The following is a 243895-nucleotide window of genomic DNA, read 5'->3' on the forward strand; positions in this document are numbered from 1 at the left end:
GTATGCCACATATATACATATATTTTTTATTTCGTGGCAAATCTTTCAGTTTCTTTCCAGAGCTGAACCCGCTAATCCCAATCTAATGATATTTTTATTACTGTTCATCAGAAAAGCCACATCTCCTTTGTGTCCTGGTGATTAACTCGAGTACTGACAGCCTTTATTTTTAAGTTGCTGGTGCGGCTTTGCCTCCAGCAGTTTCTGTCACTGTACTTGTTCTTTTTAGATTATTACGTAAGTATATATGGTTGCTATACAGTGTGTTTATCATTTAAAAAAACAAACTTCAAATATCTTGCGTCACAATGTGGGAGGGGCCGAGCTAGGGCCCGCCCTTTTCAAAGAGGCTTGGTGCGAGCCGCTCTGCCTGTCACACACAAGTGAGCTGTGAGTCTGCACGAGCTGCTTTATAAAGCGCTAAATTTACCAAACTTTACGTTGTTTCCTGAGCTCTCACAATTGGCCAGGCGCGCTCGGAATAGGGTTATAAGGTTCGGAGGACCTCCTACCACTTTTAAACTTGTTCATGTATTTGATGTGAAACTGTGGAGAAGCGACAGTGAAATAGGCGCACAGACCCCTGCGCGGCTGCCGCTCAACACAGCACGATTTTGACAAGAGAAACTTATATTACTTTACCCAACGATGGCCTTATCCGGAGTGATGCTACCGTCATTTTCGACTTTCTCAAACCAAAGAGAAAAACCCTGGGAAAATGTAAGTTTGAAACAATGTCACGCAATTGTGTGTATGTGTTTTGTGTGTGTTTGTTTTTTTAAATATCCGTGATTTTGATTCTGCTTGTAATAATATAAATATCATGTAAGAATAATTTATTTGCTTCGAAAAAATATATATTTTGGTTCTAAAAAAAACTTTGCAGTCGCTTGTTTCTCATCTGCTTTTTTCTCCTCATTCCTACAGAGATGGAAGGGAGAGATGGACAAACTGGTCTCTTCGAGCTGGTCCATGCTTGAAATGGTACAAAACCTGGACAATCAAAACAAAAAGGAAGACGAGGATCTGAGTAACTATTTGGATCTGGATTTTATTCTCGCCAATACAACTGGCTCAGACAGCGCGATGGACTATCTGGGCACCGCCGACCCCAACATGTACACGACTGGAAACTCTATGCCATCGTTCCCAGCAGACGACCATCGCTCCCCACCGCCCCCGTACGGCGCCAGCCTCATGACAGAACAACTCCGCTCCGAAGGAACAGACAGCTATGGCATTACGCGCAACCCCAGCATTCAGGGAAGATTTTATGCCAGCACGGCGCATTTCCCCCGCCCGGAGAACATCAAAGTAGAGCCACCAATGGACAGTTATGGTCCCGTAATGGGCATGGTGCCCCAGAGCTGCAGCAAAATCAAGCAAGAAGGCAACGTTTCGTGCATGATGTCCTTTGAGCAGCCAAGAGTGGCCATCTCTCCCCGAGCGGCCAGCAACATGACCCCGCCGCTGAGTCCCAATGACCAGGGAGTTTCGGACTGTCAGGGACAGTTATGCCAGCCCATGAACTTTCAGCAGAAATATCACACAACTGTGGCTTTCCAGCACCACCCTCAGGCTCCACAGATGCAGATGGCCTACCACGCTCCACATGCTGGTTTTGGCATGTATGATGAAGCTCTCAGCCTGCAGCCGGGCGCACAGAGGGTGATGCTTACTCCACCCTCATCTCCCCTCGAACTGCTGGAGTCCAAACCCAAAAGAGGCAGGCGCACGTGGCCACGGAAGCGCACAGCCACGCATACCTGCACGTTTGCAGGCTGCGGAAAAACCTACACAAAGAGCTCGCACCTGAAGGCACATCTCCGCACTCACACCGGTAAGTTTGAGCTGAAGTATGCTATGATCTTTTTTAAGTGCGCAGTTACGCACAGAGCAGCGCATTGATTAAAACAAAATGCCGTTTCAGCACAGCCTAATAAACTTCTTTTCAAATTTTGTTCACGCAGGTGAGAAGCCGTACCACTGCAGCTGGGAAGGCTGTGGATGGAAATTCGCCCGCTCCGACGAGCTTACCCGTCATTTCCGCAAACACACCGGACACAGACCCTTCCAGTGCCACCTGTGTGAGCGCGCCTTTTCAAGGTCTGACCACCTGGCCCTTCATATGAAGAGACACATGTGAAGTAACCCACATAAGGACTCGGGGCGATTGGGGGAGGGGTTATTATTATTACGATTTCAACTGTATTTTTTATTTAAAATATTCCTCACATGACCAAAGACGCATATTATGATATTGAATTCAAAAAATGTTTAGTGTTATTGTTTAATAACGTAGCTGGTACTACTTTGGTTGTTTAAGCTTTAGAAAAGCTTTGTTTGCTTTAGAGCAGGCAGACCAAGAAGGGGCTGGCCCTGTATATACTACTCTCCTTTGACAGAACTGGAATGCTGTGTTTGACACAAAAGTGCCTTTCTGTGTTGTGCTACTGTATAAAAAAAAAACTAAAAAAAAAAACCTCTTTGTGAAAGAAGACATGGCCAAAAAAGCAGTACATGTTCTCGCTGATAGGAATGCAATGCACATACAGTTGCCTAATATGTGCAAAGACAAAAGACAATGTTTTATTTAAACTGCCTCAATGTCTGAATGGCCTATACTGTTTTTTGTTTTTTTTAAATGCTTTTTGTCCATCTCAGTGTGAAACTCTTGGTTCCAGCCCCTCTGTACACTATCAGGGCTTGATGTCCTGTGCTTTATTTTTTACTTAAATTTATATAAAAAAAAAAAAAAGTACCTGGATTTTATACTGTAAATCATGTATTTATTGTAAATATTAAAAAAAATGGAACTGAATTGTTTGGCTTGAGAAGTCTTTACTTCGCTTGCGTGCTTACTCATTCCTTACACTTGTTCACACATTTCTTTTTTATTGGATACATCCAGCCACTCAACATAACTCATAACTGCTTGTAAAAAGGTGCAGTAGACCTGCGGACTGTCACATCAGTTCTTCTAAATTGTACATCAAATTTTAAAACACGAGCACTTGATTTCCACTGTGATGTTTTGCAGCTGCAAGACAGAGAAGGGCAGCCGCTTGTGGGCTTAGCCTATAAATACAAACACTCCATTTCCATAATTACAGAGAGAGCCAGGAGCCGTCTGGACAGAGGGGCACAGCAAACCCTCATCAGGGAGCCCTTAGACTCCCTTTCTGATGGGTAGAAATTATAGTAGGACATCAAAGAGCCTTAATACTACAATTACACACAGTCACTCTGCACTACAGTTTCAAAGTATCCAAGTCCGTGCACATTATGGCTGCATAGTGTCAGTGAGCAGTCGTTTTGCCCGCATCAAAGAGTGCATTGAGTGCATATATAAAAGCCAGATGGCATTTTCTAAAAAGCGTAGTCTTTTAAAAAACTTAATAAAACAGTTTTAATTGAATCAGTGTAACTCAGTTACTTTGTATAGTAAATTCACCTGCAGCAATAAAACGCAAATGCAAAGAGAGTTCAAATGCGTTTATCAACACACTGAAATTTATCATATTTTAAAACGAAAAAAGAGGAAGCACACACTGGGCCAAAAATATCTACCCAGTACATGCAAATATGTCGTTCTCATTTCACTTTTTTGTGTTCCAATATCAAACCAGACTTCTAAGACATAAAAACAATCAATGTTCGAGTCACTCTAGTTTTACTTCAAGAACTAGATTTAGAAAGAAGCATCACAAGAACAATTAAACTACCCCCCCTTCATAACAAGATAACAAGTCTATGCAATGCTCAGCACCGGTTTCTCAAGGCCACTTGCTGTATATTCATTCTCTGTTTACCACTGAAACATTAATTTTGCAATTACACCTGACTCACTTCTTTTTATGCTGTTGTGGAAATATTTAAGAAATCAGACCTACCTCTCTCTGTGCTTGGTGTTAAAAATCACTTTTATTCAATTAAAAGTCCTTACAGTTTTGAGCAACTCAAACCTTTACCTCAAAATTATATACATAATGTGCAGCAATAACACATTACAGTGTTAACGTGTTGAAAAATAAGGCGCCGTCACTCTGTGCATGTCCACATAACAGTGCATACATTATGTGCCACATAAACCTGATTAGTGTTTTGTATGATTACAAGGATGCAATAATTCAGGCCATTTGCAGAAAAGTCCTCCCACTAGATTACTAGACAGTGATAACACAAATCCATATGAAAAATAATAAATATCCAAAAGGTCGATTTGGCTGAATAGCAGAAGTAGTAAAAAGGTGTAACAGCACCAGTATAAACAAGAGAGGTTTACACTTCCTCCATTTAATAGAGGCATTAGTTGCAGGGAGCTATTTGGGTGTTACAACAATGCAACCAATGATGATCTATCTGACAAACAAGCTGTTCGCAGAGGAAGAGCGCTCCAAGTGGACAGAGCTGGGTTCACAGGAAAGGAAGACCGTAATGAGTATCATTAGCATCTTTAGGATTTCCAATATATTCCAGTACTCTTTTAATTCATGCACTTTACTTATATAAATATTAGCTATGAAAGCATAAATGCCCAGAAACACCAGTAGCATTTAAAATGAGAATTAAATCATGCTACTGATGATCTCATAACTTGTTTAAGACAGGAATGGAGTTTTTTCCCCCTGTCTTTTATTTGGTTGAGCTCAAAATAAAACCGTATAACTATATACACTAAAAGAAGAGGTTTCCTAAAAAATGAAATAAAACAAAATAAAAACAAAACAAAATAAATTTGAAAAAAGTCAATTGAATGTCAGCAGAGCAAATGTTTCGACTTTCATTGTGATTTTTCTGAGCGATATAAAAACAGTTTTAGGATGTATCTCACTTCATACATGACAAATTAGCTGCATTCGTTTCTAAATAAAACAAAAATATTTTTAAAATGTTATTTTACCTTCAAAAAAGCCCCCACAAATTTGGATAAGGTAAGGCTGATTAGCCATAACCAGATATGGAGTTAGATATAGGTTGTAGTAGTCGAGTACCCTGCCGGTTTGGCTTGCGTTAAATCCATGTTCTTGGAGGATGAAGCAAGGCTTAAATCAAGTGCCTCCATATTGTCCCTGATTATAGTTTCCACATAGTTTGGGAGCAATGAACCTTAACTAGTAGCTAAATGTGGAGTCATTTGAACACAAGTACAGTCATAGCTGCAGAAACACTGGGCTCTTGCACAAGTTGGTAACAGGGGGTGCTAGTCATGTCGGGCCAATGATGGTACTGTTGTCACGAGCCTGTAGATGGCGGGCTGTAAGGAAAAGTGAAGGGGACAGAAAGTTGTGCTGGAGCACGCCTGCTCAGGTGTTCGGCATGGTGGTCTTGCTGAGAGCGATGGCCAGCTCCAGGTCCTTCTGCTCCTGGAGCTGCAGCCTCCTCAACCTCTCCCGTTCCTCATGCTCGCTCTCACGCTTGGCCCACTCCAGCTGCTCGCTCTCACTTCCAAACTGGAGCAGAGACACAAACATTAGATGTGCGCAATAAAAAGCAGGAATGTAGTCGTATAAGACACAACAGACAAAACACAGGAAGAAATATGCAAAAAATTAAAAATAAATAAATAAAAATCAAGCGTTTCTAGTTGGGCTGATTCTCAAAAAAATGCATCATTTAGCTAAATGATCTGATACATAGAAAAATACTGATCAAAAATTGAATGCAAATTAAAGACAATTAGATTTCACTTTTACGTCACACAAGACAGCAAAGAAGGTGCTGCTCCACTACAACAAATCAATGGTCACATTTCCCAAATTCTGTGTTTGGATGCAGGAATGCAGGAAAATAATTATGCTCGAGAATCACTTTACTTAGATTATGCATTGCCGACAGGTTTTTCACATGCAAAGAATCGAAAAGCACACCTTTATACAGTCTTACCTTAACATGTTCAGATCCTGGCAGAAAAACAAAAATTACAACACAGAGCTCGATATAAAAACCACAAATCCCTTTCACAACAGTCATGCTGGCATGAGGGATAAAATAAATACATATCATGTCAAGTGATACAAACCAGACACAAAAAGCTGCCATGCATCACCTCTCCACATGAGAGCACAGTCAGCCGTTAGGCTATACAAGATGGCAAATAAGCGGAAGGTGGGACATAAAGAGGGAGATTTACTCTGTTGTTCTCTGCTTTGAGGCATATCATGCTTTGACAGCGAATAAGCCTTTAGCTTGCACTTCGAGACTTGAAAAATGCTCCTCAAGTGATACCTGACCAGGCAAGTTCATGAACTCGCCAACTATGAGTTTATAAATCCTCGCTTCCTCTCAAAGGAAAAGGCAAAGATGACAGCAAGCATGCAAGCCCCTTTACCAGGTGCACAGAGCCAATCTATAACTCGACAGAGACTAGCAGAGGGACTGTCCAACTCAGTCATGCAATCATTTACTTTCCTTCTAAACCAAGCAGTTGAAAAGCTCTCACATGTTCTGTCAGTTGTTAGTTAACAGCCAGTAAACACAAAAGTTCTTTGAGTGCCTTCTGAACACACTGCTTTTGGGGCGTTAACAGAATGAGGCCCAATGACACAGAGCTGACACCTCTGTGGCTTGAACACAGCAATCTAACGATCGAGATGAGATCAGCAGCTTGTGCAGGCAAATATACTCTACAGCAAGTACACTACACTTACAGATGCAAAATTTGCAAAACCCATAGGATAATCTTTGGATGTTTTACTCGACTGTGTCGTAAAGAAAGAGTCTGCACCGTCTGCTGTGGAGCCAACGCTCTGGAGCAGCTCTGATGGACTCAAACCTATCAGAGAAGGAAGGACATTTAAATAAGATAATATATATAAAAAAAACCCAACATGACAGAAAATGCTGCTGTTAGCATCTTCATTAGAGATATTTCTCACCGATACCCCCCTTGGGAAATTGAACTCACACTTTAAAGGCTAACGCATAATACTTTGCCACTAAATATTCACAGGAAGCCAACAGCTTCATGCAAGCAGAGTAGTTACCCAGGGGAAAGCCACATTGATTCAAAAAATGTGGTTAACACCTTTTTCAGTACAGCTCACTGATGCAGTGAAGCTTAAACATGCACACGGTTGCTTTTTTGGAACTTGCAATTGTAAAAGATGGACACACCCTTGTGTACAGTAAGCACACATTTCTTATAATGATGGTACTATTAATAAGTGAGAATGTTGTTTATCTCACGGACTTTGTGCACCAATGCAGCACAGGCTGCTCCTGCAAATTCAAGGGCTCAATTTTCCGAAAAACTAATTCTTTGATTTGTCAAATTAAAAAGAATTGATTAAGAAAAAACAAAACAAAAAGAAAAACAAGTATTATTAGAGTTGTTTACAAATGCTGCTGCAACACAGCTGCAAAAGAATAAATCCAATCAAATAAAAAAATATATTAAAAGTTCTAACTGTTGAGCAACTGTCCTTGTAATACAGAAAGTCAACAGTGCCCACGGTTTGTGAGAGTGGACTTCTCACTTCCCCATCACCCTTGAAGCACGTCTCTACTCATCTCTACCCTTTTCTGTGCGGTAAAGGGGAACACTAACTTTCCCAGGCTGATGCTTCTGCTACAAGAATAAGTGCAAGGTCACAGCGGAAGGGCATGTACTGGGCATGGCTTCTAGGTAATGTGTGAATTCACATGTGCATAAAAAAAACAACACGAACAAAACCACTAAAAAAAAAAAAAGGATGAGAAAGTTGTTCTCAAGGCTCCTCATCCTGTACACAAGAATATCTTAACACATCACTGCGGCAGAGTCTTAATAACAGCATTATCATTTAAAGGACTCGTATCTCTGCCAGCAGCTTTCCTGTTTACCAAATCAAAAGAAGAAATTATGTTCTCAGCACCCTAGCACCTCAGTAGGGAAGTTGTTTTTTTTCTTTTTTTTTTTCTTTTTTTTTTTCTTTTTCCACCACCATTAAGCATCAAATCCTTATTTCACAGGACGGTTACTCGCCGTGAAAACCCCCAAAAGTTCTTATGCTTTTATTTTGAGTTACATATGAGTAAAGAGAATGTACCATCATCACTGGCATATTAAAAAAAAAAAGTGTGATCTGTTTAGCAGATCTGACCCATTTCTATTTCCTAGTTATGAACACCATGCCTGCACATGCGCAGTCAAGTTCATCAAAAACACGTTTTATGGTATTTTATATAGATATACATATGAATAAACTCTATGCTTACCATAGGGAGGTGCAGGCCTCTTAGGCACACTTTTCTTTGGGATTGGGAGTACAGGATTGTCCGACTTCTTCTCAGACACAAGACAAAAAGAAAAGAAAAACCATTAGCTGTATACAAAACGATGACCCCAACAGAAATGTCAGCTAAGATGTAAAGCCTCTGGACTTATACAAGGTAGACCCTTTTCAGAAATGTGATAAATTGGAAGGAAAAAAAAAAACAAAAAACAAGACCTCAGTCACGATGAAAGTTAAATTAACAGCACGGCTTTCTTCAGCTTTAGTGGAAAACTATGCTTTATGGTGCAACTGATTCATAACTTCAAGTCTCCAGAGCTTACCTTTGACATCTGACTAAAGTCAGCAAATCCACCCCCCTTGCTTCCAAAAGAGTTGCTTCCAAAGGGGTCTGCTTTCCCAAACAAATCTGTGACAAGAGTACATTGAAATGCATTTGGAACATTTGAATACATTTATGGAAAGAGCCAGAAACTATAATGAAGTTCAGCCCCAAACCACACATTCAAAATCCTCTCTGCATCTTGCTTATTCTGAAAGGGCCTGTTTTCTATTTTCAGAAGAGGCAATGTGGCATGACCGTTTAATTTTCCATGACATTTTACAAAAAAACTGTAAAGCAGAGGTTTTGTTTAACCTGACGCATGCATCGGGCGTCATTTGGCGTCCTGTTAACTATAACCATGCCTGGCTTGTTTTGAAGCTCAGCAGTATGCCACTTAATGAAAAAAAAAAAAAAACCTGCATTTTTTCACCGTGAAAAAACAAAACATCGTAAGAGAATATGTTTGTTGTGAGTGTTCGACCACAAAAGGCCCGTTCATGTGCAGGATCGGTGTTTTTCTTTTGCGCACAGTAACTCAGCTCAGGTCTACAGTCGACTCTGTGTTCATCTTAAACACGTGTAGCACGGCAGAGCATCAACCAGCAGCAGCCACCAACTTAAAACAACTTCCGCACCAAAAGAGGCACAGCAGTTCAACAGCAGCAAGTATAAAGACAGGACAGAGGCAGAAGGGAACTGGTTAAAGGAGTGGCAGTGTATTCTAGTAGAGAAGGACCAGCAGTCACAGAGTTTCTGTTATGCTTGGCTCCGGTTAGCCTCCTGTTTTTCCAGGGGGTGGGGGGTATTTTTAGTTGGTCAGTAGTTAAATGTGTAGGTACTCGACTAAAAATAGCCCAAAACCACAGGAAAAATTGAAGCCACAGTGAGTAAAAATTGTTTGCCCCTGGTGCTCCCCCCAAAATAAAATCTAAATCTAACACGTCACCCAGAATGGGCAAAAAGACTCTTTTAAGATGGGTTTCACAACTAAAGAGAGTTCTCATGTTTAGATGTCTGTTTTTAGAGTCATATTTTCAGTAAAAGGCTTGGAAAATATGCTCTTATTAGTACAGGGATGACTATACGTGGAAATCGGCATGGATTCGTGCATGAAAACACGATCATACATCATCGTCTCAATAACAGCAAATGGAGAAGGATGAGTAACATATTTAAATATGACCTGTCCAACTTATGTACGACAAACTAGCTACATGAGGCCTCTTCCTGTTAAAGTTAAAAGATTTTTTTTTTGCCTCTCAAAGTACTTAATTAAAGGGGATCATCAGATTGTTACAGTTCTTGAGATGACTGCTGGTATGAGCTGGTTGCTATTTTAATAAAAGTGAAATTGAAAAAATGTTAAACTGAAGAACTCTGGGGCTATGTGCAAACAAATTATTCTGGGTTTTAATAATTTAAGATTTAAAGTCTCTTTCAGTGTGCTTTGACTTCCCATGTTGCTTCTGTACCTGAGTCCTTTGTTTTTGGGCTGTTTGATCTGAAGGAGTCACTGCTGCCAAAAGGACTTGGCTGACAAATGCAAAAGAAGGGGAAAAAACAAAAACAAACAGAGTGAGATTTAATTCAGTCAAACACATTTAAAATGTACACACTATGACCACGCCACAAATCTCTTTCTGGTTTGCTTTTCCATTTATCTGCAACAAGCACAAAAAAAAAGAAAATCTTCTTGGAACTAATAATCGCACTGCATCTAAAAGAGCCATATTAACACTCCAAAGTAGTATCACTTGGGGAGGGGGAGGGGGGGGGGGGGGGGTCAATACCTTGACTGGAGGTACAGGTTTTCTGCTAAAGGGGTCTCCAGATCCAAACAAGTCTGGCCTGTCAGTTGTCTTAAAAAAGTCTTCAGATGAGGTGCCTTTGAAAGGGTCGCTTTCTTTGAAAGGATCACTTCCAAATGGATCTAGAAAAAGGACACCACCATCATTTACATCCTCTAACAAGAAAAGCTCATTAGAAGGGATACAAACTGAATGCAAGCAGCAGCTGACAGAGCCACAGTCGTTACAGAAAAAGGAGTAAATAAGGAGACTTGAGGAAGTATTCACACCTTTGAAGAGGTCAGATTTGAAGGGATCCTCCATCTTGAAGGGGTCTGCTCGAGTCTCCTTGGCAGCACTGTTGTTGTTGAACATGGCTATCCTTGACTTTAAAGAGCCCTCCTGATTAACCATCCAGAAAATAACAAATCATCAACAATCTTATCAGTAAAGCCCTTTACCAATGTACCCGGAAAATATCCAGAAATTAACTTCCACGTTACAAGTCTGGGTACATTTGCACTTCTCTAGCATCTCCAGAGCAAAACGACAAAGGAAACAAAATCTGAATCCAGATTATTAGAGAACAGAAAAAATGAGTTTCTTGGATTTAGACTAAAATTGTATTGTGAATGAATCATCCTTCATAGGTAGTTGTGGTCTCCTCACCGTACTTCTGAAGCTTCCATCCTCCCTTTCAGCAAAGCCTTCATTTAGGTCCGGCAGGTTGCTCAAGTTTCCTGCGTTGATTTCTTTCAAAGCATTGTTGTACTGCTCAATGGTCTTGGTCAACTCTTTCTGGCTCTCTTGAATCAGTGACAACTTACCACGAGCCTAAAAAGCACAAAGAATGTCAATCTACAGTATACCAACATGCTTCTAAAGAACCACACTGATATCTATCCACTTATGTCCAAAGGTAGGTAGGTTAAATCATTCACTGTCTATGAACCAATAATTTCCACTATGACAATATAAATACTGTGACCTCCTCTGGCCCTGACAAACGTTCCCCGTATCATGACAAAAGAAAAAGCCAAAACTGAAAATGAAACTAAAGAAAATCAAAAGTAAAAGGAAACATTTTTAAATATTAAAAACTAAACTGAAATAAGAAAACGGTTTCCAGACACCAAATGAAATAAACAGACTTCAAAAGAAAAATACAAAAAAATAATACAATAATTCCACAACTTAAAGGGAGCATAACAAATCTGTATCAACTGGGGCTAACAAATTTTTGGGTAGAAATGCTGGCTGTCGTTTTTAGGCAGGATTGTAATCTGGATTTATTTCAGCTAACAGAAACAAACATGGTGCTCAAATCTGATGAATGCACCAGACATTAAAGTCACTAAACTGAACTGCCTGTAAGCAGTTTAGGTGTTTTGTACCTTTAAAGAGAGTAAACGTCTGCTTCAAAATGATTATTTAAAAAAAACAAAAGAAAATAAAAACAAGTTAAATTCAAACTTGAATTTAACTTCACGTACTAGTTGAAACTTCACTAGTAGATAAGCATAAATTAGTATAAGTGTTATTATTAGTACTACTGGATATCTAGACCTTTATCCCACTTTCCAACCTGATCTTTAATCCCAACAATGCTACTATGGAGCTTGGTGGTCTGAAGTGGCACAACATCCTAAAGTAACCTGTTGCCTTTCCCTCTGAACTGACCTGACTGATCTCATCCTGGGTGGTTTTGAGTGACTTAATGATGCTGTCCAGCTGAGTCCGACCGGAGAGCAATCTCTGCTCTAGCTGTGCCTCCTCCTCTTGGACTCTATTCAGGTCCGTTTTGGTGCGACTCAGTTCATCTTCCTGACTGCGGAGGTCAGTCTCCTGTGAGCGGATCTGGCTATGCAGGGATGAAATCTTCCAAACAAAAAGAAAGGAGTTTATATCTGCAGGATCAACATCCTGCTTGCTGTTCATTTAGAAATTGTAGATTTCAATTATAAATTTTTTAAATGCAATTAGTGCTTCACTTCTTACATATTTTTTTTTCCACATCCATCTTGCACCAACAAACTAAAAGCCAAATATGCACAGCTGCCTCTAAAGCAGTTACACTGACTTTCTAAACAAAGACCTTATTGTATATGTGGTGAATGTGTTTAAAAATACTAACTCTCACCACTTTCATGTAAACAAATCTTAACCTCAGATGACCAATGTTTTGACATCTGGCCTGATATCCGAGATCGCACTGACACCAAACCATTATCAGCTTAGACCAAAAAGATTACACTACAGTAAAACCACAAATGCATGTGTACCACTGTCACCAGTAGCCAAACACAAAACCCAATAACATTTCTCAACTGAAATACATGCGCATCACTTCAGTGTGTCACATCTCTAACCTTCTGGGTTTCATCCTGGCACTTCTGCTTGATGTCGTTGAGCATTCCCTCAAGCCTGGAGCGCTGTTGGTCCATTTCCTCCAGGCGTACCTGGGCATCCTGCTTCTGGGACTCCAGGTCTTGCAAGCTGCTGCTCTCCCTTTCCAAATTATTCTGCAAGCCCTGAGGGTCAAGGAAAACCCGCACAGAGGCACATGTGTTTGCAGAAAGTATAGCTATTAGGCATGATCTTTTCTGAGTTATTAAGCCTTCAGTTCCCCTCAAAATTATGCAATTTGTGCTGGATTTGAAGTATTTCTGACAACTTTTTAAATTGTAGAATAAAACGGACTGGAATTTACTCATGAATACCATTAACTAACTTAACTTTAACCAGGCAACCTAAATTATTTTATTTTATTCAGTCTTACCTGCACATCACTGTTTTTTTGTCTGAGGGCCTCCTCCTTTTCTCTGATCTCATGCTCCAGGATGAATTTGTCTCTACAGATGAAAAACACGAGCCAAACAATGGCAGAGAGGTTATAAAATGGACATCACTCACCAACAAACGACAGGCAAATGACAAAAATTATACCCAGTGTTTCATTTTTCTGTCTAGATTTGCAGGCAACATAATGGATAAGAGAAATCAGAATTAAAATATTCAATCAAAATGATCTGCCAACATTGATTTCTTTTTTACAAGGCTATGGAAAAGTCACAGAAATTAACACACCTAGTAACCTTTAATGTTTTAAATGTAAAAAGTTCAACGTTTTAGAGGTCTAATGGGCATCAGCACCGAGCAGTAAAATAAATGTATTAATGTGAACTGATGCACTCTGTGTGCTTGAAATGGAAATCAATTCACAACAATTACTTTCATCTGTTATTTCCAGCTACGGTGTTACTTTTTACTGGTATTTATTTTATTTTATTTATACGGACACTACAGATCTCCAGCGACTCATCAACTGCCCCATTTTACGTGAACGTGCACAGAGCCTGCAGCCAAATATCTGGTTTAACAAAGAATGCTGAAACCGCTAACGTGATGCGATATCTGTTATCTCTGACTGTGGTTTTCTAGTTTTGTCAAGCCACCCTAATGCAACGAGACTAAACAAAAAGAGGCTAAACTCGCTCATAGTCCTTCTGCAGCACATTCATTATGACTATGTCACTGTTGGTGCGTTATCAAGTGCCCTGTTTAAAAAAAAAAAAAAGGTTACTTGAGATGAATTTTTAATACTTTTTATTGGCTTATAAATGTATTTTACAGTATGCACAAATCTATTTTGAATTGTAAATGCTAATGGAACGATTGCACCTTCCATGCGCTGCAGTCTTTATACACTATTCTTTGACACATTCTCTTAGTTGCTTCCTTCTTACACCACAAGTGTTTGGCCATAGGGTGAAAATACTGACTGCAAGAAAAAACTATTTACATCAAATGTTAACTCATGACCATGACTTCCTGGACTGCTGTCAATAGCCAGAAAAGGCCAGCAGCCAGTTAATCAAGTTGCCCAACATGTTGTTTGTGTGGGGTCTTTGTTCGTTTTGTTTTTTTAAATTAAACATACTCTGGGCCATTTGGGGTAATGATTATATTAAACCCTGGTGCCAAATTACATTAGAAAAATGTCTCGTGATAATACAAATATATTTAACAGTCCAAAAACAGACAAAGGTGTAGTCAACTGTAACCATTTACTGCAATTCATTTTCATGTTTGTCAGCAATCCGTATAGAGTTACACAGTGAGAAGTATGTTGACAGCTGTTGAGTACAATGCATCCTGTATACAAACAGTACAATAGTATGAAAAAAACTTTGATCTAGAACATCACCTTACTAAAAGCTTGTCTACTTTTTCCTCACAGGAAGCGAAACAAAACTGTCCCTACTGCTAGTTACGGTTTAGTGGGCTCACCTCTGCAGATGAGATATTTCCTTACTGAGGTCATCCAGCTCTTTGATACCTGTCGGCTCTGTCGACCCTGTGTAGCCGATACCGTCCTGAGGTGAGAGACATTGAGACAGACGAGTTAGACAGGAGAAAAAAGGTAGGAGAGAAGATATGATGAGGGTGACTGGAGGGGAGCACAGAAACAGTTGATTAGGACTGGGAAATGGACAGGCGAACGACGAAGAATCTGTTCTAACAGGCGAAGGAGTACAAGGAGGGAAAAGAGGTCAGGGAAGATGTGAGTGATATGCAGTGGGAAAGAGGTGCTCCCCGCTGTTGTGTCTAAAGAAACAAAAGTCAGAGGAAGGAAATACAAACAGCTCACACAGTTAGCGTAGGAGCAAGCCAGCCAGACGATACATAAATTGCACACAAGGCTATTTAAAAGAATTCAATGCAACAGTAAATTTTGGAAGACTGTTCATTGTTAAACAGACCCATGCCATATCAAGAAGCCTAAACAAAAATATTGGGCAATTCGCAAAATTGCTGAAGCAGACCAAGACAACACATAATCTATTTAAGCTTCGTGTTTCACCTGAAATAGGAGACTATCCATGATATATAACTGATACAGATATATAACTGATAGCTGATGCCAACACCATCAGCTATTGGTTCACTTCCTATTTATAAAGTTGTTATTGGCCCAGAATTTCAGTGCATTTAAATTAAATTGTGTTTCTTAGAATTTACTGTCATGATGACATTAATCTGATAATATTAATAATAAAAGCATGATTGGTCTGAAAAGCTCAACTGGAGTAACTGATTTGTTTTCCTCACCTTGGCAGTCAAGCTTAAACCCACTTAGTTCAGACAGATTAAATTTTACTTTTACACTCATTGAAAAATAAAAAGCTAACTTCTTGGTAATGGTAATTCATGTTTTTTCCCCCCAGATAAATTTAAATAAAAGGTTACATGCTGGTTTACTTGATTGCCCACTTAACAGTGGCCCCATTTCACTACTCATATTAAAAATTATTTGTTCTATTATATCCTCTTTAATATAATAGAATTTGTATTCTCTTATGCTGCGTTTCCTTGAAGATCAAAAAATGTCAAGCCAGTGATGATGACAGCAGGTGGCAGCACTTTAAATGTTCCCATATTATTGTTCACCTTCTCTTTGGAACAGAGAGAGAGAATATAATAGAACAAGAGCGCCACCTTGTGGCAAAGGCCCAACTACTCACAATGTGCACCTTAAAAAAAGAAACCAAGTTCTGGTCTCACAGAAGGCAATTTTTAATAAGCACTTTGTTAAAAAAAAAAGAAAAAGAAAAAAAAAAGAAAGAAATTGTAATAAACTGGCAAACCGACAGATGAAGAAGTGGTTGGAATATGGTATAGGCAGAACTCACAAAGCCCATAGCTGATGATGCAGATCGTTCTGATGGAGGGATCATGTCAGGAGTGAGAGCAGAGGGAGGGTCGATGCCTTTATTGACCTTTTGTTGGATCAAATGCATGGCTAGAGCAAACTGCTCCTCGTTCAGCTTGCCTGTTTGTTTTGTGTCAGCAAGTCCCCTATGGAGGAAGAGGAGACATTTTTCTCACCCTATTACATACTTCTGAGCAATAATATCAGCAATTTTTACAAATATAAATCCCCACTGAGTGGTTACCACGGACAAATGGTCCATTTTATGCTGGTTAAGTGAGCATCCTTTAAATCATTAAAAAAAAAAAAAAACACTTCTGTTCCACTTCTCTAGACCAAATGTAGTCATTTGGTTGAACTCAGATGATTTGAACATTTATATACACACTATAATACAACTTCATACAATATAAACAATTTTAATATTTGCACTGCCTTTTAAAATTGTAACTACACCCTACTCTTGCGTACACAGCATTCAATTTACTTTATTATTTTCTATTCTTAGGTTTATTTTATTTTTTAGTTAGTTGTGTATTTAGATGTGTGAAGGGAACTTGCAAAGTAAGAATTTCATTGCTCATTGTAACCATTTGTGTTTTGCAGTGTATATGACAATAAACTTCTTGAATCTAATTTTAAGTGGCCACAAGATGGTGCTATATAGCTTTATCTGGGAGAATCCTCCTGACTATGTTTGCATTTTTAAAAAAAAGAGGAAAAAAAATCGACTTCCCGTTCAAATCGACTTTAATTTGAATAATCTGGTATTGATTCATTTAAAATTTATTTTTAAATATAAATGTATTTTGCCATAAAAGCCAGAACCTCCGCTAAAAGCTCACAAAAACATTTCAACAATTGCCAAACAGCTAAAACAGCAAATGATTAAAGAGCAGGTAAACGGATTTTGCAAAAAGATGTAAACAAAGCGTCGTTAACCCGACAGCTCGTACATGGACATGTCGGGTGCTGAAAGCCGACATCTGACAGATTCTGAACTGCAGGCTTCGTCACTCTCTGCCCAATATACTTCTATACTTCAAGACCAGTTTCCCATTAAAAAACTATTTTCTGCATTACTCACTTGCCTATTATGCACCAGTCTGTTGTATACATTGTTGTCAGCTTCTGATTTTTTCTCTCCCCAAAATAACCTCCGACAGCGATAAAACCGCTGAAACTTTGCTCTGTTCTGCTTCAGCAGCATCAGTCTTTGTACAGGTAATGTCCACATGTTGATTCGTGGTTTTCTTTAGTTTTTGATCTACTGCAGCATATTTTCAGGGGGGTTATATGCTATAAAAGATCAGGCCTGGAAAATCTCCTTCACATTTTTCTCTGTTTTATCCTCAGTTACTTTGACACAAAGGCATCTGCTGTGATGCTTACACCTCTGATAATGTCTCACACGTGTCAGTTCTGGGGTTTTTTGTTTGTTTGTTTGTTTGTTTTTTTACCTCCTTCGTAATTGCACAGAAATAGTCAAATAATTTGGAATGATGCATTTTTAACTTACAATGTTTAGAGTGTTCATTCAACAGTATACATCCAAGAGGAATTATCAGAATTATAATATTTCTGACCGAGTCAAAACTGAATCGAATCAAAACAGGACGAAGTGTAAAAATGTATGAAAATGTTGACATCTTCACCAATTTAACACAATGGCAACAAAAAGAGTTAAGTCTATAACTTTTTGAACAATGAAACAGTTTTTGTGACACCAACACAGTGGATTTTAAATGTACACGTTAAGATAAAAACCCAGATAAACCTATCAGAGAGATAGCAACAATTTTAGGACTGGTCAAATCCACAAACTTGTTCTCTCCTAATAAGAAGAAATGCTAATGAAAGCTCAGGAACACCCGAAGTTCATGATGACAGAATTATTTCTATGGTTATGAGAAATGACCCATCATTTTTCATATAACCAAATCAAGAACACTCTCCAGGAGGTACACATACAATCAAACACCTTTATGAATGTGTAAGCAACACAGTGCCCAGTGCAAATGGATAATAACGCAACACAAACTGCAAAAGAGCCCGAATAGTTTCTCAAGGGCAAGAAATTGGATATTCTTTGATGGCCACGTGAGTCACCTGATCTCAACCCAACAGAGTATGCTTTTCAGTAACTGAAGACGAAACTTAAGGCATAGAGAGCCACAAACAAGCAGCAACTAAGGGTGGCTGCAGTAAAGGCCTGGCGGAGGTTTTCAATGTAGGAGAGACAGTATATGGCAATGCCCATGTGTTCTAGACTTCAGGCAGTCATTAACTGTAAAGGATTTTTATCCTAATAATGATTAATGTAATACTTTTATTGATTCCCTTATGAATGAAAACTGAAAGTCTGCACTTCAACCATATATGAATTATTGTATTTTAAAAGCCACTGTGAAAGTGTAATGAAGAAAATGTAATTTGCTTGTGTTTTCTTACACTGTAGTGCTTTGGGAACATGTTATTCACAACATACAAAAAAAAAAGAAAAGCCCCAACAAACAAAATCTCTAAATATGTCTGAGCTGTGGTCTTACCATATCTGTGCGAGCATCGTCTGGGAGAGCGTACAATTCATGAAGAGCTCGATGACATCGCCGCCGTTGACGAGGCCGTCATTGTCAGTGTCCGTGTTCTTGAAAATTTCTTTATATTTCTCTCTGTCAGCCACTGGTACAACCCAGTTCACCGCCGGCTAGAGACAACAGAAGACATTGTGTGATATGAAATGATGAACACAGCATTCAGTATACAACAAACACACAGTTCTTCTTCGTTGCAGACAGGTGTACTTCACGCAACAAGAGGAATTTGTGAATCTGCACAATGAAATGGTTAAAACAGATCAGTAAAAACAAAACCCCCCCCAAAAAAAACACAGTCCTCAGCTAGATGGAACTGCATTTGTAGGATGCTTTCTCACTGCCCTATCACAAACATTCACACAACTGTATAACATACACAATACATTAAAACTGTAACTAATCAAGCTAATAAAAAATACAAAAAAATATATGCAAAAAAATGCAAGATGAAATGCATACCTTGCATTTTATTTCTGTCAAAAAAACAAACTATTAAAAAACAAAATATAAAATAAAGCGTTTAAAGAAGCAGAAAGGGCCATGAATTTAAAAAAAAAAAAAAAAGAACAACATAACAACTGATCAAGTGGTCAAGGTACAAAGGTAGTACAAGTATTGCTACTCGTTACTTTCAAGAAAACCTGTTTCTCCAAAACTGAAATCCCTGAAGCTGTATCCTGGTAGAGAGAGGTTGGCCTTTGAACAATGCTCAGAACAATGTGGCAAAACAAGTCTACCCATTTGCAACAAAAGACAGTTAATACATGGCAACCTAGCTTGTTTAAGAGTTAAGAATCTGCCCTTGTGACACGTAGAGAGAACCAAGAAAAAAAAGAAAATAAACAAATGTAGTGATTTTCCCTCATTACATCAAACGAATAGTCATGTGACCATTCGTTTGAAATGCATGGTCATATGTGATATGATCATTTAAAGTGCTTTCCACCAACATCAGCTTCAGAGAGCACTTTATTATGTGCTTCAATTGTATGCACATATCCAATTTAAAATCATCAATTGACACAATATGTTTCTCTTTGGACTGTGGGAGGAAACTGGAGGACTCAAACACTTATGCAGGTAAAGGTACAACATGCAACCTCCGCAAAGACCAACCCTAGGAGGTCCAAACCCAGAAACTTTTTGAAGCAACATCGCTGTGCTGTCCATTACATTGATATTATATATTAGGTTTAATCACATGACTCAACGGCCATAAAGAGGCATTTGCGCATCTTCGACTAATAATACTGTCCACACAAGCAATGTGAGGCAACATACCGGAGAACTGGACTTAAATGACTGTTTTGGAGAAAGGTTGGCAGCACCGGAGCCAAAAAGAGCAGCAGTGCCGAGGGGAGTAGTGTTGACCAGAGGAGAAGTGCTGCGTAAAGTTTCTTTGAGAAGAGCTGGACCAGTTCCAAGGCCAGACAGAGCAGGCAGCACAGGAACAGCACCTGGAAGTCCAACCCCAGTCTTCTTCCTCTTAGAAGGGGGGATAAGGGAAGCGGGTAAACTAGTGGGGAGCGGCTCCTTCTCCATGGTGCGATACACAAGATGCAAAGCCTGTAAAATGGAAAGTATAACCAATTAATACAAATAAAGAAGGGAACCCAGATAATATGTCAGTACAGAATCACAGTTTACCACGGTGAATTCTTCTTTGTCCAAGTGTCCATCTTTGTCCACATCACTTAGGTCCCAAATCTGCACAAACAATGAGTAAGTGCTCAATTTTAACAAACTGTTAAAATTACAAAAAAAAAAAAAAAAGGCTGCATAGTAGTACTTGACATGTAACATCACCTTTCCTAACACATCCAGAGGTAGCTTGGAGTTTATCAAAACTGGCCTGACTTTATCACCAGAGAGGAGGCCATTCACAGGTAACAGACTCTCAAAAATTCCCTCAAACTTTCCCTTTTCATCAGGCTGGGAAATAAAGAAAAAAACAACAACAACAACAACTCAAGTTTAAGTGACAAGCCCATTTTTCTGTGATATCCTCATGACAGTTCTTGAAACCTTATAACATTTTACCTTAATGGCCCACTGTGAATCAGATGCTGTTGTTGAAACAGTTAGTAATGGGCTGCTTGTATCTTTCTATAAGAAAAAAAGAAGAAATAGAGTGAAATGAAATGCATCAACTTATCATTTTCTAAGACACTAAATAATGAAGTTTTCATATGATCCACAGAAATAATTCCCATAACATTATTGATTAATTCAGTTCTTTGGAGTTATTTATAATTATCATTATTAATTGTAATTATAACTTACAAATTTGGGTGCAGCTAAGTTTTGGTTGAGATTGTGAAGACTTATGTCATTTCCACCCTGCGCAGATGCCACCAGCCTCAAAGCTATGAAGAAACCCTAAAAAAAAAAAAAAGAAAAAAAGAAAAAAAAAAGAGGAAGAAAGCAGAACAAATCCTGTTTTTTCTGCATGTATCAGCACGACAATACCATCAAATTTACAAAGAAATTCTGCGTTACCCGCTTGTCCAAATAGCCTTTTCTTTCTGAATCTGCCAAATCCCAAATCTAAAATACGTACATAAATAAATGCAAAGGTACAAGATTTTAGTTAGGTCAAATACATGACTGTGTGTTGTGTGTACATGTAGGTGACACTGTTACCCACCTTTCCCAGTGTGCTGTCTGACAGGCCAGACTTCTTAAGAAACTGAGCTGCATCGCCAGCTGATATTTTGCCTGTGTTTCCTGGGTCGAGCTATAAAGAATCATGAGGAAATTACCAGGAGGATACAGAGGATAGAAGTGTCTTTAAGAATGGGGTTACATAAAAGATCATACAGAGATGAATGCACAGTAAATGATCTGAAGTGAGGTGGGGAGCAACAGCAAACAACGTAGACCTTACCAGTCTGTAGTAGTTTTCATAAACTGGGTTTCCACTTGATAACTAAAGGAAACAAATTACAAATGAATGTGTATTAAGCATCAAATATACTAAATTAAGTTGCTAGAAAACGAATGGCTAATTTCAATGGCAACAAACTTCCAACATAGTTAGTTCATAAAGTAAAGGCCATCTTTTTTTTTTTAGTTGCCACTTAGTCGTGTTTTGTTTTCAACAACACCACACTCTACACTAGCTTCATTACTGTCTTCGCCAGCAGTCGCTTTCCTTATCCTTTAAAGCGTACACTAACTTTGCTATCCTAACCTAGCTAACCCTGTCAACTTAGTTGACAGCGAAAGCTTAATAAAGCGTTCACAGTAGTTTATATTCATCCTATCTTATGAAGACCTAAAGCAGTCAGATCACATAACCGCTGTCGCTGTCAGATGTTAACGCTTTCTAATAAATTTTATTACTTTTCTTGAGCTGTTTGGAGTTGTTACCTGACTCAGAGTCATGAACGCCGCCATATCTCCTGGTGTCTCGGGAGTGCGCACAGAGTCCTTAAAGGGAGCGGGCGCGAGCGCCTGGGGACCGGCGGGGACCGCGGTTCCGGTGGGTGTGGACACCGCGCCCTTGTCAGAGCTGCAGAGCAACTGCGCAAATTTGAATCCTATTAAAATGAAATGAGGTTTTCATGCCTGGGATGGTTTGCATGTGTGGTCAGCAGGTGTCCAACTTTACTTGGGACTGCACGGCATTTTTTAACCCCTAGTGCCGGGGTTTTGTCAGAACACCGGTCCTACAACGTCTTACATTTTCATTGGCTGCAGACAACACGTGGGTCTTACAGGGATGACGTCGCTGCTGCGTCTCTATTAAAACCCCAAATAACTGTTTTACAGAAATTTAAGACATACACGAGTGGATAAAGCCCATAAATCCAAGCTTTAGTGTCCTTTAAGGTCTCTAATGAATTAGAAAAACATTCAGTTTAACGCAGTCACTGGATTGACGCTAAATAGTTTCAATTATGTTTTAATTTTTCAGATGTCCCTTAGTCCCACATTCATTTTTCCGAGATGTGGTACACCAAAAAATCATACAAACAGGCAAATTTTATGAAGACTTATGTTTCTGTTGTTTTTACAAACACATTTTGTTTTCAGTTTTTAAGTTCACACCAGATAATTTCCATGGCTATTTGTGAACTACATTTCAGAACCCACACACACACACACACACACACACATATATATTTTTTTTTTTTCTTAGGTGAAGTGTAATTGTAGTTAACCCAAAGACACATGGATTACAGGCCCCCAAATACTAGCGTTTTCTATACTTGTCCAGAATTTTTTCTGGGGAAGATATAATGAAGCAGGCACTAGATATCATTAACATGTATGGTCTCCTTGACATGAAGTGACTTTCACAGTATGAATATTTTATCTATTGCTCTTGGGTGAAACAATAAGGAAAAAAAAATAGTATGCATTTGACAGTGTTTTTTTAAAATTTCCAGCTTTTTCTGTAAAAAAAAAAAAAGTATATTTATTCATACCAAGCTTGGATATAAACAGAAACTTCTTAATTGATTGAATTGAATCTTTAGGAGAGTTTTATTCACAGATAGAGGAAATGAAACTTCATTTGACATTCCTTTTTGAAACAGTTGGCATGGAGTCCACTAATTTACATCTAAACCACAAGCAGTGCTTCTAAATTGTGAACTCTCACACACAAAATATCAGTGGACAATAAGGTTATAATCTTTTAATAAAAACTTTGGTATCAATAACATTCTGTCCCATAAAAATAAGACACACACAGGGGCTCACCACCGGTTTGTCCAGACTTTCAAAATATGATGCAGGTCCCATCAATTCATTCCTAATCAATTAATTCAATTCAGAGTATGGGGACAAAAGAAAAAGACAGTGCTGCATACATAACCAAAAGAAGTCATCATAGTATTGATTTGTCTCTTCACATATTTTTTTTTTTTTTTATGGTCACAACTTTTGGTTTATGCTTTGTATGTTCTGTTTCAGAGTTAACGTTGAAATCTGAGCAGCTGATGTTCTTAATTTAATATAATTACTACATTTTCAGCTCTTTCAAACACCCTAAAAGAAAAAAAGAGAGAAAAAAAAAGAGGGTATTTGCAAAAAAGTAGACATGCAGACCACAGACTGCATAGATTAATCTTATATACAGTCTGTGGTCTAGTTTAAGAGAATCTTAAAAAAAAAAAAAAAATCTAGCAAACAGCAGGTGACGGTTTATAGTTATTATCTGTTATTACAAAATAAAGAATGTACTTTGAGTGGAAAACCTTAGAATTAATCCAGCAGTTCAGGGTTAAGATCAAAATGAAAGACCCCAAGTATGTTACAAACCATTTGCCCCCCACCCCCTTCCAATCTACTGCAAATCACCCTTTAGCTGGGTTGTGTCCAAATCTCAGGGAAAGGATGCACAGCAGCCACAATACCCCTGGGAAATATAGGACAGTTCCTGAGGGAGCACACCCACCCCCAAAAAAACAAAAAAAAAAAAACAAAAAAAAAAAAACAAAGAAATTCTATGCCAACAACCCTTCAAAGCTCATCTTTAAGCTTTCCTTCTTCTTCATCTGTTTCTGAAAGTGCCTCGTCTGTGTCTTCTTTCGTTTCTTCTTCTTCTTCCTCCTCCTCCTCTTCTTCTTCTTCATCTTCATCATCAGCAGCTTCAGTGTCCTGCTCTTTGTTCTTCTCCTCCTCCTCTTTTCGTTTCAGGTCATCTTGCTCCTGTTTCATTTTTCTCTCTGGCTCCTGTAAGGAATCACAAACAACAACAACAAAAAATCAAGTCTTTTAATCACAGCAGTAGTTCATAGGGGCAGACTTTGTGCTTTGCATGAACAAGTTATGAGTTAAAAAGAATAAGGCCAGACCTTTGTCACACCCCATGTCTCCTTTCCAATCTCTTCTGCCTCTTTCACGTCATCTGTAATCAGGAAGTTGTCAAAGATTGTACCAGATTTCACCTGAGGAGGAAGGGGGAAAAACCAAAACTGTTAGACTGTAGCTCAACTGCCGCTACCACATACCTTAAAGATGAACCGTGTCTCACCTGCCAAAGATCAAGACCCAAAACACCAATGTTGTCAAACTTGTAGATGTTCGAGTCTGGGCTGTATTCAGGATTGTCAATTTCAGGATGCACCCAGGCTCCTTTGTAGTTGGGGTTATCAATCTGCTTGGGCTTCCATTCTCCCTGAAATACAGGAAGTTAAAAAGGGTTATCAGTAATGCAATTTAAAAGCATTTTAAGTATTTTATATATTAATATTAAAGTATTTTGGTGATCAATTTCTAGCCTACTTTGTACTCTGGGTTGGGGATCATGGGTGGCTCCCACTCTCCGTCCATATCCTCATCCCAGTCTTCAGGCTTTTTAGCATCAGGATCTGGAATATTCTCGGGCTTGTCCCAGTCCTAGAGAAAAACACAAAATACTGAGGTTAAAATACACAACTATTTGCACAGAGCAAAGTAAGAGGTGGTAGAATGACTGTACTGAGTTTACTCACCTCAGGCTTTGCGTCACTAGGATCATCAATCTTGGCACGGTCATCCCAATCCTCTGGCTTCTTGGCTTCAGGGTCCTTAATTTTCTTAGGAGGCAGAAAGTCCCAATCATCCTCCAGACTCCCAGATTCCACCTTCTCATTATCGATTTTTACTTCATAGGTTTGATCTGGATTCAGGATTAGTGTGTACAGGTGGGTCAGCTCATCATCCTAGAAAGAAAAAGCAAAACAAAAAAAAGAAGCAGGGTTTAGACTAAAGCCTTTGGTGCAGAAGCAGGTTTCCATTTAAAAATATGGACTTCAAAACACAAGAATTACCTTGCATTTAATCTCTTTCTTAATGAGATTATTCTTGCCTTTGTAATTAAAAATTACATGAACTTTCTTGGTGCTGTAGCCACAAATGTCAGGGCCTAGGGGAAAGGAATAAAATTAATTATTACACGTATCAAATCCAGTGACAGCTGGAAGCACTGTAAATCACACAGGTCATTATTACTTACCAAACATAATGTAGTAAGAGGATTCTCCATGCATTTCAGTCTGCTCCAAGTCCGCAGGAAAGACCTTCACGTAGCCACCACCACAGTCGATTTTCTGCTCATGCTTGACTGTAAACTGGATGACCAAAGGCTTACCCTCATTGCTGAAAGAATCAAAACGGGCAGAGGCCGCATAGAAACGTGCATCCTGGCTTGTCTGCAGACCTGAAAATGAAAGTATCAAACCAAAACTAAATATATTTTGTTCAGCTTTAAACAAACATAAAGTAGGAACCATAATGGAAATCAGACATGAGGGCACTTTGTAGGAGCTATTCGAGACATTACTACTGCTTATTATGATCAAATGACTTATTTTCACTTCTAGAATAGAATTTTTTTTTTTTTTTTTTTTTTTAAAAACAGGAACACATTAAATGTCAAGTGCCTTGCTGCCATTTGGACAACAGTAAACGCTATTTTGATCAAAAGAAAACTTTGTAATGAAGATTTACATTAGAAAGTCCGAACATGTACCTTTGTCTTTCTCTGCATCGCCATAGAAGTCGCCAGCCGTGAGCTTCCACTCTCCGTAGTCTGACTTGTGCTTGGAGTTCACCCAGCGACTTCTCCATTCATCTGTTCAGAAAACAACCAGTAAGTTTGCTGAGGATTAACACTACCGGGCCAATAGAGCATGGTACGTCATGAAAATCGTCTCACAATTTCCCAGTAATTGTAGATGCGACGACAAATTGTCAATGTCGAAATTTAGTTTCACTAACTGCAACTTGGACGACGATTATTAACTGATATCGATATTACGTCTGCTCCCTTCGACCTTAATGAATGTTGCCAATTATCAATGGACTTTTGATTATTTAACGGGGAAAGGTGATATTTTTGAGAGGACTCACAGTCTAGACAACAATTTTTGTGACACAACGATGTCTGAAAGTCAAGCTAACAGGCAGTGAAGTGCTAACCTTGCAAAGTTATAAAAATTCTCTGCACAACTTACCACCATCCAGAAACTCTTCCCGAAAGTAAATCTTCGCATGTACACAGTACACTGCTAATATTACTGCAATTACTCCTAAGACTTGCATTTTCCCCATTTTCAGCTCAACTTTCAGCAGCTCTGCAGGAGCGTCGCCGGGCAGGACAGCAAAAAGACTGTGCAGGAGGAAGAGAGGGGAATATTTTAGAGTTGCTCCAGCGAACAGATGTCTACCCGCTATTGGACAAACAGACGGTGTGGCTGGACCAATCACAGTAGACCACGAAACATATGTCCTGTCCGTAGCCTGGTCCAAGATCAGTTGTTGTTTGAGTTATGTCGGTCGTGTTGGTGCGGGAACCACCCTGTAGAGGGTGGTAATAACAAATAAAGAGTGTAAAGTAATGACTGTCTTGTGAATGTTTATTTATCTGATGTGTTTCAAGAGGACGGTCAGCAATACGACTACAAGAAGTCCCCCCAAACTATGAAAAACGCTTTGAGAATGTGTTTTACGTTTACTGTGAATATTAACATTTATAACGTGTGGTAACGGTTGGGCTCGTGACACCTCGTTTCAACTGTTGCGTTAACAGCAGGTATCAGTAACGGCTCATAACGACTGCAGGACTTGGAAGTGATTTCCACGATTGTAAAACGGGAAACAAAATACTATTTTTTACTTAAAACAAAACTGGCACAAACATGTGCCCAACAGAAAGCTACCATTTCTCGAATGACCACGCTTTGGTAAGGGCAGAATATATATATATATATCAAAGGTTAGAATTATATAAGTAAGATATGACCTCGATAACAAGTCTCCAACTTGTAATAAATAATCCAGTTAGCTCGTTCAGATGGCAGTAAAGCTAAAAGACTAAAGAAAGAAGAACGTTTTATTAATTATATTATCTTCAGTGCCACTTTGATTGAAAAACAGTTCTGTTTTACTGATACAATTTTAATTAATACTTTGCTCAGCCCTAGACCATCACACTACCACCACCAAGTGTGTGTGATTTTCCTTTAATGGTGCTACATTAGTTTTATGTCAGATGTAATGAGACACAAACCTTCAAAAAAATGTACTATGTATTTTACAAGAGTCTTGTGGCTCTTCAGGATGTTTTTTTTTAAATGTTTGTGTCGTTTGTTTGTTTTTTTTGTTTGGTAAATGTGAGACAAGCCTTTGTGTTCTTGTGGTCAGCGGTGGTTTTTTTTCATTGAAACTCTTCCATAGGTGCCATTTTTGTTCAGTCTCTTTGTTATTATTGACCCTGACCCTGCCTGAAGCAAGTGAGGTCTTGAACTAATTTGCTGTGCCCGCCACTCCTTGAAAGGTTCCCCACTGTTCTAAGTTTTCTCCATTTGTGGATAATGAATCTCACTAAAGTTAAGAAGAAGAAAAAACAACCTTAAAAATGGCTTTGTAACCCATTACAGACTGACAGATGTCAGTGATATCTTGCTTTTTTTGATATCTTTTAGCCAAATTCACTTTATTCTATTGTATATAGTACTTTACTGTTGTTGTATAGTATGTTATTCTAGGTTATCTTATCCTATTCTGTTGTGTTTTTCTTAACTTATACTGCTCTTAAACTTAAACGTACTCTCTGTTGTAACCAAAAAGTTTCCCACGTGTGGGACTAAAAATGGTTTATCTTATCTTATCTTATCTTATCTTATCTTATCTCATCTTTGTCAGACAGATTCTTAAATGGAAATGATTCAAATGGTCTGACAGTAAGCAGGCCTGGGAGGAACTAGTGAAATTGATCTAAGCTTTCCACAAAATGAAGTTTGGATAGCTTTTTCTATTAATAAATTATAAAATAATTTAAAAACTGCTTTGTATATTTACACGGGTTATCTTTGTCTAATATTAAAAATCTTTGATGGCCTGAAACATGAAAATGTGACAAATATGCAAAAAAAAAAGAGGAAGAGGCAAATACTTTTTCACTGTGTTCTACTTTGGAGTTAGTTAGTTATTGATTTTCATAACATTTCATTAATTTTTTTTTCTCCAGGCAGAATAAGTTGAAGAGTCACTGAGTTTTTCAAACATCAAGGAGGCGAGTCCTCCTGCCAAACAATACGATGGAAGAAGTTAGCCAAAATACAAACGAGGCTGGATGTCAGGTAAATTGATAATGGGTTTAATGAAACCTTACTGACATCAACCACTTTTGTTGTCAGAGCAGTTACAATTACTACAATTAACATCTATTGTATTTCTCAGGCCAAATATAAGGAGGCAAGAGAAGAGCGAAAAAAGCTCCTCACCCCTGCACACAAGTATATCATTGACATCTTGGCTGAGAGACTGGCCCTATCGCCAACAGATGTAGAGGAGTTTATTTTAGATTCGTCTTCTGTGAGTTTTTCCCATATACTTTGACAAAGTATGTTCAAAATTCTATCCAGATATACTTTTATTGCACTGGCAGTGTATTTAGGATGATTGATATACTGAAAAAAGAAGCCACTGTCAATCACTTTTCTGATGATATTGCATGGCAGCAATCAGAGATTACTTTTCTGTGTTTATAATTCCATCAATTTTGATCCCGACACCACTGACTGTATGCCCAAATAATAGCAAAGCCTGCACCGTGTTTTACAGGTTGTGGACACTCACCGTTGTACCGCTCTCCTGATTGCCGTAGATACTAACAACAGTTTTAATCATTTCATATTTATCATTCATCACTCTGTAAAACCTATTGCCACTGATTTTCAGAGCAGTTTTTGTGTAATTTTGCGTACCTTAGCCTTTTCTTCCCTGTTTCCTTTAATTAAGAATAGCTTCTTGACAGCCATCCTTCTACTGATCCCATTTCTGTTGAGGCTTCAGTGAAAAATAGATAGATTAACTGAAGGACCAAGTTTTCAGTTAATAGTTCACTGAGAATCAAATAGGTGGTGCAAAAAAATATTGTATCCTTGTCAAACCTTGTCCAAAAATTATGTGTTTTTGGACAGGCTGATAATAACAAAACATACAATTTTAAATCGGTTCTTTATGTCGTCTAAGTCGTCTATTATGTATAGACACAGTCCTGGTTCATCCACTGAGTTAAGTCTTTTACCCTTTAGTGATTCATAGGTCAGGGATCAACAAACAAAGAAATCGTTTCTCGGAAAATGGTCTGATGCAAGGACTTGACTAGAGAAGACAGTCAATGTCAACAGAAAAGCTTTGAAAAGACTTTCAGAAAGTCTGGAGAACTATTGCTCAAGGCAACCTTAAAAAAATACATGAGCATTTGGCTCCTTGGAAGCAAAATATCAAAAGCAAAAAATATCATAATCAGAAGTGTATATTTTGGCTGCTGCAAGTACAACTGGAACACGCAAAAGTCAAAACATCTCATTCATTTCACATGTTATATTGTCTATGTTGATATGGCAATTATGGTTTAAACACATCTGATATTATACAGTTACACATTTTTCATTTCACAATTTTTTGTCTTTCTTTTTCCTTCTTTATCATGAATAGCTGGCTGCTTTTGATCAGTTTTTTGCCGAAGGAGGTTGCAAAACCATTTCCTTTGTGTATCAAGAATCTGCAGCGCCAGGACCAGGTTGGAATAAATCTCGACTCCAGTATTTGACTGTCACATGTTATCCTGCTTATTTTTTTTATTTCATACTAAGTAATACTGACCACTAATTTAAAACAAACTAAGATTAGAGTATTTTACTTTTCTGATTTTCAAGGCCAGTCATAATTGGAGTTTTTACCAAGTTCATGTGATCATTAATGATTTTATCCCTGTGCTGGTGAAATATCCTAGTTTTAGCAGAAAAAATTAAGATCTGTTTTATGTGTCATTTTCATTTTTTAATTTTCTTCCAAAATTATTTATATTTTATTGCAGAGTGTGGTCGCTCATATCCTGGTGCTGTAAAAGGAGAAAAAACACTGAGGCTGTTTATGCCCGATTTGTCCCAAATATCCCTGACAGGTATTTGCTGCTACTTTATACGGACAAGAGAGGACATAGCTGTGAATTCTGAAAACGTACATGAGGTAAGAGGGTACTGAATTTGTATGGTGGTTTGTTTCTATAACTATTATATAATTAAAATATCCATATACAGTATCTCACAAAAGTGAGTACACCCCTCACATTTTTGTAAATATTTTATTGTATCTTTTCATGGGACAACATTAAAGATATGACACTTTGATACAATGTAAAGTACTCGGTGTACAGCTTGTATAAGAGTATACATTTGCTGCCACCTCAAAATAACTCAACATACAACCATTAATGTCTAAACCGCTGGCAACTAAAGTGAGTACACCCCTCGGTGAAAATGCCCAAATTGTGCCCAAAGTGTCAATATTTTGTGTGGCCATCCCAACACTGCTTTAACTCTGTTGGGAATGGAGATCACTAGAGCTTCACAGGGTGCCACTGAAATCCTCTTCCACCCCTCCATGATGACATCATGGAGATGGGTGGATGTTATCATGTTAGAATGCTGTCCTGTGGCTCAGTTTCTGAAGGGAGGGGATCATGTTCTGCTTCAGTATGTCGCAGTACATGCTGGCATTCATGGTTCCTTCAATTAGCTGTAGCTCCTCCGTGCAAGCAGCACTCATGCAGCTCCAAACAGTGACATCCCACCACCATGCTTGACTGTAGGCAAGACACACTTGTGTTTGTACTCCTCACCTGGTTGCCGCCACACATCCTTGACACCATGTGAACAAAATAAGTTTGTCTTGGTCTCATCAGATCACAATTAATCCATGTCCTTAGTCTGCTTGTTTTCAGCAAACTGTTTGCGGGCTTTCTTGTTGTAGTACCAGAGTCAGCTTGTAGTCAGTTTTAATCAGTTTTGGGTTGCTTTTAATCTTCTTTACTTTGTTAGTTTTCTTTATTGTCTATTATATTGTCTGTTTTATTCACGTTTCAATATTTACCGATTTATTTGATCTTTTTTTCATTCATTCATTTATTTTACACTTAATTAATTTTCTTTGTCTGTTTAATGTATGGTTTTTAACTTTTATTACTGTTTTTTACTGGGAAGCACTTTAGTCAATCATGTTGTTTTTAAAGTACTTTATCAATAAAGTTGGATTGAACACCAAATTCAACACACCTTCCGATTTGCACCTGAGACACTAGGAAGGGAAAATGGCAAATTGGGCACAATTTGGACATTTTCACTTAGCGGTGTATTCACTTTTGTTGCCAGAGGTTTAGACAATAATGACTGTGTGTTGATTTAAAGGGGACAGGAAATTTACACTGTTGTACAAGTTGTACACTGACTACTTTACGTTGTATCAAAGTGTCATATCTTCAATGCTGTCCCATGAAAAGATATGACAAAATATTTTTTAAAAATGTGAGCGGTGTGCTCACTTTTGTGAGATACTGTCTAATAATATTATGATTTGTGTTTTTATTTACATTTGTCCAAACCATTTTAGAATCGGAATGGTATAAAAAAAACTAATATTTTTTTAATATAAATTTAAACAAAATGTACAATTTTTTCCATATAAATCGTTATAAAATCATATCTAACAACCTAACAACCATATATATAATATAGATATGTGATTTTATAACCATTCCAGTTCTAAAAAGGTTGGGACAGTGTGTAAAATGTAAATTAAACAGAAATCATAATCTCATTAGTTTCATAAGCCCATACTTTATTCACAATAGAACATATAAAACATATCAAATAAAAGTCCCACTTACTTCCAAGCGGATGTCAGAATTTTCTTTATATGCTGAAAGAAAATGGTTTATCTGTGAAAAAAATCCAATTTAAACACACAATAAAGTGTTTTAAATTCACAGGACAGCAATATGGTAGTTTTCATTGGACATACAGACATGATTTAGGATCTGGGTTGGAAATTATTTTTAAAAACCTAAGTGTGCATTTTATATGTCTTTGTGTTCACTGCTCAGAAAAATAAAGGGAACACTTTTACAAAACATTGTAATTCCAAGTCGATCACACTTCTGTGAAATCAAACTGTCCACTTAGGAAGCAACATTTACTGACGATCAATTTCACATGCTGTTGTAGAAATGGAATAGACAACAGGTGGAAATTATAGGCAATTAGCAAGACATCCCCAATAAAGGAGTGGTTCTGCAGGTGATGACCACAGACCCAACAGCAGGACCGCTATCTCCACCTTTGTGCATGGAGGAGCATGAGGAGCACTGCTAGAGCCCTAAAAAATGACCTCCAGCAAGCCACAAATGTGCATGTGTCTGCTCAAACAGTCAGAAACAGACTCCATTGGCAGTGGGCCACTAATGGTGTGGGGTGGCATTTCTTTGGGGGGGCCGTACAGCCCTCCATGCGCTCGCCAGTGGTAGCCTGACTGCCATTAGGTAGCGAGATGAGAACCTCAGACCCCTTGTGAGACCATATGCCGGTTTCTCCTAATGCAAGACAATGCTAGACCTCATGTGGATGTCAGCAGTTCCTGCAAGATGAAGGCACTGATGCTATGGACTGGCCCGCCCGTTCCCCAGACCTGAATCCAATTGAGCACATCTGGGACATCATGTCTCGTTCCATCTACCCCAGAATGTCCAGGAGTTGGCGGGTTCTTTAGTCCAGGTCTAGGAAGAACTTTCTGAGGAGACCATCCGCCACCTCATCAGGAGCATGCGCAGGCGTTGTAAGGAGATCATACACGCACGTGGAGGCCACACACACACTACTGATCCTCATTTTGACTTGTTTTAAGGACAGTACATCAAAGTTGGATCAGCTTGTTGTGTGTTTTTCCACTTTAATGTTGAGCGTGATCTGATTTCCATTGATAATTTTTGTGTGATTTTTGAGCACATTCAACTACTAAAAAACAAAGTATTTAATAAGAATATTTAATTCATTCAGATCTGGGATGTCTTATTCTTGTGTTCCTTTTATTTTTTGAGCAGTTTATGTAAGATAAGATAAGGCTTTATTGATCCCATGGCGGAGAAATTCTTGCATCCACATAATAATTCTTGTGTTCACATAATAATTCTTGTGTTCACATAATAAACATCACATAATAAACTTGTCACTTTTCAGCATTCCCTGTATTAGTTTAGGAAAAAGCTAATATGATCTAACCCTCCTTCCTTAACATATTTTTAAATCTTGAGGTCACATTTGACATCCAACCGTTTCACTAACATTATAAAACAATCTGACGTCCACACCTATTTACAATGTAACTGTACTGTAGAAAATAAATCTGTTTAAAATACTTTGATTTATATCACAGATGTTTTGGCTTTGGTTTTTATGACGTTATGGGTGACTTGTCTCCATACTTTGTAGGAGATCTTTTTTGCAGTAGTTGATGCCAGAGACGGCCTCCTGAAAGGAATAAGGAACACTTACAACTTTCTACTGCCTGCTCTCGATGCACCACAAAACTGGGGCACTATAGAGTCCAGACATGGAGTAAAATGTAAAGAGAACTTAATGTACACAATAAAACGCTGTCTTGACTCCTTAGAAGGTAAAAAAAAATGCTTCTTCAGAACAACATACTGTAGCTAAATGGCTGGTTTTAATAATTTAATAATTTTGTACTTTGTTATGTTTGTCCTGCAGAAATCCATATAAGCAACAAGTACATTGTTCATCTGACTACATTCACACATATTGACTTCTCTAAACTGGCCAGCCTAAATGATATGAAAACTGCAGCTGCCAACTGTGAGATGGTCCATCAACTGGAAAAAAATCTTTTGCAGTGGTGCAAGGAAATTGAGCAGGTTTGTTAAATCATTCAAACGCACAAGTGAAGTGCAGCCTATGAACCCGTGGCTTCAAGGAATACAGTTTACTGGCCAGAGATGATGACTTCATAAATGAATGGTATATATTTTGTTAGTATGAGAGAAAGGAAATGAAAGAAGAGACTGAAAAGGAAAAAAAGGAAAAGAAAAACTTGCTGTAGTGGCTTGCTGTAGAGTACTGACTGAATTAATGTAACCTTTTCGGTGTACATCAGGTCCTCATAGAGAGTGATCAGCTGAGAAAAGGGGCTGATTCAGAAGGGCCACTGAGTGACTTAGAGCACTGGAAAGGAATGTCTATAAGGTTCAACTCTATCATCACTCACATCAAAAGCCAAAAGTGCAAGACAGCGGTGATGGTGCTCCATATTAGCAGATCCAAAACTGTAAAGGTACTCATTCTCAGTGTCAGTCACACTATTATAGTATTTTTTTATGTCCACTGTTTAATGTAAGATAATACTTGGCAGTATAATGTATATACTGGTATACTGTAACAACATTATTTGTTGCACGATATAATTTTTTTAATTACCACACCTCTGATATACCTATTTCTAATCTTGTTCACATGTGTCCAAAAATGCAAAGTCAGTAGGTCACTTCAAACATATGCTCAATGAATAAAACTCTTTCAATAAAAATCTCATGTTCTAAAATCAGCAAAGGGAAACATTTTATTGTAGGTTGGTGTCAGACAGCTCCTCCACACATAACAATGAAACAACAATGAACAATGAAAGTGAGGCAAACACTAATAGGCGTTTTTCCTCACTAAAAAATAATTTGTGCTACACAGTTTTTAGTATTTTAGTATTTAGTTATTATTCTGTTTTTATGATGCCATTAGGCCCACGTATACAATAATAACTTTGGTATAACAATAACAATATCGAAATCTAAAAATGAATACCTTCAGACATATTGCATCTATAACACTGTGTGCATAGATGCAATATGAAAAACTGAATCTATTTGATATATATAATAAAAATTACATGCAAATTATATAATAGTAAGATTATTCCTGAATGATCAGTAATTACTAATTTTCGCTGTTCTATGATGTATCATGGATCCATAAATGTGATTTGTGTATTTTGCATCGTGACCATATAATTCAGGGGATATTGCCTCTATTTTATGTACAAAAAATATGTTAAAAAATTTAACAATAATAATAATTATGATAAAATCAGAAATTTAAATTACTCCTTGAAACATTTAACAATAAACAAACATTTACAATAAACAACATATATTGTTACCTTCATCACTGTCATAAACATGTACCTCTGTAGATGTGGCGGAAGCTGGATACTAGGATAACAAGGTGTGCCAATGAGGCAAAAGACAATGTGAAATTCCTGAGCACACTGGAGAAAGTTCTTCAACCTCTCTACATCAGTGACCCGGTATGTACAGTCAACAATTCCTTTCCATTAAGAACTTGCAATTGTTAGAATTTTTAGTATTAAATAAAGTTTTACCTCTGAGCCAAACAGTGTTTTTGTTGATGAACTGATGTTAAAGCACAAGCCAAGTATGAAAGCACCTATATCGCATACACAGCTATTTAAAGACATGTATATAAATTGTAAAGCATTCAGGCTGTAAACCAACAGTGTTGGGGGGAAAAGTATGGTCTTTTTTACCAAATGAAGGCAATAACAAACAAATGCAAAATTCTGAGTAGCTATTGCTATGCACTGAATACAGGAGGTCTTTGACAGGTTTTAAAATAGTCTTTTATTTGCCCCAGACTACATCACAACAAAATGATCAAAAATTGCCTATTTACTATTCACTTAGAAACAACGCTAGTATTCAATTCATAGTCCATGTACTATACATTAGTGACCATCTTACATACTGTTTTTTTCTTTTAAATAAATATGGATAATAGCCTGTTAATAGTTCAATTTTTGTACAGTAAAGTTGTTCATTACAAACTTAAGAAATACAAATTATATCAGAGCAAACAATATATTATAAATAATGTGACTATACTTGGTGTCATTTCAGGTTGCCATGATGAAAAATGTGCAAAATGTCATCAGTACTATTCACATGATTTTCAGAGTTTCACTGTACTACAACACGAGTGAAACTATATCTTCACTGTTCATCAAAGTAAGTTTACTTTGTTGGGTTTTTTCATTTCATTCAAAGAACAAACATTTAAGATCCAATTCCCTTTGTACAACATGTGATACTGAAAACTCTTCTAGGTCACAAATCAGATGGTTACAATGTGCAGATCATACATTACTGACAATGGCAAACGTCTCATATGGGACCAAGATGCTGATAGCATCATCACAAAAGTGCAGGTGACTGTTACACTGTGATTAGTACACATCAGTGTTATTACAGAGGCATGACTGCAGCAGTACACAGTTTCTGCTGTTGTTAATCTTTTGTCTTTTGCAGCACTGTACCTCCTTGTACCAGGAATATAAGTCTTGTTTCCAGACAACAAAGATGGAAACAATGGCTGCACCTGGAAAGAGGCCTTTTGAGGTTTCAGAGATGGAAATTTTTTTGAAGTTTTCCAACTTCTGCAAGCAGCTTGAAAAGGTACGGTCTATTTTAATTCCTAAAATATGTATGTCAGTCTTGTCATAATGCTTTGCCATATAACAGTAAGCATTATTTTTTTCTAGATCACACAAATAATCACAGTGTTCAAGACATTTGAATCACTTAACAAGTCCAACATTGAGGGCATTGAGAGTCTAGCCAGACTGTTCAACACTATAGCCATGAATCTGAAAAGAAAGCAGTATGATATGTTGGCTCCAAGGAGTGCTGAATTTGAAGCAGATTTTGTCAAGTTTACAGAGCAAATCTGTTACATTGAGGTATGTATAGTTGTGTACTCATTATGCCTAAAACATGTAGCTGCTGTTTTCCTGTGCATTGTTTAAATCAGGAAGCATCATAAGGGTTGATGATGTTTTCTCAGAGACCTGCAAAGAATTTACATATACACAAAACCACTAATCACAGACATCACTCATTAAGACATGGTCACAACTGAAACATGATAAAGTACTAATGAAGGTTACATTTGTTACCTTTTCTACAGAACCAGCTGCAGACTTTTATGAATTCATGCTTCTCACATGTGAAGACATCTGAGCGTGCCATTCACCTGATACAGCGGTAAGTGTCTATATATGATATTTTAAGCAATTTAATATATCACTGGAAATATTATATTAGAAATATAACATTAAATACTGTAATGATTTGTTATTACTTTGTTTTTTTAAATTTGTAGTTTCCAGAGGCTGAACATTCCCTGCATTAACGCACACGTTCCCCATCTTTTGAGTCATATTCTTCAGCGTTATGTCTCAGAAGTAGAGTTTGTGAGAAAGGTACCTATTTTATTGTTATTCGCTAATGCCATTTAAAATAAAATATAAATGCACAGATTTTGTTTTACAAACTTCCTTTGCAGCACTATGGCAACCACAAAGACAACCCTCCACTTGCTAGGGACATGCCTCCTGTGGCTGGACGAATTGGTTGGGCCAGGCACCTCTTCAAAAAAATAGAGGAACCCATGTTACACATAAAAGTAAGGCTAGATTTCTGTCAGCAAACATTTTAAAGCTACTAGCACTGAAAGATTTTAATGTTGCCTCACTCTGTCATCCTAAACAGGAAAACTCGGACATCCTGCTCAGTCCTCAGGGACGAAATGCAGTCAAAATGTACAATCAGACTGCAGCTTCGTTAGTAAAGTTTGAGTGTATTTACCACCAAGCATGGCTCGAGGAAGTATCGCAGATGAATCATGGTTGGCTTAAATTAAATATATTGATAACCTTGATGGCACACCGTATCTGATTCTGTTAGTATGACTTTACTCTCTGTGTTGTTCACAACAGTCTTAAATGTCGCACTGCTGGTTCGTCACCCAAAGACAGAAAAGCTAGTTGTCAACTTTGATCCTAAAGTAACTGAGGTCATACGGGAGGCAAAGTGTTTGGTGAAGATGGGTCTCCTGGTTCCAAAGCAAGCCTTACATCTTCTCAACATCGAAACAAAACTCAGTGCTGATCACCATCGATTACAGGCAAGTAATAACTATTTAAACAACTATATAAATGATTATTTAACTTAATATAAAATAACTTTATATTATAGCACAGTGGCACGGTGGTTAGCACTGTTTCCGCACAGCAAGAAGGTCCTGAGTTCAATTCCACCATAAGGCCGGGGTCTTTCTGTGTGGAGTTTGCATGTTCTTCCCGTGTTTGCGTGGGTTCCCTCTGGGTACTCCGGCTTCCTCCCACCGTCCAAAGACATGCAGTTTGTGGGGATAGGTTAATTGATCAATCCAAATTGCCCGTGGGAGTGAATGTGAGCGCAAATGGTGGTCTGTCTCTGTGTGTTAACCCTGACAGACTGGCAACCTGTCCAGGGTGTACCCAGCCTCTCGTCCTATAGCTGGGATAGGCTCCAGCGCACCCCGCGACCCTGAAAAGGTTAAGCGGAAGCGAGTGGATGGATAAAACAACTTGTTGTCCTTTTTTTATAGACAATTTTGGAAGATTATGAGTCCACTTGTGAGAAAATACCTGAAGACTTTTCCAGCTGGATGGCTTCAAAAATCAAAAATGTAAGTACATTACAGTAGATGGAGCATTTTGTGGAAGAAATGTCTCAGCTGTTAAACATTGTTAGTTAATGGCAGTGTGAATATGTTTTCCACTGTTCAGGGCTCTAGACTAACTGCCACGGTTTCACTGGAGCACCTAACTTTTTTCTTAGGTGCACCCAAATTTTTCAACCGCATTGCTTAACACCGCAGTTTTGCAAGTTCACTTTTTTTTTAATTGCTGTCCATACAGACAATATTGATTTTTGTAAATAATTAGCTAACAAGCTTGTCAACACAAAGTTCTTTATTTGAGCACAGTTCTACAAGAAAGATGAGTTACTTAAAAAGTGCTGGTGCTTAAAGTGCTTCACTGAACTGAAATTTAAACTTAAAACATCTCAAGATATATTAAATAAAAAGAAAATCTAAATTAACATCTGAACAACTTGATATCTTATGGACTATCGCATGGACTATTGCAGTAACAGGCCCTTGAGATGGCCAACTCCTGTAATTTGGCCTTTTTTCCGCCTTTTTTTTTTCAATATGTCTCTGATGACACCCATATACTGGGCGGCATTATTACTGTACGTGGGGTGTTGTGAAGAATTATTTTGGACTTGAACTTTGGAAATGAACGGAACTTCATTTTTGGCAATATTGTAGACAATGTTAAACTTAATCATCATCTCGGCCTCCTCTGACGACCTGTTTGCTGCTGGCAGTGGGGAGAGGGGAGACTTGGGGAATGCATTTATTGCAGCATATAATGTGTTTTCTGGATACACTGTGCTTTTTCAGCATTTCAATTCAAAACGTGTTAGCACCACAAATGCAGTATTGCCAGGGAGCTTCTTTCCGCACTCATGACAGTAAATGCAGTGCATCATGTTGTCAGATTTACTGTATCTTAGCCAGGGAAACTGGTCAAGCCACTCTCTTTGAAATGTATACACTTTCCCCCTTTTACTTTCAGTGGGCTCTGGCTCGGAGTCGATTGTATGTGGCTCATTATCTGATGCCGTCTCATGACCAGTGTTAGACATTACCCATTACCTGAGAGGTTGATGGCTCTATGTCAGAGCACTGGCTATGAATTTCAGACAGATCAGGCCTTAACTTAACGAAAAAGTTGTCAATTGTTCTTTTCATCTTTTCTCATTACCCACAACTCAATCCATTTCTATCAGGCCTAGGCTACTCACCTCTCTCTATCAGCCTGCACTTTCAAATGTACATACACGTAAGCCTACAGGAATATCTGGACCACAGCCAATCAGAGAGGTCCCTCCCTTGACTATCCCCGATTGGTTACGACCATGATATGGGCATGATGTGTGTCTCTTGTTGACCACACGGAGGCTTTCAGAGTTACGAAGATTTTTTTTTTTTTTTACTTGACCGGCTGGTCGTACTGGTGCGACCTAGGCTTTCTTTAGTCGCACCATTGAGAAATTAGGTCTCAACCCTGCTGTTGCCATGCTTTTTAAAAAAAAATTTTTTTATGGCTGTTGCATCATAATAAGCTTTAATGTCTTTGGTAACTCGCAAGGTTGAATCTGCTCTTCAACATGGGGCAGTGCTGATCACCTGGTCATCCTTACTCCTGGACGAGTTCTTCCAAAGAGTTGACACGGCTTTGTATGAGCTCCAGCATCTTGTGAATAAGGTCTGTTTCTGTGTCATTCATTAAAATTTTCCTTATTGTGCATTTATAATAAGCAAGAACCACATTTCCTTCTTTTTCAGGTGCTAAATATTAGCAAGTTACACATTGATGATGTCCTTAAAGACATCTCAGAGACGGTGCTGATTGAGCTCTCAGATGATCCAACTTCAGTTCAGCATCTGATTGACCATAATAAGGTATGGCCACTCGTACCAAATCAAAACACAAATTTTAGATGTTTATCAACCGAAATGAATTTAATTCTGCTAAAGTCTTCTCCTCATTTTTAATTTGCCTTTACAAATAAGTTGTGCCTTATTCACCAAATACATATCTCAACCTCTTTTTAGAATCTTTGTAAAAAGTGGGCGAAAACATTGAATTACAAATGTAGTCATGTCAAAACAGCAATCAAAGAGCTGGACACTGTTTTAAGTGCTGTTTATGAACCAAAAGGCTACAAGACAGAGGAACCTGTGTCAGGTGATGTCAAGGCAGAGTTTTAAGTGTTGCATACAAGTGAACGCAGCAATTAAGTATTTAAATGTATTTTTTGTATTTCACACTTTCAACACTGTAGTCGGGAGGACCATGACCTTCCCTGGAGAGAGACACACGATTGCTCATGAGGATGAGAGAGGGACTGCAGAAAGTTCATTGAAAGACAAAAATACTAAATTTGAAAAGGTATATTTGTCTAACAACTGTAAAACACTTCTGCTATGTGCAGCTGACCCACTGATTTGCATACAAATTTTAATTTCAGGAGTTTAAGAAGCTTTATGAATCCTTCACTGCAAGGGTACTTGATGCAGTTCTCAAAACAACAAAGTCATCTCTGAACACCTTGAAAAAGAGGATTAGTTGTGCTATGTAAGTATATTTGTGTTAGTTGGTATGTGCTCAGTGCAGTATCATAAGTTAAAGAGAAAGAACTCTTTCATATTTTCATCAATATACTACAGAAGTTACAAGAAATCCAAGCCTCAACCTATGATAGTTCCGCTAATAAAATCTGAAGTCCACCTGGATATACCCAACGTGGTGAGTTTCTACTTTTCTTTCAGTACATGTTCAGGGGGCAGTATTTGCATTGTAGGACAGAGAGATCTGGAATTCTTTGCAAGTTTTGTTGAACAGAAAATCTAGTTTTGATATCTGATATTTGTCATTATCAGGTAATGATTCCCACTTTAGATGAAATCCAGCAGGCCATAAATCAACTAACTGACTCTGTGTTGGAAGTTAGCAAGAGCATTGCCTGGCAGTGGGAGTACACTCCTAATGAAAGGAAGAAAGCAGGTAACTCACCATCAGTATACACATACAGGAGCAAACACACTTGATGCACAAGTTCAAAGAATGACAGCTCCTAAATTAAAGACATCCTTTATTATGAATGAAGATTGTAAATATTAAGCTTATTGTGGGGACTGTGTAAGACATGAAGGTAGTACCTTTCAGAGGTGCCTCTAACTTGCATTCTATCTGAAGGCCACTAGATGGTGATAGTTGTGGTTGCAAATGGACTTCTGGTCCAGTAGAAGTCTGTTTCCCTTTATACTTTCCTGCTGAATTTATGGGCTCACTCACCCATAAAATAACATTTACAAAAGTAAATGTTAAACTTTGAATGAAACTGTCAGCTGCTAGCTGTTAGCACAATCGTTGGTTGTACTTTTGACTGTTTATTTGTGTTTCTGCAGAAAGAGATCATTTATTTAACTTTGTTGTGGAACACAAGGACATCAAAAAACTCGTGGGCATTCTGAAAACAGCAATCAACTCTCAGAAGGGACGAGCAGCCAATGTTCTGAAACAGTTCAATACTTTCAGAGCGATCTGGGAAGAGGACAAAAACGCTAAAGTCAAAGTTAGTTGTCTTTGATTTTCTTTCACCATGACATGTTCCTTGTTGCTTTCATATAGTTATATCATTATCATATCCCTTCTCTTAATTTCTACAAAGGAATTCATGGCAAGCAAACCATCCTTGATCCACATTACATCTGAAATCGAACACTATGACTCAGTTGAGCAAGAAATTCAAGCTATCAAGCCTGTTATTGCTTTTGAATCTGTTCATTTAACAACAGGTAATTTTTATTTGTGAGGACCAGGATTGAATTCCATTCTGCTACCACTGGATAATTGGATATTTAGTGTGTTTTATTACACATGTCACATGTAGGTGGTTATTAGTTTGAGAACTGGAGGACTAATGCTAAGTTCCTTTATATACAGGTTCACTGAAAAAGGCCCTAACAGATGAGACAAAAGCCTGGAAGAAACTAATTTGCAAATACCTGAAGGAGAGGTACAAGAAGAAAATGACTGACACACACATACATTTGAACAACTACCTTATACAGCTATCACATCCTGTGGCTAATCTGGAAGATGTACGCTGTACTATGGGGGCCCTGTCTACGCTTCGAGAAGCTGAAATACAGACTGACATGACACTGATTTCCATTGAGGTATCAGTTTCTTAAGTGTATTGTGTAACTGCAGATATTTCAAAGGACTGGCAATAGCACTACACAATAAACAAAGTGATATGAACTGCTGCAGAGTACCAGTAACAACATTAAATAAAGCCCAGAAATTTTTAGTGAAAGACATTTTGAGGATGTAATTTTAATTGTACCTAACTATCTACTGTTACTACTGTTAGTTATAAATGAGAGGCCTGCGTGTTCAGAGTGAGCTAAATGTTGAACATTTAAATATAAGAATGTATTTACAGGAAGCATATGAAATTTTGACAAAATATGAAGCAGAAGAGACCAAAAGAGAAGTAGAAGAAGTGTACAGTCTGAGAGACTCATTCACAATGCTGCAGTCTAAAGCTGTAAGTATTATCATGACATTAATGCCTATTTTGTTTGATGACTTTTTTTTAAATAAATGTGATCTTGTGTGTTGTAAATGTGATAAGCTGTGATCTTGATTTTATTTTTGATATTGACTTGTGCAGAGATCGGTGCAATATGAGCTTGTTCGTATGCAACCCAAGTTCAAACAAGACCTTCTCGTGAGCGTGGCTATCTTCCAAAAAGATGTTGACACTTATATGGAACAGTTTGATTCTGTGAGTAATCTTAAAAACTGTGTGCGGGTGGTTTTCAATAAATCAATGTATTCATATTAACCTATTCTTCATTTTATGTCTTGTTTTTCAGGAAGGCCCTTTGGTTGTAGGATTAGCTCCACAAGAAGCCAGCCGCAGGCTTCAGATCTATCAGGTGACAGTTTCAATTCTTTCAGTGTGTGAAAATCTATAATCATTCACATAAGTTAGAGGTAAATGATTACTAGATAAGAGAGAGCTGATAGGGCAAGAAAACATCAAAATCATATTTAACAAACAGTCTTGCGAGATTTAATTGTATGTTTTGTTTGCAGGCTAGATTTGAAGAGCTTTGGAGAAACTTCACCACATATACTTCTGGACAGCAGCTTCTTGGCTTACCAGTTACAGAATACAACTGTCTACACAAGAAAAAGTACATCAGCAAAAAAATCAAACCTTGTTCTGTGCTAGAATAACTTTTGCATCTCTATTAATACTATGCTAAGTGTTAACATCTATCACATTATAAAATATATTCAAATATTATGCTTCCTAATGCTTCCTTTAGAAAAGAGCTTGATCTGCTTCAAAAACTCTATGGCCTGTATGATGCAGTGATGAACAAGATTAGTGGGTACTATAAGATACTATGGATACAAGTGGATATTGAAAAGATCAATGGCGAACTTCTGGATTTTCAGAACAGGTTGAGTATATCTGTTATTATAACTTACAGACCTAAAAATTTGTTGTGTAGTGAATGTTTTTTTAAGAGTAGTCATTTTAACAAAAGTTTATTATCCAATTTTTATAGGTGTCGGAAGCTACCCAAAGCACTAAAGGACTGGCAAGCCTTTCTTGATCTAAAAAAGACCATTGATGATTTTAATGATTCGTGTCCTCTTCTTGAAATGATGGCAAACAAGTCTATGAAACGGAGACACTGGGACCGTATTGCACAAGTGACTGGACACCATTTTGAGGTGGAGTCCAGTACGTTTACACTTGAGAACATCATGGAGGCGCCTTTGTTGACGTACAAGAACGACATTGAGGTGTGCTGGCAGATTTGACATTTATAATATACTTCGATTTCAAGATTTTTTTTATAGATTTGATTTGCTCATGTGTATGCACCATCCCAAGTTTGGCTTTTTGTATTTGTAGGACATTTGCATATCAGCTGTAAAGGAGAAGGATATTGAGGCCAAATTATCACAAGTAAAAGAGCTGTGGTCTGCTCAGACCCTGAGCTTGATGACATTTAAGAGTAGAGGAGAACTGATGCTGAAAGGAGCAGAAACATCCGAGATTCTCACCAACTTGGAGGACAGTTTGATGGTGCTAGGTTCACTGCTGAGCAACAGGTAGAAAAGAATAAACCCCGGCTTATAATTTTGTAACAGATTTTATAAACTTGATCTCCAAGAAACTTTAATACTTTGGAGTAATAAAAGGGCAAGACTGCAAGACCTACCTAACTGTAACAAATCATTCAGCCCAGAAACATTAGTAGTGACAAAGATTAGTTTGGGTGTAATCATTCAAGATGTGAAATATCCACACATATTCCCATTTCTGCAATGTCTTAAAGAACTTAACAAGCTTTGTCTGCTTTGTACAGGTACAGTACCTTCCACAAAGCAGAGATCCAAGATTGGGTCTTCAAGCTTTCAACATCATCTGAGGTCATTGAACAGTGGGTTATAGTGCAAAACTTGTGGGTCTATTTGGAGGCTGTGTTTGTTGGGGGCGATATTGCCAAAGATCTGCCACAGGTACAGTTCATTAATTCTGCCCTGTGGCCTGAAAATAACAATTTTGAAAGCATCCTTAAGTAAATGCTAACATAAAAATGTTTCCATTTGCAGGAAGCAAATCAATTTCAGAATATTGACAAGTCTTGGACTGAAATCATGCGGCGAGCACAAAAGGTCCCAAATGCTGTGGAGTGCTGTGTAGGTGATCCCTCTCTGCGAGAAAAGCTTCCAGATCTTCAGAAACAACTAGAGCTCTGTCAGAAATCTCTTGCAGGGTAATTTTTTTGGCACCATCCTTGTTTTAGTTTGCGTCTTTCTGTTGGTTGCAACAGTGGAGGGTAAAAAGAAAAGCAGAAAAGTAGTTCAGTCTTTAAAAAAATTTACATGACATTATTTAACTATTTAGTTAATTAGCTTTTTACTCAAGCACTTTTTATGCAGTATAATTACTCCTTTTCTACCCCTTTTTGTCCTTTTGTCACCCACAGATGCTTTGCAACAAAAAGAAAAGCATTGAATAAATGGGCCCCATAATTATAACAATACTTCTGTGTTCAATGTGTACACTGCAGATGATATGATCTTGTTTCACAGGTATCTTGAGAAAAAGAGACTCTTGTTTCCACGGTTCTTCTTTGTGTCTGATCCTGCCCTTTTGGAAATCCTTGGACAAGCCAGTGATTCTCACACAATTCAGGTCAGAACATTCACTGCCACTGTAAGAAACTTAAATTTAAATAAAAAGTATAAAACAATGTAATTATACTGCTACTGCAAAAGGCCTAATTTGTTTGTCTGCGTAGATATGTTAAAAACTCATCTTAGCAAATAAGAAATACAATTTAAATTTGGAGTTTTCATGGGCAAAGAATGAGACGATCAGGATAGAAATATTAAGAAAATGGTTTGTGTATTGAAATCTGATTTCTTGGGTTTTGTTTATTTTTTTCTCTCTCTTTTTTTTCTTTTGGGTTTTTGATTTTGGGTAAAATAGCAAAAATAATTGTAGATGCATTTGTTTTTCAGGCACATCTTCTTGGAGTGTTTGACAACGTAAAAGAAGCTGAGTTTCACACAACAGAATATGACAAGATCATAGCTGTTATTTCACAAGAAGGGGAAAAACTGCCGGTATTTAATGCTATTTGCATTTTCAGTTTAGAGCTATAATACAACTATATGTTGAATTGCATTTGTTACGTTTAGTGCAAATAACTTTTGCAAGCGGTTAACAGAGTCAAATTCAAATTAAAGTTAAATTTATATCAGATTGCTATTTTCTACAGACAAGTGTAGGGTACAATAAATAGATATTCAAAAAGAATAAGGTTCAATTGAGGCTGTCAGCAAATATTTTTCCAATTTTTATCACAGGTGTGGTACAACATAGCAAATGTGTTTCTGTGTTTTCAGCTAGAGAGTCCTGTAATGGCTCAGGGAGAAGTTGAGATCTGGCTTAGGAAGCTTTTGGTGCAACAACAGGCTTCACTGCACTCTGTTATCAGAGCTGCAGATCTAGAGATAGACGATGAGGAGTTTGATCTTCTTGCTTTTCTCAACAGATTTCAAGCACAGGTAGGAAGACTGAATTGTGGCTGTTAGTAAAATCTTTTTCATGAGTTTTTAAAATATTTTGTTCATTTAAGTGTAACAGAGATTTTTTTTTCTTCCATCTGTAATACCAACCGCCATTTAGTAGTGTTTAAAGGGATTCAAGATTTTAAAGATTTGAGACGTTACTCTCTCGTTACTAAGATTAAACTATCCAGCAACATGACTGTTTGTTTTCATGTCACATTTCCTTCTTGCCTTTATCAGTGGCAGAGGCAGCTTAACAGATCTCATGGTTCTTTTTCATTCTTTTTCCAACGTTTGTAAAATAACAAGTATGGATATCTTTGACAGTAGTACCTTTCATGTAGCATCATATTTCTACCACTTTACCTGTATGTACTATACATGACGCATCTTTTCGTGTATTGTTTGATTCGTACTTTTTAGGTGGGCTTGCTGGGAATCCAAATGATTTGGACAAGAGATGCAGAGAAGGCCCTGCACCATACAGAAGATGACAAGCACATCATGTCTCTTACTCAAAAGAAATTACTGAGTCTGCTCACTACACTCATCAAGCAAACAACCTATGACCTCAGCAAATTTGACAGAGTCAAATATGAGACACTTGTCACAATTCATGTGCACCAGACTGATATATTTAATGACCTAGTGAGTTTTTTGTTATTTTTTTATTTTTGGATAAATGCTACTTGTCCATATCTACTATCACAGATAACTTTTTATTATTAAACTGTTATGGTCAACCATTCCTCTTCATGTCCTGCTTTTTCCTCAGGTGAAAAAGCGTATAAAATCTGTAGGCGACTTCGAATGGCTGAAGCAGAGCAGGTTTTACTTCAGGGGCTACCTGGATAAGGTCATTGTGTCTATTACTAATGTTGACTTCATTTATCAGAATGAGTTTCTAGGCTGTACTGATCGTCTGGTCATCACTCCACTGACAGACAGGCAAGTAAATAATGAGATTTTGTTAATTACTTTTTATATAGATTTAAGTACTAAGGTACATTCATTAACCCCTTCTTGTTTACCTAGGTGCTACATCACACTAGCCCAAGCTCTAGGTATGAGTATGGGAGGAGCCCCTGCAGGACCGGCTGGAACTGGGAAAACTGAAACTACCAAAGACATGGGTCGCTGTCTTGGCAAGTATGTTGTAGTGTTCAACTGCTCTGACCAGATGGACTTCAGAGGACTTGGAAGGATTTATAAAGGTATCCTAAGTAATTAATCAAATTATCAGATATCTTAGAAAATGTATTGTGTAGCATTTTCAGTGGGAGAAACATTTCATCTCTCACCCAAGTGACTTCTTCAGTCTTGACATCCAGGTGAGCCGAATCAACTTTCTGGGATTTCCTTACCTGGATTAATGAGCAAAACACTCAGATTTCATTTTATCTTATGCTGCTCATAGAAAGATTTTGGTTCTAGGTTCAAATCTACGAGGGTCTTCAGTTGTGTTTGCATGTTCTGTTACTCAGATTTCCCAGCTGCTTTTCACATTCCAAAAATATGCACATTTGGTAAATTGTTCATTCTTTTTCAGGCCTCGCGCAGTCAGGGTCCTGGGGTTGTTTTGATGAGTTCAACAGAATCGACCTGCCAGTGCTCTCTGTTGCTGCTCAGCAGATCTACATAGTTCTGACGGCACGCAAGAACCAGAAGAGCACATTTATTTTTACTGATGGAGACACTGTGGATCTGAATCCAGAGTTTGGCCTGTTTATCACTATGGTAAGATACAGGATTTATATGTTTACTAGGCAGCAGATGTTTAGTATGAATATAATAAAACATGTTGTCACTCAATACATAGAATCCCGGATATGCCGGTCGTCAGGAACTTCCTGAAAATTTAAAAGTGCAATTCAGGACGGTTTCTATGATGGTGCCAGACAGACAGGTGGGTAAAGATTAGTTTTTCTAGGGAGAAATATTGTCTGTTTTGTTTAAGTTCTAATTCGTTTTCACTATTGCCTTTGACAGATCATCATGAGAGTTAAGCTAGCCAGTTGTGGATTCAATGAAAACATCATCTTAGCCCAGAAGTTTTTTGTTCTTTATAAACTGTGTGAAGAACAACTTACAAAACAGGTAATAATCCTGTGGCCAGTTTAGTTCCTATAATAAGCAATTATTAACCCTCTAAAGCTAAGCTCTTGCTTTGTTAGGTCCACTATGACTTTGGCCTGAGGAACATCCTGTCCGTGTTACGAACACTTGGGGCTGCTAAAAGAGCACGGCCTGATGACACAGAGTCCAGCATTGTCATGAGAGTGCTGCGTGACATGAATCTGTCTAAACTGGTATGACACAAACCTAGTGCTAAAGGACAGCAGTCAAATATTTGACAGTAATGTGTGTGTGTGTATCTCTCTCTCTCTCTCTCTATATATATATATATATATATATGTAATGTGCATGTGTTTCAGGTGGATGAGGATGAGTCACTTTTCCTCAGTCTCATCAATGACCTGTTCCCTGGTATCCAGCTGGATAGTAGCACATATGCTGAACTTCAGGCAGCTGTTGCCCATCAAGTGCAGTCAGCCGGTATAATCAACCATCCTCCCTGGAATCTCAAGCTTGTTCAGGTACCATCTGCATGTTCATCTGCTGTTGTTATTTGGATTTTGTTTGGAAATAACTCTTTCTTACTGATACATCACTATCAGCTTTATGAGACTTCACGAGTGCGCCATGGGCTGATGACTTTAGGACCAAGTGGAGCTGGGAAGACCACAGTCATCAACATTCTCATGCGAGCTATGACTGAATGTGGATACCTGCATAGGGAGATGCGCATGAACCCCAAAGCAATCACTGCTGCGCAGATGTTTGGCCGTCTTGATGCAGCCACCAATGATTGGACAGATGGGATATTTTCCACACTATGGAGGAGGACACTCAAAGCTAAGAAAGGTTTATGATACAATATTTAATGAATATTCGCACACACACACAGATATATATATATATAATTTTTCATTTCTTTAAAATGTGAACACTTCAGGGGAGTTCATATGGATTGTGCTTGATGGTCCTGTCGACGCCATATGGATTGAGAATCTTAATTCTGTGTTGGATGATAACAAAACACTGACCTTGGCTAATGGTGACCGCATCACAATGTCACCATGTTGCAAGTTGGTGTTTGAGGTGCACAACATGGATAATGCCTCCCCTGCTACAGTGTCCCGGGTGGGTATGGTCTTCATGAGCTCATCAGCTCTCAGTTGGAAACCCATACTCAGGGTAGGCTTGTTTTTTGAAATTTTCCATTCAAAAACTGTTTGGAGAAAAGAATCAGTGCTGCTGTTACAATACTGTATTCAGATAGAATGTGGCCTTTATGTTTTAGGGATGGGCTAACAAGCGCAATGCAAAGGAGGCAGAAAGTATTTTAAGTTTATATGACAAGATATTTGAGGATGCTTACTTGTATATGAAGCAGAACCTTAAACCCAAAATGGAGCTTTTGGAGTGTAACTATGTAATGCAGGTATGTATTCTGACAAATGAGAAGAAATTGATGATGCTTCTAAATTAATTAGAAATATTGAATTGTCTCATTATGTTCCACCTTCAGTCTGTGAATCTGCTGGAAGGCCTCCTCCCAACCAAGGAGACAGGAGGCTTTGCTGGTAGCAAACACCTTGAGCGTCTCTTTGCCTTCTGTCTGATGTGGAGCCTTGGAGCCATTTTGGAGTTAGATGATAGAGACAAACTAGAGACTTACATCAGAGGTCATGAAAGCAATATTGATGTTCCTCCAACACGGCCAGGGGAAACTATGTTTGAGTACATGATTGGCACAAATGGTAAAAACATTTTATACAATACATAAACCCCCTATGCTGTCTTTTGCATTTTGAAATGTAATTACTATAAGAGCTTCATCTTTTATTTCAGGTGATTGGTGTCATTGGAACAACCATGTGGGTGATTATATCTATCCAACTGACCATTTGCCTGACTACACTTCTATTCTTGTTCCCAATGTGGATAACACAAGAACTTCTTTCTTGCTGGATACCATTGCTAAACAACACAAGGTCTCCTTTAAAATATGAATATTAAATAAAAGAGCATATGTTTATCCTTGGTATGTACTTCTGTTACAGTTAAATTTTGTGTATAAATAGGCTGTGCTGCTCATTGGAGAACAAGGAACTGCTAAAACTGTGATGATAAAAAGCTACACAAAAAAATATGATCCTGAGACAGACCTATCAAAGACGCTGAACTTCTCATCTGCAACAGAACCCCTAATGTTTCAGGTAAAATGTAACCTATAAAATGTTCTTTATATTTATCTTTATCAAATTCTATATGGCTTTTTGTTAGTAAAAGCTTTTTTATATACATACATATACAGCGAACAGTGGAAAGTTACATTGAGAAAAGAATTGGCAGCACCTATGGACCCCCAGGAGGACGCAGGATGACAGTCTTTATTGATGATATAAACATGCCAGTTGTCAATGAATGGGGAGATCAGGTATTTATATATATATGTATATAATATATTTATTTTACAAAATACACAAAACAGCAAATATACTGTTTACTATTTCATGTTGCTTCCAGTCTTAGTAAAGTTTGATTTAGACTTCTCTGGGAAATCTACATCATAACTTAGGACATAACCAAAAACACGTAAATGCATAAATGCATTTTTAGAAGGTGCATGTCAGGTTATGTGGAAGGTTACGGTGTAGATTTTCCACTGAACAGTAATTCAGGCATAACTCCTTTATATAACTTTCCAAACCAGATCACCAATGAGATAGTTCGACAGATGATGGAAATGAGTGGCATGTACAGTCTGGACAAACCAGGAGACTTCTCCACTATTGAAGATGTGCAGATACTTGCTGCCATGATTCACCCTGGTGGTGGGAGAAATGACATCCCTCAAAGACTCAAGAGGCAGTTTACTGTCTTTAACTGTACTCTGCCATCAAATACTTCAATTGATAAGATCTTTGGTAAGTACCTCAAAATTTGTTTCCCCTCATTACTAGTTGTATCAACAAATAGATTATTTTGATGCAATTTTTTTGCAGGTATAATTAGTGGTGGTTACTTCCATGAATGCAGAAAATTCAAGCAGAGCATTTCAGATATGGTTAAGCATCTTGTATCTGCTGGGAGGATTTTATGGCAGTGGACAAAGGTAACTACTTAAAAGATGATGTGAACAGATTATAAAAGTGGATGTATTAATAAAGACATCTTATTCGATGATTTCACATTGAAGGTAAAAATGCTTCCCACACCATCCAAGTTCCACTACATTTTCAATTTGAGAGATTTGTCTCGGATCTGGCAAGGGATGTTAAACATCAAGGCAGAGGAGTGTCATGATATACCTACCCTCTTGGCTCTTTTCAAGAGTGAATGTGCAAGGGTGATTGCTGACAGGTAAAGTTCTCACATCCATCAAATCACTTTATCAGCAGAACAAAGATGCTAAAATTGAAACATCATTTTGCTGTAGGTTTATTTGCTCAGAGGACAGAGAGTGGTTTGAGAAGGGTGTATCCCGGGTGATCCAAGAGCATGTTGAGCCTAGCCTTGTCCCAAAACTTCATCCTGAGCCATACTTTGTGGACTTTCTCCGCGATGCACCTGAGCCAACTGGAGAAGAAGGGGAGGATGCGTGTTTTGATGCCCCTAAAATTTATGAACTGGTAAAAGATTTGTATTTATAGCCACAGTACAATATTGATACAGTTGAACATTGATATAGAAAGCTGTCATACTAATCAGAAAGAAAACGCTCACTTTTTCAGGTGCCAAATTTCAAATTCTTATCAGAGAAACTAATGATGTATCAGACTCAACACAATGAGATCATAAGAGGCTCGACTCTGGATCTGGTTTTCTTCACAGATGCAATGACTCATCTCGTCAAGGTCAGACTACAAGCCCAACGAATACATTTCCTTTATATCTGGCTACAATTAATGCTGATTTATTGAAGATTTCCAATGCTTTAGATCTCACGAATAATTCGAACTGACCAAGGAAATGCCCTGCTTGTGGGTGTCGGAGGATCAGGTAAACAGAGCCTTACGCGGCTAGCCTCATTCATAGCTGGATACCACGTCTTCCAGATCACATTGACCAGGTAAGAACAGAAAAACTAAAACTTCAGTTCAGCTCAATTTAATATTATCAATATGGTGCCAATTCACAACAGTTACCTCAAGCTGCTTATATTATAAGGTAAGGACCTTATACCAGTGGCTCTTAAACTGGGTCCCCTGGAGCCCCAGGGATCCACAAGCCATAGATTGAGGGTCAAAAGCATGATGAAAACACATGGTTGCACCTGGCATGTTATGGCATGTAAACACATGTGCATCATCTGGGGTTTAGCTAATTAGCAGAATTTATAGTGTTTGTCTTCTTCTTAGAACATACAACATGACCAATTTCCTGGATGACCTGAAAGTGCTGTATAGGACAGCTGGGGCTGAAGGCAAAGGCATCACCTTTATCTTTACTGATAATGATATCAAGAATGAGGCCTTCCTTGAGTACCTCAACAATGTTCTTTCATCTGGAGAGGTGGGGATCTTTAAAAAAATTCAGATATATTTAAATCCACAAAAATCCACTTTGATCCAAGCTGAAAGTCAAAATTTAGACCATGTAATTAAAAACTGCCACGTTTGTGGCCATATTTGGTCCAGATGACTTCATAGTGAATTGACTGTTTGCAGGTTTCCAATCTTTTTGCTAAAGATGAGATCCAAGAGATCACCCAGAAGCTAATACCTGTGATGAAAAAGGAGTTTCCTCGTATTCCACCAACTTTTGACAACCTTTACGAGTATTTTATTTCACGGTCAAGAAAGAATCTCCATGTTGTTCTTTGCTTCTCACCGGTACGTCAAAGATTTGTATGCTTGTTTCACAAAAGCAGTGACTCAGATGTTGGGACTTTGTATTGTTTGTTCACCTGTATTGTTTATAATATTACATTAAAGACACACAAAGACATATTTGTATGAGTCTGTGGTGAAGCACATTTTGTCTCACAACCTTGACAGGTGGGACCGAAGTTTCGCTCCCGGTCTCTGAAGTTTCCAGGGTTGATTTCTGGCTGCACGATGGACTGGTTCACCCCTTGGCCAAATGAGGCTTTGGTGGCTGTATCCAATTATTTCTTGTCTGAGTTTAATATGGTTTGTTCTGCTGAAGTCAAAGCGTCTGTGGTGACGGCTATGGGAACATACCATGACAAAGTATCTGTCACATGTGAAAGCTACTTTGAGAGGTAGAAAACACAGAAGATATTTTTATATACATTTAAATGATTTTATATTCATGTATGTAATTTAAATTTTTCTTTTATTTGTATATAATTTATATTTTACATCAATGCAGCATTGTATCTATTATCTTTTAGATTCCGAAGACGAACTCACGTTACCCCTAAATCCTACCTCTCTTTTGTAAATGGTTACAAAACGTTGTACACTGAAAAGTATAACAGCATCAACATACTATCAGAACGCATGAATGTTGGTAAGAAAGTTCAATAGGAAATCTGTAGATGGCATGTATGGATTACTTTGCAAAGATTATTCAGGTAAAAGGGGTTTTCAAATTGTTATTGTTTTCCAGGGTTGGAGAAACTAAAAGAGGCTAGTGAGTCTGTGGCTCAGCTATCCGAAGAACTGAAAGTAAAGGAAAAAGAGCTTGCTGTAGCATCTCTCAAAGCTGACAAGGTAAATAATACATAGTGGTTCCTGTGACCCCCCCTCCCAAAATGCACAACTTATAGACATAATGTTATGTGTATTATGTATATATTTTACACATTTTATAACTCTTGTTTTACGTTTACATAGGTGTTGGCAGAGGTAACAGTCAGTGCTGAAGCTGCTACAATTGTAAAGAATGAGGTCCAAGTTGTGAAGGATAAAGCCCAGACAATTGTGGAGGGGATTGGAAAGGAGAAGATTGTTGCTGAAGCTAAACTAGAGGCTGCTAAACCAGCTTTAGAAGAGGCTAAAGCCGCACTGAATGTGAGACCTCTGTGATTACTTTTTACATACACAAGTACTTCTCTCATATATACTGTATGTACACAGTACATATATTTTAAATGTTTTACAGACCATAAAGCCAACTGATATTGCCACTGTGAGAAAATTAGCCAAGCCGCCACATCTGATTATGCGGATCATGGACTCCTGCCTTCTCTTGTTTCAAAAGAAGTTAGACTCTGTCTCCATTGATCCTGAACGACAGTGTCTTAAGCCATCGTGGGCAGAAGCACTGAAGGTAACAAAAACGTTTCTTATAAAAACTCACTAAATGGAGTTATTTTCCAGCAAAATATTTAAGGCCTAATATTTAAATATTAGGAGAAACATTTTGCAACCAATTAGCTTAATTAGCTTACTTGGTAACAAATCAATTAGATGATTTGACAGCAGTGTTCCTCAATATAGATAGACTGAATAGCTCATCATCTACAGTACATAATATTATTGCACGATTATGAAGATCTTGAGAAATCTGTGTGCAGAGGGCAAGTCTAAAAATCAATATGATACAGTTTGTTTAAAAACAGGCATGATTATGTCATGGAAAACACCACAAGGGATTAGGTACTGTCAGTTAAAAACAGTTCACCATGCCTGCAAGTCTGCACATGATGCAGTAACATTGCTGTCGTCCCTGGGCTAAATCCTGTTTAAAAGTGGAAAACTATTCTATAATCAGTTGAATTAAAATTTGGAAATCTTTGGAAAACATGGACACTGCATCCTCATCCTCATACCTCTATCACAACAGCATGGCTTTGTGCTGAATCTTTCATTTTTTAAATGGTATGTTTCTCACTTTAAACATCTGATGTTTTCTGTAGTCTCCTGAGAATAAAATATAGGTTTATGAGAGTTGCACATCACTGAATGCTATTTTATTTGATACCTTTGCCATATGTTTGTGTCCTCTTTTAGCTTATGAGCGCTGCTGGTTTCATGACGTCCCTCCAACATTTCCAGAAAGACAAAATTAATGAGGAATCAGTAGAACTGCTACTTCCTTACTTTGATATGGAAGATTACACAATGGAAAATGCAAAGAAGGTGTGTGGTAATGTAGCTGGTCTGCTAGCATGGACCCGGGCTATGTCCACATTCTTTGGGATCAACAAAGAAGTGCTGCCACTTAAGGTGATGTTAATGCTCAATGTGACAGAGAGACATAATTTGTTTACAAAGTAGATCTGACATGGGACTGTTGTACTTGTATTGTTAAGCTTTCTTCTTTCAGCCTCTTTGAGTCTGTAATTTAGAGGTCAATATTTTTTAATCCTAGCTTCTAGCTCATAGCCTTTTTATATTAGTTAGTATGTGTAATGAAACTTCTGTGCCTCATATGTTTTTTGTGAATCTCAGTGTCTTTTATTTTTCTCCAGGCTAACCTGGCTGTTCAAGAAAACCGACTAAGAATTGCAAATAATGAACTAATGAATGCAGAGGCTCAGCTTGCTGAGAAGCAAGCAGAGTTTGACAAAGTCAAGGCCAAATGTGATGCTGCTATGAAAGAAAAACAGGTGCAGTACACCCTGATAAATGTTATTAATATTGCATAAACCTTTATGTAGAATTTGAAATTGTAGATCATTCAAGGTTTTGTCTTTTTTAGGACCTGCTGGATGATGCTGAGAAATGCAAGAATAAAATGCAGGCTGCATCTGCACTTATTGATGGACTTAGTGGAGAGAAAGTTCGCTGGACAGAGCAGAGCAAAGAATTTAAATCACAGATAAACAGGTAGGTTACAAAGAAAATCACATTTTATATTGAAATATTGTATTAGGAAGGGATTGTTTTTCATGTCTGCATGTTTGCTTGCAGTTTTGCAGTGTATTGATTGGGGTAGAATAATAATGAGGCAAGTTGCTTCTGTTCTTCTTGGCAGACTGGTGGGTGACGTGCTGCAGCTCACTGGTTTCTTGTCTTATTGCGGGCCGTTCAACCAGAGTTTCCGTGACATCCTGCTGAAGGACATCTGGGAGGCAGAGCTCAAGAGTAATAAAATCCCTTTTACAGAAAATCTCAACATCATTTCTGCCCTAGTGGACCCTCCCACTGTAAGAACAAAATAAATCTAATTCTGCATATCTACTAGCATCTCAAAGGATATTTGTGACTTATTAAAGACTTTTATCATCCTATTTTTGTTTAAGATAAGTGAGTGGAACCTTCAGGGACTCCCTGGAGATGACCTGTCTGTGCAGAATGGTATCATTGTCTCAAAAGCAACAAGATATCCCCTCCTCATTGATCCTCAGACTCAGGGAAAGGCTTGGATAAAGAAAAAAGAAATGGCCAATTCACTCCAAGTACTTTGTCGATTACAACAAACTTTTAACAAACTTGGTTGTTTTAGTTATGCATCTTATGGAGGCAAGCTGTCTTGTCTTTTCAGGTCACATCACTGAAGCACAAGTTCTTTCGTAATCATTTGGAAGACTCTCTTTCTTTGGGAAATCCACTGCTCATTGAAGATATAGCTGAGGATCTGGATCCTGTGCTGGACAATGTCCTTGAGAAAAACTTCGTCAAATCTGGGACAAGTTTCAAGGTAAACATCAAACCATTAACATTCAACAATCTTTACGTCTACTTCTTTAAACCATGCTGTCTCATAAATCGGATTTGTTTAGGTCAAAGTGGGAGACAAAGAAGTAAATGTAATGGATGGTTTCCAACTCTATATAACCACCAAGCTGCCCAATCCAGCATATTCCCCAGAAGTCAGTGCCAAGACTTCCATCATTGATTTCACTGTTAACATGAAGGGTCTAGAGAACCAGCTGCTTGGCCGTGTTATCCTCAGAGAGAAACAGGTCAGTGGAAAACAGTCTCCCCTCACATTGGTTAGTGGTAGAAAATGTACTAATGCATTGTGAAAATCAGTGCATTTTTTAATGTGTTTGATGAAAAGTTATTTCAGTATCCCGCATGTAATATTGATGGGGCATTTGGTTACACAGAAATTTTACAATTATTTATTTAATAGGAATTAGAAGCCGAAAGACTAAAGCTAATTAAAGATGTGACTGCTAATAAGAGAAAAATGCAAGAGCTGGAAGACAACCTGCTGTACAAACTCAGCAGTACTAAGGGTAACCCTGTTTCTTCTGTATGTTAACATCTAAGACATACTTGTATTTTATTTACTGCTCTATTAAAAAAGCTGTTTCTGTGTGATTAAAGGTTCTTTAGTTGATGACGAGTCCATGATCGGCATTCTGACTACAACTAAGCAAACCGCAGCAGAAGTTAGTGCAAAGCTCAGCGTTGCAGCAGAAGCAGAGGTGAAGATCTATATAGCTCAAGCAGAATATCGTCCTGTTGCCTCTCGAGGCAGCATCCTTTACTTCCTCATCACAGAGATGAGCATGGTTAATGTCATGTACCAGACGTCCCTGAGTCAGTTCCTGAAAATCTTTGACCTGTCACTGGAAAGGTATGTTTTCACCAGTACCAGTTTATATACTGAAAAATGTGTGTCTCTTATGAAGTATGAAGCATAAGGCTTTGATAAAATTCACATTAGAGTAAGTATGGCTTACTCTAACAGTAAGGTAAGAGTAAGCAAGTAAGAGTCTACTTACTCTTACTGTGAATTTGTTTTTGCAGGTCTGAAAAGTCCCCAAAAACTCAGAAGCGAATTGAAAACATCATTGAATATCTGACTTTTGAGGTGTTCAGATACACCGTCAGAGGCTTGTATGAAAACCACAAGTTCATCTTTACCCTTTTGCTGGCCCTCAAGATTGACATACAGAATAACAGAATAGAGCACAACAAATTTCAGGTTCTTATTAAAGGTGAGGTCATCGGCACTTCCAGGAAATGTAATTTTGCACCTTTCTGTTATTGCTATAAAACATGATGAGCTCATTAAATGTCTAAATAGGTGGAGCGGCTCTGGACCTGAAGACCTGCCCCTCAAAACCATTCAGTTGGATCTTGGATATGGTATGGCTAAACTTGGTGGAGCTCAGCAAATTGCCACAATTCACAAACATTGTAAAGCAGGTGAGGCTACTTTCCACAGATCATAAATTTGAGGTTTCTGCTGTTGTGTACTTACAGAGTTAATATTGATATATTTTATAGGTGTCTCAAAGTGGAAAACATTGGAAAGCTTGGGTCAGTCTTGATGCACCAGAAGAAGGTGTCATTCCAGATGGATACAACTCTCTTGATGTTTTCCATAAACTCTTGTTGATAAGGTTGGATTGTCCTGCTGGTCTTTTTATGTGGTTGTGTTTTTAAACACACATACATACACAAGACAATAACCATATAAGTTTGGGTTTTTTTCCCACAGGTCCTGGTGTCCTGACCGTACCTTGTCTCAGGCTGTAAAATATGTGGGAGATTCTTTGGGCATAAGGTTTGCTGAGCCTGTCATCTTGAACCTTCACAGCACATGGGAGGAAAGTGACCCTCGCACCCCTTTAATTTGCTTCCTTTCTATGGGCTCAGATCCCACAGAGCAAATTGAAGCACTAGCTAAGAAACTTCAACTTAGTGAGTTTGACTAAACCATAAAACACTACACTACACTACAACCTTTAATTTGCAGTTTTAACTTAGAAGATGATTTGTCATTGCATTGTTTCATCCTACAGAATGTAGTGCAATTTCCATGGGACAAGGACAAGAGGTGCATGCAAGGAAGCTTGTTAAGACATCAATGATAGAGGTGTGAATACAATTCAATGAAGAGCATGATCCTTTCATTTTAGCACATGAGTTTTTGTTTTCCAGTTGCTAATCATCTCCCTCCCTGCTCATGCACAAATTTGCTGACCTGTTTGTGTCTGCTCTCAGATATACTGCTTGTTGAGTAATGTTCTATCAGATAGAGCATTAAAGAAGAGCTTTACGATATCCAATCACATTGTACTATAACCCTAATAATGGCTGAGTATTTCACCTAATCTGTGGTCTCTGTACCTGGATACGTATAGGGAGGCTGGGTGTTACTGCAAAACTGTCACCTGGGCTTGGAGTTTATGGATGAGCTGCTCGAAACTATCACAGCTGCAGACACCATGCACAATACTTTTAGAGTGTGGATCACCACAGAGCCACACAATCGATTCTCCATCACACTTTTACAGGTGACATTTGACAAAGCTTTTGTATGCTGCAGCACTTCATTTATTACTTCCCATCTTGACCCGATGCTGTGTACAAGCTTAAAGCAAATATTTCTCAACCCTTTACCTCTAGTCCTCCATCAAATTTACTAACGATCCACCCCAGGGAATACGTGCTGGCTTGAAACGAACATTTGCAGGAATTTCACGGGAGCAGTTGGAAGTATGCAACCAGCCCACGTGGAAGCCCTTGTTGTACAGTGTGGCCTTTCTCCACACTGCTGTGCAGGTACTGTCCAGGTTAAGATAATCAGTGTAGCTCCTGACATGATTCAGGCCAGAATAATATACAAATGTAAGGATCACTGACTTCGAGAATTCTTAATTGTGTGTGTTATGATAAGTGAGAATCATCACTCTGAATTCTAAAGGCACACTAGGGGAAAACTGGTTGAAAACCACACCAGAATTATTGAGCCTGTGTGCAGTCAGCTTGGGATCTACAGTCTTACATCAGTTTTTTTAAATTTAATTGGGTGAAGTTGGAAATTTCATGCAATCATGCAAAAAATGCGGTGATATCAGGTTATACAGAAATTCACATGAATTAATTAATTTAATTTGGCATTAATTACCATCTGGAAATCCCCACAAAAGTTAATGTAGTGTCTGCAGCATGACAATTTAACTACAAAATGACCCTCAGTAACCTATTTTGACATAAGAATATAGCTAGATTACACACTGATTGCAACATTTTGGCAATCTATCTGAATTTATTAATTATACTGCAGTTATTTAAAAACCTTCACCAGTCTGTCAAAGTTTAATTGCAGTTACTCTGATCCTGATTGTTTGTTAGTACGGTTTATTTATATAGCGCCTTCCAAGAACAAAATTCTCAAAGTCTTTTACATTTTCAGAAGTTGATATAAACCAAATTAAAAATAAAAACTTTAAAAGATAATGCTAAATAAAAGCAAACGTGCACAGATATCAACAGTGTCCAGAGATCTTAGTTTCAATGAAAGCGAGTTCCAAAGCTCTGCGGCCATAATCACATCACCTTTTGTCTTTAATCTGGACCGAGGCACAGCCAACAAGCATTAATAAGGTGACACCAGAGATCTAGACATGTTTGGTTGAAGTAATTCACCGATATAAGAAGGCATCTGACTGTGAAAGGCTCTGAAAGTGATCGCCGTATTTATAAATTAAACCCTAAACTTCATTGGGGAGCCAGTGTAACCAAGACAAAAATGCTGTCAAGCAGGACCTTTTAGAGGACCTGGTGAGAAGCCATGTAAATTGATTTGGTTTCATATTTTTAAATTTATTTATTTATTTATTTATTCCTCTGTTTTTAAGGAGCGACGCAAGTTCGGACCATTGGGTTGGAACATACCTTATGAGTTCAACTCAGCTGATTTCACAGCAAGTGTTGAATTTGTTGAAAAGCACTTGGATGACTGTCGCTACAAGAAGGTGAGGATTCATCTGGGACAGTGTAAAAAAGAAAAATGAGTTCGCATCGTCTGCCCTCACTTACCAGTGTGTGGTTTGTTCGTTTTTTTCCAGCATGATGTGTCATGGGTAACTGTGCAATACATGCTAGCTGAGGTGCAATATGGAGGAAGAGTCACAGATGACTATGACAAACGCCTGTTGAAGTGTTTCTCTCGTGTAAGAATCCCAGTTTTATGTTTGTTTTTGAGTTACCTTTCACTGATGAATAAAGGTTTATATCCTGGTTACTCTGCATTTTGCATTTCTTTCTGCAGGTGTGGTTCAGTAAAAAGATGTTTGATCCAGCATTTTGCTTTTACACGGGCTATAAGATTCCTGTGTGCGAGACAGTGGAGGAGTACATGGAATATATTCAGAGCTTGCCCACTGTGGATTCACCCCAGGCATTAGGACTGCACTCTAATGCTGATATCACGTAAGGAGAGGATGTGGTCATCACGAAACATTGAATGCTTTGCTTGTAATTGCTGATATAATTGCTAACCACGCATTTCTGCTCTGTAACGAATATTAACCAGGTACCAGACAAACACATCTGCTGAAGTGCTAGACACAATCACAAATATTCAGCCCAAGGAAAGTGGAGGGGGATCAGGAGTGACTCGAGAGTCTGTTGTTTATAACATGGCACAGGACATGTTGGAGAAGCTGCCTCCTAACTATGTACCTCATGAGGTCAGTTTGTCTGTTCAAATGCTTTTTTGTCACGTTTACATGAACTAAAATCTAATGGCTGTCACTTTGATTGGTTAAGGTCAAAGCGAGGCTCTTGAAGATGGGAGCGCTTAACCCAATGAACATCTTCCTACGTCAGGAAGTAGATCGAATGCAAAGGATTATAAGTTTGGTGCGCATAAGTCTGACAGACCTGAAGTTGGCCATCGATGGCACTATAATAATGAGCGAGGTAAATTTACTTCTCTGTTCAAATATTAACATATATAGCAGTTTAATAGTCCCTAAAGCGCTTTACACATCCAGTCATCACTGGTGATGGCAAGCTACATTGTAGCCACAGCCACCCTGGGGCACACTGACAGAGGCGAGGCTGCCGGACACTGGCAACGGGTAAGGTGTCTCGCCCAAGGACACAACGACAGAGACTGTCCAAACTAGGGCTCGAACCGGCAACCTTCCGATTACAAGGCAAACTCCCAACTCTTGAGCCACGATCCCCCGCCCCATATTTGGAATCATTTTAACTGTTAACTTCAGAAATGGTTTATTTCTTTTTTTACACATAGTGATTAAACTATACGATTAATTGCACTCATGAAGTTTTAAAGTCTGTACTTCACTCCTAGAACCTGCGTGATGCCCTCGACAATATTTTTGATGCCCGTGTGCCAAACCTGTGGAGGAAAATCTCCTGGGAGTCTTCCACGCTAGGCTTTTGGTTCACTGAGCTCCTGGAGAGAAACAAACAGTTCCACAGTTGGGTGTTTGAAGGAAGACCAAAAACATTTTGGATGACAGGCTTCTTCAACCCACAGGGTTAGTTGAACCTTTGAGCATTTTACTGGTATCATATACAGCCAATGAGAAAACAAGCAGGACTGCTGATATCGATCCCTAACACTGTACTTTGAAGCTAAATGAAGATAAATAAAACCAGCTGTCAGTTGGTTGAAAACCTAAAAATGTTACCGTCAACTGGGAATAAAATCCTTCACACTGATGCTAATCCTGTCTTTATTTGGATGTTTGCAGGATTTCTGACAGCCATGAGGCAAGAAGTAACCAGAGCGAACAAAGGCTGGGCTCTGGACACGGTCACACTCAACAACAAAGTACTCAAGCACACAAAGGAGGAGATCACAGCCTCACCAACAGTGAGTTAAAATGCAGTATTTTCTGAAAATTGTGAATAACAGGCAATTGACTAACAGATTTTTTTTTTATTAAAGAGAGAATAAAATAATGGACTATCCTGTCATTGACTGCCTTTCTTCAATAGGAGGGAGTTTATGTCTATGGTTTGTACGTTGATGGTGCTGGCTGGGACAGAAAGAACACCCGTCTCATCGAGTCCTCACCCAAAGTGTTGTTTACACCCTTGCCTGTCATTCACATGTTCGCTGTCAACTCCACTGCCCCTCCGCATCCTGAGCTTTATGTGTGCCCCATCTACAAGAAGCCAAAGCGCACAGACCTGAACTACATCACAGCAGTGATGTTGCCTACAGTCCAGTCACCAGACCACTGGATCCTGCGTGGGGTTGCCCTGCTCTGTGACATCAAATAAAAAACAGTTGCTTATCTTTACTAACGTGTAAAAGTGATAAAAACAGAAATAATTACATTTCCTTCAGAAAAGCATACTCTTTTAACATAGATGGAGTCTTGACAGTTCCTCCTAGTGGTGTAAAGTAATTTCATCTTTTTCAATTTTATGTTTGTGTTCTGAGCTGGGTAGTTAGTGTGGGTGACTTAAACTACATGTTTACTTAATAAACTGATCTCTGAAATGAAATAAATAATCAAAACTTTGGTCATGTTTTTGTCTCCTATGCATTTTTTTTTATATATATGATTAGAGAATTAAAATAAGAAAAAAACTAGTGATTACTTTTGACTTTAAAACGTTTATTTCGATAAAGGGTGAAGTGTTATTTCATTTTTCTTTGTCATTATTAAAAATGGTTATTCAGAAGAAAAATATCATTCTGAAAACTGTAAATACAGCCATGCAGGTCTGTGAGACAAAGCAGGGAGCACTGTTTGAGAAACTTATTTTCAAAGTGAAGACAGGAGCAAAGACAAACAACTGGCGCCAGTGTTCAAGCCCCCTCATCCTCTAAGGGATCTGCAGAGGAAAAGGGTGTCCCTTTAAAAAACGTTCTTAATCAAACCCAATTATTTCCGCTCCTTACTCTCATTATTTCCACCGTGGACCACGTCCCGCTAGCCAGCTTGTTAACTAGAGCCTGAGACTCGGAGAAGGTCATGCTTGGCCAAGCAAAATAACACAATAATTTGTGTAATGAATTGCTGTTTCTGAGTGTGTCTTGGACATATTCTGGGATTTGCTGCTTTAAGTCTTTCTGACAAAGGTGTGGTGAGAATTGGTTAAGGCTAAATATAGCATAGACAGTTTTCATCTGAAGTCATTCTACTGCTTTATTGTGCTTAACTACTAAGGCATGTAAATGGTATTCGTTTATTTGCACTCTAACTGCAAACCAAAGCAGAGAGAGAATTTTGACTCCTTATACTGAGCCTGAACACCTCTAATAAGAGGCTTTTCTAAAATCAGACAATCTCTGATGGCAAATATCCTAAAAATAATGGTTGTGGAGTTCATGGTGTCTATCAGACAAGACATATCAGTGTGGAGCAAGTGTAAGTTTGAGCCCATGCAGGGCGCTGCTGTGTGGACTGCATGTTGTTGGTGTGCTTGCGTGAGATTTCTTCAGAAGGCCCAGGACATTCTTGCCAAAGAGGTTCTTAATCTCAAGAGTTTTCATCCAGATTAAATAAAGGTTTAAAAGGCATTGTTGCAGAGTACTTGGATGCATAATAGCCCTTTATACAATCATTGGTCCCAAAATAAACGGGGCAATTAAGCCACCTAGGCTACTGGCCACAAGGGCTCAATACAGCTTGAGCCCTTGTGGCCTTAGCGTCCTGGCAGGCAGGGCCCCTGACACCCCCGGTTGGGCCTGATGGAGTGGAGCTTCATCTGCCTAACAGCCTGGCAAGGTTCCACAGGCCTGCACGAGCACAACAGGCCTCCGTCAGGCCAGCTCTCTCGGTCACATCTTACATGGCCTATTGTACACCAGCACTCATTAACAGTACAAAGTCATGTTGGTGGCTAATGGATGCGTGGAGAGAAAAACAAGGTCCACAATCAACAGTTGTGCTCTGTAACTTTATTCTGGGTCTTGCATTTGGAAAATAAAAGTCACGTGCCTAAAAACATAAAGGGGTTCGAAATATAATTGAAAACAGAAAACAAACATCTTCAAACGTTTGTGAAATCTTCTTTTTCTCTTTGGTTTTATGATCAGGGTGATCACTAAGAGCAGCAAAGCCTGTAAAACTGACTGTTGATGGTGCCGTTTCTCAAGGATGGGATATACAGACAATATTTGTGAATACTTCCCTCATAACCTTACTTATTAGTATTACCCTTATACATGTATTGCTAATACAGTACTTTTGACATATAGAATTAAGCATATTTAGAAGTCCTTGCAAATTCCATAAGAAGCAGAAGGAAAATTGAGAGGGAACATTTTTCCAGTACCCTTCAGCATTGACTTAATGCATACATGTCTCAGTAAAAGATTGTTTATTTGTGGTCCAACAGTTACATTCAACTCTTCTAATTCCAAGAGATAAGAGAGACTTCCACCACCCATTAATCTTTTAATTCCAACTCCACCTGACCTAAGTGAATATTTAGTCAACATTCAAATAATGAGCAGACAAAATGGATCAACATGAAGATGAAATCATGATTAAAAACCCCTGGAGAGTCTTGGGTCGATTTGTGGCTATTTTCAAATTTCGATTACATGCCATTTGCACAGTGTTGAATGGAATATAGCGAAAGTCTGCAAAAAAAAGTTCGGTCACATTTACTGTTAAAATTTCAGTATGACTTCCGGAAATTAGCTTCAGTGGCTAAGCTAGCGATAAACTTACACTATTGGTCCTAGTGGTCGATTTGTGCCCCATTGAAACCCATTATAAACGCTATTTTTCACGGCAAAAAAATTACGGTCAAATCAATCGTGATCGGTTATGTTTCCGCTTCCGCTTGCAGTACTGGCCTTAGAGTTGTAATTTTTTTTATTTGTCCACCGGGTGGCGCCCTTGCTCCACATGTGACGCCTGCTGGAACATACACACCTTCTCCAGCGGCCTGCTCGAGACAGATACCCGGAAAAGGCAGACTAATTTCCCGCGTACAGCAGCAGCTTGGCCCGCTGCTCGTTCCAGACCATTTTATGACCTTAGGATCGTTTGAGGGTGCATTAATTTTTTTTAATCAACAGGAAATGACGTATTTGTTTTCACGTGGTAGCGGAAGTGTGTGCTGCAGACACGGGAACCGAACCATATGCTCCGGCGCTGCGCGAAACACACCCCCGGCAGAGGCACTCCTCCCCGGGGGAGCAGGAGCAGCAGCGCCGCCTGGGGACATTTTCGGCTTTTGCAAAAAAAATTAAAAACGGATCGAAATTAATGTTGGTGCCAATCTTTTGTCCATCTAAAGGCCTAATTATAATAACAATAAAATATTACTTCAAATGTTTTTTTTGGAAAATATTTTATGTTTTATGTTTTTGGGGCAAAAAAAGCAGTGCGCTCATGTGACGAAACCGGGATATAAAGGGTTAAAATCCGCGAAATGTAATTAAAACTTGACATGAATATTTCAAGGAGAAGTAGGTCTAAAAGATTGGCTAATTTAAAGTGGAATAAAATATTAATATATAAATTTTTTATAGCACTTTTTGGGCGTGGTCGATAGTGTGCATTTTATGAAATGCGCTCCTGGAAAAAAAATAAAAGGCGATCGAAATGACTGTTGGTGCCAATCTTTAGTCCATCTAAAGGCCTAATTATAATAACAATTGAATATTACCTCAAATGTTTTTTTTGGAAAATATTCAAGTTTTTTGTTTTTTGGGGCAAAAAAAGCAGTGCGCTCATGTGACGAAACCGGGATATAAAGGGTTAAAATCCGCGAAATGTAATTAAAACTTGACATGAATATTTCAAGGAGAAGTAGGTCTAAAAGATTGGCTAATTTAAAGTGGAAAAAAATATTAATATATAAATTTTTTATAGCACTTTTTTGGGCGTGGTCGATTTGTGGCTCTAAGACCGATAGTGTATGCATTTTTCTAAGACCCTCCATTATTAAAAAAATATATTTTCTGTATCAATTAATTAATATTATAATTGTCACAGTTTTAGAGCAGGGGCCATGTAAACCAGAGCTCGAAAAAGAGTTTTCAGGGCCATTTGAGGGCACTTTGTCTATGGCTGAGAATCCAGGGTTAATCGCTTTAAAAGCAGTAATTAGGTGTTAAGAGGTGTGCATGTCTGTTTAGATTAGCCTCCAAGATAGATTACGCTCCATGACTTACGATAACCTCCCCCCATCAGAACTCGGTGCTCTTCAAAAGCCCATTAACACTCATATTCCCTATAAAGACTAAATAAAATTGATATTAGTGGAAAACTGGCTTTGAATGCACATTTTCACTTTCTTTGCAGCAAATGAAAGAAAAACATCAAACTAATTAAATTTACAATAAAACAGAGGAGCTCTGGGGCCCTTTAACAGGCAACTAATTGGTCATAGTTACTTCATAGGAGCTCTGAAATCTTATATCGAAATAACATATATCATTAATACCTGTACATAATGCATCCATAAACGGTGACAGTGTGTGTGTTGTAAAATATCTTACCACCACAAAACAGTCAGAACACAACTCAATTATAAAATCTCAAGTATGAATTTTTCATCAAGTTGTAGTACAATACAAAAACATTGCTACTTCTGCCAACATGACTCTATGTGTCATCTCTCATCTCAGTTCAATAGAGATTCACTAAAGGTTTACAAAATGAATGATTACAAAAGTTAAACAAGAGTCTGTTCAAGAACCTGGCAGGGATTTAATTGTATTTGTAGGGTTAAAACAAGGGTAAACATTTTAAAGTGATTTTTTTAAATGGTTAGATGTTTGTTAGACATAAAATAGATTTAAAAAAAATTCTTTGGTATCACGTGTCCGCGTCACTGGAACACGAGTCAAACGCTTTAAAGGGAGTTTGTAAACATTAACGGAACATGTGGTTACATTGTAACCTCGGATCTCTGAGTGAGAGACTATATCTCCAGCCTTTAGGCTCGGAGACACATTCCGTTCACATCTCCACAGCTGTTTTATAGTCAAGCTGTGGGGCCTGACTGGGCAAGCCGGAGTGTCTTAAAGAAGTATCCGCACACCCTGACAAAGGGGAATCATTTCCCCTACATATGGAATATGTAACAGAGTGGAGAGATAGTCTTGATGTGATAGAGAACCAGCTAAATCAAATCTGTCTGCTTCACATCACATGTGCTGCCAGGTTTTATCCATTGACTGAATGTGCTCTTTGGCCTTCATCCTGAGTGCTGCAATGCTTGAACTCCTGTCATCCTCCGTTGGGTATTTGTCATTGAAGCTGGGAGGACACTGATAAGGAGGTGGCCCCATATGTGGCTGCATACACTGGACCATCGTTGGCGGGGCGTTAAGGAAGCTTTGACTTGGATAGGTGGGTTGCAGGCTCTGAGGTGAACCCATGAAACCTGGAATGGTATGCATGGGTGTGGCACTGGAAATAGGTGAGGTCAGCCAGGGATCTAGCGGCATTGGATTGGCTACTGGCCCCACGTTTGGAGTCATCGGTGGACGGTTGAAGGATAGCATGGAGGAATCCTGGAGCTTCATGGTTGTGGTGTCCATCTTTTCTTGACGTCTCCACTTTGCCCTTCGATTTTGGAACCACACCTGAACCGAACAAAATGATATGAAATGCATGGACAAGGAAGCCTTGAATTACATTAGCAAGAACTAAAATATTAATAAAATATATCTTGGAGACTATGGAGGCTGCAAATGTACTATTTTCTAGTAATAACACAAGTTGGTGCAATATTTTTTTCTGTGTCTGTGTGCACAGTATTTGACCTAAAAGTGGACAATTGCTTTCTGGGCAATAGTGAACATAAAGGGCATTAACAGTTAAATGCCATATGATTGCATGGTGAAAAAACTAAGTAAATCCTTAAAATTGATTCTGAATGAAATAAAAAATTTTTTTACTACCAATAGCTGCACCTTTTGCAAATGACATCATGCCTTTCACTGAATTTTCCCTTGCAGTAATCCCATAGTAACAGATGCTTCCAGTTAAACCTGTAAGTCTGTGCCTTCTCTAATCTAAACAGAGACTTTAACTGAGTTCTGCACGAGCCAGGTAAACAGTGATTCGACTTTCCAAGAAATGGAGTCAGGTGTACCAAAGCCCATTAATCATGCCAAAGAGTTTCAGGCAATATGGTCATCGGATCATTAGCTTTGAATAATGAATCCTCCAAGAAAAAGCATGTTTGTTAAAAGGTGAACAAATAATCTTCCATATCAACACCATCCCACTCAGGTTCCATATTACTTTTTTGATTTTTTCTAACCCTTCATCAAACACAAACGGTTGGTAAATATTCATTTCTTTCATGGATTTCTGTTGGAAGATTGGTAAACACTATCCATCAGTCCATGTGGTGTTATTTAGGTTGTGAGAATATCTGGATGACATGTGCTTATATCTTCATATACATTGCCTTTACCTGAACTCGAACCTCAGGCAAGTTGACTTTCATTGCCAGCTCTTCACGGCTGTAGACATCTGGATAGTGAGATTTCTCAAAGGCTCGCTCCAGCTCATGAAGCTGATAGGTGGTGAAAGTGGTGCGGTTTCTTCTGTGTTTCTTTTTAGCGTGCTCTTCATCGTTAGTGGTCTCTGGTGATCCCTCAGCATCATCTGCCTCCTTTTGCAAGTTGCTCATCTCTCCCTCACATTTGTCACCAGAGAAAATGTCAGATTCTAAAAAACAACAACAAAAGGACACAACCGAGCAGTGAAACTAAGGTTTTAAAGTGCTTTGATGTTTCGGCTTAAATTGCACACTACTTAAATGTCCAACATTTGTTATATATTTCCACTTTATGGCAAACAATAATAAATGGTCTAATTGCCCTTTGTTATTTCAGTCATCAGAAACCGAGAAAACCTGATATATGTAAGATTTTTCTAATAAGAAGTGAATACTTTGGGGGAAATGTTTTATGCATTATTCTACCACCAACTAAGAAAGTGAAATCTTTTATTAGCTTCCATGTTAAAACAAATCAATGATTGAAAACTCTTTTCAAAGCCCTTTAAAGGCTTATGAACCTTAGGGTGGGTTAGGGCTAGGTCTAAATGACATCATGTCTTTCACTGAATTCCTCCCTGCAGTAATCCCATAGTGACAGATGCTACCAGTTAAACCTGCAAGTCCCTGACAACTGGCTTCTGCACGAGCCAGGTAAACAGTTGTAGTGCCGATTGTGCTTTCTAAGAAATGGATGTAGAGCAAGGGAGTCATGTGAGTGATGTACCAAAGCTCATTAGTCATAGCAAATTGTTCCACGCAATATGGTCATGGATAAAAAGTATCTTTGTTCTAAAAGTGCACGTGAGGAGAAAGTGACTGCTTTTATACAAATCAAAGAACAGTCTTCCAAATCTTTCAATGTAGGTTGTTTTCTTTTTTTATGTTTAATTTAACAAACCAACTTGCTTTTCTTCTTCTTTTGGCTGCTCCCTTTAGGGATCCTCCACCTCCACCTCACCCTGTCCCTAGCATCCTCTGTTGTCACAATTTTCACCTACTCCTTCTCTGCATAAATGAATCTTCTCTGTGGTCGTCCTCTTTTCCTCCTGCCTGGGAGCTTCATTCTCTACAACCTTATATATAGTATATCCACTATCACTCCTCTGCACATGTCCAAACCATCTCAGCCTTGCCTCTCTAAAGTCGCGTCCAGTCAAATCAACCTAAACTGCCGAACTTTAAAACTTATTTAAAGGGACTCGTGTTTAATGCACATTATAGTAAACCCTACATTAAATATTAAAACACAGTTTTGAGGTACAAGTTTCAAAGCTGGTGCAGAACTACTGTTTGGCTTTGGAATTATATTTTTAACTTGCAGGGATAAAGACTCACGATAAAGATATGTAATAAAATAGCAGTTGCACAGAAATGTATATTCGACCATGCTTTATTTCATCCTTCATAAACAGGATTTTTGTGTGTGTCATCTTTTACAGTCCAGAATTCAACCCTTGTCCACAAAATGTGTATGAAATATGTATTGTTGTCCAGCAAACAGTCACACTGAAGCATGGCCACTGTAAATATGGAGGTGTCTATAATCACACACAGTTTTAACTCTTTAAAGTGTGCAAGGCAGAAGAAATTTGTCGTTTTCCCAAAAATTAAAAACATATAGCAGTGTAGCATGACATATCTGTAGCATATAGCATGTAAGCTCATTAAAAGCGCATAGGTTTTTTTAAGCTAATGAGTTGTCATAAAGGAACCCTCAATAAAAGCCAGTGGAACCATACTACATATTAACTGTTTCCTTTGTTGTCATTCAGCTCGCTGCTAATGAAATAAACAGCTCTGTCTCCTGGGAAAGACCAGGGAGACACAAATCCTCTTCAGTCAAGTCACTGTCAGATACAACTAATTAAATCTTTATCTTTGGTCCCGATAAATGACATCAAGCTCTTTTCTGTGCTAAAACCACGATGAACGATGTGCTCTATAACGATAATAATTCTTATTCTTGGAGATCTGAGCCATGTACATCTCAAGTTTTAACCTCTTAAGCCCCAACGCCCCCTGATACGGGGGCAAAAGGCAGGAGATCAGTTAGGCTTGGGGCTTAAGAGGTTAAAACATCCAGTTAAACTTAATTGTTTTTCAATTTTAGAATTGGTTGGTTTGCATCGATGTGTTCTAAAAAGTGTTATACAAGTGAAGAAAATACAATATATTTTGGGGCTTATCCTTTGTTTTATATTAGTCTTTTTGTTTTAGTTGTATTTATTATTTTTCCTGTCTGTGTAAACTGTTTGTTCATACACATAAACTGTGTTTTTAATTGTTTTTCTATCTAGTTGTTCTACAGCGCTTTGTAATTCTGGTTATGATATATGCAGGACAATTAACTTTATTCTTAAATACTTATTACACTCAATTTTAGTTAATTTCAAACTGGTCCCACCTGCCTTGCTTGTATCGACAGGCACTACTTTCATCCTCAGAAGGTAAAGGAAGAAATATGGCAAACTGGATGGTCTGCTTTCCAGTGAGATGTACCAGTTACTTTACAAGTAAAACATAATAATATGTAATCAGTTTTTGTGTTAGTAGCTACACCTGCAGCTAACAAGTATGAAGAGAGTAAGATAGCTTTCTTTCTTGTTTAAGTGCCGAAGTGAAAGTAAAGTAAAATTATGTAAAAGACACTAAATGTATTTCACATCTTCATTTTGTATAAAAGAGCGTTAGTCAAAAGATATAGATAAAATTAAACCACACCATCTATTCATCTATGTATAATTTTTGCTGATGAAACTCAGTAGTGAGCAGTTTAATTTGGGTGCTTGAAGTTATTTAAACACTTGGGCTAACTTTTGAATTTGATGGGCTGTAAAGTTTGGAGTAATGCTTATTTTTTGTCCTTAGCATGTACACAAACTTAAATATTACAGTACAGTAAGTTTGTCAGTTACTTTACCACTTGCCAGAACTAATTGCATCTTATTGTTAAATAGCTTTGCATGAGGTGCAAAACTAGTGTATTTAAACAAGTTGTTTCAGAAAAGCAACTCAATTAACATGATGGCTTAAAGCGCCTGAGCACTGATACAGAAATGTGTGTACTATGTTTAAACTGGATGTACAAGATCTTAACAACCTTAGTACAGGTTTAATTCCACTCTTTAGTCGGTTAACAAGAAAATCCCCTCAATGATTTAAACTGAGAGGAAAAAACTTCCTGGTTTTTATGCCTTTTATTAAAAGACTCACCATGGTAGGAAGAATTTTGGGAGCTGTCTCCGAGGTCTGGTAGGTGAGCGTAGTGGTCCGATGGGACCATCTTTTCAGGATCCTGAGGGTTTGCTTCATTTGCTTTCTGGCTTTCATCACTTTCTGCTGAATGGAGTAAAGGGTCCTGGTCTTTAGTGAATCCCAGTATGACATCGATACTGTGAACCCTGCCTCCGGCACTTGACCCAGCACCTTTTGCCATGTCATAGTTGTCTAGGCAACTATCATCCACTATTCCCAGGGTATCCATTGACAAATGCATTCGAACCTTCGGAGACACTGTCTCTTTTTCCTTGTCAGAGAAAAGCAAAAGGCTACCAAGTGAGACGAGGCAGAGCACCTGTTGTTCTGCTTCACATAGAGCAGCAGAGCAGAATTTTGTGGAGTGTGCAGGCCGTTTCCACAAGAGCAAAGCCAATTCACATATCTGTCTGCAAAAGAAATAAAAGGAAAGAAAAAAAAGACAAAAATGTAAAGTTCTGCACTTGAAGGTAATTTAACGGTTTGTTATTAGTCTTGATGGACTTTACGGGAGCCCCAGTTTGCTCATCGTGATCCTTTAGTTTAAAATGAGAGTAGGAGTCCCTATTGGGAATATTAGCTTCTGGTAAAAGTTGGAAGAATTATGAATTAGTAAAAACTATTTTACATAATTAAACAAGTTGAGTGAGTAAAATTTTCTTCTTTTTTTTTTTTTAAATTGAGCTGATCCTGAGTTTACACTGATTCCCATTTCTATTGTAATGCGATTCAAGTTTGTCAAATAGGAAGGCAATCAGCATGGTTAAGAATTTAGCTGGATACATTTTGTGATTGCCTTCAGGGCACAAAAGAGTGAATTTAACTCATCTCATGCCTAAATATAAATCAGCTTTATAGAAAGTGTTTATCAACATATTTGAGCGAATGCATAGCGAGAAAGTACATAAAGTAATCTTACCTTCCTTCGTTCTCCTTCCACAGGCTAGGCTGCGCACATGACGTCTCTGCAGTCCGTAAGTAGACAACTGACTCTAACAATATCTACCGTAGGCATTTGTTACTCCCTGTTAAGTCCTTGAAATCCCCTGCAAACAACTGAGCAAATGACCTACTGCTGAAGTTCTGTGCAGAAAGAACAAGCAACATGTCTCCCCCAACAAAACTCCTCCTTAACCGCACAAGACACCAAAGCTGGAGGTTGAATGCTAGTAAAATCAAAGAGTTTAAGAGGTTTATTAATTGGAATCCTTCCCCTTTAAGAATGACTGACAGTTGTTTTCTGGTCAAGTAATTGCTCCAAATGTGTCCTGCATTCAGACCACAGAGGGAGGCCATTGCTAATGAAGGCTCAACAAAACTTTCTTTCAAAAAATCTATTGTCTGAAAGATAATGGCTTGTACTGAGAGTTTTCCCCCCTACTAATCCCTTCATTATAGACAATATAAGAGAGGAAAGACACACAGATAGACTTCACTTAAATGGCTGCACACTGTAAACACGTAAAATAATGTTTCATTCAAGCAAGTGAAAGATTTTAATCCTCACACTACTCATTTTACCAGGTTTGATAAATTAAAATGGATTTAATCACATTACATTTTTCAAAGTGGAATACACACTGATATATTGGGTTCAAATATACATGTATACTATAATCATTGCAATAACTTTTCACTGTCTAATGATACTTTTTTTTTTTTTTAAAGCCAAAAAGGCAAAAAATAGTGATCTAAGTAAGGGGTCGCACCCCACTTGACAAATAATTAAGTAATTCATGCTTGAGCAGTCAATTTTTCAACATAATCCATTTCACTCCTTTAACTTTTTTAGCTAAAAGGTTTTCTTCAGTACCATGTTTGCATTTCTCAAATCAACACATAATCGACACATAATCTTGCTGATCTGCTTCTGATAGTACACAGTGGATTTGGATTGGTGGCACTGGGTATTTCATTCTGCAGCCTGCAAGATTCACCCGTGGCAGCTGGCACAGCCAAAGCCGTAGATGCTACAGTAGGTGTTGCAGAGATCAACCCCATCCTTAATTAGCCTAAAGACTTGACTGGAGATTTCCACTGACCTCACCCCACCTACCTTAAGATATATTTAGGCGTTCTTGGCATGCCAAACAAAATCCAGAACTTTTCTTTTAAAAAATACAAATTGCCTTCAAAGAGGTTTACTGAGAGTCTTGCTGTCAATTCTGACGTAAAGTGTTTTTTTTTAGATAGATAGTTTTCGCGAAGTTTTCAATTTTACATGTTTGCATAATTAATAACAGTTAATGTAACTGCATAAGTCCAGCAATCTGCTGGGTAGTAAATGTTGATCCTATTTGGGGGTTTTTTGGTTTTTTTATTATTAGCCCTTTGGCACACAATAAAGGAGCAGCAGGGAATAAACCATCTTCTAGGAGTCAGTGAGAAGGTTAAGAATCCATGGAAACCTAAAGCTAATCTAGCTAGTTTAAAGCCATCTGGCCTCACTTGAGCCACCAAGCTACATTGTCAGTTCGATCTATTAGCTGAATGGCTATAGGTTAAGTGGTTTTGGCTGACCACCTTTTCTGGGTTGTCAAAGTTGTTTTCCAATAAAGGAGAGACTGAAAAGCCTATTACTTTTGCCTGTGAATAAATAAAGAAGTTAAAGATGCCCCCCTGGCAGAGATTTGCTGGTAAGTAGGTAGCCACCATATGTTTACTATGAAGGAAGCCAACCCTGTAAGGTGTTGTGCAGCGTCACCTTTCTCTAACTTTCAATATGTCAGGGGGGGAAAAAACGAATAGCAAGTAAAAACCTGCTAAAGTTATTATTTTTCCTAATTCATTAGAATTAGAATTCACCCCTAAACAATGTTAGCTGTGACTCTGACAGGCATTTATTTTGCAAAATCTCACATATTTGCATGTTGAAAGTAAAACGCCTCCACAAAAACAATAATTGCCATTTAAAGAAATTGGAATGAATTTCTGTTGTATAAAGAAACTTTATTTACTTGGTTCCAAATATAAAAGGTCATCTTCGGAAAAGCTTGCACCATCGCTGCAGTTAATCCCTGTTACAGTAGGTCATCATGTTGACATGTGATATCTGTGAAGGCATATTTGTAGAATTAATTATGGCTCAGTTTTAGTAAACTAAAGCATGTATGTAAAATGTGTGTATGTAAAGTCGGATTTTAGTCCATACTGAATTGTTTCGTTTGATAACTCAGACTCTTATACTGTTTTTGTCATTTTTGGCAGGTATCTACTTATAAATTATAAATCATTTGTAAAGTCCTTTAATGTTTGGACTACTTTAATAACAGATCGTATTTATATGACACCTGCTGGACGCTCCTAATAGTAGCCAGGTCATAAGCAAGGGAAACTGATAATCATTTTATCACATTAATATTAATATATTAAAGCTGTCCCTCTTTGCTTGTTTCCCCATTATCCTAATTGAGTACAAATTGGTTAAGAGGGTGCAGCGCAGCTATCAAGCGCCTTAGTTTTATCAGATGACAGTTTAAGTCCCTGAGATCCCATTAGGAAGAAAGCAGCTAATGTTTAAAGGCGCTGTGTCAGCTTACAGGGGGAAAGGGGGATGGTGAACAGCAGGGGGATGACAGGCATAATGGAAAGGGAGGGTTAAATGCTGGGAGATGTGATCAGCTCATGTTCAAATGTGAAGAAAAGTCTAATCTGTCACATGGTGTTCGGTTGTAAATGTGCACTTTGTGCTTATTATTAAAAGTCTGTACAAAATGTGATCTTTTTACGTCTAAAGACTTGAAACTGAAACCAGTCACTGTCCAAATGAAATGATTTAAAAACAAATTTCAAATATCTCTTAAGGATACCTCCGATGTCTACAGAGGTATTAAAAACTACATTTTAATGTATTCAGCAACAAAAAAACATAATGGGATGATTGTCAATTAATAGAAGAGATAACAAGCTATATGGGTCCTAGATTAATCCTATGGCCCATAATCCTAGATTATACTCTGTGACCTAAAATGTCTTCTGTAGATAAAAGCAAATCCAAATTCCTGTCAAATAAAGTTCCAAATATGCAGTAAATCTCATCCGAGATAAATGTATTTGCGAAAATGATGCAGATAGACGTTAGTTGAACGAAAACAATATTTGGGGCGTTCAGGTACTTTATCTTTTAATCTTTTAGTTTGTCATAATAACCAGAGTTTCTCTCTCGTCCACTCAGCCAGATTAGGAACTTAATGCTTTAACCTTAATGGGAATTTAACCTCTTTAAAGACAGTTTTTGAATGAATATCACAAACATAAGAAATAAGAACCCTTAAATCTTTATTTAATTTTTTACAGAGACAGATGAAGAGATATTTAAATTATTAAATATAATACAAATGACCGTACTGAGTGTCATACTGTGTGTATAAGTAGCAAAAGTGAAGTGAAGATGGCCGGATCATTTCACGAAGCACCTGTATGTAGAGAAGCGCTCCATAAACAAAGCACTTTAACCTGTAGTCTGAGTATGAAGACTGAAAAATAAAAGCAGTTATCTGTGAAATAGACACTTAATTTCAAATATTGCAGTTCAGGTGAAAAGTAATGTGTGAAGGCCTGGGTACAATGCGAGCACTGTATATTTTATACTTTGAGTTTTAGACAAGTAGTTATCACATGAGGGTACATTTCTCCTCTGCATTCTGCTTCATCTCCGACATTGTTGCCTGGGCCTTGGTTTTCAGTGTGTCCATGTCCAGGTTTTGAAGTCTATTGAGGAAAGAGTCATTGGCCTCCTCTTCCTCCTCATCCTCATCCACCATTTTTGCAAGCTCTTCTGGCACATCAATGTCATCCCCAGCCATCTCCACTAATGCCGTGTCTTGAGTGCTCTGTGACAAAAGTCACAAAATTGTAATGCAGTAAGTTCAGAATGATGTTAAAACCCAAAGATTTAATAAGTTACCATGGAAATGCACTTTAGAGCTGTTTAAGAGACTGAATGATTATGGCTGGGCAGAAATGCATCATATTAATGAATCAGGTGTTACTAGTAACATCTACAAAAGTTTATGAGTCTCAGTCAGCTTTGCTAGTAACCCAAAAACAAGTCTTTTTCCTAGTATTAATAGCAAATACATGCAATTAATTGCATGCTTTTTCTAAAATAACTTACTTTACAGTACTTACACAATAAATAAGTAAAATACACATTTTATTTTGAATATAAGTATAATTAACTGTGTTAAAAAGTATCCTTTCCCCAAATCCCTGTTGAAAAAATTGTGTTCACCTTCATGTGGAAACATTATTTACTTAAATCTGATGAAAATATGAAATGTTTCACAATAACTATACAAATGCACTGGTATGGTTCAATAGCAACTGCATTAATGTGTAAAAATAATGGATTTTTACCATTTAAAGAAAGTAATTATGTAAGTAAAGTAATTCTAAAAGGGTTGTGCCAGAAATCATGCAGTACTAGTCATAGAGTAAACTTACCTAAGTTAAAATTAAGTTGATACAACTCGAGTAAACATATTTATATAGAACATTTAAGCACAATAGTACAGACATTAAACTGCTGCACACACATAAAATGCTCGGAGAAGTAATACAAATGATTTAATGAAAATCAGTAACAGTAATACAGTGATGAAAATAATAAATATAATTAATAGATCAATATAGTAAATAATAATAAAAGTAAAATAACATTGGTAAATGAGATACACTTGGAAAAATGGCACAATAAACTGATATATGTAAAGGTTAATGCAACTAAAGATATAGTTTCTTACATCTGGAAGTCGATATTTATCTCTTAAAGCCACTCGGAGATTTGCCCTCTCAGCCTTCTTGGTTGCAAAGTCCTTGTCACGCTGAATCCTGCAAAATGCATGCACTTTATGTAAGCCAGTAAATGGAACAAGTTACAAGGCCAACCCTGCCACATAGTGAGTGTGAGTTAAAGGAAAAAGAAACAGTAAATCAATCACTGGAATGTAATTGTGTTTATTTTTACCATACATTTAATGTATGATCATATGATTTTATTTATTTATTTATCATATTTTCCAAAATGCTCAGAATCCCTAAAATATATCTAATATAAGTAAATATTTCCTTTCATATCATTATGTTATCACACGCATCATACTGTTAGCAGAAGAAGACATGCCAGGACTGCCAGCTGCGTCAATTAGAATGTCGTATGAAACATTATCTTGTTAAGCTGATCAGCAAGTCTCACTGCACAGATCTTGTTTTCCTGCCTTCATCTATTGTGTTTGACCTTGTGTGGATCTGTGAGGATTATGTAGTTGTCTGACTGTCTGTTTGTCCACAAACTCTTCCTATGTGATCAGAAGTTGAGGGACCAGACTTGGGGTAGAGGTACATCTCAGGCCCCCTGAAATCATTTGCCAAGCCACTTATCAACAGGCTAATGGGACCCATTTTTAGCATGCATGGACAAATGATGCAACATATAATTTTCATTTAATGACCGTAAAATCTAATTTATGTACAAAAAACAATATATTTAATATATTATAATGACATATCGTCGCCTGGCAACCACCACTTGTCCAACATTTATGCAGCAGAACAGGACCAGAGAACCGTAATTTGTGCTATTAGCCCACTTCTGTAACTGTAGCTGCAGTAATGCCCTGCTTAATAATAAGATTAGCTACATGGAAAGCTAGCAGTTGGCCCAAATCCGGGGTTACTTGATGTTTTGGCCAGGGCTGCACTCCTTCACCTCATTCACTCCCATTGCTGTGCCATTTATACACAAAGGCGATATTAGCATTTAGCTACTTAAATGCAGTTCATCCTCAAATAGAATCACAGTAACTCAAAAAAGTACATTTTTAGCTTATCCTGAATAGCTTAGTTAGGTTATTTGTTGTTTTTTTGTTTTTACTAATTCTAAAAAAATCAAAGATGCAGACCAATTTTTTAATCACTTCTACTAACATTATTATTCAGTGTTGTCCATCAACTTCCTGTTGATGGACAACACTGAAAGTTACAATACTGAAAGTTACAAAAACAAACAAACTGGTGAACTTCAAAAAATTCATAAACATTTAAATAAAGACAAAAATCTACTTTAAAAAAATCACAATAAAAAAAATACCACAAAATAAATGAAATTAGTATTGGTGAACTTACCCTAATTAAATGAACTACTATTCCTTTTCCCGTTAAACATCATTTGCCACTTAAAAATAATTAAATAAACAAACATTTAAAAATTAACAATAATAAAAAAGAAAATCACAAAAATGTCTTTTTTTTCTTGCTGAACTTACCTTTATTAAATTAACAGTAACCTGTATTTTTGACCACCATACTTGCCTGATTAAGACTAAACTGCCATTTTCCACTTGAATAAGTAAATAATAAATCAAAAATTACTGTAATCTGTTATACAATCTGCCCTAAGACCTTCTTTTTTCACTTAGTTGAAATTAGCTTACATTGTAGCATCCCTTCAGATTTTAAGGTGATTAAATAATTATTGTTTTAAAACGCACTGGCTTAACAGACATGTTTAATGGTGGCTTCCTGAAACCAAACCGTGTTATTACACACAGAGCTTAATCTCCTTCACTGGCTAATTTGAGCCTCAAGGGAATAAACCGTACCTAAAGCTAAACTATAAGCCTGTCTCACATCCGCTGATGTCACATATGTAGTCACACAAGTAAGACTCCAGAGTCCATACACACCCACACACTATAGAAAACAATACAGTTTGAGAATGTTGACTGACAGTATTTTCTCATAATGGCAGAAGCTGACTCCAAAATGAGTCTTAAGATCATGCAGCTAAAGGGCAAAGTAGCCCTAAAGTCTGGCTTATGCCCAGTGCATGTAAAGAGAGCAGGGATTATTACATTTAAGTGGAAGTTAGCTTGTCTAATGCTCTCCCCATAAGGTAGGCATCACCAAAAAGTAACACGTTTTGCAGATTTGGGTGAATATGATGGAAGCTAGTACAAAGAAAATTAAGTGGCCGTTTGTACTTAGAAATACATTGGACTTTACATGCTAAATGCAAATTTGGTAACCTACAGCGATTCTTGTGTTGGTATTTTTTGCATATGAAAACTTCAGACCACCTCCCACCGTTGCTAACCTGTCCCACACTGTCCCACACAAACACAGTGTTTTGCTCCACATTTAGTTTTTTGGGATCTGGTCAGCATACAAATGTCTGAAATGTAGAATACAGCTTGTATTGACAGGGAATGAAAACGAACCTCTTTCTTTCTAAATGTTGCTACTATGGTCCACAATGTAATAGTAATTCATGAGTGGGTTTTGAGATTAAGAGAGGCACTTTTTATCGGTGCTATATGCTTTTATCTGCAGCTCTGGAACAAACATGACGCGATAGCCTGGTATTACTAATCCTGCCGATGAGTAATACAGCCCGCGCTTAACATGAGTTTTATCTTTCCCTTTTTAAAAAAAAAAATTACACACTGTTAAACATTTAAACATTTACATAAATTTTAATCCCAGCTGGCATTAGATGAGCGGTGGGGTATGCTGTGGACAAACGGCCAGTCCAAGCACACAATAACACACAAGTATTCACACTTACATCAAACTTAGATTGTCATTTAAAAATGTTAACCACTAGTTTGTGACCTCAGTGCAAAAAACATATTGCTGAATAGTTGTAAACATGCTATCCAGTTTAGCTGTTGTTAACATTATTTTAAGGCACTGTTTTTCAGTGTTTCATCCAATGCTGCAAAGGTTTACTCACTTTTCTTCCACCATCTGCTTCTGGTACTCCTCAAACTCCTCTCTGGACATGCCTTTGGACTCTGCTGTTTCCTTTCCTTCTGCTCCTGCTTTACCGTTACCTTCACCGCCTCCTCCGGTAAAACTCTTCAACTTGTCACCTAACATTTGATTCATGAGGAATGCCATATTTCAGCTGTAATCTTTCTCAGTCCTACAGGGAAAGCGTAAAGCTAAGGGCCGGTGGAGAGGAGAAGGGTAACGTTAAAATTAAATTTTGTATGTTTAAAACAAGATACTGTTTACAAGAGCTGTATACAAACTTCCCTAGATGTGTGTCAAGATGATTAGACCGTGTCAATAACTTGTAGCTGGAGTAAAACCGATAAAGAGCTTAGCTCATAACTGCCAGCCTGCAGACAATGGAGCGTGTTTATCTTGTCAACAAGATGGAGCAGGATAGACCCTCTGGGTGTAGTTCACTATTATCTACTTGCCAAACCAGCACTAATCACTGCAATGGAACTAGTGTGATCGAATAATAAAAACTAACTGTAGGTAAAACATAAATAACTTCCATCATGCAAACGTACGCACGTACATTTCATATAAACAGTGGTTACCACAGTGGATGTTAAATTCAGCAGTGCTACAGCAGATACAGCTATTTATCATGAATGATACTGAACTTATTTGAGTTTGAGGTTAAAACACTAAAAACTCTTTTGCACAGCTCTTTGTTACTATATTATTATTTATAACTGTTATTTAATTGATATTAGGGTTAGCATGAGTTATACACTTGGAAAATACTATTCTTTTCCTATTGAGCTTCACAGTATTGACTGTTTTTAAAGGTGGACTCTACAGTCACAGAGCTGTCTTGATTTCCTTTAAGTAGAAATAAAAATGGTTCATATTTTAAAGCAAGATTTTCTTGTCACTGACATTTACATAAAAATGGTTTAGCTCACTGGGTTTAACAGGCAACCCATAAGCTACAGGGCTGATGCACAGTCCTGGGTTTGAAGCTTTCCTGAGGCCATTTACTGCGTGTCTTGTCCTGTGCACTGTCCCCAGCTTTCCTGTCTTCCTCTCTTGCCAAATCGTATGATACAAGCAGAGAATGTCTGTATCAGTTTGTGTATCGATCACACATTAAGTGCAGTTTGCATTGGTTAAAAATGATTTTGCAGGTTATCTGCATGTTAAAACAGGAATTAAAGAGGCGAATGATACTTCAAAGGTGTCCTGAAGCGTTCCTGTCTGCCATGACTGCCATATATTGTCCTAGTTAGAGCTAAGGAGTATTTTAGTGATGTTGTGGACGTCACACTTTCATAACATAAACATTCTGTAACACCCAGAACTGAAAAACTGCACAGAAACTTTCTCTTGGATTTACAGACACTGTAAAATATTCAGTTCTCTGTGTAAAAATGCCTTGTTGATGTCAGAGGCCAGAGGAGAATGGGCAGATACTTCAAACTGATACAAAGCACAGCAACTAACTCATTGCAGCCAACGTATTACAACCATGGCAGCAGAGGACAACACCGAGTTCCACTCCTGTTAGCTGGGAACAGGAAACTGAGGCTACAGTATAGACAGACCAAAATTGAAGAAGATTGGAAAAATGACAGTGAAGATGAAAGCATGGATTAATGGAATCATTTCGCCTTCAAGCAGCTATTAAGGCTGTTGGTGGTGGTGTTCTTTTAATGGTGAGGGATACTTTGGATCCCAACTGATTGTTCAAATAAACCAGCCTCTTGAGTATTGTTGCTGACCATGTCCATCCCTTTATGACAACAGCATACCTATCTTCTGATGGCTTCTTTCAGCAGGATAACACACCATGTCTCAAAACTCAAATCATCTCGAAATGGTATACCTAATAAAGTGGTTTGTGAGTGTATCTTAATGAACATACTGAGATGGAAACGTCTAAATAAAATATCCCTTGAGAGATTTTAGAAATTCGTGTGGGATTTTTTCTCTGATGAAGACGTCAGATTTCTTTTAATTTACTGCTTGATGATTGTTATGTCTATTCACAGATTATTATTAGTGTCACAGAAAACTTTTGAGGTCCCATTGAATTATGTAATTTTGTTTTTACTATTTTAGCCTCCTTTGCTTTTGTCTGTCATACTTTCTTAGGTCTTTTGACAAAATTTGAAAACTCCTTTAGGACCATTGTTTTAATCGTCCTTGCTTCATTAATGCACACAACACATCTTTCAGATCTCTTTCTTCACTTGTCCTTGCTGTGAATTCAAACAACAAAAAAGAGATGCTGCCAAGCTATAACAACCTGCCACAGCTTAGCCTGTGAGCCTGTGTCACTACAGCTCACCTGCTTTATACCACAGGTTATTTGCTGCGAGTATACAGACAGAGGAGTGGTCAAGAATTGGCTTACTGTGACCTCTGCCCCGGTAATCCACGTCGTCTTTACCATAGCCTATTGTGACGTATAGGTTCTTTATCCCATCCTTCAGACTCTCACCAAGACTCCTGGACTTTTTCCAGGTAACCTACAGTTTAAATTAGGGCTGAACGATTATGGAAAATAATCTAATTGCAATTTTTTGCCCCAATATTGCGATTGCGATGCGATATGCGATTATTTTTTAAGGTCTTTGTCTTCTGTATTATTAAACAAAGACAAGCAATACATCATATAGTATGGCCAATACTATATTACATTAATTTTAAACTGTTCTTTCCTGGAAGACAGACCTCTGTTATGATGACATGAGGTGATGCATGAATTGATGACTGACATTTTTATTTAACTTCTTCAATCACAACAGTATATTTGAACATACACAATAGTTTATTTTTAGCTTACAAACATCTGAGCATAAAGTGCTGACAAGGAACCCTGGTGTAAACATTAAAATGAAAGTCAGTACAATGTGCAGATTGCAGAAATATACATAAAAAAAAATCAGTGGCTTTACCACACTCAGTTTTTCGACATCTGTGAACTACTAGACAGTCATTCAATTAAAAAATAATATTAAATAAATAAAACTAATAAATAAAAAATACACACATCTTACTGATCTTTGCAGTCAGTCACATTACACATAAAGTGCAAACATAATAGCAATTGTATAAACACACACACAAACACGCCTTTAAAATTTAAAGGCGTGAAATTGGACGGTCTAGCCTTCTGATTAGCGTCACCGCTGTCTCGGTGGAGTTTATTAAACTCGGCTTCTTGCTATCTAAAATATAACCAGACACTGGCGTAAATTCTCGACTGTCTCATACTTCTGTTTAATAAGTTTTCTGTTTGACGTTTAGTCAGCTGTGTGAAAACCAAGGAGGAACCCACCCGGGGGATTAATAAAGTTTTATTTTATCTAATCTAATAACTTTAATCTCAGCCAAACCGATTTACTCACGAACAAACAAAACACTGAAAAAAGCCCAACAATAACATTTTTAGGTTGTCTAAGTGACTTATATATTACGTTTAACCCGAGCAGCGAAACTCCGCGGTGATCTGAAAATGATGTGCCGGGAGTTGTGCCGTTCTCGGCCGCATCAGTAACCCTCGAGCTCCCGGCTAGCTGTCGAGCTGGTGGGTAGCAGACGCCTCTGAAAACGTCGAAGCACTTTTGCAAATATGGGATATCTTGATAAACCGAGCAGATATTTGATGTTTACACAACTACTTTCTCGCCTGAAAATATGTTAAAAGTTTATTTTGTGACCCAGAAAGATTAGTATGAGTAATTTTAAAACTTAGTAGCGGCCGCCATTGCTGGAAACTGGAGTTTGGCTGGGCCGCGCTATGAATTCTGGGATATGGTAGTAATTTGGACAGCCTTCGGCACGTCGCTGTGACGTAATCGGTCTACAAATGCGGCCTCAGGAGGATGCAGCCCATGAATTTGGACATGTCCAGAGTATAATCGCAGCCTTTGCGGTTAGAAAATTGCACTTGATCATGTCGCGATATTATCGCAAATGCGATATATCGTTCAGCCCTAGTTTAAATACTCCTCACTGGTGTCGGAGAGGCGGATGCTGTCCAAGATAAAGACAATGTTGGATAACACCTCCCACCCACTCCATGACATGCTGGTCAGTCACAGGAGCACGTTCAGTGAGAGACTGAGATTACCGAAAAGCACCACTGAACGACACAGGAAATCATTCCTGCCTGTGGCCATCTCCCTGTACAACGCATCCACTTAACACACTGTTTGCTGCTACAACTACACATGTTTCTTTTCCAACTATTTATTTATGAGTGACTTATGTATGTATGTATGTATGTATATATATGTATATATTGTACTATTCTTAGTTAGTGTATTGTCTGTCTTGTCTTAATGTTGGTTTAAAATGGAGCACTGTAACAAAAAATAATTTCCCCCAGGGATCAATAAAGTATTCTGATTCTGATTCTGATTCTGACTGTACGGCCACAGAAACAGCGCGTTTGACCTTACTGCGCCATACCTTAACATGTCAACGAGTTCACAGTCACTAGATGTCAATCCAACAGAGCACCTTTAGGATGTGGTGTAACAGGAGATCTGCATCATCTGCAGCATTTGTGTGATGCTATCATGTGACTTTGGACCAAAACCTGTGATGAATGTTTTCAGCACCTTGTTGAATTAAGGCTGTTCTGAAGACATAAGGGGGTCCAATCTGTTAGTACTAAGGTCCTAGTACAGACCTAGTACAGTCTGTCTGTACTAGGTACCGATTAAAGTGGTCAAGTGTTCTCTCACTTTGACCTCTGACCTGGTAATCCACCATGTCTTTAACAAGTCCATTTGTGACGCATGAGAATCTCTTCTTCATCCCATCCTCCAGGGTCTCACGACGAGTTTTGGACATTTTCCAGGTGATCTACTTTTTATGTAAGACTTACGGTACAGACACCCAGACAGTGTGTTTGACCTACTAAAGCATAAAACTCGCACTTACTTGTGCAGGCTTTATTCTTGTTTGACCATGCTTGATTTCTACCTCAGGGGAAATCTGACCTCTGTGTGAAGTACAATAATGGTTAGAATATTTTTAGGTTTTCGTGGTTCACTACAAATTTAACAGAGCAGAAAGAGCATTATGTAAGACCTGGGCTGAGCAAATATGGAAAAAATCGCCTCCACAAAAATGACTTTTCAAGCTTAAGACTTTGATCATTCATCATTTTGAGTAACTTAAAACCAATATTACACTAGAAGACAAACACTGATTTCCTTTTTAGTCTGACTGCCACAGCTGCAAATTCTGATGCAGCAGGTGTCACACAGATGGGCATGGTATCCATGGAGATTGTGTTGGTGTTAGCCAGACTGCCCACTACAGATATATCACTTTATTTAAACCAGTAAGTAGCAGTACTTCTTTCAGATCTTGATAAAGTTTTTGGAAAATGAAGACATTTCGATTGGAGGATGTTTGTAATGGTTAAAGCTCCAGGCTAAGACATACAGTGCTGCAAAAAGGTATTTGCCCCTTCATGATTTCTTGGTTTTCTGCATATTTGTCAGATTTAAATGTTTCAGGTAATTTAAAATTAAAGTAATTTCAAAATTTAAGAAGGACATCTCAGGTAAATACAAAATTCAGTTTTAAAATGATGATTTAATTTATTAGGAGAAGGGGGCTATCCAACCCCTTATGCAATCAAACTTATCCAACCCTATGTGAAAAAGTAATTAAATGTATTAAGGCTGCCACAAACGATTATTTTGATAGTCGACTAGTCACCGATTATTTTTGCGATTAGTCGACTAATCAGATCATCATCCATTGAACGTAAAAGTACAGCTTATTGCACCAGCAGCATCTGCTCTTATATAACTATCATTAGCTTACAGCTTTAAGTGTTTAAGGTCTGTGCTAACTAAAAATAAAGACAAGATGATAGTTAATTGAATTCTAATTAAATGTGCAGATTGTTTCGGTGGAGTTTAATAAACTCAGCCGATTTACTCAGGAACAAATAAAATACTGAAAAAAGCCAAACAATAACATTTTTAAGTTATCTAAGTGACTTGTATATGTTTAACCTGAGTAGGGCGGTGGGTTTGAAAACGATCTGCCGGGAGTCCGGTGCTCTCATGGCCCCCGGCTAGCTATCGAGCTAGCGGGTAACAGACGCCTCCGAAAACGTCGGAGCGCTTTTGAAAATATGTGGTGTCTTGATAAACTGAGCAGATATTTGAGGTTTACACAGCTACATTCTCGCCTGAAAATATGTTAAACGTTTATTTTGTGACCCACAAAGAATAATAAGAGTAATATTAAAACTAACTAGCTGCCGCCATTGTTGACAACTGCGCTGGGCCACGCTATGAATTCTGGGACACAGTTTCTTCTTCTTCGGGGTTTAACGGCAGCTGGCATCCTTGTACATGCAGTGCTGCCATCTTCTGTTTCAGTCCGTTATTACACTCTTAAATCCTGCTACTTATTCCTGCTTTTGGGATCTTACAAAACTTCAAATGACGCGTCGACTATTAAATCAGTCGTCGACGATTTTGATAGTCGACGTAATCGTGACTAGTCGACTAATCGTGGCAGCCCTAAAATGTATCATGTAAAGCTGAGTTTAATTTTATGAGCCACATCCAGGCCTGATCACTGCCAGATCTGTTAAATCAAGAAATATAACATGTCCAAATATAATATATCCAAATATAACGTGTGTGACAAAGTGAAGCAGGCTTAAAGACCTCAAAAAGCAACATGTTATGTCAGAATCTAAAGAAACTCAAGAAGAGATGAGAAACCAAAAAGGTCACAAAGGCTCATCTCACATTTGCCAAAAACATCTTGATCATCATCCCTAAGATTCTTGGGACAATATTCTGTGGACTTACGAGACAAAAGTTCAAATATTTAGAAGGTTTGTGTCTTACTACATTCCCAGTCAAATATAGTAGTGTGGTATTGTGACGGTCTGGTGTTGCTTTGCTGCTTAATGACTTGCTGTAATTGATGGAACGATGAGTTCTGCTTTCTACCAGAAAATCCTGAAGAAGAATGTCCATGAACATTTTGCAGGGTCCTAGTCATGATCCATACTTAAATCAGACTAAGATGCTTTGTAGTGACCCGGCCGTTCATACCCCAAAATCCTCCAGATCAAACAAACAAACAAAAACAAAGAACAGACGTTAGACTTCAGAGGTGCAAAGCTTCTCTGCTGGATCGGAGAAGAGAAGAGATTGAAATGATAAATTCCTTTAGGTTCCTGAATGTTCTCTGATCTATTCAAGAAAGAATAGATCACAGACTACATCTGCTCAGGAGACTCAGGTGAAGACATCACAGGTCCTTCCTTCCTGCTGCAGTCAGACTTTACAATCAACACTGCTCATTAGATAAAATCACAGCACTGACATGCATGTAACTGTTTTTGTCCAATATTATGTAAAATATAGTGAAACAGTACTTACACAGTGTGTAAGTAACACTAGCCATCGTGATCATCCGTCTACTTCAACATTATATTTTTATTCCATCCATCCATCCATCCATTCACTTCCGCTTATCCTTTTCAGGGGCGCTGGAGCCTATCCAGCTGTCATAGCCTGATCAAACCTTTGGTTTCTTATTCCAGACTGCTAGAATGAAAGTAACAGATGTTTGCTTTCTCCAGGAAGCAGAGCTGCATTTTTGTGGCACATGTCACAGGATTAAATTTCTTATTTCTAAATTAGGGTGCTGAATATACTAGCCTTACAAACTGTAATACAGCTCAGCCCAACTCTTATTTTACACTGATGAGTTTGACTTGTGGAGCACTCTCACGCCATCTGCTGGCAAATGGAAAAAAATGAAAAAATAAAGAAGAAGAGCACGACATAGATTATGTCGTGCTGTTAAAAAAATAAATAAATAAATAACTGAGTTCAAGTAACTAAAAAACTAAACTAAATCGTTACAAAAGCATGCTTTTTGTTGAGGAAAATAATGCAAAATATCAACATGTGATATTTTGTCACCTTATTAACTATTAAAAGGAATTAATAACAACATTAGAAGCCATAAAAAAGCTACAGATGATTTTCTGTGAAATAAAGTAGAAACGAAATAGAATCCTAATTCCAGTAAACATCAACAAAATAAGTGATTTCTTACAGAGATAAAACTGTTGCTTAATGCAAAATTTGCATCTGCTAAGCGCTTATTGTATAAATCAGGCATATTTCAGTGCTGTGCAGTGAAATGTTGTTAATATAAAGTGTAAAAACACCTGAATTTAATTTTTCTGCCTGAGCTGAAGAGCTGGAAGTTGTGCTTGCTCCCTTTGGGTATTGAGGGCAATGCCGGAGGGATGCCACTCCGTGTGCGGTGACACTGCGGAGAGCTGTGTGCAGCTGTGAGGACCGCAGGAGAAGTAGGGAGGAAGGTGAATTAGAGTCAGAGCCAGCAAGCAGGAGAAAAGGAGGGGAATCTGTGTGGAGGAGGGGCTTCATCGAGGGAGAGAGAGGTTATAAGAGATGGTGGGGGAAAAAACGAGAGAGCGAGAAACTGTGCGCGTAATGGGTGAAGATGCTGTTGCCAGGGAACAGCGCTGAAATAGAAACATCCATTTTTTTCCTGCTCTCCGGAGGAAACAAACTCCGTCAGTGATGGAGAATCCAGAATGGACTGAATGTGAGGGAAACAGGTGATCCTGACTCCAAGTGGCCTGACAGAATCAAAGAGAAGGTAGGCAGTTGTTATTACGTAACCATCATAACACTGTTCCCATACGGCTGACATCATCGCAGCAGGATTAAAGCCTGGGGTGGGGGCATTAGAGTTGGTGGAGGGAGGAGGAGGAGAGTGATCATCATGAAACATGCTAAAGGTACACGGTCAGGATTATTGTTATTTAGATCAGAAAGCAGCACAGTGAGGACGCTGGGAAGGTGAGAGCGGGATGTTTCTGCTGCACGGTGACAGACTCTCCTCTCATTCGCCTCTCTACAGGAGGACACAGTTACTGCCTCAGCCTCCATTAACAGCAGGGGTAAACAACAAGAATTATCCAGCAGCCCAGGCCCTCAGCACACACCTGCAGATGTAATCAGCGATGATCCACACTCAGCAGCTTTAAGGAAGGGGGACCATCTGAAAGGGAAGCAGGGACGCAGAAAGCCTTTGTAATTACAGTATGTGAGTATCCTGCTTTTAAACCATGGTTTTCTCCGCTTTCCGCTCTCATAAAGAGCTCTTCTTCTGAACAGATTCTACTGATGGGAGGCCCAGAGGGCAGAACATCAAACGTGACATTCAGTGCTTTGTTTCGTTCTGTGACTGCACGCAATTAATCACTGAGACGGTTTTAGTTTTTCTGCTAATTGAGGACTGGCAGTCGTGACACAATAGCTTCTTTGCACGCATTTAAAGGCCACGCAAACACAAATTTTCTTTGTCAGCTTCTCAATAAGAGTGATACAGTAAGACCCAAGATTATTCTTTTTATTATTAGTTTGTTTATTCTGAAGTGGAGCGGGCTCAAAAAAGGAAAAGGGGAAATGTTTAGATCACAGTGGGATAACAGTCGTGGGAGCCGCTGGTTTTCTGTGAACACAAGCTGATCTGATCAAACTGCAACTACACAGTCAGGATGAAGCAGATTTCAGGTGTCACACTCTTCAAACAGATCATTTTTTTACTTTGTTTTCAGTGTTGTCAGAGATATTAAGAGATGTTGAAAAGATGAGAAGTTTTTAGGCTTTGGACATCATTCTCTTCAGGCTGTACATGACCACCTCTCTGTCGCCTTTCATCTTCAACTGTTCTATTAATGCTTATCTTTGAGTAAATGATTTCATAACAGAGACGAGCGAAAACTACCTCTCCGCTTCACTTGATCCCACCTGTTGTGTATCAAAGACAGAGTACTTGTCAGAAAAAAGTATGTGGTAACATTTATGCAAGTGTTGCGCCTGTTTCAGGTCTCAGGTTTGCCAAGCGCAACAGCATCAATAGTTCACGAGACAGCATTTGGGAAATGAGGACAGGCCTGCCATCTGGACATAAATCCCCACCAAACACGTGCCGCTGCAACATTACTTTGTGTCCATCAATCAGCAGTTCACTGTGCATGCAGCTGAGCCTTTGAAAGAGACATGCGCACCACAATAAACCACATGCAGTCATCGTGTGAGATCAGAGGAAGGCAACTTGAAATGTAATTTAAGCAGAAAGGTCTCAGTTAAAATGGCATTTAAGGATCTGCACCAAACACTGCAACTTTCTTATCAGGCAATGCAGTGCAAATACCTCTTTTCTCCATCATTTAGAATCGATTTACAATACAGCTGTACTGGGAACATGTAGCTGGAGGACCTGCACCTTTTAGCCCACATTTGCTGTTTTTTTATTCCACACATCAGTGCCAACCCAGTGGACAAATGGATCACAGTAAAGTCTGTGTCTGTAGCCTGAGGAACTCTGGCTAGGAGAGTGACATAGGGAGACACAAGACTTACACATGATGTTTACTTTGTGCATGACTAATCCCTAATGGTCAGGCTGCTATAAATAAAACACTGTGAACCTTTACATCAAATACCAAATATAGAGCATGATGTCATGGAGGGAGATATCTGCTTTGATTCTATATAATATGGAAGCTTAGATCATGATCTGCTTTACAGAAGCAGGTGCTTGTTGTGCCCTGAGGATCTGTATTGTATGAGAAACTGTTTATGTCACCCTCCCCCAGGGATCATGGGGAAGGAAACCCACTGGGACTTGGTTATGTCAAACTATCATTTCTGTGATTTAACAACAGAACACATAGGGCTAAATTGTTCTTGGGTTCAGATTTTGTTCTTAAATACAGTCTGCCCGACACAAACAAGACAACGCATCTACTCTGCTTTCCTGATCGTCCAATTCCAGTCTCTAATTCCTCTGAGTCCATTGCTTCACCTGTTTATGATATACTCAACTACTTTAGTGCAACAGCTACATAATGAAGTTCATTTTAATTTAACAGAGAGAAGCTGACAGAATCAGAGGTGGGTGACATATCCAAATTTTTGTGTCACCTCCAAGGGTCAAGCTTCATACATGACACATTTCCCATGATGCAACTAGAGACAATACTGTGCATACTGTGACTTTTAATGCATCTTCTGTCAAGATGATCCCACACCGCTGCAGTGAAGTTGAAGTCTAGGCTCTGGTAGTGCTCCATTGTGTGTTTTGTTCTATCCAAGTGCACTTTGCAGCATTTACAGTGTGTTTGGGATCAGTGTCATGCTGAACAAAATGATATTGTTTCCAATCTGACATTTTTCACATGGTCTTGCATGCTGGATCAAAATCTGATGGTTCTTTTCTGCATATATGTTTCCATCAATTTCGACATAATTCCCAACACCACCGACTGAAATTCAGTCCCAACCATGTTTTACAGACGACTATAAACACTCTTATATTGCTCCCCTGACCTTAGACATGCATCCCTCCATAAGACCTGTTTATGGATGGTTTTCAGTCTAGTTCTTGTGTAATTTGGCACACACCAGCCTTTTGTCCCTGCTTCCCTTTCTTAAGAATAGTTTTGTGCCGCCACCCTTCTACTGAGGTCATTTCTGAGGAGACGTCAGTGAGGAGAAGAGAGATACATCAACTTAGAGGCCAGATGCATCTCTCATATTCTGTGCCACATCTTCTCTGTTTTGTTTTGTTTTGTTTTTCCATTTTATAAGAACATGACTTTCAGATGCTGTTCATCTGCAGTAGATAGATTTTAGGTCTGCTACTATGTAGAATTTTCAGCTAAGAGCTTTGGGGAAACACCTTGTTGCTGCAAAAATGTTATTTTATGTCTGTCACATGGTGTTATCTGTGGTATTTTTCACAGATTCAACCAAAGAAACAGGAACAAATAATGTGTCACAACAGGCTGCTAGTAACAAAGTGCCTAAAGATATAATTTAAAACAGGTTCTTCCCCATATTTTCTGTTAAGTGAAGATACAACACTGGTTCATCCCTTCAGTTAGGTGTCTTTTTTAATGCCCGAATGATTGACAGGTCAGGTTAAGCGTCTAAGCAAACAAAGAGATAAACAAACTCCTTGGTAGTGGCTTAAAACTTTTTTATGTTAAATCCTGATCATAAAGCAGCCACGCTCATCTATCTCCACTTTCAGTTTGTAATAAAGACAAGTATAAGAAGCCAGAAAAAGACATCATTCAGGTTGTGCAATTTGGGTGGAGTGTCTACTTTAATAAGGCTGCAACGACTGAATTAGTTAGTCAGCAGTGTGTTAAACCATTCGGTGAACTTCCTGGTGAACGGCTCAATGAATTCTTTTGTTTGTTTGCCTATTACAGCGAGCTGAAGCCCATCCTCGCTGTCAGAGGATGGGTACAGCGGAAGCCACTTTACGTATGGACAGCATGGAGGTTAAGGACGAGTGGCAGGATGAAGACTTCCCCAGGTACGAGGCAGAGAAACAAACAGTCTGTGTTTGTGCGTGCAGTTTGTCTGATTTGTGCAGAAGCTTTTTCAAAGAGATCAAGCTTCGATGGAAAGTCTGTCACATGTTGTGTGAGTGCGCGGAGGGCCGAAAGGAAGCAGGTGTGTACTTTCCATGATGTAGTCATCAGGTGTTATGTGATGAGGCTGTAGCAAGTCAGCGAACAAAATAGCAACCAGCAGATGGAAAAAGAGGAGCAGTCAAATACCTCGCAGTGTCCAAGCTATGGGAGACTAGCCACTCGCTCTACTGCTGGCCAAAATCTTTCTTTGACAGCAGGGGAAATATGCTTTTAGAAGCTGATCAGAGAAACCTTCATTATCTTCCAAAAACATCCACACATAATACATGCAGCAAAGTCCTGTGACTGTCTGAAAAATGCTTTTGTGTCAGAATCACTAATGCGTGTGTTTAATGCATTTAACAAGGCTAAAAATATCTCAGGATGACTTCACATGAATTATGGTGGTGGAATATTAGGTAAGAGAAGTGGAATATTGTGATTCATCTGGGGGGATTTCAGACCTGGAGGTCTGTGTTAGAAGCAAATTATTTAACACTGAAAATTGTTTTTCTCTTCCCTACTGCTTAATTCGCTCTTGAATACTTGTCGGTGCGGTCTTAACCTTGCTTCTACATAGCTACTGACAATTTAATAACAGCAATTATCCAGCAGCTCCATCAGTCCATACTTGTGGTGTTTCAGGGTGTGTTTGTCTGTGTATGCAAGTCTCTGTTATTGCCTGTCTGCATATGTGTGTGCACTCTAATCTAGCCTGCTCAGTCCCTCACCGAGGTTTCAGCTGTCCTATTATAAAATCAGAGGGGAGTTGGTAATTGCTGGTGTTGCTTTCTCAAACGACAGGGTGAAATACATTTAAATCGGGTTTCGCATCGCAGCCTCTCTAAAAACAAAGGGCAAAGAGCAAAATGCTGGGACTGACTGTTAGTACTTCATGGTTTTTTAGTGGTTTTCATCATTGCAGATTATTTAGTTTAACAGTTGTGCTTATAATATACAATTATATAACAGCCAAAACAATCATTACTTGGCAGCAGGAAGACATTAAGCCAGATATAATTCTTATGTATGTACAATTATTTCCAATTTAACTGTTTATTTATGCTGCGTTCGTTTCCCTGCAGGCCACTGCCAGAGGATGGAGATGCATGTGGCCTCTCTGACAGCAGGACCAGTAAGTGGACTAAATAGACACCATTATATTTTTTATACAGACACACTCATGTTTATACGTATAAGGTGTATCCATACTTTCATAACATTTTGTCTTAGATCCTCCCACCACTCTGAATGTCGGCGAATCCATGACCCAACGTAAGCGTCGCACGCTGGTCGCCCCCGACATGAACCTGTCTCTGGATCAGAGCGAGGGGTCGGTGCTCTCTGATGACTTCCTGGAAACGCCCGACGACCTGGACATCAATGTTGATGACATCGAGACTCCAGATGAGACTGACTCACTGGAGTTCATCAACAACGGCAACGAGCTAGAGTGGGAAGGTACATGCATGTTCAAATTTAGCATCCAAAAACTTCTATGGGGGAAATTATTAGAACACATAATGAGGACAAATCAACAAACTGTACATAATCTTTCTGTAATGATATAGTTTTATATGGTAGTTGTAATAAACCAGAACAAATGTAGAATAGAGGCACATTTATTTCCGCAAGCTAAAAACAACACAATAACTATTAAACACACACAGTATAACAATGAAAACAATGACACACACTCTAAAAAAGAGGGAATGCTGGGTACTGTCACAAAAGACAAAGCATAACAATAAAACATGATATTACATTGTACTGTGTGTTGATTTAAACAAAGGAGAAAAGCCGAAGAGAGTTAAAAATTAGCCTTAACACCAATTTAAGGCTGGTGGCTCTAACATTATCAATCCTAACTCCTGTGTTGCTCTGGAGCTCTAGCAGTTTTACAGTCTAGTGAGGGGTTACATTTGATCCTTCAGGTCCCAGGTATAAGGGAGGCTTTCGTGTCTGTGCAGTACATGAATGTAAGCACAGTCAGTGATCAGCTCAGGTCCAGATGTTACAGCTTTTTCTAAGCAGTAGTAGCTTTTCGTTCCCCTCTGCAGGGGCTTTTGTTAGGAGCCCTTTGGTGTATCCTTTGCTGCTTCTCATTCTTCACATCTCTTTTAGTTTTTTTTCCTCTGGATTTTCTTGTTCTAAATCTGTGCTTCCAGCTTTGATGGATCGTGCTGGTTTAAAACAAATAGCTGCTGGGTCTGTGTATCCTTTTGGGATGAGTTTTTACCCAGCTGAGCAGGTTTTTTTGTTTGTTTATTAAATTTTAGCAACGCAAGAAGGTCACATCCAAGGGGAGCAGATATTTTGCTCTCTGGTAACATATTTTTGATCGTGTGCTTGAGCCATGCAGTGACATCAGCGCTTATTCTATGCTCCATTTAAAGGCGTTGTCTCTGTCAGTCATGTTGAGTAGTTGTATTGTGCATTGTTGTTGGTGTGGCCTCTGAGCTGTCTGAACAAGCCAATACCACATATTTAGTATAAAGGTGAGCTGAAGAGTAAGCCTGCATTGTAAATGAGGTGGAAAAATTCAGAATTTCATGATATTTAATTTTACAAAGAAGGGAAAATTTGAATTGCACCAGGTTATGTGCAGTAACTTCAGCAATATTGTTGTTTACATTGACAAATATGGACCTTTTTTGCCTCTGAGGTGGAGCAGGTCAGCTACTAATTGGAAGGATGGTGGTTTGAGGCAATTCCAGTCAGCCAAAGTATCCTCAGGCAAGATGCTGAACCCCCAAGTTGTTATTTGAATGTTAGATAGAAACATTTAGAAGAAGAAAAAGGTGCTTGTATGAATTAGACATGTTGTAAAAAGAGCTTAGAGTACATTTTACGTTTGTATGCTAAATGTCATCATAAATCGTGATTTATAGCTTTGAAAAGGTTCATTTCCCTTTGCCAGCTCTGCTCATGTTGGCTACATGTGTTGTGAGCAGCTGCTTTCTGGTGTCACCTTGTTTTCAGACGACACACCTGTGGCTACTGCTAAGCGTCTCCCAGGTGAGAGCGAAGAGGAGAGAGACTCGTCAGGTCGTCTGTGGCGAACAGTGATCATTGGCGACCAGGAGCAACGGATCGATATGCAGGTCATCAGGCCGTACCTGAGAGTGGTCACACATGGAGGTTAGTTAGACTGTTTCCCCAAATGGATTCCTTAGGATGGTTATGCTATTATAAATCTTATCAGCCCACTTCCTGGTATTAAATGTAAAACGTAGGTGAAATGTAAAAGAGTACAGACACATTTACATGTCCTACCTGCCACGTGATAATTTGCCACTACGAATGGAGCAACTGCATCTCTCTCTTCTGTCAGGATATTACGGGGAAGGTCTGAATGCCATCATCGTGTTTGCAGCCTGCTACCTTCCTGACAGCAGCTGTGACGACTACACGTACATCATGGAAAATCTCTTCCTGTAAGATCCTTTCTTTGTTATCACATGGCGACAACCTTACTTCCTTCTTTTCTCACTCTACAATCCATTAAACGTTTCCAATGTAAAAAGTCTCCTATCCAATGAGGATGTAAAATAATGAATCAAATAATTCTTAAAATTAGAGTGGACCTGTTATGGGTTTTTTTTTTATGTTATTTAAATCCATACTGTTGTAATGGGAGAGCTTATATTAAAGTTTGAGATAGTGATCCCTGATTTCAGACTGCTCAAAATAGTCAGTTCTAAACGGCTTGTTCTACTCTTGGCGCTGTGTGATGTCAGTAAGAGAGGATATCCTGATATGGTCATCTCAGTCACGCTGCTCTGGCTTTGAGCATGGAAGCCCCGCCCCTTGACCTTAAAGGGAGCTAAAACAGTTTGTTTCTGATGAAGAAAAAAACCAGACGTCATGTTGAGAACTTGAGCCAGTAAAGTGCCTGAAATCTGTGCCATTATTTCTAATAGCCAGCAGGTGGCACTCCTGAGTTCAGATTCTAGAGAAGAATCCTCTGCTCCTATGACCTCAGTAAATCCCTCCAGTACTGTGCATGAGTTTTGAGTCACCCCTTTCTTCTTCTTTTTTTTCCTCCTGTCTTTTTGCAGCAGTGTAGAAGTCAGAATTGTTGTCTGAAGGCCATAAAATGACAAACAGATTTACTTTCACAAGTGGAGCATTACTAGGCATTATTGGCCTGAGATGTTCTAAGAGAGGTAGAGACCTGACCTGACACACAAAGACAAACAGGACAACACAAGCATGCATTCCCACCCTCATGCACAGGTATACAAACACTCACACACACACCCAACATGGAGACACAGAAATGGACGCCGTACACATACTCACACTCCCCATACACTCCCAGGTCCTGGAACCAACAACCCGTAGAAGGGCAATCAGCCCACAGACCCAGGAGATGGTCTCCTTCACTCTGGGATGGAGACAAGTAGACTTCCCTGGCCTCCGCAGCAGCAGAGCAGCCCAACAGCCTCATAACCCTAACCCAGACCCTGACCAGACAGCCAGCTCTTCCAGCCCTGGATGGCGAACAGAGAACGGGAGTGTGTGTGCTTCACTCCGCCCGAACTATACCCACCCCAGCATTCAGGCAACTACCAGACTACATAAGCCAATAAAAACCCAGGTTAAGAGTTAGCTAAAGAGGCTCCTCGTTCCACCAATACACCCAAGCCCCCCAGGTCCAGCCAAAACCCCCACCCAGAGGTACCCCAAGTCCCCAAGCCTGCCCCAGACCCACCCAGGAGTAACTACCAGACCGGTAACATTTGTTTGCCAGCACAGACTACCCAGCAGCGCCACACACAGACACCAGAAAACACCCCCATTAAAAAGGGGTGTTAAAGTATGATATGGATCGGGGAAGACCGTGGGCAACATGTTTGGCTTCAAAACATGAAATGGTGATGCCAAAAATACTCAGCCTAAAGCTTCAAAACAGGGCCTCACTAATCAAAGTGTAACATCCTGCAGGTACAGTTTATGAGATGAACTAGAGCTGGAAGTGAGTTTAATGGATCCCCCTTTAAATGAAAGATCATTTTATCTCCACAAATAAAATATCAGAACTCTTTTTCATCATAAATCAAATGAGGGGATTTTATGTGCTATTTTCATGTACAATTATAGGTTGTTCATGTCTGTTCTCAGGTATGTTGTGAGCAGCCTGGAGCTGCTGGTAGCAGAGGATTACATGATTGTTTACCTGAATGGAGCAACTCCTCGCAGAAAGATGCCTGGCATCAGCTGGCTGAAGAGATGCTACCAGATGATAGACAGAAAGTAAGATGAACAGTGTCAAAATAACTCGGAAAACAATTTGGGAAATTAGAAGATAGTGAAGCTGAAGATGTTCTTGATGCTAGAGATGAAGATAACCAATATACATGGGATTTCATGCAGTTAAAAGTTATAATGGGGATTGTAATAAACTCTGTTTGTTTCCTGTAGACTGAGGAAGAATCTAAAGTGTCTCATCATCGCTCACCCAACATGGTTCATCCGCACTGTCCTGGCCATCTCAAGACCCTTCATTAGGTATATTTATGACACATTTGGCCGTGAAAGCTTGTCTCTTAACAAATCTAAAAACAAAAGAGAGAAAGGGGAAAATAGGTTGGAGCATTTTAAAGTTGTCACATCGCTACACTGAAAACATTAAAAAGAGAAAAGTGTTGCTGTTTCATAATCAGAGTACGTATGTTGTGCTACGTGGCTGAATGCACATATATTTTAGGATTAATTTGTGACAGTAACCCAATGTTGTTTATATTTTTTGAAGTGTGAAGTTCATGGATAAGATCCGTTACGTTCACACCCTGAAGGAACTCGGTCAGATTATCCCCATGGAGCACGTGCAGATTCCTGAATGTGTGCTGCAGTAAGTACTCTCAGCCACCAAGGGTCCCTGTTGAGATGCTTCAAGTGTCTTTCATAGCTTATACTCTGCTTTGCAAGCTTACAGCAATATAGTCAGCTCCATAAGTATTTACTACTGAATGCAAGACTCAACTCCAGGTCTGTTATCTGCTTAATTTGTTATGGAATAAAGAGGGAAGAGGTCACGAAACTGTTGTTAGTCTATTGTTCAGTCACCACTGACTCTCTGACAATTAGGGAATATATAAAAATAGTTTTTATTCCTAATCTATTTTTGCAATACTTTTGTTTAATTCCTTGAATTAAAGTTGAAAGTCTGCACTTTGGTCACATCATTAATGTTTTTTTGTGATATGATGTCCAGAGGCAAAATTACAAAACATGCATCATTGTCCAAATCCTGACATCTTGAAAGAATTCAAACAGTCCAACAGTGTTTATGGATAACTAAGACTGATATACAGTTTTTCACATTTGTTTAAATGTCTGCTTCTCACTGTTTACTTAGATGGACTTGTGCAGACGAAACAGCAGGTGATTAAAATAATATTAATATTTAAAAAACACTTTATATATGTAGCAAAGTTACAACGTGCCTCACGGAAAGAAATTAAAAACATATAAGAAATCCAACATGAGCTTTACAACTCTGAGTAGGCATTCACTTTTTATTTTTTTTGTTTATTATGGCAAACTGTGCAAGAGTGCTCAAAACTGAATTATGGCAGACTGATTTTAAAACAAATTCAAAAGATGATTGAGGCTTTGGAAGAACTGCAGTGCATAGTTAAACAGAAGAAACAGAGCCAACATCAGACAAACTTTTCCACTGTCGTGTGCAAAAGAAAGTCTCTGTGGAATCTGTGGAAAACCAAGTGCACCTTTACTGCTTCCATAGAAATTAATACATGCTGCTAATCAAATGTTAACACAACCCCACAATCTTCCCATGCAATGCTTAGAGAAACTGCAAAAAACCCAAGAGTTACATATCGGACTCTCAAGGCTTTGGTTAGCATGTTAAATTTTACCTTTCATGACAACACAAATAGAAAACGATTAAATAAGTGTTGCTTGTTTGGAAGGATTCCAGGGGAAAGTTTCGGACAGATTAGACCAAATGGCCGTAATACACAGCACCACATTTCAATAAAATCAAACACCACAAATCAACTGTCAAGCATGGTGGTGGAGGTGTGATGATTTGGGTATTTTGCACCTTGTAGCCATTAAGTCAGCTCTGTATACCAAAATATTCTAGAGTCAAATGTGAGGCCATCTGTCTGACTGCGAAAGCTTGGCCGAAACTGTGTCATGCAGGAGGACAGCGATCCCAAGCACAGCAGCAAATCTTCAACACGATGGATGAAAAAGAAAAGGATCGAGTCCAGACCTCAACCTGATGAAATGCTGTGGAAGGACCATAAGAGAGCTGTCCATACACAAATGCCTTTAAACCTCAATGACATGAAGCAACACTATAAAGAAGAGTGAGCTGAAATTCTGCTTCAATTATGTGGGAGAATGATAAAGTCATACAGAAAATGATTCGCTTAAGTTATTGCTCCTAAAAGTGCTTCTACAAGTGACTGAATTTTATCTCAGGACTGCAGATTCCTTCAAAAGCCTTCTCTTTAACATGTCTCTGCATATGAGCTTCATCAACACAGAGCGATGAACTTTTAACTTCAGCACTGGTGAGAAGGATGTTACAGAACTCCTCATCATTCTGCATTTCTATCCCCTTTTCTTAAAGGTATGACGATGAGAAGATCAGAGCACAAAAGGAAAGGTGAGTCACATGTTTTCAAGTGATTTTATATTAAAATTTCTTTGTTTAAACATGCTCATTTAAACATGCATGTTACTACTATGTGCCTCTCCCCCAGACTTGAGCAAGACCAGCAGCAGAGTAATTCAACACTCCCCAAAGAAAGGTGACCCAATTTTGTAGTACATACAGTCCTACAGCGCATGCAGCTACAATATGGAAAAGTACTCATATATTGTTGCACTTAAATCCCGTGGCTGCAAGAAGCCACTGATTTTATATTTAATCTGTTAGAGCAATAAAAATAAAACAACTTCCTCCATTGGCATGAAGAGCATATTATGTAAGAGGTTCACCAGCAAATTGATCAGTGCGTTGCTTCTCTTTAATGTGATTGTGAATGCTTGAACTTCTGCAGACATATAGATTTGATTAAGCAACACAGCCTAACATGGTTTAGACGACCAGGCAACATATTTATATTTGTTTATCGTCAATTTTAATCTGTTATTTCCAGGCCGAAGTCAATGATAGCAGAGGTTGGCCGTGACATCTGACATTAAGGTAAGGGACTCATCCATCTGAGTGCCTCTACATCAACTCTTCAGGTTGGTTTGTAATGTCAGCCCACAGTAATTAATCTTCGACATACATGGAAATGTTCTTTTCTGCACATATCTGCTTACGTGTGCTAAAGAGACACGATACAGTAAATCACATGCTGGACGATGGCCTGTCTTGGGCCCAAAGGATCAGCTTTCTGTTCAGTGGCTGTGGGATCCAAATTTTACTATGACACACTCGAAGATTTCCAATTCCTTGAAACTGTGCAGTCTCTGTGCAGTGCAAAAGACAACAATCATCCGCTTTATGCTGAGTTTGATGAGGTGTTGATCTAAAAATGCAAAAATCGCGCTTCAGTTTCCTTCCAGGTTTCCAATTCTTCTCTGAGAGTGCTGGACGCTGAACAGGAACATGTCATACACTGCTGACTGACTTCTGTCACTCACCCCGTCCAACTCATTTTCATCTTTGCCAAGTCATGTTTAACTTCTTTAAATTCCGACTGTGCATGGATCCAAGAAACGTTACTCAATCCTCAAACATCACCCCATGTTACATAAAGCACAGCTGCTTGTCTCTTCAGGCCTGCCTGCGTGCAACCAATCAATTCTATTTTTATTGGGCAAATTGATCTGCCCCACCGAGCCTGTCATTAACTGGGTGAAATGCCCACCACAGCCAGCCGGGATGGGTTAGGGCGGGTGAAGTGGATTATTTTAGAAACTGTCCCCGGCTGCTGACTGTTCCTATAGGCCCTCATATATCAAACGAGATGCCAGCCAGTGGACTGGCTGACATCTCGGGAATGGACACGGGGACTGTCTCCTAACTAAATGCCAGCACAGGAAGCAGGGGGAAAAAATGAATGGTCAAACCTGATATGTGTCAAGTAGTTTAGATTTACTGCCGCTCACTGACACACTGCCAATTTTAACAACTGCATTACATGAAACTTTGTGACTGACGGGATTAAAGTGAGACTTAAACTTTCTGTATTTGCCTTGCAGAGCTTTAAACTGAAGAGCCCGAGGGGGGGTCGTAAAAACAGAAGCCCACAAGCTTCTCAGCTGGGATTATATCCCCTAAATGGATCTATTAGCCAGAGGACAATCATTCCTCAATATTCCTCTTGTTTCAAGTGACACGCTTGCTTCTAACAACTTAAGGTTCAGTTACACCAAAGCATCGTAGCTTAGTTAAATCAAAAACTGTCCTGCATGTCAAGTTGACCTTTACCTACAGCATGACTTTGCCTATGCGTGAATGAAAAGACTTGCCGGGAGCATTTTGTACATATTTGTAATATATTTTTGAGAAAAAAGTGTTTGCACACAGACGGTGTTGGTATTGTTTGGTTTATTGGCTATTTGCTGAAAAAAGAAGTGCAATGATATCGCTCCTCCTAAATGTTTCTGATGCAAAAAGTGTGTTTTCAAGTTTTCCGGAGTTGAATATGCAGGTGGCATGCTTGTTTATATCCTTCCTGTCTTTGTTACATTTGTTAAGTTTCAAAAAGTAATTTTGCAAGATGGGAAGAAACATTGTTACAAATGAAAAGAATTCTATTTAATAAGAGAGTTAAAATGAATTGCTTAGTGTTATTTATGAAAACGTGCCATTTACTGTTTGTAAAAAAAAAAAAATGTAATAAATGAGTGATCTAAAGTTTTGTCATGATTATTTGTCCCCCGCATTCAGCCTTAAGTCCTAAAACAGAAGAGAACAAAAGCACAGACTTGCTCATGTACGTTGCAGCTGATATTTTCATCCTTTTATTGCAGCTGCGTGTTTTCATCTTCGGTCCAGAATGTTTTTGGCAGTTGAGTTATTAACGGGGATAATCGTCAGTGGATGCTCGGTGGATGTCACCTGACCGTCCTGTGCTGCGTTTTATGGAGGTCTTAATGCCCTTGGAGTAACCCGTTTCTGTTTATGTACACAATACATAACCAATTAGAAACTGAACTTTGCCCTGCATTTTTTATTATATTTTAATCATGTTCTATTGTGTAAATTCAATCATTCAGATGTGAAAGAGAAACAGCTTGAGTTAAATTATGATGTTATATTTAATTATGTACTCTTAATTGTTATTTAGTTTTATAAGAATAATCTTGCCTTTTGAAATATGGATTTCATTCCATGAGATTGGAATAAAGAGACGCCTGACACACAAAGGCATGGAGCCATAACACATTTAGATTTTGTATTAATACTTGAAGCACCAGGAAACAGCCTGCCTCTGTCCAAAGTTCACCACCACCTCTAAAGCTGACTGAATAACACTGCTGTATGCAAACAAATCTATATTTGGAAAGAGTTTTTGACCACTGATTTTGGGATGAAACGATTTTCCAGATCCATGTTGTCCAGAAGGTGTTCTGAAGGCAGGACTGTGATGCAGTTTTCTGCCTCGCCACTAGAGGGCGCGGCCGTTTTGTGAGTAATGTTTGACTGGAATGGAAAATGGTGTTCATGAAGGCAGTGTGAATCACAAGTTATGCTCGGGAGCAGTTTATGTGGGTTCAATGAGAGTGTGCGTCCATAAGACTGGTGAGTTACAGGATATTTCTTGTGTAAGAAGGATAGCCTGTATGTTTTCTTGCTCTGGACGTCCTCTGTTTGTACATTTTCTATAAGCTAAGTTATCGCTAAGCTAAGCGGGCTAAGCTAAGCTAAGTTCGCCTAGGCCAAACTGAGTTCAGTTTGAGTTGGGGATTTGTTATGTGTATTTGCCTTCTTTAGTTGGCATCATAAGTGAGTGGGGCACAAGAGTTAAGTGATGGGAAGATGTTTATTTTCTTTGTTGTCAAATATGGTTCAGACTATAAGTAAAAGCCGCCAGCTTAGTATTAGGGCCTATAAGACAAGTATGTGGCTGTAATATGTTATATGGTGATTATTGTTGTCTATAATTTGATTGTAATTTGTGTTCTATTTTCCATTCTGTTTGTAGAACCACACACACACACATACCCACACCCACGCTAAATCTGCCATTAAAGAGCTGAACGATCATCCCCTGTCCTCGTTAATTTCTGGAGGGTCATAGTGGCACTTGACCTGTGCACACCCTGCGATCACCACCGTAGAACTGAACCTCATATCAGAAATCATCATAACAAAATTGGTCCTTCGAGCCGGATAGGTGATTACAGAGTGAAGATGGATTATGACCCCCAGAGAGCAGGTGCACGTCCACGGAGGGCTGTGCGACCACCAGGATGGATGACTCAGTATGAAGGCTACACACTGCCACCCACTGCTACATTGGAGCAACAGCAGACTAGAGAGGGATACGCCAAGATGACGCCCCTCACCCAGACTCCTGGTTCTATTGGAGCTGCAGGACAGACTCCAGTGTCATCCAGCATCCCTCAGGAGTTCATGAACATTGTGCAGCAACTGCAGGAGGACAACAGGCAACTTCAGATGATGGTAGGAGACATGAGGAGGCAGATGGATCGTAATGTCAGCACGTTGGAATCCACCCGCTTACGTTCTGCCCAGCAACCAGGGGGCTACATTTCAGCTGATAACACTTGGGTCTCCACACCTCTAACTACACAGCCTTTTCCCCTGAGACCAGAGCAGCACAATATATCCTACACACAGGATGCAGCTGAAGAATGGCCAGTACCACCACCTCCAGTTTTTCTCCCGAGAGATCATCCTGATCTACCAGAGGTACAGTCTGTTCCACCTCCACCGCTACCAGCCATTGCACAAGAGCTTAGCCAACGCTTACAAGAGCTACAGTTACAGCAACCCTCAGCCACTGAAGCTCCTGAGTTTCAGCCTCGTGCGCCACAGTCCACCCCCTTATCTCAATCACTAGCTGGACCTAGTTTCGACGCGAACATGCTCCCCCCAGAACAAGTGCTGGCTCCCACTACAGCCATAGGTGTAAAGGAGAAGACCTACAGAGGACCATCGCCCTCCATCCCAGAGTTCACGCAGGGTGATCCCAGGCAGTTTGCTAGATTAAGGCTTGCCCTAGACAATATTCTCCCCTTTGATGCAACGGAGAGGTTCAAATATCAGGTCTTATGTGACCACCTTAAATTTGAGGAAGCTCTTTTAATTGCTGACTCCTACAGTAACTCACCTCACCCCTACTCTGACACGATGGCCTCGCTCATTAAACATGACGGTCAGCCGCACCAGCTGTCACTGCAGAGGATAGCAGAGCTTATGGATGAGCCCAGCATCCGCCCAGGTGACACAACTGGATTCAGAAGGTTTGCACTGAGAGTCCGTGCTCTGGTCGGCATGTTAGAGCAACTTGAGGAAGATGGACACATAGAGCTGCAATGCGGGTCTCATGTTGCTAGACTGACACGAAAGCTACCCCAAGACCTACGTGCTGCTTTCCGCCGCTACCTTTACCCACAGAAAGATGGAATACCATCATTGAGAGACTTTGCAGAGTGGCTGGAGTATGAGCTGGTCATTCAAGAGGGCGGAGATCACACAGAGAAGGTAGAGGAGAGCTCGAGAGACAGGAGCAGCATGAAAAGAGATAAACGAGCCACCAAAAGGACTACCACCGTGCTGCATGGTGCAACACACAACACTGCCCCCCAAAGGTCCTCAGCCACAACCCCTTCCACTTCTGAGGTCCAAGACAAGCACACAGCTTATTGTCCATATTGTAATAACACTCTGCACTTCCTAGATCAATGTGTCAACTTCAAGATGCTGACTAAGGAGCAGAAATCAACTTGGATTAAGTCCAACAATCGCTGCTGGCGTTGTGGGCGGCACCACCAGGCCGCTCAGTGTCGACTTAAAGTGCAGTGTAAGACATGCAGGGGAAAACACCTAGAGGCCCTGCATGAAGTGAATCTCAGACCTGCTGCACCCAATCCACCAATGGAACACGTCGCTGAGCTGGGGAGTAAACCATCTACTGAGGTACTTTATCTAGACCGGCGTGCTGGCTGTAGCCAAGTACTTCTGAAGATAACCAAAGTGCTGCTGCAGAACGGTGAGCACACCCTGGAGACATTCGCCATATTGGATGATGGATCTGAGAGGACGATCCTTCTCCCTGAGGCCACTCAAAGACTGCAGTTACAGGGCACGGCAGAGAGTCTTACTCTACGTACGGTGAGACAAGGATTGAGAACCTTGCATGGCGCATCAGTGACAGTCAAAGTCTCCCCTGCCAGCCAACCATCCAGAACATTCACCATTGAGAGAGCCTTCACAGCAGATGACCTAGGCTTGGCTGAACATTCCTACCCTGTGAAGGCACTTCAACAGAAATATAGACACTTGAGAAGGCTTCCCTTGCAGCCCTTCACAAATGCCCAGCCACTCCTTCTGATCGGCTCTGACTGTCCTCACCTAGTAACGCCCATCAAACCTGTGCGCCTAGGCTTACCTGGAGGACCAGCTGCAGTCAAGACTAGACTTGGTTGGGTACTACAGGGACCAATCCCCTCCCTTAAGCACTCTGCTCAACCACAACAGTGCCTCTTCCTCTCAACTGCCTCTCCTCAATCAGAGCTTCATAGTCAAGTAGAGAGGCTTTGGCAACTTGACACTCTCCCATATCGAAGTGAGAAACTAGTGACACGGTCTCGGAGGGAAGAGCAAGCTATGAGGCTTTTGGAGGCAAAGACGACAAGACTGAATGTCGAGGGAGTAAACAGATGTTCAACTCCCCTTCTGCGTGTCAGTGATATGCCTACACTCCGGGTGCCACCTGAAGCAGTACTCCCCAATCTACGTGGCACGGAGAAGCGCCTCAGTCGAGACCCAGAGAAGGCTAAAGCTTATCAAGCGGAGATGGCAAAGTTGATAGCAGCAGGCTATGTCAGAGAAATCAGTGAGGAGGAAATGAGGGCCTCCACAGAATCATGGTTCATCCCCCACCACATGGTGACACACAACGGAAAGAACCGTGTGGTGTTTAATTGCTCATTCACCTATAGGGATCAGAACCTCAACGAGCTGCTTTTACCAGGCCCGAACCTGGGGGCCTCTCTTCTTGGTGTGCTGCTACGCTTCAGAGAACGCTCCATCGCAGTTAGCAGTGATATCAAGGGGATGTTCCACCAGGTGAGACTACTGCCTGAGGACCGGCCACTACTACGTTTCCTCTGGCGCGATCTGCAAAGAGACGCCCATCCCAAGGTGTATGAATGGCAGGTGCTCCCCTTTGGGACAACATGCTCACCGTGCTGTGCAATTTATGCACTCCAGCGACACGTCCATGACCACAGTGACCAGGGAGATGACGTGCGTGACTCCATTGAGAAGTATTTTTATGTTGACAACTGGTTACAGAGCTTCTCTTCTCCAGATGTGGCCACAGAGGTTGTGGACAAACTACGGTCACTATTATCGGAGGGAGGATTTGAGCTCAGACAGTGGGCCAGCAGCACCCCAGATCTCATCAGCCATCTACCAAAGGAAATAAGATCGGAGAGCAGCGTACAGTGGCTGAATCAAACTGATATGGACCCTCAAGAACCTGCTCTAGGTTTGCGCTGGATGTGCTGCTCTGACACTCTGCACTACAAGTCCATGCAGTTGGAGAGGAATCCTCCTACCATGAGAAACATCTACCGGGTTCTGGCGAGTCAGTATGACCCACTAGGGTTTCTCGTCCCCTTCACAACGAGGGCGAAGGTACTAGTCCGGCAGCTGTGGGACAAAAAGCGTGAGTGGGATGACCCCCTGTTACCAAGTGACCTGCTCTCGGCATGGAACGAATGGGAGGGTGAGCTGCAACATCTGGACGACATTAGTCTACAACGTTGTTATGTAAGCCCAGAGCTGGACAAATCTGACAGTAGGCGTGAGTTGCACATCTTCTGCGATGCATCTCAACAAGCATATGGAAGCGTTGCCTACCTACGGACGGAAGATGCTGCTGGAAAGGTGGAAGTTGCTTTCCTGACTGCCCGCTCTAGGGTGGCCCCTAAACGGCAGATGTCCATGCCACGTCTGGAACTATGTGCAGCCTTGACTGGAGCTCAACTTGCTAGCCTGCTGACGAAAGAGCTCACCCTACCACTATGCAGAGTGGTGTTATGGACAGACTCCACCACTGTCCTAACATGGATCCAGTCAGAGTCCTGTCATTTCAAGGTGTTCGTGGGAACTCGGATAGCTGAAATCCAGGAACTGACAGACAGCCAGTCTTGGCGTTATGTGACAACATATGACAATCCGGCAGATGATCTAACTAGGGGTAAAAGGCTACAAGACCTCACAGTCCAGTCCCGGTGGGCATGTGGGCCCCCGTTTCTGCAGCTACATCGAGACCAGTGGCCAGAGCACCCAGCCACACCATGTACAGACTTTGCTGAGGAGCAGCGTAAACCAATAACTTGCTTAGCTGTGTCTACTGACTCTATCTCCCTGCCTGATGCACAGCAGTTTACCAGTTTTAGCAAGCTTTTGGAAGAAACAGCCAGGTGCCTTCACGGGGCGGCTGGTGACAATCGCACATCAGAGAACTACAAGGAGGCTGAGCTTATTCTGCTGAGAGCTGCTCAGAAAGACAGTTTCCCTGATGAGATCCAGTGCCTGACCACTGGGAAACCAGTTCTCTCATCCAGCCGTCTGTTTTGCCTAGACCCGGAATTTGATAAGTCGCTTCAACTCATAAGAGTAGGTGGTCGTCTCAGACGATGCCATGATTTGGAAGCTGCTGTGATACATCCAGTAGTATTGGACCCTAAACATCCAGTCACCAGACTACTCATCCGACAGGCTGACAGTGATTTGAAACACCCAGGAGCAGAGAGATTGTTTGCAGAGTTGAGAAGGAAATACTGGATTCTTCGCGGCCGTGAAGCCGTAAGAAGCGAACAGCGCTCCTGCCCTGAGTGCCAAAAATGGAGAGCCCAACCTGCCAACCCAAAGATGGCTGACCTTCCCCTTGCACGCCTACGATTACATCAGCCAGCCTTCTTCTCAACAGGCATCGACTGCTTTGGGCCAATGCAGGTGAAAGTTGGTCGGAGAAATGAAAAACGCTGGGGCCTGCTCTTCAAATGCTTGACGACTCGTGCCATTCATATTGAGGTGTTGTCTAGTATCAACACCGACTCATTTCTAATGGCATTAAGAAGATTTGTCTCTCGTCGTGGGAAACCAGCTGAGATACTGTGTGACCAGGGAACAAATTTCCGAGGTGGGGATCGGGAGCTCCAGGAAACTTTCAAAGCCCTGCATCCCTCTTTACAAGGCAAGTTAGCAGAGCAGCAGATCAAGTTTCGATTTAACCCTCCCAGTTCTCCCCACTTTGGAGGATCCTGGGAGCGAGAGATCAGGTCCATAAAGGCAGCTCTGGCCTCCACATTGGGCTCACAGGTTGTAAAAGAGGAAATACTCCAAACAGTGTTGATCGAGATCGAGGGAATACTCAACTCGAAACCTTTGGGGTACGTGTCATCAGACGTGGCTGACCCAGACCCCATTACCCCAAATTTGTTGCTGATGGGGCGGCTAGACCCTTCCCTACCCCAAGTGATATACCACGACTCAGAGCTCATTGGACGACGATCATGGAGGACCTGTCAGGTGTTATCCGATCGCTTCTGGACACAGTTCATACGCCACTACCTGCCTACACTGCAGACACGGTCAAAGTGGCAGAAAGACACTGCTCCGATCCAGCTGGGCACTGTGGTGATGATAGTGGATCCCCATCTTCCCAGAGCATCATGGCCTGTTGGGAAGATCAACAGGGTATTCCCCGGAGCTGATGGTTTGATCCGATCTGCAGAAGTGGACGTAAAGGACCGTACCTACGTACGCCCAGTGAGCCGCCTTATTCGACTACCTGCAGTACCAGAACAAAATGGACAGTAAATGACATTCTGCAAACTTGCGAGGGCAAGTTTGGGGGCGGCTGTTCTGAAGGCAGGACTGTGATGCAGTTTTCTGCCTCGCCACTAGAGGGCGCGGCCGTTTTGTGAGTAATGTTTGACTGGGATGGAAAATGGTGTTCATGAAGGCAGTGTGAATCACAAGTTATGCTCGGGAACAGTTTATGTGGGTTCAATGAGAGTGTGCGTCCATAAGACTGGTGAGTTACAGGATATTTCTTGTGTAAGAAGGATAGCCTGTATGTTTTCTTGCTCTGGACGTCCTCTGTTTGTACATTTTCTATAAGCTAAGTTATCGCTAAGCTAAGCGGGCTAAGCTAAGCTAAGTTCGCCTAGGCCAAACTGAGTTCAGTTTGAGTTGGGGATTTGTTATGTGTATTTGCCTTCTTTAGTTGGCATCATAAGTGAGTGGGGCACAAGAGTTAAGTGATGGGAAGATGTTTATTTTCTTTGTTGTCAAATATGGTTCAGACTATAAGTAAAAGCCGCCAGCTTAGTATTAGGGCCTATAAGACAAGTATGTGGCTGTAATATGTTATATGGTGATTATTGTTGTCTATAATTTGATTGTAATTTGTGTTCTATTTTCCATTCTGTTTGTAGAACCACACACACACACATACCCACACCCACGCTAAATCTGCCATTAAAGAGCTGAACGATCATCCCCTGTCCTCGTTAATTTCTGGAGGGTCATAGTGGCACTTGACCTGTGCACACCCTGCGATCACCACCGTAGAACTGAACCTCATATCAGAAATCATCATAACAGAAGGAGTTATGCAACATCCTCTGAAACCACCAAATAGCATTTTTTATTTTTTTTTTGTACATCTTGAAACTACACAGGCATTGCAGATCTGGTTATTTACTAATGTTGTGCAACCAGACTAGCTGCTTGTCTCTGCTGAGTTAAACTAAAATATTTATTACAGATCTACAGACATGCAGACAAGAATCTGCCTTTTTGTCTTCCGGTGTATAAGCCCTGGTAACGAGCGTATGGACATATATTTAAAAAGCCAAATTTAGACTGAGAGCAAAGGTAAGTCTGTCTTTTGATTCCAGGGTGGAAAACGTATGTGCACCACATGCTTCCCTGTGCTAGACCAGATGGTTTGATCCCCTATATGGAACAGATTTGTACTCTCCAGGTTCTTACGTGTACGTAACATTTTCTGTTTACTAACGCCAAACTACTACACAACATAAGACCTGTCAGTAACTTAGTGTGAGGCATCCCTTTTCCACTGAGACTTTCCTGGCAAAAAGACCACGTGCTCCTGTATCTCCAGGTCAGAGTTCAACTCCTTCCTACACCAACAAAGAAAAGCGCAGTAGTAACATAGATTGCTCAAATACTGTGCAAACAAAATGAACGCGAGTTTATTCCGCACACATCTGGGAATGTGCGGCAATCTGAGTTGATAAGCAGCGGGCGCTTAACTTCAAAGAAATAGCCGTGGTTTATCACACCTGTAGCTCGAGACACTGTGGTCACATGGCTGGCTGCCATTTACTCCCAACTAGTTGCATCAGAAATATTCGTGACGCAGCAGTCAGACACAGCCAGTTAAATATAGTGCTCCTGGTTTTCATTTACCCAGAGCTGTCTATGCATGGAAAATTCCCCCTTAAAATCACAGGTTCCACACTATGCTGTGATGCAGATTGTTTGGAATATATATATATATGTGTGTATATACATATACATATATATATATATATATATATATACATATATGCACACAATATTACATTTTTAATGATTTTTACAGTCTACACCCTTGCTATATAGTTTCTTCCTTTATGAGAAATGTCCTCTGCATGTAAATCACAGTCTACTTTTAAATGGGAAAGCTTTTCAGTTTTTGCAAAAATACATCCCAAATTTTAGAACAAAACAAACAGCTTCCTGTTTGAGGCACTACATACGACCGTGGCACACACCTTAGTCTCATATTATTTTCTTTATCTTTTTAAGACGTGTATTGGGTGTGGGATTATTCGTGCATTAGATTGGCTGGTGTTCACTGACTCCTCAGAGCAGGTGCAAATTATGGGCTTTGCTTTCACGAAGCTGTGAGGCTCCCGAGTCCTGCCCCATCATTGGTGCCGTGGACTGTGAAGTGGCACCTTATTGGCTACGAGACAAAGCACGCTGATTGGTTTGGGAGGCTGTGACACTGAAGCCAAATCCTTTAAATGCACGGCAAAGACTTTGTCTATCAATGAAGTAGTAAAAGGAGGGGACATTTGTGGAGGAGGAGAAGGGAAAGGTTTTCAGTAGAAGCCTTTGAGAGAGTGTTTGCTTTGGCTGGGTTCCCTGCTTTTATTTACTGAATTCCAGAGGTGACCAATACAGAAAAGAAATAAGAAAAAATGAAGTTCATCATTGGCATAGGAGGGTAAGTCTTTTATATATATATATATATATATATATATATATATATTCATGTATAGATGTTTATTTATGGAAATTGAGAGAAAATAAAACTAAGTGGCACCCATTTCAGAGTGACCAACGGTGGGAAGACCACTCTGACAAATAGACTACTAAAGACATTACCCAACTGTTGTGTGGTGCATCAGGATGACTTTTTCAAGGTAAGATGCATGAAAGTATTTTATTTTTTTCTCATTTGAAGTAAACTTGAAAGCTAAAGTAATAATTTAATGGCATTAAAGTTGAGTTAGTGCAAGGCATTTTTATTTTTCATATGTCATTCGCTGCTTTAAAATTTGTCCTTGAAGACATTTTGTGCTCAGAAATAAACCCTCAGTCTGACCTGCAGATGTCCTGTCATGGCAGTAGTCTAGTAATGCATTTGGCTGATTGTCTCCTGGACAGCTAATGAAAGGGCTGAGCGTCCCCACTTAAAGTCAGACTTAAACCTCACTTCGAGTAAAAGAAGCCAGAAGGTCTTACATCTACCACACCCATCTTTACATGATCCACTCACAGTCAGTAAAGGATGACTGACGTCGAAAGCCTTTTTCTTAAACTTTCCCCTTAAATGTTTTTAAGCCTTTTGAAGACAAATCAGAATCTCTATTTCGCAGACTCAAGATATTCCATCTCAAAGCATGTTTCACTATCAAGATGAGGCGACAACAAGCGTTAGTACCTTTTAGAATAGTTTTAAGATTTGATAAAAAAATTGTCAGATTTTCTAAGCCTAACGTTGGGAAGCGAATTCAGCCGCATTGAAAGCCGTCACCGTGTGTTCACTTTTGGTGGAGACGAGTCCTTGACTTGTCCTGTCCAGGTGTGATCAGTTCCGACTGGTTACTAGGTTGCAGCAATGTTTTGTTGGTGACTGTTATTTCAGAAACCCGATCAAATAGAAGTCGGGGAGGACGGCTTTAGACAGTGGGATGGTAAGAATGGATTTCGCGTAAGAAAACCATGCAGTAATGTACTCTTTCTTTCCTGCACATTTCTGTAGTTTGGTAACCAATCAATCCTAAACTTTGTGATATTCAATCAAATATTCTGTGGATGCTAGAGACATTCACTAACCATGACTAATGTGTGTTAAAGCACATTGGTGAGGAGTGTTGGTTTCGTGTGTGGTAAAACGTGCTCTTCTCTTTTCTCTACTTGTTCTGTATCAGTGATCACCGCTCTGGACATGGAGGCTATGATCAACACTGTCAAAGGCTGGCAGGAGAACCCCATCAAGTTTGCCCGCTCACACGGCGTGAGCCTGTCACCTGAAGCCGAAGAAGCCGGCTCTGAGGAGAAGGGGATCCACATTCTCATCGTGGAGGGGTTCCTCATCTACAACTACAAGTGGGCTTCCCAGGACCTTACTCATTTTTTCTAAACTGTGACCTACAAACCTTCTGACCTCTAAACCTTTTGAGTAATCTGACCTCTGCTTTCTCCGCAGGCCTCTTATTGATGTCTATGACAAATGTTTCTACATTTCCATTCCTTATGAGGAGTGCAAAAGGAGGAGAAGGTAACAAGCTCCTGCAGTGACTTTACCAGAATCCCCTTAAGAGCTGGACACCACAGCACAGCTTTTAATAACACAACAACCCCACACTGATCTCTTTTTCTCTGCAGTACAAGGACATACACGGTCCCTGACCCAGCCGGCCTGTTCGATGGCCACGTTTGGCCCATGTACTTGAAACACAGGAAAGAGATGGAGGACAACTGCGACAGAATAGGTTTGTAAAGCAAGTGCTTTTCCTCTTGAAATATAAATGAGACTCTGCATCCCCGCATTCGTCCATAAGCCTAGCCACAGATCTAAAAAACCTATTTAACCACCAACCAGTGAGCAGAAATGCTCTCATACTCCTTTCATTTCTGTGCAGAGTACCTTGATGGGATGACTTCAAAGGAAGAGATTTACAACAAAGTGTATGAAACCATTAACAACTCCCTTCTAAACAGCTTATAGGTAAATAAAAAAATCAAATCTTGGACATTTTCACTGACAGATCAGTAAAATCATTTGATTCAGTGTGACTAACTTTGCTTTTCTCTCTCTCTCTTTACAGCAGAAAGGGTCTAACAGCGGATTTGTGTATAAACTTGTAAATATAGAAATCTGAGTAAATGTATAACATCCGTTCAGTAGCTCTAAGCCTGATTTGTAAATAGATAATCATGTAAGATATGAAGAACTAATGGCAGAAGTGCTGCGTTTTGTATAATCCTCTGTAACTGTTGTTTTTCTAACAAAGATAAGCCACCTCTGGACCGCCCAGTGTTTAAACACCAGTAACTTTGGTCTTGCTGTATTTAAAAAAATAAAAATAAAGTCTCACTGTTTGGAAGGATTTTTGTCTCCTGATTTAAAACCCCACTGAAACCACTTCATGTTTCCTGTTTTTCTTCCTTCTGTATCTCATGAAACAAACACACATCCGCGTAGTTCCTCTTTTGAGGCACAAACCTAACATCTGGCTGCACTTGAATGAGCCTTCTTATCATATAGATAAGATTTAGTGCTCCACAATAGTAGGAGTGGCTGATTCCCCTTTGAAAGACAGGAATTGAAATGTTTCAGGGAAAAGTTATTTATTAGACCTGCCTCCTTTTTTTCTCAAAACTTCTGATAAAGCAATATATTAAATGTACTTGTAGCATTCATGCATTTAAGAACATGGTGAACAAACATATATAATATAAAAAACTCAGTCATACTCATTAAAGGTCTTTTACTTTTAATCATCTATTTGTGTAACTAAGCTGAATGATTTGTCCCACACACGTTGCTCATTTTTCATAGTGTGTATAATTTTGGTGATTAATGTAGAAAATAATAATTAACACAGAGAAGTCCTTCAGACATTCTCAGGTTTATTCAGAGTCATTCTGATCCTCATTCAGAGAAACCTGCACACCATCTTCTTCTACTGCTTATAACAACAAACGCTTTATGTAGTCTTGGAGAGAAGAAGCAGCAGCTTCAACCAGTGAGCACTTAACAAGACACAGTGTCTCCCTCTAAGGCTCTTGTGAAATTAACAGCGTGATATTTCTGTAAGCTCTGATGGGGAAATGATTTTCTCGCTTACATCTACTCTTAGAGGTCACAGCCCACCAGGAGGTCATGCTAAAGCTTTAGCACTGGGAGGTAGGCTGGTTGAAAACTTCAATATGCTTCCCAGAGGTGTTCAACACCCCATCCAGCAACATTACACGACCTCTCTATCACCTATTCTGTAACACTCCTACAGAAATAAAGGAGCAAATCTTTCATTTTTGGCATCAGCTTCAACAAGCAGCAGTGTGAACCATGTCTGCACTTCTTCAAAGTCCTTTAGAGTCACCCACATAGCACAATCCCCGGCCTCAGCCGACAGAAACAAGGGGAGACACTGAGCAATGCATTTTCACTTTTATTGATATTTTAATATCAAGCACCAAAATGAATTATATGGTTACAATAAGGGGTTTTAATTACTCCAGCTGATGACACAGAATCATTTTTAAACCATTAAATGGACAATTTCTGCTGTAAGGGGCCAGTGACAACAATAGCAATACTCAGTTCAATAGCTCAGTGTTGGATAAAGGTTTTGGTCATAAAAGTTTACTCATACTGTACATTACTGTGAGAAAAGTCCAGCCAGCTCTGTCCCTGGACTTGGCAGATCCACAGAGGGTGTGTCGGGGAGAGTTCAGGGTCTTGTGATTCGTTTCTTGGAGTCTTCACATGCCAGCGTTGGCCTGCAGCAGGGGGTAGCTGCTCTGTTAGTTTATATTTAGGCTAAGTGCCTGAGGTGTCAGGGGAATAGATTTAGCATGCCTACAGAAATCACTTATTGCCACACACCCACTCGAGGCTCCGCAGCCCAGTCTGACTCAGGGGCTATCTGCCTTCATGCAACCGCCCAGTAAGGTGAGAACCTCGATACGTGGCATGTGCTCCCACGTCACCCCAACGCCATGGAAACCCCCAAATAAAGAGCCGGGGTGTCCATATTAGGGTGGAGAGGCAGTGACACAGGAGATGACTGGCTGTCACAAGCTCAGCAGAGCCTCTGTATGAGAGAACGAGGACCCCTGAGGTATGTGAACAGTTGTGGTTTCACCAGTGAATGAATGACAGGAAAATTTATGGTGGCTCACTGAGACAAACATGTATGAACAACTGAATCAGTTGTGGTCTATCATATGACTTACACGTGTAACAATAAGCGGGGATTAAAACATTTCAAATATTTTCAAATAACTTTTAAGCTCCTTTAAATTAATAAACCCACCTCCATACTTACTTATGGATCCAACAAGGTTGAATTGTAGGTGATAAACAAACAAATTTTTGTGAGTTACTATAAAATATTAAATGTTTAATTGGAGATCTTCAACTGATTGTCATTTTTGTAATAGCCGATAACATAAAGAACTGCAGACACAGCAAGTATTAAAGGGTAATGTTAAATATCTCTAAGAAAAGATGATAAATTAATAAAGATTTAGGCTTTTGTGCTGAAAGTGCATGTTAGCTTAATCTGCATGACTTCTTCTGCCAGTCAAACACATGACTGACCATAATAGAGTCATATGTGTATTTTGGTCTTAGGCCAAAATACACACATGACTGTATTCTGGTCCTGTCCTCCAGCAGTATGTGTGTTATTGACAGCAACTATTAGAAACTCGACCCACCTGATACCAACAAATGATCCTGGCAGCAGAAGATAATTAACTCAAGTGAGGAGGAAAAACAGTTGTGTAAAAGAAAGCTTCGCAGGACTTTATGCAGTTGTGTGAAAAACGAACCATACCCTGTTATTCAGTCACTCGTAGAACCAACTTTAACAACAATAACTTGAAGTAAAACTTCATTAACTTGAAGTAGTGACTTTCTGTTTATCTGAATTTTGGTTCACTGTTCTTTGCTTCAGTTCATTGAGGTTTGCAGGTATTTGTTTATGCACAGGTCCCATCACAGCATGTCAGTCAGGTTGAGGTCTGGATTTTAACCAGGCCATTGTAACCCCTTATTTCCTCTCTTTTTCATCCATCCTGTTGCAGATTTTATGCTGTGCTTGGGAGTTTCAGTCAGTCTTTAGCTGTGAGACAGACACCTGCACATTGACTCTAGAATACTTTGGTATACAGAAGACTTCATGGTCGACTCAATTACTGCAAGATGCCCCGGTCATGTGACTGCAATACAAGCTGAAATCATCAACCCCTGCTCTGCTTGGTTTTTGCCAAACATGGTGCTTTGCATTTTGCCCAAGTATCTCCGATGTTGTCTCATCTGCCCAAAGGACATCGTCCCAGAATTCTTGTGGTTTGTTCAGATGCAACTTTGAAATCTAAACTGTTGTGCCATATTCATTTTAGAGAGAAGACGCTTTCACCTAGAAAATCCTCCAAACAAACAACAGCTGTTCACTCTTTTTCTAATTTTTCCATTGTGAACTTTAACATTTGACATGCTAACTGAAGCCTGTAGAGTCTGGGTTCTTGTTCTTTGGGGTTTTTTGGCTTGTAATGAATTTGTTGGGATGTCCACTCCTGAGAAAAATGTCCACTGCCAAACCTTTGCTTTCATAGAGGTGCTCAGAGTTCCTGAGGAATATTAATCAAGTGCATTTGATTAGCAGCACCTGGCTGCTAATTACCCTCTTAATTCCTATGGAAGAAGTAAGGGTGTACTTAGTTTTGTTTTGTTTTTTTTGACACGACTGCACTGAGTCCCGTGAAAACATTTTTTTTCACATGATTGTACACTCCATGAATTAATGACTGACAGTTGCTATTAGAAACTGCACAATTAGTGCAAATTGACCCTCCCAGCAGAAGAGCACTCCACCTACTCAGGAGCAGACACATTGTTTAGTTAACATAAACAGGCTAAAATTCAATAGTTTAGTCTTTAATACTTAACATGTACCACGCAAGAGTGATTTAATGTAGTTTTGGATTTTCATTGACTTGCTCATTGTTAATTATTTGAAACAATACACCACATGGCTGATCGTTTATTTTTACAAGTAAACACAAGATTCATTTATTAATATGTTTTTTAAAAATGTGATTTGATCATCGAACATAAAAATGTATAACAGCGCTCAACCTTTAAGTACTTTGGTATACTACAGTGTGGTTTCAGAAACGTTTCTTAAACTTACAGAAGTTTCAGCACCAAGTTAAAAAACATGCTCATCATATAGATTAGCCCATAATAAATCAATATATAATATATATGTATTAGATATAAGGCATGATTATTATTTATTGGCTGTAATGTTGCAGCTTGTTTTTGCTGCTTTTATAGAGTTTTGTTTAATTTATTACAACACATCACACTGAATATTTTAACAAATGATCCAAATGTGGAAAATTATTCACATCTTAAGTTTTAAATGAAACAAAGTTGAGTGAAACTGTAAAAATGGAACCACTCAGTAAAGTAAAAGGACTCTGACAAGCTTAACCTTGAAAACACAAAGTTTTTGGCCCGGGGTCACATTAAGGCAGTTTTTAATAGGTTACATATCAAAAGTTCACCAGACAAATCGCCACGTGTGAATGAATGAATGAAAACGTGACGATGGACGCAGCAGCATGTGTCTCACTGATGAAATGTGAGGAGCGCTGACGGGCTGATTTGTGCCAAGGGTTAATCAAAGATAAGCAAGAAGCGTTTCACAAGAAAGCTGACGCTCTGCCGCTCCGACAGCCTATAATTAATCTTCCACTAGACATTGAAGCATTTTATTTCAGGTTACACTAAAAAAAGGAACTTGTTTTATTTAAAGCTTTTTGCTTTAACAGGCATTAAACATCCACATGAGCGCAGAACCCAAAACAGTTTACTAACAAATGTCATTTTTCAAGCATTTTTTTTTTCAGTATCTCACCTGTATTGTCTCCCCATGATCTGTGGTAAACCCTCTGGATCTATCATTATACTCCTCAGAGTGGCAGTGTGAGGCCTCAGGGGAAAGCAACAGGTATATTCCATGTAGGGGAAGTTTCTTGTGGTAAAACCATTTTAAGACCATCATCTTCCTTAACAAGAAGCAAAGCTGTGAGCAGCCCTGGATACCTAGATTCACGGGATAAGATATATTCAGTGTAAAAGAATTAGTCACCCGGGGAAGGATCTGCTGCTGCTGCTGTAGGTGTACCATGAAAACAACCAGAAACTGTTTATTTTTATTTCCAAGCACTCCCAATTCACAGTCACAGATTAGTTTTTGTGGCAGCATTTGTCGTGATTTGTTTACTTTCAGTTCAGACACACAAGAAAGACTTAATTCAACATTAATACTTACTGGCTACATTTTGTGGGTTACTTGTCCTGCTCGGGAAGTCTTGTGCCAAACCAGTGCCGAGGATCTGCGTCTGTTATAAATCTAGATGCAGGGGCGGTGCCAGACTTTGGAAGAGAGAAGGTTTCTCCAGCTAAGAATAGAAAAGCATGAAGGCTCACCATCTCGATGCCCTTTTTGGCAGAGGAAAGATACTGCGACACTTCAGCAGCACTTCTCCATATGTCAGTGTCTTTTAACCTGTTCGTGACCCATATCTAACTCATACCTTACCTGAAAAAAAGATCCTGCTGATGTTAATCAAACTCTCAGCTAATTTTCAGATTTAAAACTTAAGACACGCAGTAAAAGAAAGTATCAAAGTATATTTGTTTGTCACAATGAAATATTATCTGTATTTATGTCCCTGTTCTTTTTAAAAAAAATGTTTTTTCTTTAATGAGTGAAAGTACTGTGCTCTCCCTTTTTCTGTCACAATATTACAAAAAACAATAAAGTTCTAATATTGGGTAGACATAAAGGAACTTCTTGTGAGCCAAAAACTTCACACCTTCTGTTTGCATGGGACAGCCAATCAGAAAACGTCTGGCTTAAAGGGAACTAACACAGCAGCACAAACGTCCATTATAAGATTTGTATGTCTGTTGCTTTTGTTGTGCTTTTCTTGTTTTTGGTTCTCTAATTTCTTCCCACTTTCTGTGTTGCTGAGTGGTTTTTCTTACTGTAGTTTAAAAAATAGGGAGCATGAAACGGGACTTATATAATCATTTTAATATATTGGACTTGTCTGGAACAAGACAGTGTTTCGTTATTGTGCATAGTCACTGCGTCTTGTAATTGCTGATGTTTAAGACAGCTGTTGAGCTCCTAATAGCAGACTGATGTTTTTCTTTCAGTACTTACTACAGATCCTCTCACAAGGTTCATACTGTTATAGCAGTTCACACAATGTGATTGGGACATACTAGCTCATCGTAACAATCTTAACATTGTGCCTTGAGCTTTGACCTGCTTACCTTCAGGCTCTGCTGTTGTGTAGCTGGCAGAGAGCATCGTGGGGCAGAAAGTCCAGAGCAGCAGTGGGAGACGCCAGCATTTCTGGCACACTTAATTTAAAAACAAGGTATGATAGTATACACCAAACATGTGTTTAAGCTTGAACCCAAGCAGCTTGTGTGTCGAACACAGCTACTATCAGGTCCAACTGCAGCCTTGCAGACCCATTGAGCCAACTTCACACTGTTACACAACACTCCGCTCCATCTTAAACCTAACTTTAACCCCTTGCGATAAAATCTCCACCTCACTTTCAAATACCATGTGGTGCAGTTTCAGCTAAATATACATGATACTGTTCTGCTCCAGATAAGGGCAAATGAACTGTATTTTGTTTTTAAAGAGTGGGTTAAAAATTTGTAAAGACAGATCATAGTCTTATCTGTAATAAAACAGAAAAGATGCAAAATATATTTATATTATGTAGGATTTAAATCTGGAATCAGATTAAACATAATAGCTTGCTTGTATTATTTATTTGGTAATATATTGATTTAAAAAAAAAAAGGTATAGCTGAACAATGAAGGCACTGACCATAGGCTTTGAAAAGAAATCCCCAAAGAAACACCTTTGAGCATAACAAACAGAAGCGTGTTTAAAACCTGTGCAGCTAGTCTTAAAAAAGAGTTATAGTCATAAATGACAAAAGAAAAGATGGACATATTTTATGGGAACGGGCTCCCTCCGTGATAGCTGTTAGGGCACTGCAAACTGGGATGGTCTGATACAGATGCAAAGTGCCACCTTGTGGTCAATAAGACTATTTACGCAATGTAAAGTTTTTCCAGATTGTTGCATGTCTTCATGTTTCATTTGAAACGGTCAACTGTTATCGTTGTTTTGTTGTTGTTTTTTTTGTTCGTTTGTGGGGTTTTTAGCTTGATAAACTGGTCGTGCGTGATTTTTTAACTCCATATAAAGATATCTTTAGCTTTTTCGCATTTTAGCCGTGATCAACGTGTCAAATAACAAGGAGTGATATTGAAATAAAAAAGTTCTGCTCAACAAAAAATATTACTTAAACACAACAACTCATATCCTTTTGTGTTCTTTAGTGTTCCCTGAGCTTTACCAGCTCGAGGTGATGCATTTGGCTGAGTTAAGTTTACACCCTTGCGTGAAATTTACTCAGCAAACGTACTTGTCTAACCGCACGTAACCACAGCAAGGAATGGGTTAAATTCTTTAGAAGCTTGACTTAGTGAAAGTAACTGGACTGAATTCGACAAACGAGCCGGGGGAAAAGGATTCAGCCCTCCTCTCCTCTCCATCTCTCAGTCCTCCTGAGAAGTGCTATGTTGTTTTGTGTCAGAGCTGAAACTGGAAGCGCACTGCCGATTTTAATCCATTCTCCACGAAGCTTCAACGTCTGTGCCCGCAAACTTACGTGATGTTTGCTAACTTACACGTAGGCTTTAATTTATTAAGTTTAATTGCCATGGCTAAACGATCACTTTTATTTTTATATATTTTCCAAGGACTACTCCCCCTCAGCTTTGGGCGGCACCGGATTCAATGGGAGAACAACGGGCAGGTTTACAGTTTAATGAGCACTGGGCTGGAGTACCAGGCTCCGTATCGGTCCACCAGCCAGTCGAGGGTTTACGTGAGCAGTCGGAGGGATGGTACCGGGACCCAGATGTCTGGAGCGCGCAGAAGAATGACGCTTGTGAGAACCGGACCAAATGAATCCAGACAGTTCAGGACTGATAACAGTGCACAGTCGGGACTTCTCACACCTGGACACGATGTTAGACCGTATGCGCCCGTGAATCGTCATGCGTCAGGGTTCAGACAGCGACTTGAACGCCCTACAGCAGCAGTTGTAAGACATCCAGGCGCACGCCATTTTAATGGTGAATTCACCAGAACCACGAACGCCTCTTCACCGGGGAGTTCAACAGATTTTTCTGGCGGTAATGGAGGTTCTGTCACTGTGGATAATACCGCACTACATACTAGAATAGGTGAATCCGGACCTGGTGCGCAAAACCAACAGTTACGCGCGGGGCCGGAGGTGACACCCGTCTCCAGGCAACCTGCTCAGACTGATCGCTCCATCTCAGCAAACCCGTCAGGTCTGGAAAATGAGTCTGAGGCACCGGCTGTATTTCCTGCACTTACTGAGGAAAACAGCAATGGAGAGGACATGGTCAATGACGACCCTCGAAACCCGCTTAAAAACCACAGGAATTCTGTTTTCTACAACATGTATCCGACCAGAGGGAGGTCAGCGGCCCGCACCCTCCGTCCGCCTGGCACAGGGTACGGCACAGGATATTTCCAAAACGGTAGGTCAAGTGTTCCATTTATATAATATTAGAGAAGTCAGATTATGTAGATCAGGGGTGTCAGACATAAGGCCTCTGTCTGGCCCACGGGACGGTGTAAAGGATAGTTCAGATTTTGAACTTTTAAAAGTAATTTATTAAGTTTTACAGTTTTTGCTATTGATCCATTCATACTACATAAAAGTACATTTTCTGTGAATTAATGAAAACTTTATATTCTAAATTTATGATAACAAGACAGAGCCTTTGCACCTTAATCATTTCGTTTCACTGATCAGGCCCACTTCACATGAACGTCCACGATGTAAAACGAGTTTGACATCCCTGATATTTGTTAGCTGTTCTTCAAATTTTATATTTCATATAGTTAGCCAAATGGATAGATTTGCAATGTAAATTATTAAAATTAAGAGTGGATTAAGAAACTGTGTCTGTGATCAATATTTTAAAATAATATAATTCCAGCAAGCAAAACCTGTTTTAGTGTTAATTTGGCCACTACTTTAAAACAGCTTGTTATCCATTATTTGGCATGAATATTACTGGCTTTACATTCATGTAACGGTTCTATGGACACACAAAAACACTGTTATATTTAAAATCATCTGCTTGTTTGATTATTTAAGGACAATTTTCATAACTTTATGTCTCACCTTAAACAAAAGCCAAGGAGCGAGAGAAAAAAAAGTCTTATTTGGCTTTTGGAGCTGTAAGGAATGTGAAACATGTTAAATTATGCCAACAAACACAAAGCAGCTTACATTTCCAGGGTGTCTATTTCTGTGGATTATTCTCAGCCTGAATAAGTTGGGAACATTAAGATGTCAGGAGGAAAAAAAAAACTTGGACTGTCCATTTAATCTCCTCCCAACAGGACTGCCAGACCTTGTGCCAGACCCATATGCCATCCAAGCAGGTACCTATGTCCAGCGCATGCAGATGTACGCGCTTCGCTGTGCAGCTGAGGAGAACTGTCTGGCCAGGTAATCTGAGGTGCCAGAAGTGATTCACTTCTTCAGTATGAACAGAGCAGCACGTAGACACTGAGGCAGACACGCATACTTATGTCCTTTGTTTTGTTTTTTCTCAGTGGGGATCCGTTTTACGTGCTTAAGAACAACTTTTAGTTGTTTTAGGGTTGCATTCAATTATGCCAGTGTAAGCTGTTAAGCATGCTGGGATAACTGTTTTGTTAAGCGAGTTACAAAAGCATTTGATCTTATTACGTAGCAATGATTGTCCAACATGACTGTCCAACATCATGTCCTGCCAAGACATAAATGTTCTGGTTTGGTTTTCCCAAAAGCATTAAGCACAATGGAACAAACCCTTTGCGCTCTGTTACTTTTAAGAAAACTAGACCTGGGAGCTCAGCCAGTAGCACTTTTCCAATGCAGCTTACGCTTTTTTCTCCTGTGATTCATCCAAGATCGGCTTATGGACCCACTGTGCGAGACATCAACTTCAGAGTCCTCCTGCGGTTTCCACAGAAAGTGAAGAACCAAGGCACCGCTGACTTCCTCCCTTTCAAGCCCAGATATCAGTGGGACTGGCACAGCTGTCACCAGTGAGTTTGATGACTCCTAAATCCTTTTTCTTAAAAAAAAATTTTTAAAAAGGGATTAGCCATTCAGATATGACAAACTAGGAAGAACACCAAACCCTCAAAATTCACTTAAGACAATAAAATTGCGGGTTTTTTAGACATTCCTGAGCCATAACAAAATATCCGCTATTGATTCTTTTCCATCTGTTTTGCACCCACAGACACTACCACAGCATGGACGCCTTCAGCAACTACGATCTGCTGGATGTTATCACAGGACGTAAAGTGGCAGAGGGACACAAGGCCAGTTTCTGTCTGGAGGACACGAACTGTGATCCTGGATTCAGGCGACGCTACGCCTGTACAGCTCATACGCAGGTAGCACACCATCATATGTTATGTGATATAACGCCGCACGGATTGATATCTGTTTTACACGAGAGCTGAGGAAAAAGATAAAGAAAGAAGACGCTCAGTTCAGTTAGGTTTAATTTTATTTAAAACATTCATCCACCTATTTGTTTTCTGAGTCGGAATGCTTGCGGATTTACAACAGTTCTCGCAAGATTTCATAGCCCAACTTCATTTGAGGGCAGTGTGGAGATAAAGTCTTTTTTAACAGGAAGAACCCTCCATAACTTTGTGGGATAGGTCAACAGTAGACATGCAAAGTCTTAAGATCTTTGTGAAGTGAAGGTTTAAAGTTGAGATGAGATGCATCATTCCCGATCTGGTAAAAAGAGATTTGTGATGGAGATACTTTTACATGCACTTAAATTTAAATGTAAAGCTACTGCTATCGCTGACCTATGCACCTCAGGTGAAGCATGGAGGCTGAAGTCTAATTTGCTTCAGGCTATTTCCTGGGTGTTGTTCCCCCACTCTCTGCTCTCTGAACTACCCTGTAAAGTAAAGACTAAAACAGCAGTAGAGACTTGCTATATATCAACTATCACCACCTTTGTGCCAAACTCAAGCAGTATTTTTTGCATTGGACTCTCCAGGATTCTGGTATATTTGAGGTCTTCAAGTTCATGGTGAGATCAGCTCAATCAGACAAGCCGGGTGTAAAATGATTTATTACAGCAGCAGAAAAATATACTCTCCCTGCAAATCTGTTACATGTAAAAGCCTGAAAGTGATGAGTAATGCAGGAATTATGGCTTCACGTATCTGTGAAACATCCATCCAAAGCTCTAACTTCACACAATTCAGCCAGCACAGAGACTACACAGACACATTTATGCGAAGTCCTCCAGAAAACCAACGGCTTGCAGATGATGTCGCTAACCGTAGAAAGCTGACTGGCTAAATAAACTGAAGGAGAAACAAGAAAAAACCCCATCATGGATAAATATAAATAAATAAAATAAAATAATAGATAAAAACTAGACTTTTGGAAAAAAAAATAGCAGACTGAAATGATTTTGCGAACTTGGAAAACTAACTGCAATAAAATATGTAAATGTAGAGAAAACATCATTAGTTTTAGTATCTGTTACTTTGATTAATGCCTGAAGAGGCATTGATGGGCATTTACTGAAGCTCTGAATGTCTACAAGACTATGAGTCAGTATTTGTATTGCATTGATTTTCCTAAATATTGCCTCTCTCCATGCAATGAAAATTAAAAAACAAAACTAGAACTATGACTGAAATTAATAAAAACTAAACTAAAACTAAAATTTTACTAACTAAAATGAAATATGAAAACTCACTCTGTAAAGAAACTGAAAAAAAAAAACCATATCAAATCGAAATAAAAATAAAAAACAAATTAAAAAAAACTACAGTAACTCCGGTACAGACACATTCTTTGTATACTATGACTGCATCAGGCCCAACAGCAAAAACATGTAAAGTAGCTCACCGGTTCCTCTACAGAGTTTTGACCCTGCCCCCTGACAATGTGGATCTGTAAAGCTGTGCACAGCACTTACACACTTCCGGGACACTACTGATACTTAAATATGCACAGGCAGATTTTAAGGAAGTGGAAGGAGCAGCAGTGCAGGACAGAGATTGCAAATTATGAAGCTTAAACAAACCACCAAATTGGGAGGGTGATGTGAGGAAAGTGAGACATGTCACGTGTGTCTGAAGCAATGCTGCTTGAGTTGACTGAACTGGCTCGCAGGCTTCTCGCCATTTATTTCACAAAGCTCCTTCACAGCCACAGACGACATTAAACAGCTGTGTTCACAGCCACTCACCATGATGAGTAAATATACTTGAGCTGTAAAATCACTGGAGACCCACTTTAAATAGCAAATAAGAGCTAAACAAGAAAAGTAAGAATGGGTAGGACTTTTTAAAGTAGTTCAATAGGAAAACAACTGCAAGTGTTCATTTGCATTATTCTGAAGGCCCAGATACTTTTATGAAGAGCTTTAGGAGAAAATACGAGTCTTTATTGAGGTAAAAGTGAGTCTGATGTGCAGGTGATGAATCCAGACAGACAAAAGCACGAGGAGTAGACTAAACCAGATACCAGGAAACAGAACTGGGTAGAAAACACAAGGCAGCGCTCATTAAGAGCATGTTGGAAAGCAAATTGCACACTAAGACAGTCTGGAAGGGAAAAAAGGGAAGACATGCAGCTTAAATACACAGGGAAGACAGTTAGAGGCAGTGGGACGCATTAGGGCGGAGCACGCAATCAAACAGGAGAAACGGGAGGAGGTATTTGAAATGAGAGGCTGAGTAATAAAATAACACACACAGAAAAAAAGAAAAATATATAACAATGGAAAAAAGTTCATAAGCTATTCAGCAGACTTCTGATCCTTCTGTTTAGTTTATCACATTAGAAATAAAGATGCTTTTGTGTTTTTTGTCTTTTGCAAATCCTCCAAATCCACTTCAGAGAAATGTTTTTCTAACTAGAACATTTATTCCAATAAAACTAAACATCCTGTTGCCACAGGAATATTTATCGTATCTTTTGTGTGAGCTCTGTGATTCTGACTCTATATAATGTTTAAGGTTAATGCTTTCTTATGACAGATATGCGTGCGCCTGTTCAAGTTATAAAACCTCACTGAGGTGACTGTGTTTTGTAGGGTCTGAGCCCAGGTTGCCATGACATCTACGCTGCCAACATCGACTGTCAGTGGATTGACATCACTGATGTGCCTCCAGGAAACTACATCTTGAAGGTGTGTCACATGTTCGTTCTCTGTATGTATATTTCACAACACAGAAATAAATGTTTATAACCTCCTGCTACAGAATTTATTCATGATTTATGTATTTTTTTTGTCAGGTTACAGTCAATCCCAATTTCCACATCCTGGAGTCAGACTTCAACAACAACGTAGTGAGATGTGATATTACTTACACAGGCGTTTATGTTCAGACACGCAACTGTCGAATAACGAGGTATTATAAGAGGGTTTCTCTGAGCATGATCGTAGCATAGATTCGAGTGAAAAACAATGCTTTTTAGAGGGCTCAGTGCAGTCCTGTGAAAAACCAAGTCCACCCTGTTTTCATAAGAATTAGGAAGGTAAGTAGCAGCTAAAGTGCTGCTAATCGAATAGATTTGATTAACTGATCAACAGCAAGTGTGAGCAAGCAGAAGCTTTGTCAGTTTGTTGGTCTGTGTTAACCCAGTGCCACAATCTTCCTAGGAGTTGACATCTCAGCAAATTCAAGGTCAGACTGCAATTCTCAGAGAAACAGCAAAAAAACAGACGGCTGCATCTCCGACTCTACAGGCCACACAGCATTTAAAAGATTAAAGTTCACAACACCACTTTGAAAAAAGATTGAACATGGTTTATTTGGAAGGGCTAACAGGAGAAAGTCTCTTCTTTCTTAAACAAAGAAGAAGAAGAAGAAACCAAAAAGAAAAAAAGATGAAAGCACATCTTAGGTTTGTATCTTAGGTTTTCACAGGACTGCACTCGTACTGCAAACACTTTCCTTTTCATGTGACTGTAGGCTGTGTTTTTGTACTCTGGACATTTTAAACACCACATTCCCTTTATTGAACTGGAATGAATGATTCATTTGGTAAATATTTCAGATTTAGTCAACACGAGATGTCTCTTTATATATGTTATCCAAATTAGTTTAAATTAGTGGTTCCAAAAATCTGGGACATTTCCCAGAAATGTTTTAGTGAAAACTATCAGGTTGTTGCATCAAAGCTGTATCAAATATATTTTATTCTAATTCCTAATGCTTAATGATTTTCTCTTTATCTGTTTTCAGGGGTTGAAATATAAATTTTTCTGGAAACATGCAGAAGTTTGGCAGTAAGACCCCGTCTGTACTGCACAGGCTCAACGACATCAGTGAAAAAAGGTTTATGCAGTTGGTAAAATGTTGTATTGTAATGGTGAGCTGCATTCCTGCTATGAAGTCTTGGGGTTGCATTTATTCAGAATAAATGCAAAATTAGTTTACACAAACTTTGTATATGGAACTAGTGATGTCATCAGAATTACTTGATTGTGTATTTCTAGAAATGTGCTACGATTGGTTACAAATTATGTTTTGGTTTGTTTTTCTTAACAAATACAAGTACTGTTCGTAGACACGTTTCTTCCTTTAAGTGCTACTTACTCGCTTGAAATGTGTGTATTGTTTGTCATTTGATGTCGTTGTTAATGTTTTTTTCGGATTTTTGTTACTATTATGTGCACATTATTAACATCTAGAGTTTTATTTAACCTTATAACATCCACTCTTTTGGGGAAACTCTTTTAGGGATAAGGTTTAATGTTGCTCATTGTCAGCTCCATAATTTGTTCTTCCTCTCTACTAGAGGAGTTTTGTGTGATTACCAGTTCAAAACAAGGTCCCCTAGATTTCAGCAGTGATTGGCTGCCCTTCCTTAAACATCACGTTGGATCGGGTTGGTCTGCTCACACCCAGAGCCTGATATATTAGGCGTGACCATATTAGGGGAAAAAAGCTGACCACGCATTTAGAGCAGTCTGATGCCTGATCTTGTGGATCACAGGGAGTACAGTACTTCCACATACAGTGACATTATTATTTGAAACTTTGATCATATGAATATCAACCACTGTAAAACTGTACATCAGATATCATCAAATGCTCTACAAATCAGGCTTGAAAAACCATGGCAACCAAAACACTAAGGTTGACGCTTCAGAGCCAACAGGCAAAGTAGTGATGTTTTATAACGTCTGTCGTTGTCCTGTAGACAACTTAGGATGTTACTGTAGAACTCCATGTTGATAGTCTGGTCATGACGGGTGAATTCATGGAACACCCTCCAAACCCCCTCCAAAAACTCCTCGTCACACTCCTGACCTGAAGTGTCGCCATCGGGCTTGGAAACTTAGGACGCTTCAACTGAAAACTGCTGGGTCATAGCTGGAGGTCCAATTCTAATTACCAGCAAGTACCACCAAGGAAGTCGGTCTTCAATTTGAAATTAAATCAGGTATGTTTTTGTGTTTGTTTGTTTTGTTATTTTATGATAGTGTTCCTGGAGCTTTTTGACCATACCTTGTATATAAGAAAAAATAAGAAAAAGGTTAGCTCCTCTTATAATACAGGAGCTACATTAGTTATAATAGAAGGTTCGAACACATGTATGAAACCACATCTTAAAGGTTACTGATAGAATCTGAAACCTGCTTATTAGCCTGTGGCTCAGAGACATCCTAAACATAACCCTAAACAGATCACCATCCAATCTGGTGGATGTTAAGAGGTTTTTACATAAAAGATATTCTAGATCGTCGCTACTGTCAACAATTCTCATGGAAAAACATCTAAACCAAAACTGAGAAGAAGATCCACAACACATGGTGGAAGGTTTTACAAAGACAAAGAGAAGTTGTATTCTCCAATAGGTCACTACAAAACACCCCATGGGTCAAAGCAGCCCATTTTTAGTCCCAGGACTGAGCTCTTACTGGGTGACTATTGTGTAGTGTGATCCTGGCCTTCTATAGGATCACACTGCATATGTATAATATATGTGGCTTTAAAAAAAACATAATTTTCTAAAACTGCAGCACACTAAGTAAGCGAACACTACTCAAACAGCAGTATTTATGGCAGCCGGATAGTGAATGAAGACTCCAGTAAAAATAAACCACAGCATCCATGTTGATGATAAAAGAAGAAATAAGTCAGCCGGTTAAAGAGTGTGACTCAGAATATTTTTCAGTGGAGCTCTTGGGAGCAGATGAATAACATGCATCAGGTTTTGAATAAACACAGACAACGCCTAGTAGAAATCCTTCATTTTAATCTTTTCAGGGGATCTGTTGACAACAGGAAACAAACAACCACATCCAGCTCATCCTTTAACTTGGACATATTAGAAAACTGCAAATACTCGTTTTATGTTAAATTGTCAAGGATGTATGTTATGAGTATGTTTCTACAAGTGTGTGTTAGTGTATAACTGAGTGAATGGAAATGTTCACATGATAAAACAGTGTTGAAAATATAGTCTGATGTGTTGATGCATTACATTACAAATCAAAGTTTCATGTTAGAAAATGCCAAAATATGTTTGGATTTTTTTCAAGATTGTCTGTTGATTTACTATATGAAAAGTAGTATAAATTATACTTTTGACAGTTTCAGATCTTACATCACAGTTGGACAACAGCTGTGATGTAAGATCTGAGATAACTCATAAGCACACTGCGGGATTAAAGCAGTTTCTATCCTCAGTGTGCGGCCTCAGAGACAAACAGGCCTGCAGGCAGACGCTCTGTGAAGACACAAGATCTTCTGCATCCTTGCCATATCTACTAAAACACAGTCAGAGCATGATGAATGGAGGCCTTTTCCAATTCTCTTCTTCGATGCATATTTTAAAAAAGGGTTGTAAAATCCTTCTTGGCTCAGAATTCACCACATTTTGGTTTGACTCACATGCGCGGGGGCTTGTCCGGGATGAGGTGTTTTTAATAGCTCTGGGATATTTTGTCTGAGTGGGAGGATTGACACATCACGCCAGGGAGGATGTCCAGCGTGTTGCTGAAAATTTTTTTTTTTTCTAAAGGCAACCGTGTTTTTGCAGCAAGCAGTAGACGGTTTCAAACAGCAATGAGTGACAGAAGAAAAAAAAAGCAAACCTGCTCCAATCACGTTCGCTTTGAGTGGATGATGGTTTGTCTGATTCAAAGATGTTTTTACTTACTCGTGCAGGTTTTGTACATTATGAAGTGGTTTTGAGTGATGCACTGGAAAACAGGCCCCAGACAATGTATGCGCCGTTAAATGCACAGATGTTGGGTATTTGCAACGGAACAGAGCTCAGCCTCGGCTTAAAAAAGAAGCGAACCGGGGAGATTAGACACAATTGAAATGGTTTGGAAGTTGCCAAGGTGCTTCCCTGCCAGAATAGATTGTCTATGTTATTGAAACTGTCTGGAAAAAATCCCCCCTGCTCCTATTAAGTCGACTCCATTTCAGTCTGTCCAGGCATTTTGGAGACAATATTTACAGACTGTGACTATTTCAGCAGAGGATATCTGCAGCAGAGATTTAAAAGTCTCAGCATGCTCACAGACAAAAATAAATGAAGACTAAGAGTCCGTGGCCATGGTTGTATTAAGTGCAGGGGTTCAAAGTCTCACAATCTGATTTACATTGTTCATTTATTCAGGCATATTCTTTACCACAGCATAATTTTAGTGTTGGTGATAGCACTGCATTAAAAGTGAATGTATTTTAAATTGTATTTTTTAAAGTAATGTCTGTATTTTTATAACAAAAAGGCCATCTAACTTGTGCTACAACTGGAAATGTCAAGGATGATAGATGATAACACTTGAACTGATAACTGACATGAAACTGAGTTGCTAGAGGTGTTGGATAAAAAACACATTAGAATCATCTTAACCCAGATTTCATCTTCTTAATATTTCACAAGGTATTTTGCTAAAAACATAATGTCAAAATCACTGTGAAATCTGAGGTGGGGAAAAGCAAAAATCCACAAACAAGATGAAAGTATCTCTGCCTTTGAACACATTTTCTACTATTATTACTAAATTATTTCACTAGTAGTATTTTATTATATTTAAAATTGACTAATGAATACACTAATGTTTGAAAGGGTCATTTTTGTTTTAAGGGTTTATGATAAAAGGTTAACCTGTGATATCAAAAAACTGTCTACACTGTTTAATATGTGACACTATTATACATTAACTGACGTATAATCAGCATGGAAGATTTATGAGGTTAAAGTCTACACTATCATTAAAGTAAACAAATGTATGTATTTATCTTCATATTTCACCACTGAAGTTAACATTTGAGTTTTGCCCATTTGTAGGTCAGGCTAACTTTACCATCTCTGAAGTTAAGATGTTAACCTTTAACTCTGTCAGATTTCAGCTGGTCTTTTTGGCCCAGCATGTCATTTTAATCATGTCATGCTGCAGAGAAGACAGTGGCTGTTTGCTCAGCTGTGTAGCTTCACACCAACATCTGGACAGAGTCTTGAGTTAGGCTTACACAAGCCTGACGAAGCCAAAGGAAAAAAAGAAAAGAAAAAAAAGGAGTTTGGCACTACTTTTCATTCAGGCTCAGCAAATATAATCAAGCGTACAGGTAGGTTAGGTGTGGAAGGGACCGGTCTGCCATGTGCCTGCAGCCTGCTGTGGCAAGGAGAGACATTTTCCGGATGCATCTGCACGTAGGTGGACAGTGTTTGGAGACGTTACTAAGGGCAGGGTTTGGTATTTGAAGGTCATATTTCAACAAAGCGGGGCCATGTGAGAGTCGGCAGGGACGTAACTGAGGAACGTGCTGAGCCTAAAGAGAGCATCCTGGCAGGTTGGTTTAGGCACAGGGCAGAGAAATTCCTCAGCAGCTCTGTCATCCTGCCGAGATCGAGAACAGAGCTGAGGTCAGCTGAAGACCAGCAAGGGTGTGCAGGGTAGACGCACTGGGCTACTTCCTCTTACTTCCTTGGGGGTGGGACGGTTACACAACCAGCAGACACACTGTAGTAAATTTGGCCAATGAAAACTACACAGAGCTCGGAGACAAAACACAGCGGAGTCAAACTGATGATGAATTCTGTTTCTCTTTCAAGCTGGGTGGTACTTTGACTTGGGTGGTATTTGGTGGGATGGCTCAAAGGATTTGCTGTTCTCTGATTGTTGATCCACTGCACCGTCTATAAGCTCTTCATCTCTTACTTCAAACACTTGTATAAATTTTTCTCTGAAGCAATCTGTTTAGTGCAAATTCATTTACCAAAAGGAATCTCCCAATGATGAATGAAATGACAAAACAGTGTTTTGATTTTGAGCTGAGAGGGATTTTTAGAAAATGAATTCCTGGTATGTTTGGCTTCTGACGGAAAAAAAACACCCTGCTTTCATGCTGCTCTGCTAAACTCTGAAAATGTTTTTTTAGTTCTGGTTTCTAGTATGAGAAACAAGAAAGGGTATACGGTGGAAATTAACGTATATAAGCTCACGTATAATGACAACGTATCATTCATAAGTAACCCTGTTTGAACAATGGACTGTATATAAAAGATGGATGTAGCCACAGACTTCACCCAGTCCTTGCTTAGGTGCTCTAATAAAAAGCCTCAAGCTGAGTCCATCGGGGTCTTGGAGTTTTGAAACTGAACATGATGGTTGCAGTGCAGCTTTGATTCAAGGTAGACCCATGCTAAACCAAACCCTGCATTTTTCTCCCTTTGGACTTCGATATAGGCCATAATTTAGAAAACTAACATCATGCTGTCAGTCAATAAACCAATCAGTGAGATTGAAATTAGTGACTAAGATCATAAAGCTGCCAGGAAAGTATTAGTAAGGTCATAAATGATTTGAAAGGTTTTTATTCCAAAGACTTCTATACAACCAGAGAAGTCGCCCCCTGCTGGTCATTAAAAACTTTTCAGATCCAGAAACTATATCCATCTTTCATATACAGTCAGTGTTTTCAACATTACCTAACAACGTATGACACCTGCAGACTTTGTAGACATCAGAATTAAAGCTTTGCAAAAATTTATTTCCATAAATGTTTTCAAATCTTTCCTATGATTTCATCAGTAGGAGGTGGCAACAGTGAGCCACCAACTTTCAGGTTTATCTTTTTTTCCCTTTGTCTCCTTCTTGGCCTAGTTCAAATACTTTTTAAAGCTTCTTTTTTTTTTCTTTTCTTTTTTTTGCTAGGTCTGCCATTTCAACTTTCTGGGAAACATACCAAGAGCTACCACACAAAGCAGAATCATCAGAAACTCACTCTTCATTTTTGCAGGAGATTTTGTGTCCAATGGAAGACAGACATGCACAGCCCGAGTAATTCCTAATGTCCTAACGTGATACACGCCACCCAAAAAAGCACAATCACTGGAAAAGGAGTAGCTGTACAGCAGTAAAAGGATTATAAAGACCTTAATTTTTAATTCATCAGACTTACATTTGTCATTTGTATACTTTTACTGACCTTTGCTGTAACTGCTGAACTTGTGATTATGGTCATCAAGCTATAGAAAGAATTTAAGATGATGATTTTTAGCAGTGCCTAAAAAGTGCTTTTTGAATGTGCATACACTGATATATATATTGACAAGAAGGCAAAATTAAAATAAAATACTATGTTTAATGCTAATATTTGCCATTATGTTGTGAATGTAAATTATTTAGCCTCGTCTCATTTAAAAAAAACAAAAACAAAATAAAAATGAAAAATGAATTAACCCCATGTGATGTCTGTGTTATGTGTGTAAGGTCGGGGGTGGTCCCATTTTCACTGCAGGGCAACCTGCTTGTGACAAATAAAGCTTGATTGATTCTGATTCTGATTCTGAATTAAATTGAATTAAAAAAAAAAAACTCTGATACACTGATAATGTATCTTGTTAGCCCAAATCTGATCTGTGTGCATTTTCATCTCACTATATTTCTTGTTTTCTTGCATTTCTTGTCTTTATTTGAGCCCTGCTCTGCTCTTTCCCCCTTTGGCTCTGTGTTTCGGGGGGCTGGTTAGACCCATTAGCACCTAGCTGTTGTAGCTGCCTCTGAGATAAACACTGCAGTTGTTCATCATGCTGTATTTTTCCATCCAGAACCTAAACAGACCAGGAAACAATACTCCATCAGCCAAGCACTGAGCACCTCTGGCATTAACTGCATCCTACTCATGTATTATTTTTGGTAGGACTAGACAAACTGGAGGTGGCAATACTTGCAGATGGTGTTGTTCTTGGTTTGAATCTGTGTCTGACATTCCAAACTCACTCCAGTATTTACAACAGCGGCACAGCCAACAGCTCAGCCAGTGCACTTTTGGTCTGACAAGATTCATAGACAGGATGTGCAGAAAGGCCAAGACTTGGACAGCAGGCTGAGACGTGGCCTTTGTCAAAGTCCACTGGGCTTCAGGTTCTGCAGACATTAACTAACATCCAGCCTTACAGACTAAAATGAGTGCCCAGAGGATTGATGGTAGTTTCCTTGTCCTAACATATTTGGCTTACAAGTTATATTTCAGTCAAGAATAACAGCTGAAAACAAAATAAGCTTTTACTTTCTTGCCCAGCCCTTTGAGAAAGCAGGGTGATCCTGTATCTTCATTAAGAAAATATTCCGACAGTTACAGTCTGGAAAGAGTTAGTATTCACTCCTTCAGCATATTATTGAATCTAGAGGACTAAATCATGCAATGATGAATAAATGGCTTACAGTTCAAAGTGCTGACTCAGTTAGTGGACCGTGAATGTGTCAAGAGATAGAAACTAATAACTTTTCTAAAGAAAAACAAATGTCTTCATGTTTCTGAACAGGAAGGAGGTGCTGCTTTTTCCTGTTAACCCTGCAACGCCACGTGTATCATGTTTGATACATGAGTTTTTGAGCCTTCAGTGTACTTTTTCTCCCCAAAAAACGAAATAAATTGCACAAATTATTTTTAAGCAATCAATGAAAATATCTGGACATAACAAATATGATGCAAATCATAACTTGTGAATATTTAATTTCTTCTTTTTTTATTTGACATAAGGTTCAGTAAAAACTCAGTGTTCAAAAACGCTGAATTATTTCATGGATCAGCCTTTACAATGTTAGATTACATTTTAAAATTAAGGTTAATTAAGGTTAATCTCTTAACCTCAAGAGACCCGAGCTATTGTTTAACAAAGTATGAAGCATCTCATAGAGCAGAAGTATAAGGCACAGAAAAGTTTAAATGTGATGTCCCCCATGTAAGGACAGACAATTTTAGGGAGAGAATTGTGCTATTGCTTTTCTTTTTCTGCAACTTTTTAATTATTTTGGGTTTAAAGCATTTTTTAAATAATGGAAATAATTGAACAAACCTTAAATCTTCTTCAAACCCAGCTGACTTTAGTAGTTAAGTAGTTCATCCTGTTTTGAGCTAAAGACACCATTCATATGGCCTCAATACCTTGAACTCTTAAAGCTGTATTAAGTTCAAATCTTTGGGGGGTTTTAAATGATGATAGCTTAAGTTTCATGTCAATTTCAGTATGAGTTTTTAATGTATTTCCAGTTAGAGTGGGTGACATCAGCAATGATATTGCCCAATGAACATTTTCAGCTCTTTCATTTTACAACCTTTTTCTACTTCAGCTCTTTTTACTCCTACATTTTTAATCCACCTACACATTTGCCCTTCAAATAGTAGACATTTTGGTGCTCTCTTTGTGGTCTTTCACAAAATGTCCTTTAAAAGATAGACTGACTTATAATGTTTCCTCCATATTCACTCAAATTCACTCCAAAGTTAACTTGTTTCCTCTCTCTTTAGAAAAAACAGAAGTGGAGGCACTTTTAAAACAGCAATTTCTGTGCCATTTTTAGTGTTATTAACACTAAAAAAGAAAGTGTATGGACTACCTCAGTAACACATCCTTGTGCTCATAATGGCAAAAAATGTTTTCACTAAGAGCTGCTGTCTTTGTCTAGCAAGGAGCTATTCTAGGATCCTTCAGCAGGATTTTCTGTGCATTTCTGTGTCCCACTCTATTTGATGGAGAGAAGTAAACACAGCCATCACTGAGAAACAAACTGTGACCAGATTACCAACATGCTTTCACGTTGATTGACTTATTAGGTACTCCTGTGGCCACTCTGTGAAGTGCACTTTGGCCATTTTATTAAGTATAACTTTGGCCACTTTTTTGGATACACTGGTGGTAATAAAATGTCCCAACCTTTTTTTGAGACATGGCAGTTCAGCTCCATGCTCCAGAGAAAATCATTTAGATACAGAACCTTTTAGCCTTTAATGCACTTCGACTCCTTGATATGATTTACATTTTCTCTAAGCTGCATTTTGAAGCTAAAGCTAAGCTTCAAAATGCAGAAATCCAAAACCATTGGGTGATCTCACAGTAGCTACAAACATATTTATGCCGTCTCGGAATTTTCGCATGGAAGCGATGGTGTAAAAAAACCCTGTTTCCAGTACCAGGCATTTGCTGCTTTGATTGAAGCTGTGTCTTTTTAAAGTCTGTCATGTGCTATTTAAGATAAATAGCCCCCCCCCCAGAAATAATCAGCAGCCATTTTTGGTTTCTCAATTCATGTGCAGAATATCTTCGAGCTAAGTTTTTCAAAACTCCCAGTGTACACTACAGCCCATGGGCTCACACCAAATATATTTAAACTCTTCAGGAAAGAATCACTTGGCAATAGGATTAGGATCGGATTTTTTTCATAGCAAGTAATCCAAACCATGCAGCAACATATTAATAACTAACCTAGACCTGAGCATGGATCATCTCAGACGCTCTCCTGTCTGAAGTTTGGTCTCTTTTCAGCATCTTCTTCCTTCCACATGATGTTTGTCTCAGGCAGTTCAGGCACTGAACATAAACTTTGGTTACGAACAATTTAACCCTCATACTAGATCTTCACTGTGCTCATTTTTTATATTAGCCTAACCGTAGCTCTGTAGCTAGCCACCAGGTAGCATGTCATTACTAAGGTTTTTAACACAACATCATGCACACATTGCTCAGAGCTGTCCAACCACTGGTTGCTTGAGAAACGTGTACTCAGCAACAGTGGTTATTTGTGAAGAAGGTGCTACACCAAAAAGCTTAGAGTTCTTCATGTTTCTCTGTAAATATTCGCTAACTTCCTGTACTGTGTACATTTGAAGAAGTGCGATGGAAATTAGAAATGCAGACTAGCTGCACACTTTTTAACATGTTGCTGTATTTGCCTGCAGTTTGTCTGCAAATGCTCACTAAAAATGAGCTGAGTGGTAACACTACTTGAAAAAGTGTGACGCAAACCAAAGAAAATAAAAGTTAAAGTTGTTCCTCAGCACTGCAGTGAACATGTTTCAAAGGGTGTTGGTAGTTAGCAAGAATTATCACGAACTGGCTCAAATTATGTAACAAGGAAAGAGTCCACACAAATTGGTTACTTAAATATAAAATAATTTAGAAAACACAATCTAAGGCACAAAGATCACTAATGGGTTGATGTCAGGATGAGTACAAGAGAGGAACTAAACAGTTCATCTGGGCCCGCTTTATAGGCTGTAAGACACTTACCTGCATTAGCTGACAATCCTCCCATGCCAGGCAATCAACAGCAGGTCATGGCTTTCATGAGTCTGGGTCGTAACAGGATTTTTACAGACAACCATGGCAATCTGCCAGTAACCGAAACAATCACTCAGAGGCTTTTGCCAACCAGTCCCTAGCAACAGGTGGTTGTCAGATGGTTGTTGGCCTGTGTCACTTGATTATAAATTATCGTCACGATTGTCACCAGTGTTGGTCAACTTACTTGAAAAAAGTAATCAGTAACTAATTACTGATTACTTCCCCCAAAAAGTAATCCCATTACTTTACTGATTACTTATTTTCAAAAGTAGTTCGTTACTTAGTTACTTAGTTTACTTTTTAAGACATGATTTATCCCCTAAATAGGTGATAAAGCAAGGATGATCTGATATCCTCGTGTTGGTGTTGTTCCCAGACCATCATGAAAATGTTGTTCCAGGTTCAACATTGCAAGTGACCAATCACATTGTTGTGACGTTATTTCTTTGCGCGCCAAGCCATTCGTGCATTTATGAAATTCCAATGTTGCAAGGACAATATCAATTCTGCTTACTGTTTATTAAAGGGTTAGGGTCAGGGTCCGTTGATCGGCGGACAGAGGCGGTTTCACGCAGCTTAAGTACAGTTTTTTGTTTTACGCCGGTTTTTCCCGAAGTCGCAAAAGTATGACGTCACAACATTCTGATTGGTCACTTGCAATGTTGATCCTGGAACAACATTTAGTATGATGATCTGGGAACAACACCAACACGAGGATATCAGATCAACCATAAAGCGGAATAGCTTTAGCTTCAGCCCAATTCTACTTTTTCTGCATAATCCATCATATAAAATGTAATCAAATGAAAAAGTCTCTTTTTAAAACTTGTTTTATTAGTTTTAATCTTTTAACTCTACGCATGAAGCAAACATTAGATTATATGCAATATTCTCTGACTGGAAGAAATTTGTTTAACATTTAAACCCATTTTCTGCACATTGCAGCACATAAAATATTTCTTTGTGTTTACACTCACTCTTTCAAATAGATGCACGTAAAACACAGCAGAAAATAAATAAAATCAAAGACCCAGCAGTCCTGTTGCTCTATTTTCACCTGTATAGCAGGGGTGGGGCAGGCGGAGGTTTGCCCTGGTGCAGGTGTGCCGCAGCGGTCAGTGGAAGGATACGGCAGTTTCTCTGTGAATTTCACATTCCAGCAGCAGCGTATTTGGTGCTTGCTCGACGTTTAGGGGATTTTTCGCTGTAAAAAGTTTTCTTCCCACTCAGTGAGCAGTGGACGCTAATGTTTTTGTCACTTTTTACAGAATCAAACTCAAAGTAAGGTCAGTACTTCCACGCTTTAAACGCTGCACTCGATATATATTATCCATTTTTGATCTGCACACAGCTGTTGCCACAAACGTTGCACTCGCTTATGTCATTGTCATGAGACACTTGCAGAAAAAATCCGGGTTTTAGTAACGCAGTGTGCTTACGGGAAAGTAACAGTAATCTAATTACCTTTTTTGCAATAGTAATGTACTCCCTTTACTCGTTACTCGAAAAAGGTAATCGGATGACAGTAACTCGTTACTGCCCATCTCTGATTGTCACACATCCAAAATGGGGGTCTGTTGAATAAAAAATGCCTTTTGGAAACATGTATGTAAGTAAATGTTTTCTACAGTCATTGGTTCAGTTATTCTAGCTAGCCTAACTTCACTATCCCTGAAAAGATTCCTGCTAATTAGCTTTCCATGTTTATATCCAAAGTTATAGCGGTGCTGTGTTTTAGAAATTCTTAAGTCAGAACGTGGTTTTTCATTTTTAGATGTAAACTGGTCTGCTCACTCCTCTGCTAAACCTTGTAAATCCTTATTTACATGCATGGCTGGATTTTGAACTTTATCGTAACACCTTGATGAAGTTCTGAAGTAATCTGTTTAACTCTCAGTGCTAATGGCTGATATCCTCAGAGGCATTAGCTTTAAACCTGGAGATGGTGCTTTAATCAATGTCATGAACTTAAAAAATGATCTCGTTCAGCTAATCAACATGGCCAGAACTGAGGAGTGCATTTTCCTCTGTGTGTAAATCAACATTCAGAACCAGTTGTTTAAAAATTACCGTGGCGTTTGAGTGTTAAATCCACTGCCTAAAGTGCTGAGCTGGAGAGCTTGACAGACAGCTAGAGTTGGGTTAGTATATTCAACTGTAATGATTTTTGGCTTAACACTGAGCTGTTGAGGTGTGCTAGGAATTTATCATTATTTTCTTTGTTTATTTGCAAACTTGAGAAACACTTCAGGTCAGATCAGATTATAAAACCCATAATTTAAAAAAAATCTTTGGCTACAGCGTTATTGTATATTGTTACCAGACAATGGTGCAATACAAGGCCCTGCTTGAGGGGCCAAAAAATATTTTTAATTTTTAATGTTGACAAGTTAATAACAGCCTCTGGCACATGACCTTCCCCATCTATCCACAGCAGCTTATCAACTCTTTACAACCTTGCCTCCCAGTCACACAGCACAATTACTTACACCGCTTCAGGCTGCAGACAGTGAGTGACAAAACACCCAGGACAGTTAACAGTTTGCATGCTCCATCTGTCACTGTAGCTTTCCATCAGCGATACGGGCACGGAAAGAGGCCAAGAAACTGGGATATTTTGTAAGTGGCTCTCAGAGGAAGCAACAAGCGCTTGGATAGCAGCAGGCGCTTGCGAGAGGAGAGTGGTGAAATTCTCAGACAAGATTTAAACACAGACACAGACACAGAGAGACACAGACGCTGGCATTGCTGGCCATGGATACAGCCTCAAGCGCGCTGACAGAATAAGGCCATGAGAGATCACACACTGCCATCTCCAGATCAGGCCCAGAAGTATTCCTACAACAGCTCCTCTCACTTCAGTCAGGCTCAGCGAGTGTATAAATCATTTCTCAGAGGCAGGGGTAATAAAATGCTGGTGTCATTTCTTTTATTTCATATTTAATATTTAGTGGGACATTCAGCAGTCAGTGAAACTTATCAAGAATCAGATGATTAAGATGTTGGATTTATTTGCATGAGGAAGGTGCAGGAAAATCAAAAGTATTGCCATTTAATTTTAGCTTCCTCTATCCTCACTTTCTTTCCTCTTGTACTTTAAAAGCCATGTTACAGAGAGAAATAGTTGATATGGAAAATATCTTCACCATAGTTTATATGATATAAATCTTAATATAGTACAGGTAGTATCCAGACTAGTATAAGCTGCCTGAAAATAGATAATCTTTTTCAATATAAAAATAGTAGAAATAAATACTGTCATGAAAAGCTACCTTTATGTTTCAGGTTGATGGTTGTTGAGAATAAGTTTGCAGTTTATCCTTCTCATTACTTTCTCACACATTTAAATTCTCAAACAGTTCGACTGCCTCTCCTCCACACTTGTGCGCTCACGTGACGTGCAGTCACAGGTCGACTCTCGGGGGAGCTTTCCCTTTGGAAATAACCCCACCTTCAGGCCGTGCTCTGTTTCCACCAGCTGACAGCTCGTCTCAGTGGCATCAGCTCCTGCTGGAAACATCACATCAGAGAAGAGGGGAAAAAATTATTTAAATGCAGAACTCAGCACCTCAGTGAGCTCAGGCTTGGTGCCGCCTGCCCTTCCCGGTGAAACACAGTACATTCATATTAACTATGCTTCTTCTCAAGGCTTTTTGTGCCGCATTATTCATTGGTGGAGCCATGGAAACAGAGCGTAAGTCTGTGCTGTACTGACAGTGAGGCAGTGCGTGTAGTGTCGTGTGTGTGTATCCTTGTGAGTCATGTTGCTGACTTGTAAAGAAGCACCTCAAACATGGCTTTTATCAAACTTGTGAGAAGAGTTTTGTGTCTGTTTCAGAGAAAGCCGCGGTAGGTTTCTGGCTTTCAGAGGAACGATATTTCTGCCATGGAGTGGGTTTTTTTTGGAAGTGGTCACGGTCGAGTTTATAAAGGATGCTCCTGATCTGACTCCCTTTTTTTATTTGTAACCAAGGCAGCAGTGAAAGGATAAAATACAAACAGCATACACTAAACACACAGAACATGAGGTGCACATTTTTAAAGTTAAACTTTTAATAGAAAAAGTGTTTCAGGACTTAATCAGATCTATTTACTTCCTGCACAGACTATACTCATTTTTAAATTTCCATCCTTTTTTAAATGTAAACTGGGAAAGAAAATCTACAGTCCAACCTCAGTAAACTGTAACAACAAATAGGCACAATCTCATTGTCAAAGAAGCCAGCCACGGATGCTTTGTTTTACTAGCTTTACCCTTTTATTTCTGTTTGGTTTTTATGCCAAACTTTCCCTTTGCCTTCTTGTTGGTCTGCATGACTTTATTCCTTTCTGTTCCTCCCAGTTTTATTTTGAAAGTTACCTAATGTGGCTCTACAAGTTCTTAATGGTTAAATCCTTTAGGAAGGAAGGAAGTCTCACTGAGATCAAGAGCTCTCTTTCAACCGTGGACAAAAAGCACACACAAAACTTGAGACAGACACACCAAAAAACAACCCATTATGCAATTTTTTTAACCTTCTCCCACTTATAGGCAGCAGTTTTTAAAAATTCAGGGTGAATCAGAGGTACGGCTAATGACCAGACACTGTAAGTACTGTGTTTCAGTTCAATCAAAGAGCAGAGGGAAGCAATCCGTCTTTGCAGCAGGGCCTTGTAAATAAACATCATATTTCATGATAATGCTGCTCTCTTTGATTCTCCAGTGGGCCCACCTCACTTTTTAATACAAGATGCAATGATGAGTAAGAAAAGAAACGCCTGTGATAAATTTGGGCCTTTGTTTTCTTCCCGCTGATTGAGTTCACCTGTGCTTTTTTGCCCTTCTCCCTGGTGTGTGCTTAGCCTTTGGCTTTTCTCATTTCACTAATTTGTGCCTCCTCCTCTTCTCCATATTCCCGCCTATGACAATCAATCTCAGTGCGCCGTGCTGAAGGATGTCTCAATTCCTAAAATGCATCATAGCCAAGCTAAGCCAAGCCAACTTTATTTATATGGTACTTTTAAAAGAAAAAAGCATGTGCTGATCAAAGTTCTTAAAAATAAAATTAAAGACAAAAATAAATAAATAGATAATTAATAATAAATAAATAAATATATTTAAAAATGGAAAAGTACTGGCAAAAAGCACCTACAAACCGATGATAGGAGAGGGACTTTTTATACAACTCATCTTTTTCATTCAGTTTGTTTAAGTTTAAGATGATCAAACTTTCTGCCCTTCACTCTTCTCTGTGAGATTAAAAAAAAGGTTTAATAACTTGTCAACTTTCTCCATGTTATGAATTTAAAAGTGTTGCTAAATATAAAACATGAGCACTCTTAAACCTGAGACTATAAAATACAGCAGTAGTTGGACTATAACAAAATAATTTATGACACAATTGTGCCATGAAGTTGCTTTAAAGGCAGTGATCAAATATGCAGCTCAACCTGCTGTAGTGACCTCTTACAAGTAAGGGAGCAGCTTATTCATAATGAATTACCACAGTTGAAACCACTATTTGTAAATGTACAACTGTATCACTCATTATCTGTTTGAATGACCTCTGGTTTGTTTAAAGCCAGTTCAACCGGTTTTCTCATAAATGACAAACTAGCTAATAGTGATATCAATAAAATACATCAATACGTATCATTCTTGTTAAATATTAATAAATAAACATCATTAATAATAATAAAAACAAAGCGTAAACCCTAATTGAAGTTAGACATAATGCTGTATATAACACATTCACCTATGAGTCCTCACAAAGATACAACCAGGCAACTGTCCCCACTGGCCAGGATGTAATTTTTTCTTGCCGGCACTTTTACAAAAACATCCAGTGATCAACTTTGAGCCTTAAACATTCCTCCTGTAAATGTCTTACCTTTAATTTTTGCGCAGTAAATGAGGTATTTAGTGTTAGTCATGCACGTCATAGGAACTGATCACGTTAAAGGAAGCTAATTGAAAATCTTTTAGCGATAAATAAAAGGAGTCAAGGAAAAACTTATGGAGGCACAGAATGTCTTGTGCTTGTCATTTTGACACTGAACCTGCTCTAGATGACTAATTCAAATGACTCAGACCTTTAAAATGTCAACAGCAACGATGCTTTGAAAAACTGTGAAAGGACAGTGTTGAGCGGACGAGCTATGTTACACTTACACCCTCATCTCATTCAACTGAAAGAATGTTCAAAGGCGCACGCCTTGCCGACCCTTTTCATCTGCCTGTCAGATTCGACCTGAAGCTGCAGCCTTGGATGTGTGCCTCTTCCTGCAGCAGTGGATGTGGAGTGCTTCTGTTTATATGGACATCACAAATAAATCCAAAGTTTGCCTCATTTTGTTTTGGCACATGGCCGGGGGGTGGGGTGGTGGGGGTTTATGATTAAAACCAGACTGTGCTTGCCCGACTCGAAGCCAGAAAAATAGATTGTAGTTACGCATACTCTGCACAAGAGGGAAGTACAGAAACACGCACGTGTCTTCAGCATCTGCAAAGGTGGACTCTTAAAACCAGTGCTTAACTCTATATCTGCTGTCTAATTTTCTGCCTCTGCTACAGGGACTTTTTCACAGAGTCACCTTGTTATTAAGTCTGGCTCTGTGATGATACATCTGTCTGTGGCATGAGAAGAAAGGCTCAGTCCCACCTCATCAGCCCATAACAGTAAATTATGCCAGCTCTGAGGCAGAGCTATGATCTTCCTGTAAATCTAATGACGACCTTTTTTTTGTCACATGGTTGCAGTCAGGCGGCTGTGGGGTCTTCTTTTGCCAGTAACGGCTGAGCTCCTGCCAAGTTCAAGTTCCCTCGAAGTTATGACTAAGGTACACTGCAAAAAAAAGTCTCAAGATTTAAGGCCGTCACATTCAATATATTAAAGTGCTTTTTTAAGCCAAAATAACAGCAATGAGTAATAATCAACAGCTAATTGCATTTCGCAAGATCAGAAATTTCTCAAATCTACTCGTAAAAGAAGAATTTTACTTCAGCGAATGAAATTTTCTCACCCTGTTGACTAATTGCAACCACATGTGTAACCAGACTCAAGAATGAACTCTAATTTCTCATTTCACTTGCCAAGACAGACACGTTTTGCAGTGTAGTGAAGACTGGGAAATCATGTGACATCAACAAAAGCAGACGCATAACAATCCCTTCGCTGCCGCCCACACACAGACACCGCGCACTCGCGCGCGCGCACAAAAACACATATATCAAACACATACATCCTTTTTTGTAAAAAGGGAGGAACGCTGCAATTCATTTACTGCCTTTAAACCCTGCGCTGCCAGTAAACAGAGCCAACGTAATCAGCAGTGAGCCCGGACAGAAACATCAACATTGTAAAAGAAGAGCGAGAGAGAGACAGGGAGGAAAAAAAAGTTCCTCTAAACGTACCATTAATTGTTCCCCTGCCTGGTCCCTCTTTGACCTCCAGTCACTACAGCAGGGTCTCATGTTTCAGGCCCCCATGGCACTGGAGGACACCACCCCCCTCCTTCACACCATGCTGGTGCTCTGGCGACCTCTACTAGGGTAGGCAGGGGTCCTCACAGGCTTGGGAGGTGGGTATGGGCCCTTCCCACAGCGGCCGTTTTGGGGGTAAGGCGGAGGCTTTTGAGTTCTTAGATTGGAGGTGCTGTTCCCTATGATGACCTTAGGGTCTAGGGTCTGCGGGTGGGGTTCGGGACGAGCTTGGCCTGTGTGGTTGGAGTCTTTCGAGGGGTACAGGTGAGGCGGGTGGCCGTTCAAACCTGGCTTTTCGTGGTCCTTAATTAGATTGGGCGGGGTGAAGTGGCTGGTCTTCACTACCGACGCCATGTGGACAGGAGAAGGAGAGTTAGATCTGAGGATGACGCGGTCTTCATCGACGTGCTGTGATGCCTGAACTGAAGCTGGCTTGTGATTGGGCAGCATGGTGACCCTGAGGTCTCCTGAATGCGTTGAGTCGTGAAAGTTATTGGATGACCCCTGAGCGATGCAGGGCGGCTCCTCACTGAGGTCGATATTCGCTGTGAGACGATCAATCTGCTCAACCACCTGAATGAAAATAGAGAGAAATACATATGAACAAACTGCAGTGGAGTTTCAGTTACAGTACTTTGTTTGTGTACTTGCATTTTTATTCGACTTTCTGCTGCAGTTTGCTGGTCTGTAGCATTCATGTGTCAACGAAATGCCACAATCATCCCAGGAGTGGACATCTGAACAAGGTCAAACTGTGTAATGCTCAGAGAAGTTTAAAACAACCCAATCTCTACACCTACAGATCTCAGTTAGCATGTTGAATATAAAATTAATATTGGGGCGACCGTGGCTCAGGGGGGTTGGGAAGCGCATCTGTAACCGGAAGGTTGCCAGTTCGATCCCCAGGCTCTCTGTCCTGGTCGTTGTGTCCTTGGGCAAGACACTTTACCCTATCGCCTACTGGTGTTGGCCAGAGGGGCCGATGGCGCGATATGGCAGCCTCGCTTCTGTCAGTCTGCCCCAGGGCAGCTGTGGCTACAACCGTAGCTTGCCTCCACCAGTGTGTGAATGTGAGAGTGAATGAATAGTGGCATTGTAAAGCGCTTTGGGTGCCTTGAAAAGCGCTATATAAATCCAATCCATTATTATTATTATTAAACTTCATGAAGGTACAATTGCTCTAAGACTGAACCAATATGGCTTCTGTGGAAGAGTTTAGGAGAAAGACTTCGCTTTTCAGCATGGTTTAAGTTCAAGACTCCACACCTCTGGGCAGATGACACAAAAGTTGAGACGTCATAATTCACAGCACCACAGTTGGAGAAAACCAAACACAGCATATCAACACAACCTCACGTCAAGCACGATGGTGGGGAGGTGATGAGTTGGACTTGTTTTACAGCCACAGGACCTGGGCACCTTTTACCATCAAGTCAACCACGAACTCCTCTGTATCCCAAAGTACTTTAGAGCCAAATATGAGGACATCTGTCAGACAGATAAAGCTTGACCGAAACTGGGTCATACAACATGACGATGATCCCCACTGCACAGCTGCAAATCTACAGCAGGATGGCTAAAAAAGTAAAGAATCAAGGTGTTGCAATGGCCCAGAGTCCAGACCTCAACCTGCTGTGTCAAAATGCTGAAGTGGTATTTTAAGAGAGCTGTGCATAAACAAATGCCCGCAAACCTCAATGACTTGAAGCAACATTGTAGATTTTGCCAAAATTCCTCCACAACAACAAGTGAGACTGAAAAGTCACACAGAACACAATCACTTCAAGTTACTGCCGCTAAAAGTGCTTCTACAAGGGACTGAATAATGGTTTACACTTCATGTTTCGTGTGAAAACTTTAAAAACGTAAAAAAATCTACATTTTTTTATTTCTTCCTAACCTATTGCTCCACCTTAATACCAGTCACATGCTACATACATCAGTATTAGCACATGCTGTTGATAGCTGTAGCTCTTCGAGGCCATAACACTTTAGTTTGGAGACTTTTGTGGGCTTTTGAATGCAGGAATTTGTTTTTATGTTTTGGTATTTGTACTGAAGTAATGGATCTGAAAGCTTCTTCCTCCGCTGCCAAACTCTATTTCTAACTACAACAGATTGAGACAATTTAACCAATTAGTCAAATTAAAGCTCTTTTTTGTCTCTGGATCTCTTTTGTTTACAGCTGTCTCAGTTCACTATTATGGTGGTTTTTATTTGTAACAGCAAAATGCCAGACCTTGCACCAACGCAGTCAGCTGTGAATCAATGCCATTTTACAGCTGCATGCAAAATGGATACTGTAAGAGCAGGGCATAATTTAGTAACAGTCTCAAGCCAGGCTTTTTAATGTGCTGCCCGGAACGCTGCCAATTTCGGCAGCGTTTTTCAAAAGGTCAGAGCAAATCGTTCTCAATCACTGCTTCGGTAGGAGATGATGACTGAGTTGCAAACAATGCAGTCAGCATGCACACACACACACATACACATACACACGTATACACAAGGACACATATAATGACATGCTCTTCATGAACGTGCACTCAGAGATACACGACCTGTGTCAATCTGTTCTGCACAGTGGATTGTTATGTCAGCATCTGAGCTTTGTGTTAATCCTTTTAAATGTCACAGTTTCCAGGAGAGAATTGATGAAAGACTGGGTCATCTGCACCAGATGCAGGTTTTTCTATATTAGACACCTGATGTACACGTAAGGATTATACAGTTATAATAATAGACCCTCCTACCTCTTTCATCTCGACGTGAACTTGCTTCAAACCCCCCAACACATCCTCCAGATCTGTCACCACTTGTCGAATTTGATCCCTCACCAAATCCTGCCGTCTCTTTTGCTTTGTCACCTCCAAACCCTGGAGCTGGTGGTTGTTTCCGGATGGTGATTTTGAGGTTTCTGGACTGGGGATGTCGGAAGGAGGGATGTAGGACCCCTTCCGTCTGCTTTGGTTCAAATTCTTTTGTGGGACCTCAGTGGGGAAAAAGCCACCACATCCATTCAAACCCTCCTCTGATCCACCCTTCAGTCTCCCTGGGTCCTGATGGCTATCTCCTTCCTCCCCTCCCTCGGTGAACACAGGCCTCGGTCTACAGTGGCCATTTGGCATGTGCAAATGGCCCAGTTGGGGATTGTATAGGTCCAAATGATGGTTCTCAAAGTTGCATCCATCGCTTTCCTCCTCATCCACAGAGACGTACCTGACAGTCCTCCTGTGTCTGTACCCCTGACCTTTGACCTGAAGATGAGGGAGAGGATGTGGTATCCCAGCGTTAAAGGGGTGTGCCCTGCTGTTGCTGCGCACCACACAGCCACACTGTTCTCTGACAGATGAATAGTGTCTCACCCCAGGCTCCAGTGGGTAGTTCCACTGGGCAGCGTTCAACTCCCAGGGGAAGACTTGGCTCAAGTCATCTGACTGGCTATAAGGGCCCTGCCCTGCAAACACAGACCTCCTCTGTGGGCTGTGATGACCACTTTTCTCAACTCTGTCCACCACGAAAGCTCTACCTCCTACATCTTTAACCCGAGGAGCCCGGGTGTCTCTCCTGAAGTCCAGCGATGGGTGGTCTGTCTGTCTGGGTGATGCTGGTTGATATCCCAGTCCACCGTGATGGCCGTACGGCTCATAGTGGATGCAGTGCTGGCAGGGGCATGGGGCAGGATTGTTGCTGTGCTGAAGAAATCGTTGGTGTCCCGTTGCTTGTGCGCCTTCTGTGTACATGTCCGAAGAAGTCCAAAGACTTGCGTCGAAAACGACTTAGAAAACAACTGGTTTCCTCCCCTCCCAGCTCTCTCCAGCCCAGTCATTCACTCGCTCTGTTTTCCTCATCTGCGTCTTCCCACAAGAAAACTTTTCACCAGCTCTTTTTTTTTAACTCTCTACCCAAGACTCCCTCCCCTTCCTTCCTGCCTGTTGTTTCCTTTCGTCTTCACTTCTGTAGTTAGTAATCTTTGCGTAGGTACTTTCCCTATACCCTCTTTCTCCTACTTCTCGTAACTTTTTCTTACTCCTTCTTCCTCACCCTGTAGCCCTCTCTCCTGCACGGGGCCCCTCTCCACCTCCCTCCCTCTCTCTCTGTCTCTCGTTCTACCTCTCCCGCCTCGTTGTTCTGTCTCATTTGCTGCTGCAGGCTTTCAGTCCCTCTCTCTCTCTCTCTCTCTCTCTCTCTCTCACTCTGGCAGTGTATTTCCCGTTTCCTCCCCTCCCCTCTCCCGCTCTCTTCTCTTTCTCCACCTCTTACTCCGTCTCTTGCCTCTGGTATATTCTCTCACTTCGTCGGCTGTACCTGAATTTGAGAATTTCTTCTTCACCCACCACCTGAAATCCTGCAGCTTTGTGAGGCTCCTCCGTTAAAGGACTCCATGGATCTCTGTCTCTGAGAGAAGCGCGTGAAAGAGTCCCAGCTCCGGTGCTGAGCTCATTAGACCAACTAAAGCCTTTGCACTCTGCAATTAAACGCTGCCTGGGATTCCTCGGCCAGAGACTGAGAGAGAAGGGGAGGGGTGGAGAGAAGCACTTGGGGGAGGTGGGGTTTCTAACATATACACACAAGGGAGTAGACAGCTCTCTGAGTCAAGGAGACAGAGCCACTGCCAAGGGGAGCATTTTTCACTTTTCTCTACCTCTCTCCACACCAATTTCTTTTCCTCCTCGTCCTTTGCCTCTCCTATCATCCGCACTCTGTCACTGTCTCAGTTAAAGTGACTTCACCTCAACAGTTGTGCAAAACTTCCTTCTGCTGAGGCAAGCACAGGCAGGATATCTTTGCTCCCTCAAATCCATACATTGGGATTTGAATGCCACTTAAACAGCACACTGTTAAATGTTTGCAAGCCATGTTAATTTCATCATCTGTTTGATTGAGTTTCTTCTCTCTTCAGATAAGATAATCTCCAGATGAATGGAGCAAAAAAGAAAAAACAGAATTAGATAAGCATGATGAGTAATCAAGATCGCTCTCTCTCTCTGTCTCTCTCTCTTTCTCTCCCTCCAAAATAGCACAGTGCGTCAGTATTGCAGCTCTTTGTCCACAGCGACTGAGGACGGCAAGGCGTTTATTTTCAAAGAAAATAACTGGAGCTTTGAAAACAATGGGTTGTAAAAAAGAACTACTGAGAATAACAGCAGAGGAAGATGAAGGGGATTCATCCATCGCAGCAGGAGGATGAGCAGTGCAGCTGCAGCCGCTGGAAAAGACTGGTGTAACACAGCCGGAGGAATTTATATATCTGTGTGCAGTTTATTTATGTGGGCACAGATAAGGTAAAGTTGTTCAGATTGAGTGTGTAGTGATTCTTAAAATCTGCAATAACTCAATGTTCATCCACTTGATTTCTGTGGGAACAAGCTGCGATCGGTCATCGGTATATAAATTAAGTAGAAACCTCCAATGCTGAACATGCACCAACACGACCTGTTGACACATCCAGATGTTACAGAGCAACATGTGTCTGGCCACTAGATGACTGCAAGTCCAATAATAATTCCTCTCCTTCTAGCCGTGTTTTAGTCTCCACCATCTCGGGGGGAAATATCTGCCACTGTAGATGCTGAATGCTTTAGCAGCTTCACTAGTTGATAACTTTTTTTATTTGGTATGCAGGTGGCTACAGTCGGCATTTAAAGCTTTTTGAAAGCAGTGAGGTTAAACTCAGACAGCAAAGCTGCAAAACAGACAGCTAAACAAAGATCTGAAGAATGTCAAAGACTCTATAGTGCTGAAGGGAACTGACGGTTTAAAATTTCTGTGGGTTAATCACCATGAAACGCCATTTACACAAGCTAGGAGTCATATGACCCTGATAAAGTAAAAATATTAATTACAGCTGCTTTAAAGAATAATTTCTGTCAGGGTATTTGTCGGCTACAGTAGCAGATAACTGTGTACATTATTTAGTATGCAAGCAGCTACAGCTGGGTTTTTTAAAGCAGTGAGGGTGGACCTAAAAGGTAGAGCTGCTGCACTGAAAGCTAAACAAAGATCTGAAGGAAGCCATAAGACTTTATATCCCTAAAGGGAACCAACAAGTGGTTTGAATTTTGTTTGGGTTAATCTCTATGAGCAGCCATTTTGGGCTTGCTTCTAGTCACATGACTGTTAGCAATCCTGACAGGAGTGATTGATCCCCATTTCCAGCCAGAGATATTAAAGGGATAGATGCCTTATTTAAATGTTATGACAAAATGCCCCATTGTTATCTGTCTATAGAGAACAACAAACCAGACTGAGTACATTTTGACTGCTTTTATTAGCACAATCCTGCCGATACTAAAGAGTCAGCTGAGAGCGAGGGAAAAAAGCAGTCATCAGTCACATTTGAACACTTTCTCGGTGCCATTTTAAACCCATGAATATAAGTCCTGCGCTCCAGCCATCTCGCTCTCATACATATAAATTCATTCAATCCAGACAGACAGACAGACAGACGAGAAAGTCGATAAGAGAAGACAGAGCAACACCTCAGCCTGTCATCGGGTTCTCAGTGCTTCTCAGGAGGGTTTTCTCAGCCAGATCCTTGTCTGTGAGGTAAAAGGAATATCAAAGGTTGTCATTATCACACGGTCTGTGCCCATACATATAGATGGGTGCAGTATATGTGTGCATGTTGCCTCAGAAAGTTCCCAGCTTGTGCAGCTCTTACATCACACTGTTTTTTGTCAGCCGGCCCGCTTCACTGCACGACTGGAGGGGAAGCACCGAGTAGAAAATAGGAGCCACACTTCACCACTCTGAACTCTTTTGTCCTCGCCATGGTCAAGATGACCTAATTAGCACATATGGATATTTCGAACTGAGCCCTTAACAAGGGCTCAATATGGTGTCTGGAATGTCCTGGATGGCATGTGGCCTATTTACCCACCTGCAGATGTACAGACTTACTGTGGATAATTCAATGTGTAGTGTTTGAGTATGTTTTGTCTGTATTATACTGTTTATTGTCATAATATATAGGCTAGTTTTAGCCTCTCTGAACTAGCTACTAACTTGTATAAATATATAGGTTTATTTTTATTACCTCAGAATACACTGCTGAATATTTCAAGCCATGTTGTCCCTCAATAAGTCTGCAAGCATCAGAATATGATCAAATACTCCAACTAACCCAGTGACTGAACCTAAATGTGAAACAGAAAGGGCTTTTGTAAATCTGGTCCAACAAATTAGAATCAGCTTGACCCTTTTCTGTTGCTGAATGTAAATTTACAAACTGTTCTCATGCTAAGAAAGAAAGAAAGAAAGAAAGAAAGAAAGAAAGAAAGAAAGAAAGAAAGAAAGAAGAGAAGAGAGCTTAGTCCTTTTATCATGAGCCTTATAATAAAAAGAAAAAAGCTTTCTGACTTGACCTCTAAATCCATTCCTGAGTTTATGGGCCCTGAGTTTTGCCCTTTTATTTTGAAATCTTCTGTAGAATACCTATATCCTCCTTTGTTCTTGTTACTCCATGTTTATTGATTTATCCCCTAAACACTCATCCCTTTTCATCACAATTAAATATACCAAAGTTGTTTCCATTAGAAATAATCTCTTTATGGATTGAAATAGAGTGAATGTAAGTCTGCTTCACAGCATATTTCAAATGTGTGTATCTGCAGACTGGTATGCACTCCCTCCATTTCAGTCTTCCACTCTTAGTGTGCAATTGTGGGCAAGCTTGGCCCCAGCTGCTCACAGCTTCTCTTGCTAGGTTCCCACTTGTGCGTTTAGTTCAGCAAAAGGAGGAAAACACATTCCTTCGCTGTTTCCCCCATAAAGACAATGTTTAACGGCCTTTCCTGTATCATTAATGATGAGTTTTGACACCTCAGTGTTTATCAATGAAGATGTGGTTTGACGACAATTACAATAGCTTCTGGATTTTTCCATGAGTAGCTCTAGAAAAGGCAGTGATCTGGAAGCAGACCTGAAACATGACAAAACCCGCTCAGTCCAGAAAAGAGAAACAAGGGTCACCCCTAGCAGGCGTCCAAGGGGGAAAGGTCATTATTCTAGCATGTCAGGGGGGTCGGCTCAAAATATTCAGTGACTGCATCTATTAAACAAAACTGTCATCAAAAACAACACATTTACCCAGATTAATGCTTGCTGGGCCTCGTAAATTAAATTACAGTAACATAAATTTTTGTCAGCTAACTCAGAAACTATAAAACATGGGCACTGCCTTCAGGTCGAACAAAATTAGCCAATGTGGAAATGCCTAAAAACATTCCTCTGAAGTCCACAAGACGGCGATAGCTGTAGTTGCTAAAAGACTTGTGGTCCTTGAAGAAACAACTTTTTTGACTTTACCTCCATTGCAGAGTTTATGGGTTCAGTCACTCATTTAAGCCTTTTTTTTTTTTTATCTTGGTCATACCATGTTTAAATATTGCAGATTATCCTTGGTGTGCAAGTGGTTTCACAGTCTGTCCCAACCCTCAGAAAATGCTAATGTTGAGCCTTCAGAAACAAATGGATGTCAGGGTAGCTGCGTCCTTTTATTATGCTGTCTAATTAGTATCACAGGGCTTCTCTCATACTTTAAGTGCACTCGTTTCATTTCAGCGTAGTGTGAGTCCCATTGTTTTTCCTGTCATTTATATTGCTGGTAGACCTTCTGTTGTCCTCTCCTGTTTCACCGTGTGCATGTGTATCCGTTTCACCGCTCCATGCAAACACAACAAGAAACATCTGACTGATGATTATCCTTGTGATTTGTAATCCAGCATATAAAAAAAACAAATTTTTCCAAAAGTTAAAGTACTGATTTTAATCTGCAGTGGTCCTTAAGGTTTCTGCACCTTTGCACAATCTTTGAAATGTGCCATTCATTGTAAGTATTCAGCATTTCTGCCTTAAAAGTCACTTATTATTCAAAATCCACAATTTAATTCCTTCTTCACAACTCAACCCATGTGCTTTCTGCTGATATTTCCTGTTTATCCCTACTGTAACTGTAACATAATATAAAATCAAGTACACAACATGAATGTAGTATACTATTAGTCCAGACTTGGATAAAAACAAAGAAAATGTCAGACTGCATGACTGAGCGACCAAAAAATGCATATCCTCAATGTGTCAAGGCATTTTTTGAAATTGCTCACTGTTCATGATGACCACACAAGATCTATTTAGGAGAATTTCTGGGTCACATCACATGGTCATCACAAGCAGATGCAGTTTCCCCAGTTGTTGTTATCACAAAAATGTAGATTACAGAGGGAAATGGAAATGCGAACATCCTCAATTCCACGAGAAGTGGGCAAACTCCATCTGCTCAAGCTTCAGATGCAAGTCGACGGGCCATGTGGTGATATTGTCTTCTCGGCTCCAGGTTCCACAGTCACGAATGAACCATCTTCTTTCCACTTCATACTCCGATAAAACAAATATTTTTCTACTATACAGCAAAGAAAAGCCATAGTTCTCAACTGTTTTCAAAACACATGCTGTCAGGCAAGCATTATAGTAAACAAAACACTATAAGATGGGCAAACTATGTCTTCAAGCAGAAATGTGATCAAACTACATGTAAGAAAAAGCTTCAGTTAAAGCTTCTGATGTTCAGCAGTTGTCATAATTCAAGAAAAATAAAGTAATAGTAAAACTCTTCAAAAAAGAAGAGAGTTGTGAGACTTTGACAACAAAATGTAAAAACATGACTCCCACATCGTACTGTGCTGGTATCTTGACGGCACACAGATCAGAGCACACGATCTCCGAACAGTATGGATCATACACGGTGTGAAAGTGGCTACAGCAACAGCTGACTAGTATTTTGATTAGTTATTCACAAGAATTTGTCTTCTATAATATAACCTTATTAGGTACACCTGTTCAACAGGTTATTAGCACTAATATTGAAACAGCCATTCATGTGGCAGTAACTCAGTGCATTTAGGCATGTAGACATGCTGAAGATGGCCTCCTAAAAATCAAACAGACTATCAAAACAGAAAGGAGAATTTTATTTTACATTGTGCCAAATCACAACAACACTTGCCTCAAGGTGCTTTGTATTGTAAAGTAAGGACCCTACAATAATACAATAATATGAATGAAGAATCCACACCTGTTGCCACTCTTGTCAACTAAGAGCAGTAAAAACCAAGGCTACAATTCAAACAAATCACCAAAGTTGGACAACAGAAGAAAAACACTGTCTGGTTTGATGAATCTCAATTTCTGTTGCAACATTCAGATGTTACAGTCTAATTTGGTGTAAACAACAAGAAAGTATGAGCTCATCCTGCCTTGGTTCAGGGTAGTGGTGGAGGTGTAACGGTGTCTTTTCTTGGCACACTTTGGGCTCTTTAGTACCAGTTGAACATCATTTAAACACCACAGCCTACCTGAACATTGTTGCCAACACGTTCTCACTCCCAAAGCGTAATATTTTACGCTAGGTGACAAATCGTCAACCGGGCACCCAACACGTCCCTAAATGAAGAGATCGGAAAAATTGAGAAACATGAGAACTGTGTGGAATCAATCTACACATGTTCATTCATGATACTTAAATCGCTTTGGAAAACACTATTTAACGTCATTAAGGTGCTGGTTAAGGTTAGGGGTAAGGTTATGGTTATGGCACCTTTCGAGTCCCTCAGGAACGCCGCGGGACGTGACAAATTGTCACGTTACGCCTCGGGAGTGAGAATGGGCTGTTGTTGCTGACTATGTCCAACACTACTGGCTAATGGCTGCTTCCAGCAGAAGAAGGGACCATGTTATAAAGTTCACATCATTGCAAACTGCTTTCTCAAACTCACAACACTGAGTTCTCTTTACTCAAACGGCCTCTACAGTCACAGGGGCTCAATCTAGGTGAGTATTTTTTGGATGTGGCGTAACAGGAGGATTGGCTTTGTGATGTTATGTGGATATAGATCTCTCTGGGGAATTTTCACAGTTTGTTGTTTTTTTTCTGTCAAACTTCTCTTTACACCTTTTACAGAGAGAAGCTTTCTAACTCTGACATGACCGAGAAATAGCCCTAAACCTACGTAAGGCAAAATAATTTTTATTTTATTATATTTCCTATGATTGTATTGACATGGGAGAACAATTTTTCAAAACCTAAATATCACATATTCTGATACAACAGGGCTTAAAGGTATTCAGACATCACAGTGTTAATAAATCTGGGACAAAAAAAAAGGACTTTACCTGTTTTCATGTTATTTGTCGAGTACACAACAGGGTGAGCCCTCTGAGTGCTTTAACGAGGATGAAGAGCTCCTGTATCTGTAGATGAGGTCAATGTAATTTCACTCCAAACTGATCTCCCGTTGAGAGGAGATTATTGGATTTCATGAGAAGCCCCCATCACGGTAAAAAAGCAAGCAAAAAAAATTTCATCTAGTCTTGAAATAAGATTACATTTCTTTAATAATACGTGAACAACTCTGTGTGTGAAACATCAAAAACTGACAAGATTCATACTTAATCATGCAGATTTCTGCTTACTAAAGGTGCTTGAAAGGCTTTGAAGCAGGATTTAACTTACTCCGACAAGAGAGAAGAAAGAAAAAACTGCAGACAGAAGCAATATCTCCAGTGTGGGATAGTGACTTGTGTCAAGCCTCACTGATAAAGGACCGCGTTAGATCAAACGCACAGGGAGGTCTTATCTTCTATCAGGGTTCAATGTGCTTGTGCATGTCCTGCTTTAAGGGAGCACAATGGTTAGGTTGTTCCAAAGAGGATTTACAAAACAATTCCCATTTCCAAGCCAGGAAACTCAATTGCATCATAGTGCCACAGAAAATGCTGTGTCATGTATTTCATTCACAAGTTATTCTTGGTTGGGAGCTCAGAGACGCTGTGCTTTTGTTTTAAAGGTCTCAAAAGCACTTTTTTTTAAAGGTTTATTTTATAACTCTTTGTGCAAGGCTTTTAAAAACCATTCTTCAGAAGACAGAAAACATTCATGCATTTAAATGTACTTTACATGAATTCAAATCAAATTTATTGCATTAAGTCCTTGACATGAGTTAACGTGGTGAATCATCACATGCGACTCCTTTCACAATACATGCAGAGAGTGAATCTGCAAAGACCTCCAATGACCTCAGGGCGCTGTTGTTAATTTGTCTTTATATGACCAGCACCAAGGACACCACGTGGCAGCCAGCTGTTAAGAAAAGGCCTGAAATCCAAATGACAATGGCAAAAAGCACTAATGGACAGCATAATGACAGGAGTGAGAGTGTTGCCTTGAGAAGCACAGCTGAGATGGCTCACAGAAAGCTGTTGCCATGGCTAACAGTAAGAAAATGGGAATGAAATGATTCATTTTGCCCTGTTAGCATAGGATTGCACTTGCCATGGGGACAAAGTGCAGAGAAGAGAACAAAAAACAGCTTGTGTTTACGCGGCTCCTGAATGATGACAAGAGGGAAGGAGAAGAGATAGATGGTGGGCACAGGAGCCCAGTTTTATCAGCTCTGCACTGACAGCACAAAAGGACACATTACAGCAAATGCAGGTGCAGGGCTGTAGTTAAGGCCTCCTCAGATCAAGGCAATTCTAAGACCACATCTATGTGTGAAATATTGAAGAGAAATTTCTTTTCATGAGCCCACGCCAAGACAGAAAGGAGTGCAATTTATGTCTTCTTCTTCAAGATTAAACCCTCTATTTGTATTGTTTCTGATGTGAATATCTGTATGTGGTGGGATACAGATCAGTCATTAGTGTTTAAAGCTTTGTTAAAGCAATGTTAGGATATTGTTGAAGTTGCATTTTAGTGTAGTGAGTGTTTATGTTTGCCATGTTTACCTGCTCAGTTTAATGTATCAGCGTTAGTATTAGCCAATCAGCATTAAATATCTGTTATCTGAAGGTTTTTTTTACAATTTAAAATGCTGATCTTATTGTGAGGCTCGGGGAAAAGAAACATGGGCACAGAACTGAACAAATTTATCTTGAGAGGGACATGAATTTTTCTCCCATCTCCAAAATTTATTCAAACGTGCATTCTTTCAAACTGTCAGCAGGGGGCCGAACCCCCAGGTTGCAACAAGAAAATGTGTGGAAAAAAACTGGAAGTTTGTTTCCATCACTGCAAAACTTCAGAGAAAATAATTTAAAAATGAAAAAATAACTTGAGAAAATAAAACTTCCCAAGAACAAAGTCTCTCAAGGCTAAGCTCATAACATAGTGTAGCCAGAACACAAAGACTAAAGCTCCAAATTGTGGATTCAAAAAACAATGGGAGGTCTTTGCTTCTGTCTATACTGAGTGCCTTTATATTTTGGCCTTAACAAACACTCTCCTTATGAATTTACAGACTCATTTGCAGTGTCCAAGGCTTCTTCAGTCACTTTAAAACTTTGAGAACATTTCACATTTCAAAACACCAAAATAATGACAGTAATAATGCTCAGCTAGAGGTTTCACAATGAGACTTCAACAAGCAATGGGTAATGTCACAGAGGTTATGCCCATATTGTATATACAGTCCATGTATTTTACTTCTAAAGACGAAGAATTAAATGTATTTATCCCCTGAAGAACATCCACAATCAAGACTTTGCTGCAATCTATTCAGTCTAGTCATAAAGAGAGCTGCTGTATGCTAAAAAAGTCATTTCAAGACTCCAACGGTCACGACCGTCTCTGGCAGACAAGTTCAGTATGTCAAGAAGGCGTTACTTCTGACTCAAAAACTACAGCATTGCTACAAGCTAAAGCACAACATAAAAACATCTCACTGAAGAGTCTGGCTCCTACCCGTACAGTATTTCATCTGCGAAGTAAACAGTGTGACACGTGAGTCACGGACATGAAAGCCTGGCCCCTCGACGTCTCTCAGCTTTGACTCTGCGCCTGAAAGAGGAGCAAAAAGTCAGACTGCTTTTCACTCAGATCTGACCTGCAGCAATAACATATACTGACCCAGATAAGTCCACACAGCTATCTTCATTAAGCAGTGCAATTTGAAAATTTGAAATGACCACTGCCAAACTCTACCCACTACATGCACTGTATGTATTTTTCAATAGAATAAGAAGTACTCAGAGCTTTTACATACTTAATTACAAGTCCTGGAAGGTAAAAGTATGTGTTTAAAGTATTCATCATGATGAAAAATGCACTGGTGAAAGCTGAAGTTAAGAATTAGACAAAGCAATAATTAGTGTCAGTGTCCCATAGATAAATTTAATCTGAATGAAACATTTGGTGCATCTCTAAACATTTTGTAGGACTGGCAGGAGGAGGCATATTTGAGGCAACAGAAGCTCAGCGTGTTACAGACTGGCTTTCAACGATCCAACTGCTGAAGAGAAAAATCATGAATAGGGAACAAAGCACAAATGTTCTGTGAAGATGCTACATTTTGTTTGCATGTACAGTAAGTGGAAGAAGTTTGTTCCGTGTTGAGTTGACAGCAGGCTCTTGGAAATAGCAAAGAAAGAAAGAAATTCATCTACTCACCCAGTCTGTCTTTACCTGCAGCATAGAGTGCTGTCAGCTATCAGCCAAAGTGGTTTATCATTTTGTGTTTCAGGAAAACTGAAATCTATTTAGAGCAGTCTTAACAATTTCTCTGTGCCATCACACTGAAACTTGGAACAAAGCCGCTAAAGGCTAACGAGCATGCTAACATGCTAAGGGTTCTTTTCTTATAGCATGTTAGCATATCAGAGCAATGGACTTTATGATATATATGTGAAATATAAACACAGACTGAACACTTTGTTCGGTACACCTTGATGGTACCGGCTTGGACCCTTTTTTACCTTTATAACTGCTCCAAAGAGAGGGAGTATCTAATCAGTTCAGTTTGTTTGTCTGTTTGTTAGCAATCTAGCATGCACAGTTTTCAAGATATTATCTTCAAATTTTATGTGACGTTAGATACCAATTGCTGCTAGAGCTGATATAATTTTTTTGACAATTGGGTCACCTTGAGTGCTGATTCTTCATGATATGAATACAAAAACATGCTGTGAACATTCTTCAGAGGTTAGGGTAAGGTAGCCTGTGGTGTTTAAACAACTCTCGGTACTAAGGGCTCCAAAGTGTGCCCAGAAAATATCTCCTACATCGTTACAACACCAACAGCCTGAACTGCTAATAAAAGGCAGGATGGCTTTGTGCATTCATGCCTAATTTTGGCTCTACCATCCAAACGTCACAGCAGGAACATAGAGTCATGAGAGCAGGCAACTTTGGTGAATTGCAGCCTCAGTTTCCTGTTCTTAGCTGACCAGAGTGGTACCCCATGGGGTTACTGTTGCCTTCCTATCAGGTTGAAGCAGTCAATTGTTCCATAAAAAAGGAGCACTCTATTTAAAAGCTTTCTTGCCAAGTTCTGTTGTAGCTCTGGAAGCAAACACTTTCCAAATATTGTGTTGGCAAAGACCATTCTGGTTTTTACACATGTATCTACAGAGAAAAGAGGGATTTATATGGTCACTTAGCAGCCGGTAATATAACGTAAAGCATAGTAGAATAAAGTATCCTACTCCCTTAAATATCAGACATGTGCAACCATATAGAGCAGATCACTGTAATCCAATAAATGCAGAAAGAGTATAGAAATCAATTCTCCCCTAAGGTGTTTCCTCGCTATAAGAGAAATAATATTTTAATTCTAAATTTGTCAGCTTGGATGCTTTTCAGCATCCTTTATTTATGAAATTCTGATCATAAATTTGCCTTGAACACTTTCATGTTTTCATGACTATTTAGGTTTTAAGCCTTTAAGAGGTTTTGATCTTAGGAAGATGGGAGGATAACACTTTGACATTTGAGAACAGAGGCAACTGTGCCGATCATGCGGGTGAAGTTAAGTGGAAGCTCTTCATCCTATGAAAATCGACCCAATAACTGTTGAGATACTTCCTTTTGAAGTAAAATAATGGTCTGACCACTTGACATTATGCTGACTATACATAAAACGCGTGTATATTTTTTTGCCAAAATTAGTTTTCTGTCATTTTCTAAGCTTTTAAAACCTTATTGCAAAAATCCAACCGCCAGTGGCAAGCAAACATATTAGAACCACCACCTTAAGACATTTTGCACTACAGCCAAGGGAAATTTTGGGTCATCATCGCTTTATTCAGACTTATCTCTCATGTTTACCCACATAAACAAGTTGAATATTTCATTCAATGCCATTTAAAGATTTGCATCTGAAAACTTTCAGGAATTTCAGCAAACTGAGGGACGCGAAAAAGAGGTAAGTGTGGAAAGAGAAGACTTTTAACACAAATGGTGAAGCAGCCGGCCTTCATAATTTTCCCTTTTGAAATGATGCACTTAAAGTAGAGCACCGAGGGAGAAATCAAAGCTGTACTCAACTTGACAGGCCCTCACTTTCTATTGTGTTAAAATTCACATCAGCTACGATAATGCAATGAGATCCACCAAGATAACAAGGTAATGTCAGAACATCCTTTGCTTCTCACCATTTCACATAATCTTCAAACAATGACTTTAAACACACAGAAGAAAAGAGACATATTAAGCTGCAGTGACAAAATATATAAAAAAAACTTTATATACATCTTTATATGGATGTCCGGGGCTTTTATTATGAGGAGGTGGGTGAATAAAAATCGCTGTCTGATGTACTGTCGAGCCACTTGAGAGCAATAGCCTCTTGGTGGTGAGTCTATTACTTGGTTCATGTCTAATCTGAGGAGAAGCGTGCCAACATAGATCGAGCCTCATTAAAACGGCTGTTGACCTCATTTACAGAAAGTTTGCAAAGATTACTTCATCTATGGTCTGAGTTAGAAGAGCTACTGATGGTCAGTGGAGGTGTTGAGAGGGCTTTTAAGCTTCATAAACACCCATTAAAGAGAGACGGGCAGTCCTGAAAGACCGCGGCTGAACCGGTTCCAGGAAGAGCCAGGTTTGGGAACGTGGTTTAACACGCTGTGCTGTTCAATCTTCAATCTTGGCTTCGCAACCTCTTTTATTTTCTTAAGTGGCAGTAGTGCTGCAGCGCTCATCTAGCATTGTCCACAGGAGCCGAGGCTTCTTTGTCCTGTAACTCACTGTCTGAACTGTGGGGAAGATCATATGAGGAAATGTTCAGTCCAATTCAGGCCCATATTTTGAAGTTTAGTCTTAAAAGGTTTAAAGAAGGATTAAGTTATTGGCTAAAACTAAAGATCAGTCATTTAAAATGTGAATTATTCCAGTTTATACTCATGATTATTTAAATGTACTAGCCTGCGGCGCTTGTTCGCTTCGCTCATGTATGAACACGCAGGCATGTGTTTTAATTTATGGTGTTATTCTTTTGATCTTCATTATATCACTGGATATAGTGAGACAGTAAAGCAGCTGTTCTCAAACTTTCAAAAATAGAACTTTGAAACTCCTTCTGCTTTCATGCAGAAGAAAAGGAAGCGAAATGCTGAAAGCAACAGCGTGAGCTCATGAGCCGTCTGAGCGCGCCACTTCAGATAAATGAAATGTCCCTCAGCAGCTGGCCTCAGTCACAACAATGTTTTCCCTGAAAGAGCTTTTGGACGGCGGGCATCAGATTGATTGGTAGACAGCAGCTTGCAGTCATGCAAGCATTTTCTGCATGATTTACAGAAACGTTTTAGAGACATTTTCTGATTATTTCTTCCTCAGATGTTCGCCTCTTCGAAAAGAGGACTCTGGGTGTGGACATTTAGGTCACAGCTAGTCTAACACATAGTGTGCTCTTGCAGAAAAAGACAACAAAATTAAGTGTGCTTTAAAACATGGGGCTGCACACTAAAAATGCTTGATGCGTGAGAGCACTGAATGCCATTTATGCACTGTGGGTACTGGAGTGGTGGTCACACCTGCGAAGAATTTAAATAAAGTAGTGTCGAGGCAGCTGCTGAAGGATCTCCGAAAACAAGAATTCTGCAATTATGAATTTCCAGTTCAGTTCCTGTTGGTATTTTATACACAAACTGGCTAAATCCATCAAGATTAGCATGCAAATACACAGTATTCATGGATTTTGTTTCTGTCGTTTATGACTTTGATTTTCTAAAACCTCTGTTTTTGTGCATTCCACTTATCTTGAACAGTTGGCAGATTCCTTAAAGGTAAACATTTCTAGCTTTTTTTATATTTCCGTCTGTGTTTTTGTTTTTTATCATGTATAATTTTTCAGCTGATTTTTCCTCCCCACCCTCTTCCTGCCTGAATTGTTTGCTAAGCTGACTGGTGTACAGGACACGGCCCCTGGCTCTCTCTCATAGTTTTTTCACTACTTTGGCACATTTCTCCAAACATTTTTCAAGCTCCTAAACTAGCTCTCAACCTGCAAGAAGTTGTAACTCGCACAAAACCTTTAATCCATGTGTTAAAAAAGTTGTAAATTGGTTACTGCTATCAAAACAACAAGTTGCTTTGACACTGTAGCTCTGTGTGGATAAAGTGTTTTGATCTGGGCTCAAAGGGCATTTCTCATGTCTCTGTTTTCTTTCCATTAAAAAAAGCAATTTTATTTTTCCTGCAGTGGTCACGCAACCCAGTACAATATAGTGAACAGGAAAAAAAATGTAAAATTTGTTTTATATTTTTGATCAGTATAGATGGACTATTGTGTGTTTAATGACTAAAACTCTAACTTGTTGGACAGAGTAAAGCCTTGATCCTATTTTGAGTCCGAGTGATGAAAATGTCATCATTACACGATGAGCACGAGGGTCCGTGTGAATGTCTGCATGTATGCCTGCTCTTGTGACCGCTTGGAATCGTCCACAGAGAATTTACATTACAATGCAGCAACTGCACATGCAAGTGGACTTCAAAGTGTAATAGGAATGACAACTTGGCTTTCATGTCTCCAGCTGTCTGTGTCTATTTTGATCATAAATATACTGTACATGCATCAAGGAACTGTTCAGATTGTAAGAACTAAGTACGCCCTTTTCAATAGCCTGTAGAGCCACCTTAAGTAGCATTAACTTTTTTGGAGGGAGGCCTTTTTCAACTTTGATAGATACAGTGAAGAAAGGACAGGAAAGCGGGGACAGAAGACATGCGGTAAAGGGCAGCGGGTCAGGCTTGAACCCGAGCCAGCCGTTCTCAGCCATGTGGCAAGTAGTCACCTGCTCAAAGCACTGAGCTAAACCGGTGCCCAGGTAGCACTAACTCTTTTATAAATTGTTTTCTGTATGATGTCATCAGTCTCTCGCTTTGTGGATAAATTTTGGCCCCCCCTTCTATACAAGATTGATTCGGCTTATTAAGAGTTCTGCACTTTGACTTGAAACACCTTTCACTCATTCTGTTGTAGATAAGGGATGCTCATGGTCAACTCAGAGACTACAGGATGCCCAGGTTGTGGTTGTAGAACCAAACCACCATGCTTGGCAGTTGGTATGAGATGTTTTTGCCCATTTGCTGTGTTTGGGTTTCTCCAGACATGGTGCTGTGCAATATGGTTAAAGATCTCCACTTTGATGTTGTGGTGTCCAAAGGATATTGTTCCAAAAGTTGTAGTTTTGTTTAGGTGTAAATTTCCAAACCTTAGTTGTGCAGCCATGGTCTTTTCAGAGAGAAGAGGCTTTTTCCAGACACACCTTTCAAACAAGCCATACTTGTTCAGTCTTTTTTTTTTTTTATTGTACGGTCATGAACTTTAACATTTAACAACTCACTGAGGCCTGTAGGGACTGCTCAGCATGACTGTAGATAACTGTGCTTAGTCATTTCCCTAAATGTGCTCAAACATCTGCAAGACTGAGAAATAGTAACATGAAGAGTTTCACATACTAGTCAACTGCCTTTGAGCTAAACCGAGGTCAAGTATTTGACAATAACTGTAAGTGACGAGGCAATGGCAAGCTGATTGACAGAAAATTGAATGTTGTTAACAATTTTAATATTTTTTTGAAGCAGCAGAAGTTCCAGTTTCTCAGATATGAAAATTCACTGTCTCTTTATGTCAAGGCAACAAAAAAGGTTTATAAAACAGACTGAAGATATTTATATCTCTTACAGAGAATCCAGTGAAACTCACAGGAAGCTGAATTCAGAGTTCATATCAGCTCCAACTTTCCTTCAACCAATGAAATATGCACTGTTAGTTCACGCCGCTATTTCTGGGCCATTACTCTGTTTTTTAGCTTAAAACTGAAACACTTATTTAGGAGCTCAACTTAAAATTTACTCACTATAATTACCACATGTGATACCACGTGGACCACAGAGAGCAGCTCTGCAGCTGAGCTGACAGCTCGGTATGCACAAGTGTTACTAAGTCCCAGTAACCACAGAGAGGGTCAAAGGTCAGCTGTCAAATTGTTTTCACAGGTGTTCTTTTGCTCTTAAAGGCAACTGAGTCTCTGCTGATCCTGCAGTAAGTCAAGGATATCACCTAAGCTGCTTCTAAGTAAATGATCCCACTTGTATAATGTGAAATTTGTCACATTTTCATCCAAGTTTTAACCAGGCAAGCATGAAATTGATTGAAATGATCTCTTATGCCTCTGAAATACATTCTCATCATGATCAATAGGTGGCACTCATGATCCTTGACAGTTTTGCAAGGTCATCTGTTTTCGGGAATAAATTTCCTTCAGACTGTGAGTCGGCAACAAATCCATTTCTTCCCCTGAAGATTTAACATTTTTAGTCCTGTTTGATGAAGAAAAATGTCTTTTATATGCCTGTTACATCCCCAAACAGTATAGGTTTGATCGCAGTAAAATTATGTTCATCTGCTTTATGTTTTTCTGAATACACCCACCGAGTGAAACAACCTTTTCTGCCAACAAAACACAGACTGTCTCTGTCTTTCATTTTAATGCTCATTCTTGGCAGCTGAAGCTCTTATTCAGGCATTTATCACCTCCAGAGCTGATTAATGCAACAGCACCCTCTATGGCACATCCTCTAAAGACCTGCAGTGCATCCAACAACCTGGCTGCTGCCTAAGTGCGCTCTCTCTCTCTCCGTCTCTCTCTCCTGCTCTATTACATTACTCACTCCCTCCACATTTCCTGTTGGCTACACATGCAGCAAAGCATGCAGATCAATCTACTTCTCTCTGCATAAAGAGCTGTTCAGCCCCTGTGGCCTTTTTAACTACCACACGCATTCCTTCAGGGCTGTGCCAAAATCCCGAAGTCACCTCAAGGACAAAACCAGAGTCCTCCATTTGACTTTAGTGAAATAACATCAACAATCTCAAGTTCTTTTCTCATTTATCCAGACATTTTTGTTAATGTCAGGTCAAATGAAAATGTGTGTGTGTGTGTGTGTGTGTGTGTGTGTGTGTGTGTGTGTGTGTGTGTGTGTGTGTGTGTGTGTGTGTGTGTGTGTGAATGTTTGACAAAGTGCTTAGGTATAGAAAACTATGGTCTGTGACCCAGTATGTCCTAAAGATGGAAGAGGCAGAGCGTGTTGGTCCAGTCAACTTGTTGTGTTCTTACTGTCGCCCTTGTTGGCCTGCTTTCTCACTGCTCTGATTTATTCTTAGCTGCTCACTGCTCGAGTATAAACCCAGAGAGTGGTAGTCAGCCACTTCTTTTCTCCTCCTTCACCTCCATCAGCACTAGCTTTATATTCCTTTTGGTTTCACAGATTAGATTATTAGGTATGAATTGAGTTGGGAGTTACCAGCAGGCCTTTTTTTCCTCCAGTTTTGTTTCTGATAGTTACATTTTCCAGGACTTAGCTCAAGGCCTTCTTCCTCTGATTGTTTTGCCTGGTTCTCCTTTGTAAGTAACTATAAATTTATTATTAAAATCTTACTGAAAATAACATGACTTATATATTTTATATGTCAGGTTCCCTTGAGCCATAAATGTAGGGACTGTAACAGTAACCTTTACAATCTAACGAGACTTTTCTTTAAACCAAACCAATATTGATGGAGCCACAAACAATCTGATCAAGGTGACACAGCCTGTTAAGTACAGATAAGCCTGTCAACATTAGTGATCTGTATAAATATTTAGAATTTTTACCACTGTGACCCATCTGTTCTTGGCTGTTTAAGATAATTCAATGCTTCAACTTTGTATTTTCATCACAATAACAATTGTGCATTTATGAAATTATAGAAATGAAACAAAGGAGAAAAATAAACACCTTTTTTGTAAGCCTTTTTTTGTTTTTCCAAAGGTACTGCTAAAATCATTTTCTTAACCATTTTAGTATCACAAGGGGGGCTCAGGCCCATCCCAGCTCATATTGCGGGGTACAGCATAGAGGACGTCAGTCTGTCAAAGAGACAGACAACAGTTCATGCTCAGTTTCATACCTACGAACAATTTAAAATCACCAGTTAACCTGAAATGGATGGACCCCCAAATATGTCTGCAAAATGACCTTTGATGCATCAGAACCACCTGATCCTGTCATTATGGGACTCAAACGTTCAGATTTCTTGCCTACATTACCACAAAACTATAAAAGGACAGCTCGACCGTTGGTATGTTTACCATGTTTAACATCGTTACCATGCTGACACCTGCAAGTCACAGCTGAACCCAGTCTTCCCATTACAGCGATTGGCCGGTCAGATTTTACCCGATGACTTGCTCTTTTCTTTGCATAGTGAGTTTCAGTTTCGTCCTTCTGGGCAGATGCTTGTAGTCCAAAGGTGCAGAACACATCAGCAGCAAAACAGCTTTGTTCAAGCAGCCATCACTCAAATGAATAAAGTGTAGCTGTTGATGTCCTGCTGTGTGAACTCGTTATTCTTCTTCATTGTGTTTCAATATGCTTATGTTTCGAAAATGTGGATGTGAGGACTGATGACTCACCTACTGCAAACCACATCTACTCACAGGTTCAAATAAAGTAATCGGATCATCTGGTATTTAGTGGTATTTTGCACTAAATACCAGTGCTGCTGTGGCTGGTGGTAATATCATCTTGTTTGCAGAAACGTCGTCATTAATTTCAGCTGATAGCAGTACAGAATTTCATCTAATAGTTATCAAAACAGAGGCTGAAATCACAGAAATGACACAGGATCGACCACTTCAGCAGGACTGAATGAATCCACTGAGCAGGCCTTTAAAATGTCCTTACCTGGTGAAGTGAAAACAATGACCTGCTGGTGGTGCTAGATGAATAGTGGAGGGGATCAAAAACGTGCAATAGGTGCAGCATGGATGACTGCACAGTATTTATTGCTGAGATATTTCAGGCAACATTGCCATCTCTACATCCATTACTGTGATTGAAAGAGAGAAAAGCCAGACAGAAATCATCAGTTTATGTTTTTTTAAAAGCAAAAATCTGCCGTGCAGTAAAATGCCAATAAACAAACTGGTTGTCCAGCACAATTTTAGACAGGTTTTTAAAAATCAGCATCACATAATGGTATGAGACTTCAGGGACTTGCTGGCTATCAAAGCAGTCAGAGAGTCATTTACCTTTAAACTCCTCTAGCCGTAGCAGCACATAATGGACAGTCAGGCCTCTCGGAGCCAGCTAGCCCATTAGCCTGGGCTAATGCGTCCAGGACTCCCCGCCATGCGCTGCCCATCACTCCAGACTGGATCTGGTTTCACACAGGAGCCGCCTCATCTCTTTGTGCTCGGGGCAACTCTCGCTCCAAAACAATGACCTCTGAGAAACCGGACAGAGCAGATCATGGAAGAGTTGCTGCTGGATGCGGCACAGAGAATGATGCCCTTTTTTCTCTCCCTCATACAAATACAGTTTCTGTCTTTAGAAGATAAAAAGGTCTTACAAGGCTGTTAAGAACTGGTACATTTACACATTTTCAGGGTTGTGACAGGCGAAAAGGGCTTTAACAAGTTTAACATGCACTCTGAAATGTTCGCCACAGCAAATTGTGAGATGAAGAAGTCATACAGTAGCACATATCAAATTCCTGTTTCTCCTCAAAATGTAAAGTGGATATTGGCTCAATCAGAGGGTGAAATTGTTTTTGACCATGCCTGTGATCTTGGGTTTCACAGCTCTGCCTTGCTAAATGGACCGGGTGCATTAGGGGCCAGGGAGGAGCTCTCTGCAGAGTGCTCTTAAAAGGCGAGCAGAGAAAAACAACTTAAAGCAGCCTCCCTGCTTTTTCAGCCTCGCTGCGGAGGGACAGTGACATGTAGCAGCCGTGTAGAGGAGCGCCACATATCAGGTTGCAGCTGTCCAATCAAAACAATGATCCTGATGGAGTGACGGCAGGAATGTACAAGGAAGGTTTGATGACTGAGGGTCCTCGTGTGACACAGGATTAGAGTTTTACAATTCCAGATGAATAAGTAACAAAACTTTCATTTTGTTACTTATTCATCTCATTGGAGAAGGCATGCATTGTCTCACTGCACTGTGATGTCATTATTCAGTGTAAATACTGTAAATGTGTCTCCTGGTGTCTTTCTTCTCCTTTGCTGCAAGTTGGTTAACTTTCAGTCTCATAAACACCCACAAACACTCGTGGAGTGGCGACTCTGGTAAATCAAACTGTTTAGAGTGCCTCCGTGTTTTAATATCGATATGCTGATGCAAGATATTCATATTCAGATGCAAAAGGAAGAAAAATCACATGTTGCAAAATCAATAATTTCTCCCATTTTTAGTCAACAAACCAAAATCAGCCATTTGTTAATCCATATCTCGGTGTTTTCTAACTTTCCTACCTGGAGCTCAGTCCCACGCATATGTGTTTCTAATGAAGGTGGGACTAATATTCTGCTGGGATGTACAAGGCCAAACAATGCCTTTGTTCAGGTACATTTGGGTAAAGGTTATCATATGAGGAGTAAAATAGGTATCTGTGTTGGGGACATTAGTTATAGCTGTGGTTTAAATGTGCTTTGCTAACTCGTCTTTTGTACATATTTATTTTAATTACATAACATTCTGCATAAAAGAGACTGAAAGTTTCTCATTTTGGGGCTCACATTTTATAATAAAATATATATAATAAAAATATAGACATTTACTGTAAGTCCTTATTATAATGTGTGTCAGTTAAACAAACAGAATGAATAAGCTATTTGGGTAATTTATTCACTGCCTACATAACTACCTATTGCAATTCGACCTTAATCAGTTTTATAATTCACATCAGCGTTGCACTCTTTAATAAATGTTAAAATACTGAACTTTAAAGTTAAAAACAACAAGGGCTCTACTTATGATTTCTGATCCCTGCTTCAACCCCAGTCCTCACAATCCTCCGCCAAACCCTGAGATATGGTACTTCTGTAAATGATTTTTCACTATTTTACTTTACATTTTTATGTCATTGTAGCTAACAAGTTTTACATGGAGCCGTAACAAAACAGCCAGAAATCAGAATCACCTTTACATTGTTTTAAGTGTTACCCTAGCAGTTGATATTAAATGTTTGAGTACCTTGACTATATGTTCAGGGTGTTATGTTTATAAGTAAGTAAGCAAGTAGGTAGAGGTTATATAAACGATGCTTTTTGGGGCAAAAAAAGAAAAATCACAGTGCAAAGTGCTCCACCGATGTCAAAATGAAAACTAGCAGTCTTCTGTGCTTTTCCTACAATCTGCCTGTTGCAAAATGCTCATTAAAGAAGCTGCAGAGTTGTTTTCGGGGCCACTTGAAATGTAAAAAACGTGACAGCGTAAAACTCAGCAGATTGGCCTGCAGACTACTCACTCAAAAAGCCACATTTTCCCTCACTTTCACCATAACAAGGGTGACTCATCACACTAAAGCACGTATGCCAATAGTATGCGCTACCGGCGGGGTGTGTAAATTCCACACCTGTCCCATCATCCTCTCCCCCTCCCTCCCCTCGGCCCTCTCCCCTTCCCTCCCCTTCCTCTTTTGTGCCTTCTCTCTTTTCACACATGCTCCCCCCCCCCCCCTCATTCACTCCACACCTCACACCGAACAGCTTGAGGAGCAGATAGCAGCGCTGTCTTGCTAAGAACATGCAACAACAAAGCAGAGAAGGGTTTGAACACACAGAGGGCCTCGCTCTGTCTCATCATTCTGCTTTCCACCCCCCCTGCACACAGGTAAGTTTGGATTCACATCTTTAACAGGTGCTTTTTTGAGATCAGTTGGTGCTTTGCTTTGCATGCAAGGTGCAATGGAATGATCATCCTAAGTGCATTTTTTCTTATTCTGGGAGTATTTTAGCAGAATTTGGTGCTGCAACTATTTTCTTTTCTTTTGCCTGTGCCACTGTATCCTTCTCTTTTGCTCATTTCTACAATAACAAGTTTTAAATGCATTGCTCGGCTAACCTTTGTTGGAGATAACATTACCCTGAGTAGAAGAAATCCAGAGAACCTGATTACGATTATGTGTGAAGTTGATAGCGGAGACTTATTTTTATCCTGCTTATTTGATTCTGAGAGGGATCATCACACTTTTTCTCCACAGGAGAGGTGGAGGAGGAGGAGGAGGAGGATGTGGTGGGATGACAAAGGCTGCAGCTGCCTTTTCTTCTCCGAAAGCTGGGTGAAAATGACATAATGGCCATCGAGCTCAGGTAACTTCACTTGGACACCGATACCCTTGAAACTAAACCATCTATTGGGATGTGTTTATGAGATTTGTGCCATTGTGAGAGAGTGAAATCCAACTCATTTCGAGAGCCGAGTCTACAAGTTATTATAGGAATAATTTATAAATTTGAAAAGCTTAGCTTGGGAGGGGTTTTGTACTTTTTCTGTGCATTTACTAGGACTGAACTCGTAAATCTGAGAGGAGTTAAGAGGCAACACATTCGGACTTTTTAACTGGCAGAAAAGAGCAAAGTGTAGAGCATCAGAGCTGATGTGTGCAGGCTCCTGAGCGAGGCCACACAAACCTGAGAGTAAGTTGTTTTCCACTGAGCGGTGATGTCATGACACCGCCGTTCGAGCGGACTAACAGTTTATTCTGAAAACTGAGCCCGTGTCCCGAGGCTCAGACAAACTATATGCGTCCACACGACGAAAACAGAGCACGCTCGCCAGGGGAAAGAATAAGGTAAGAAATAAGAGAAAGCTGATATTTGGGTTTGAAGATTCTGGGGCACAAAGGCATCGTGAATGTTCACATGTTCTTCAGTAAATCTTTTTAGTTTTTCCTGCACAAAGCTGGATCATGAATGTGAGAGGCCAGCTTTTCTTCTTTTGTGGTGATATTTGATTAGTAGTAGTATGCTCAAGTACTGAGGCAGTCTTTAGTTCAGTGCTTTGGGTTTTAACATTTTCTGTGTTTCACAGGAAAAATATGTATGTATGAAAGTGTTAGACACTATAACTCACTATATGAAGCTTTTAATCTGTGACGTTAAACTGTAGCTTATCAGAGCACAGCGATTAAATAACTTGCACTTTTCATATCATGAACACAATTTACTTTTAGTCATCTGTCCCTTACTTTAGCGAGGCCTAAATACCTTTATGTGTAGAAGAGTATTTTGTTACATCGCTTCAGGGATTGAAAGCGTTATTAAAAACGCAGGTCATGAAAAGAGCTACTCATTTATTGTATTTGAAAGTGAAAATGTGCTCTAACTCTTTGGCCACCCCCTCATCTTATGTCATGTTTGTGGCCGATTAGACTGATACAGCCTGTTTTGATGAGTGAATTATGTGTTTTTTTTATAGCAAGCCCGGAGTTCTCATTTGGAATGAATCACCGCATGAAAGCAGCTGATTGTTTTCTGCAGCAGACACTATTAATCTGTGAGCTCCATTAAAGAAAAAAAATCTCCACACTATAATAAGTTGTATAAAGGTTCTTTTTCTTGCAGAATGAGCCTCACCGAGCTCAGATTTCCTGCTGCAAGCGGCACGCACCGGGCAGAGTTTTCTGAAGATGCAGAACTTAGCTCATTAGTGAGCATTACACAAAAAAGGAAATTGTTCACAGTGGCTAAGTTCAGTGTCCAACATGAAAGAATGAACTCCTGCATACCTGAGAGTCTAAGCTTTCCTCAAACTGAGAGCCGAGTGGAGAGAACGGACGCATGGGATGAACAAAAAGCGGCTGCACCGTAAAACAAAGAGGAATGCTGTAAAAGACTTTGCATTTCCAGACAAATTGGAAGGTAGTTTAGGTTCTTCTGATTTAAGGGGGGGTTTGAAGAAGAAGAAAAGGGGCAACGATAAATAACAGCAGGTTGAATCAGTGTGAATTTGCACAGCCCTAATTCTCAGAGGATTTTCAGCACTACATCTCACTTTCTGATGGGGTTATTATTCATGATTTGAGTCACAAGAATACTGGTGTGTCAAATTTGCGCTTTTCTTTTTATTATTTTTGCAGAGCTTAAAAATAGAACCACATCTTGTCAAAGTTGGTGCTTTGGGGAGTGAAATAATGAATCATTTTCCGGGGTGTGTACTCATGTGCCTACTGAACTGGATTCAGTGTGTCTTTGCAGAACTGGCTCAGTCCAGCAGGAACAAGAGTGACACCTAATGACCATCAGCATAACCAAGGATGCCATCAATATCCCCTCGAAACGATCACAACGTGGCAAAAAATGACCACAAACATGTTTATCACCACACTCGGCAGCATGATTTCAGGAGAAATGATGACATAGAGAGATTATGTGTCCTCATTCATCCATCCAGTGTGTGTGTGTGTGTGTGTGTGTGTGTGTGTGTGTGTGTGTGTGTGTTCCTGTCTAGCTATCTTTGTGAGGACCGAAATCTGCATTCTACTATACTTGTGAGAACCAGCAGTCACTTGTGAGGACACACAACCCGATCCTCACATTTTTGAAGGCGTTTAAAGGCATTTTTGAGGCTCAAAATTGGGTTTTAGTGTCAGGGTTACAATTAGGTTATGGTTAGGTTTATGGTAAGGGTTAGGGTTAGGCATTCATTTGCAGAGATGGGCAGTAACGCGTTACTGCGTTACTTATGACGCGTTACTGCATAAGGGATTACTATTGCAAAAACGGTAATTAGATTACCTTTACTTTCCCGTAGGAACGCTGCGTTACTGCGTTACTAAAACCGTGATTTTTTTGCATAAGCAAGTGTGACATTCATGACAACAGCTGTGTGCAGATCAACAGTGGATCATATATCGAGTACGGGAGAGAGTATGAGCGTGCAGCGTTTAAAGCGTGGAAGTACTGACCTTACTTTGAGTTTGATTCCATAAAAAGTGACAAAAACATTAGCGTCCATTAGCATTGTGCGTGGGAAGAAAACTTCTTTTTACAGCGAAAAAAACCCCCTAAATTCCCAAGCAAGCTCCGAGTGCGCTACCACGTAATGGGAAATTCACAGAGAAACTGCCGTATCCTTCCACTGACCGCTGCGGCACACCTGCACCAGGGTAAACCTCCGCCTACCCTACTCCTGCTTTACAGGTGAAAATAGAGCAAAAGGACCACTAGTCTTTGATTTTATTTATTTTCTGCTGTGTTTTACTTGCATCTATTTGAAAGAGTGAGTGTAAACACAAAAAAAAAATAATTATGTGCTGGAATGTGCAGAAAATAGGTTTAAATATTAAACAAATTTCTTCCAGTCAGTGAATGTTGCATATAATTAGGTTTTTGCTTGATGCATAAAGTTAAAAGATTAAAACTAATAAAACAAGTTTTAAAAAGGGACTTTTCCATTTGATTACATTTTGTATGATGGATTATGTAGAAAAAGTAGAATTGGGCTGAGAGATCTATCGCTTTATCACCTATTCAGGTTGTAAATCGTGTTTTTAAAAAGTAACTAAGTAACTAAGTAATTAATTACTTTTGAAAATAAGTAATCAGTAAAGTAACGGGATTACTTTTGGGGGGAAGTAATCAGTAATTAGTTACTGATTACTTTTTTCAAGTAACTTGACCAACACTGTTCATTTGTAATGGTTAGGGTAAAGGGCCAGGGAAGGCATTATGTCAATGAGGGTCCTCACTAAGATAGCTGAACGGGGTTGTGTGTGTGTGTGTGTGTGTGTGTGTGTGTGTGTGTGTGTGTGTGTGTGTGTGTGTGTGTGTGTCCTAATTTGTCTCCCTGTGTGGGTAAATCTGGCTGCCTCTGCAGGGAGTCGCTACCAACAGCAGCTGATTTGTGCTGAGTAACACTTTGCGTCGCCTCTCTTCATTCCTCACACGATAATAAGCTGTCAGGGTGTCTCCAAGCGTCTTCACCAAATTGGGATACACCGGCTCCAACACCTCTGCAGTCATTATATACCTGAATGGACAGGCCCTGCGTTAGCATAAGCAAAACTGATCATCATAAGACATGCTATCGATTCTGGACGTCCTCAGTTGTTGAGGTGCCGTGTGAACAATTGCTTTTCACCTTGGGCCATCAGCCTGTGGACTCATGCATTAAAAAAATCTGCAGAGATGTGCAAAAATGAGAAGAGCCTACTCAAAAATGCAATGGAATTTCATATAGATTTTCATTAATTCACTGTAGGTGAGCACAGTGCTACTGTGAACAACAAGAGAGCATTAAAGAGGGTGTACGGTGCATTTTTTCAATTTTTTTTTAAAAGGTGGGGGCGCGCCCTTTGCTTTCTCTTTCAATGAAACTGTGGTTATAACAGCAGGGGAGTCAAATACACTGGAGCCTGTTTGAGCAGGTGACAGAAAACGTACTCCAGTTTATTTGAAGTAGTGATTCATTAACTTCTGTTTAACTGTAAAAAGTCAGATCTTATGTTTCCCCCAAGAACTTTGTGCAGACATTATTATGCATGCATTTGGATGTCACACCCTTTATTATTACACTGTTCGTACAAAGGTACAAACCTCCACAGTGGGCTTCATGATTAAACAAAGGCTGCTTCAGGTTTGTATTGATTTGCATAATAATGCACGTGTTGCTTTTTATTGCTTGTTACACGTTGAGTCTCCATATTGAGAACTATAAGCACTGTAGGGTTATTTACAAGCACACAAACGGCTTCAGCAGACCTTAAAAAAGACATGTAATTTTAAATCATCTTATATGAAACTCCTTTTGCACCCACCAAGCATTTTTTAATGTATGGATTTCAACATCTTTGCCATCCTAAACAGCAACTTTATATACGGTATAAAAGAACAAAAAACAAAGAAGGTGATTTAAAAATATAGTCTTGCTACTTCTTAATTCATAATTTTACATTTTTGTGACATAATGCAGTGTTTTGTGGTGAGTTGATGAAAGAAAACTCGCCTGAAAGCTCTCAGACAGTACTTCTGAAATTGTTCAGATGCAATCATCAGTATTTTGTAATACGGGTTGAATAAATGGACACATTTGAGGAGAGAAAACAATTTCTGGGGTGGCCTAAACCCTGTTGGTGGCAGCTAAAGCTGTTTTTGCCTTATATACGCTGTGTTTCCATGTATGTTTGCTCATGTTACAATAAATCAGCGCACCTATTTCTCATTTTCACAGGAAAATATGAAGAAATGAGAGGTCACTCAAGACTTTTTCACACTACTATATATACAAACAATAAAACACTCCTTACTCACTGCTCAATCAGTAAAATGAAATAAAGTATCATATAAAGTTTAGCTTTTTCTAACAGGTTACTACTTCTAATGAAATATTGTGACATTATTCCTTTGACTTTTATTGTTAGGACATGGTGTGCGTTCTTCCACTTCTGCATAAGTTTTTATGTCTAACTTATGCGTAAAATAGCCTGATTCAAAAGGCAAAAAAAAAATCTTTGGTTTACTACCAAACTACGGCATTAGTTCTCAAGGGACACCTAAGACATCCTTCATTTAATCAGTGACTGAGTACCACAAAGATACTCTCTATTTAAACTAGCCTAGTCAGCTAGTTTAAATAGAGACTCAAACTTAATGTCAGACATCAGCAGCCATTTACACAATCAGTAGTTCTCTTTAGCTAGATCAGACTCCCACAAACATTAGCAGCAGCAGCTTTAATTATGTCCTTTTCATCTAATTCTAATCCTATTATTGGTGTTTTCAAACATTAAAAATGTGCTTCAGAAAGTTTTTTTAAAAGAAATTTGATTTTTAAGGGCCTGAGCAGGTAAATAAGGAGCAGTGATAGGTATGTTGATGGCATAATGTAAAAAGTTTTTTGGTTTTTTTTATTTAATGTGAAAAGAATATTAAAATTATTTTAGGACTAGACACGTACAGATGGCATTAATGAAATGTGTTAGTGATTTCCTAATCCAAGTGAAAACAGAAACATTCTGTAAAAGACAATAAGGAGTGTAAATACAGTAGATATGATTGGTTACTGGTTTTAAAAATACATTTAAAAAGTGGTGTTAGTTGGTTGTAATACTCCAATTCTCCACTAGGTGGAGCTGAAACCCCACGCTCACCTGTGCACACAAATTGGAGCAATTAAAGTTCTCATTCAGTCTGTTAACGTAACTTCTTCTGTGGTTTTCTTTCTTTCTTTATTTGGTGATGCTTTTGTTTCTTTGCTGTTATTCAAAGATAAATATTTTACAGGTCAGTGACGTACGAAAACATCGACGGGCGTGTTGCTGTTCGTGTGTGTGTGTGTGTGTGTAGAAATGTAGGAAGTAACGTTAACCTAACTTTCGGACCAGGACGACGCGGAGACGTAAATCCTGAGTTTCTGAACGAAGTTGTGATTTCTAGGAGGAAGGACGACGCCGACCTGCTGGGAAATTATTCTGTCTTCATTTGAAAGTCTCTCTTAACAGTTTCTTGGCTCGCTTTTACTTTAACACTCAGGTGAAGGTAGTTTTTTTGTTTGTTTATTTATTCCTCCTTAAAAGTAGTGTGTTAGGAGTCGGTTAGCGCCAAACGGAGGTGCAGAGATCTTCGTCTTCCCGCGGCTCTCAGCGCCTTTTCTGCTTTTAAAAGATGAAATGAGAGGTTTTGCTCAAAAGGTGAGGCTCGTTTTGGTATTTTAATTCTTTAGTGCTGTTTACCTGTGCGGCTGTTTACTTGGGAATTTAGATGGGAATAGTGGGAACTTAAACACTGCTGTTTGTCCTTCTTTTCCTGATTTTAAGTGTGTGTGTGTGTGTGTGTGTGTGCTTACACAGCGGACCCCTGCTGAGGTTTTGGAGCAGTGAGTTATGCTGAGGACTGTCTCTGACTGTCAGGATGAGCACTACAGATGGATCTGGGGCCCTAGAGTATGATGAAGAGGCCCGTGTTGTGCAGATTTACCCCAGGGTGTCGTATGACACAGCTGCCTACTGTCCCCTGCAGATCAGTGTTGGGGACACCGTGGCGTTGGTCATCCACAATGCTGTGGTTACTCTGGACCTGGACCCCAACCAGGCATACGACCTGCTGGAGGTGAGGAAGAGCGGGGGAAAGGAGAGGCCGCTGGAGGCAGGGGACTCCCCTTTGGAGCGAGTCCTGCTGTGGCCCAGAGAGGTGCAGAAGTGGCACCCTCAGAGCAAAGGGTACTACTTCATCCTGCAGCAGCAGCAGGTCAACAATGGAGGGTGCAGAACAGAGATCTGCACAGGGGAGTGTGATGACCTCTGCAGCCTCTCCACACTGACCGAGGAGAATGTTCTGGAGGTTTTACGCCAACGCTTCTACAAGCACAAAATCTACACCTACGCCAACAAGATCCTCATCGCCATCAATCCCAATAAGTTCCTGCCTGTTTACTACAACCCCATGTACGTCAAAATGTACGAGAACCAGCCACTGGGAAAACTGAGTCCTCACATTTTTGCCATCGCCGACGTGACCTTCCGCGCTATGCTGAACAGGCAGGCTAACCAGTGTATTGTGATAACTGGTGAGAGTGGCTCAGGGAAGACTGAAAGCAGCAGTTATCTCATTCATTGCTTGACTTCACTCAGCCAGAACATGTACTCCAGCGGGCTGGAAAGGACCATCCTCGGGTCCGGGCCGGTGTTGGAGGTAGGTCACTGTTATGTGATGCTGCTCAAACCACTGATGTAAAAAAAAAAAAAAAAATTCAAAATAAAAGTTGGAGCAGTCCAGAGTTTGCCCCCCCTCAAAAGAGGCAGAGGCAACAAGATACCAGAGCTTCTCACATAGCACAACATCTGATAAAAATCACCTTCGATTGTTATCATTTAGGTGTAGAAACACTGAAGAATTCACATTGTTGCCTCCTGAGTCACCAAAACAGTTCACCAAGTCGACTGATTCCAACTGCCACAAACATTTTTCACAGCGTCTCTATTACCTGTTAAATATCACTGCAAACTGAATGAGCTAAACCCACGATTGAAAAAAATCAGTTCTTGCTTTGTGACATTTGACAAAACACTCAACCTTTTCTTTAAAAGAGAGGTGATTTCCTGGTATGAGAAATTATCACTTTAGATTTTAGATCTTGCAGATAGCAGCACACCCATCTACCTCTCTGGGTTTTTTTTTTTCTTTCTTTTACTGAAAACATATTTTCAGTATTTCTACCTGTAACCCCAATTTTCTCTCTTTCTCTCCCTCTTTTTTTTCTTCACCAGCACATACTGCAAACCCCAAATAACATTTTAAGTTTTGTTGAAACATATTAGTTTTGGTTAATTTTTCAAACAGGTGTGTCAAACTTGTTTTAGTTTATGGGTCACACATTGCTTGAGCTGACGGTACAGTGGGGCAAACCAGTAAAACCACTGTAACATACACTAAATAAAAAAGATAAAAGAAGTGCAAAAAAAAGTACATTCAAAACCTCCACCTGGGCCATGGCCAAGCCCTTAGAAAGCTGCAGCTATACACCAGACATCAGACGGATTAACAGCATGGAATGTCTTAACAAATGTGGGGAAACGGTTAAATCTATACAGCTTGACACTACTTTCATTAGACTACATTGCACTGTGGTTTGTAAACTGTAAAGTCATAAAACCTTCAGATCAATGGCATTTTTGCCATTGATGGTGGTGTAGTGGTTAGCACTGTCACCAAAGAGAGTGGCTCAGCGTGGTTTACCTGGGGTTCCTGATTCCTCTGTGTGGAGTCCGTTTCACGTGTAACTAAATGCCCGCATTCACCAAGTGTTATTTGGCACAGATTTTCACACTGGGTGCCCTTTCTAACATGTCCACGATACAGGGATTTGTGTTTTCTCCCGGTCTCAAACCAAGATTTCTTGTATATTATCCGAATGTGTTAGCTGCTACACTGTGGAGTAGGGCTGCCACACACGATTATTTTGATAGTCGACTAGTCACCCATCATTTTTGCGATTAGTCAACTAATCAGATAATGCGTAAAACATACATCTTATTGCACCAGCATGCATCTTCTCTTATATAACTATCATTAGCTTACAGTTTAAGGTATGTGCTAACTAAAAATAAAGACAAGATGATCGTTTATTAAACTTTTAATGAAATTAGCAGATTGTCTCGGTTGAGTTTAATAAAGTCAGCCAGCTACTCCTTGCTATCCAAAATGTAACAGGACGTTGGAGTAAATTCTCGATCATCTCACACTTCTGTTAAATCAGTTGTCTGTTTGACGTTTATCCTACTGCTTTCGGATCTTACAAAGCTTCAAACGACGCGTCGACTACTAAAATAATTGGTCGTCAATGATTTTGATTGATTTTGTAACCAGTTGGGAAGTGGTTCCTGGCAGTTGCAAAGTGAAATTGGAGGACAAAGGGGTGCTTCACTGAAAACTTCTGTGATTGGTTTGGTAGCTAGCAGACTATCGCAGGCACCAATAGATGTCGACTTTTCAGTTTTTGTGCTATTTGTTCAAGTTTCACCTCAGCTTGCAGCATAATCAAGCATTTGCAGGCCTGCAAGTTTGACAATTTTGGTTTTTACAGAGTGATTATGTCATCTCACTAGCAGACTAATGTTGATCATTTGATTCTGCTGCTGTGAGTGACGTGACTAAAGCAGAAAGATTGCTTCAAGCTGAGGTCTGACTTGTGCTGATATGAGTTTTCTGATAGATGAGGGTGATTTTTGTTTTCTTATCCTTTTTTAGACATGCAAATGAAATGCAGAATGTTCCAAATAGTGAAACCACTGACTAGTAACTTCCTGCAGCAGAAACCTCAGCTTAATCAAGAAAAACCACAAAAAAAATTCAGCTCTAAAGGAAGCTCCTGTAATCATTTACTAGTGAAAAGCTCTGAAGAGCTATTAATACCATCACATTAGAATAGGAAAACAAATGAGCTTTGCTTTTTTTGTTTGTGATCTATTTGTTTTGCAAACATGTCTCACATCAGGACATCATGACATCTCACATCAGGATTTACATGAAGCTCAAACAATTTCCCAAAATCTGAAGGCACCAGAAAGTAAAGCAAAGTCTGCCGGCTGGGAATTCCCACTTCTTTTTTTGTTTTTGTTTTTTACCCACCGCTGTAGTTTCACTGTAGTCTGTGTTGTTTCTATCACACCATCGTCATGCTACAGTGTCCGTGTAAATGAGTAACGACACATTTCCCACTTGCTTTCTGTTTCATTTGCCTGTTGCACAATTGCACAGTGCATGACAGAGAGCAGACATGAAACTAGGCCAGATGCTTTTCCTCTTTTAAACTTATCTAAGTGTGTGTTGTATTTGCTCAAGGACTGAGAGGAGTTCGCTGACTTGGTGACAGAGATTTGCTTAAATCTCTCCCAGCTACCAAAATGTGTAAGAATGCTCTGTTTGAGTTTATGTACAGGCTTTATCTCTCTGTTGGTACAGCAACTAACCTCATACAAAGGATATCATCCCACTTTGTTTCCGATTATGCACGCACACATACATTCACACACCCACATGCAAACACAATCCCAAAGGACCAGCTTTTCACTGGACAGTTGCTAAATATGGATTCTTCTTCGCTCTAAACAAGTTGAGCGAGTTTCTCCTTCCAACAGGTTGCAGCATAAATATTTTTCCTGTTAGCTGAGCTTTACCTCCTTTTATAGTGTGTTGTGCTCTGTTCCCAAAAAGCTTATGGGGAATCGCCGATTTGTCGTGTAGTTAAGCCACTGGGATTTCCTTGTATGCATGAGTCACGCCTCAAGACTTGTTCCTTTTTATCTAAAATCTGAAAATATTGGGCCTTCTGTTTTTTCCCTGTAACTTTCAGTGTTATCTCAACTGTTGTTGGCACGTAGTGGAAAGTACACCTAGCTTTGATCTTTCTGATGCTAGGAAACGGCTACTGACTTCAGACTATTTGCAGTCTTTAGTCCGCAGATGACGACACCTTGCATTATCCAGAAATGGTGAATGATTGATTGGGTAGGTATTGGTGATCAGGAATGAGATTGCTGAGCTCCACTGGGAGGATTTGCAGGGTGTTGTCTTGAAGGGAATGAAACAGAGTAGAGAAAAGAAACAGGAACGTGTCAGAACGTGCTTGGGCAGGCCTGCTGCTAAACATAAAGAACAAAGTATAAATCACTTTTCTCTCTCTCTGTATCCCTCTGCTCTCTAATAAAGGCACTCTTTCAATCCATGCCCCTGGTTAGTTTAATCCGTGGATCATGGATTTTCACAAGTCGACATATCGAAGGAGATTACAGATTATTTGAAGCTGTTCTCTGTCCCATTTTCCCCTTTTCCGCCTTCAGCATTCCACAGTCCATTTGGCACCAGTTCCATTACTTATTTTGATTTGCAAGTCAGCAACTGCGACATTTAGGTGTTCACTGGTAAACATGAGCTAAGCCAACCATTCCTAGTGTGGGAATTGGCCCCCAAAAAAGGAGAAGTTAAATGAGCAGGATTTCGAGAGCGTTTAGATGATGTGCTTGATGTATTTTACATGATGAACGTGTCTGTCTGTCTCAGTGTTTGTTTCTTTGCCCAAGTCTTGGTCTAGGACAATCAAACGTGACAAAAATGTATCTCAGGCCCCTGATGGTTATTAACTATATCAGACATTATCATGTCATTGTGTTGCCTAGCAATCACCTAGCATTATGATTATATTATCAGCATGATAGCATTTATGTACCTATAGCAATAAAAGCACCAAACCATTTTTTTATTGTCATGACAGTAACCTCTCACCTGTACTGTCAAAAGCCAAATCATACAAGCTTAAAGCAACATGCTAGGTGATTTTTTTTTTATTCTTTTACATATAACCATCCTCTACCACACTTTTCTTTTTTCTTTTTTTCTTTCTTTTTGCTTTAGTTAGTGTGATTACGTATATTAGTTTGCTAACAGAACAAATAAGTCAAACAGTACTGTATTATGCAAATGCATTAGTCAAATAAAACAAGACAGAACATTGCTGCTGTTGATATAATATTCATATTCAAATCAGCGGTGAAAGGTGTCGCAGACTGTCTGCACACAAGCTGGAGAACCACAAAATTTAATGAAAGAACAAAATAACTACTCCAAAATCGGAGGAATTTTTTGACATTAATGCCACATTTTTTTGTGTATTAGCAACTTTATTTTTATTGTCATCAATTATAATTTCATTTCCAATTTTTTTGTTTTTAATCAGGATCTCCATCAGCTTCAGTCTAAGCTGATCTACCTGGGATCTGTACACACACCATCCAACAGCCACGGCACATAAACATGAAAGAAGCAGGTTCCTCTTACACAAGCAGCATTGAGTTTCATAGACACAACAATAAGAAATTTTTTTTAAAAAAAACACCTGCATTAGAGTCAATGCATAATCACTCTACAGACATAACGTATTCTCCAGTATAATTTCTATTTCATTATATCACTGCATGTCCCATTTACGTATTTATACTTTGCACTCATATTCACACAGCACATATACATCCTGTCTCCATCAACTGTCTTCTGTATTCAGATAACTTTAGTTACAGTTCTTGCTGGTTTTGGTAATACTGCTTTAAATTGTGAATGGGCTGATAGTCGGTCCAACAGTGAGCCGGCCCAATTTACCATGAACTTTCTTTGAAAAGGACCAGAACAGATAACACGACATGGCATTTAAAACCTGTTTCATAATCTTAGCACTGCTTGAAAAATAATAAACTATAAAATATATTAAAATTTATCACTGAAATTTTCTTCTTCTTCTTTCATGAAGAATAGAAAACAGCTTATTTTTTACATTTGCATGTCCTCAATGTGAAAAAAAAAGTTCCCCATTATAACTTCTTTCACTTCTGGTATTTCCCACTATGGTAATTGCTTTTTCTCAAGGCTAATTCATAGAGACCAACCTCACAAGCATCTACATATCTACCTGAATTAGTACCTCCATTATCTTTGGGTCTATAAAGGACCTCCATCTTTTTTCTGCATATCATGGGTTCTCTGAGTTTTGACGAGTGAGTGCACATTTCCAGCATGTGATTGAGGATGGGAGAGGAAGAATACCTGGTCTTTGTTATGTTCACAGATTGGTGGTTTACTGTGATGACTGTGATTTTTGTTCTGGTTTTCTTTACACCATCTGCGTTTGTCAGTGTTGTGATGGTTAAGTTAAAATTGTTACCCGTGTTTGAGGGAGCTGCTCGTTACACTGAGTCTTGATCCCAGTATAAAGTCTTTTTATTTATACTTTATACTGCATACCAGCTATCTTTTTGTCTCTCCACATACCTTTTATTTTTTCCCAGCTGCATCCACCAACATTATTTAGTTGCCTTTATTCTTTATGTGAAATTGATTCATCTGAAATTTAAAAGGAAATTTGATAGTCTGTCGAAATTTACATGGGTGTAATTTTGAGAACTTTTCAGTGATTTTTAAAGTTGTTCCTCCTGGCATGTGATCAGAGCCGTGTGCGTATCTGCACCGCTGCTCTGACCTGTTAGGACATGACCGTCAGCCGAGCAGATAAAGAAGGGGTGTTAGTTTAGCACCTGGGCCTGATTAGGAAAAACTATTTAATCACTACCCAAAAAAATGCAGACAATTACCTTTCTTTGAGTGTGAAGAAGCGTAATCAATTCCCGTAAACATCGCCCATTACAACAAAACCTGAACAGCCTGAGGTTCCTAAGAAAGAGCAATTGAGTCATGACTTTTTAATCTCACAGTCATCATGCTAAAAATACAGTGACACAGACAATTTATCATCCTTACTTCAGTGGCAGGGTGGTGACTTTGTCTTTAAAACAGTCAAACTGACATAAGTGCTCTGATTTGGCTTAAATGAGCAGCCCCCAAAACTTTGCTTTCCTTTTTAGAAAGTTTTCAAATAATCTGGGGGGACAAATTGGACCGTTTGGTAGACAGAATCCATGTGCGTCTCACTCTGTCGCACATGCATGCAAGCTTTAGATGGTTGGCATGGATGAGTCAGCAGCATCTATTAAGTGACAAACAATTATGGGCCTTTATCTGAGACTTTTAATAGCGGGACTAAGAAGAGACCTGATAACCGTGACAGTGGTCATAAAATTCATTCAAGGAAGGGAAATAAATCTTAGTTTAATTGATAACAAATATAAAAGACAAAAAGACGGTGGTATAAGAACCAGCTGATGTTGAGAATTTTAAAAGGATGCATTAATCAGCGCTTAGCTGATAGGTTTTAGTTTTTGAATAAACATTTGTGAGGTTGAGCAACAGCAGGCAGAAAATACCAGCCAACAAAGAAGGAACTGGGCCTTAAATGACAGCAAATCTCTTTTCTTTCTCTTTTTTGTTTTAGTTTTTATGAACTCATGAGCAAAACACAATTTCAATGAGCTTCTGTTCTCAGTGCTCCTGCTTGTAATAGAGATGAACAGCTGTTAGCGACCTCTCTGAGCAAAACAGGTTAAATATCTGCAGAAAACACAAAAACAGTTTATAAAGTGAAGGTGCTTTTTTGCTTTCCTTTTTGTGTTCACTCCTGATTTATAAGATGTGCACTGAAGCACAACTCATTTACACCAACTCTATCCATGTCATTACATAAAACCGACTAATGGTAACAGTAATCTGCCATCCACAAACCTACATTTACTGTGTTTGGGTGCCAGTGTTTGTGGAAAACATGCCGATGAATTAGTCTGTTTATTTTACTGAAAACTGATGTTCTTTATGTTTTAAACAGGCCTTTGGCAACGCCAAGACCACAAAGAATAACAACTCCAGTCGCTTTGGGAAGTTCATCCAGCTCAACTACCTGGAAAGTGGTGTCATCAGAGGGTAAAGCGCCCTTTATTGTTTTTCTCATGGACCACCTCTGATTGAGTCGTGTCTCTTCAAAGTTAACCGTTTGTTTCATAGTAGTTTTTCTTCCAGTGTCACAAAAGAACAATTGCAGCTTCATGGGTTTTGTTGACGTTCTCTTCCTTTGTCTCTCGTTCAGGGCCGTTATTGAAAAGTACCTACTGGAAAAATGCCGCGTGGTGACCAGAGATAAGAGTGAGAGGTATAAATAAGACTCAAATAGAATACAAGATTCAAACATGTGCAATTTTTAGAAAATCTCTTCTGGCAATAATCATGTTCACACCACTCCCCAGTTTGTACAAGAAACCTTATGTCTACCATAGCCCAATAAAAGCGCTGAGTCATTGGGAAAGTTGAAGTGAAAATTGCTTCTCCTGCAGAAACTTCCATGTGTTCTACTATCTGCTGATGGGCGCGTCCAAAGACGAGCAGGAGGAGCTACATCTTCTAAAGCCACAGGATTATCTCTACCTCAAACAGGTACCTTTGATCCACAGGCTTTACAGCAGCAGTGAGAGAGAAAGTGGAAGACCAGCTTAAATACATGCCATATATAACGTTATCAAATGCGTGAAAACCAGCGAGATATGTTTTATGGAAACAGACCTACAGGGTCTTGAAACTTCTTGGAAGTAAAGAGAAGCCTGTGAAAGCAGCTGCAGTATAATTAATAAACAGATATTCACATGAAGCTAAAAAAAAAAACTACACTTTAATTGCACTTAACACCACACATGCTTTTCCTCCAAATAATATTACTATATGGAGGACCTAAGAACGTGTCTGACATGTTCGTTACTTTTCTCACTGACTCTTTTACCCTCGTCTCCCTGTTTATAGATGTAGATTTAACTGAAATTACAGGTTAACCACCTGATAAGAGTGTCTCCTGTTTATTGCATCAACCAGGGAAAATTGATATTCCCATTTATATTTTTTTATTTTTTAGCAGCTTTTATATTTTAATGATGGTAAACATTTGTTTTTATATGTTTTCCTTATTATAGTCATGTGACATTCATCTGTCGTGTGTCATAGCCAGCAGCCCATGCCTTGAAAGGAAGGTGACTGGATTTTGTGGCAACATTGACTCATACTATGTCACCACACAATGCAACAGTAACTGCAATGCTACAAACTGGAGTAAAAGTAATCCAATTCAGTTTCATTTCTATAGCAACAACAGCAATAGCTATCTGTAGGGGCTGAAAACATGCCTTCTATGTGAGGATGAAGAGGAACCATAACCCTAAAAAGAGCCCCTGGTACACCACCAACCTGTTCATGTCTCTAATTGTTTTTCCTCTCGTGGCGACACACCCACTGAGGAACAAACGCTGGGTAATGGCGATTCTGTTTTGAGACATGTTAAGCTAGAGACACCAGCCGTAGTGAATTGTCGTTTAAGAACCAGACAGTGAAGGGACTTGAACCTGCTGGCCAACGATAAACATAAATGTTGTGTCAGTGTAGATGTGTATGTATGCTTTACCTGAGGTTGTTCATTATGCAGCTGCTGTACAGGAAATAAACATCTGTTCACGTAAAGCTGAAAAACTGCACTTTTAACTGATACACTGCCTGTGCTTCTCCACTAAATTACATTATTAAATGCAGGACTTAAGAACAAGTCTGGCATGTTTGTTTATTTTTCACTGACTCTTTTACCATTGTCTCCCTGTTTATAGATGTAGATTTAACTAAAATTACAGTTTAACCACCTGAAAAGAGTGCTTGTACACTCAGACATGCGCAGACTGTTTTCCTTCGTGGTGATGAAAGGAAATGCTGGGCTGGCATGTAAAAGGGCATTTATTCTTCCAGGACCTGAAGCTCAGTAAAGGACCTCTCCAACAGCCAAACCCATGACATGACATTGACCAATAAGATGAAAGGAAGAAAAATCTGGTCAAAATTTGTACTTGTAACTCTAAACTTGCACACAAGCAAAGGGACTTGAGCGCAGAGTTTTACAGGTAGTTTTTTGCTTTCTGTGTGCAACCTGTGCGACCTTAACGAAAAATTTTTAAAGTTGTGTAAATATTTTTTACAAACAAAAATCTTTTTTACACGCACACAAATTCTCATCTAAAGATGCACAAACATCAAATTTTCAGATATTTTGGTTTACAAGGTTACAAAACTCAGTTCACAAATACGCATTTGGCCCAACAGAGACTGTACTTCCTGAGAATTCTCAGGAGGAATAACATCACACAGAGACTGCTGGTGTCCTTCTACAGAGCCACCATTGAGAGTGTTCTAACTTACTGCATATGCATCTGGTACACTAGCTGCACAGGGGCTCAGAGGAAAGCACTCCAAGGGATCATTAACACCGCCCAAAAGATCACTGGCTGCCCTCTCCCCACACTGGAAGTTCTACACAACGCCCACTGTTTTAAAAAGGCCCAAAACATCATAAAAGACACCTCACATCCTGGCCACTCCCTGTTCGAACTGTTGCCCTCAGGCAGACGGTACAGGGCAATCAGAGCAAGGACTAATAGACTCAAACACAGCTGTTATCCAACTGCAATAACACATCTGAATACTACAAAAAAATGTCCATCACGCCACTCTTGTGTTAATCTATGCACGGTCTGAAGCATGTGTGTGGGAATGTATGTGAATGTTTTACTGTTATATCTTATTAGTATTTTAAGTATTCTATCTATTTTATTTATTGAATTTTATTGTTTTATTTATATTTTGATATTGCTAGGGATGATGCAATGATCGGGGACCATTCTTAATTTCGTTGTTCTCATGACAATGACAATAAAGTTTCTGTTTCTGATTCTGATTCTGATTTGATTTAGAAGTACAAATTATTTATTACCACAATTTGAGCCCATAGTGCAGCAGCTTGTATTCTGCCAGTGTATACATCTGCCACTGCTCTCGTGTTCTTTCCTCTAATAGTTCGTTCACTGTGAAGACGCGATCACTGCTGAAGTCTTGTACGTATCAGAAAAAGCGACTTTTGCTCAGTATTTCAAGTCCAACATGATCAGCTCAGTTTCACTCATGAAGACGTGCCAGTGCACAAGTATACATGGAAACAACAGCGTTACCCACTGCAATACAGACTCTATACCTGTGCATGCGCACATAAAAATCCACACAGAAAGCATTTGATCTCAGCGTTACTGAGTTAAACCAAACATACAGGTTTGTGCATTCCTCAGTTTGCATGTTCTTGCATGATGCAGTGTGTGGATTCTTATATAACTACATCCATAAACATCTGTCTTTGCTTAACATGTATTTGTGTTCTGCATGTTCCACAGGAAGACCTGCTTTTAGACGATGAGGAGAAACTTGGGCAAGAGTACAAGAGGCTCCATCAAGCTATGGAGATGGTTGGGTTCCTGCCCTCCACTAAGAAACAGTATGTATGATAATGATAGAAAGAGCTAAAATGCTACAGACTAGAATAAAAGTTATACTATACTAGTGTCAGTAACAGGTCAGAGCTTGTCCGAAAGCACCTGGCAGCCTCGGGACAAGGCATGTGCAGAAAAGCAAAAACAACATAGTTTGTATGCTGTTCAGGTTGGTTTCCCTGACAAAAAAACACCCACAGCAATTCATAGTTTGAAAAGGTGGGAAGTTTAAAAAACAAAAGTAGTAATAAAGGGTTTTATAGATTTGGTCATGATTTTTTTTTTATATATATTGAAGGAGGTGCAGACTTACACATGCAGCTTGCTTTTAAGCTTTTTTTCTTTTAAGATAATGTGAAGCACTGGATGTCCCAAAAGGCAGCACTGATATATTTAGAGCAACAAAACAATGTTAAATATGCCACCAGTTCATCAGTGATGTGTGGATGAGATTGAGGGGGGGAAAAAAGTTTAAACAGTAATGTAAAAGTAATTGTGTGTCCTTTGGCTGTCTCATTTGGTCTTGGGCACAACTAGATTAACTTTGCATGGTTCACAGTTTTAAGTAATCCGTATTTAGCTCATACGTTTGTTTTGTGGGTTTTGCTGAGATGACTACATTGAAGATGTTGCCAGTGTCATTTAGAGCAATCTGAGGTTTTAAGGAACACTGACCACCTTTAATATGAACACTTAAAAAGTAAAAAAACCAATGAATTTTCTTCTACTTATTTAATTAAAGGGGCGGAGGCCTGGTGCCTGCCCCAAGACAGGCCCTTGGGTTTGAATCCATCTGTGTGGACTTTGCATGTTGTCTCCAGGTGCTCCAGCCTCCTCCCACAATCCATTCAGGTCTTTGGACTGTGGGAGGAAGCAGACGAGGATGAATAGACAGATTATATTACGGATACAGATTATATTGAAATTGAAATTCTGTGATATTATATGACAAAGTGGACATTTGGTTCATACATTTGATAAGATTAACTGACTGTGTTTGTGTCCAATGTGCAGCATATTTTCCATCCTCTCCGCCATCCTCCACTTGGGTAACGTCACATTCACTCAGTCAGACGACCCTCCGCGTTTGGAGGTTGGACCTCCTGAAGTCTTGTCTATACTGTCAGACCTGTTGAAGGTATGATCAGAAACAGCCGATTTAGTGTTACTGCAGTGTACTGCGTACTGCTACATTTGTAATGGTCACTTGAAAGGGTCCAGTTAAGTTCCAGAGAAAATGAAAACTAAACTGCGTCAGTGTGGTTTGTAAATAAACATGTCTCAGTCTGTAATTTTAGTGGCATTTGCAGAAGATTGAAGAAATGCCTCAATACTTATGTATTTCTTTTTATTTCCAGGTGGAAGAGGAATCACTGGTGAATACTTTGATCAAGAGAAAAATGATAACTGCCAGCTTCACCATAGCTTTACCGTACACGCTAGATGAGGTAGTTTAAATGTTAACTTGATCTTTAATTTTACAAGTCAACTTTTATTGCCTTCTTCCTACATTAACGTCACATTTTAATCATCAGCTATATAGAAGAGAGAGATGATGTCACTCAGTAGTTGGTTAGTTTCTTTTTAGGAAGCCTCAAGCCTCAGCATGTTCAGCGTCATCATCAAGATGACTAGACTCTGTGTATGGAAAAAAAAAATTCCAAAATTAGTCTCCATTCTGATTCTTACATGAACCAAGATTTACAAAACAAAACAAAACTCATGAGGAAAAGTGTTGCTAAGATTATAGATCAAGGGGCTTGAGCCCTGTTTCTCTCATAGACTTTTATAGAATTAAACCCCTAAAACAGCGGTCCCCAATATTTTCATGGACCGTCCTTTAATGTGTAGCAGATAAATACAACAATACGACCAAGACAAAAACTGTGGTGTTTTGTAACTATAATAATAAACGCGAATTCAGTGTGTAATTGTGTAACTTTATTAGCAGCGTCCATAGTACCAGTTGAAAACACGCCTCAATCACATTCCATAACAAGGTATAGACACCACAACATTAGTGATTCAGCAATTCCAAGATGAGCAATCATTTGCTGTTGGTTACTATTACTGCAATTAGGGGAGGCTTTTTCCCAAACTCTGGGAACGAGCAGGCAAGTTAAAGCCGTACAGAAGAGGCATGTAAACACATCAGGGTAGAAAGGGAACACTCCCTTTTTACACTGAAAAATGAGTTTTGACACTCGTGATGCTAATATTATGTGACTGTAATGTTATGCTCCTGTGCTTTCAGGCCGTCGCAATGCGAGACTCCATGGCCCAATCTTTATACAGCGCTCTGTTTGACTGGATCATCCTTCACATCAACCATGCGACCATGAACAGACGAGACATGGAGGAGTCCATCTCAGTGAGTCGCATGATTCAATATAATAACGATATAATTGAGATGAAAAGCCTTTCCTTACTTTTCCATGTCCAAATTCATTCCTGCCAGGCTGCTTCACTTTAGATTCATTTAGTTGGTTTTTTTTATACGATTAGATTCAAATAAATCCATTAATATATGTGTGCTTTTTTTTTTTAAATGGAACAGGTCTGTGTAATATTTAGCTCATAAATTAACACTTTTGAGTATGGTGCCTTTGAATTTGTCTGCATTGCTGTTTTGTTTTTAGTGTTTGTCCATCGGTGTCCTGGATATGTTTGGCTTTGAAAACCTCCAGTCAAACAGTTTTGAGCAGCTGTGCATCAACTACGCCAACGAGACACTGCAATGTTACATCAACCACAACATCTTCAGGCTTGAGCAAGTAGGTTTATTTATACACATTTACAACAAGAAAAAGTTCTTTTCATTATTATAACTGGACACACCATACACGTGCGCTTAACTGGAAAGTTCTGAAATACGTTCTTCTTCACAGCTTTTCACGCACATATTGGCATGTTTTACAACATACACTCAATGGCCACATTTTTTTCTGTTTTTCTCTTTTCTTTACTTTCAAATCAAAGAACATTGAGCAATCAGACAACAAATTGAATATGTGCAATAAATTGAAATTTGCGGATAGTTTCATTTTACTATCATTGCAACACTGTGTTACTAACGGCATTCTTGAGCTTGGAAGACTGATTCACAGTAACACATGACATGATTGCGTAAATATGTTGTGATAAATGCCAGGAGGAGTTTGTGGAAGAGGGCATTGTCTGGAAAAACATCGAGTTCAGCAACAACAGCGACTGCGTTCAGCTGTTCGACAAGAAGTCGATCGGACTCTTCGACCTGCTGGAGAAGGAGAGCAAGTAAGTGAACTCATACTACTGTAGACCTTATTAATTTAATTTTCATCTATATATATATATTTTTTTTAATTCAGTTTCCATAGTTCATTTGCTTGTTGAAATTATTTTTTTGTTACATAAAAATGTCTAATTAGTTCAGGTGTTCGTTTTACACTCTAATTAGACTGTCAAGACACAGAAAATGTTTCAGTACTTAAAGCCACCTCAGGCTGGCTGTGTAGGGAAAATAAACTATGACATGTTTTTAAAAAAAATATTGTTTGTTAGTTTTTTTTTGTTTGTTTGATTTTTTTTTTTTACTTTCGCTAAAATGTATTTTAAAACTAGTGTGAAATCTTAGTTTAGTTTTTGTTAATATTTTGGGGGGGGGTTAAAGAAACAAATAAAATTTACATTATTGAAACTATTTAATTGTTTAATTACAAGGTAATGTAGTTAAAATAGAAATTTTGTATTAATGAATAGCCTATAATGACAATTATAACTTCGGTGAGGACATACTTTATACTTTAGTTATGTATTAGCAGACGAGTTAAACTTTTTGCCTTTTGCATCAGTTCATTTGTTACCAAAAATATACTGAAATCAAAGAAGTATCCGAGAGCACAAACCTCCAGCGAGGCAGCTCACATTCTGGGCAGTTTTAATTTTATTTTGCACATATTCAGATTGTTTTGTTTCATTTTTGTTTTTCTTCACACTTTAAGAAGTTTTTAGTTCAATAAAAACAAGTTCAGACGGGCTTTTATTTGACCTGGTGAAAGAACCATTGATATACATGACATAATTCTGTGTGTAATCATTGTTTTTTTTGTTTTTTTAATGCGGCTGTAGTTCATGTGTAGCGTTCATTTAATTGTAGTAAAATTCATTCAAGTGTTCAGTAATTAATATTAATTGAAGTTTGTTTTGGTTTAAAACAGGTTGTACACGTATTCAAATGGTTATATATTTAAATGATTGTAACCTGTTACTGTAATGAGAAAAAAAATCAAGTACACTTGCATTAGAACAGACTGTAATTAATCTTTTATGAACGCTCAAATTAAAAAGGAGTTAAATAAAAATTCAGTTTGAATTATTTTTCGGGCAAATCACAGCTAATAACAGGTAGAGATGATTCAGTTCATCACAGTATACTTTCTGTATTGTCAGTCTAGTAAATATGCCAGAGCCAACTCTTCTTTTTAAAATGTAATTATTTCTCTATGTAACGTCAGTTTAAAAAAAACAAAAACCACTATGGGATGAAATGATTTTTTTTATTTATTTTTGAGGTTGCCTTTATCTCGTCTTACCATTGTTTAGTCGTACATTTATTCCATATGTCAGCGGTCCCCAACCCCCAGGAGTCGTTTGGTGCTGGGCTGCAAGAGTTGAGGCTTTCAGGTCTTCAGGGTTTTTATTGTTTTTTATCTTTTTTTTTAGTGTGTTTTTATTTTTTATTTATTTATTTAAATTTTTTTGCGTTTTTTATCGTTAACTCCGTTTTCCTGGGTCTTTTCCTGGGTGTTATCAATAAATCTTCTTTTTTGGGTTATTTTTGTTGTTGTATTTATCTGCGACACCTTAAAGGCCGGTCCGTAAAAATACTGTTGGACATAAACTGGTCCGTGGCCCAAAAAAGGCTGGTGCCTTATGTCATGTATTTTTCTTTCTCACTGTGTTTCTTCAGCCTCACCGAGGCCACAGACAAGAGTCTGCTGGTAAAGATAAAGAAGCAGCATCAGGACAACCCATACTTCAAACCATCTCCACACACAGAGCCAACTTTTGTGATTCAACACTTTGCTGGGAGGGTTAAATATCACATCAAGGTGGAGTAAAATTCTTCTTCTTTTTTTTGGCTTTGCAGTAACCTTGTTTGATAAGGAAGTGTGGGGGAAAAAAACTCTTTGCAGCCAAGTAAATCATTAATTCCCTCCACAGAGAAAACTGTGGAAGCATTGTTAGTTTTTAGTGTCAGACACATGTGTAAACACTGCGAAGGCTGTGAACCACACACGGTTGTGTACTGATCATTACTATTTCTCATTCATTAGGACTTCAGAAAGAAAAACACAGAACACATGCGTCCTGATGTCATATCACTTCTACGGAGCAGTGAGCGCTCCTTCATCCATCACTTGGTTGCTTCCAGCCCGGAAGCACAGTTCAGATGGGGTGTCCTCCGAGCAGCCATCCGCATCCTCACAGTATTCAAGAACCTGGGACGTCGACGGGAAGAATTAAGTGGGTAGTTTAGTTATGGTTGACAGTTATCTAAAAAAAAAAGAGAGAGAAAAGTGAATTTCCTTTGTAGGACAACATTGGCACCTTTGTTTGACTTTCTTTCCTTAATGAGTTTGTCAGCCTTTATCAAGACAGTCGAGTTTCTTTATGTGAAATGTTTCTCATTTTTGTTATAATGTACAACTAGCTTGCTTTACTGTCGCCACAGCTGCTGCAAGGCGGAAGTCTTTTAAAGAGATACTAGATAAGCGCCGGAGTACTTTGACTCAACTATCCAGGTAAATATAACACACAAGTACATGAATGGCACATATTGGGAATTGGTCTCGATGCAGACACCAACAAGATATATGTCGTTTAGCACTGGATGATGAATAAAAAGCTTAACATCCAGTGAGTTAAGTTTCACATGGTCATATAAGCAAAAAACAAAACATAACATAAGAACGGTTCTGTGCTGATAAAGTTAAAGAGGTTCTCTCATTCTTGCAGTACCAGCACGAGTCTGGATTTCTCCTTTGATCACTCTGATGAACGACCAGTTGATGTATTTGATTTTTTGGCCATGGGTCACGACCAAACCAGCCAGCCCGTCTGCTGTACTGTGCAGAAAAGGTGAGCTTGCTTTTGGTTAAACAGTTATATTATATATAACAGTTTTTCATAATCCTCTTTCTGTCTGTTTTCTGCAGGAGAACTAAAAGCGGTCGACAGAAGCAGATTATCCCAAAGGTAAAGCCTCATAACTCATGGATGTTAACTGATTCTTTATCAATAGTCTTTGATTTTGTTTTAGAGTCAGGAAGCTCACAGTTATATTTATGTTTTATCAAACAGAACCTTGTTGATTTGCGTTCTCTCCGACACATTATTGGTCTCACGGGGCACGACCTAACCAGCAAATCCATCTTCCATCCTCACCGAAAATCAAATCCTTCTACAGTAGGCTCTCAGTTCCAGGTTTGTCTTCAGCATAACATCTAAAATATCCCTGGTGTGGAAACATTTTAATACTATGTCATTCTTAACGGTGATATCCTCAAGTGACACCCTATCAGAAAGGCTTAAAAACTCTGTTGCCGTTTAAGATGAAGTACTTTAATGAAAACTTGCTCACTGTTTGTATGCTTCTTGCAGGCATCACTCACAACTCTGATGGACAGAATTGCAAAAGCCGAGCCTTTCTTCATTTTCTGTGTGCGCGCCAATGCTGAAAAGGTAATCTGTGAATCTGTGGCATCATCATTATGAAGTTTATATGTTTCACTGAATAAGAAACTTCATCATTTTTTTTTTGTTTTTTTGTTTATTTAAACAGAAGGAGCTGTGCTTTGATGATAAACTTGTCCTAAACCAAATCAGGTATACAGGCTTACTGCAGATAGTTCACATCCAGAAGTCTGGCTACAGTGCCAAATACACATTTGAGGTGGGCACTCGTTTTAATGTGATTCTACTTATAAATGTATATAAATAATCATCCTCAGGAAAGGAACAACTGATTCATTCATTTTCATCTTCTGATGCTGTTTTTCTCTCAATGGCAGGAATTTGTTGAGAAGTTTAGGATTTTGTTTCCACAAGGAACTGCTGCAACTCCAGCGCACATCACGGCACTGTTTGAGTGGATGGCTTTGGATAAGAAGACCTACCAAATAGGAAAAACAAAGGTAGATCACAATATCGCTTTTCAAACCAATCAGCCCCATATTAAATTGCCTCTGGTCTCCCTTTAAAAGCGTTCGTTAATAACTACAATTTCAGAATTACAATAATACATTTTAGAATTCTGACGCAAGTAAACTAATAAACACGCATAAATGTCAGAGAAGCAGGGTGTGTGTGTGCTAAAATCTAGAGAAGAGTTAACTGCACAAATGTGTCTGCATTTATTATATGTATGGCATCTTCTTATCTACTCAGGTTTTCCTTAAGGAAAAGCAACGGCAACTGCTTCAAGACACACTCAACAAAGAAGTGATGCGCCGCATCATCACCCTGCAGCGCTGGTTCCGCACGTCCCTCATAAGGTTCCACTTTCTGCACAAAAGAGATGCTACAATGATCATACAGGTGCAGCACTTTTGTTTATGCTCACTGCTAAACAAAAACAAAAAACTCTGAGGCTGAGCCAGTAAGATTTGGGTCACTTAGGCTCTTTTTTTTTTTTTCTTGCTGTGCCAGTAACTGAAAATGTTCCTCAAAGTCAAAAACATACTTGATTAGGGCTAAAATAGTATTTCTGCTCTTACAGAGGAGATGGCGTCAGTTTTCTCTGACCCAAAATCGAACCGCTACATTGATGCAGGCAGCATGGAGGACGTCCATGGAGGCATCCAAACACACGGAGTGGAAGCAGGATGATGGCGGCTCCAAAGACCGGGGCGGACGGGAAAGGTACTGATGTGGCTGAAGTGCATTACAGGAGTAACAGCTCTTGTAGTTATTATTCAGATATGCCATTACTCGGATTGTGAGCATTACACTGATTGATCTCTTTGAATTGATGATGTATCCCACACTCAGTGCATTAGGCTCATTTATCTGGCGCAGAGTGCTGCATTCAAGGGCATGCAAGCAAGCAGTAGATGATTTCAGATTAATACTATAAGGAAATATGTGTTTGCTCACAAACACATGCCCTTGACAATCCAGTTTATTTTTAAAGGCATGCATTTATCAGGGTATGTACGCTGAAATGCACCATTTGAAAAATATGCTTGTCAGTGCCCTCTGGTGGCTAAATAATAGTAGGACAAAATAGGATATGTGCTAATCTGCTGTATCTGTGATAGCTTTACGGAAGCAAAATGGTCTCTGGTTTAATAATAAATTTCAGGTAAAATGAGAATTTAGCAGTTAAAAACTGTTAGGATTCATATTCATTTCACTTTTTTCTCTTATCTTTTTCTTTTTTTTTAATAACAGCTTGAGAAAAAGGGAGTTGAAGAGGCAGGAAAAAATGGAGCAGCCTGACCCAGTCAATAGTCTTGCTGTACAGCGGGACAAAGGCAATGAGAAACGTCAAGGCAAATCCCCTCCATCACTCACCAGACCCTTCTCCGTCCCTGTAGATCTAGTTTCCATTAACAATGACTCCACCAGCCACACTAAGGGAAACACACTTCAGCGCTACAAAGATTTCGGGGGATTCAAGGAGAAGGCCGATAGGTGGAAGGACAACAGACATAGTGCAGGAGATTCAGGTTCTGAAGCACTCCGGCAAAGAAATTATAGGAGAAATAAATTTCAGTAAGTTTTTCAACTTCTACAGTCAGTGGTTCTGCTAACATGGCCTCAGAAAAATGTTTTGAATACAGTCCAAGGTCCAAATTTGGGCAACCACCACAGTGCATTTTATTATTGATGTTTTTGAAGTGAAGACTTTGAGCTCACAAAGACTCAAAAGTAAAAGTTTAATAGGATGCCTGTTTCCTCATTCTTCAGTGATCAATTAAGCAGATAAGTGTTTAACTTTTTTTTTTTTTTAGATTTTCACTGAAAATCTGATCGTGAGACTCAGTGAGACGATGATGTAGGTGAAGGAGGCCATTGTTAGGCTGAAAAGAAACCCACCAAGAGATTTTTGAAACTTTAGGCGTGGCCACATTAACAAATCCAATAAATTTTTAAAGAGTAGGGAGTGCAAAGCACACCAAAAGGCCCAAAATGGGAGACACGTTTTTTTCCTTAGCTAAGAAAAACCTCACCCAGCAAGTCCAAAACATTCTTTAGCAGGTAGGCGTATCATTGTCAAGGTCTGCAATCAAGAGGCGCCTTCATGAATGTGAATAGGGTGAAGATGAGACAATAGCTGGGAAAATGTCTGTTACTGCAGCTTTAAAAAAAAAAAAAAAAACTTTGCTCAGAAAGTTGAAAGTCACACTAAAGAAGGAGTTCAGTTAAACAGCGAAGAGCTCAGAGAGTCCAAATCTAAATGATTCAGCAAGAAGCTTAATCCCAAAATGAATGTAGGGCGTGCGGTATGACCAAGGTTTTCTGAGTCTGTCTTTGTGGCAGCACAGTGCAAACACGTTTGAGAAAGTGATTAGCTGCATCTCCACTATGTGGTGCAGAGGATGGTCATTATCCACAGCCACAGTTATTTGGATGACCTCCGCATCACCTGACAGAGGAATCCAAACAGTGTGTGGATTCACACTAGATCCAAACACCAGCAGCAAGGACAAATTCCCTTAGTGAGTAATACGGATGCATTTCTGCAGGAAATTATTACGCAATCAACATCCCAGTCTCCCTGAAAAGTCCTGAAGTCATGGAAGGTCACACTGTGGTCCGGGAAGTGAGAGTGTGTCTTCATGAAAAGCGCATCAAACTGCACTCTTTGTTCCCTCTGGTGTTAATCGGCTCACCACAGCTGGTCCATCTTATATTCCACAAAGATCACATGCTCCCCGATGATCGTTAGACCAGCTCCAGATTTCAAATCGCAGCTGGGATTTCAGACTTTGCTCCGGGCAGTCACATCATCATTGATGATCAGGTGTTGGAAGTTCTCTGTCGTTGAGAGTGCAAAGGAAGACAAGTAGTAGGCTTTTAGATCTTGACTTTGAAAGACTGGGGGGAAACAAAAGACAGCCACTTCATTTGCTTGAATGTGAGCCAAAAAAAACAACGTTAGATGGAGATAAAGTTAGTAAAATGAACAAAAAGCACAACAGCAGCAGGTTCTGCCACTTGCTTCCAATGAATGGCGTAATAAAAGCAGAGGGTTTACACTCAGGCAAAGAAAGGCATTAAACTTGATTGGGCTCGCACAGTTCTGGAAAAGAAGACAAAAAATTTTTTTGGACAGATGAAATCACCTGAAATTATGTCAGTTTGTCCAATTACCTTTGAGCCTCTGAAAATGGGGGACTGTCTGTGATTTTGGTTTTTTGGTTTTTTTTAAAGGCTGTAATTCCTAAACCCTGTACAATAGTACTGGTACAACCCTCGAGTTAAAGCTGCAAGTCTGCACAGTCTGCCTCAAAACTAAAAAGACAAAACTACAAAGATGATACCATTGTCCAAATAGTTATGGGTCTAACTGTATGACATGCTTTCTGTTTAAGCATCTTGAATAAGTATTTCTGCCTTAAGATCCTAAAGTATAGATTCTCATGCTATTAATAATGATTGGAAAGTGTTTTATATTTAGTCAAACAATCACTCATTGCTTTTATTTCCCTCTACAAACAGCACCAAAAAGTCCATGTCTGCAGATGAACTTTCCAAGATCAGCTCATCAGGCTCTGACAGCTCATCTTCAGTCAACGAGGTAACATCAGCTCCTGTATCAGTGATTGACCTAAAAAGTTTAATTTAACCTGTCTTTATTATTTTTGTGCTCTTATTGAGTGATTGTTAGTGTCCTTGCTGCATGTATGATAGTGTTGTAGCTTTGTGTACTGTGAGCTAATGTTACAGTGAAAAACACATGAAAGGAGGCTTCTTGCACATCAAAGGAGGTCTCGCAGACCTCGTACCTCATCACTTTCCCTGGCCCAATTAGGTCAAGGTCCGGGTCCGCAAGCGCAAGAAACACAAGCGGCGCTTAGCCTACGCCCGCAGTGGTTTGATGTGTAACTTTGCTGGCTCCAAGGAGAGCGAGTACTGGAGCTTTCCACTGCCGCCCATAAGTCCCTGTGTGGCCAGTCTGACGAGCTTGGTCAGTAGCGCCGATGTCCGGGACCTCAAATCCAAGGTTGGATATAGGGATTTTTTTGCCAACCAGATCTCTTCTCTGCATGCAACTCTTGCATGTGTATGTACCAAATGGTTGGATAGCTTGGATTGTTCTGGGACTTCTGATTTCTGCTGTGGAGGCCAGGACAGCGAAAAATGGGCTGTTGCTTTCAAGCAGAAGGGAAATATTAAAGCCCGTTTTTAAAGCTCATTTCTGATCTTTCTTGTCTTTCCGACCAAAATGAGGAGAGGGTCAGCAAGGACAGAATATTAGAATATGAAAAGAATATTATTATGTGCTCTGATGTCAGTGTGTTTGGTCACTTCTTGTCGTTATGGTTATGCAACACAAACTAACATACAGTATTTAATAGGCGGCCATTATTAAATCAGTTTTGATTTATTAACTTATCATCAAGTCTTTTTAATTGTGGACTGAAACTTCTATTAATATTTAACTATAAGGAATTGTACATATTAAAGTAACATATGTTCCCCTTGACCCTGATAATGCATATATGCAAATATGACTTGTTGATTTCCTCTTTACAGAGCCATCCTGGTCTATTAACGACTGCTTAACATTAGGGCTGCCACAAAAAGATTATTTTGTTAGTAACCGATTATTTTTGCAATTAGTCGACTAATCAGATCATCATCCATTGGACGTAAAACGTACAGCTTATTGCACCAGCATGCATGTGCTCTTATATAACTATCATTAGCTTACAGCTTGAAGTGTTTAAGGTATGTGCTAACTAAAAATAAAGACAAGATGATAGTTTATTAAACTTTTAATTTTTAAATTTGGAGTAAACTCTCTACCATCTCACACTTCTGTTTAATCGGTTTTCTGTTTGACGTTTATTCAGCTGTGTGAACAATATAACAGTAGTTATAGTATAGATTTGAATGCTCGAGGTGTAAGTGCAGCCACTCAGCCTGTACAGCATGTGTCACAAGTTAAAAGACAAAGGCAGACTATGCTTACAGGATGTGATGTTACAACACCAGTGAAATATTAATGTGTCATATTTCAAACGTATTTCTTTGTTCTAACAAAGAAAATTAAAATCATGATGAACAACAGGAGTAGTGATTACTGTAACTATATCACCAAGTAAACTCGCAACATTTTTAAACATTTTGTTGTTCAGCAGCAACAAGACTGACGGACTGTGTTTGAGGTAATATCACAAATGTCACAGATTTAATATTTGGTGTTTATTTGCTGGCTTGTCGGTAGCGGCCCTTTAAAAGCAAGTCTACCACACATCTATTCGACCAACGCCAGCTGATCTGCGATGCCAGTTAATCTGGAACACCGGCTCTAGTGAGCCTTAACCACCCGGCTAGCTATCGAGCTGGTGGGTAACAGACGTCTCCGAAAACGTCAGGGCACTTTTGCAAATATGTGATGTCTTGATAAATTGGGCAAATATTTGAAGTTTACACAGCTACATTCTCGCCTAAAAATATCTTAAAAGTTTATTTTGTGACCCAAAAAGACACCCGACACAAATCTGGTAAAAGGGAGGACGCATTTGTCGCAGCATTTGGAGGAGTCTTTGAGTTTGGACATCCTTTGTCGCATCGCTGTTACGTAATCGACCTGCAAATGCGACTTCCGAAAGATGCAAAAGACACCTCTGAACTTGGACACAGCTAAGATACCGAAGACTGCTTCTTCTTCTTTGGCGTTTAACGGAAGCTGGTGATGGACTGTCACTATTGTGCTGCAGTTATATCATGTGCATTGGGTGTGGTTTGGTGGAGGCACTTGTAAATTTAAATGTAAGCCTTTAAGATGATATTGGTGCTTGCGCAGCAGGGGAGCACGGTTGGGGGGGAAAGGAGTGACTGTCACTTTGGATCAGAACGTGATTTGTTTTGTTGTTGTTGGCTTCTTTACACAATTTGTGCTCCAGTTTTTAAAATCTTTGTGTTTCAGATAACTGATGGCTCAACGTTCTCCCTTCCAATCCACAACACCAATGAGGACAGCATAGGACATCACGACACCAGCACCCCTGATAGGTGAAGCCCTCACTCAGTTAATTTATAAAAATTCAAAATCCAACATTAACGTTCTGTGGTAATTTGATATTCTGCTACATGGAATTTATGCAGGTTGTCTTTTTTGCAGGACTTGGTCTCTCGGTAAATTCCTGAGGAAAATGGCACCCAGAATATCCCCCAGCAGTGAATCTCCAACAGATAAAGCAGGTAACCACAAGTCTGGAAATGCAGATTCAGTGTATTTATATAATGCAACACTGATGACACTTTAATGACTGACATGTAGTAAACTTTAAATGGGCTGCAGGAGATATTTAAGTCAAAAGATGTTGGATTTAGAACTGTATTTGATACGTTTTATAGCTTTAACTGTTGGATAAAGACCTCCTCCATGGCCATTCCTGCTACACCAACATAGTTTTAAAAAATGAGCATTTCATTAAAATTACAGGATTTAACCTTCAGTTAAGTCAAATCTTATTGTAATGTTATTACTAATATTGCTATCTGTCCTTTTGCTGCCAACAGTCACCTTCTCCAAGCACACTTCACATTCTAACCAAACGACAAACCAAAACAGTGCGAAATCAAATCGTAACCCCACCATTCGAATCAGCCGTGCCACACGGGGGTTGCAGTGGGACTCCTCTCTGGACCAAGAGGTTACTGACAGCAAGGAGCTACGAAACCTGGATGAGTTCCTTGGGAATCAGGTGAGATCACAACTTAAGAGGGAGAAGGAGCAGGTTTCTAACTTGAGTTTAAACCCACACGACTCTCTCATTTATACCATAAATGTGCTATTTTCAGGACTTACTTCTTAGGTAGATTATCATTGTACACATAGATGGGCAACATGAAATGGGTCCCAGTTATAGCCAGCCCAGTTATTTTACACAACTTTAAAACCAGATTTACAAGTTATTTAAAAAATGCCTTTTTTGGCACTAAATATTGTCCATATTTAGCACATTATTTCCTGTCTTCAGCTTCAATATCAGCTATCCACGTTTAGAAAAACGTCTAGTTGTTCACACTTTCCTCACCTTTGTCATCAGGTGAATGAGCTGCAAACTAGAAAGGATCTGTCGCCAGCTGAGACGATTTTTCTCACAGCCACGATGCAGTTCAGAGAGAACATCAAAGACATGTACTCTGTCCAGGTCAGTCAGTGTTTTAACTTGTTGGCTCAAATGACAGAGGAATATGGAAGGCAGCTTTTTCATGTTTTCCTTGTGAAAATCTTCATTTTTTTTACACTTTTACTAACCAAATAGCTTGAAAATAATAATTCTGTTGGCACCCTCAGAAGCCCCAGATTCACTACAAAGATCTGATGAAAGGCTTCCATAACAAGGTGAACACGCTAGCAGGAGCCACTGAAAAGGGAGAAGTTCCAATGGTGGTAAACCTCTTCCAGTCTGTGCTGGACGGCTTCATCAGGGCCACAAAGAAACGAGCAGCGTCTGAACCTGCAAAGGTAAATTTTATTGCATTCGGTCGATCCTCAGTTGCTAAAATACTTTAAGAGTACAGCTCATTTATATGTATATTTCCCTTCTGGGTTCTAGACGTTGAAGAAGAGAAGGAAAAAGGATAAAAGTGTAAGTGAAATATCATAATTGAATTTACTTCTCGTGAATCTTGCTGAGTCTCATGAGGGATCTTGCTTTATTTCTTGTGTCTACAGCTTGACAGTCCTCTGGATCACCTGTTCAGCACATACCAGGTGAACATTATGCAGTCATGTGACTTGTGTGGCTCCTACATCTGGGGAATGGAGAAAGCCTATATGTGCAGTGGTGAGTTAAGAAAACAATTTGTATGAGCATTTCAAGAAACAATAGACAGTTCAATTTGACTGTGTTTTCCTCCTGTTTTTATTTTAGCGTGTAAGTTGATATGTCACAAGAAATGCCTGAGCAAAATCATCACGGACTGCTCGACACGGTGTGCCAGGCAGGTAGGTATTTTTCAATCAAATATCGTAGTATGAAAGAATAAGTATAAAAACGTTCCCTTTTATTGCTTGAGACTCATGTCTACTCTTCTTATCTTGTGATAGGATGGCAGTTTACCAGCCTCAGCTCACTTTGGCGTGCAGGTGTGCGCCCTCACCAGTAAAGCCAACCCCGTGCCCATAGTGATGGAGACGTTGCTGATGCACGTGGAGCTAAACGGCCTCTACACCGAAGGGATTTACCGCAAGTCGGGCTCGGCCTGCCGAGCGAAGGAGCTTCACCAGGTTCTGCAGAAAAGTAAGAAATTAATGAAAGTTGAAATGCACGAAGTTTCCAGAAAAACTATTTTACAAGAGTATAAATTCTAAAAAAAAGTCATCAAATCTCCATAACCTAATGGCAAAAAAAGCCATTTAAAATAACCTCTTTTTGAGTATAATTTTTTGTGTGTGTGTGACCTGTTTTTTACCTTCAGATCCTGAGACAGTATGTTTGGATAACTACCCGATCCACACCATCACAGGCCTGATTAAACGCTGGCTCAGAGAGCTGCCTGACCCCCTCATGACATTTTCCCTCTACCACGACTTTCTGCATGCTGTGGGTGAGGAACTGTTTAAACTTTGAGCACTTTTTTTTTTTTTCAGAAATGCCTTAATTCTCTGCAAACATCCTCTTAGACTTTGGTTCCATGTTTACATGTTAGTGTCACACAGCTTCTCCACATTTTTAATTACCTGCTCAGCCACGTCCAAAAGGTCCTCCACTTTATTGAGATCTGGAGACTGTGGAGGTCATTTAAGTACAGTGAACTAACTGTTCAAGAAACCAGATTGAGATGATTTGAGCTTTTTGACACAAGAGCAATGACACAATGTGATCTTCGTTTGGCACAGTTGGTAACAATATGCAGGTAGGTGTGGCATTCTGAGATGCTTATCAGGGCATTTTCAGCCAGAGAACTCCTGTTCATTCGGTTTCTGATCATTCTCTGTAAACGTTGTGTAAGAAATCCCAGTAGATAAAACACTTTCTGAAATAATCAGACCAGCCTGTCTGGTACAAACTACCACACCACAAAGTCTACTTTCTTCTGCATTCTGATGCTCAGTTTGAATTTAAGCTTGTTACTTTTACCATGTCTATATGTTTAAATGCATTGACTTGCTGTCGTGCATTTGGTTAATTAGATATTTGTGTTAATAAACAGTTGAACATGTGTAACTAATAATGTGGCGTGTTATGTGTATATGTTATTGCTTAAAAAGAAACATAGCAGTTATAACTGTGTGACTATTCTGCATAATATTGACAGACACTATGTACATGTTGACTCTGTGTTTCAATGGTGACTTTAAAATTTTCAGTATTTTCAAATATAAACAAATGTGAGTGCAGATATTTAAAATTTCCCCTGTTAATTCATCCCCAGAATTACCCGAGGAAGAAGAGAGAATAAAGGCCGTGTACCAAAAGCTCGAAGAACTTCCTCCTGCTAATTTCAGCACGTTAGAGCGGCTGATCTTTCACCTTGTCAGGTAGGCAGAGTCGACTTTTCTTCAGTCATGTGGTGAAAGTCCAGTGAGATTTTGACCCGTTTGTTTCTCTCAGAGTTGCAAAGGACGAAGAGCACAATAAGATGTCACCAAGTGCACTTGCTATTGTGTTTGCCCCCTGCATCCTGCGTTCACCTGATTCTGATGACCCCCTCCTCTGTATGAAGGACGTGCCTAGGACTACACTGTGAGTGATCATATTGTGCACTACTGCAACTTTACACAGTCCTTGTTAGACACTGTATTTCTAAAATAATAATAATATTAATTGACTGTTTTGCACAGTTGTGTGGAGATCCTGATCACTGAGCAGTTCAGGCGCTACAACGAAAAGATGCAAAATATCCAGGAGCTGGAACACGCGGAGGCCATGGCTGTCAATCAACTCAGACTCAGAAGACAAGCCACGGTGAGAGGACGCTACAAAGGAAGAGCAGAACAAATGCGACACCAAACAGCGTTTGTTTAACTGCATCAGTCCGGGTGATGTTTTGCATTAAGACAGACCCTGCTAAAGAGAAAAGTAAACTATCCCAGAAACACATATTGGAATTGTCCTTTCTGGGGTTCAGTGACTGCTCCAAGCTCGAGATGCATTGTTTGTGGTCTTCCACCGCTTCCCACACAGCTTGAAATTTGGTCTCATACTTCTTGTAGGTGTCTCTTATTTCTGCCAAAGGTTCAGCTTTGTGCTCTGCTAGCTTCTCGGTTAGCGGAGCTGTGATTGTGCTAGCAAGGCTCGCCGACTCATCACGTTCTTGTTCCTCTTTCTTCCTATTTTTCGACATTTTCCAAAATAGCGGGCGCAAATGGTCCTTAGCAAACAGTTCTGAGCACAAAAAAAGTAAAGTAGGTAAATGATTAAGTAGAAGTTATAAAAGTTCGGGAGCACTAACAAATACGAGAGAGAGAGAGAGATAAACCCACAGATAGCTCACAATAATGCTGCTCTGGCCTCTGTGCAGGTTGTTGAACAGTCTGAGCTCAAGGTTCCACAGGAAACACAGCCTGATGAAGCGGTGAAGACCCTCCTTGAAAGGATCGAGTCCCTCAAGCAAGAAAAGTGAGCTAGTAATGTTTACTTCTAGTTGTACTCCTTTTATTCCTCTTATTTCTCTCATTTGAATGTTAATATCTTTTTTTGTTTACAGGTTGGACTTGGTCTCCAGGTTGCCTGAGCTGGATCAGGAAGAATCTGACATTGAAAACTTAGACTCCTCATCATGGTTGAGCACCGACAGCCTGGACCTACTAGGGACACTGGACTTGGAAGGTCAGTAAAGAGGTATGGTATTTTCGCCTTCCTCTGGGTGTAACAATGAGAGTTTGTCACTTGGTTAAACATTGTAAAGTTGTTTTTCACAAACCACCATTCACTTAACCTGTGTTCTGTGTTTTTTGATGTCACTGAGCTGGTCCGGGGTCTGTTTTGGCCACTTTAAAGTTTTTGCTCTCTCTCTCTCCCTCCCTCCCTCCCTCACTCTGAGAGTGTGTTTACTTTTGTTTTTTTGGGAGGGGGGGAGGGGTTGTTTTTTGTTTGTTTGTTTTGATATGATAGTATCTTTCACTTGCACTGATCTCTCATTATAGTGCAAAGCTTTAAAGTACATATTCAACACTGAACCAACTTCAGGTGTTATATCTGCCGCATTTCTAATGAAATTACAAAAGAACAGGCCTCGCCTGGCCATGAAACACATGTAAATGAGGAATTATGTATAAATCGCAGTAATTCCCTAACAATAAATCTTTTTTTTTTTTTATAACACAAAAATTATGTCTTAGGTCAACAAATTATGACCTAAACGGGAGCTTCTCTTGTGTACTACATCTGCCATACCAAGTGTGTTTAGTAATGTTTGTGTTCTCAGGAAAACCAATCACGCATGTGAAAACCCAGGAACCTGACCTCCCTCCCAAACCTGCTGACCTGACACAGAGAATTAGACATCTAATGGTTCAACGCGATCATGAACAGAAAGAGTTCACATCTGGAGAAAAAGCAGATGTTATCCAGCCTCGAAAAGACACTCCCTCCCCAGCCAGCACGCCCCAGATAGCCAGTAAGACGTTTAACGGGAGCTCTGACGACCTGGACATCCCTTACATTGACGAGGATGAAGATTTAAACGGAGAATAACACCATAAATTGTTATAATTTGAAAAATTCCCAAATGTGTATTAATGGAAACAAAAAAGTGTGCGCTTTGTTTTGTAGACGTTTCGATTTGTCCATGCTGGTATGGAAATGAACTGCTTTGAAAATGTATATGTATTTAATGGGAGATGATGCTGACTGTTCTTTCGGGGGAGGTTTTATTATTATTATTATTATTATTATGGCAGATCTGGATTAGTACTTCTCTTTGTATCAGTATACTGCGTGTAATTTTTTTAACCTATTTCAGAATTGTACAGCTCTGATTTTAATAAAAGGCAGATATTTTTGACGTGTTCTTTGTGACGAGCTCCGTCAAGAAATATAGAACGTGATAAAGAGCACTCAAGTACACAAGAGTGTCTTTTACTAATTAACTCTGAGCTCAATCACTGTGTTACTAATGAATGCCTTGTGTGTTGTTGGGGAATAAATAGCTTGTGCTTGTACCAGAAAACTTCTGACCTTGTACATAAAGTGATTCTGTCTCCTAAAGACTTCAGTGCTGCATTTTGTGTTCTCATCCTGCTCACAAAGACATCCCTTTAGTTGTATTTCTAGTTATATTGATTTAATTCTACACTACTGTGACTGATTAAGTTTACCTGACTGACTTTATTTGCTATTGCAAAGCTGTGCAACTTCACCAAGTCAGCATCTGTTTATAATTTCGTTTTCTTTTTTATTTTAGGACATCATACAAGTTTTGCCAATATCACCGACTGAAATAAACCAAATGTTATCAAGGCTCAGCGTGCTGCAACATCCTCTAGTCACTAATGTACTTATTTTCTGTCATGTGTTAAAGGTTAATAGGAAAAATTTATTTTGATTATTTTATTACTCAAGTCAAGAATAAAAAAAAAAAAATGAAGCTGGAAATCGGGTCAAATCATAACAAGCTGAATTTAAATGTAATGCTGTTGACATTCAAACTCATATTTGCGGCAAATTTAATAAGTGAGTATTTAATTGGAATAAGTGTTAGAGTATTTTTTATTTATTCCAATAGCTGGGAAATTACAGTGTTACAGCAGTCAACAGTGAAACACAACTCAGTAAAACAAACACAACATCGGAGAATGAAGTAAAGGTATGAAATGACACTAGAATAGAAAGAAGTGAAGCCCTGACCACATCAAAATTGAAATGTCAGACAATTGGAGCTTAAATCTAAAATGTATGCAGATATTGTCATATGAGGTGGTTTTGAAAAACTGTTTGTGACACTGGGAAAAAAAATCACATCACATGTGAAAATATCAAGTTATCTCAAAATCTTTACTTAAAAACTTTACATTTCTAGTTATTTACTGGGAGGCTTGAGTTGGTAAGTTCAAATTGTGAGATTCTTATGTTATGCCTGTTGGAGAGATACAGTTCTAAATTTCAATGTTCTTGTATAACAGCCATAAAGTTTTTACTGTTTAATTCTAAATGAGATTTCAGTCACAAAAATGTGAGTTCAATAATGATATTAATTGAATTTCGTCTTCATTGATTACGCTCTTCAGAGGGCCAAACTTGGAGGTACATGGTTTGTTTTGCTTTATTTGTGGCTCACTGTGAATGTTACATCTGCACACATCCTGTGGTGGTTTTGCGTTTCCATTACCCAGAAGTCTAAAACTTTCATTTGTTTTAATTTCTTTTTTCTTTTTCTGCTACACAAGCAAAAAGAGGCACCAGCCCCTATTTGCTTTACATAGTAAATTTTATGTTTATATATAACTAGACCGTTTTTGCTGATATTTTAAATCATAATTTTCGTATAACTATTTCACATTTCTTATTTGTTTTTATCAATTGGTGTTTACATATTTTCTCTCCCACTGTATTGATTTTTTAATGCCATGCAAACTTTTATTTTAAGGCTACATGTAACCAAACTTTCACCTACATCTATACTACACACACGCACAATCGCTAACTTAGTATGCATACTACACAATCTTAATCCTAGGTTTAATAAAATAGCCATCTTTAGAGTATGATGTTCATTAAATATTTTGAGTTTGAATACGTATTTCCTCCAAAGGAATTTTCTTCACTGGGTTCGAAGAAGTAGTCAGACACGGTTTACGTTTCTTCGTAAACACAGTCACTCTCCAAATAAAGCATTTCCTCTTTGTTACCCGCGATGTGATGCTCACAAATCACCGTGTGAGGATCGATAGCGTTGACATCATCTGAGCCAATCCAACGCCCTGTTCTGCTTCGCCCTTGTATTAGACAGCCAATCGCTGGACGTCATTGCGCCAGAAGGGGTGGGTTGACATCTAGTACAGGAAGCCAGGCTGAGGTGAGGTGGGGAGGAGAGATCACAAAATAGTTAGCTCGCTGCTAGCTGCCTCCTGGAGCCGATTTGCCCGAAGTGCGATGAGCCCAGGAGGCGAAATTAGTGGGTTTTTTTGGTTTTGATTGGCGCAACGATGACCCTCTGACCCCAAGAATGGACATAAGTTAATGATGACGGGGGAGAAGAAGAAGAAGAAGCGGCTGAACCGCAGCATTCTTCTTGCAAAGAAAATTATAATAAAAGATGGAGGAAGGGTGAGTTAAATATTTATTTATCTCCCGTAAGTTAGCCTGCCATTGAGTTAAACGGGCTCTCGGCCGCCTGTGCTGGTGTGTTTATTTCGTGAAAATACGCGAGGTAATGCAGCTTTTGTTGCGGCTGTCGGTGGTAGCGGGCAACGTTGACCGTTAACGGAGGCTGGGTGTTGGGAGGGCTAACACTGCTAGCTGTGGGCTAGCATTTCCAGTATTAGCGGCCTGCGTTAGCTGCTTGTTAACACGTCAGCTCAGGTAACGGTAGGTCGTTGATACCGTTGTTAGCTCTGTTTCTTTTATTGATAAAGCAGACATTCAGTTACCTTTACTTTTAGCTTTTTCACTCTACATTAATGCTAATAGGAACTCACGTTTCTTTAAATTATGTGGCACTAAAAGTACCAGCTGGGACTAGCTCAACGTTAGCTTACAAGCATATGTGTTTAATTGGGCTTATTTTTTATTTGCCCTTACTAGCTGAATAGTTACATCTGGGTAGTTTTAAGGTGCTGTATGCGGTACAAAGCTAATGTGCAGTTACTTGGTTAATCTTATAAGTAGGTGAGGGCAGCATATTTAAACATGGGGTTTGTCATGTTGGTTAAAAACAAGCAGAACACAACATCGGACAACTAAAAACATTGGTATTAGCTTCCGGATTTAGAGCCAATCCCGATCTGATGTAAGGTAGGATAAGTGTACGTTAGCTGTCCAGAGTTTGGTGAGTCAGGCCCTATTGCCATATTTTTCTCCTGTCTCTGGTTTATTGACACCTGTAAAGCTGTAATGTTGTGACATTTTTTTATTTTGGATATTTGTATAAAGTTGCCTTGACTAAAGGGCAACTCCCATACAAGGGATTATATAGGTGATTCATTTAAATTTGTTTTGACTGTTGACTGTAGATGGTGGTGATTCTCCTAAATTAGGCTGCTGGCAGTGTGAGTATGGTGGAGCTGTTATAAACTCAGTGAGGCATCTGTACCGGTTACGTAATCAGTGGGACAGTAATGCCAAACATACTGAAAATCCATATGAAGACTAACAATTGTGATCATAATGAGGAGAACCACTTCAGATGATCACCTTACTTGATGGGGCTCTTTTCCACTCAGGCTCCATGTTTGTAATCAGTCTTTACTGTGGCTGTGACTGGTTCTGACCACTCAGCTATTAAGATTTCATTTATGAACATTGAGCAGGAGTGAATGATAGCATTAGACTCCCTAGTCAATGGCAGTGCATTAAGCTCTGAATGCGAGGCAGGGTGTCATTTAAATGGAGAAGTTGCTGCATCCATTCAGTGACACAGTTAGATGTTGTTCTTCATTTTCTCGGAGAAGCAGGCATCCCAGGGATACAGTTGTGATGGAGCAAAAAGGGTGGGAGCTTATTTGATTTACGCCCCTGTCAGGCCTGCAGGCTAGTGTGGTATGCTGGGAAATTACAAACCGCACAAGAGTCTTTCGGTTTAGGCTGGCGTATTTTATAGTTTCTACAATTATCACACAAAGTCATTTCCTGCCATAATTTGTTCTCAGTGTCCATGTACACGGCATCATGCGACATCTTCACCTTTGCAAAGATTAAATTGAGCTGGAATATAGTGACTTCCTCCCCACGATGTGGTTTTTATAAAAGGCAAAGGGGATTTCTATTTGCGTGTTACTCATTACAGATCTAGGCCTTTATTTTAAGAGTGACCCAGTAAGCTAAAATACTAACTGTTGTACTATGTCATCTGTTAAATCAAACTGTATAATTTAAATTTTTATGAATTTAGTAAATTATGATTGAGTAAACTTGGGTTTTCCCCTGGTTTACAATGGAATTTTGGGTGGTTAACATGATTGGTTTGAATATTGCTAAGAGTTGCCTTAATTGTTCATTTCTTGTTATTTCTGTCTGTTTGATAATGAAAAATCAATTTTAAGCTTCAGGAAATGAAACTCCACTTCAAAGAAAACGATTCTGGAGATTTTTACTTTGCGAGAATGTCAAAACCCATTTAGTAGGCTCCAGACAAACCTCGCATCTCTTGGTAAAAACGAATCCTCTTGATTTACATTCTGGTCATTGTCTTGGACTTAGTGCAATTCATAATGAGGGCAAAGCAGTATAGATGTGTCTTAATGTTGTAAGTATGTAATGCATTAATGTAACCACTGTGCTTCTTTTGCTCATGTCAGCTTGTGCAATTTAGATTTGAACGCTGCATCATTTACTGCAACTTCCTGTTGTAAAGTGCGTTCAGAGAAGTGTGTTGGTAACAAAATATTGCTCATAACTTGGCTATTGCTAGTGAAAACAAATGCTAGTTTAAGTAGAAGCAATCTGAGGTTATCTGTAAGGTCATTTACTTATCTGCAGGCTAAAATACAAAAGAAACATTTCTTACTCAGTAAGTGTCCTTTAGTCTATTTTATTTATAGTTTTCACATAATTTATGTGCATGTTAATCTCCTAATCATTGTCAGGTTGAGTAAATGTAGTCGTTTTATGCAGAAAAAGCATATGAAATACAATTATTTAGCAGTGTATCTGTCAAGTCAAAAAGAAAAAATCCCGTAATTTGGACACTTATTTAAATACAGGGTATGAAGTGAATTTCACTCTTGTACCCATCTGTGGGTTGTTCCACAGAATCAGGCGATGTGGAGTCTGTATCATTTAGCAGATTCCAGCTCTAGGTTTGATTTGTTAATGTCTTCCCACAAACAGGCACTTAAATGCATGTTACGGTCTCTGTTGCTTGTCATCTAACCGCCTTTCTACCTGTATGTCTGTGTTTGTCTCCATTCAGCCTCAGGGAATTGGGGAGCCCAGTGTTTACCATGCTGTGGTGGTCATCTTCCTGGAGTTTTTTGCATGGGGTCTACTCACTGCCCCGATGCTCACGGTAAGCCTAGAGTGTACGCATGCACATACACACTCTGTTATGTATACTGACATAACTGTTTATAGTCTAACACACCCACCTTTCCTCCTTTAAAACCCCAGCCAGCGAGTGGCATTTCTCAGACCATTGGTGTCTATGAATAATTGAATCTCCAATCGATTGAGCAAGACCAGGGTGGCGTGGTTTTGGTTTTTGTGAATGTGCATTGGCAGATGTTTTGCCAGCAGCTAACGAACTGAAAAATATGAAAAGGCCACCAAAGTGTTGTATTGTCTGAGCACTAGTTCTTTGTCTAAAAGGCTTATCAGGGGGTCGCTGGTTGGTGCCGTCAGCCCTGAAAACCACACCATACAATCACCTCGCTGCACCACACAGCAGCGTGGGGTGGTTCCAAGTATTTGACTCACAGTTTGAACAGTGTCATTTAGAGGAACTTCTCTCTAAAATGTCTCAATCAAGAAGTATTTTGCACAATTTCATATTTTTTTTAAATAAATAAAGGGCTAAGATGACTGAGACCAATGAAGTACTTTAGTTTATACCAGCAGGGATTGTGTGTTCATCAAGCCTGTAGACTCCTGGTGAAACAAAGGACTGCAACAACACCACGCCAACGGGGGATTGTATGTTAATAGTTTTCATTCTTCTCACCCTGCCTTTTCACATTTCAGCCAAACTCGGCATTTACTGAATTCTTTCCTTTCTAGTTTCTCCTTGGGTTTTTTTTGTGCACATTCCTTTTCCTTCTCGTGTAAATGTCTGTGAGGAGAAACTGGTGTCTCAACAAATAATGAGTAAACATCTGTGAGCCACATGATGTAAAGCAGACAGGCTTACGCAACACATGCTTCACAGCAGTCTCCTGTTTGAGGAGCTTGTTGTATGTGTAACTGTTTAGCATTAATTACTGGTTGGATGGGTGGGGTGGATTGGGAGGGCTGTTGCCTTCACAATCCCTGGACAGAGGCAGGATTTGCATTTTAGACTAATCAGAGGACGCCTGAAGATGAGAGCCACTGCTTCACTGCTCCCAGTGAGTGCACTGCTTCATTAGTATCCAGCAGCAACAGTCTTCACAGAGCATTCAGAGTGTGTGTGTTGGGTAACTGACTCCCAGAGGAAAACAGGGGATTCTTAGCTTTGCCATCAGCTTTCCCTCAGTACCCCCAAACAATAATCAGATCCTGTTGTTGTCCCAGTTGTGCTCATCGTGTCCTAAACTGCTTGTTCCTGCGCCAGTGTCAATGAACCATATCTGCCGTGGACTTTAAACCTGTGAACTTCATCTATCTGAACGCCTGTTTCCGTTCTGCACCCACTAATAATGAGCTGCTTGACTATGGCAAAAATCAGAATTGCATTTAATTTGGTTAATACTGAGATCATGTTTATTTAACAGGGTTACTCTTGGACTTGCAGAAAAAAAATAGTGGATTTTTCCTGCCATCAAAAGACACGCTAGGTACAGTCCTTAACAAATTTGTTAGATCACCTGTCGTAAATTAAATGCCAGAGAGAAATAAGTCAGAAACTTGTTTAAAACTGAAAATGACTAAATTAACTGAACTGAAGTCGTGTCTTTACACTCAGATTTGAGCTAGAAAACCAGATTTCTCTGAGAATTTAGAAATGAATCAAACAGATTTCAGGAATGCAAGTCAATGACTGTAATTTGCCATTTCTCTTTTTGTTGTTGTTGTTTAAAAAATTCATGGATAACAAGAATTATTATATTCGACCATTACACTGGGTGGAGTCTACTAATTTTGTTAAGCCCTTTAAGTCCCTACAAAAGAATTTCTTAATCTCAAGAGTGAGACAGAGACTGACAGTTCCCACTTTTTTTCAGCTTTATTTGCAGATTCTTGATTTTTAGCAAATTGGTAAACATTTACTCTTAACAGAGCAGAGTGAAACAAATATGCTATAAAACAGAAATAATCATTTTGTTGATCAGTCTCTAACCACTCCACTCTGGAGATGATAACACCGAGGACAAAGGTTATTTATAGTTAACTAAAATTAAACCAAACAAGTAGTTGATGTCATTTTAGTTAGCTGGAATATAAATGAACACTAGACTTTTAAAAAATGTAAAAACTAAGAAAATATTGTGTTTAGGTTAACCAAAATAAATTAAAAGTTTAGTTTAGATTCAACTGACAAATTCTTTTTAATATATCAGCACCTTCAACCTGAGATGCCTTTGAATTTATTGAGATGGCAGTGTTTTATGACATTCGGCCATTTGGTTTGTAGTATACTGTTATTATAACAAACAGTGATTGTGAAACCAACAAAAACTGATGTGAAACTAAACATTTCAGACCAATAAAAACTAAACTGAAGGAGTCTAACCCATCGTGGTTACTAAAAGTGAAACTTAAAACACACATTTGAAATAAATTTGAAACAAAAACTAAAGAAAAACACAAAACTGTAGTCAGCATAGCGCTGAGCAACCCTGGAAGCTTTATTAGTTTAGTAAACTTTGCAGGTCATTTGACTGCTCAAACAAATGAGGCTGTGAGTTTATCTTCCCAACATAAGCAGAACAAAAGCAACTTCATCGTGTTTCCTTCCCGAATAAAATGTGGGCACTCCAACATGTTCGGGTCAGTTGTTGTGGAAAGGAAAACTCAGATTTACTAGGGACCACCGGGAGCATGTTGTCTGGAGCCTTTATGATCTTTGCGCATTTGCAGTTCGATTGTGTTTAGTGCTCACAGGTGGATGGGAAGACAAGTTTGTCTATTGTGTGATTCAACGTGAGCATTGAATCATGTTGTAATAAGCCATTAAAAAATAAAAAAGGAGGGGGAAAAGCCAGGTGCCAAATTCTTTAGTCTTTTTTTTTCCCCTCCTTTTTTGTGCAAGTTTTAACCTTTTTCAGTGACAGTGAAGTCTCTGGGATCTTTTTTCTGTTTGTTTTAAACATGCAAAGCAGCTACATTGTTCATCCAATCAACCAAGTGTGCCCTTATCCAAGCATTTTCCAAGGGCGACTGCCCAGATGGTTCTTTCATTCTGCCCGGGTTAACCTTTCAAACAAGATTGCACTGTTGACAGGAAAGGACGTCGTAGTGCAGACGTTCTTGCGGTGGCTGGGTTTTTGTTTGGTTTTCCTCCCCCTATCAGCAGCTCTTGACCTTTTGTGGAGGATTTTTTCCAGCACAATAACAAAACATGAAATTAGGACCTTTCAAAATGATCCCTTTTCTAAATGGACATTTACAGCATTCATAGTAAAAATAAATAAAATATTTCAAATGGCCCTTCTTGAAGATCTGCATCAAAACTTTTTATTGAATGAAATGGCAAGCAGAAAAAATAATGTTACAGAATTATATGTGACAGCAATTTGTAAAACTACATCTGCTGTAACCAGTGTAGCAGGGAGACAACGGTTTGTGGTATCATGGAAAAATACGTTTTGTTTTTTTGTTTGTTTTAAATCTGTGCCTTGGTTGGTTGTTGGGGTTTTGTTTTTAAATATCCATCTGTGTGTTAATGAGTAATCTTATTAAATAATAAAATTTGCAGTGTTCCCCCTAAATAATTGTGATCATGTTTCTTGCCATAATTCTGCAGGCTTAATTCAGTGTTAATAAAGTGGTTTAATTTACTTTTATGTGTGTTTGCTCTGCAGGTATTACACCAGACATTCCCCCAGCACACATTCCTGATGAATGGGCTCATTCATGGTGTGAAGGTAAGAGACAGCACAACAAGACAATACAATAACTGGTCCGATTCATGTGTCTCACTATAAGACAGCTGGTTCTTGTCCTTCCTTCTGATTGGTTGTGTGATGTTCAAAGCTGTTGGAAAATGCTCAGACGTCTATGACTGTGTTACATCAGAATTATTGCAGCAGAGTTTTTTGTTTTGAAATAAATAAATAAGGAAATGGGAGAAAGACCCTTTAACCATCTTATCAGTGTTGAAGTTGCATAGGACTCATAAATAACTACATATAACAAATGTTATAGATATCTGGTTATGTTTCTTGTTATTGAAAGAAAAAGTACTAGTGGATTTATTGGATTTCTAAATCTGCAAATATAGAAGGCACTTGAGGAATGATAACAATCGCACAGTTAATGCCACTAATCAGATAAAGAGTATCCTCAATCTTTAAGCGTGCTTTGGTTTTTGTGTGTGTTTGCTGATAAGTTTCCCCTTCATATGTCATTGCTTAGCCAAAGGTGAAGAATTTTTGTTTTTGCTCATGTGTACATTACGCAAGTTTAGTGAGATTTGTGCAGTAACCATTTTACAAAGACCTTGTAGTTCACAATGATTTTACAACCATTACAAGGGTCATCTGTCCTTCACATTATATCTCACAAAATTAAATTGAGTGTAATCAATTAGGGTTCTTTTTTTTTCTTTTTTTAAAGCAGGCTATAATCTCACTTTAATTTCATCACTGTCAATATATCTCAAGGCTTCTGCAGCAGCCGTGCGAAACAAAGTGATATATGAATGGAAATAAAAACCAAAGCCAATTTAAAAGTACCAAAAGAGGAAAAACAAACAGGGTTTTTAAATGACCCCATTAAAATCTTTCATTATTGTTACTGCACCAAGTGGCCAGTTCCCATAAAAACCCAATCAGTGTCCATCATCATGTTTGCCATCAGTGTATTTCCATGTTGAAATATGACTGCAAGCTGTCCAGTAACTGTAGCAGGTTCCCAAGCTGGACTAAGAATAAATGAAGCTCCTTCAAAGGTGATGTAGCGTAAGATAATCTACAGATTGGTTAAGGACATGCTTGTAATCATTTCAAGTTTTTGGTTACTAGGATTTAAGAATTGTGGCCCAATAATTTTTCCTTGCAAAACTGCAAAGCTTGTTAAATTCAATCCTAAGCAAGGTTCCTCTATGACAGGTCACAGCATTTTAAAGATGGTCTCGGTTCTCAGCGTGTGTTGGCCTGTAAGTCTTTATTTATTCTAGATTTAGCATGCCAGCCAGCTAGCTATAAGCGCTCTGTTATTATTTTGTTTGCTCTGGTTTAAAGTTTCCATTAGGAGTAAGTAGGGACTGAGGATGACTCACAGACAGCTGGAAAAAGTTTTATATAATTTTATTTTCAGTCACAGCAGCATGTTAATAGCAAAACTTTGAACATACAGTACTTTGCTGTTCAGTATTTATAATACCCCAAGAGATAACAGAAAGAGAAGGAAAATAAACCAAAGAAATCCTTACAAAACTAAAAACAAACAACAACAAACACAAAAATAAAATGTATAAGGGACATTCAGTGTACAGTTAAATATGATAGTGATATAGAGATATGGTATCCGGTCATGATAAGGTGGTCATTTTAAATGTTTCCATGTACATTAGAAATGGCTGCCATGCCTTAAGAAATTTGGTGGTTGAACCTGCCAGTGTACATCTCATCTTTTCCAAGTGCAAAAACCTCATGAGCTCTGCAAGCCACTGTTCATGTGTGGGAGGAGCTTCCTGCTTCCATCTTAAAAGTATAACGCGCCTTGCAATGAGTGAAGCGAAGGCAATAGAATTCGAATAGTATTTTGGCAGAGTGATGTTTTGAGGTATCACCCCAAAGATAGCCGTTAGAACAGAAGGATCATATTTAACGTTATATATCTCTGAAAAGGTGTTAAATATAGACACCCAATAGTTATGAAGATTGGGGCATGTCCAAAAGGTATGAAGGAGTGAACCTGTTTCTGCTTTACATCTGTTACACAGGGGGTCAGCTCCTGGATAGAACTTGGCTAACTTTTCCTTGGAGGTATGTAATCAGTGTAGGACCTTGAATTGGAGGAGCCCATGCCTGGCACATATCAAAGAAGATTGTACCGCATGGAGAAAAGATTGCCAGAGTTCATCTGTTATATTCATCCCAAGGTCTTTCTCCCACTGTACTTTAAGGATGGAGAAAGAAGGAGATTGAAGACCTAACAATATAGCATCGATTTCTTTAATCGCCCCTCTCTTATCACTGTTTATCTTAATAATAATCCAAAGAAGTCTTCAAGTAATTCCGGAAATGAAGAAAAATAGACTCTTTACAAAGTGGCGAATTTGTAAATAGCGGAAAAAATGTTGCTGGGGAACATTAAAGTGCTTCAGGAGCTGCTTCAACTCAACAAAGCTGATAGGCACGTTTTGACACAATTGGATGACTCAATTTGGAGCCAAGCTGGAGTCTCTGTAGTAAAAATTCTCATCCAGTACAGCATATTTTGAATATTTGCTGCCAAATATGGAAAAAGTTTTTTCAGTCATCGAGACTTATTTTACAGTTTTGAAACTCTGAGTTCTTGTTTACAGTGTGTGCATGTTCTTGAAAGTGAAGGTTACCCATTAGTAACATTACTGACACATCCAGCAGTATCTTATTCCTCTGTTCCCCTCTATCTTTTCAGGGCCTGTTATCATTTCTGAGTGCTCCACTAATTGGAGCGTTGTCAGACGTATGGGGACGCAAGTCCTTCCTGCTGCTAACAGTCTTCTTCACTTGCGCGCCCATTCCGCTGATGAAGATCAGTCCATGGTGAGTGCAGTATACCGACGGCTCAGTGCTGAAGCTTTGAAACGCCAGCATGTCACTGATCAACATTAACCAAAACAATCTGTAGTTTTAGCCGTTGTGTATGCTCACAGGTGAAGCTTTTGTCTTTTATTCAGGTGGTACTTTGCAGTCATCTCGATGTCCGGTGTCTTTGCCGTCACCTTCTCTGTGATCTTTGCCTATGTGGCAGACATCACACAAGAGCATGAGAGGAGCACTGCTTATGGTTTGGTAAGGAGGCACATTTCAAAAGCTTTTCAAAGGTGTCAGTTAAGAATCTGTCAATTATTTCATCCCTCTTTCCCTCTTTCCTTCAGGTATCAGCTACCTTTGCAGCAAGTCTGGTTACCAGCCCAGCCATTGGAGCCTACCTGTCTGAGGCTTACAGTGACACCTTAGTTGTGATCCTGGCCACAGTCATCGCTCTGCTCGACATCTGCTTCATCCTGATGGCTGTACCAGAGTCGCTGCCGGAGAAGATGAGGCCAGCATCATGGGGAGCGCCCATCTCCTGGGAACAGGCAGACCCCTTCGCTGTGAGTAACACAGTAATCTTTACTGATAAATTTCAGTGTACAGGCTGGGCCAACACAACAGCAGTGTGATTTATTATCTGTTAGTCTCTGGCTTAAAGAAAAACACAAAACATTGTGTGAACACTTACTTCACGCATAATTGAATGTTTCTAATTTTAGCTAAGAGCCTTAAACTGAAAGAACACTTAACACTGTGATTCACAACCAGTGATAAATTAATTGAAATAAGTGAGAAATAATGAGAAAAGTAACTACCCTTTACGTTCAAAGCACAACACAAAAAGTACAGTTTTTTTTTTTTAAATGAGTCATTAATAATAATCTTTAAAAATCCAAATTATGCATTTAATCATTTAGCTGCTGGTTGCGCACTTCTCAGATCTTGGTGCTGCTGACAAGAAAACAAATGATTTACCTGAAGTTGTTAAACTATTTAAAGCATAACTTCACAGTGTAGTTATGAAAGCTTAAATCCACTGTTGTGTGGCGATATGTATTCCTTGAGACTTTCGAAGTCTGGATTATTGGAATCGTGTCTCTTCCAAACTTAATCTTTTCAGTAGCAAATTTACTCTGTAAGTACTTTGCTGAGCTGCTGTGAACACATAACACTGGGAGGAATTTGTAGTAAACAAGAGCAGTCTGAGGTTTCATACCAAGGCTGATAATTCCAGCATTGACAACATGCATGAGCTGCATCCCTGGATCCAAGAGGATTATCTGGATCTCGATTAGCTTGTGATATTTTCTTGAACATCTAGGTGATGTCTCCCAGTTTTACTTTTCTCAGTTCAATATGTATTTGTGAAAATACAATGTGGATGTCCAATTTTGAGCTTTTTCATAATGCTAAAAAGACACTCTGACTTTAGTCAGTACAGTCCAATAACCGCGCCAGAGGGAGTGTTCGCCCAGGGCGCCAAACAGGCTAGGACCGCCAATGTCTGTTAGCATTTTAATGCAAATCTGTCCAATTATTCCTAGAACCTCATTCCCACCAGCAAAAACTTGCAAAGTGTCAAACAGAATGCAAACTTTGTTTTTGCTCTAAGGCACTGCGCTGTGGAGTTTTTCCTCCCATCTCTTGAGTTTTCCAGTGAAAACATGTTCAGATGAAATATTTCGATGTCCATTAAGAACAGAAGGAATACATTTCCTCTGTTTAACAGAACAATCTGTTTAAATGTGCAGATTATGGACTTCTCTCATTTTCACACAGCGTCTTCAAAAAGTCCTTTTATTACAGAGTCGTTATCATTGTTGCTGATGGTTTGCAGATTAAGATAAAGTTATGTTAGCGTATATATGTAGCACATGTGAAAGTAAAGCTTTAATTTGAACACTTCACCCTTATCGCCCTCACAGCCTTTGCAGCTTATGGCTTAATAAAGAAGTATATTTGATTAAGCGAGCATGTCAGAAACCACTCCTGTTTTGAATTCTTGCTCATGTTAACTCTTCTTGTTGCTCTCTTGGTCAGTCTCTGCGTAAAGTGGGCCAGGACTCTACGGTGCTCCTCATCTGTATCACAGTGTTCCTCTCCTACCTCCCTGAGGCCGGCCAGTACTCCAGCTTCTTCCTCTATCTCAGACAGGTGAACGCCAAACTTTCTTCCTCACACATTTCCAGAAAGACCACAAATGCCTGAAATATACACCAAAGCAAAATTTAGACACATCACAACCACTTGGTGGGACTGAGCTGCTAAATAAAAATGGCATTACTGGAGCATAAAGGAGATGCTATAAAAGTGTAAAATATAGTATACTGGGGGGGGTGTTTTGTTTGTTTGTTTTTTATTGAGGACAATAAAATTTATTATTTTACATTTTGGGTAATTAAAGGCTGAAAAGCTCAGGGACATGAGAAACCTGCTGACCACACACTTTCACTTCCACTGCTCCAAGACTGGCCGAACAGGTTTGCTGAGCCGCACGTTTCTTTAAAACTAGAGCAGATTCATTAGGTTTCTCCACAAAATGCTATCACAGGAAAATCATTGCTTTACACCCTAGCAGAAATAAGTGGACGGCTTCATTCATTATGCTGCAGGAGCATACGGGAGCAGCTGTGGGATTGTTTCTGTTTAACTGAAAGTTTCGAGTGGGGGTTTGTTTAGTTTGTGTAAACGGTGTCGGGTGAACCAGTTAGGCAGGTCCTTCACACGCAGGCTCATTTTGTGGGGGGAAGAAGCGACGCTGTCGTTTTGGGGCACCAGGGCTAACACACCCCTTGTCCCCTCTCTGCTGTCTGCATTGATGGAAATAAAAGGGAGCACTCCTGGTGTACTTAGCATAAATACACCAGGAATGTAAAGAACGCATTTTCTCTGAGGAAAAAGTAGTGTTACTGAAGACTCCAACCAAACCCTGTTCTTCCAATGTGCACACAATTGAAGGTTTTATGGTAAGATCTGTGCTCTATTGTTCATGTCCTAACCTGCGATAGCTCAACGCTCTCTCTCACCCTCAGGTCATAGGCTTCTCCTCAGAGACAGTGGCTGCCTTCATCGCTGTTTTGGGAATCCTCTCAATATTAGCTCAGGTACTGCTGTTTATTTACATTTACATCTGATATCAATCATTCTACTTTACTTCCATTAAGCATGACGGTGTTTTGTTTTTTGGTTGTTGTTTTTTTTTTACTGGCTGATTTATTTTCTCAGTCAAAATGCTGTCTTTGTAAACTTTATAGACTGGCTTTTGGATCATGTTGCCCCACTTTGATTGGTCTATTTTGATCGGATTTCTTTTTCTCTCATTTATGCTTTTATTTTAATGTCTTACTATTCTTACTATCTCTTATAGTCTCTATTTTGTTGATTTGTGTTCCCGAACACAAGTTTTCCAGCATTATTTTCATGTTCCTGAACACAATCCGTCTGCGGTCTCATTTTGCTGTCGATGTCCACCAAATTATTCTTTTCCACACAAAAAAAATACCTCATTTGGGGGTTGGAGGCATTTGTTGTGGCAATGATGATTTTACTCCTGAGACCCAAGTTGAAATCATAGATGGGTTAGGCATTAAAAGCCATTTGGTTAGAGTTGTTAAAACATCATTTTTGGGGTCTCTGACACTTTTTTTTTTTTTAGTTTGTTGGTTGACATGGTGACTCTGTGGACCCACATTGTCTGTACAATTTGCTCCCTACATTACTTTTAAAGCCGTGCCGTCAAGAAAAACATGGGGGAGTGTTATGTAAAAGAAGACGAAAACAAAATTTCTCTCATTTGAATTCATGCATAATTATTTCAGCTGCGTTTCAGGACTTGGATGAGAAGCTGTTTAAGTTTAATGTGGGTTTTGATTGTTGTTGATCAGTGCCTGGTATAATTTGGGTCTTTATGTTTTGTGTTCCCTTAGACGGTTGTGTTGGGGATCCTGATGCGCTCTATAGGAAATAAGAACACAATCCTGCTTGGCCTCGGCTTTCAGATCCTCCAGCTGGCCTGGTATGGCTTTGGATCTCAGCCCTGGTTAGTATTTCCTAATGCAAACACTCACATTTCTTCATTTATTCGCATCAGCAGAACTTGAGGTCACCAAGATCCTACTGGTTGAAAATTGGAACGTGTAGTTGTATTTCATATTTGTTTTCACTTCCTCCATGTGTAATGTGTGTGTTCATGGAGCCCGGGTTGAGAGTGTAGCATGGTTTCTCTGGTGACTGCGGTTAAATGTTGTAACACCATCCAGCCGCTGTAATGCTGATTGTGTGCAGAACAGCAGGGCTACAAATGCGACGGAGGAGAGTTAAAGAAATGAAGCCAACGCCTGAGTGCAAAAGCACTGCGGCTCCTCTAGTGGCCATGCTAGCTACAATGCTAGCTACAAACGCCAGTTGGTTCCCGTAGACTCCAGTGCTAAAATGTCCAACTTCATAGTGTTAAAAGCATACTTATAGCCCCTTTGTAATGAATCCATGTGGGTTGAATTTCTTTATACCTCGTAAACACGGTTGCCTCAGTTGGGCGTGGTCTTTTTTGGCAGGTGTCCTAACACAGACAGTTGGACTATAAAACAGCCACAATCTGAAAACATGCAAATACCTGGCGTACCCCTTCAACACAAAATGAAATACAATAACTGTTGTGCCTATGATTTCAAAGAATTGGGGAAGGAAGTTTATCTTGACAAATCATTTCCTGCCCCTTTTGTGACAGTGGTTCTAATCCTTCAGGATTAAAAATAAAAAATAAAAACAAGTAAGTATTAAATGTCTGAGAAAACTTAAAACATTTATTTGTCTTTATTTAACTTTAAAATAATAAGAAATCATCAGAAACACTTAATTTACTCATCAATCAGCACAATTACATTTACTATCGTTAAAACCAGCATCTGCATATCAGGACTGTTTCTCCATTAACACTAAAAGCTTTTCTTATTTTTGCAGATAAATTAGAAAAAACAACAACTTTGTACTACAGCTAGTTATCTATTGGCACTCCTATTTCACTACCCTGAGAGACCACTAGAGGGAAGCAGAGGCTTACCTAATGCTACTATTGTAACTTAAACATAAGATGTAATATTTTTTTATGTGACTCTTTGAACACATAAATGATTGATTGTGAGACGTTAAAACAAAAGTGTAGATATTTAACCCTATCAAACTTGCACTTGACTCTCAGTCAAACAATTAATCGATTTATTTTAAGTCAGATGAATGAAAAATAATATTTCAAGCTTTTCTTGCTTTAAACCTGCTGATATGAAGAACTCGATAAACGACCACCCCGACACATTGATCACGCTCTGTTTCATTTCTCTTCAAGTGTGGTCATAGCAGCTTCAGTTTCTCATGTTGTTTTGGCCTGAAGGAGAAGACGGGCGACTATAATATCTATTGATTCTGAAAGAAAACATTCAGCATGTCTCTCTGCTGCTCCTCTGAGCTTTGGTCAATACTCTTTAAATCGGGTTAAATAAAGGTTAGACTGGCTGTGTCATATATTAAGGGGAGAATCCTCATGTTGCTCACAGAAGGGTAAAAAAATCTGCCTTTAAAATCAGAATAGAAATCACATTCTGATGAAATGCACGTTGACACACTGTTGAAGTTTAGATTTTCAAATAAAACAGGAAGTGCAGCTTCATCTAAAACTAGCTTTGTCATCAGAAAAGTGCATATTTCACAATTTATTCCTTAAAGTATTAGGCAAGTAAAATCTTTGTGTTGTGTTTGGTGACTGTAGGATGATGTGGGCAGCTGGAGCCGTTGCTGCCATGTCCAGCATTACGTTCCCCGCCATCAGCGCCATTGTGTCCCGTAATGCGGACCCTGACCAGCAAGGTGAGAGTGTCATCGGAACAGAGGTCAAAGATGCACAAAAACATGCCTGTTGCCAAATGTCGGCCAACTGTGGTCTTTCCTGAAGTCTGCATGTTCTCCCCGTGTCTGTGTGGGTTCTCTGTGGGCACTCAGCGTCCTCCCACAGTACAAACACATCTATTTTAGGTTAATTGGTGATTCTTTATTGGTCGTAGATGTGAATATGAGCACATATGATCGAAGGTTACAGGAAAAGACCAGTTTTAGATCTCTGTGGGAATCCTGTTCTGACCACTTGCACTTAAGTTAATGTGTGTACTGTCAAAAGTGGTGACCTTTCAACTCGCTTCTTATTTTTGAGAAGGTGTGGGGATCAAGGCAAGTGTTGAGCAAAGCAACGTATTATTATGGCCTGAAACTGCTGCCTCAGCCCACCAGAGTCCGGGTTGTTTCCACAGGATGTTCTGCCACATGGCGATACAGTAGAGCTCACCCTGTAACTGTTGTGGGGGGGGGGGGGGGGGGGAACAAAAAAACAATCATGACCCTGATCTTCTTCCTCACCTGAGGTCCTGGACACTGTAAACTGCTCAGATGCAGCTGGAGGCCCAGTTTATCACCATCACTATCATCATATTTATTGATCCTCCAGTACAATCCCAGGAGGAGATACAAATCCTGTTGGAGTTGTATCAGGAAGGGCATCCGGTGTGGAAAGTCGGCCAAATCAAACTTGCAGCCCTCTGTGGCAACCCCTTGTGAATAAGGGAGCAGCTGTGTACTTGTGTTATTAGAGGGGTAGCTATGCTCCACATAGTGGCTCGTCTACAGTATATAGGTCGGTGGTTGATATTTTTCAAGGGCCAGGAGAGAACATATCATTGTAATAAATGATCAACATAATTCCCTTCATCTGTCAGTGGTTTTAATGCATTAGCTAACCCGTTCAGAACCAGAAACTTGTGTCCATTTAAATGTTATTGATTGAATGTTGTGTGTTTCGCGTTCCAATTTTTTTGTGGGGGGATCTACTGAAGGTTTTTCCATATGCGTCTTGTTCAGGTGTTGTTCAGGGCATGATCACTGGAATTCGAGGCCTCTGTAACGGTTTGGGTCCTGCTCTTTACGGCTTCATCTTCTACTTATTCCACGTGGAGCTGACCGACACGGACGGCTCTGAGAAAGGTGCCAAACCGAACATGGCCAACCCCACTGATGAGGTGAGCTTGAATCAGAGATAACATTAAAGCCATCTGCAAGGATGTGTATACAGAATTTCCTTATTCATGTGCTCCATAATGACCAAAGTGTTGTCTTCTCCTTCTTAGAGTGCCATCATCCCAGGTCCTCCCTTCCTCTTTGGTGCATGCTCAGTGCTGCTGTCTCTGCTGGTGGCGCTGTTCATCCCGGAGCACACGGGTCCCGGTATGAGGCCTGGCTCCTACAAGAAGCACAGCAACGGGGCACAGAGTCACTCCCACAGCCCGCAAGGCAGCGGGGCAGAGGGCAAGGAGCCGCTGCTGGAGGACAGCAGCGTATAACCTCAGCTCAGGGGGGGCAGACTCCCTCGCTCCACCTCAAAATGCCCTGCACACATGGACAGATACACATAATTTATCACAAGGACACACACACACCTCAGGCACACGTCACACTCGAGTGCCGTAAAGAGATGTTTGTCTGTTTTGCTGTCCACAGCACAAAGTTGGGCGCTCCTTCCTTAGCAGCCCTTTTCTTTCTAATAGCTGGGTTATTGTGAGGACTTTCTAAAGACCCTGTGTGAAGAAAGTGTGTCGAGCATTATCAGGGCTGCAGTGGAAGACCGTGTGTGTGTGTGTGTGTGTGTGTGTGTGTGTGTGTGAGACTGAGCTGGACTCCAATCTTTGGTTTGTCTGAAGTTGTAACAGTGGAGCACACAACAGCTTGTCCCCCCTCCTGGCGCGAAACAGAACTGAAGTGACTTGGGTTTAAAGTGCGAGTGGGGATATATCTCTGATACGTTACTAAATACCTGTGTGACTCTTGATTATTCCTCTTTAGTTAGCCAAGTGGCACCTTCGTTTGTCTGAGAAGAGCGTAACGAACGCCCTTTCACAAGCTAACTTCTGTTCTGATGCTTGTCTTTATGACTACAGCTCTGTTTAGGCATCCAAGAAGGAAACATAGTTCTTCTTCTAGTTGTTCTTCTGTGGGAGCGCAGCAGCTGTTAAACCTGTGAAAGGAGCCTGCAAACCAGTATTGGAGAGGCGCTGCCTAATTGCAGTCAGGGTTGGCAACCAGTTCAGATACAAAAAGCTTTGTTAGGACCAGGTTTTGTTCAAATATCAAATTTCTTACAGAGAGATGACTAGAAGAGACCACTTTATTAGCTCAAAATGGTTTTTCAATGTTTACTTGCCATTCTCTAGATTAGTAGTACAGTTTGGGTTGTATATTTTTCTCTGTTCAAACTGAAGGCTAGTTGTGCTTCAAGTTTTTATTCAAGAAACAAATGTTGCCTTGAAGTCACTTAAGATATATATGGAGACATTACGTAACCTGTATGAAGACCGAGGTCTGAGAAGGCTCTGTAATCTTGTGCTATTGCTCCCATCGGAGCCGTTACACACTTTTTATTCCTTTGTATTCATGCCCTTCCTGTTACTTTGATTCCTGACGTTTATCACCATCAAGTTGAGGCTTACAGAGACACGGTTTTATTTTTAAAAAGCCTCTGGACCATTTGGAGCTGGAGCATTGCTATCAGGATGTCGGTGTCGGCACTGACTGTTTGAATTGATATCATTAGGTTCAGCAGAATATCAGCCATGCTGCTGCAGTAGTAAATACAAAGGGTAATCAGTGTGGCGTAAAGTGGTGGATAAGAATCATAACTGTGTCATATAGTCCCTGACGTTTAACCTGACATGTGTACACTCAGAGGCAGGCCGCGCTTCTCCAAATGCCTGACATGAAGCACCTCACAGACGTGTCTGGCAACTTATGTAGAAGCTCTGCAGATGCCAGCCTGCGCCACCTAAGAGGCAGAAACGAATAGCAGTAGTGGATTAGATGGCTGAAAATGTTGATGTCATCCTCAAACAGTGAAGCAAAGTAAAATCTGGAGGTTGTGTCGATGTGGAGAGTATTGAGAAATCTGCAGTCATCCCAGATTTCATTAGTTTGAAAAAAGAGAAAAGAAGAAAAAAATCCACTTAAAAGTGTAAGCCCTGAATTTTTATTATCGTCAATGCCTGCAGATGTCTCTGGGTTGGTCTGCAGGTCTGAACCGCTGCTGCCATGTTTTTGGTTTTGTTTTTTTATTTTTTATTTTCCCCTGTCAACAGGTGGCGCTGTCTGTACCTGGCATGCCTGTGAGGTGCTTGTGTGGTTTTTTTGTTTTTTTGTTTTTTGTTTTTTTTTTTCTCTTTTTTCGGTCATTTGGATCAGCAATACTGCGTTCCCTTCGTTCACATAATACATCGCCACCTTTCCACATTGTAACTTTGATTTGTGAATGCCTCTCGTAGCTAACAACTGGTTTCATGCTGTTTAACATCTGTATGAACACGTATTTAGTGCCATATCTTCTTGATTTGCTTTTTTCTTTTGTACTGTGTGTGTGTGAATGTACACTTGTGTGATTTGAGTGTTATTGTTGTTCTTTTTATTTTCTCGTCTTCATTTCTTTGACTGAAGATTTAAGTTTTAATGCTTTTTTTTTTTTTTTTTTTTTTTTTTTTTTTAATAGCTTTTTAAAACTTCAGTCATTTTTTAGGATTAATTGTCAAAATTGGATGGGAAATTATCAAATGTCCATGTGTCCCCTTTGTTATGTTTGTTTTGGATTTTTTTTTTCCAGCCTCTGTCTTCATTTAATAACAAGCATTTCACCATGGTTTGTTAAGCTCATATTTTTTCCCAGATTTCTCTGAATGTTTCGAATGAAACTGAACATGTTGACCACACATACCCTCAAGGGGTTTTTGTCATTTAAGAGGGGATGTTTTTTGTTTGTTTTTTTAAATCATGTAATTGGAAAAACAGAAAATCAGATCCTGCATAAATTGGTAAGATTCTGCACCAGCCCCCCACCACCACCCACGTGCACACCTACAGCCTCCAAGCAGACGACTGTAAATGTACAAAGATCACCTGTACCTAGAGAAAAATGTATATATTTATTCCTCAAGGAGATGGCCACCTCTTGGTCAATTTGGTTGTATGGTGCAATTATTATAATTACTATATATTTCTCCAGAATTACCTGCTAGCCACTCCTGTTTTTAGTACAATGTGGTTTGTGGCCTGAACCCCCCCTCTTTGTGTGCCTAAAATTAGCCAAGAAATGAGTATGGCAACCTAAGTAAGTAAAATGGTGGTTATTAATGTAAATATGGGAAACTAATGATAAACTATTTATTAAAGGTTTATTGTACAATGAAACGTTTCAGGTTGCCTCTGTTTTCTGGGTGGGTAACACAGGTGAAATCGTGTTAATGTGGCAGTGAGTGAGAGTCTGAGCAGCGATAATCACTCGGTCGTTTCGTTTAAGGCGATGATCCAATAGTTAACGGCTGCTAAATCCCAGTGAATCTCACTATAAACTGGTAGCATTCCTGTTGGGCTTTATTTGCTGTTATATTACTGCCCCCCCCCTTTGTTTTGTAATGTAATGCTCTGAGTTTGCTGGCTGTTGGTTTAGTAAACCTGCCCTTTGAAGCTTAATGGTACCACTAATGCCTCCTCCACCTACATTGTGTATATAGTCGTGCATTGACCTGAGCTCATTTATGGGTGGTGGATTTGTAATTAAATCCACATGGAGGCGGTAGTTACATCTGGCAGAAACTTTAGAGTCTTCTCCCTGAGTAACAGTGAATGCAAAGCGGGATATGTAAAAAAAACAAAAAAACCCAAAATGTGATATTAATCCAAAATAAAAGAATGTGATAAAGTGGCCAGAATAATTTATTTTTGTTATCAATGTAATGTAGGGGAATTTAATGTCTTACAATTAGCAGCTAATAACTTGCCCATCATTTTGTTGAATTACTGTGTGAATGATGAAGTTTTACTGGGTCAATGCTCAAATCTTAATGTGATTAATGAGTATTTGCATAATATAAAGCAATGTTTCCTGTTTGAAGCCTTACTTGTAATTACTGTTTTCTTTTGAAAAGCGCTTGTGGATAAAATTGTTCGAAAGGAGAATTATTAGATTCATTAATTCTTCCATAAAGCCAGCCTAACTACCCCAGCTTTCTTCTGATTGGCTCTAGATTTAAACAGTAGGTTTGAACAACAGGTGGTTAGAGTTGATGGAAGTACAGCCAGCGCTGCCTGCCGTATCTCACGATGTGTACTCCCGTTAACCTGTCTGAAATTGACCTTTTTGGTCACAGCCATTACTTAGACATACATTCTATTAGGCACACCTGTTTAATTGCTTGTTGATGCAAACATTTAGTTGGCCAATCAATGATAGCAAGTTGACGTAGACTGCTGAAGTTCAAACAGGCCATCAGAACAGGGAAACACAGGTAATTTTAAGCGACTTTGAATGTGGTTGTTGGTATCAGATGGGCTGATCTGCTGGGATTTTCCCATCCAACTGTCTCTCGGGTTTACATTGAAGGGTATGAAAAAGAGCTACTATCTAGTGGATAAATCCCTTGGTCTGATGGGAAGGAAACACAAACACTGGTTACACTCAAAGTATACAGAAGTGCATCTTGGAGGAAGAAAGGGCTACAGCAGCAGAAGACCACACCCAGTGCCATGAGCGCACCAAAGTTGGACAATAAATCATTGGAAAAACATTTCCTGGTCTGATAAGTCTCAATTTACGCTTTGACATTCGGATGGTAGAATCAGAATTTGGAATAAACAATATGAAAGTGTGGATCAATGTAATGATTTCACCGCACTTTGGGGGCATCATTTAAACACACCGCGATAACAGAGTATTGTGCTGGCCGTGTCCAGACCTTTATGACCTTAGTGTGCCCATTTCCTGATGGAGATATGACATGAACGACCGTACGTGACAGAAAACTTTTGTCCTGCAAAATAATAAGTCTGTGGGATTGTTAAGAGAGTGTTGACACGTGACAGCTTCCTGTCATCACACTCTTCACACATGCTGACATGTTGCTGTTTCATTAAGGCTGTTTTTTCATCACTTTTTTTCTTGCATTGGAAAGATGACAAACTGGGGGAACTTCCAGCCACTCTATGCGTAAACATTTGCACTTAAAGAGAAATCTTTGCATGTCTGTGCAGAGTTCCTCTCCAGTGTTTCCTTGTGTCAGCAGGAATATGATGATGTCCGCAAAAGTGCCCAAGTGGAGCAGCAGGTGTTACGTGGTCTTAACCTGGGATAAAAGAGATAATAATAAGGCTCTTAACCATAATCCATGCCCATTGTTTCCCGACGAGCACTCTAACAGCACTGGAAGCTTCGCTTGATTTAGTTACGACAGCTTTATCAGGACAGTGTGGACTCTATCAGTCCTCAGTAAATCACAGACACGCATACTTCAGTAAACAAATGTGCAGCGTGGGAAACAAGCACTGTGCTGCTGTGGTTACATGGCACAATGATTTTGGCTTCCTTTACATATCCCATGAACACATTTGGTTTTAAAAAAGAAACGAGAGGAGATGCTTTAACTTTGCAGCCTCCACTGCTTGTAGCGCCTCAGCAAGTCAACAAATAGCAGGTTCCAGCTTTCCGAGAATTAGGGCCACACAGTCTTGTCGGGATTAACAGCTCTCTGGCAGGGAAAGGATTGGGCATGTTTTAACAAGCAACTTTACTGAGTCACTCAGGTGACTTCCAAGATGTAAGTGTGAGTGCAGGAGCCCATCTAGTGTTTCCCCTGTCGTTTATTTGTGCTCATGTTTTTGGATGAAACGAGGCCGTGTGACTGTTTGGAGGAGCTGCTGGAATGCATTGTGATGCAGAGTAGCTGTCATGTCGCATTTACTTTCCAGGCCTTTGTAAGGTGCACAAGAGTGAAAGAGCGCTTACATGTTTGAAAACGGGCCTCCTGCACTTGGCTGGAGGCCAGTCCACAGCACCACTGCTAAAAATGTGAGTGTCCATTAACCTCAGAGAGGCACCCATCAAAGTATTATCTTTGCAAGCAACGGAAGGAAGAAATCCTTCTCTGGAGTCGTACATCTCGTATGCCCCGAGGATGCCCTGGAAAGGGGAAACGGACCGAGTTGGTGGATGTCCTACTACGTCCTCACATACGGGAGCAGCTTTCCTGCAGTGAAAAAGTGTAGCACACTGGCGTCTAGGAAGAGCACTGAGATGAATCATATGTGAACCTTATTGTTCCCTCCAGTCAAGCAGGTGGGGTTTTCGCTAACCTCTCCCTCGCTGACTCCTTTCCCATGTTCTATAAGCAGACCACCGATGCGTTCTCACATGACTTCCTGGCACTTGTGGTTGACGATTAACTTGGGGATAGGCGTGGGCCTAAACAAGGTTTAACATCACAGCTCTGACTTTTTCCTCTAAGTCTATACTTTAAAAATATACTTTACTAACTTTAAACTGGATTTTCCTCACCGGTACTGCATCTCCAGCACCTCTCACAGATCGCACGGACTGAAAAAAGGAACCCAAGTACGTGATATTCAGAGAGAGAGTCGGCCTTATCGCTCTGAACCCTGACCCTGTTGTTTTTGCTGTCACATTCAAACAGGGTGTTACCTACATATAACCATATGTTGGAATAAGGTAAAGTGGCAGAAAGTGCAGCTTCAGCTTTTATGTAAGAGCACTTTAATCCCTCTCAGCAGTGAGCTGATCATTTCAGACAGATTTATGTCATTACTGAGAGGGAGACGGCACACACCAACGCACCTGTGCTATGAGTGGCAGCTCAAAGTACCACAGCGGTGGCTTTCGCATCTGTGAGGCTTTTAACCACATGCCTGTTGCGCTGCATCCTGCTGTTTTCCACAGCACAACAAACGATTAGACCAAGTGCCTTCATCTTTAGCTGAACATCTCCACCCGTTTTCAACCCCCAACTAAAAGTGATTAAAATGGGCCTGTTACAGTTAGCTTCATAATTTGTTGGACAAAAACGTAATTTTTCTAGTTTTGCCTCTTTACGCCCCTGCAGTTGATTTTAAGCCAAAGAATCAAGATGTGATTGAAATGCAGATTATGAGCTTTAATTTGAGAGGTTTATAAATACACGCGTTATTTTCATTCTTCTGTTGTTCTGTGACCGCCCCTCCTGTTAAACACCTGCTGATTAAATTTTTGAGAGGGAGCCAGAAGGAGAAAGGCAGCCTTAAAGTCAGAGGACCTAAAACAGTTTGTTACAAACAGTGTATGAACTGAGGGCTCCTCCAAGGCTCTGGGGATGAATATAAGATAAATAAAGATTATTTTGAACTGCGATCCATGCAAAGTCACTCAAGCAGAGTCCAAGAATATGAATATAGAGTTTGAATCAGTCTCTGCACAATAATGGTTAAAATCTGTATGAATCAGAGACACATGATGGATGAAGAGTAAAAATCTAAAATAATACATTATATACTTCTACTGGACTTTTACATGGATTTCTGTTTACTGTTAGTGTACTCTGTACACAGTAAAAAATATATATATTTTGTGTGTTTTCTTTCATAAAAAGTTGCATTATGTTAATCTGCTGGTATTTTCAAAGTCAAATTCTGAATAATGAATTCATATGCAGCAGTTATCATTAAGACCAAGGTTAGTTCAAAGAGTCAATTGAGCAAAAGTTTAAAAAATATTTCTCGAAAAATACAATTATAATTTGGCATGCAGCTCATAAATATGTGGGCGATCCTCCATCGCTTTCGCGATTTAGCCCTATTTGGGGAAATGAAAAGTTCACACCTGGTAAAAGTGATGGAGGATTTAAAATATGGAAAAAAATAAAGGCATTCAAAAAATTAAAGACCTATATGCAGACGGCATGCTGCTCACATTTGATCAGTTATGTAAAAAGTATTTAATACCCCCAAAGCACTTTTTTAAATATTTACAATTGAAAAACTATTTGTCATCAAAACTGCAAAGGATTGCTGAACTTCCACCATTGACAAAAATAGAGGAGGCATGCATTAAGAATACAAAAGGGAAAGGTTTTCTCTCTATATATTATAATTTACTGATGCTTTCCTCCAAAGACTCAGCAGCAGATAAACTGGATGCTTGGAGAAGGGAGATCCAAGAGGACATAGATGAAAATGACTGGAACCAGGCTTGCTTAAAAGCACAAAAACAAACAATAAACACATGCTTTAAACTACTGCAATATAAATGGCTCACGATAACCTATATAACACCTGTCAAGCTTCATCATATGTCCAATGATATTCCGGACATCTGTACTAAATGTTTAGTTGAAAAAGGAACTCTTCTTCATTGTCTATGGGAGTGTCCTAAAATCCAGGAATTTTGGAAAGATGTTATCAAATATCTTTCTGAAGTGTTTAAGGTAAAAATCCCTTTAAAAGGAAAACTCTGTGTACTTGGAATATATCCAAGGGAATTTAAGCAATCGGGGAAAAAAATGAAATTACTGGACTATGGACTACTTCAAGCCAGAAGAGCCATTGCGCTATGTTGGAAGAGTATGGATGCTCCCTCCATGGGACTCTGGAAGAAGGAAATTGCAGTCTCTCTAGGCCTGAAAAGACTAACATATATTGCCAAGGGCAAACAATGGGACTTTGTGAATATGTGGAATCCATATATGGATATTTTAGGGAGTGGAGGTGAAGGACATTTATGAAAAAGAAGGAAAAGAAGAAGGGAAGGAAGGGAAAATCTTGTCTCTCCTAACCCATTGTATTTTTGTATTACTGTGAGAACTGTGCTCATTTCTACATTTGAATGTGATGTAGGCAGGTTTGATGTATGGATGGGTGTGTGAATGTGAGGGTGTTCAATATTTGTTTGTATTGTACTATAAAAAATTTCAATAAAAATATATGGAAAAAAAAATATAAACAAATATAATTTAAATGTCAGTTATTTGATGTGGACAGTTTTTCTCTTTTAATGACTGATCAGACACACAGATTAACAAAATACAGACACAGCAGGAGTCACAACTTTACAAACATCACAGGAAGCAAAACAAAATGTTCAAGCACACACAGCATCGGGCTGACATAATTACATTTTAATTACTTGGGCTGTCTGTAGTCGGTTCCAATAACGGTTAATTAGGCAGAAAGAAGTCCAGTCCTGAGGGTAGTAAGTGTTTACTGTTTACTGTACGATTTAGTCCCATGTTGCAACCCCGGCATAATGAGGAAGCTCCAGCAGGTGGTTTTTATTTTAGATAATTACTTAGAGAGAACATTAAGTGTTCAGATTCTTATTGTGTTCAATCAGCAGCCTTTTTTGAAGCGTGTGCCAAACTCACCGTCCTTTCCAGTAATACGTGTTTGCTTATTGTTTTGTCTTCCGGGTCTGATTTGCAGACAATGAAAGCCTGTGAAAGCCATGCTTTTCGACAGCCAGCATGTAAATATCGGATGCTGAAGTTTCCTTAAAAGATGCCACAAAAAGAAAAGCTCCTGCCACAGTTGGGATTACCACACCGCAGTCGGGGAGTTGTTCAAAAGTCTCAGCAAAATTACTTTTATATAAATATTATTGTTAAAAAGAAATTGGAGTAAAACTCGTGTCTTCGTGAAATACTTGCAGTATCTTGATGGACTCAGTGGAGCTTTAATTAGATTTTCACATTTGAGTTTTTCCATTTTTAATGCAGCGATTTGCTTCCATTAATTTGTGAGCAGTATTATTTTAAGCTTGCTGACACTTGCTTGGTAACATAACATAACCCTAAGAAAGGAAAGGTAACCACAGGAAAAACCCATGAAAATGTTTGTGCAGGCTTGTTGGAAAGGTTCAGCATCATGCATTTTTTTTTCTTTAAGATGTCAGATCAGAGGATTTTCTTATAACTTGGAAAAGAACTGAATCACACTTTATATTTTTGGCTTTGTCTAAAAATCTGTCTGGAAAGGGTTGCAAAACCATTTCTAAGATTTTGGGACAATGAGAGTCCATAAGCGCACATGGAGAAAACTTGGAACTGTAGAGAACCTTCGAGGAGTGGCCAGCACACCAAAATTACTCCAAGAGCGCATGGACGACTCGTGCAGGAGGTCGGAAAAGAAGCCAGAACAAGATCTAAAGAACTGCAGGCCTCACTTGTCTCAGTTAAGGTCAGAGTTCATGATTCAACAATAAGAACGAGACTGGGCAAAAATGTCATCTATAGGAGAGTTTCAAGGAGAAAAGCACGAAAAACCATACACACTGAAACAGGGTGGTGGTAGCGTGATGGTCCCGGGCGGCTTTGCTGCTCCAGAACCGAGACAGCTTGTTATAATTGAGGAACTGTGAATTCTGCTCTTTACCAAAAATCCTGAAGGAGGCATTAGTTGGTGCCCTGAAGCTCAAGCTTACACAGTTTCAGGTGGACAGTGATCCAAAATACACCATCAAGTCCCCCCTAATGGCTCAGAAATTAAAATTACATAAAAATGAAGTTTTTGGAAGTGTCCGGTCAAATTTTGGACTTAAATCAGATTGAGATTCTTTGACACGACCTTAAACAGTTTATGATTGAAAACTTTCCAATGTGGCTTAAATAAAACAATTCTACAAATAAGAGAGGTCTAAAATCATCCACAGTGATGTGAAAGACTTTGTGCCAATTATTGCAAACCTTTGATTGCAGATGTTGCTGCAACATATTAGTATTCTTCTCCTTTAAGTGTTAGCATCAATCCTCAATCAGATATCAGTTCTTAAAGTCTATTTGGGTTTAAACTCTGCCCTGTTAAAAGACTGTTTCCCACCTTGACCCACTGTCTACCTGAAAGAGTTTCAGGTACACTGACCCACTCTCAGTACACTGACATGACCACAGAGGTCATGATTAAGGAGCCTATCAGAATGCTTGGGGCACAAAAACAAACATTTTGGTCCCCAGCAGCAGCATTCAAATCATGTGCTTGCGTCATTGTTTCTTGGCCTTAATTACACATCAATAGTTCTGAGACATAATGACCCTAATCTGGTCAAAGTAGCAGAGTAGGGTACATAATCTGCTTTGATCAAAATGGTTAAACTAGAGACAAAATGCCCTACATAGAGCCTGACTAATACATCAGTGGGTGGAGATTTATTGATTTATTGGTATCGGCTGACAAATGAAAATGTAAAAAGTAAATCTACGACTAGTTGTGACAATCTTAGTAGGTAATATCTGAATAAAGATTCATACAATAACATACAATAACTGTTTAGAAAATCTATACATGGTTCATGTGTCTGAAAGGAAAAAAGTATTGTCTGCTACATCGGATTTTCAGCTCATCAAATATCAGTATTGGTCTTAAAGATCATTATTTTAATCTTTGCAGTTTATCACACTGAAATTCAAGAGACCTTCAGCAATGATGGAGATGAATAACTTTTCAACAATAAGTAACATAAGTAAGCTATAAGAACATTTATAATATATTTGTTTTTTTGCTTTTAATTTGCGATTATTATCTCCTTTTATTGTTTTGTTATTCATCCATCCATCTCTTTTCTGGTGCTTAACCAATCCAGGGTCACGGAAGGGCTGAAGACTATCCCAGCTCTCAGTCTGTTGCTGGGCTAACACGTCGAGACAACCACTCATGCTAACATTAATAACCTAACCACTACGCTTTACTGTAAGACCCTTAAAGAATTTTAAAAGATTGATAAAAGTATTTTTTAATGTTGCTTGATTTGACAAACGTTTAGGATGTGTCTTCTTCTGCCCCACTAGAAGCACAATATATGAGGAAAAGTGAAAATCTAACCTTTTCTTCCTACGTTATGAGACGTTGTGAGAGCCAAAAAATAAACCAGAGGGTAGCTCATGAATGGGAAGTGGGACACGGATTTATCCAACCACTTACTATACTTTCTAATCTCATCAGGACATCTCACTCCTACGAGCTGCACACTCCACATGGGATTAGGCTCAGGATATAAAATTCACACTGCTGCAATTCTCTTCTATTTCATTTGCAATCCTGCACATCCCTGCATTGCATAAAAGTCCTGCAGACAAATTACTGGTAAGCTTTCTCTCGCTTGTGCTTGTGGGAAGGCGACGGCGACCATCACCTCTTGACCCCGCAGCTTCGGCTTTCCTTTCGCCATTTCAGGCATGTTGTTGTGCACATGAGACACTCTGAGTTTACCTTTCATTACACGCTGTGGCAAATACCTCCTGTTTTTCCCATAAGTGGTCACTTTCCCACTGAATTGATGCCTGCATCAACAGGAGATGGTGTTGGTGGCCATTCCTACGGCCTGCAGTGATTTACAGATAAATGCCAACCAGAGGGTATTTCAGAGTAAACCGAGCGTCTGTCAGAGACATGGGACAAACAGAAATCCTGGAGGAGCAGCTCTGATTATTCCAGTAAGGTTTATTTTAGCTAGACAAACAACAGGATATGATTATCTTGCAACAAACAAGCTTTGATGGAGGATGTAAACAGGTAGTGAATTGGCGGTGACGATTAAGATGGCATTGTGGGGTTTTTTTTTTTAAAAAAAGGAAAAGAATAAAAAAAGTTTTCAGGAAGAACAGCCTCGGATATTTTCAGCCCGTGAGAGTTCAGTTGTGAAGACGGTGTGAAATACGTAATCCTGGTGTTTTTGCGAGTGTGAGAACATCGCAGGATCAAAGGGAGAATCAAGTTCTGTTTTCAAACAATGGCTGGATTGCAAACAGATTTTCCTTCCTCACTGTTTCTCCCTCGGTTTCCTAAATAACAGAGAATCTTAGTCTATTTAGAGAAGAGCCAGACAGTTACCGGCAGGAAGAAAATTAAGGAAGGTTTTTTATGATTGGCTCTTTCCTTAACAGCATGTGATCCTGGATTAAACTGGAGGGAAGGAAACAACTAAATTAATTAATGCACAAATCCTCCAAATTAGTTTCTCTCCCGTGTATAGATTATGTGAACGTGGAAATCTCGACTTTTTATCTGAAAATATTTTAATTGAGGAGCCACTGTGTGCCCGTCAATTCATATTAATCGTAACACACTGTGATTACATGACAGGTACTTTCTGCTGCTTCCTTATTTCCCAGTGACCTGCCACAGACGATAGATCTTCATGATTAGGCGCAAATTTTATTTATTTATTTTTTTTAATGCCGGATGCTCTTCCTCACACAACCCTCCCATTTACAGTGGGGCAAAAAAGTATTTAGTCAGCCACCGATTGTGCAAGTTCCCCCACTTAAAATGATGACAGAGGTCAGTAATTTGCACCAGAGGTACACTTCAACTGTGAGAGACAGAATGTGGAAAAAAAAATCCATGAATTCACATGGTAGGATTTGTAA

At 39.5% G+C, this 243895-nt stretch overlaps 13 protein-coding genes and 2 long non-coding RNA genes across 31 annotated transcripts; 8 read left to right on the forward strand and 7 right to left on the reverse strand.

The window, feature by feature from the left end:
• Positions 1–365: 365 nt before the first annotated feature.
• Positions 366–2821, forward strand: klf2b (Kruppel like factor 2b). Its single transcript, XM_082513707.1, has 3 exons — positions 366–720; positions 928–1840; positions 1971–2821. Exons 1-3 carry the CDS (start codon positions 649–651, stop codon positions 2144–2146), a joined length of 1161 nt encoding a protein of 386 aa, XP_082369833.1. The 5' UTR covers positions 366–648; the 3' UTR covers positions 2147–2821.
• A 1084-nt stretch (positions 2822–3905) lies between these two features.
• Positions 3906–22259, reverse strand: eps15l1b (epidermal growth factor receptor pathway substrate 15-like 1b). 3 transcript variants are annotated; one of them, XM_082513704.1, is made up of 23 exons: positions 22011–22259; positions 21526–21567; positions 21286–21375; positions 21138–21185; positions 20922–21017; positions 20679–20744; positions 20445–20570; positions 20286–20345; positions 19920–20204; positions 18591–18748; positions 16022–16187; positions 14619–14704; positions 13108–13180; positions 12698–12859; positions 12009–12206; positions 10998–11162; positions 10619–10730; positions 10332–10471; positions 10014–10074; positions 8540–8625; positions 8200–8266; positions 6651–6775; positions 3906–5453 (listed from the first exon to the last, which is right to left on the reverse strand). In XM_082513704.1, the coding sequence occupies exons 1-23, from the start codon at positions 22035–22037 to the stop codon at positions 5307–5309; spliced, it is 2586 nt and encodes an 861-aa protein (XP_082369830.1). In that variant the 5' UTR covers positions 22038–22259; the 3' UTR covers positions 3906–5306. The 3 variants fall into 3 exon arrangements, with proteins under 3 accessions (XP_082369830.1, XP_082369831.1, XP_082369832.1); XM_082513705.1 differs by lacking the exon at positions 6651–6775 and adding an exon at positions 5887–5903 and having other exon boundaries at positions 22011–22258; XM_082513706.1 differs by lacking the exon at positions 6651–6775 and having other exon boundaries at positions 5339–5453; positions 22011–22257.
• Positions 22260–23110: 851 nt separating this feature from the next.
• On the reverse strand, positions 23111–26756 carry calr3b (calreticulin 3b). Its single transcript, XM_082514336.1, has 9 exons — positions 26588–26756; positions 26104–26205; positions 25588–25791; positions 25403–25497; positions 25085–25294; positions 24876–24989; positions 24625–24768; positions 24446–24538; positions 23111–24323 (listed from the first exon to the last, which is right to left on the reverse strand). Exons 1-9 carry the CDS (start codon positions 26682–26684, stop codon positions 24111–24113), a joined length of 1272 nt encoding a protein of 423 aa, XP_082370462.1. The 5' UTR covers positions 26685–26756; the 3' UTR covers positions 23111–24110.
• Positions 26757–26997: 241 nt separating this feature from the next.
• On the forward strand, positions 26998–64188 carry LOC309694326 (dynein axonemal heavy chain 8-like). 5 transcript variants are annotated; one of them, XM_082514331.1, is made up of 93 exons: positions 26998–27316; positions 28603–28714; positions 28815–28949; positions 30078–30162; positions 30460–30611; positions 33905–34088; positions 34184–34347; positions 34587–34763; positions 35673–35786; positions 36397–36504; positions 36603–36704; positions 36805–36951; positions 37038–37235; positions 37463–37539; positions 37658–37757; positions 37841–37960; positions 38047–38182; positions 38274–38461; positions 38927–39007; positions 40542–40658; positions 40739–40855; positions 41009–41141; positions 41239–41345; positions 41425–41531; positions 41624–41702; positions 41837–41960; positions 42365–42531; positions 42628–42754; positions 42903–43138; positions 43408–43512; positions 43639–43752; positions 43844–43906; positions 44067–44167; positions 44303–44440; positions 44549–44789; positions 44902–45101; positions 45359–45512; positions 45606–45769; positions 46089–46191; positions 46521–46625; positions 46908–47069; positions 47496–47720; positions 47848–48020; positions 48108–48286; positions 48622–48809; positions 48892–48978; positions 49062–49169; positions 49247–49381; positions 49508–49669; positions 49751–49997; positions 50089–50330; positions 50437–50577; positions 50665–50896; positions 50988–51130; positions 51221–51355; positions 51454–51576; positions 51853–52066; positions 52145–52254; positions 52339–52502; positions 52579–52771; positions 52874–52996; positions 53081–53211; positions 53501–53654; positions 53810–53974; positions 54140–54366; positions 54499–54617; positions 54717–54820; positions 54944–55120; positions 55212–55379; positions 56063–56278; positions 56524–56661; positions 56754–56881; positions 57030–57201; positions 57298–57453; positions 57540–57695; positions 57778–57960; positions 58134–58239; positions 58331–58583; positions 58757–58947; positions 59037–59158; positions 59240–59355; positions 59454–59656; positions 59758–59831; positions 60100–60252; positions 60365–60520; positions 61600–61716; positions 61810–61914; positions 62013–62173; positions 62277–62433; positions 62513–62665; positions 63063–63252; positions 63469–63590; positions 63716–64188. In XM_082514331.1, the coding sequence occupies exons 2-93, from the start codon at positions 28673–28675 to the stop codon at positions 64001–64003; spliced, it is 13659 nt and encodes a 4552-aa protein (XP_082370457.1). In that variant the 5' UTR covers positions 26998–27316; positions 28603–28672; the 3' UTR covers positions 64004–64188. The 5 variants fall into 5 exon arrangements, with proteins under 5 accessions (XP_082370457.1, XP_082370458.1, XP_082370459.1 ...); XM_082514332.1 differs by having other exon boundaries at positions 41627–41702; XM_082514333.1 differs by having other exon boundaries at positions 30547–30611.
• Positions 64189–65613: 1425 nt separating this feature from the next.
• On the reverse strand, positions 65614–74751 carry LOC309693210 (retinal homeobox protein Rx2-like). Its single transcript, XM_082512237.1, has 4 exons — positions 74388–74751; positions 73427–73878; positions 70124–70380; positions 65614–69284 (listed from the first exon to the last, which is right to left on the reverse strand). Exons 2-4 carry the CDS (start codon positions 73707–73709, stop codon positions 68844–68846), a joined length of 981 nt encoding a protein of 326 aa, XP_082368363.1. The 5' UTR covers positions 73710–73878; positions 74388–74751; the 3' UTR covers positions 65614–68843.
• Positions 74752–77729: 2978 nt separating this feature from the next.
• cplx4c (complexin 4c) lies at positions 77730–82560 on the reverse strand. The gene is made up of 3 exons (XM_082512238.1): positions 82203–82560; positions 79213–79300; positions 77730–78300 (listed from the first exon to the last, which is right to left on the reverse strand). The coding sequence occupies exons 1-3, from the start codon at positions 82367–82369 to the stop codon at positions 78082–78084; spliced, it is 474 nt and encodes a 157-aa protein (XP_082368364.1). The 5' UTR covers positions 82370–82560; the 3' UTR covers positions 77730–78081.
• Positions 82561–90674: 8114 nt separating this feature from the next.
• On the forward strand, positions 90675–104580 carry atcayb (ATCAY kinesin light chain interacting caytaxin b). 4 transcript variants are annotated; one of them, XR_014272675.1, is made up of 14 exons: positions 90675–90886; positions 91151–91336; positions 94518–94624; positions 95810–95859; positions 95958–96185; positions 97707–97865; positions 98059–98161; positions 99852–99983; positions 100152–100238; positions 100483–100581; positions 102337–102372; positions 102470–102517; positions 102869–102959; positions 103923–104580. XR_014272675.1 is itself a non-coding variant. In XM_082512937.1 (14 exons), exons 3-13 carry the CDS (start codon positions 94548–94550, stop codon positions 102906–102908), a joined length of 1059 nt encoding a protein of 352 aa, XP_082369063.1. In that variant the 5' UTR covers positions 90675–90886; positions 91151–91332; positions 94518–94547; the 3' UTR covers positions 102909–102915; positions 103923–104580. The 4 variants fall into 4 exon arrangements, 3 of the variants coding, with proteins under 3 accessions (XP_082369063.1, XP_082369061.1, XP_082369062.1); XM_082512937.1 differs by having other exon boundaries at positions 91151–91332; positions 102869–102915; XM_082512935.1 differs by having other exon boundaries at positions 90676–90886; positions 102869–102915.
• LOC309693578 lies at positions 100201–121618 on the reverse strand. Of its 2 annotated transcripts, none has more exons than XR_014272676.1 (3): positions 121533–121618; positions 121116–121303; positions 100201–100285 (listed from the first exon to the last, which is right to left on the reverse strand). It is a non-coding gene; the product is annotated as an uncharacterized lncRNA (long non-coding RNA). The 2 variants fall into 2 exon arrangements; XR_014272677.1 differs by lacking the exon at positions 100201–100285 and adding an exon at positions 117620–117963.
• Positions 105069–111756, forward strand: LOC309693391 (uncharacterized protein). The gene is made up of 2 exons (XM_082512524.1): positions 105069–105468; positions 105872–111756. The coding sequence occupies exon 2, from the start codon at positions 106081–106083 to the stop codon at positions 111748–111750; it is 5670 nt and encodes a 1889-aa protein (XP_082368650.1). The 5' UTR covers positions 105069–105468; positions 105872–106080; the 3' UTR covers positions 111751–111756.
• Positions 111877–116567, forward strand: nmrk2 (nicotinamide riboside kinase 2). Of its 3 annotated transcripts, none has more exons than XM_082512525.1 (9): positions 111883–111967; positions 112703–114175; positions 114284–114374; positions 115100–115148; positions 115386–115563; positions 115664–115735; positions 115843–115949; positions 116100–116185; positions 116286–116567. In XM_082512525.1, exons 2-8 carry the CDS (start codon positions 114150–114152, stop codon positions 116183–116185), a joined length of 609 nt encoding a protein of 202 aa, XP_082368651.1. In that variant the 5' UTR covers positions 111883–111967; positions 112703–114149; the 3' UTR covers positions 116286–116567. The 3 variants fall into 3 exon arrangements, with proteins under 3 accessions (XP_082368653.1, XP_082368651.1, XP_082368652.1); XM_082512526.1 differs by having other exon boundaries at positions 116289–116567; XM_082512527.1 differs by lacking the exons at positions 112703–114175; positions 115100–115148 and having other exon boundaries at positions 111877–111967.
• Positions 121619–123465: 1847 nt separating the features above from the next.
• On the forward strand, positions 123466–132863 carry LOC309694012 (protein-lysine 6-oxidase-like). The gene is made up of 7 exons (XM_082513708.1): positions 123466–124877; positions 125752–125860; positions 126307–126444; positions 126645–126801; positions 129486–129581; positions 129689–129804; positions 130642–132863. Exons 1-7 carry the CDS (start codon positions 123977–123979, stop codon positions 130646–130648), a joined length of 1524 nt encoding a protein of 507 aa, XP_082369834.1. The 5' UTR covers positions 123466–123976; the 3' UTR covers positions 130649–132863.
• An 11030-nt stretch (positions 132864–143893) lies between these two features.
• On the reverse strand, positions 143894–153725 carry LOC309694330 (uncharacterized protein). Of its 2 annotated transcripts, none has more exons than XM_082514344.1 (3): positions 151202–153725; positions 148383–149024; positions 143894–144496 (listed from the first exon to the last, which is right to left on the reverse strand). In XM_082514344.1, exons 1-2 carry the CDS (start codon positions 152189–152191, stop codon positions 148485–148487), a joined length of 1530 nt encoding a protein of 509 aa, XP_082370470.1. In that variant the 5' UTR covers positions 152192–153725; the 3' UTR covers positions 143894–144496; positions 148383–148484. The 2 variants fall into 2 exon arrangements, with proteins under 2 accessions (XP_082370470.1, XP_082370469.1); XM_082514343.1 differs by having other exon boundaries at positions 143894–144499.
• Positions 153726–159972: 6247 nt separating this feature from the next.
• On the reverse strand, positions 159973–178889 carry LOC309694331. The gene is made up of 4 exons (XR_014272851.1): positions 177467–178889; positions 171804–171999; positions 171457–171601; positions 159973–162285 (listed from the first exon to the last, which is right to left on the reverse strand). It is a non-coding gene; the product is annotated as an uncharacterized lncRNA (long non-coding RNA).
• A 1816-nt stretch (positions 178890–180705) lies between these two features.
• Positions 180706–212151, forward strand: LOC309694328 (myosin IXb). Of its 4 annotated transcripts, XM_082514337.1 has the most exons (42): positions 180706–180782; positions 181076–181189; positions 181349–182189; positions 189259–189353; positions 189517–189579; positions 189761–189860; positions 192674–192774; positions 193784–193907; positions 194128–194217; positions 195024–195140; positions 195409–195543; positions 195921–196042; positions 197718–197859; positions 198085–198274; positions 198483–198552; positions 198767–198889; positions 198967–199006; positions 199112–199234; positions 199412–199492; positions 199593–199703; positions 199822–199944; positions 200198–200347; positions 200529–200671; positions 201203–201526; positions 203477–203555; positions 203790–203981; positions 205914–205999; positions 206109–206188; positions 206510–206694; positions 207040–207144; positions 207291–207461; positions 207553–207585; positions 207672–207783; positions 207871–207944; positions 208047–208239; positions 208418–208546; positions 209375–209480; positions 209554–209685; positions 209784–209907; positions 210464–210561; positions 210650–210771; positions 211370–212151. In XM_082514337.1, the coding sequence occupies exons 3-42, from the start codon at positions 181410–181412 to the stop codon at positions 211636–211638; spliced, it is 5637 nt and encodes a 1878-aa protein (XP_082370463.1). In that variant the 5' UTR covers positions 180706–180782; positions 181076–181189; positions 181349–181409; the 3' UTR covers positions 211639–212151. The 4 variants fall into 4 exon arrangements, with proteins under 4 accessions (XP_082370463.1, XP_082370465.1, XP_082370464.1 ...); XM_082514339.1 differs by lacking the exon at positions 180706–180782 and having other exon boundaries at positions 180791–181189; positions 210650–210783; positions 211370–211577; XM_082514338.1 differs by lacking the exons at positions 180706–180782; positions 203790–203981 and having other exon boundaries at positions 180791–181189.
• Positions 212152–213935: 1784 nt separating this feature from the next.
• Positions 213936–233906, forward strand: mfsd14a2 (major facilitator superfamily domain containing 14A2). The gene is made up of 12 exons (XM_082513285.1): positions 213936–214209; positions 217013–217108; positions 220758–220820; positions 223522–223649; positions 223784–223898; positions 223985–224203; positions 225684–225797; positions 226676–226747; positions 227570–227682; positions 229405–229502; positions 230544–230701; positions 230810–233906. The coding sequence occupies exons 1-12, from the start codon at positions 214123–214125 to the stop codon at positions 231020–231022; spliced, it is 1476 nt and encodes a 491-aa protein (XP_082369411.1). The 5' UTR covers positions 213936–214122; the 3' UTR covers positions 231023–233906.
• The last annotated feature ends 9989 nt before the right edge of the window (positions 233907–243895 follow it).

Source organism: Aulonocara stuartgranti (assembly GCF_965226115.1).
Source record: "Aulonocara stuartgranti genome assembly, chromosome: 18".
Classification (NCBI taxonomy): Eukaryota; Metazoa; Chordata; class Actinopteri; order Cichliformes; family Cichlidae; genus Aulonocara; species Aulonocara stuartgranti.

Coding starts and splice junctions, on each gene's coding strand:
- klf2b (XM_082513707.1), top strand. CDS start 649: ATGGCCTTATCCGGAGTGATGCTACCGTCATTTTCGACTTTCTCAAAC. Junction 721..927: donor GAGAAAAACCCTGGGAAAAT/GTAAGTTTGAAA, acceptor TCATTCCTACAG/AGATGGAAGGGAGAGATGGA. Junction 1,841..1,970: donor ACATCTCCGCACTCACACCG/GTAAGTTTGAGC, acceptor TTGTTCACGCAG/GTGAGAAGCCGTACCACTGC.
- eps15l1b (XM_082513704.1), bottom strand. CDS start 22,037: ATGGCGGCGTTCATGACTCTGAGTCAG. Junction 20,745..20,921: donor ACTTAGCTGCACCCAAATTT/GTAAGTTATAAT, acceptor TTTTTCTTATAG/AAAGATACAAGCAGCCCATT. Junction 10,731..10,997: donor ATGGAAGCTTCAGAAGTACG/GTGAGGAGACCA, acceptor ATGGTTAATCAG/GAGGGCTCTTTAAAGTCAAG.
- calr3b (XM_082514336.1), bottom strand. CDS start 26,684: ATGGGGAAAATGCAAGTCTTAGGAGTAATTGCAGTAATATTAGCAGTG. Junction 24,990..25,084: donor CTAGTGACGCAAAGCCTGAG/GTGAGTAAACTC, acceptor GTTTTTCTCTAG/GACTGGGACAAGCCCGAGAA. Junction 24,324..24,445: donor AGACATGGGGTGTGACAAAG/GTCTGGCCTTAT, acceptor GATTCCTTACAG/GAGCCAGAGAGAAAAATGAA.
- LOC309694326 (XM_082514331.1), top strand. CDS start 28,673: ATGGAAGAAGTTAGCCAAAATACAAACGAGGCTGGATGTCAG. Junction 46,192..46,520: donor GTGATTCTCACACAATTCAG/GTCAGAACATTC, acceptor TTTGTTTTTCAG/GCACATCTTCTTGGAGTGTT. Junction 54,367..54,498: donor TGTGAAAGCTACTTTGAGAG/GTAGAAAACACA, acceptor ATTATCTTTTAG/ATTCCGAAGACGAACTCACG.
- LOC309693210 (XM_082512237.1), bottom strand. CDS start 73,709: ATGCATTTGTCAATGGATACCCTGGGAATAGTGGATGATAGTTGCCTA. Junction 70,381..73,426: donor CCAAAATTCTTCCTACCATG/GTGAGTCTTTTA, acceptor GTTGTTTTTTAG/AATCTGACATTTTCTCTGGT. Junction 69,285..70,123: donor TGCCTGAGGTTCGAGTTCAG/GTAAAGGCAATG, acceptor TGTTCGGTTCAG/GTGTGGTTCCAAAATCGAAG.
- cplx4c (XM_082512238.1), bottom strand. CDS start 82,369: ATGGCATTCCTCATGAATCAAATGTTAGGTGACAAGTTGAAGAGTTTT. Junction 79,301..82,202: donor AAGCAGATGGTGGAAGAAAA/GTGAGTAAACCT, acceptor TGCATTTTGCAG/GATTCAGCGTGACAAGGACT. Junction 78,301..79,212: donor ATAAATATCGACTTCCAGAT/GTAAGAAACTAT, acceptor CTTTTGTCACAG/AGCACTCAAGACACGGCATT.
- atcayb (XM_082512937.1), top strand. CDS start 94,548: ATGGGTACAGCGGAAGCCACTTTACGTATGGACAGCATGGAGGTTAAG. Junction 100,239..100,482: donor ATCTCAAGACCCTTCATTAG/GTATATTTATGA, acceptor TATTTTTTGAAG/TGTGAAGTTCATGGATAAGA. Junction 102,518..102,868: donor TCAACACTCCCCAAAGAAAG/GTGACCCAATTT, acceptor TGTTATTTCCAG/GCCGAAGTCAATGATAGCAG.
- LOC309693391 (XM_082512524.1), top strand. CDS start 106,081: ATGGATTATGACCCCCAGAGAGCAGGTGCACGTCCACGGAGGGCTGTG.
- nmrk2 (XM_082512525.1), top strand. CDS start 114,150: ATGAAGTTCATCATTGGCATAGGAGG. Junction 115,149..115,385: donor CGGCTTTAGACAGTGGGATG/GTAAGAATGGAT, acceptor GTTCTGTATCAG/TGATCACCGCTCTGGACATG. Junction 115,564..115,663: donor TTCCTCATCTACAACTACAA/GTGGGCTTCCCA, acceptor CTTTCTCCGCAG/GCCTCTTATTGATGTCTATG.
- LOC309694012 (XM_082513708.1), top strand. CDS start 123,977: ATGTTTGCTAACTTACACGTAGGCTTTAATTTATTAAGTTTAATTGCC. Junction 126,445..126,644: donor GACTGGCACAGCTGTCACCA/GTGAGTTTGATG, acceptor TTGCACCCACAG/ACACTACCACAGCATGGACG. Junction 126,802..129,485: donor CCTGTACAGCTCATACGCAG/GTAGCACACCAT, acceptor TGTGTTTTGTAG/GGTCTGAGCCCAGGTTGCCA.
- LOC309694330 (XM_082514344.1), bottom strand. CDS start 152,191: ATGTACACAGAAGGCGCACAAGCAACGGGACACCAACGATTTCTTCAG. Junction 149,025..151,201: donor TTCACGTCGAGATGAAAGAG/GTAGGAGGGTCT, acceptor ATTTTCATTCAG/GTGGTTGAGCAGATTGATCG.
- LOC309694328 (XM_082514337.1), top strand. CDS start 181,410: ATGAGCACTACAGATGGATCTGGGGCCCTAGAGTATGATGAAGAGGCC. Junction 199,235..199,411: donor CAGTAGGCTCTCAGTTCCAG/GTTTGTCTTCAG, acceptor TGCTTCTTGCAG/GCATCACTCACAACTCTGAT. Junction 207,784..207,870: donor GAAAGCCTATATGTGCAGTG/GTGAGTTAAGAA, acceptor TTTTTATTTTAG/CGTGTAAGTTGATATGTCAC.
- mfsd14a2 (XM_082513285.1), top strand. CDS start 214,123: ATGATGACGGGGGAGAAGAAGAAGAAGAAGCGGCTGAACCGCAGCATT. Junction 217,109..220,757: donor TCACTGCCCCGATGCTCACG/GTAAGCCTAGAG, acceptor TTTGCTCTGCAG/GTATTACACCAGACATTCCC. Junction 225,798..226,675: donor TCTTCCTCTATCTCAGACAG/GTGAACGCCAAA, acceptor TCTCACCCTCAG/GTCATAGGCTTCTCCTCAGA.